This window comes from Sturnus vulgaris, chromosome 17 (genome assembly GCF_052056855.1).
Source record: "Sturnus vulgaris isolate bStuVul1 chromosome 17, bStuVul1.hap1, whole genome shotgun sequence".
In the NCBI taxonomy this organism is placed as follows: domain Eukaryota; kingdom Metazoa; phylum Chordata; class Aves; order Passeriformes; family Sturnidae; genus Sturnus; species Sturnus vulgaris.
In genome coordinates this window covers 5,680,321-5,906,654 of record NC_142259.1, presented here as the reverse complement: position 1 = coordinate 5,906,654, position 226,334 = coordinate 5,680,321, and the positions used below count along the sequence as shown (strand labels likewise).

At 45.2% G+C, this 226,334-nt stretch overlaps 1 protein-coding gene and 1 long non-coding RNA gene across 5 annotated transcripts; one reads left to right on the top strand and one right to left on the bottom strand.

Moving 5' to 3' along the window:
• Window positions 1–6,910: 6,910 nt before the first annotated feature.
• Window positions 6,911–194,661, top strand: LOC148221798 (uncharacterized). Of its 4 annotated transcripts, none has more exons than XR_015807310.1 (6): window positions 6,911–7,065; window positions 56,140–56,203; window positions 129,778–129,846; window positions 170,107–170,260; window positions 173,309–184,487; window positions 193,252–194,661. XR_015807310.1 is itself a non-coding variant. In XM_088174813.1 (5 exons), exons 1-5 carry the CDS (start codon window positions 7,182–7,184, stop codon window positions 174,855–174,857), a joined length of 327 nt encoding a protein of 108 aa, XP_088030939.1. In that variant the 5' UTR covers window positions 7,148–7,181; the 3' UTR covers window positions 174,858–186,661. The 4 variants fall into 4 exon arrangements, 1 of the variants encoding a protein (XP_088030939.1); XR_015807308.1 differs by lacking the exons at window positions 6,911–7,065; window positions 193,252–194,661 and adding exons at window positions 7,148–7,234; window positions 130,693–130,816 and having other exon boundaries at window positions 173,309–186,661; XR_015807309.1 differs by lacking the exon at window positions 193,252–194,661 and having other exon boundaries at window positions 173,309–186,661.
• Window positions 193,166–204,007, bottom strand: LOC148221797 (uncharacterized). Its single transcript, XR_015807311.1, has 2 exons — window positions 203,658–204,007; window positions 193,166–196,945 (listed from the first exon to the last, which is right to left on the bottom strand). It is a non-coding gene; the product is annotated as an uncharacterized LOC148221797 (long non-coding RNA).
• Window positions 204,008–226,334: the final 22,327 nt, after the last annotated feature.

Here is a 226,334-nt window from a genome sequence, read left to right as displayed (position 1 = left end):
TTATATTTTGGGGTGTAATGCTAGATTTTTCTTAACGCTGCACGAGCTCATATTCACAGGAGCGAGGACCTGGAAGGAAATGGGTTTCACTTCCAAGTGACAAATGGAGAGAGTATATTTTTTTTTTCTTTAAGCTAAAACTTCCACCCAGGAAAACGCCGACAGCACGTATAGATTTGCTGCCCTCAACCTGCTCTAACCTATGCCGTGACATCCAGGCGTCTCTCCCGTCCCTCTCAGGCATCCTGCACTTGCAGTTTAGCTGGTGCCTCACTATATCCTTCCACCACATCCATTTTGCGAGCTGGGAAGCAGAGATGGGTTTGCTGCAGCTCTAGTTGGTTAAACTTACAGACCTCAGCACAGGGCGGCTGCTACAATGGAAATAGGCTCTGAGATTTATTTATTTATCTCAGGTCACCAAATTTAATCTCTGGGAAAATAAACCGTGTTTAATAAACAAGCAGTCTATGTCCAGTTAGTAGAGGTCTTGCTTAGAAGCCTTGCATGTGTTTAATTTTTTTGGTAAGCACCTGCTTCTTCAGTGCTAATTATCCATCCCTCCCGCTCCAAACACACACATCCCCAAAAAACCTGTATGCAGGCACACTCACACTCATTTTTGTGACAGGATGTGCAGCTCTGTGGATTTCTACACGCCCTTATTCCCTGGCTAGAGTAACTTTTATGGCCAGCAGTGCTGTGCGTGTTCGCTGGCAGAGCTTTCAGGCGAGGATTTATTTGCCTGGGTGTATTTCCATGCACTGTGGTATTTTCCTTCATGGTAGGAAGGGTGTAAGGTGGGGGAAGGCAGGATACAATTATTTTGATGGAAGGTGTCTTGCTCCAGTGCAGGAAGTCTCTCCCTGCCTCAGCACTATGAGCATTTCCAGGACAGCTGGGCAACAACCGCTGGAAGAGGGATCTATTCCCTTCCCCGCTGGAGCTAAACAATTGTTTGGAGGCCGTGTCTCCCTCGCTGATGGCCGTGCCATGCCAGGCCAGGCTCCGAAAGGGAAACAGCCTCCAAATAGCAGCTCGTAAAAAATTGGTGGGCCCCGTTGCTTACTGAAATACTCGGCAGGGAGGTGAAATTTCACCTCCCAAACTCAAGAGCCATATTTACAAGGCAGCCACAGCACTGGGAGCCCCTGCCCCTGTTTGTGTGCCTTTTCCTCTTCTTCTTTTATAATGCTGCGGTTCATGACAAGCACAAACCAGGGACAATCAGCGTTTGACATTACACAGCAAAGGGAATTTTCCCTTCGCTTTTCATCTTCTGAAACTTTAAAAAAAAAAAAAAAAAAAAAAAAAAAAAAAAAATCTGCTTATTTAGAGCCTGTTCCATATTGACCTATTTACTCCGCCAGACCGAGGCTCTCAATCTTTTATCGATTTAAAAGAAAACAACCTAAACAAATTAACACGGAGGAAAAACGCTCAGGTTTACCGTTTGCACGGGGCCTGTCCCCGGGGGAGGCTCGGACACGGCATCCGCACCCAGCCCCGAGGATGCTGCTCCGAGCCGGGGCCGGGGGATGCGGAGGGGCTCTAGGGATGCCCGGGATGCGGGGGCGGCTGGGCAGCCTCCCCCGTGCCCATCCCCGGCCCCTGGCCTCCCACCCGGCCTGGTCCCGGCCTCCCCGAGCCGGTGTCACCGGTGCCCTGCTCTCTGTCCCGGTCCCGGCTCTCCGGTCCCCGTCCTGCCCCCGGCCCGGCCCGGCCCGGCCCCGCTTCGCTGTCCATGGTGTTGAAGGCGCGGAGCCTCAGCAGCGGCGCGGGGGCTCCCGGCTCGGCGCTGGGGGGGACACACGGGACACCCCCGGCTTGTTCCTCCCCTAAAATGCGGCGGCGTTCCGCTCCGTGCCCTTCCCGGCAGGTCCGCACCCGGCCCGAGCGGAGCTGGCTCTGTCGGTCTGTCTGTCCCCGAGCGCTCGCTCCTCCACCTGCCCCTGTCCCCCCGAGAGCCCTCCCCGAAAACCCGAGGGGTTGATTTTGCTCTCCCCTCCCCCGGCGGAGCGGGGTTGGGGTATTTCGAGCCTCCTGTCAATGCGAAGCCCCGTGGTAGTGACTGAGCGGTGTCATATGGTGGTGGGGGGGGAGCGCTGCTGCTCGGCGGGCTGGCAGCAGGGTTTATTTCTCCTTTAAAACAAACCCACCACCGGCTCAGCCCCTCTAAAGTTTGCCATTAAATACCCTCGCCACCTCATCCCCTGCTTGTGCGGCCCTGCAGCCTTTTCCTGATCCCAGGCTTTAAAGGCAGGCTGGGTTATGCTGCTGTTTTACCAACACTTCCAGTGAGACATTTTGTCTTAATCACAGCCCTTCCTTAATCTCTAATGCAGCATTTCTCCATCCCAGAAGAAAATAGTCAGATGATTCGTAAAGGGCCATTTTTTTTCCCCTTTTTCGTTTCTTTCTTCTCCTCCTCTGTCGCTCTCTGCCTTTTTAAACCTACCACCTACTGTTCCCTGAACAAAGAAATCCCAGAGACAAGCAACATGCCTCCACTTTCCTTCCATTTCCAAGCCCCTGCTCCACCATGCATAGATGACCACATTAGAAAAATATACAAGATTGAACCCCAAATCAACTGCGGCACAACAAACCGTGGAAAACGTGCGCTCAGCCCCGTCCTGGACAACGTGACACGCACACACACACACACAGACACCACACACGTGCTCTCTCACACACACACACACACTGCAGAGCGCTAAAAAACACCCCAAAATCTCATCCCCCTGCTCATTTCTGCTGAATAAGTCAATATTAACCAGCCTTTGTCTGGCTGTTGCCACCGGGACGCGGCCCAGGCACGGGAGCAGCGCCGAGCGGCCGCTGCCCCGCCGCCAGCCCGAGCATCACCTCGGAGCTGACCCACAGCCTGCAGGAGAGAAAGCAAAATCTCTTTAAAATGAAGCCCAGATCTCTTTCAAGACTCAGACAAAGGTTTCGCGGGTTCTAGGCCTCTGGTTCCTGCCCCAGAAATCTCTCTGTGTAGGAAAGGCAACAGCAGAGTTTGGTCCCTGATATAATTTCAGACATTCTTCTACAATCTTTTATCTTTCTTAGAAAGCAATTCATTTTCTTAGAAAGTAATTACACTTACAAGAGGTTTGGGAATCAGATTTTTCTATCAAGTCTCCTCTCCCTCTTTTCTCTCTCTGTGTCCTTTTGGTCTTCTTAGCTGCTGCAGGGCTTTTAATTTTTTTTTTCCAGATCTGTAATAAAAAAAAAATAAATAACCCCCCTCCCTCCCCTCTTCCCCTAGAAATATACAATTTGCTGATTTGCAAAGCCTCTTCCTATGTGGAGGAAAGCTGCCTGCTCTCCCCACGACTCGCTTTCCTGGCCTCCCAGCTCCTTGAGAAAGGAGGAGGGCCTTGTGCATTACAATTCCATTCAATCTCATTCATTCTTGCCTCTTTCTAACGGTCTTTGGACAGCAAATCCACACCAACGGGGGGTCCGAGCCCCCTCCCCAGGCCCCCCCAGCCTTAAACACACACAATAGCCGTCAGCTAACAGCACAGCAGCAACTTTGAAACATTCAAGCTTCTGAAGTGAAGAATGCCCGCAGCTCCCCAACCCCCACCCCCGCCACTTCTTCCTGGGCTTGACATTTAAAAAACATATAGTGATCTTAATTTTAAAAAGGGGAAGGGGGGAAAAAAATCCTCACTTGGGTCACACTTGGTTTCTCAGGACAGAATTCTGGTGTCAAGAATTTCCTCGGCAGGAGAGGATTGCTCCATCACATAGCTAATTACCTGCTTCCCCTCTTGGGCTCCACGCTGCAGAAAGGCTTTTTTCCTCCTTCCCCCCTTTCCCTAGAGATGTTGATTTGGTCGGATCAATCACCAGGACAGCTTCCAGCCCAATTTTTCCTGGTCACCCCGAGAAGGCACAGCCGAGGGCAGGGAGGTGCTGGGGGTTGTGGTTATTTGTGTCTGATGCTGTGCTTGTGCGGGGTTGGGAGTGGGGTCTGACATTCCCGGGTGTGGGGGAGCAGGGGCTGCCCCGGGGGGCTCCCCCATGCCGGGGGTCACCCCCGTGCTGCTGTCAGGGGGTGCACAGCTCCTTTCCTGCTGAGGTGGCACAGCTGGGGTGTGGGGTTCGTGCTGGTGGGGATGGGGGACCCTCTCCTGCCCCACCATGGGGGAGGTGTGTCCTGCCTCTCAGATGGGATGTGACCAATGAGCCACCAACCCATGTGGCCCCTGCCTTGCTCCTGCCAGCCTGGGCTGGGGAGCTCAGGCCTGAACATTTTATCCCCATCCCCAGCCTCTGCTGGCTGCTGCACAGAGCCAGGACCAGCCTTGAACACAGTTTCCCCACACCAACATCACCAGGGTTTGAAGCCTGTGTATTTCTCCTCTTTGTATTTTCTAAGAGTGTTATTTCTATCATCTCAACGTGCTGATCTCCCCCTTCTTCCCCAAGGAGCACCCCTGCTTCCAGCAATGCTCCCCCAAGCTCCAGGACATTGTCCCAGGGTGTATCTTTCCCTGGAATGGGGAGGAGAGAGGTCCCTGCATGAGATGCCACTGGGGTTCTCACTGAAATCCTGGTGGTTTTGGTTCAGGGCTTCAGTGGTGGTGGCAGGAGATCACTGTGCTCAGCTGTGGCTCCACTGGGTTTCCAGGCACTGCTGACTCTCCCGGCCAAGGCTGCTGCCACTGTCCCCTCCCTGGTGGAGGGGACAGGCCAAGTGGTGCTCCTGTCCCTCAGGGCTCAGCCTGGCTCTGCTGGCACCCCCTGACCGTGGAGTTTCCTCAGAAAGGGGAACAGGGCAGCCGAGAGACCTCCTGGTTTGGTTTGGCTTCAGAAGGGGAAGGAGAAAGGGATGAGGGGAGGAAAAGGGATGAGGGAAGGGGAAGGGGAAGGGGAAGGGGAAGGGGAAGGGGAAGGGGAAGGGGAAGGGGAAGGGGAAGGGGAAGGGGAAGGGGAAGGGGAAGGGGAAGGGATGTGCAGTGGGGCAGGGCTCTGCTGTCCCTGCTCACTCTCGCAGCAGGATTTTGCAGTAGTACAAGCATCAGCAGGAGGAGGGAAGCCACAGTTTCACTGCACATATTCAAGGGAAAAGTCCAGTCCTAGAGGCAGCCTGTGGCTACTGCAATTCTTTTAATACAATTAAAAATCAATGACACTCTGTGCACGCACACAAATAAACATCACCTCTCTGCATCCCTGCTTCCCTGCCCACCCCCTCTTGGAGCCAGTGGGGAAGGCATCTTCTCCAGAGCCTGTTCATTACTGCTCTACTTAGGTGGGGAATTGCTTAACTGGTCTTTCTCCAGTAAATCATATTAACTCCAAGCACAGCTATTTATAAAATGTTCCACAGCCCAAGAGTACAGCATCCAGATCACTCGAAGAAAATTAGGCGATTAGGCGTGCATAATCCAAGCCCAGTGCGTCTATGTACAAAGCCTCGCCAGCCGGGCTGCCTTCAGCTATTCACTGACATTAAAGAAATCACCGGGTTTATTGGAAGCCCAGCCCGGGCCTGAGTCCCAGCCAGGGACAGGGAAATAACCTTTTGCAGGGCAGAGCATTCCCGGGTGGCTTCTGATGGCTGGGAAATGAAGCCCAACCTGAAAACATCTTGCCTCCCCAGCCCTGCTCCTTCCCTTCCTGCAGAAGGGCCCCTCCAGACATATAAAATGCAGCACTCCAGGCTGAGTTTCTCCCCCCTCCTCCTTTTGCGACCCATTAAACGTCTTCTATACATTTCCTCTTCATCTTGTCAAGGCCAGTTGCTCTATGACTGCTGGTTTCCCAGGCAAATCACACCAATTTCTGAGTTGATGTTGAAGGTCCACATTGGCTCAGCAGGGGTCCCAGCGAAGCACTCATCCATGGAGCCGGAGGTCAGGCTCTGCCCTGCTTCGCCAGCTGAATTATTATGATTTTTTTTTTTTTTTTTTTTAAGTCGTGTTGTTCTTTGAACATTTACAGATCTGTTGGCGACGGGGATAACAACAATAACCAAAGGAAGGGCGTCCTCACTGCAGACGTGCTTCTGAGCCTTTCTGAGAGCGAGGATGCTGAGCGGGATGCAGCTCCTCCAGCTTCCTTTCAGCCTAAACTCATCAAGAGGGAGGTTTTCAGGAGGAGGCTGATGGGGTGCAGCGTGCAACCCCCCACAGCCACCCCAGGCCAGGGCTTTGCCCCGAGCACCGGCAGCTGCAGGCTCTCGCTGCACAGCCGTGCCCCTCGGGCTCTGTCCACGCATGTCCGAGCTTGCATTCACATTTTAAAAACATCGTTTGCTTAAGGGTGTCTGGCTGCCTCATCTGTGCCTGGCCCGGGAGCGTGGCACACAGACAGCCCTGGGCAGCCCTGTCCCTGTGCAGGCTGTGACACTCTGGGTGTGCACGGCCAGCAGTGTGAGCACTGCTCCAGCCCTGCCTGTGCAGGGACTGCAGAGCTCAAAAAGAAAATAAACCTGGTTCCTGCTTTTGCACCCTTATGCTCCTTTTCCCTCTCTCCTTTCCCCTTTGCCAGCTTTAACATTTTTAATTAAATTACAAGCCTCAATAATGTTTTCCTAACTACAGTTCCCCGCTTCCTTGTGGAGTAGTGTGTGGAAAGGTATAATTTTGCAAACAGTTTCTTTAAGAGCTGGGCCTGAAGTACCATCAGCGATGTGTGTGAATAGAAAAAGAAACACCTCCACAAAAGAAGGGATTGTTAATGGAGGACAATCCAAAGGGGGCCCACTAAGGCCTGTCCTTTACAATAAGGATGGAGGGCGATGATTTGAATGCAGGGGGCCCTACTTGCAAATCTGGACAAAAACAAAATGGTAATAAGGGTTGAATCCCTCACTGGTCAAAGCAGTGGGCAGCAACTGGTCTCTTTAACTCCCCCCACCCCCTCCTTCTCCCAAATCAGACCCCAAACAAGAGGAACTCTCCTCCTCTTTAACTTTATTTCCTTGATTAGCTCTAAAAAAACAATCACCCGGGTGGACTTGGGGGAAATTTTTGAGGGCTGTTTGAAAGGAGAGGGCTCCTGTTCTGCAGGTGCTGAGGGGACGCGCCTCGCTGCGGGCAGGTAAGCACCGAGGGGCTTCTGTTCGTTCGCACGGGCTTGCCGAGGCAGGAGCCGGGCTGCAGCTCCGCAGGGCCCTTCCCATCGGCGCAGGCTGCACGTACGGATGCTCCGCAGAGATGCTCCTGCCTCCCCGCCTGCCCTGCCTCCAGATGTTGCATCATTTCGCGGGGTCAGTTCGTTTTATAACACTGCTTGTGGCTTCCTCGTCTTGGAGCCAATTAAACCCTCACATTTGAGGGGGGGGCGATGTGGGGGGGATTGATAATTACAGTGCTGTGTTTAAATACTGCTCGCCACATGTTTAACGGGGTTTCTGCGAAATGTTGGGAAAACGGGGTGTAGGCTCTGCCTGCACTGAGGGCTGTGGGAGGGGGGTCTGGCTCTGAATGAACGGGCTCTGAATGCTGGGAAAGGGGGTGTGAGGGCTGGAGACATCCCTGGCTGATGCTGCCCCCCCCCAAGCAAGGACCCTCACAATTCCCTGCCCTGCATCCCCATCCCTCTGACTTTTGCTTTTCCATGCACCCCCCTAAACTGAGGTCAGCTGTGGATGTTCATTCAGGGTGAGGAGGTGCAGGAGCGGGGCGGTCAGAGCTCCCCCCATCCCCTGGCACAACCTTTGGCCCCCCAGGCCTGGTGTCCCTGCCCTGCTCCCCACCATCAGGTGCTCAGGGCACCCCACAAACCAAGTACGGATCTGCCTCGGGGTGGGGAAAACGGGATAATTCCTCCATGGCTCTGGTGGGCACAGCCACAGCCTCTCTCCTACACATGTGACACTGCCCATGTGTTGGGGCAGCTTTACAGCTCCTTCCTCATGGATGTGCTGAGCGAGCTGGAGTTTATCTGTAGATTTATATAATATATACATAGTGGGGCAGCACATCTCCCTGCATGGCCAGGCTGTGAGTTCCTGCTGTAACCCCCTGCGTGCTCCACATCCCCCCAGCTGTGTTTGTGCAGCCTGCACGGCTCACTCAGAGCCTGTAGGACACATCCACTTCACAGAGATATTTTGCAGAATGTATCTGTAAAATCCCTATAGCTCCCGTGGGCTCTGCGCCGGGCAGGCTGTGCTACTGTCCATCTGTCCAGACACAAGGACACGTCTTGCCCTCAGAGGTGTCATTTCCCCATTTCATGTGTGAATTCTGGTGTTGTTCCCTCGGCTTCCCCTGCAGAAGTTGAGCAGCGCTTTCAGCTCGGTCATTCCTCCACTCAGGAGCCGTGACTGAGCCAGGGCTGAGCTGGGGGACCCCACTCAGTGGGGCTGGAGCACCCCTGTGCCCTCTCCCTCTAACCCCACACCCCTTCCCACAGGTACCTTCAATTCTCAGTGTTTGGGAGAGCAGCCTGACATTAGGGAGTGCCCTCAGGTAGGCTATGGGAAGAGCTTTTTCCTAGGAAAAAAAAAAGGAAAAAAAAAAGAAAAAGCACCACATTTCTGATTGTTTTTTTGCTCTTAGGAAATGTGTTTGTGCTGAGCCATCCCTAGAAATGTAGTCCTGGCCATGAGGGCTTTGGAGAGGTTGTTTTATCCTAAGGAATGGGGGTAAAATAGGGTTGGCATTGTGGGTTTCCCCCCTTGATTACTGAATCAGCCCATCTCTAGCAAAGGGCCCTATAAAGGGGATAGGCACCTTCCTGTGCCTGATGCCACTCTCCAAGCAACTGCTGAGGTGACAAATACCCATTAGTGCTTTACTGAGCATCCCTGTTTTCCCTTTCCCCCCTTCCTTTACTTACCAAAAGCGCTTAGAGAGGGAAAAAAAATCTCCCGCCCACATCAAGTTTCACCTCTCCTTATATATTTGCCCTAAAAATACGAGCCCTTAATGGCGGCAGGAGCCTGTTTGACCCGAGAGAGCTTCCCAAGCACGTTCATGTCGTGTGAGCAGCCCGGCAGCGGCTCCCGGCACTGCTCCGAGCCGCTGCAGCAGCGCCTGAGCCGCAGCATCCTGAGTTGGGGCCGCGCTGGGGAAAAGCCAGCGCAGGTACCTGCGGGTACCACCCGGCACACATCTCCGCCTTGCATTGCTCTGTGACAGCAGTGACAGTCGCTGAGTGAAAGGAAGGCACCCCGGAGTTGATTACGACAGAGTAAAACTCCTTCATCTGCAGCGTCACCTCTGTATTTTCTCCAGCGGAGTTTTGGCGGGGGAAAACATACATTTTGTGTGCATTGAACTGCTGCTTTGGTGCTGTCTCAAACCATCAGCCCTGTGTAACTGGAATTGTGGGTAGAGGGCTTCATCTCGGGGTTTGGTTGTGCTGAGTTGGGTGCTGTAGTTTCCAGAGGGAAAAGTGTGCACGTAAACACCAGCCCTGGTGCTGCAGGAGGGGCGCTGGGACGCCGGGGGATACTCGGGTTTGGGGGTTTGCCGGTCCTGTTCCCCCCGTGAAATGCGCTGATAATCTCACATTAATGCCGAGATCTAAGGCAGAGAAATAATGCAAAATAATTTTTTGCACGGGGAGAATTCGTATAATGGGAAATGCAAACTCCAGTGTTCCTCCTTCAGACAAAACAAGACCATATTTAACAATGCCTTGTTAAAAATAAAGAGGAAATCTATTAATGTAATAACGAAATTGCTATTATAGGCATCAAAGCACCCTGATGCTTTGAGGTAACTTTATTTCCATCAGTCTTTTTAAACAGCACAACATTAAAAAAAAAATAAAATCCCCCACCATCCCGCCTCACCCAAAGGCTGCCATTTTACTCATTAATTTTGTAATTAATCAGTTAAGAAGTTCTGACTTATTGGATTAAAGGGACGGGGAAATGCAATTCCGCCCAGCCTCATTTTAATAGGCGATTGTGAAATTGCTCTTTTGAGTCTCTGCCTCAGCTCCGCGCCGGGGTGAGGGGGCGGCGGCCGCGGGAGCCCCGGGGCCGGGGGGACCCTGGGGGGACCCTGGGGGGGACCGACGGCCTCGGCCCTCGCTCCCGGCTCTGGGGAGCGGCTTTCTTCCCTTGGCAGCTGGGGAACAGCGTCGCTGGGTGGGCACAGGGTGTTCTCCTGTCCCCGCGGTGCCCGGGGGCTGCGGGCATCCCTCCCTGCGGGCTCACGGGGGTCTCTGCTGCTCCGCTCCCGGTCCTTGGCCCAAAATGCAGGGACAGAGGCACAATTTCCACCCTCAGTCTCCCCCGCTCTGTCTCTACTCTCCCTGCCCCGTCCTTGCTCTGCTGTCCCTGTCCTGCCTGTTTGTGTCCTTGTCCCGCCTGTTCCTGCCTTGTTGATGCTGCCCTGGCTGTCCCAACCTTCACCTGCCCTGCCTGTCCCTGTCCCCTCCCTGAGCCTCGGAGTCCCCTCCAGCCAGTGGCTCTGTCCTGGTTCCCGAGGGATGGGGACAGCAGCGGGTGGCTCTGGGAGGAGATCGGCTGCGGTTTGGGATGGACATCGAGCCATCGAGCACTTGGCTTTCGAGGAGACCCGGCCTCTCCCCATCACCCATCAAAGGGCGCTTGGTTTTTTCCCTAAACCGAGCCCTGAGTGGGTCTGGCTGGTGCGTCCCCAGAGTGGCAGCCCGGGTGTCACAGGCAGTGGCCCGGTGACCCGCTCCGGGCTCTCTGGGGCTTGTCCTTCCCGCGGACCCCGCGCTGTCACAGCGGGCAGGGCGGTGCAGGCAGCGCTGCAGCCTCGGCTGCCGCTGAGCTCCGGCCCAGCCGTGCGGACCGAGCCCCGGGCACAGGCAGGAGCCAAAGGAAACAGACAGGAATTGTTAAAATTTTTTTCTTAATTTTTTTTTTTTTTTTACACTATACCCTTTGCAATTAGACATGTCCAATGGATTATTTCTCTACCTCTGCCTTTGATCTTTTCAAAACTAGACAGCTTTATAAATATCATCCCTCTGTTTTCAGCCATTTTGCAGTTCTTGTACAATTAATGCACCGCAGCAATCCACTTCTTTTCTTCTTCTTCCAATTCTTTCCAGAGCAAACAGGCACTCCTGTCCACACTGTCCCAGTGGAATTTATTTCTCCTCTCTCCTTGTGTCATCACCAACACCACAGAATAAAAAAGTCCATATTTTGCTGGACAATTTTGATGAAATCAGGGATGAGGCGTACACCCAATGCTCCCACCCTACCACACAAATGTTGGGGCAAAAGTCTGTTACTATTATTAATCTGTAAACACCACAAAACTCACATACATAAATGCATGATTGAGCTAATTATTTACTAAAGATTTTTTTTAGCAGTGGAGCAAATCTCTGGAGTTTCTGCATTTGCTTTGCACTTAAAAGAAGTTGGTGCAAATGAAATCAGCACATTAAAGTGCATCTTTCATTAGAAGACGGAGCAGGGAGAAAATCTGTCCCACCTGTCTCCATGCCATTTACCAGGTGACCTTGGAGCAGTTCATTCTTGTGGAGTTCTGTGCTTGGGTATTCTTATTTCTCTTATTATTATCTCCTCTTCTTTACCACCTCATTGCCAAAATTCCCAGCTTCTCCCAAGGTACTCATGGAAAATCCTCAGGGTTAAAGCACTTTCCTTGGCTTTGCTGCTAGAGATGTGGGCCGGTGCCTCCAGAGCTGGAAAGGGCAGGGTGAGGGGGCAGAAGAATGGGAATCCACACCAGGCTCTCCAGCACTGAGGGAAATTCTGCTTCTCGTTTGATGGGAGAGAGAGGAAGTAAAAAGTAAAAAAGAAAATGTTTTTTCTAGAAGAAGTGATGGGATGGGAGGTTAAGAGATATTGAGTAGTTTCTATCCAAGTCACTGTTTTTTACATTAAAAAAGCGCAGTAAGTGCTGTCCCTTCTCTTGCTCTGCACAGACCTGAGAGGAAGGGAGAGCTGGGGAGGTGGCTGTGGCAGGGAGCCCATGCAGGACCTGCCTGTGGAGATGTCAGGTCCAGGCTCAGCTCACTGCCAGCAGGGAAAGATTAGTTGAATGTCACCCTCTCTGGCAGTGAAATCTTTCTTTATCACTTCCAGCCCTGCCTCTTACTCTGCTTGGCTTCTCCTGCCCTGTCCCCCTAAAGCATTTCCATTGTCCCTCGAAAAAAGATGAGCAAACACCTCGTCCTGCCTCTTTCTTTTCTTGCTCTCTTTTCCTTACATTGGTCTCTGCTCCTGCACTTCTCTCTGGCAGTCTCTGCCCTCTGCAAACCTTTTCTGTGAGCCAGCTGCTCTCAGTGGGCATGGAAGTAAAAATCCAGCTGGAGATGATAAAATCCACTGGTTTGGCTCTTTCTGCCCCTGAAGGTCTTTCCTCAGTGAGACACGAGAGAGAGAGAGCATAAAGGCATTTTCTCACTCAGCCTAAGCTATGAATTTTGAGTCCTCAGGACAGAGACTATTTCATATCGTTTGTGTTTGTGCAGATTCAGCACAAGGCAGGGACCACACTGTTATTTTCCCAGTATTTCCACTTCCCTGACTCCTACAGTGCCACTGTTTCATCTTTACTGGAGAGATGTATTTTTTCACATTGCTGGTTTTTTCCCCCACGCATTTGTCTGACTTGCTCTTTGGCGTTTATAGTTGAAGACATATTGTTTATTATTTATAATATTAATAACAGGTATCATCCTGCTATAGCAATTAAATAATTACAGAACCCATTCTGGTTCGGTCAGCCAGAATGCCCCATATGGCAGGAATATACCCCAGAATGCACAGAGCTAAATATGAACAGAGCCGGGTACTAAATGTTAGGTTTAGCTTCCCATAAACTTAAATATGTGCATTTCTTACCCAGTAGGATCCTCCACAGACCCATAAAGCAAGTGACAGAGTGATCTCCTCTTAAGATGCTTTAAGAGCTTGGAGAAATTTGTTAAGAGTGCTACTTCTGTAGGCACTTGTTACCATGAATCTGTGATGAGATTCATTGTTTGCCTTTCCATCCACTTCTCTGGGCTTTCCCAAGCCCGCTGCAGCCTCTCCTTGGAATCAGGGCATCCATTTGTGACACTGGGTTTTGCGAGGCAGTGCCTAAAAGGATCAGGACCTTCACTCCCCAGCAGCTGATCCATTGCAAAGAGGTCCCTGTGCCACCCTGCCCCTCACCTGCCCGAGAGTCGCTGTAACTGGGGCAGATGCCTGGGCCAACGCACACCCCAGATGGTGCAGCACATGGATGTTAAACTCGGGAAGTAGTAGAGCCCAGCCTGCCTGAGAAAGCATCTCCCCACTCATCCATCCTTCACTGACTCCCCACTCGGCAGCAGATGTGATTTCATTATGGCACAAGGAGTTCCCAAGGCTCAGCGAGGCTGGCGGCGGCAGAGACCCTTCGCTGCATTGAATCACAGCCATTTGCAAATGCCAAGTGGATTTTTCTCCCTCTCAAATCAAGGAGAGAGGCTGAAGATAGTGAGAAGAAAGCCGAAGATGTGGAAGGTCTGAAGGGTGTTTTCCATGCCTGAAGGTCTGTGTTAGGTTTAGCTGGGATAGCCAGAGCTCCCCGTCCCTGCATCCCCACTGCCCTGCTGATGAAGGGAGAGGAGTCAAATTTTCAGCCTCTTCAGTTTGCTCCTTTCCCATGACATGACAGTTCTATTCCAGCAGAAAATTCATTATTTTATGGCCTGATTTAATTCCTGGACTGTTCCTTCCCCTCAGACTCTGTTGTTCTCTTGCATGTGTGATAATTCAGGCTGATTGTGTACTAGCAGAGCCGAATCCTGCACGGTGCAGGGTTGACCATGGCCATCGCTCACAGACCCTCCGAGTGAGAGGCTCGATGCAGTCACCACTGAAAACAATATTAATCACTTCCTTTCACCTTGCTGCCACTTAGCTCAGATCATAGTTAGAGCCAACCCAAGGACAAGATTAAAAACCTCACATCAGTGAACGCAGATACCAATGAAATGTGCAGAGCTTAACCAGCTCCTGCGAGCTGAGGACGGAAGGTGACACCTGGGCCACACCGATATCTCTGGGGTGTTTGATCCAAAGATCGGAAGCTTCCAGACAGGCCACAAATGGAAAAGTGATGGTTATCCATGCTTTAAATATCTTCTTCTGTCTTGGTGATAGAAACCTTTGAAAGGTTAAAAAGTAAGTAAGTGATTCACTGGAGTTGGAGTAAATTATAACAGCGAAAAGGTGCTCACTCACAAAAATGTGAATATTTTCTCCCTTTTACTTTCTTTTTCCCCTCTGTGTCTGAAGAACAAAGTTTATCCAGACCCCAAAGTTTAAACTGGACATAGCCCTATAGAAGTGGATTGTGAAATTCTAAAATTTCTTTTAAGAAGGGAAAATATTATTTTTTGGTGCATGATTTCAACAAATCTAATTTCTACAACTGAATATGCGCCCCAAATTTCAATGAGATATCTGTGCCCAGAAAAGATCAAGCTTTGAATATTTTTCAGGAATTTTCATGACCTTTTAAATGCCAATGTTGGGAAAATGAAACAAACTGTTGATGACCTAGAATGTGTATATGGAGAGAATCGCATGATATAGCTACAAGGTCATAAATACTGTGAATATTAAAATTAATAGCAGAGCTCTTGAGTTAATGAAAAGCCAGTTAGGGCAATAAACATCTAAAAGAACAGATATGAACAAACATCCATCTTAGTTCATAGAAGAAGGGCTGTTTACAGCTCTCCCAGATTTTAGGGCCAATTCCTGTTGGAGTGGGCAGTAAAGGCTTGTGCTACTGGAATTTCTCAATGATGTACAACTGAGTCCAACAATGGGGATCCCTGGCTGGCTGCTGAGTACCCATGAAAACCAGAGATGCTGCACTCTCCTGATCCAACACGTGTGTGGCTCTGTTCCTACCCCTGACAGCCTGGGCACAGCCTCAGCTAATGGGTTATACACAAGGGAGATATGAATATATGACAAAAGAGAGTCCAGCTCCCACCCTGAAGGCAGAGCCTGAAATCTCCTCTGTGCTAATATCCAGCCCTGGCCTGTCTGCACAGCTGAGTCTGTGTATTCAAATAACAGCAGGTCAGTCCAGAATATCTCTCATCCCTGCTTTTATTCCTCTCCAGCCTCTCTCTGCACATGTTTTTTATACAGAGAGATCATGCCCAAATTCAGCATTCATCTCTGTGAGGTGATTTCCACCTTGGCCACTTTGTGCTGCATCCAGGGGACAATCTGTGAGTCCCCAGAGCACTGAATGTCACCCCAGGTACAAGTGGGGAAGGGAAGAAGGCTGCAGTTTGCATTTTAAATCCTGAAAACATATTTTAAGGGCTCTGCTTCTGTCTGTTCTCTAGTTTCTGAGAAAAACTCAGCTAAGGGAAGATTTTGGTAGAAACCCAAAACTGACATTCGCCTGCCTTTTCCAGGTAATGCATATGCATACATGCAAAACTCAGGCATTGGTTGTTTCTGCCTCAGGATTAAAAGCTATGGCATGCACAGAAATAGAAGCCCATCTTTACAAAATTGCTTTCGAAAATTCCATATGCCAGTTGCATACCCTGCAAAGATGTAGAGCTTGAGTAGTGGTACAGGGATGGGGCTGCCAGCCAGGAGCATGAGCAGTGAGCTCAGCTTCCCTGCAGGTCTGTTCTTTGTCTTTGGGTCATTTTTCCTTCTCCAGCCTTTTTCCTTCCATCTCTGAAAGGGAGCAGGTTAATGCTAACTATTTATTTGTGTCTCAGAATAGTCCTCAACGGCAATACTTTGTTTGTGACCAGGAGATTGACCTCATGTTTACCAAAATAACCTGAATTCCTATGAAGGGACTTTTATGTTTAGCATGTACAAGAAATACAGGGAGGACTCTGAAAGCTTATTTAAAACCCAGGTGGGCTTCAAAGGGGTAAATGACACATCAGATCACCAGGAGTTATGTCAGAAGATGATGCGTAGAAAATACTGGGAAAATGGGAAAGTGTTTTGGAAGAGAAATAAAAGTACCCCAAATAAAACCCCTCTGCAATTCAGCCCAGAGGCAGCCCTGACTTCAGCAAAACCCAAGTCCTGCTTGTTCTCCACCCCACTCTGAATTGACTTCTGGGTAGAATAAATCTTTCCTGCTTTTAAAATAAATGAGAGAGCTTCACAATGCCAAGGCCATTTAAATTTACAGTGAAATAACGCCAGGAAACGATCCGGACTCCAATTTGTATTCCCAGTGTTTTCCCCCAGCTGAGGAACACACAGTTACACTTTGGCTGGTGGCTTGGGGTGAGCACTCATCCCCTGCTCCGGGAGGATGATTTGAATACAAAATCGAGCCCGTCCGGGGCAGGGAATGGCATTTTCCTTTGCCGGGAAGATGCAAAGGGAATGTCCTGAGCAAGGTCCCTGCAAGGGGCTTGTGCCTTCCCCTGGCTGCGGGATGGGGCAGCAGGGCTGGGCTGCTGCTCCCGTCTGCCTCCCCCAACTCTTTGTTTCTTTCCCACAAAAGATGAACCTTCCCGGGAATGCTGCGAGCGGTGCGGGAAGGATGCAGCAGCTGAAAGGTTCGTGATTTTTTGTCAAACGCAATTGAAACAAAAAAACAACCCAAAGCCAAACCCACCCCCCCTCACCTGAACGAAACAAACCAGAGGAACATCGCAGATAAAACCTGAAATTATTTAGGGTTTGTGTTTTCAGTCAGGAGACGGGAAATAGTGGAAGGGTTTTCTCTTGCCCTCCCCTGAGTGGTGTTGCAGTATTTCGGGACATGCATTTTTCCTCTTTCCAAACTTCTACCACAGAAAGGATTTCTTTGGGTTGTTTTGGAAGGCTTGGATATTGCCATTTTCTTTCCCTTCAAAGCTCCTATTGGAAATGTTAAGACCCTTCCTGTCGATTTTCCTGGCCATTCATTAATCCATTTAATTTAGTTTTGTTTGAAGGAATAGCGGTGTTTCCTTCTTATTTCTAGCAAAATTTTCCAGTCTGCTTTTGTAGCTGCTACAACTTTATTTTTGAAAACTCGGCTTTTAATCTGAGAAAGCATTTTGAAGTGGCAAGTTTTTAGTGTGGGAATTTGAATTTGCTATAAATTAGCTTTAAATAGGTTTGTGTGAGTCTTATTACAGAAGTTTTTTATTTCCCAGAACTTTCCTGATGTTTCTAGTCAATCAAAGGAGATAATCCTGGGGAGGGGTGATGGAAAATACCCTCTGTAGAAATAATTTGAAATAGGTTTAGTCTTTTTTGAAAGAGTTCAGCTTTTTGGGATTTGGGTTGTAGCTTCCTTCTCCTGTGATTAACTGGGGCATCCCTGTTGTCTCGATGGAAGTACAAACCAGTGCCTTGCTGCTAAAAGCTTTTAAAGTCAGTTTGCAGGTTGAATGCCCAGACACAAATTGCTAATGTGAAGCTGCAGAATCCTGGGAAAAAAAAGTTAAAATTATGTTATCAGGCAACTAAAAGAGTGACTGCCTGCTCAGAATGGTCTTGGAACAGAGAAAGGTGACCAGAATGAGAATGTGACCATCCATAAATTGAGTGTGAGGCTACGATATTTTTTGCAATATTTGTGTTTTCAGATCAGGAGCACAAAAACATGGTTTGAAGTTTTTGTGTCCGTTGTGAGCAGACTTAGAGAATCTCCAGGTTCCAGCAGGATATGGTCTCATCGTTTGGGTAGATAAAGTGGCAACAGAAGAATGGCAAAGGAAGTGAAAGGCATGAAAGGAAGATGCAGATTAAACAGGTTTTTCGCTTTCTTCCCTTTCTCTTTCCTTGCATTGGGATGATTTCTATTTTATTTATGAATGTCAAAGAAAATAGCTCCCTTTTTTCCCTCAAACAAAAAATCCCCCAAAACCCCACCCCCAACCCCCCCCCCAAAACCAAATGGAGAGCTGTTTTGAGCTGAGAAATCAACATTTGAAAACTCAGCTGAACTTACCCATTCCCCTTCCTGTCATTATTCTGCATAAGCTGGATCCATTTTTTCCCCACTGCAATCAGCTGTGAAGGAGAACTTCTATCGATTTCAGTAGGAACAAGCTAGAACATGTTAGATTTAAATATTTGAATCCTCAGCTGTGCTACCCAGGCATGTCAATCTGTCTTAATACTTTATTTCAGGTTATTATATCAACAAAATTCAGTGATATGCTACAACAAAATTACATTACATGCTCTCTCTGTGTTTTGAGCTATCATACTCCATACACACTGGCATCCCTCCTCTGAGCGTGTGATTGTATGTGAGCCCTGTCTCTAAATACATTTCAAATATGTTACATTTTTAATTCTTCAAGAAAAAAAAAAAAAAAACACACCAAAAAAACCCTGGAACAACAACCAACCAAACACACGCATTTCTTAGATTGTGAAAACAGAATCTCTCGAATTTGTATCTCAAACGACACAGAGAGAAAGAGCAAAAGCTCTGGGGTTGGGTATGAGCTGCCAGACATCACAGCGAGCAGCACTACGGGATCCTCCAGCCAAGAGAGAATCCAAATTAGTGACCTATATTGGGGATGAACTGGTCATGCACCACAAACATGATTCTGTAATTAAAACCTTCCTTGCTACAGACACAATTGATGCCCAGCGTGTGCGTCGAGGCATACGAAGCAAAACAACTGCACTGGGAGAGTTAACTTTTTAAATCTAGTTCTGATGAAATGTGGGAAATAGGAGCTGGGATGTGCAGGGCAGCCCTGGGATGCAGGGCTCGGACACACACACGGCTGCGGGGACGGGGAAGCAAGGCAAGGAACAAATACAAACCAGATCCCAAGGTGGAGCTTAATCTCTCCATTATTTAGAGACAGAGAGTCCGTCGCTGTGCACCAGCCTCCCCCGGTGTCAGACGTGCACCCCAGCTCAGAAATCTTCTTTTCTCAAGCGGGGCTAATTCTGCAGAGCGTGTGTTTGGCTTTGGGAGCAGCCCCGGGCTCCGCTCGCCTCTGCTGGGGTGAATTCCAGCACGATGGGGCTGCGCTGACACCAGCAGCCTTTGCTGACTCAGGTTGTGCTGCCGCCCCACCTCGCAGCTCTGCATCTGCTGGGAGAGGGGGAAAAAAGTGCATTTGTGACTGTTTAATGCGTGAGGCCAGGCTGCGGCAGCGCTGGAGCCAGCGCCGTGTGCCGGGGACGGTCACTCGGGAGCGGGCTCTGGAGAGGCTTTCTGCTCCAACACGCCATTTAACCCTTTCAGCCTTCTGACAGTTGAATAAATAGGCAAATGAAGCAGGGCTTAATCTAGTGTCCACCCCCTTCCAAAGGCCCCGCACTAAAGAACTTAAGGAACTAATTGCCTCTGTACTGCTATTGCTGCCCGGCCGCTGCTGAAAGCCTCCTGGAGGTTTGCCTTCGGTCTGTGCTCTGCGTGCCAGCCTGATTTTGTTAGAATTTACTATATTTCCATATTAAAACAGCCAGGCCGGAGGGGGGGAGAAAAAAAAATGGAAGAAGAAAAGGGAAAGAAAAAGAGAGACTCATTAAAACTGCATCATGTCACCCGGCTGAACTTCCCATCCCTCCACTTCCCCCCTCAATCAGCAGCAAGGATAACAATTAGATGTGATAGCTATTCCTAATAGGCAGCAGTTAGCCCTGGCTGCTCCAGCTCTGGCTAAAGCAGGAGAGCCCTGGATCATCCCCTGCGAGGTCACAAATGATGAGGCTCCAAATAAACCTCTCCCAGGCGGGGCAGGACCCGCAGGGCTCTCCCCGCTCCATCTCTCCGGCTCGGGATCCTTTCCCCGCTCGGCACAGCAGCATCACCGGCACAGCCGGTCCCCAAAACCCGGCCCTGCAGCCCAGGCACCCCCGGCACCCCCGGCCAGGGCAGCAGCAGCGCTCAGCCAGAAAATTTGGTATTAGGAGTGGGAGAAAAGGTCACCTTGGAGGATCAGAGATAGAGAGTTAAAAGAAAGGGGCTGGGAGTGGGAGAGAGGGAGGGGGTAGAGGGGGAGGCTGAGGAAGGAAGGGGATGTAGGATTTCTAAGGAGGCCTGACCCGGGAGGATAAAATATCCTGTTTTCATTGGTTCAAATGAACCATTAGAGAGAGAGTAATTTGTTGACCTTTTTGCTGCCTTATCATGAGATGAACAGCCTTAACATGGGCTTCACGTTTGCCTTAACCCCACCGTAAATCATAGAAGAATCGATTTTTTCTTTTTCCTTTGGTTTTTTTCCCCCTCCCAAAAAATATATAAAGAACAACAACCAAGAAACCAGCCTATATTTTGAGATGATTTAGCAGAGCAAGGCCAGGTAGATCCATGCATTGGTCAGACTCTGTGGATGTTGTCCCCTGCCTTCCTTTTTTGTTTTTGTTCTCTTTTGGATGAGCTAGTGGGAACCAGGGCTGTGCAAAGGCTCTGCTTCCTCTGGGAATTCAGGCTGGAGGACAGTGATTTTCCTCTTATTTCCATCAGCCTGGCTTGGCAGTAGTTCCAATGAAGTCAGTTTGCACTCTCCTAAAGCCAGTCTCTTTCCCCAGCCCCTGCAGATAGTCTGGCATGATTTTGGCCTAAGAAAGGCAGGGCCAACATGAGGGTTTGGTTGAAATGACAGTTTTAGAGTTCGCTGTGGACCTTCCATGCAAGGTTGCCATCTGTGCAAGGAAATGGAGCTCGCAGAGTTTGGAATATGTCAGCTTGCTGGGGGTGTACCCAGAGGCTGCTCATTGCTGAGCCCAGACCACACTCAGATCTTGTGAGGGACTGGCTTTTCTTGGGTTTCACTCTAAACCTTGATTTGCAAACTTTGGAGGGCTCAGAAGAGTCTGAGCACTGAATACCATCAGCAGACACACTCAATATGTTGCAGCAGAACCAAACATTTTTTTAAAAAGCATTGGAAGTTGCCTGCTTTGATGTGGGAAGAAACCACCAAAAAGCTTTTTCTGTGTCCAGGTTGGTATTGGATTATCAGTCCTAGGGTGCCTTGTGTTTGCTGTGAAGCAGCTGTCAGGGATGAGATGGGATCCTGCCAGACAATTCCTGCCCTTTGAGGGAATTCAGCCTCAGCTGTAGCTCCCACCCAGCAGAGCCAGTCCAACAGCTCCAATCTGTCCACAGCATTTTGTACAACTTCACTCTCAATATTTTGTTGTCTCTCCTTGGCACAGCAGGGAAAACGTTCCACTCTCACACTGGAAAACATTGGCCAATTCTAAACAGAAAATTACTTGAAATTGCAGGTTAGCCAGGATTTTTTACTTTGAGACATTTGTGTTTCCATTGAGTCTCTTATTATAGGAAATTTAGATATGGAGCAGAAGCATCTGGCCTTCAAAGGACCCTGAAATTGCCATGGGATGTTATGATAATGCTGCTTTTATGTGACTGATCTTTTCCATTTGTCCTTTGCTCTCTAGGTAACAGCTTGGAAAATGTCACCTTTTGGTAGGTAAAGAGAATGCTGCTCTGTGTAGGGTTTGTGATACCAACTTTTATTATAATCATTCTACATGAGATGCAGATCTTCCAGCAGCCAGCAAATTCTTGTCAAATGAACCCAAATCAGGAAGGTCAAATGTTCTCATGGAGAATGCAAGATAAGGATGACTTCTGTGCCTGCTCTTGAATATAGCATCTTCTTTGATCAGAAAGATATTTAAAATTACTTCTAGCAGCAGGCTGGGTAACAATATACCCGTGTGTGCCAGGCTAAAAATAGCCCTTGGAACTGCATTTGTACTGTGAAGTGTGTGATTGCTGGGAGAGATTTCAGAACTTTCTTTTTTGCTTTCTGTCTTACATTAATTACAGTTTCTAAACATGTCTTTAACATATTGGATGTCAGGATTTCTTCCTCAATTGTGTGATCACCTTGGGTTTTGGAAAATGTTGTTGGATTTTTAGTGGTAGTGTAGCTATTATGAGGGTGGATTTTATTACATTAAGAGTTTAAAGAAGTTATTCTTAAAATAAATTATAACCTGAATAACAAACACATAACAATAGGGTTTTATAAAACCCTATAACAATTAAATTGGTCCTGTAGTTTAACCAAAAATCAATGAAAAATCAATTATAGAGCTTTATTTTAAAGCTTTTCCTATGCACTTCTTGCAGGGTAAACTTTACAACATGCTGTTACAAGAGAGGAAAAAAATGTATTAATAAATTCAGCTTCTAAACGAAAGAGTAAAGTGAATAAAACTTGTTCAAAGTGAAAAACAGAAGAAATTGCAGAGAAAAAAATCTCTTCTAACAAGCTTTCTTTTCTGTTTTTATTTCTTTATCTATTTATTTATTTAATGCTAATAGCTCCCTTGCATTAAGCTTTGAAGCACGAGAGTGTTTGTGTGTGTGGTGGGGAAGGAGCAGGGGCTGGAGGGTTCCCTGATGCCTTTGACACCTTTATGATGATGTTTGATCTTCATCCCCATTCACCCCCAGCTCCAAGCTCAGCTCACACCTTCACTCTTTGGAATGGTGCAGAGAACTCTCAGGGATAGAAATCTGGGCTTTCCAGGGAAATTCGAGGAAATTCATCCATCCTCAGGCAGTCCCAGTAGACCAGGACTCCTGCTAAGGACACCAAGATGCTGCCATGTTAAAGCCACCAATGGTTCCAAGGGAGTGCAGGTTGTAGGATCAAGGCTCTGGCCATTTCTCCAGGTGGTGCAGATGAAGCTGGAGGGACTCTGGAGCTGTGCAAATATGGCAGGATGGGGATAAGGATCTGTATCTCCTAAGTCCCAGGGTATTTTGTACCCCCTCCCATTTGGTTGCTCTCCATGGAGCACAGCCATCCCAAAAGAAAGCAGGCTGGGAGGTTTTGGGAGATGCAACTTGAACTCTGGGGCAGTTGGTGCCTTTGGAATTTCTCCATCCAACATCTCCCCACCCCATTTGTGTCTGTGTGCCTGCTGTCTGCTCTCACCCTGTGTGGGTGCACAATTTATTTACTGCTGTGGAGACAGGTTTTTGGTTTTGTTTCCTCCATACTTCTCAAAATGAAATCTCAGTAATGTGCCCATATAGAGAGGATTGTCTTTCCAGAAGACTGTGAAATACTGTTGAGATTTTTTATTAAGCACCTTGACATGTGTGCAGTAAATACAGCCTGTAACAGCAGAAAGAGCACAAGGGATGGTGCTTGTAGGGTCAGGAAGGAATCTCCCCAAGGGAGGGGAAGAGGCCTTGGGGTCCCCACTTGATCCTGAGGAAACTGAGGTACAAACTGTGATGGCACAGGGAAAAATCCTAAATCAGGATGAAGGTGAGACTGGGACCTGGTGGAGGAACCTGAGGACATGCAGGTGAGGAACTGCAGGTTCTGCCACAGCCCCAGCACGGCAGATGATCCAAAGCAGCACCCACATCCACATCCACAATCCTCCCTGACAGGACTGCCTGGATCACAGGATCACCTTCCTTTCTGGGCATTAACAAATACCTGAAGCACAGCAGGTGCCTGCTCACACCTTTCTTTTTAAAATGTAGCTAGAAATGAATTCCAGACCTCATAAAACCCAAAGGGAACAGGGAAGAGGCTGGATCCACCTACCCCCTTCCCATTCCCAGTATTTATCTGCCTGTGGAAAATGCTGGGGGTGGCTGGCAGAAGCTATATTTCGATAACAAGAATGGAAGGAACATGTGTACACAGTTGTTTTCCCGGACTGGGGTCTGTGTAGTTCCTCTGGAAGGTTAATAAATGGTATGCAAATCCTCTTAAATGGCCATGTTTACACCACAGCTTAGTGGCTCCAGCCATGTCCTCTACTTTCAACTCCCGAAGTTGGAGTGCAAAAAGAATTTGCTTCCCCACGCTCTTTAGGGCTCTCCCGGGTTTTGTCCATGCTTTTGCTCAGCTATCAGCTCTTGGGATCAGAAAGGGCATCACCAGAGGAAAGAAAAGAAAAAAAAAAAGTTAAATTTGCCTTAGTGAAAAAAAAAAAAAAAAAAATGTTTTGCTTAAAGACAGGAGGCTACTGTAGTGCAAAATGAATGATTAATAAGGATAAGAAAAACCTAGTTCAACAGGGCAAATGCTCAATAACAGCTCATTTAATCATTGGCAGATTAGCTGCAAATGCAAAGTGCCTGTGCAGCATTGTGTTAACTCATGCTGGAAAGTGTTGGCTACTCCTTTAATGACAGCATAACCTTTCATTGTGCATTTATTTGAAAGTCCGCTCTCTAAATGGTGAAGTGTTTGAATTTTTAATTTTTTTTTTTTAAGTTTACTTTTTTTCTGTCTTCTTTTGCCCTCAATGAATTTTACAACATGGGAATATGCTGCGAGTTGTGTCACCTCTGCAAATATTGCCGGGCTGGAGTTGTGTCTTTGGGAGAGAATCGGATTTCGCAAAGTACAGGCTCAGCTTTGGCAACCACTGCCTCCTCCCTTGATTTCATTTTCTGGCAGCACTGATGCTGTCCTTGTGTGATTGTCCTTAAGAGAACCAAGTACACCATAACAAGAGCATTTATTTGTTACCATGAGGAGAGAGGTTTAGCTTGGAGAAATACAGCGATCTAAGACCTCCTCTTGAGCAATACAATCATTGCAAACAGAGGATCTGATTCGTGGGTGGTTTTTAGAAATATAATTATTGCTCTTGCTGATTGTCCAAAGAACTGTTTGCTGTATACAAATTGCATTTATTATTTGCATTCATGATGAACACAGGAGGTTCTTCCTAATGGGCACTGAGTGCTCTGAGGGAAGGTCTAAGCAGCTTTCCAAGGTGTGTGTTTTTTTCCAAACCAGAGGAGAGAGTCAGGGGCATCACCCATAGCCTCAGTTTTTTGAGGCCAAACAAACCAAGGCTTGTTTTCCCACTCTCTTTTATCAAAGGAAGGGCTTTTCCCACACATAATCTTCTTCAGCCTCAGTTTACCCATCTTAAGCCTGGACTCCCATGTCTGCTAGTGGGGGACATGAACAAAGTCATTGGTGTACATAAAGAAGGTTTGGGCCAAATAAAAGGGAAGAATTGGTGGCTGAATTAGTACTAAAATAGATATAGAGAGTTGTGCCGGGCTGGGCTCCACCATAATTCACATTTGCCTCCATCAGCAAGTCGTGGTGCACAGAAACCCCAAGGATGCTCTTTGTCAATTATTTTGTGGGACTGGCTGCTTCAGCCTCCCAGCATCACTCCTCACGTGCTGTGATAACAGGATAAGCAAGAGGCAATTTTCCTGATAACGCATAAATGTTTGGTTTCTGCTCAAATTCATAGTGTAAAGAAAAACACTGTTTGAGGAAGGCTGTGTGAGCAGCAGAGCAAATGTTGTAAATACCAGTTCATAGCCATGTTAGTAATGAATCTATTCTGCATTAGTATTTTTTTTTATCATCATCCAGAGCTTTCAAACAGCAGGGATTGCTTAGCAATAAAATGCACTTCTTAACGAAATTCCCCATTCTTTCCCCCCCCAAATGTGTCTGACCAGCTCTCTGGGCACTTTCCATCAAATTGTAATTCTGCAGGTCGCCTGTCATGTTGCTGAAGAGATAGAAACAAAGTCATGTGTGTAGGAATTTGATCATTTGAGCTGGTTTTAAGCTCATTTCAATTAACTTGGTACACGGCTGGAGATAAGCTGCCCCTGCCTGGAGTCACCTTTACTGATAATCAGGAAAGGATGTGAGATATACGAAGTTCACCATGGATTCATATTTATCACCAATAACTATACAGTGATGAGAGGCTGGTAATGCACACTCTGTCATTATCTTTAGCACTTTATATATATATATTTGGCTCCTGTGGCAGAAGCGTTCTCATGGCTGTTGTAAGTGAAGCATCACCTGTGTAACAGATTTTCTGACGCTTCCAGTTTTCTTCTCAAATTCAGAGGAAGAGGTGTGAGTGTGATGGGCTCTGAAGGTGGTGGGAAGGCTGAGGAAGGCACAGGAGAATTGCAGCAGCTCTCAGAAGGTCTTGTGCAGACTGGAAGCTTTTGCATTCCCTGTTGTAGGTGGGCCTGTAGGTACATGATAGCACTATTACCCAGCAGGACAGGGCTTTCCAAAGCCTTAAGCATGGTTTGTGACCTCTGGTACCTGCAGGAAGCTTTTCCTGGCAGCCACCTGGGGCTGAAGAGACATCAGCACACCTCCATGAAACTGAATCCCACTGTGGACAAGGGTGTCAGGAGCTTCAGGGAAATGCTGTTCTCTGAAGTCCCAAATAAGAGGCTGAACCAGCTCACAGCCCAGCACAGCCAAATTCCTGCTGTTCTGAACCATTCTGTGAGGGAGCTCTGCTGCAGCACGTGTCAGCAAGGCAGAGGCCCCCGAGCACTGGCAATTTTAGAGATGATCTCTATTTTAGAGATCAAAGCTCATGACAGGATGCAATTATGTTTAGCAGAGACAGGTGATCAGGGACTAATACTTTGCATAGGAAAGACGGGCTTGGCATAGGAAATTTGGAACAATGATGAGATTTCTTCCTTGGCTGTTGGTCACAAGTGGAGGAATAACATCATTAAGATATTAACTGAGTACCCAGAGTGGGAATGTTCCTGTAGGTTGTTCAGCTGTACTGTGCACACTGAGCTCTCGTTAAAATTCCCATCTCATTCAGGACTTTTTAAAAAACAATTTAACCAAAATGCCAGAATTTGGTTAATAAGAACTTTTTTTTTTTTTTGGCGGCACAACCTTTTTTTTTTTTTTCTTTTCATTTGAAATAGGGTATAATAAATTAGGTGCATATTGTTTGTAGCCCTTGGTCTGGTGTTTGTTTCAGTAGAAGGTGGCTCAGACATTTGGAATTGCTGGCTGTCAGAGAAGCAGTGATACCAGGGCTGTTTGGAGCAAGGAGTGCTGCTGTGGAACACAGCCCAGCTGTACAGAAACCATGGAAAAAAAGCCTGTGGATGATGCCACTGAATTTGGACGTGTATATTCTGATCCCTCCCACAAAGCACTAAGGCTGTGTCCTCTTCTGTGTGCTTTCTGTGTTTCTCTGACACCAGACCAATGCCATTAACTGTGGGTTCTCTCTGCTGAGGGATGGGGACAGCAGTCAATAACCAATATGTATTTCATAAACCCTCAGCCAAGGTCACTAAAACAAACACAGAACAGATCCACAGTACCCTCCTGCTCAGTCCATGTGCCTCTAGGGAATATTCATTGCTGTTGGGGTGCAGGTGTTATTTCTGCTTCTTTGTTTTAATTCAGTTGGTCCCTGAAGGATCTGATGGGCTTTGGAGACCTTCTGGCTGCACCTTTTATCAGCTGACACTATCCATCTGTGGCACAGTGCTGGCCTTTCCTGTGACCTATCTGCTGTGTGACCTTGGTTTTGCCCCACCACTAATCTGTAGAGCCAGTTCTGGCCCCTCAACTATTTAACCCTTCAGCATTGTAGACCTGATTGCTCTTGTACCACAGTGGAAGAGGAAAACCAGCTGTACAAACAGCTCCTGCTGCTGCAGACATGTCCATAACCAAGGGAGGCAGGTGGCAACATTAAATTAACGAGTTTTTTGGGCCAGTCACTACACAGAGTCACTGGATGCCATTGGAAAGACTTGGTGGGCTACTGGGTGCCTTACATAGGTGAGGCTACTCCAGTTCAGTGGCCCAGCCAAGTTTATAAAGTCAGTAAGAAGAGCTGTTACTTCTCTCTGATCCTTGAACCAGCAGGTCTGAGTGCATAAGAAGCCAGAAGGCAACAGCTCTATCCTTAATTCTTTTTATCTTAAACATTTCTTTAGAGAAATTTTTTTGTGGGATGAGTTCTCCAAGGATTGGAATTGCCAAAATATGGATTGAATATTGGATTAGTTGGGATATTTGAAAAACTGCCATCCTAAATAAGAGAGAGTGCATCTGCATGTTGGTGATTAGGCCCTGGTGCTGCTCTGCTCAGATTAAAAGCCCCTTTTCTCTCCCTGTCAAACACTGTAAGGAAGGAACTTCATCTTGGTAAACCATCCAGTTTAAGTATTTGAACACTAAGTGGAAGTTTCTGGTGATCAAAGTAATTTCCTTGAATAATGTATTCATACATAAACCTGAAAGAAATGTCATAATTGCAATAAGGTGTCTCTGGGGAGTTTGGTTATCATGATATAATCACATCCCTGGAGAGTGAGAGGCACGAGGCATAGCCTTGTGCTTAATAACACCCCAAGGGTGTGATTATCTCATAGCAATCGCACCCTCATTGTGCCATGTGGCCTCAAGAGCTGCAATGGGGAGAGAAAGCCACAAAATTTAAGTGGAGGCAACAAAAACATGGAGACCTTGGGTATTTGGACACCAATTTCTGCATTTTTTTAGGTGGAAAGAAAAAAAAGCTAGGAGCAGCATGATAAATAGCAGAGAGTGAAGCTGTTTCCTTGCAGAGCAAGAAAGAATGGGATGCAGTATCTGTCCTCAGCCATCTGCTGTGCCTCGTCCTGCCTTCCTTGTATTTTTTTTCTTTCTTTTTTTTTTTTTTTTTTTTTTTTAATTCCACCAAGTTGAATTAATGTGGAGGGGCTCGTTGTGACGCAGCACAGACCTGACAGTGCCTTGGCAAAGTGTCACAGTGCCTGTGGGACCTGGGCACGGCAGGCATGGAAAACAGGGAAGGACACGGTGTGGAGGATGGGGAGAGGAGTGGCTCTGCACAATCCCCCCCTGCATCCTCCTGCCTGCTCCCACACTGCAGGGCACTGGAGAAGGGAGGCTGGAAGGCAGGTGGGATGCTGCTTGGGATGGTGGCTGTGCTGTTTGTGTGGCAGTCTCAGAGACCTGGGGATTTTGCTCCTCAGAGCAGGTGTGGCAGCTGGATTTGGAGGAGAGGTTTCCTTGCAATGGCTGATGTGGTTTAAAGTTGCATTCTCCTCTGCTGGTTTCCATGGGGGGTGATGTGAGGGAAGGGGGTTCACTCAGAGGCACAGCAGGTTCCAAGAGCTCCAGCTGCTGCTGCCCAGCCTGCTCTGAGCTGTCTGGGCAGCACAGTGTGGATGGGACAGCTGGGTGCAATATCCAAAGAAAATCACAGAGGTTTGGTTGTGTATAACCATAAAGGCAAGAGGAAAGAGGAATGAATTCCCAGCCCAGCTGTATTGCTTTGGAGGGAGTTTATGAAGGTGATTTCTGAGATCCACTCCCACATCCTTTCCTGAAATGGAGCCCTGAAGGTGTGCTATGCTTACCAGGAAAAGGGACAGTTGGAAATGCAAAACGCCTGAGTTTTGTGGTAGATATTTCCCCTAATTCTCTGGCCCAGCTGGTTTAAAATCCAACCATGTGGGCCCAGAGCTGTAGAATTTGATTGGGGACGTACACTTTTCACCAGGGAGAGTCAACATCTTGCTTCTTTGCATTTTCTTTTTGTACCTGTGATTGCAAGGAGCCACAGTTTGACTCTTTTTTTGATCATGTAGGAATAAAGTTGTTGCCAGAAAGTAGGAGGTTTATAGCTTTCCTCTTGCTCTCTCTGCCCCAGCTCAACGTGCACAACCTTTGTGTGCAAAAAAAGAGGCCCCTCCACTATTCACAGGATGCTGCAGGGAATATATCACGTTTATAGCTGTTGGGGAAAAAAAAAAAGCTGTTGTTTAAATCTATTGTGTGCTCTCTAAGGTTTGCAAAACCAGAGTTGTTTGGGAGATAAACATTTTTTTTTTTTAAACACGGGAAGATGGATGGTTGTTATGTAGGTATGGGGGGAAAGGAGATATTTTATTGCGTTTTTTTCCAATGGCTTGTAGATGTGAGTAGAAAGGAAGAGAAGGGTCAAAATTCCAGCAGTGCCACAGTGCAGCATTTCTGGGCCATTTCTGATCGTGGCTCCAAGGGTTTTGTGGAAAATCATTGTTGTTCTTTGTAGTATAGTCCCTCCCTGATAGTGTGTCCTGCCATTGCTTTACTCTGGTTTTGAAAGCTGCAGAAAATGAGGGAGGATTTTTGGCAGCTGGTGAAGTGCACCCTGAATCATCTGGGGTGGCAGGTTTGTGTTTTGGAAGCCCCAGTGAGAACTGTGCTGGTGCCTGGGGATCAGTCACTGCTTGCTTTGGGCACTCCAGTCACAAAGGGAAGGGCTGCCTGATTCCCTGAGCAGGGTAGCTGTGCTCTACTCCACATCCTGAATTTCCACTTCACTGTCCTTCCCCATAAATATCAGCTTGGGGGATTTATCAGACATCTTTTCTCAGTTTGTATAACTTTTCACAGGGTTGACAAAAGGTTGGCAGCAGACTTGGTGGGACCTTACTGTGCCAGACCTCTTGTGATGGGCAGAGAAAATGTTTATCCTTTGAATAGCTACTTTTGCATTTTGGGTACTAGGGAACATTTTTTAGAGACTCTCTGTTAATCTGGTTTTGGGAAAAACACTGTATGAACAAACCTAGTGAAAAATCCTGGCGAGAGAGGAGAATTGACTAAAACAAATTAGAGAGGTTGGGTGCTTATTGCCTAGTCAGCTTATTAGATTTCTTCTACAATGTTTTTTTAAAATCTGAAAGCCCCAAGGTGTAACTAGCATGCTTTATGTTTTTATAGAGTCTAGGCAATTTCTACAAATTGAAAAATCATTTTAAGCTTTCAGAACATGTCAGGATGATGAAATGAGTAAATTCTGTCTATTTTTTGATGACATTTCCTCATCCTTGCACATGGTAGGCTTGTTTTTGTTTACTATTAGGCAATGTCAATAAGTTCTGAGGTGGTTTTTCATTGTTAAAATAACAACATGGATATTTGAGGGAAAAGCACGTGTGGATGTGGATCCAGCACACACAGGGGAAAGAGGGAATGGCTGGTCAGGCTGACCACTCTTGACAATGTCTCTTTAAGAAAGCTCTGTACTCTCTTGCAATGTTAAAGTTGCTAAGGTAACTGTGCATTTTTTTAGAGCACAGCAATGTAAATAGGTACATGACCTGTATAAATTCTCAGTGCATAAATTACTACAGCCCTCAAGCTGGAGTAACTTATACACTTCCCTATTTCTAAATGACTTTTTGGCTTCTCTGCTTGTCTAATGCACAAGGGTTTGACGTGCCCAGTTCACGCTGCAGGATGTCCACCAGCAGAGTCAGGGCACAGATTTCCCCTGTGGTTTTGGTGCAAAGAGGAGCCAGGATTGCTTAAGGGGCTGCAATGGGCCCTCAGGGAGAGGGAGAGGGGCTCAGTGGTCTTTGCCTCTCCAGCCTTGCACCCTAGCAAGTCTTCCCAGCTCATTTCTGTGCTGGGGGATGCAACCCCTTGTGTTGGCATCAGCTTTGTGTTGGGCAGGCAAGGAGGCTTGGGGGTCTCACTGGAAACCTGCATCCCTGCCTGTGGCTGTGCCTGATCCCCTGCCTGAGTGCAATTCCAGGAGCTGTTTGAAATAGGGTGGCTGGGTCCAGAAATGTAGGTCCAAGATACCCCAGTGAGTCCCACAGCCTGTGCATGGGTCTAATCTGCATCTCCCACAGCAGTTTTGTTCACTGCCAGCTCAGCACGGTACCTGTTGTGTTCTCCTTGGGATGCAAGAGGCCAGATTGTCTTAGGAAAACTGAAGCTGAACAGCTCCTGCTTTGATGCCAAATTCTACAACCCACATCCTTGTCCTTTGTCCTCTTTTGCTATTGTGTTTTTGCAGCATCCCTGAATGCAGAGTTGCTGGAGGGGATAATGCAGCTCAGTTAATTTTATGCCTGTGCACACTGTTGCTGTGTCTGCACTCAAATTGTGTGCGTGGCTTCAGAGCAGGGCTGGATGTTTGGGTCCTGCTGCCTTATGATAAAAGGTGTCATGCTCCTGATGGAGGCTTCTGGTGCAGAAATATGTGCACATACACCGGGTAACACATGTCCAGTGATTCTTCAAGCTGTGTTCGGCCTGCTGCACATATGCTGCAAAAATAGCTTGACCACTTGCAGCAAACCCAAATGCACTGAGATGATCTCTGTGTTCAGGGGCCACTTCTCTGGGATTTCTGGGTGTCCATGTGGCCAAAACCTTCATACTACATCCAGATAAAATGCTCTGGGAGACAGGAAGGATGGGGGCGTCCAGGGGGAAGCCAGCCCTGGCTTGGTGGTGCATACTGCTGCTATCAGTTAGGAAGGGATATAATCTCATTTCTGGAAATATCTGCTGGTGAACATCAGACTGCCCACATGTGCCTTAGCAACATCCCGAGCAGCTCTGCGGTGAGGTCATGGACCACCGCGGGGAAGGCAGCGCTGCCAGTGCCAGTTTCACAGGCTCCTTGTCAACAATACCATCTGCTGGATGGATCACTGCTTGGAAAGGGATGGCAGGACGTGCCATCTGACCATGGCGTGCAAGGCTTATTTCCATGCTTACCTGTGGGTACAAAAGGGTCTCTGTATAAAGAAATGCTCTGGCGAGGTGGCAGCGTACCCCTGTCCCACTCTGTTCCAGTGGTTAGGGGCCTGGCTGAGGCTCCTTGGATCTCCAAAGCTGGATCAGCTTCTGCTGAAACAATCCGAGGGAATTTCAGGCTGGAGAAGTATTTTGAAGTATTTTGACTTGCTCTCTTCCTTTGGTTTCTGAGCTCTTTCTTCTTTCTCAGCCAGGGAAACATCTCTGGAGACTTCTCATATGGTGCAGGAGGATGTGAGCAGCCCAGTGCTGGCAGACCCAAATGGTATCAGAAGGCAGGGGAGCTACTTGGAGGCCAGTTTGGAGGGCTGCCCCTCCCTGAACACCAAGCTCAATGTATGGGCAGGTTCGCTCTTGCTGCTGACACACAAAATCCCAGATCAGGTCTGTCATCCTCAGACTGCTGGGTTTTTCTTATATGTTTGTTGTTTTACAGTAATAGAGGTTGCTGGGGAGAAATGACCTGAGCACATCCCAGCAGAGAAACTGAGAGCAGAATTTTGGCTGGACATTGAAGTAAAAGCCATTTCATGAACAGGAGGGTGAAGGAAATGCTGTGGGGAGAAATATGATATCACAGCTGGGCTGATTTAGTGTTTGCTTATGTTGTACATTGTCTTATTTTTAAGACAGAAACAAGTTGATCTGAAAAAAGTCCCATCTGCTGTAGCAGGGATGGAGCTGGTGAGCTTTGGTACCATTATACTGAGACTCAGTGGAAAATATTGGAGAAGTTCTGCAGAGGCTTTATTTTCAAGCAAACCAACAGGAGGTGGGAGCACTCCTTCCCTTGGCTTGCAAGGAGAGTTGCTGTCTTATGACTCCTTGTTTCAATGAGAAGTTATTTCCTTTCTTCAGGGCAGGAGCTCTGCAATCAGAACCCTCCAAGTCAGGCAGGAAAATTCAGCAGTGGATGCATTGCTTTCTCCCCAAACCCTCTGCACTGCTGCTCCAGTGGCACACCCGTGGGTCACCCATCCTTGGCGGGTGACAAAGCAGTGCCTGGCTCAGTGCGCGCAGCGGGGCGTGCGGATTTCTGGTGGGTTTTTTTGAACGATGCACTATTTTCAGGAGGAGATGGACTGCGCTGGCACGGGGCCAGAGGCAGCCCTCTCCTTGCCAGGAAGCCAGATGCATGGTCACATTGCCTGGCTCTCCCTGGCAAGGCTGGGAAAGCTTCAGCAGGTGTGATCAAACAGCATGCGGGAGCCGCAGGTCCAGAGCCGCCTGCCTCCGAGGTACCACGGCACTTTGTCACCGAGCCCTGCGCGACCAAACCCCTCAGCCAAACCACAGCCCCCGGGGCTGGGTGCTGCTCCTCCCTGGAGCATCCTCCACCCGGCTGGCTTTATGGATGGCTTTGGAGCAAGGAGCAGCAGCAGGATGGAAAGGCTCTTTCCCCTGCCCTCCTCCCCCGCCGGAGCCTTCCACCTCCTCAGCAATGTTGTGGCGAGAGCAGAGCCTCACAGTCAGCAGACTGCAGTGACAGATGGCAGGTCATAAGCCCTCTCGCTAATCTAACACTGGAAAAGAAAATAGGGCTGGGGGTGATTCAGCTGCTAGGCCTCAAAGCGAGGGGCTGACGGGATAGCACGCTCCTCTGACATGTCCTTGAAGGATGCTGCATCCCAGAGGACTGCGGGAACAAAAGTAAAGTGACGATCAAGCAAAAATCTGTTTGCAGAATAAGGCAAATTCTGCTAAAAATGGATAATGTGCTCAGAGTCATTCTGAGTAATTGGATTTCTATTAGCAAGATGCAAATATTACTAATAGAATTCTCTTGCAGGAATAATTTGTGCTCTGGATCTGAAGCTACCCGGGCACCGTTGTCTTTCCATCCTTAATTGTCCACTGACCAGAGCTGTCTGCACCCTAAATGTATTTATCTATCAAGCTGTCTCTTTGTATGTGTGGATCTGAAAGCAAGCTGAATCCACTTAATTCAGCACGGCATTCTGGAAACGTTCATGTGGCAAGAGGAATTTCTTGGCATTTGTAATCTGCGACTTGCATTTAAAACTAATATATTTTATTTTCAAGGAAGGAATGCAGGCTGCACCCTGAGCCGCCTGCTCCTGCTGGCTAACACCCATCCTGCTGAAGTGGCACAGCTTGTGACACCGTGGTGGAGGCCAGTGTCAGAGGCTGTTGGTTGCCTCCATCCTACCATGAAATCAGTTTAAGGTCAAGAGTAAGCACCACTGATTCACAGGGAAAACCTCACAGGGGGCACAGGGAGCTCCAGTGCCACTGGGCTGGATGGTCCCAGTGAAACCAGTGGAGCTCTTTGCTGTGGGAGGCCACAAATCAGAGCTTTACGTTCCAGGAGTAGGGACCACGGGTCAGGTTTGCAGCTATAAAGCACCATAGCTCTGCTCAAATGGAGAATTATGGATAATTGTGGTCCTGCCTGCTGGATCTGCAGTGGAGAACATTCCCTGCTCTGTGTGCAGCTGGTAGAATGGGAGGGCAGGTACTGCTACCCCTGCTCAGTCACTGCTGATGTCACTCTGAAACAAAACAAAACCAAAAAATCAGTGTATTTAAAAAACTGATTCCTGAAGGGAGTATATTTTAGGATTTTTTTACATGAAAATGTCTTTTCAGTGGAACAAGTACCTGTACACGATGTTCTCCATATTTTCTGAGGAGGAAAACCTCCCACTTTTGAAAACAGCTTTTGCAAAAAGTGTTAAGGGGTTTTTCAAGCTAGAGTTCAAGGTTTTTTTAGCTCAGATGTTCCACTTGTTGCCCCAAAATATTTTATAAAAAGTTTTCAGGCATGGAAACATTTTAAAGAGATAGGAAATCATGGTGTTCTAAAAAACCATTTTGGTGGAGGAGAAACACTTGTGGGCTGTTACCATCAGTGTTGACATCAATTCTGATTTTTAACTTAGGAACAAGCTTGAACTGGCAGACTGCACAGCAATTTCTTCTGGTCCTTCCTGGACCCTGTTGGCTTTCTTCTTGGAGGAGGGAGGAAAAAAAGGACTGTAGACAGAAGATACTTCCTTTTTGAACAATTCTGTATCCTGGTATTGTTATAATGAGGCAAAAGGGATATGGAAAAGGAAATTTTCCCTGTCATGGTGTAGAGATAGAAAATACATGGACACAAAACTGCAAAACAGAACATGATATTGAAATTCTATTGGCTCTTTATACTTTTAGAAATAAAGGCTGAATATTGGCTGAAGTGACTTAAGTTTATGCCAGTTTGAAGGTCTGTCCTGAAGTCTGGTTTCATGCAAAGATAAAATGAATTAGGAAAAATAAGTGTTATTTTAAGAACTACCAGGAGACTGGATGCTTCTACTTTGCTGATGTTGAAACAAATATGAATATCGACATGAAGGTTTGGGGTGAAGCCAAAGCCATGTGGTGTGTAAAGGAGAATCTATCAGGAAGTCTAAAGAGGTTTGTTTTGGTCTGGAAGTTAAACAGTTTGGCAATTTCATTTATCCAAAACTGGAGCAAGGAGGTTTGTGCCGAAGAGCAGCTTCTCTGTCATTTGGGTGCAAACAAGTGATGTGGCTGTGCTGGCAAACAACTGTGCAGGTGAGTGAAGGGGAAGGGCTGAGAGGCCACACTGTCTTCTCCAAGCTCCCAGCAAGCTTGCAAGTGAAATAGTCACGCAAGTCCAGAATTAGGGTTGGAAATTTCAGTGATCAATCCCTGGCAAGGATCCCACACTATACTGTCAATGACCTGCCCATGGATCTGATGGGAAAGGTCCATTTAAAAGTACAGAACCCCAATGATTCTCATAACTGCTTCTCAGACAAGATTTATCCTTTCTGAAATCCAATATAGATCAACCTTTGCTCGTGGGAGCTACAGAACACAACCTTCTACTAAATGCTCTGGCCTTTGCATCGTAGTTTGATCCTGGGAGGAGATAACCTTGCAAAAGGGGTTTTGTTACCTATTTTTTGTCTTGGCAAATGGCAGCAAAGATGGTTGAGATGGTAATGTTGAGATACTCAATAAAGACATGTTTTGTAAGAAGATATTGTTTTTATGAAAAAATACCATAAAGTAATGGGCTATTATCAGTGATATGGGGCAGAGTCTCCCTGTGACCTGTTGTGCTGTTTGAGCATCATAGGGGAGTGAGCCCAAACTCTGCCCATCTACTCAAAAGTCCAGAGGATTTGTTTCAGTTATGGCTCAGCTCATTCTTAGAAAATCAGAGGCTTCCCACCCATTATCACCACTGAAAATCTGACCTGGCAGAGTAAGTGCAAATGCAGCCAATGAATGTGTGCTTAGACACGCCCACTCTGCTGTTGGAATACCGAAATAAATAGGATAATACATATAATTTTACTGGAAAATAAGGCAAATATAGAAGGGAGACGAACAAAAAGAAGGTGTTAAATGCCGTGTCCTGTTTTCAGCGTCCTTCTCGTGTAAGTGCAGCCGAGGCACTGGAGGTGAAAGAGCTGCTGGTTCCAGTGATGTGACAATAATAATAAGTAGTAGAAGTAGTGGCAAAGCTGAAGGCAGGAGCTGGGGTGGGGGAACTCTGGCTGTGTAAGTCAGCTTGTGCAATTCCCAGAGCTCTCCTTATCTCCCTGTGCCTTTGGTTGGCATATCAGCCAGACAAAGAGCTTAACGCAACTTGGCAGAGCGGCTGGGGAAATTGTTTAAAATTTCCAGCAACTGGAACAATTAAGTAAGCCTTGGAATGAGGGAGAATAGTTGTCCCCTTAGGATTCCTATCGCTGAAGGATAACATTTCCAGGCTTTGTCCAGCAAGAGATGTCACTTCATTTACAGAGATCCTCACAATGTTGAGGTATATTGGATATTGGTTATTATATGCAGAAGACTATCAGGACTCATCTCAGCTGGGCTAATTGTTCCCGGGTTCAGGACTGATGGTATTTTAATTTAAGTGCTTGTGAAGTTTCTCAGAATTATAAAAGATGATGGAAAAGCTGTGGTTTTCAGAAGTATATTATTAATATCCTGGACTCAGGGAATTTAAGGTTTCAGCCAAATGCATCCCTGAGAAAGAGATTCCTCAGCTGGGGCTTACTGCCCTTGGCTGCCTGTTTTGGGATGGAGACAGGATGGAGAAGCAGCATTTTCTACGAGAACTGACTGTGGAAAGGACTCGATTCCCTGACAGTCGTGTTGACGTCACATTCTTCAATGTTTGTTTTTATAGCTTGCAAAAAAAAAGGGAAGTGTTGCCCTATTTTGTTTCACTGCTTTTTCCAGAGTGCTTCTCTTCCCTTCCACCTCTTTCCTTTACTGAACCTGTGCTGATGATGTGTCATTTCTTCACAGCCTGCTCCCTTTGGATGGGGGAGGAAAAAGGGAAAGGGGTGGGGAGCAACGACTCCGTGGTACTGTATAAATAGTTGCTTTATTATCATAAAAAAATTGCACTCTAAAGATTTTTAGGATCAAAACATACCAAAGAAAATGTAAAACAAAATTAAAATGAAGTCGGTATTCACATTGTCAGCAGTTATTTTGTCACTGCAAAGCATCTCCTCAAAGGAATATTGTGCAGCACAGCAGCAGCCGAATGAAGCAAGCGGCTCCGGCGTTTACTTAAAAGGGAAGTGCAGGGACATCTTCAAACTGCAGTAATGGATCCCTGGGGTTTCTCTAAAGTCTGATAGTGGCACTGACATTTCCTGTGAAGTTGGAGGCTGGCAGGTTGTTAAAACTTCCCCTTTTTTTTTTTTTTTAACTGCATCAAGTGTTGCTGTAGTTTGTTGAACGTATAAAATCACTTCTCCACCTCCTCTTTTTTTTTAAAAAAATCCAGATATCAATAAAGAACTTGAGAGAGGAAAACACTATAATTATAGCCAAAAAGCTGGCACAATGCCTGCTGTATAAACCCGTTATTTTGGTAGCATAGAATTCGGTATTGGAATAATTCTCTGGGTGGAAACTTGGCAAACATGATCTCAGCCTGTGAGCTAATCTTTTCTTTTTCCTCCTGTAATAACATTTTTTTCTACGTTACAGATTTAGCCATTTTAAAATTGTGCATCCTATTACTGAGATTGTGTATGCACAAATGACCTATGTTATGGGTCTCTGGGGTGACGTGAATGTAGACAAGAGATCTGCATGTTAGATTAAAACCCCTTCGCTGGAAAATTGGTGCCCTGTAGATTCAAATATAATTAGCCTTGATCTGAACTGCTGCCACGAGGGGAGCTGGCTATTGCTGAGGGTGCCATGGGAGGACTGGGGCCCAGGACAAGGTTTGGGATGAGGATTTTGGGTAGCTGTGTGATGGGGAGAGTTTCTGGTTCTGCTCCTCGCCGTTTCAGTCTGAGTCTCGCAGCAATTCCTGTCCTAGAGCTCGCTGGTCTTGAGGAGTAGAAGTCTAAACATTCATACAGATTTGAGGATTCAAGCCCATTGTGAAATGGAGCTGGTTTATCTCCATAACATTGCAAGAGGTGTCACCAGTCATGCACAGAGACCGGGTTCTATGGTTAATCCTTCTTTTTAAGAGAGCTGAGACACCGGGACACCTTTGGTAGAACTGTGAAAGAGCTCAGATAACACAGGACTCACATAACTTTTTTTTTCCACTTTGACCTACATCTTCAGTTTTTTAAGAACAGTGTGTTTGCCTACACTTGCAGGTTCTGGGAGCTGCAGATGCTATGGAAAGAGAGTGAGGTTTGAATTGAAATTCATGCCAGCCTGCCATAAACATGTTTCTAAATTAATATAATAAGATCAAATCTCTCACTGCTGCTGTCACTCCGTCCAGGGTGCCTTGATGCTCTCGTAGCAGAGACTGTCCTGTGTGTTGGGACTGCCTGGGTGGGAATCCAGGGGCAAAACTGGTGCTTCAGAACTGTGGGATAATTAGTTCCACTTCCCTGCAGCAGAAGGGAGGACTGCAGCCACCTTTGAAATCTTCTTACCAGAAAGTGGGATGTGCAGTTTGCTCATGTGCTAGTTTCCAAAGAAATCAGTCTCTTAAAGAGGGATTTTTTCGGGAGTCTTGGGGCAAAATAAAAAAGCACTTTTAGAATTGAAGCAGGCTGAGACCAGAGGGGCTCTGTGGATGCTGATGCTTGCTTTGGGTGGGCAGCAAACCTGCTTATAGCTTTTGCCATTTTTCATCTGTAGGCACAAATTATTTTCCTCCAGCCTAAGCATGGGATCAGCTTTGGGTTTTTTGCTCCCAAGGCAGTGCAGAGTGCAATTTGCAGCAGCCTGCAGGAAACAAGACCCCTTAATGGGGAGGTGTGAGCAGCATTGGTGCTGCAATTCAAGCCCTGTATATCACCCGGTTCTGTATTAAAGCTGACTGTGGTTCAGGCTGAAAAAGATGAATATTGAAGGCACCTATCTGTTCATGGGACGTGCTTAAAAATTAGGGTGATTTTTTTTAGGTTGTATTCATTACTATGGCACGTCTTGATTAAATGATCCTTTGGCTCTTTGCATCAACCAGAGTTTGTCACTCTTGAATCTTTGCTGACTTGCTAAAGGCAATGCTCCATGTGCTTGGGCTGAAGCTGGAGCATAATCCACAGCAGAGTTTGAGGCAGGATCATCACTTTAAATAATTTACCTGTCTGAGTTGTTCTGGGACATTCTGGCTGACAAGGGAGAAAAGACTTTGCAAACAAAGGGGCACCACGGAAGATCCTGGTGACACAGGAGTTACAAACCAGATCCAGAACACCACTGGGACCACAGAAAAGCTGCTGGTCCTTTGGTGGGGGCCTTTGGGTCAGGCTGGCTCCTGTCTCCAAGATGTGAGCATTACCTGAGTCCTGAGCTCTGCTTGGCCCTAAGGGAGCAGCCAGTGAGGGGCATTTAAAAACATGAAGTAAAATCATCTTCCATGGTCATAACTGGATGGAGTGGCCTCTGCAAGTATTCACAAATCATATTAATCATAAAGTGTGTCACAAAGAGATCCCATTGAAAAAAAAAAAAATCATGAGGGCCCAAGGGGAAGGGAATCCAGTGTGCTGCTTTATTTTGCCTTTTTCAGTTTGGTTTTAGCCTTTGGAGAATTCCTGTTCACCTTGCAAAATTTCTTAGGAAAACAGAAAAGTGCATCATGAAAACAAAACTAGATTAGCTTCCCTTTGCAAGCTCAAGTCTGACTTCCTCAGGAAAGGAAGGTGTTCTGGTGGAGTCTTGGTCTCTGGGAAATGGGTTTACATCTTTCATCTCTGCTATCTCCAAAGAGAAGGGAAAAAAAGCCCAAACCCTCAAGTATTTTATCTTGTTCTGCAGGACCCAAGCAGATCTCTCCCCAGGGACCATAAATTCTTTCCTGACTGTCACCACTGCTCATGGACTCTGGTGCAGCACATTGGGAGAGTGAGCTTTGTTCCTCCAGAGCACAGAGGACATGCCACAAATAATTTAAGGGACCATTTTTCTTGTTATATGACGTTAAATATTCTTTACTTAAAAAAAAAAAAATCCACACCACTTGGCATAAAGTAATATATCCAGTAGAAAGGCAGATGCTGTTTAATAAAAGACACAGCACTTCCCTCTGCTCTGCATCCAACTGAATCACTTCCAGCCAGCTCACATCTCCACTGCAAGGTGAGGAGATGGGACAAGAACAAGCTCTGTGCTGGGCTAAAACTCTTTAAGGATGATGTTTCTACCTCCAATTCAACTGCAGGAAAAAGGAAATTGTGATTTCAGTGCAGCTGATTAGAATGATGGTTTTTTTAAACCCAGTTTATTTGGGTATCTTGTCCATCTTCAGTATAAATTGTGTGTTCAGATCCTGGTGGTGTTGGTGCTGTGGGAGGCTGAGCTGCAGCCCTTCATGGAAGAATAGAATAGAATAGAATAGAATAGAATAGAATAGAATAGAATAGAATAGAATAGAATAGAATAGAATTCCATAGAATCATGGAATCATTAAGGTTGAAAAAGATCTTGAAGATCACCAAATCCTACAATCAAAGGGTCAAAGGATGTGTCCTCTGGGCTTGCTCTGGTTCCTATTTGGAGGGTCTGATTAAATCAGAAGAGAGGCTCTTAATAGTAGTGGAGATCTGATGACTGATGGGGAAAGTTCTCTTGCTCTTAGAGAAAAGAGATTGGAGCAATAAAGCAGCAAAAGAGCAAACTTCAAACTCCTCATATATTTATTGGGTGTCTTTGCAATGGAGAAACAGACAATAAGCTGTCCACAAACAGTGATTACAGAAGAGAAAAGTAGAAGGTGTAGAGGGAAAAATCTGATTTCTGAGTCACTTTCTCAATTCAGCTTGGGGGAAATGGTGGGACTTTGTTCCCCTGCTCTATTGCTTCCCTGAAACAGAAACAGAATTGGAAAAAAAAAATACATAAGTAAATGGCAACCCCAAATCAAACATCTTGAAAAGCTGGTCCTCTAAGCTTTCAGTTTCTTTAGTGGGCTTAAAGTTTGCCACCTCAAAGTTTGCCACCTTAAGTTTGCTTATCTCATTCCTCCTTTGAGCCTATGAAAGGTACTTTCATGTATTTCTAAAACTTTGCTTGGGAGCTAAGGTAAATATGAATTTTACTCTGTGAGAAGGGATATTTGGAAACAAGACCGAATGAACAAATCTTGTGATTTCAAGGTAAAACAGGAGATATTCTCTTATAAATTTAACTACTGTATTGACACTCTTGATGTTAGGGCCCTTATAATGTATTCTGATTTCCTTGATATTTTCCTTGGTTTTCTGCCTAACTCCTATTTTTAATGATTTCCAAGTAATTCAATTCTGCCATCTGACCTGTGTATTTGTGGGGAAAGATTGGACAATGACTTTCAGATTCCAAGTTTTGTTTGACAGCTTCTTATTCCTTGTAACAATTTCATTTCTAACAGCCAGGAAGCCAATTTTAGAGCAGCACAGAAAGAATTTCATAGGTAGCGTGAACGCAGTCAATGCAAAACCACCTCTGCCCCTGCAATGTAAACACTGAAGCATGTCCATAAATTTAACTGTGACTGTTCCAAAGACGTGCTGGTGCTGTTGGCAGGGCTGGGGCCTCAGCATTTTCAAACTGCTGCTTTTTTACCTTATTTTTCCTCAGTTTCACATGAATTTTTATGAATGACATAGGATGTGTTTGTGTGTTTTTATGCTTGTGTCCTAGTGGGTTTGATCTGGGTGTATCAGGCATCAGCCTTGCACAGTTCCTGTCTATACCATGTTAATTATATTGCTCTGCTCTGACATAATAAACACTGAGTGAGTTGTGAATAGATTATTTACGATGCCACCTGAACTCTGAGTAATTATAGCTGTGTAATTTAGCTTCTCCCTATTTCATTTTATATATAATGCAATATTTCAAAATATTCCAGTGCACATCTATCTTTAGCTCTGTGTTTGAATGAATAAATTGTGATTCTTTTTCAAAGGTAATATATCAGCAATGCCCTTAAGGGAGGGCGCTGTAGCTCTGTCAGGAGTGATCCATAAACTAATTCCCACATAAACATAGACAATGGATACAGAGAATGAACACACACCTTCATTCACAGAAAATAATACCGTACTTACCTGTCTGGGTCTGTGTAAGTCTAATGTTCTACTGTCAAAGCACCAAAGGAAGGTATGCAATACATCCCAGCCTAATGGGTTTTAATACAGGACTTCTCCTGCAATTCAAAGTGTTGGGACAAAATTAGTATTGGGCAACAAATATCCCACAGTAAATGGAATTAAAGTATTCATGTTTTCACATTCATTAATTTCACAGCTGAAGATGTGAAATTGCTTCTGTGGGGGTGTTGTTTGAGGCTGATTGTTGGTATTTGTTTATGGGCTGCAAGGATCCCACTCCAGTACCTGCTGCTGCAGCCTGGTCCTGGGGAACCCAGACCTGTGCTTTACTGAAGAGCTCTCCAAGGAGGCACAACGAGTGCTGGGGTGTGTGGCAGCCCCAGCTGGCAGACCTGGCTGAGCAGGGATGCTGAGGCACTCTGGGCACTTGCTGAGGGATTAGCAGTGCCTGCACATGCCAGCAGCATGTGAGAGTGCTGCCCTTCCACCTGGCTCTCATCAGTCAGCACAGGCACGTGTGCAGTGTCTCACCTCTGTTCCTTGCTCTGGCACTCAACAGCCATTGACTTTTGAATCCATGGCCCCAACCTTCCTTTGCCTCAGTTTCTTCAGCTGTAAATCCTGCAAAATCCTGTAAAATGCCACTTGCTTCTTAAGCAAGTGAGGCTACATTTTTCAGTATTTGAACTAGAGTTGCATGCCTCTCTAAAATGTGCTGAACACGAAGTTATAGACTTAAATGATCTTTCATACTGAATTAGGAGCCAGGAAATTATAGAATCACAGAATGGAAGGGACCATCTTGTTCCAACCCCCTGCCATGGGCAGGGACACCTTCCACTCTCCCAGGCCTTGGACACTTCCAGGGATCCAGGGTCAGCCACAGCTTCTCTGTGACAGGGGTCCCCACCCTCACAGGGAAGAATTTCTTCTCATTATCCAATCTAAACCTACCCTCTTTCAGTTTAAAGCCACTCCCCCTTGTTCTGTCACTACAGGCCCTTGTTCAATCGACCTCAAATGTTTGCATTTTTGTTTTGCAAAGTGCTTTGAGATCCTCCTACTGCAAGTAGTGTAAATGCAATGTATATCCTCTTATATCCTTGAAAACCCATCCAGTATGATTTTGCCTTCTTTTTTTATTTCCACAGAGCCTTCCGGGCTCATTCTTGTAGTTCCTCCACACAAAGCCCTGGTTGGTGACAGTGGCTGTGAACAGGGGAGCAATCCCAGCCAGGGCTCCTGGAGTACCAAAGATGTGCACACATATACGTCAATTAAAAGACACTTAAGAGAGTCAGAATCTTTTTTTTTTCTCTCTTTTTTTTCCCCCTTTTTTTTCCTTTTTTTAATTAAAAATGTCAGGATTCAAACTTTACATGGGATTTGTGATGTCTCCAATTCCCGGTTGGCATGTGTGAGGCAGCACCCAGGAGATTCGAGGTTTCCATGACATCATACGGTAACTGTGAGCCTAACAGTTAATTAAATACTATATCCATGTATTCTAGTTAATTGATGCTTCCTTTACATGGTTTATTGTGCTGCAAACTGGTATTGCTTCTGTCTCAGTGAGCAAACACAGAGAGGGAGCGGGAGAAGGAGACGGTGGGATGCTCCCGCTGGCGGCTGGGGACAGGGAGCTGCTGGCACAGGGCTCCGTGCCCAGGGGCATCCTCGAGGAGAGCCCAGCGTCACCTGCACACCAGGGGCTGGAGGTGGCTCTGCGGGTCAGATGGAGATCTTTTATGAATGAGCTGAGCCGAGCCTTGGGAATGAAGTGCAGGCACAAGCAAGCTGTGCCTTTTTTTTTTTTTTTTTTTTCCCAGTCCAGCTTTGTCTGGGGTTTCTGTTTATGCAGCAGAGGACACGCAGAGGAGTGCGAGGAGAGAGGAGAGGCGGGTGCTCTCTTGTATTTATATGTGCACAAATGTGGCATCACCTCTGTGACAGCTGTCCTGCAGGAATGTGACTCTGCCCAGACCAGAATCTGCGATAAAGCTGGAATTCTCCTGCATGCTGGCCTTAAGGGAGGGAAAAGCATATTATCTTTATTTTTCAGCAAATAAAAGTATTTCAAGTCAGGCAATGCAGCTTTGTTGGGAGCTGGTGACATAACAGGATCTGGCAGCAGGGTCTGAGCACTGACCTGCAGCTGCACACCTCAGTCTCCAGCGGCTTCCCTAAAGGGTGTTGAATCCCTCAAGAAAGAGCAAGCCCAGGTGGGCTGCTGTGGTCAGGCCACCTGCAGAAAAGGGCAGGGCACATCACCAGGCCTGCCTGCAGAGGTGAGCACAGTGTTAAATGATGTGCCCACAGTGAGTTTGACCTTGTCCACTGACAACACAGCTGTGTCAGTGTGGAGAGATGATAAAAATTCATAGTGCCCACAAAAATTCTGTCTGATATCTGCCCCTTTCCTGCCAGCTCCTGCTGGCAAAAGTCCAGCTCTGCTTTATCCTGCTTGTGTGCCTTAGGGTATACTCACCTGTTCTTAAGCTTGAGGCTCAAATGCTGCTGCAAGGAGGAAAGAAAATATTTTTGTTTCAGAGATTTCAATCCAGAATGTAATTTCAGCAGCTTTTTACCAGGAGTACATTTGGCTCATAGTCTCAGACTGTGACAGATTTTCTAGTCTCCTGATCTGACCTTCCACAGCACTGGGGTGATTTGTGGGCTGTGTGTGGGAAGGAGAAGGGGATTTGTTCAATGCTGAAACAGGACTGAGAGCATTTAATTCATAGACATTGAAAAAACCCTGGTTTTAGCTCAGACTCCAGATGTGAAGCTCTAAGACATCTGTAGGCTGCTGTGCATTGCTGATTCTGGAGATCCTAAAGCATTGAGACACTGTCACGTTGGCATCAGGAGCATTTCTTCATTTAAACTCCCAAGAAAAAGCTATTCTGGATGTTTCAAATGAGAATGTTTGAAGAAAAGTGTCACACCCTGTATGAAAACCAAACACTGATTGCCTTTTCTCTCTTCCTCTTTGTCCTCTTCTCACTTTTTCTTTCTCACCAAATGTTTAATTTATCTTCTAAAAGAAGGTGGGATACCACAAGTGTGATAACAAACATTTCTAAGGATGACTTTGCAAGGTTTCCACGTTTGCTCTCTCGTGGCAGCTTCCAGGGTGTGTTTTTTCCAGCTCACAGCTCTTGTCCACTTGCAGCTCCATACTTATGGTGAGGTGAAGAAACACTCTGAGAACCATCACTCCCAAAATGTTTGCTTGCTGCTGCTGGCCTGGCCTTCTTCCAAAAGGCAAAGTGGCCCCAGCCCTGTGAACAGGCACTGTAGATGAGTTCAGATTGAGGGAGAAATGAAAGACATTTACATCCCATTTCAGTAATACCCCTCCAAATTATCACCTCTCTGATCCTACCACCATGCCAAGTGCTGCAATGGTGGTGCACTTTGGAAAATAGTTCTGTCTTCTATTAAAGGTAGGTATTTTTTTCTGTAATTCTCTTTAGTGTTGCCTTTAGAGGCCCCTCTATGTGGCTCCTTTCACTTCTAATTACTGCACTAGGAGATTACAGAGTGGTGCTGGCGACAGAGAGAGAGGAAGGGGGAGGAATGGGATGGTGGAGAGGGAAAGATTTCTGTGGTAATTTGCATTTAAAGCTGGCACTCAGCATTATATCTCCCTGTTCACCCATTGTCTATAAACATTTTAGCTCTTCCTTCTGCCTCATCAGAATGAATTAAGCATTTTCATTGCACCACCAGCCTAATTAGAGTCATTTACTATGTTGACACAAAGGGTTTTTTTATGAGCATCTCAGCTTTAATACACTACAGCAACATTGGAAACCTCCGATCAAAAGGTAAATGTTTGGGGGTCAGAGATATTTTTCAACATTCTCCCAAGAATACAAACAACTTCCTGGGGAGGTGACGTGTGCGTGCAGCTCTGCAGGAGCTGGCACCAGGGCCCTCGTGTGCTGCTCCTGCCTCCCCCTTGCACTTGTTGGAAGGGCTGGGCTCAGACAGAGGTGGCTTCGAGTTCTGCAGGTGCTGAGCAGCACAAAGGTGCTGGGGGGTGAAGCCAAAAGGCAGATCCTTGGCATGGACGGAAGGGGCACAGAGATGGGCTTCTCTGAGCCTGGAAAGCCTCTGCACGTTGAGTATGTTTGACTTGTGATGGATCTTGGGGTTTCCTTGGAGCTGGGATCTCCACCACGGAGATCCCATGCACTGAGGCTTTGAGATTTTGGAGAAGTTTTCATGTCTTGTAGGCACAATATCAAGTGAGCACAACCTTTGACATCCTTCATGAGGACAAGATAGCAGGGTGTGAATTCTTCTGGAGTTTTGGTATCCACATGCACACTAAAGAGATGAATGTGGCCTTACTTAAAGCCTGGAGGTTTTGACTCTCTCCAGCCTGATTTTTAAACTTGTTTGTATTGGCCTAGGAAAGTTACATCACTCACAACGAAACCCCAGGGAGTAGGAAATGGTTTCATCTTGGTTTCAGAGTTCAGAGATGCAAGTGCTCTGTCACAACATTGTCACCTTTGTGCTGAGTGAATTAGTCACACCTCAGAAATCTGCCACAGATCTCAGGAATCTATGTATATTTACAGGATTGAAAATATTTTCTGCTAGTTATGCGAGTCATATTTACCAGTTTAGAGTCCTTGGGTTCAGCTTTTCCAAATTGCTGTGACATTTCATATCTTTATCGTGTCTGATCTCTTCTTGGATTGTTTCTATAAAGATGCACTTGCTCAAGGCAGTGAGCCCACGTTGTTGGTAAAGAAGATTGGATGTTCTGAGCCTTCTCTTCACCAGGCTGAACTGTCCTGGCTTTCTCAGCCTTTCCTTGTAGGAGACAAAACCTGGGCCATTCACCATCATTGTGGTCCTTCACTGAACTTCCTGTGTATCCACATCTCTCCTGTCCTGGAGAGCCTGGTGGTGCTGGAGAAGTTCCATGCAGAAGAATAGCTTGAATAGCTGAAGCTCCTCCAGTAATGATCATGATTCCAACCATGGTCCATCCAGGAGACCTTTGGATCTCCCAGGGCAGCTCTGTGGTGCTCCAGTCTGTTGCTCTCTAATACAGGAATTACTTTGCAACAGTCCATAAGATCAGCTGCCCTTACTTTGTCTAAAAATAATGTGTAGTAGATGTGAGTTGAGAGAATGAGAACCTAACTCAGCTTTCTGGACCTTTAAGGAGCTTTGGATTCCTTTTGTGCTTAAATGCAGCCTTTGCTTGGCTTCAATTTCTAAGGGGTTTAACACTTTCTCCAGGGGGACAGCTTTTATCTTTAGGAAGGGAAGCTGAATGTCCACATCTTTTAGAATCTTTATGTCACCAGATCCTAGAGCAGCCCTTGCTCTGCTTTCCCTCTCCAGTGTTGCTGCTCACTGCTCCATGGGATCAGAGCTGTCCCCATCCCACAGGCTGTGCAGCATGGCTCCCATCAAGGGGCACCTACAAGCTTTAAGTTAAGAGTGTGAATGTAAATCTTTCCTCGTGGTAGGAGCTGTGATCACCTCTCACACTCTGTGTCCCACCCTTTCCTCCCCTCCTCGCGTGGTGCCGGAGCTCTCCCATGTTCCCGTGTGCCCGTGGTTGTGCCCATGTGTAGGCACTCATAAGCTCTTCTGGGAAATTAAATACTTATTTCCATAATCCTGTCAGGCCTAGATAAAGCCTGATGCTTACCCTGAACTCCTTAAACCAGTTGCTCTGCTTAGCCCTGTGCTGCCCTGTTGGGGCCAAATTTCAGCCAGAGTGAGCAGTTCCTACCGCACCTTAGAGCAGCTGGATGGTCTGGAGAAAAAGTCTGATCTGATCCATGGAAATGTATCCCTGGGATCACCAAAGCCTCAGGCATCTCTAGCTACATCTGCATCTTGTAATTATTCTGCAGACTACAAGGAAAAGCGAAGTGTTGCTTTAATTTACACATTTTCTGGCCTCTGCATTTGTTTCTTAGTCAGAGACTAATGGTTAGACCACTGGACTGGAACCCAGGAGACCTCATTTATTTCAGGCTACACTACCAGCCTGCTGGGGAGCTCTAGCTGAGCCTTCCCCTTCCCTCTGCTGCTGCTTCCCCTCCACAAAGAGGAGGTAGCAATGGTGAACTTGTTTGTAAAGTTTCTGATAAAAAAGCACCAAGTGAGGTAAAACATTAATAACATAGTCCAGCCAATTAAAGAAAAAAATATTTTGGGCACCAAATTATGAGAGGGGTTAGTTAGTTACCATGTTATTTACATGCTAGTAGTAGGGGAGAAATTGCTTTTTGCTTTTTTGCCTCTTTTTAATCACTCTGCTAAAGGCTTTGGATGTCCAGAGACCCAAAACTCAGCACCAGGGCTAAGGTGGCCGATAGCAGAGCCTGGAGGAGGGGGAGAAGGAGCAAAGGGGGGGGCTGAAGAGGAGGGGAAGGTGTTAGAGGGGGAATATTGGATGGGAAAATAGAGCAGAGTGGGCAGATTGGAGAGCGACAGATTGTGAAAGCGGGGGAGAGAGAGAGAGAGAGAGAGAGGGAGAGAGAGAGAGAGAGGGGAGAAGAGATCCTATTAGAAATACCATGTGTGTGCCTGCATCGAGGGCTGTGCACGCAGGGAGGAAGGGACGCGGCGTCTCCTGGAATATTATTCAAGCAATCACATGAATCCTGCATTAGATAACTCCTCTGGTTGGTTAGCACTGCGAGGGCTGTAAACGTGTTCTGCTTTAATCCCAGACACAGCACGTTCTTAATCTCAAACTCATCAGGCTTTTCCTGGAGGGTTCTGGGGGGGCTTTTTTTTTTTTTTTTTTTTTTTTTTTTTTTTTTTTTTTTGGCAGGAGCAGGGAGATGCAGGAGTTCAGGGTCTCTGCAGCCTCGGGGTGCTCCTGCTCTTGGGGTTCCTTCAGCATCAGCTCTCCAGGATGGAGGAATTTGTTCTGCCTGGGAAAATGGCTACTGCCCTGGCACAACGTTTTGGGGGCGAGTTCGCTGGGGAATAGCCTCCTGGAAAAGATGACATTTTGAAAGAGGATTAGAAAACACCCAAGCCTCCCTCCGAAATTGTTGAAAAGCCAAACTTAAAGCGTCTGAGTTAAACAGGAGAAACATGAGAAATGTTGAAATCAGACTCAAAACCCCGTATTGACACCATCAGCCTTAATTTACCCCAGAGTACAGAAATAAAAATTCATAGAGACGTGATGAAAGGCTGAGAGTATCAGACAGGAATCCAGAGACTTAACCCTGAATTTACTGCTCCCGCAATGGGTTTGCGCTCAGAATATTTTCCATTGTGCAGATGTAGATTCCTGGTTTGTATTTTTGTGGTGAGGGTTTTTTTTTTTATATAGTTTACTGAATTTGCAGTGTATCTTAGAACCAGAATAGATGTAGTTTACTGTCATTTCTCTGTATGTGTGTGTGGATGTTCACATACATGTCTTTGAGCGTTTTTACATCGGTATCATTCACAATATAAGCACAATATTTATGTTGCTCTTGCTCCTGTGTAGATTTCAAGTTAAAATTCTTTTCACAGCTTGAGGATGTACATTTTACCCACTATAACATTATTTTTTAAAAAATCATCCTTTAAGTAGAAAAGGAGAATTTGATTCACATGGAAGGGGGACAAAGTGAATTGGCAAATTGTGGGCAGGTGCTGGGCCAGCTTCCTCCACATGAATTTGTTAATGCGTCTTAATCCTGACCTGCAACACCCTGCCTGGCTAATGCTGTGGCCTCTCATGACCAGGAATTGCAGACTGCTGGGCTGTGTGGCACTGGGCTGGGATTTTGTCTTTTTCTTTCATTTTTTTCCCTGTGTTGTAGGTTGCTGACTACATTTCATTTGTGACCTACAAAGGATTTGAATCCAATTCTTTAAATTTTTTGTGAGAATGGAATGACTCCACTTCTCTTTGTGTGCATGTACAACTATGCTTGCACATTGCCCCCTGTGAAGAAATTTCCACTGCACAGACATGAAAAAAATGTTATTTTGAAACAGAGCCCCCGGTCTATATTTCTTTAAATTGAACGTGGCAGCTCTACACGCTCCTCTTCCTTTCCTTTTGCTGCTCTCTTAATTTGTAAATGGGTAATTATTTGTTGGGGGTTTTTCTTTAGATTTGGGTGGATGCAACGTGGAGCCGAGTGTTGCTATGCAGATTCCTGATTTTGATGGCAGGAACATAAAGCTCTGCAAAGAAGGGCGTCATCTCGTGCCTGTGATTTCATCCTTGCAGCAGCGCTCCCCACCCGGGTGACTCCCTGAGCCCAAACAGGGGCTCAGTCTTGGGCTGCAGATGAGAAGATTTAAAGTTGGGATCATGGTGTTAATGGGGGATGGTGGACACGGGGCGGGTTTGCAGTGTCGCGCTCCCAAAATACGATTTGTGTAGGGAAGCATTGTCGTTCCTGGTTTTCTGTGTTTTGGTGGAGAAGCAACTGTCTGTTTTTATAACTGTGTGTCTAAAAATCCATGTAAATGTATGCATCATCCTGCAAAATAATAGAGAAACCAGTACATCCATGGAGTTCATATAATAGAAACTGAGCATTTTTTCATTTGCACTTACAAAAAATGCAAACTTCCCCCACACAGTTATCCTCTCATTTCATTCCTCTTTTGCTATTTTTTCTCTGTTTTTTTGCTCACATGTAGCAGAATTGAACACACAATATTGAAGCCAGTGCTGTCCCTACCCCGCTGTACACTCTGCCTTTTGCTGTGTGTTTTTCCCTTCAGTTGCTGACAAAGGCAAGAGCCCAAATGCTGGGTGATTGTGGTCAGGTTTTCCAATCTTTCCATCAGATCTATTACTTCAAACTATTAATAACTCCATTGCAAGAGAGTCATAACTATCATGTAAATGCATCTTTCCCTGTATACATAATACAGGAACCTGAGAGAGTTTTCAGAACAAGCCAAAGAACATGGTGAAAATTTATGTATTTTCCCAGGTTAGGTTGTAAGGGCTGAATTCACAAATGTGGACTACTTTTTTTTTTTTTGACCAACAATTCTTCATTTATTTTTAATTTAATCACATGTTTTAGTTTTCAGGCACATTCTGAAAAATGATCTTTATAAAATATGCAGTCCTCTTCACAGTCTTATTACATCACTACTGCACTGGGAGAGACATCTCTCTAAATTGAAAACCATCTTTAATGAATTGTTGTTTTATTTTAGGATCCCTTTAGGTTTCCTAGAACATTCAGTCTGAGTTGTCTGTCTGAAGGAATTCTGACCTAACAAATCAAAATAAAAAAAAAATTCTGCAGCCCTTGACCTGGCTCACAGCAACCCCCTGTGTTATAAAACAAAGGGCTGTGGTGATGGGGGAAATCCCACTGTGAAGTAGAAAATCAGCATTATTGCTTAGCTGTGGATTTGGAATCAAATAGCATGTAAGATTTTAAAATTTGATGGAAAACTGTGACCTTCTACCTTGTCTGCAACTCTAGTGGAAGACAGTGACCCTAGAAGAACATGATTTATAGGTGAGATAAAGTGAGGCGTAAAATATGAGAAGGATGGGTTATTGTCAGTAAAAAGCATAAAGACAAAGGGAAAAAAAAAATCTAAACCTTAATTGCCAGTGAAGGAAATATAGAGGAGGAAAGAGAGAGATGAAGGGGAGAACGAGAGCATCCCCAGTGGCAAAATGGTTAAAAGAGACGACTAAAATCCAGCAAAAAATCAAGCAGTCAAGTAGTTAATTGACTTTGCTTTAATCAGCCCAATGAATATTCATTAGTGTGCTGGTCCTAATCATGGGGGCCATGTTGTCCGCATTTAGCAAGCGCACGCTCAGCATCATGCATGCCTCAACAGCTTCCCTTCCTCTCCGCACTGACATTAAATTTAGAGGCTTTGCGCCTTCCCAGCTCGAAGGGAGCGGGATTGGCCCAGCTGCTCGCTCCGAGATGCCATAGCAACCCCTGGCTCGTTGCCTTGGAAACATTTTTTTTTTTAAATTTTTTTTTTTTTTTTTTTTTTTTTTTTTTTTTTTTTTTTTTTTTTTTTTGTGAGGGCCTGAGCCAGTAATCCATAGGCTTAACGTAGAAAATATGTCTTTGTGGGGCATGTGTGTATAGATATAGAGATGTAAGGCAGAGATTGAATGGGAGGAAGGCGAGCGCGTCTTCCATTGTGCGGCTTTCACGACAGGAACGGGGTGAGGGATCTCCACAGCCCAAGCTCTGCTTTGGGTTATGAGCTTTACATTTTTTATTTTATTTAAATTAAAAATGCATCAGCGCTCTCGGTTCATTTCCAGACCCGTTCAAAGGGAGGAGGAATATTTCTCCCTGCCGTAACCCTCCCCTCCCCACCCCAGGAAGAAGCAGCGAGTGCTTTAAGGGCTGTAGGACCCTATTATCCACATCGAGTTGAAGTTCCTCCTCCTGAAGGAGGTGGGTCTGGGAAGGAGCTGCCCCATAAATCAATGGAGAAGTGCAGGCATGGAGCTGGAGTCCCTGAGTGTGGCTGCTGCTCCTCACGTTCCGGCTGCTTCTCCCTTCGCACGAGCAGGGGGAGGCTCCTGCTGGAGATTGGTTCAGCCAACACCAACTCCAATCCCACTCCAGGCTCTTAATATTCCAGATGTTGCTGGGGAAAAAATTATGATGTCCTGATCCTGGTGTTTTAGGAGTAGTTTGTGTTTCTGCCTCCCTGAAAGAAAAGAAATGAGAATAAGCAGCAAAGTCCCCAGCTGTGTCAGACCCAGCATTCTGGGCTTTAAAAATAGAATTTAAAAGCAAGGGAAAAAAAAAAAATCAACAACCCAAAAAAAAAACCACCCTAATATATTCAGAATGCCTGCAAGGAATTTTGGAGCTGGGAAATCCAAATGGTTAATGTTGTCTGGTAAATAAAGCTCATCCCTTAAAGCAAATTTAAAAAAAAAAAAAAAAAAAAAAATGTCCTGACCCAGTGAGGCATCATCTCCAGTGGAACAAAACAGCTGCAGGGAAAATGCGCAAAAACAACCCATCCTCTTTGGACCCGGGCTGTGCGCGTGCGAGGTGCCTTGTAAAACACTCAGGGTAAAGATGAAAGCTGCAAAGGAATCCAGAAATAGTCCTGCAGAAGATTAAGCAATAGGTGCTTTCAAAAAAGCATTAGTAATTTCCTAATATCTATCGTGCCTTTTTTTTTTTTTTTTTTTTTTAATAGCTCTTAAGATAGAGCAGAAATGGCTACAAGTGAAAAACTAATTCAGAAGCTGCGAGAGGAATCGGGTTTGGTCTCAACGAGAGGGTTTTTTTTAATGTTTCTATTATCGTTATCTTAAATTATTCAAAAGTGTCATTTTGAGCTCACAGCGCAGGCACATGGTTTAATGAAAGCAGATGAAGAAGGATCCTCCTTATCAAAAAAAAAAAAAAAAAAAAAAAGGAGGGGAGCATTGTCCCATCTCCTGCCACCTGTGATGAGAAAGGTCCTGCTAGTTCAGCATCATGTCCTGGGGGAAACATAATTGGAATAAGGGGCTCATTTTTTTGGCCCATCAGGAAAATGTTCTGTAATGATGTTAAAAATGTGGGGACATTCAGGGCTGGTTCCCAAGGCAGCACAGAAAGGGGAAAACTTTATTTACCCCTGATTCCCATGTCCTGAATGGCATCAAAACCTCATTAGAGATCTCTAGAGGGTGTAGGGCTCAGGATGGCAGATTGTGGGTTGGCCAATGGTCCAGGCACCAGTTCTGGCCAGTGTGGGTGGGAAATTGTTTCTCAACATCTGTATCTGCAAAGAAGATAAGGTTAATCAGCCTCCAGTTCCCCATCAAAGAGAACTACTGTGGTTTGCAACATTTTTGAGTGTGAAAGGAAAAAAAATCTGCCACCCACGACCAAATGTCAAGATTGAAGGCTGGTGGCTTGATCTCCAAGGTCTTCAGCAGCTTCCATCTGGCTTGGGCAGCCCTGCTGCCATCCTGAGCACAGCTCAGTGGGGGTCATTTCCGGCAGGAAAAGATGGATATTTCGAGAAGGAGAGGGGTTTAGGATGCCTTTTGGTTGGTTTTTCATTTTTTTTCTTTGTGGCTTGGTTTTTGTTGTTTTGTATTTGGTTTGGTTTGTTTGCTTTTTTAAAAATAAAATTTAAATTCACAAGTAATTATAGCTGCAAGAATGGAGATGAGAGAGAATTGTGAAATGCATGAATCAAGAAAGAGCTGGTTTAAAGCAGCCTATCAGAGCTCCTGGGAAAGATCATTTTATCCCAAGAAGCATCGAGGCAGAAGGACTCATAGGATCCAAGAGTGGCAGAGCACTGATGTGAGACAAAGAACTCCTGGGGAGGGAGTGAGGAAGAAAAGTAGGTTAAAAAAATATTGACAGTGAATATCCAGGGGAAATTTTTAATCTTGATAGATCCATTTCTCTACAAAAATTGTTTTGGCAAATTTCTCAAATGTGTTTAAGAAGTCCAGACCAAAGTACACTAGAGAAAATCCTTCATGTAGCCCTACTGAGGAGCATCTATTAAAAGAATATCATAATGGGAATGATTTTATTTTTGTGTTCATATTTTGTTGATTCAAATCTCTGAATGGAGTCTGCTTCCTCGTGGTTAAATTTGAGAGCTGTTTGTGGTCTGTTGGAAAGACAGGATCAATTCATTTTGTATGGGGGATGTACAATCAAACACTGAGCATGGTGACACTGTCCCTTAGGCCACTAGTGCCCTGGGCTTGGCATCTCCTCTTGGGGCTTTCCTGTGGTTTGAATCTGGTTTGTGCTGGGACAAAGGACTATGGATGTGAAGGACAGGCCTGTTCCTCTTGGAAATCTTGAAAAATGGAGGTGAAAAGAAAAGGGAACGAGTCCCTGCTTGCAAGGACGAGGCAGCACGTGTCGCTCAGAGAACCCATCTCTGCATTCAGAAATGTTGAGTAGTTTGCCATGGTGCTGGTGGAAATGCATGAAATTGCCCAGGTTTGTATGAGGGATCATCCTGCAGCTTGTGCTGATGGTACCTGGAAATTCATCCTTTGTTAACCTGGTGCTGTTTCAATTGTTCTGTTGGGGACTGGAAAAATATACTGAGTTTGGTGATAAATTACCCTGGTGAAAATGATGAGATGTCTTGGAGCAGCTTTGGGCCAGCCTCAGTTTCAAACGTGGCAAAAGGCAAGGAAGCAAAGAGCTGGAAGGAAAAGAACAGTTCTCCAAGTGGATAAAGATCAAAGAACTGATGTTGTCCAACAAAAATGAGGATACACCTATGGAGAATATTTTTTTCCAAAGTTTAATCTCAACAGCTTTAATACTATGCAAAGATAAAAATAAAGCCTATAGAGCTTTTTAAAAATGATATACTGATATAATTTTTTTCTTTTGATTTATTCTTACAGTATTTTTCTTTTCTTCCTTAGCTACAAAAAGTCCAATGCCCGTGAGGAACAGGAAACCCCCAAGCTTAACCCACCAAAAAGCAAAGTAAGTATCAATTATTTTTTCTTTTTCTTTCATTCTTAAGTTATCAGTAACTCAGGTTTTTGAAATGGAAACTGATCTTGGAGTACAACAGCATTGTACCTGCTGAGCCAGTGTGTGCACAGAAAAGTGCTTTTTGTGTAAGTGCTGCAAACCCAGAGCACTGTTCCTGCCCAGGTGTGCCCGAGGAAGGTGTGCATGCCACGGAGGGAGCACATGTGAGACGGCTGCTCCCTCCTCCCAGAGGCTGCTCAGAAATCACCAGGCAGCACTGCTGGTGCCATTTCACGCCTGGTGCCTTCACTAAAGCTGGAGGCAGAGCAGGCAGGGAGCTGGAGGTCAAGGGCCAGCTCAGCTCGATGCATCACACAGCCTCCCTTCAAATCTTACCTGCCCAACCTGCAAAGCTTTTGCAGCGAGGCAGAGCACAAACCAATCCCCCTCTGCGATTCGCGATGGAAAAAGCCCTTCTTTTATGCAATTGTGTCTCTTCTCATCTCTATTTTTGTCATTGGCTGACAGGGTGGGAAGAGAGAAGGAAAGGATGGGTAGGGAGGCACCAGAGAGAGGAAAATTACCACCAGATCAGGCAATCGAAGTGAAAAGGGAGAGAGAAGGAAAAAACAGAGGCTAATTCCTGAAGCTGCCCCCTGCAAAGGGAGTTCAGGCTACTTTACATGTGCTTGAGCCAGGACCATAAAGCCCTAAATAGGTTTCTCTTCCAAGGAGGATTCATCCCCTTCTTCAAATCAACAACATCAAGCAATGTGCTTCTGAAAATACAGCCCCAGTGGTGGTGGGTGTGAGGCTGCTGCTCTGCTCTGGGTTTTATCCTAAACTCCTGGGGTATCAGGCAATCAGTTGCTCCTAATCCTCTCAAGAAATTCAGATACCAACTGCAAACAGAATTCAGGGAGTAAGGGATGGGTAACTCTGCCCAACAGCCTTCCCTCAGCCATGGCATGCTCCAAGCAGAGGGGCAAACCCAAGGGTGCTGCAGAGATTTGTGTGGGGTCATTTCCTGCTGAAAAAGGAGGAGGCCAAGTGCTTATCTCAGGTTTGTCGATTTAAGAAATTGTCTAAATGTTGAGATTTCAGAGAAATTTGAGGTTTGGCTTGGAAGGACTGGCTTTTTCACTGACAACCTAACTACTGTTCAGCTAACTGCAAAGTCTCGAATCGGGAAGAATGCATTGTGTTAAATTGTTCTACAGAACAATGATTTTTGGAAAACAAAACAGTAACCAAAAAGAAAACCCCAACAAACAAAATAATATTTATTTCTGCCATGGCAGCTCTGTGAACTGAAAATGGGATGTTTTGTTTTGCTGGGCTTGTGTGCAGAAAGTGATTGTATCCAGTTGCAGACAAAAATTACATCTGGGCCTTGGAAGGGGGAAAAAGAGGGTGGGAAGATCTATGTCTGCAGAATCACTGATGCAGGAAGATGCAAGTGCTGTGTTGTGTCTAGTTGCATCATGTGTGAATCCATCAGCGACTTAAAGAAACAGTAAACTCAGTGCAACCTCTTTCTGTGGTTTTTCCATCTGCTCCCTGATCTGCTGGTGATGAATGTTCAGCTTTGCCATCTCCTACCCTCGAGATGTCCTCTGTGGGAGCTCTGGGTGATTTTTCTTAGCTGAAAAAGTACTCAGGAATATCTGCAAACTTTTATGAAAAAACCTTTGTCAAATCGTTACTGCTGTTGTATCAATGTAATGTTTGTTGAGGACTTCATGGGTACAATGTCTGTTAAAATGTTGCTGTCTTCTGTCTCAAAACACCAGTGAGATGGTCATTATGAGTGGAAAAAAGGCTACTTCAGCTTCTTGTTTTGGGTGCAAGTGTGAGAATTGAGTCCATAATGTGCTGATTGTGAGGTCAAAGGTGTTCTGTGAAACTGATGATTTGATCTTGGGAATAATTCTCTTCCCAAACCCTTGTGCACAACTTAGCGTTTTACTCTAAACCAAATCCTTCTCTTATATTGTTCATTGAATCTCAGGAGAGCTGCCTGCCTCTACAAGGAATCCATCACCCACTACCAACAAGCTCATATCCATGTCTTGACCTGCTCATGCACTGACCAGTTTCATTTTTAGCCCAGTTTTTTTTTTTGGGAAAACAAGTTCTGTGCCATACCAAGCAGTGTGTAGGTGTCTCTGTCTATCAGCTTCCATAATATTTTTTTAAGCCTGTCAGCTAATCTCTCCCAGTTTTGACAGAGGTAGAAGTCTCAATGATATTTCATTCCTAGTAGTTTTCCAGCATGGACAGTGGAGGAGAGGGCAAACCCCATTGCTGCTCCCCTTGAAGGAAGGAGAGCTGCACAGTTCATACCTCTATTAGACAGAAGAGACTCCACCTCAGCAGAAGGTATTCTGAAAAATCAGGCAGAAGTATCTCTGTTCATTTATTTGCCATTTGCTCATTCACCCATTGTGCTTTTTCAAGTGGGCAATGATCATGACAGAATGGTCCTGGGGAGCTCAGTCTCTGCTGTGCTGGGCTGGGGTTGGCAAGAAGGTGGCAGGAGTTGGGTCAGACATGGATGCTTCTCTTCCTGCCTGTCCCAGGATCTCCTGTCCTGGTACATCCCCATTTGTAATGATTACAAAAGGCTTGTAATTGACATCTGAAATACAGCCTTAATTACTGTGGGTGGTTTCAGTATTACTGGGGTTGGTACCACACACATTTTGGACATTCTGTAGAAACACCCATGATTTCACTTACCCATAATGACAGCAAGGATAGTGCTAGACACAGCAGAACCCCCAAAATGTTTTGCAGTGACAACTGGGGCTGTGCTGCCTTTTGCTCTGCATCAATTGCAGGAATTGTACATTAATGTGAGACAATGACACTGCCCTGATGTTGGCTAAGCTTTGTGCTGCTGAACTTTACACCAACGCCTGCGTGGAGAATGACTTGGGTCAGACAAGAAAAAAGCTGAAAAGCTGTTGGCTGCTACCCCAGAGATCCTCTAGCAGTTCCACATCCCCTCATTGTGCCGTCATTTGTGCACACGAGTTTATTACCAGAGAAGGGCTGTTGTGTTAGCAAAGACTGTCCTCAATGGTGGCAATTTGGTTTTGTCATGGTAATACAGCGCCGATGCACTGCAGACACAAAAGTGAGTTCTGCATGGCTTGGCAAAGAGATTTTCACATAGCTGCTGGGTGAGTCCATTGGTTTCTCAGTGCTCCTGAACAGGAGTGGGTCAATGGCAATTTTTAGGAAGGCAGATGCCCCTTGCTGAGCTTGTCTGACTATAAAGTGCTACACAAGACGTGCGACGTACACAGCATCCTCAGCCCTCTGTGTAACTCACAGACTGTTAAAAGTGCACAGCAGGAATGAGAACTCTTTTAATCCACTGAATTTGCTGTTTAGCATGACCTGAATAATCCAGTGGGGCTAACGTGATCTTCAGCACTAGCACTCAACTGCCTGTTATCCCCTTTGAAGCTGCAGGATATCAAAAATATCTGACTGGTTTGGACTTGGATAGAGCCTGTGTGTAATTTGTTTTTCAGTGATATTGTTCCAGGCTCTGCTGTTCTCAATGCCAGTGAGGCTGTTCCTGTGTGAACTTTTTAGATAGGATCTCTCTCGATCATGCTACTTCTTCTGTTGACCACAGCTGCCTGTTCATCATCACTTCCTTTATGTTTTCTCTTTGGTGGGAAATGAAAAGCAGAGGAGGGCAGAGCCAGCGTAGGGAAGCTAAAAATGTGTCAGTAACTGCCTAGCAGGAGGCAGACTCTTTCCTCCAGATTGCCGGATACATGAAGGTACAGCCTTGATTGGTGCAAATTGCCATAGATGAGAAACTATTCGTATTCATTCAAATTTATAGCAGCTCTGTGGATGTTTAAATTCCTCCCCCTGTTTAGCAGTGCCCTGATGAGCCACAGCACAGAACTGGTGGGATGATGGAGACGAAGAATTCAACCAAAACCTGGCTGGTGATCTCAGTGGTCAGTGTGTGGTTACACCTTTCCACAGAATGTGCGTTCTTTCCCAAAGAAATAATCATGTAGGAAATGGAGATGTATTTTTGGGAAGGGTTTCCTGTTACCCAGAGCTCTCTGGTTCTGTCTGACTTGTAATCTGACAGCCCTTTCTGTCACTGATGTTAAGAGCTTCTCTGGGGTTATGAGAAAAGACAAACTTTCAAACCCAGCATCCTTAAGAGGGCATCCAAATGCTACACTGTACAAAGGGATTGAAATTAGCTCTAAATGCAGTTGGCTTTACCTGCTTTATGAAAAAGAGAAATATATTTTAAAAGGATATGTTTCATGTAATCATGCTGGGTTTATCAAGTGCAGAAAGATGTCTCCTAACAATACCCAGGAAGATTACAATTGTCAATCAGAGCAGAGGTCCTGTTCCTGCCTCTTTGCCTCTCTCCCCTGCTGCTCTGATTTTTTTGGGCATAGCAGCACTGAACAAGGTGAAGAGTGTAAAGAAAGCTATTTAACCATCAAAAGACAGTGCCAGCCAAGCACAGAGCTGAATTTTGGCTCCTCAGTGCCAATAATGAAGTTTTCAAAGGGCAAGAGTGGAAGCCATCCTGTGTGGTCCCATAAATGGTACACTCTCTCCTTCTGGGGCTCCACAATAGCACAAGGGCTGCTGCAAAGTGGCCAAAGCCCTTCTTGAAGGGCTCGTGGAGCTTTTCAGCTCATTGCAGGATCCTCAGAAACCCTCAGCATCCTCCTCCTCTTGGCACGGCAGGGTCGATAAAATCAGATCAAGGCTTAGTATTTCTAAACAAAAGGGAGTGGTTAAATGGGCTTTTAAACACTGGAACCTGTCCAGCTTGTTGGGAGGCAGAGCCCGGAGAGGCGGGGTGAGGAGAAAGCTCAAGGTGCCAAACTCGGGGTAGAGTGGCACTTGTGAGCAAAGTTGTTGGAAAGTCATTTTGTTGCCTGTGTTGTGCAATGTGTGTGTGTGTGTGTGTGTGTGTGCAGAACAGATTGGCAGACGCCTGTGCCCATGAAGGCGGGCTGGGGGCCGGGGGGAGGCTGCTTTGGAAAGGTGCCAGTTGTTCCATGGGCTTTCTGCCATCAGGAATTTTTTTTCCCCCCTTCCCTTCCTCCCCATCCCAGCCCCCAAGCGCACACGAACAGGCTGGCAGGAAGAGCATGCTGAAAAGGATCTGACAGTTTGAACAACACTCGATGACTTAGTTTGTTTTCCCTGACTTTGCGCCAGCAAGCAGGTCTCTGGATGAAAGACTTTATTAGGCTTTTAGAGCCACTGTGACATAGGTCTTTCTTTGACCTGAGGTACTTGAGAAGAAATGAAAACAACGTGTAACTTTCATGGAGTTGAAAGACTGCCCAAATGGAAGAATACGGTTTACAAGGGATCCAAAGTATCACAAAACATTTCCCAGGGTGAAGCGCGGCAGAGCAGAGCGGGGGGAGAGCCCATCCTGGGAAGAGGGAGAAGGCGTTCAGTGGCTGCTCCTGATGAGCAGGAAAGCTGATCTGGCTCATTAGGAGATGATGAGGTGATCACATCCAGCAGAAGGTGCCATAACCAATCATCAGCTTTCGAGGTGTCCAGTGGAGGGAAGGGATGGAAATGAACACTTTTTGTCAGGAGCTTGTCACCATGTGGCATCCCAGCTCTGCCTGGAGCACTGCAGCTCCTGCTCAGACATGGCAGAGCCATGGAAGGAAAGCCATGGAAATAAAAACCATGGAAGAAAAGCCATGCTCTGTTAGCATCCACAAGTAAAATGTAGGACAGTTGGATCCTCCTCCTCCCACAGCGGTGCTGGATAGTCTTAAAAGGGTCGGAGCTGGTTCCAAACACTACCTAAATTATCCCCTCTTCAATCCTCAGGGATAGAGGGAGAATTTCTCATTAACTTTCTGTATGCCTACTTTACTCCTCAAGGAGCTTGGTTGTGGAGTTTGAACAAGAAAATCAAGAATTAGGCTTTGCTTACAAAAAAAAAAAAATAAAAATAAACAAGCCCCTCAGTGAGGAAAGAGGAAGCATCAAAGAAATGGGAGGTACCACAGAAGGAACTGTGCAATGGATGCTAGGAGTAAGTAACTTTTTGAAGGAGACCCTCCACTTGGAAAAGTAATTTTAAAAAGGGTGATTCATCCTTTTTCTAAAGTCTCATAGAAGGGAAAAGATGGCAGGCCAGTTTGTAGAACTGAAATAGGTTCTGAAAACTGAAGAGCAGATGACTGGGAAACAAGAAATACTGTTGCTGGCTTATCAGTCTTGGAAGAGAATCACAGAAACTGAAACTGCATCTTTTTAAGCCTCAGTAGGCTGGGAAAGGAGTTTTCATGGTTACAAGCCATGACTGAGAAGTTTTTCTGGAGCTCACTACAGGCCTGATCCTTCCTCATACTGAAAATAAAATGCTACAGTCAGCGAAGACTGTGATTCCAGCAGCTCTGAGAATGGCCAGATTTGCCACACAAGGACATCATCTAGGAAGAATCTGGGCAACAGCCAAGTTTTTCTAGCACGACTAATCACAGCTTCTGCTCTCTTAAAACCTCACTCTGTTGATAGTGCAAAGGGACGAGGACTTTGAGGCCCCATTCAGCTGTCATGGAATCACGGAATCACAGAGAGCTTTGGATGGGAATGGATCTTAAAACTCATCCTGTTCCACCCCCCTGCCATGGGCAGGGACACCTTCCACTATCCCAGGCTGCTCCAAGCCCTGTCCAGCCTGGCCTTGGACACTTCCAGGGCTGGGACATCCACTCCTTCTATGTGACTAAGATGTGACATGTTTGCACGGAGCCACCACCACCCAGAGTCACTTTAGTAACCTTTGCTCTTAAGCCGAATTGCTCCCCGGTTTGCTCACAGGCAGGATTTTTGTCAGGCTGTCATGGGGCTGTGGCTCTGGAAGTGCTTGGTGATGCCCCCTGGTCTGCAGTGGAGGCCTGCAGGATGCCACCAGGGAATTTGGGTTTGAATCAGGTCTCCATTGAGCCCAAAATGTGTCACCTGAGTAGATGGCCCTGGTGGCTCTGTGGGATCTGTGCCCCATGTGGGAGCAACACATGAACCCTCTCTTGAAAGGTTTGATATTCACAATGAACTTGTGACCAGGAGACCTGGAGGAAGCTGACTCCAACACAGAATTTGCTCCTGTCCCTTTTGTTCCTGGCCCTGCTGTCCCCTCTGTGTGTGTGCAGGAGCACAGGGACGTGTCTGTATTTCTTGTTTCCTTTCTATAGGACTGAATGTTCTGAGCACTCATGTTATTGTATGTGTCTGATGAGCCATATGGAAGCTGTGAGGCTTCAGGAGTGTTTTGGGAATATAATGCCAGGAACTGATAATCTCAGCAGCTCTTCCTTCATATTATCACATTGCTTTTGCTGCCATACCCACTTAGAGCTATTTACGCCCCTTCCCCGAGAAACTGGTATTTCCCTGCCACATTTTTTGCTCTTCATGGGATAGAGGGGCTTTGGGAAGTGCCATTCGAGGCTCATTGCTACTCAGAAATACTTTATAGAGCCTGTTCCGTTGTCAGGCTGCCTGCAAAGAGTTTACAGCATGAAATAGTTCAGTCTCTCTGCTCGGAGGGATTCTGGTTTTGCAGTACTATTAGGCAGACAAAAGGTGAATTAGCCCCACTCTGTGAAACAGCCCTGACACGGGGAGGTGCTGCTCTGTCACCACCATTATTTCACAAACTGGTTTTCTACGGTCTTTGATTCCAACAAGGCAACGTGCAGAACACACAAAGGATCAGATTGTATCTCCTAGCGCTGGCCGCCGTTTCCTTCCTGTGGGACATCGGCGGCTGCTGCTTTCTCTATTTCCACACCTTTGCATCTCCCAGCCTCCCTCCAGAAAACCCACTGACAGTTGTTTAACAGTTTCAGTAGAGAGTCAGGCAGTGGGCATTTTTCCATACTGTGTGTTTTTCTTCTCCTGTGTTCGAAGAGCCTGTTCTTCCCCTGCACCTGTGGAGCTTGTTAATCTCTGCAGAAGATTCAGTTCCTTGACTGCAATCCAAGCCTGCACCATCTGAGGCAAACTGCATCCTTCTGCCCTTTGAATGATCCTGATTTTTCTTTGGTCTGGCTCAGCTCTGCAGAGGAAAGGACAGCTGACAAAACTGGGGAGGTATCCTCTGAAAGGGGTGGACAATTTGAAAAATTATAATACTCCTTGCTGTGTATCCAGTGCCCAAGACACGATGCTTGACCCTGGGGTGAAGCTGGGGCTCCATGGGTCTCCTCTCCATGCACATGAGATGTTGACAAGGCTGCATTGGACAGCCTCAAAGAACAAGGAATTATGACCCCTCCGTGTGACAGATAAAGGTACCACAGGGACAATAATGTTGTCTCCTCCAAAGGTCCTTATCAACATGGGGACTTCCAGCCCCACCGTGTGACCAGGACATCTCAGTGACTCAGCTCTTTCCAAGGAATGGGTTGTTCAGTGTCTGCTGCAGCCTCAGTTCAGTGTGGAGCAGTTCAGGATCATTTTCACATTGACTTGTTTTTCATGAAAAGGCAGGGAGTGTGAGACCCCTGCTAAAAGTTTGTCTCTCCTTGAATGAGTGAATGCAACTTAACTAACTGGAAAGGCTTTAATTATCATCCAGTTCTTGCAGGAGTGTCTAACCTGGCTTAAGAGCTTTTTGAATCCTTTTAGCCCCTTGAGTTTTGTTAACCCCTGTGTTATGTTTTGTGATCCCTGCAGCCTCTGTGTGCTGCACTGGGGATAAATGCCAGGCAGTTTTAGCATTATGCGTGTTACGAACCCAGCTCATCCCTCTATGGGCTGTTCATTTCCATATGAAACATTTCTTTAAATAGCAACACTCTCAGGGGCTGATTTTATTATCCTTGCTGTGGCTCAGATCACTCATAGTGCCCTTTTGAACATCCTGACTTATTGTTTATTTCTGCTGATTTTTGTGGCCCTGTAATTACTTCTTGCCCATCCATTTTTCATACAAGGAGTCTTACCCTCCAGTATGGCCCCATTCCTGCCAGTTACATGAGTCTCTGAGCAAGGATCTTACTCTGGCAAGAAAATCTTTGTCTTTATGATCTGTCTCAGTTTCTCCAAAGGAATAAAGGGACACCTGCTCCACTTTGCCCCAGAGAGAAAGAGGAGGAAAACTCCATCCCAGTGCAGGAGATGGTGGGACCCCCATGGGAACACCTTGGCAGAGGTGCCTGAGTGCCCCTGGGGCAGCCTTGGAGTACTGGAAACCAAAGAGGAGGACCAAGTGCATCAGTGGGGGGAATGAAAATAATTTGAACAGCAACACATAGCATTTCCAGAGGAAGAAAGACAAGTCAGGGATGTGGGTATTTTATTTGAGTGCTTCTTGGTGTTTCTAAGAGGATTGGTTTAAGGAGAAAGGTTGGTAAACAAACAACTTTGCTTTGTCAGTTAGTTCCTTTGAATGTACATCTTTTTTGATAATGAAACCTCTGTGCATGTCCCTCTGTTTCAATTTCCCTTCAAATTTGAATTTTCTTTATAGGAGATAAATGTGCCTGATTATTTCTTAATGGCTTTTCTCTTAGTCCTGGCAAAGTTGTCCATATACATACATACATATTTTTTCTAGGTAGTTCTTCCTTTCCCTAAATACATGTGCTGATCTTCTCTGTTCTTTTAAAGTCTTCCAGGAGATTTCCATTCCCCACATCAAGTCTTCCTAAATTGTCTCTTTAATCCCCAGGTTTTTAGTGCTTGGCAATGCTACTTGTTCTGAAGTGCCGTGATGGGAAGGTGGAGGGTTTTTTTCCCCCTCATTAGCTGCTTTTAACATTCACCTCCTTTGTTTGTGTATCTTCTTTAGATTCCCTTCCCTTTGTGGGCAGGGCTTTGCTCTTCTGAGGTGTTAATAAGCCTCTGGCAGAGACGACATCTGTGGCAGAGGACATTAAGTTCTGAAAAACATACTTCTTGTGTTATGAGGCCCGTTACCTCATCTGAGCAGCAACTACAGCTTTTAAAGAGCAAGGACAAAGGAAACATTGGCTTAGGGCTGCTTCATGGTTGGGTGTTTTTTCATATATCAAAACTTGAGCTCAAAGTGTTTATATGGGAGAGGGGGGAAGAGACTGCCGAGAGGAGAACATTAGAGAAAAACTTGTGAAGGGGAAAGGAAAAAGAGAAGAGGCTATTTAAAAATACTGTGCATGGCTTAAACCAACACCTAGCGAAGGATAAAGGCTCTGCAGTGTGTATACGTGATCCATCCATCTGTTCATCCCTTTTATCCAATCCTATAGTCATGGGTATCATAAGAAGGAATAAGAGCAGTTAAAGCTTCCCCATCATAGGCATGTCAGATGTTCCACACTGAACAAGATCAAACCAGGGATTTGCAGCCTGTGGGATGCAAAAAGATGTCGTGGAGGGATAAGTGCTCTTCCCTTCCTGTATTGACAAATGGGAGGGGTTCGTTTTGAGCAGGATGGAGAGCAGGGCACTGGCATCACCCTCACAAAGGGGTGTTAACATCTGGGTTACCACCTCCTTACTACCAGGTGTAACTCTAAAAAAATTGCAATCTGAGTGCATCAAGATTGATGCTTCTGCCTCCTCCTTAACCTTATATCCTGATATGACTTATCAGCTAAATGTTTTGAGGCAAAAAGAGGGATGTGCTGGTTCAGGTCTTTGCACTCTAAAACAATTTTTAATTAGAATCAAAGAAAAAACTGTTTTATCTCCTCCTTGCATTCTACCCTCCCTTAAATTTCCTGTGATTTACCTGGGAATATTATTTTTGCAATGTTTTCCTTAACTTCCCATTGTTCCCCAGGATGTTGCAGTGCAGACACCTCAGTGTGCTTTCTGGTCTGTGAAAGTCATTCTGACACGACATTCTGGCTGACACGTTCCAGTCTGTTTTTCAATGAAGGTATCAATTACTTAGTGCTAGCTGAGCACCCTGTTGGCTATCAGGTGTTTTTGCTGTAGCATTTTCATAGTTGTTGGTATCTTGAAAGCTGAATAAAGCAAAAAGGTTCATTGCACAAGGTGCAGCTCTTAATCTTTCCGTCTCTGGTTGTCAGTGCGTGGAAGAGGAGTCCTTGCCACAAACTGGGGGGCTGAATGACAGTGGTTTTGTCATTGTACCTGAACCATTTAATGCCTGTGCTTTTACAGAGCTCTCAGCAGCAGTGGGGGGGTTGGATGGTGCTGCTCATCAAACCCCCTCCGTGCCCTGACCCACAGCGTGGGACCCACCTGGCAGCCCCCCACCCGTGTCCTTAGAAGCAAATCCCTTTGCCTGGGGCCTGCTGCTGTCTCCCCAAGGACACCTTTCCTGAAGTATCTGTTCTCCACTCCTGAAAGGCATCCAAACCCCTGTGTGAAAGCTGAAATGAAAAACTGGCTGGCACATGTTTCCACGGTGGAAGGAGGTGACTCCTGTGCCTGCAGATTGACGGTATCGCTGCTGCTGGCATGACAAGTCTCTGCGTGCTGTAACCCTGGCACCAATCAGTGCCACGGATGTGAGCTAGCCTCCTCTTCCATTACTCTCACTAGCTCCTTCCCTTCCCTGCTTAGGAAAAAGAGCTATTTATGGACCTGGACAAGGTGACCTCCATATGGCAGATTCTGCCACTCACCGTGGGGACTCGAGCTAGGCACATGCTCCTTGGGCAAGGCAGAGAGACTCTCAAGCAGTGGGCACACACAAATCTGTGCTGCTTTCAAGGCAGCAGAAAATTTGCTGTTTTCTTTTCTTGTTTTCTTTGTTTGTTTTTTGTTTTTTTTTTCAATAAAGGGTAAAAAAAATTAAAAATAAAGACTCATAAAGGAAGGACTTCTGTTTTCCTCTGAGCATTTAAGAAAAGCAATGCATTTCTGCAGATTACATGTTTGGAATATTCTGAACTTTGTCTGGAATACTCTGGAAAGAAATAATATAAATGCTTATCTATATATTCCCCTCAGACTGAGAGAACTGAATTCCTGTGCACAGAGAGCTGTCTCTCTCTCCCTGTAGCATCAATCCCCACTTTATTCCTACCCTGGGGGACTGCACAAAAGCAGTTTTCATTGGGCAAATCTGTGCCAGTGTAAGCAAGGTGACCCAAATTTTTAAAGAAAAGGAGAGGCTGAGGGGAAGGGTGAAGGAGGAAGCTGAGTAGGAGGGAGGATGCAGAATCCCGTGGATGCAGAGAGGGGCTGATCCGGGCTCTCACAGGTCACATCAGGATGCGCCTCTGCCTTCGATCTGTTTAATTTGATCAGGCGTCAGAGGTGTTACACAGTGACCAAAGTCAGAGGAGAGGAGCTCTGTTCCCTGCAGCCCCAGACAAGCACAAGTGCAGATTACCACTGTGTCCTAGAAAAGGCAGGCGAGCCCAAGTGCCACCGTCCCCGTGCCAAATCTGCTGTTTGACCTGCGTGCTGCAGCCCTGCTGGTACAAACAGATTTACACAGGTTTAGTTAGCTACCAGCCAGTATTTTTTTTCTATTTCCATGTGCATCTAAATAACTGTCAGTACTGCAGTAACAAAACTGCCATTTTAGTGAAGAATCACTCTTAATTATACTGGAGCCTGGATTTTCTTGCAGCTCCACAGCCCTAATTTCCAGCTGAGGGACCCAGGCTTCCCCTCAGCTGCAGTATTTTCTGTGAAACCCTCTGGGTGTAGTAGTGGGATTTCAACAAGGGCATAATGTGCTGAAAGCTCCTAGTTGCACAAAATGGCTTTAAAACATATATATATGGAAGCTGTAAGGCGAGGAAGAGCATAATCTGTCCTGTGTACCGTTGCCTCCCATTGGATTTCCTCGAGGCGATGCAATTCTCCGTATGCAGCTTCCAAAGTGGAATGTGCTGTTTGGGTTTTTGCAGGACATGTGCAACACACAGAAAGGCAAAAAAATCTTGTCTCGCTATTTGTGGCAATTTATATTTGGAGCTGCTTGAATAATTCATGGCAGATCTTAACCATTTCTTTTTATGTGATGCTTATTCAAAGGTAATTTTTCTCATTATCTGACTATTTTTGCTTATACATGTTTGATACACGGTAATAGAGATAAACCAGCCAGAATCGCCTCCTTTTTTATGCTGAACAAGGAACTTTATTGCAATGAGCAAAACAGCTCCTGGTCTATTTGGTATCTGAAGAGATGTGCTGTAGCATCATCCCTCTCCCTTTCTGCTCAGCTCCTCACTGGAATGCTCGTCAAAAGCAGGTATCCTGCTCATAAATCCCTTCTCCAGGCAGTGAGGGGAGCAAACACAATGGATGTGTGCTTGCAGCCAGCAGCAGTCCATGGGTATGGACGTGCAGAGTTCTGTGAGAGGCACTCATTAAAAGTATTTCGGTTTGTTTGCAAGGATGTGTTAAAATCCATCTTTCTGTTGATGCATAAGTTAATATTCTAAGGGTGTTTACAAGTCTGAGTGCTTGATTTAAAATGTGAGGGGGTATCTTAGGTTGGTATTTCAGCTCTCTTTGTGCAGGTGCATGTAAAAATCCACATTTCACTAACCACAACCATCACTCTGCTCTCTTCCTGGTTATGTTCCTGCTGGTCAGGTCTCATTTCCAGGAATACCCACCCTGTGCTCGGTTCAGTCAAACAGCAAATGAGGCAGAGTCCCTACCTGGGGGGCTGCAATCACTGTGAATTTTCAGCCTCCAAATGCAGATTCTCAATGCTTCATTAGAGCAGCCACATTTGGAAACTGTCCTCCAGGGAGGGACATGGTCTGATGTCTATTGAAAGGAGGAAAACAGAACCCTCCCTTTGACATCAGTCTTTGCAGGCTTTGGAGCAGACCTTAAATGTTTTTTTCTCTTCAGCACGTTTTTCTGTTCTTCTTCGGAATTACTTTTTCCTCATCCCTCCCCTTTCAAAATCCCTGTTGTCAGCTGGGAACGTGATTCTGCTTTACAGACTGGGCAGATTCAATCCATAATGGGGATTTCTCATGGAGTACAAATATATCTGGGGGATGTTAACTGTCCTGCATGACCTGCTGGCTGTCACTTGATTACATAATTTATTTTAGGGTGGTTTGGCTGGGTTTTTTTCATCAGGATTTGTATCTAAAAGCACCTCTCTTAAGCTCTAGATGCTTCCTAACCCTACCCGGCAGTCTGCCAGTTCCAACCAGCCAAAAATATATCACCTTCCTTGGCTTGTGGCATTTTTGTATCTTTAAAAGTTAATCCAGCTCTAAGCTGGATTAATAATGGAACATCCCTTTAACCAAGGGCAGGTAAGGTCAAGGCAGAGCTATGTGGGTATTCCAGGCTGGTAACCACAGAAGTAATTTTTTTTTTTGCCCTATATAGGACCCAAAATGATTTATTTCAGCAGTATTTTAGCTGCTGGACGGGAGGAGGAGCAGAAGAGTGGAAACAGGGTGAGACTGAGGGAAGAACAGGCAATCTGAGAGGTCAGTGATGGTGTGGAGTGTTGGACGAGCAGGCACCTAAAGGAAAGAAGACAGCCCAGAAAAACATCAGCGTTCAGTGAGGTTGGGGTTTCACTTAGGGTTATGAAGGGTTCAGGAAACCAGAAAGCCCAGAGATCCAATGACTTTGCAGCAAAAAATGGAATACCAAGGGGAGCACATGAGGGCAACAACATGACTTCCTAAACAACATTTTGCTTGGAACCACTGCTACCCCCATTAAACTTTTAACACTCTGTCTAGGTTTAGAGTAACACCTAAGGTGAGGGTTACACCTAGGGTTAGGTAGGGGTCAGAAAACCACAAAGCACAGAGCTCCAAAGTATCTGCAGCAAAAAAAGGAATACCAATGGAAGCACAGGAGTGCAACATCATGTCTCCCTCCAGAACATTTTACTTGGCACCACCGCTTCCTTAAGCAACTTTTAATACTCTGCCTAGGTTTAGGGCTATGCCTATGGCTGGGGTTAGGCCTAGGTAATGTAGGGCTCAGAAAACCAAAAAGCCCAGAGATCTGATGACTGCAGCAAAAAAATGAATGTCAAGGGGAGCACAGCAGTGTGACAACATGACTCCCTCTACTACATTTTACCCTGCACCACAGCTACCCCCATGAGACTTTTAATGCTCTAACTAGGGTTAGGGTCACACCTATGGCTAGGGTTCAGAAAACCACAAAGCCCAAAGAGCCAATGACTCTGCAGCTATAAAAGGCATGCCAAGGGAAACAGGGCTGACACAACACAGTTCCCCCCACACCTTTCTTTTTGGTATCTGCTTCAACCCCACACAGCCTTAACTGCTCTGCCTAGGGTTAGGGCTATGCCAAGGGTCGGATGTGATGTTAAAGCAGCCAAAAATGTGATGGTAATTTGGGCTGATTTTGTGTTGGAGCAGTGTCCTGGTGAAGCACACGCTGGGGTTCATATCCAGCAGCACGAACATTAAACCCCAATGAACCTGGGATGCTCCTCCTGAAGGCAGCAGGAAATTTAGGCAGCTAGAAGCCTGTGTTTTGAGGGCTCCTATTTTTTCCCTTGAATTATTTTTCTCTTCCTTTTCCTCTGAAGCCCAGAAATCAATGCTTTTCAAAGATCCCTTTTGGATAGGTTTCTGAAGTGTTCTCTTTATTGTCTATTTTAGTGCTTTTTCTCCCTGTTTCTCCTGCTCTCTGACAAGGGTTGCTGGGGTGACTGGAGCAGGGAGGACATGCTGCATCTCATCAGTGAGGGACATGGGGTAAACCATGACAGCTCCTGTCCCTGTGTGCTCATTGGGTGGGCTGGGTGCACCTGCTGGAGTTTTGGGATGTATCTAACCCTGAGACTGTGAGTGCTTTAGGGATCTGGATGCAGGGAGGGCTTCAACTCTGCTGGCCTTAGTCTTTGCAGTAAAAGACTGATTTGGTCCTGCTTGCTCCACCCTAAAGCATTTCACTCATTCTCTCTGAGTCTTCCTGGCAGAGCTCTTGGGTGCTTTAACAAGGCTGTAAAGAGCAAATAATGTAACAGAAAGAGCTTGAAAACTTCTTACATTGAGGGGCTTGACCTTTTCTTCTCAATACTTCTAGGAGCTTGGACAGTATCAGCTGTCTGAGAGGTTCTGCTGGGCACCCCAGTTCCATCAACCCTCAGGCCCTGCACTTTCATGGATCTCATGGTTTAAACTGTCAGGGTGCAAAGCTTGGATTTGAGCATAAAGTACCTTACAACTTGGACTGCTCTGAGGGAATCGTGCTTGAAACACAAGTAGGAGACATATTCATCTATCTATATGTACATATACAAAGATACTGCTGCTGAAGCGGGTTTATTGAAGATCCCGTCGTGTTTATCAATGATGGATGAATCATTGATATTTTTAATACCAATTCCCCAAAATACTAAACCCAGCGTGTCAGGCAGCGAAATCACGAGCAGAGCCACGCAGAGATCTCCTAACCAGGACAAACGTTTCCCCCTTACCTATAAAAACCCACGGTGTAGGATACATTAGCTGTGAATTCCTAACAGATGGGGCTGTAACAAGCTGTTACAGAGCATCTCCCGTGCGGTGGGGTTGTGCTGCTGAAATGATGCCACGGGGCTGTCGGAGCCCGCAGCGACTGAGACGAGCTGGAGGAGGAGGAGGCTGTCATCTGTCTAGGTGTTGATGTCCTGCTCGTCACCCGGAGATCCAGCCAAGCAGGTGACCCCCTGCTCAACTCACTCGGCTCCTCTGCATATTTAAGAGCACCACGACGAGAGTTCCCTCTTGTTAAACATGTGCCTTTGCTGTCCCGAACGTTTCACAGGTGATGTGGAGATGGTTTAGAGAGCAGGGGAGGTTTTGGGGCAGGCCACGTGCATCTCTGGCACATTAAAGAGTCGATTCTGTGCAGGGCTTTTTCCTGTCTCACCTTTTCAGGGTGGGAGTGAATGAGACTTTATCTGGGCAGTGACTGAGTTGGGTTTGGCACAGAGACCTGTTGTGTGTGCACAGTTATGTGTGTATATATATATATATATATATATATATACATATGCATCAAACTGTGCACATTGCTGTATTATAGGTGCATTTGTATATTTGAATCATGAGCAACCCTATTTAAGTATAAGAAAGGAACTGTCCAGAAAAAGAAGTCGATCTGCAGGTTTTCAACGTGACAAAATAATTAAAATAGCAAACATTAGAACTGGTTTTATACAGAGGTGACATATTTCATTAATCCTGCATTACACCTTGACACAATTCCCCTACTCTCTATGACCTAGGGATGCACTCCCAGCCACGGTGTGTTTGAGAAGACAATACATGTTTTTTCCTGTTTTATTACTACGTTTGCCTTAAGCTTGGGTCATTCCTCCTGCACCAAACAAACTAGAGCTCTTCTGAAGCCTTGAAAACCATTGCTCCATAATCCCATTATGAAAAGCAGGATTACTCACAGTGCAGGACTCATCTTTGCATGGTGGTGGTGTTGGGCTGGTTACCTGGGTAGAGGTTTCAGCTGCCCTGAACAAGAGGGGCACAGAGGCTTTCCCAGCTCTCTGCAGCACCTTCACCTCCCGTGAGCTCCCCTGTCCTGAAGCATTTCAGTTTATCATTTCACCAGGCTGTTTGCCCTCAGACTGGAGAAGTACCAGGAGAAAATAAAAATACTGTTTAAAATCAGTTAATAAAAAAAAATTATTTTCAAAAACTCCATCTGTAAGTCATCTGGGCATTATTCTTTAAAGGTGAGGATTTAATATTTAAAACTCAGCCCCAACTGTTGGGCTTGGGCTCTGTTGTAAGAGTGGATTGAACTCGCTCTTTGCTGCATTCAGCTGGTGCAGAAGCATCAGACCCAGGAAATAAATGGGCCCCCTGTGCAACTTGTGAATAATTCAGGTGCCTCAAAATCACACAAGGGAATTTTTTTTTTTTTTTTTTTTAAATAACGCCTAATCAGCCCTTGGCACACAATGCCACGAGAGTTTAATGAGATTCCAAAAAGAGCCATCTCCAAACAGCTGCAGATTGAGCTCGTGTGTGTAAAATACATAATTTTGTGCCTGGGTGTGTTTATGTGTATATGCAAACACAAGAATGCAATAAAATAGTTGGGAAAAGTATTTTTATGAATGCTGTAAGAAAAAGGAGATTCAAACAAATTTGGTACGACCCAGCTGATATGCTTTTTTTAAAGTGATCTTCTGAATCTTCAGTATGTCCTTGTTTATTTTCTTTGATTGTGCTTTGATTTAAAATTCTAGGCTTATTAAATGCCATAAAAAGAAACATTTACATAATTTACAAGCTCTTTATATGAACATTTTAATAAAAGAACACACCTTTAAATCAAATCACAAAGGCATATGACATCTTTGAAGGAGAAACTTATATTCCCAAACACAATAAACATTCTTCTATTACTATGTTAATTTGGAAAACAGGTCATGGGAAATTAAATTGCTTAAAATAGGTCACCAATTATAACTCTGCATTCTATTAAAGCAAATGCATCTCTGAAATCTTTATTAGTTTATTTTAATTAAAGGCAGAAAAATATTCAGTGTTAAGTTATTGCCATTTGTATGTTTTACATTGATACGGACACACATTTATTATGCAGTGTAAAATGCTGCACATCTTTTTCATTATGATGCTTGTATTGTTCTTAGTTACTCTACCCATAAAGTAAGTCTATAATAATGTTGTGTTTTAAACATAAAAGGAGGGGAGACCAAATGAAGTAACAGTGCAAATTTAATTTGATCATTTATAAAAGGAAATGCAAAAGCAAATGCTGTCTCTATATGAAAATAGTCATTGATATCCTCAAAATTGTTACATTGTTAGAAAGGCCTGAATTCCATTAGTGTTTGTAGCAGCATTGCTGTTCGTGTTGTGTTTGTAAATTAAGTACTTTGGGGTGTGTTCCCCATTGATGCTCTCTCATAAATTCATAAATACCAGTGGTAATTACTGCACAAGTCCATGGTGAGAGCTGGAATCCACTGTGCATGCCCATGTTTGCAAACACCATTCCCAAACCACGGTGCAGCCTTCAACAGAGATGGAACTGACTCTGAACTGTGTGCCTGGATCTCCTGGGCCATGCTGAGAGCCCAGGGTTGGTGTGGTGCACACACACACTTGTCCCTGCACAGCTCTGGTTAAGGCAGGCTGAGATAAAATCTGTTCCTTTAGAGCCTTTTAGGATCACTAAAACCTGCAAAGGAGAAGCTCACCAGCAGTGAGTGAAGTGTGAACGGGCACAGCCATGATGGGATGTTGCCCCTGCACTGGACAGGCTCTGTTCCACATCAAAAATAGGGGATGTTCACTTTTTATGCACCTAAGAAATGAAAATGCTTAATGTGAACAGACTGATAGGATGGCAGAAGTGGTTTTATGGAACACCACAATCACTGGAGTTTTTAGGATTGTACTCAGGAGCCATTCCTGAGCATACCTCAGCATTGCTTGGATTCACCTCATGTCCTCCTGCTGAACCTGATTGCCCAGCCCAGCTGGACAAGGTCACCATGGCTTCACAGAGCTGTGTAGAAATGGTTTGCCCAGGTGCCACAGAGGAATTTCATGTTGTAACCTCTCCAAATCACAATGGTGATTTGATGGTCTTGAATGCTCCTAATAATTGAGAAAAAAATAGAAATGCCCTTCTACCTGTAAGCTGTTGGTTGAAATACACCCTCCTCTCATGCTGGTCTCTGAGTTCTCTCCTTGTTTGTGGGGATGTTTGTGAGCCCTTCTGCAAACTCCAGCCAGCTCATGCGAGGGCAGCAGCAGGACAAGGTCCTCTTTGAGGTTCAGTCAAACCTGCACCTTCATCCTTCACTCAAATCCTTATTTCTGCAAGAGGTTTTGTTGTTCAGTCTGTCTTGCAGGCAGTTTTGTTGTTCAATCTTCTATGGAGACCTGCCAGAGCAAAGCAGAACAGAAGAATAGCTTTGGCTCCTTGCCAATGGACTCACCTATAGATTTCCTGCACAGAATTCTTTTTTTTCCCTTCCCTTAGCTGCTCAAAGCACGTCCTTAAAAGAGGCTCAAGAGATCTTTAAGTCTAAACAATAAAAGACCTATTACTTACCTCAGAGACCAACAACAGCTCTCAAGGGTAAACCCGCATTAATTATGTATTTGAGCATTTGTATGTTATGCATTTAGACAGAATACGTGTTATTTACTGAAGAGCTGGTAATGGCTGTGAAGGGTTGTGATGATCCAGGGTAAATAGGAATGTCTGAGGATTTCAGGACACAGAAAATGGGGATGGAGCACCCGGCACCTCACTTTGCTTGCCCGGCTGACTTGTGGCCACTGCTGCTCTTTGTCAGCCTTAGGATGATGTAAACATGAATGGTGGTAATGGAAAACCACAGACTATTGCTGTTTAAGTCCTCAGATTGTTTTGTAGCCAGAATCTTCCCTTTCAAACATGATCATCTATATTTAGTTGGATGGTTGCAAAAGAAAGGAATGCTTGTTTACGTGCAAGTCTCTGGAAGATGGGAGCTCTTGGAAATTCAGTTTTCTTACCCTTTAACCATGAATGCAAACTGCCTTCTTAATGGCAAAATCCACCCAAAACTTACATCGTGCTCCTGTCTGAATGCAGTGCTTCCCCTCTGCAAGAAGATCAGGATTTCACAGAGGAATATTATCAAATATTGCTGTCTTCTTCGAGAGAGGAAGGAAAAGCAACCAGTGTTGAAAGCACCAGAAACTGAACCTAAACACCAGTCTGGTGCCACCAGCTGTGTTGCTGCTGTCACAAATCTGGATTCAGAGAGACTTGCAGAGAAACCACCCCTCTGCAAGTCCAGGGGATCAGCTGCTGGGAATCATAGGGTTGGGTTGGAAGGGACCTGGAAGAAAGGTGTCTTTTGGTCAGAATTTTCTCCCTTTGTTTTGCACTAAATGTCATTTCTAGAACAACTTCTTTCTTCCTGAATGACTGATTTTCATTTTTCTAATATTTATTCAAATGTGATGTTGTAGATGAGGACCAGATGGTTTTATGAGGATAACTTTCACTAATGACTATGTAGCTAAGCCACATAACACATTATCCCTTCTCTGAAATAGTGTATATGTATTTCTTTTCACCTTTCTTACAGTTGGAAGTAGTTCCTTGTTTTCAACAGAGATAAAACTTAATTTACAGTCATTATTGATCACATTTATCAAAACTCTTTTTCTCTGTGGACCTCATGCTCTTCCTATTGGAGCTAGTGAGCATTTATAGTTTTCTTTGAAGTTTTGACTTTGATATCTGAAGAATTTGCCCAGAAATAAGGGGTCTCTTATCACAGCAGTTGCTTCTATGAGTTAAGGTTGCATGATTGGGTCCAGAGCTGGGATGTGTTCTTTCAAGTCCTGAATCAACAAAATATTTCCTTCAGGGATGCACTGAAACATATATCAGAACATCTCTGCAATTAGTGGGATTTAAATCTGCCTAAAATTAAGAACCATCTCACTACGGATGGATTTCAGCCTGTTCTTCAATGCTTTCTTGATCTGTGGTTTGGATCCGCTAAGTTTTATGATGAACTTATAAAACTTAGTTTTGAGCTATTCAATACAAATTACAGTCAAGTATATTCACCAAGTCTGCAGCTTCAATTTTAAATTTCTGCAGGAGTTCTATTTGGATTTCTGATTGCTTTAACTTGCAGGGTACGGAGTTTGGGTTTGTTTTTAAATCTTAGTCTAGGTGCTTCCAAATGAAAAAGTTGAAATGCTACAACTGTGCAAACAGCATTACTCTAATCTGCATAAAGATGGGTGCGGAAGAGCTGGGTATTAGCAATTCATTAATATGCAGTGAAAAGCTTATTTGCACATTGTCTAAAAGTAACAGTAACTTCAGATTTTCTCTCATTTGCATAAGTGATACAGCACAAGACTAAACCACTCCAATAATAGTCCTTAATAGGATAATCATGTGCAGACTTTATGTATAGGCTCCTGAACTGTCCATTTAGGCACATTTAAGTTAACACACAATGCACAACGAGGAGGATCATGTTAAGGAATGTGCTAATTTGCTGAATCCAGTTTCCCAGGCAGCATTTACAGGGGTCATTTTTCATGAACTCCTCTAGCCACTTAAATCATAATACTTCATAATAAACATCAAAGCCTACTGTACAGTGGGGATCATAAAAAGGCAACACAACTGCCCTGTGCTCGTATTCACCTTCAGCTTGGACCAGTGCCTGGCTGGGGGAGCCTTGTCCCTGGTTTTCAATCATGAGAATTTTAAATATATTTACAGCTTCTTACCAGCAAAGCTCAATATATAATGGTGCCTACTAAACCTGCATTAATGACCAAAATAGTCTTCCCTAGAGTAGCACCTGCCCTCTAGAAAATAAATCCTCACCTCCAGTAGATAAACAGCTCCATCTTTGCTCACAACAGTCCTGCTGCTGAGAGTTCTGGTGTGGTTCTGGGAAAAGCAGCCTCCAAAAGCTGCTCCCTTGTGCTTCTCCAAAGAGATTTCTGTGGGTTTTTAACTCGTGCTCATAATGCTTCTGTGTGTTTTGGGATTGAACCCTCTGGGCCGCCAGAACTGATCCCCTTCGCCAAAACATTCAAACATTAAGCATTTAAGCAAAACATGTTTAATTTTAATTTTAAACCTGTCCTTACTGAAGGCAGCTGGCTTCGCTTGGGGCTGCTCATTTGGTGAAAATGGAGCTCACCACAGTGCTGGGTGGGCAGAAAATTATCAGGGTTGGAGATCCCTTTTTACTTCCTCTTTTAGCACAAATAACATCATTTTCCAGGTGAACCACCAATCTCTCCCTAGTGAAGTTAGGCAGCTTAACTTGTGGTTTGCCTGCTGGAAAGATCCTTGCCTCTTGCTCTGGTCCTGCTCCCTGCTGTGGGATCACAGCCCTTCTGCACTTGCTCTGGCAGTGTGAAAACAAAGATCTTTTTAAATGAGACTGGAAAGAAATAGAATCACAGAGATCTTTCCCAGTACCATTTCCCATGTGTATTTAAATGGTGACACTCGAAGGGGCCAGCAGGAAGGTGCTGCTTGTTGCAGATGCAAAGACACCTGTGAAAGCCCTGATCCAAAAATGTGAGAGTTCCATTGTCCCTTCTTCCCTTCCCTTCCCTTCCCTTCCCTTCCCTTCCCTTCCCTTCCCTTCCCTTCCCTTCCCTTCCCTTCCCTTGCTCAGCTTCAGAGCTTGACCCTGAGCAGTGCTGGGCACCCAGTAATGTCAGAGGCTTTGGGGCTGCTGATGGGCAGAGTTACAACCTTCTGCCTCATGTTTTTCTGTCACAGAGCATTTTTACAGATACAAATCCATTGATTTCTGTGTTTGGCTGCTGAGTTTCATGTGAGAACCTAATCAAGCCTGAATGTCTCTAACTTTTCTAATGCAGGCAACCTCTCCACAGATGAACTCTGCTCTGAAATATTCATTTTGGTGGCACGTCTTAATTGCATTGCAATTATTTCTGAAGTTACTCTGAGTGCTTTGCCTTTGCTGCCTCTACATTTTCCATAGGCTCTTAGAACATTCTTTAAATCAAATGGTGCTCAGATACCATGGTGATGGTTGACATTATTATGGGTGACCTCTTTCTTTTGGCCTCGGACAGCAATGGCTGGCAACAGAGAAGAGCATTGGCTGTTTCTGTGTCAGGGTATGTGGGTGTTTTAAAGTCCTGGTGTGAGATGGTGGGTACAGATTAAACTGTGCAGTTTAAATCATAAGGCAGGAAGAATTAAAAAATTCATCTGTGAAAATGCCATCAAGAGAGGCTCAGCTGATTTCATGACACTGCCATCAGCATCCCTGATAATCGTGAATTCCAGCTACACAGAAAATAGATTATACTATTTTTGCAGGGGTGGAATATGGATCTGCTGAGAAAGCAATGTCATTTTCTGCTTGGCTTTGTGTACGTACAAGCATGCATGGGTGGGGATGGGTTAGATATTCAAATCTTTTGCCTCTGTAGCATAAATGTCTTGATTTAGCCTTGTAGGAAAAAAATAGGGTCAGAAATTCAGCCTGAAAACGTGATCTCATAGAGGTGTCTGTCAATTCAGTTTTCAAAATAATATGTGTATGTGTGCACACACCCATGCAAACGCAGAGAGGTGTTTCCCTTTGGACCCAAAAATTGTCATTACAACAGCCTTGGCCAAGCTCAGGAGAAAAAGATTGTAAAATGCTGCAGTGTGGATGGACCTAAAAACCAAAAACCCTTTATTGAAAACAAAGAAGAATAAAATCTGAGTCAAATTTTTGATGATTTTGTTTGACCTCAGATCAGAGCTGGAATTTTCAGGCCGAACCTCAGAGACTCCGAGCTGCGGAGCCACTGCTAAGCTGGCTGCCCAGCAGCCAGTGACACTCCTGCACTGAATGTTTAAACACCCTCAAAAACAGAATGAATTTTTCATCTATCACTTCGGCAAACAATCTGGCTGCTGTGTGCTGAGGGGATGAATAGCCCTGCGTGTGGGATCTTAATGGGAAAAGACAAGGGAGCATGAAGCGCTGCTTTCCAGAGCGCGTGCGAGCAGCCCACCTCGCTCGCCTTTCAGGAGCTACATGTCAAGAACTGTGTTTTGCAACAGCATGACTTAATAAATTTTCCCTTTGCTGCCTCCTCTGATGATGTCTCCCGAGCCAGCAAAGGGTGTTTTCTCAGTGTGGTTTCAGGCTGTGGGATTTTGTGGGGGTTCAGAGAGGCTGTGACGGTGCCTGCGGAGCTCCTGCTCCCCTGGCTCCCCTTTCCCAGAGTGCTGGAGGCTCTGATAGAGCCCATCATCACACACCTTGCTGTCTGCAAGGTGATGAAGGTGTCCAAAACATGGCCCATCTCCAAGCTCCCTTCTGTTGCAGAAACACAGGCAAGAGAGAATATTTATAGACAGGGAAGCAGCTCTTTACAGTCCCCACCCCATTTCTCGCTTCCTTCTAATCTTTATTCTCCATATTGGTGACTAAGTATCAGCTTGACTTGCTATTTGTAGCACTCCAATTGCTTGTAAAAATAGCAGATTTCTTATTTATTATTTTATTTTTTTCCATTTCCTGTTTTATTTTTATGCTGTCATGGTTTTTAAATTTGTTTCCTCTTCCTAGCACACCAAGTATTTAAAGAAAAACTGCTAGACCAGTGTGACTCTTCCAATGTGATCTGCTTGCTGCCCTGATTCAAAAATCCTACAACCACACAGTGGTTCATATTGCAGGAGAATTCTTATGAGATGAGTTATAGGAACTAAAATGAAATAAAGGTTCTGATTGCTGATACCACATTAAGAGGTAGGATAAATGTATGATAATGATGATAATAATACTAAAAAGAAGAAGAAGAAGAGACAGCTATTCAAGGAAAAAGGGTGGACTAGGATCAACAGAAAATGAGTTATTTGTGCGTGAAATTTTAGTGGAAAGAAACTTCGAAAATTTATGCAAAAATATTTCAGCTTTGCTTCCCCCCACTTTTGCTCCTCAGGGGTTCGGAAAAAAAATGAGACTTTGGCATGAAAAATTTAGAAACTGATGTATTGTGAACATTTCTCATTCAAAATTGACTTTTGGAAAGGACTGTTTCCTTTAGAAAAGACCATAAAGGAGAGGTTTTAACCCCTTTAATTACATGCTGTCTTCTACAGAGGCTGATGTGGGGCTGATCCAGCCCTGGGCAGCAGTGCCAGAGGTGGCAGTGCTGAAGTGCTGATTCTTCCACTGATGGGGTCGACTTTTCAGGGGTTTATTCTGTAAAAAAATTCAAATACATGACTTTTTAATATTTTTCACTGAGTACAAGGGTGAAGAAGCAGAGACACACCTGTGAGTGAAGATGCAACCCATGCCCTTCTCCAGAAAATATCTGATGACTCCAACCTGAAAAATTCCAGATGTTTTGAGTTTCTTTCATTTGCTTTCAGCCAGTTTGCTTTGGGGCAGTTTTTGGAATAGTTTTTAAGGTCTAGGGAGCAACTTACCCTTTTTTTTAATAAAGCTGGAAAGCTGAGAGCCTCCCCCAGAACCTTTCCAGGAGCTGAAGTCTGAAGAGTTTTGTGAGGTGACATTCTGCAAGGAACATCTTGATCATCTTCAGAATGCTTTGGCCTTAACTGTACTTTTAGTCACACATACACAGGTGCAGGAGGTTATATTACAGCTGATTGAAAAACTGACCATGGAGGAGGCAAATAAAAGTGTTTTCAGGTGGAATGGACACTGGCTCTGTCCCTCTCCCCCTAGGAAGTGTAGGTCCACTCAGAGGAGATGCCTTGTGCTAGAGACTCCTCCATGGATGAAATTGTGTTGGGACAGGTTTTCCCCACTGGCAAGGCTGGACTTTCTAGCAGACAAAGGGCGACAGGAAATAGCCCAAGCATTTAACAATATCTCAATTACTGGGATAACCTTACACAACGGTGAAGCTTCCAGAGGTAACAGGACAAGGACATCATGTAAAAAACTTCTGCGTTTGCTGCCAATTCCCTGAGAGTTGTGCTTCCACAGGGACACCACAACAACTCCTGTAGCTGAGGGTGATGGAGATGTAGTCTCTGGAGAAGAGCTTGGAAGCAGGGCATAGGGTTCAACCCCATTTGAGGTAGGCAAGAGCTTGGTGCAGTGAGGTCTGACAAAACCCCATGAAGAATTTGTCCATCACAGAAATACTGGAGGACTGGGGTTTCACGCCAATCTCCAGGGTAAAATCAAGTGAGAGAGGTGCAGCTGGATGAAATAAGTTGGTAAAGAGGGGAGGTGAGCCCCAGAGAATGTTGGGCTGGAGCATTGCTGGACACCAGAGCAGTGGCAGTGTTTCATTTCATCACCAGCAGCTTCTCTGGCTGCTCTGGCTTATGCCAGTGGCTACAAGGAGCTCCTTGGGGCAGTAAAAGTGCAATGGTACATTAACCATGCAGGATGGTGCTGCTGAAGCAGCTCTTCTTGGGAAAGCTCACTTTGATGCATATGTTTCTGCCCTCACCATTTTAGTCTCAATTCTTAGGAAACTATTAGTGTATTAAAAGCACATGCTGTAAAAATACACCAAAAAAAAACCCCAAGCGTGAGGCATCAGTATCCCCCTTGTAATTTCATTTTTATGGTTTCACAAATATAGGCTGTGAGTCTTTAATTGCAGACAAGGCACTGCAAAGCAAGGAGGGATATCCTTGGAATGTAATAGCTGGCCAGAATTAGGCAACAGCTCTGCCCCACCCGCAGCACCCTCGGTGATTTCCTACAGTACTCAGTACAGTCGTTGGTATGTGTGGTGCATTAGTTAAGTTAATTACAACAGCACAGAGATTCATTGCAAATTGTTCCTAGTTAAAACTGAAAATTCACTGGAACAAGGAGTGCTAATTATATTCCACTTGTTACTGCTGTGTCTAGTTAATATTCCAACAGCTGCTTTGGCAAGATAATGATGGCTCCAGCAGAAATTACTGAACAAATAGATTTTTAAATCAGTAACAACATATTTACCAGCGGGTTTTTTTCCCTCTTCATACACAAAGTTAAGCCCTGCCAGAGTTGGGCATTCATATTCACTGAAAAGTAGAGATAAAAAAAAATCAACATTGCCATTATTGTGTTAATTTGGCACAACTAAAAAAAAAAAATAGAAAGCTAAGCAAGAGAATATTATTGATAAATAAATGTTTCTATCTTCTTAGAGGGATTTAGTGCTGTTTTCAGGGTCACAAACCCCAGTGTAGCTTTCTGGTGGACCATACTCAGTTAATTGTCCAGCATTGCAAAGGACAGGATTGGGAATGGACCTTGCTCTTCCTCACAGCCTGAGTAATGAAGTTAAATAATTGTGAGATCTCGTGAGGCAGAGAATCCCTTCTCCCTTCCATTAAAGCTGCAGATCCTGGCTGTGCTGAAGGCGGGGGCAGCCCAGGTTCCTTGGGCTTGGCTTTGTGGGCAAACCTGTAATCCCACATCCCACACAGCACTGGGAGACTCTCGAAGGCAAAAGTCCCATCTTTCATGCAGCACAGCAGCACCTGTGACCTGACACAAACCATTTCCCTGGCTGACACAGCAGAAGTTGGATGTTGCCTACACAGGAGCTGTGAGCCTGTCCCTGTGCTGCAGGACTGGCACTGCACCCACACAGTGATGCACAGCTGCCTTCAGCAGGACACGAGCACACCACCAGCCAGTTTCTGTGCCTGCTTGCCCCCAGCCCAGCTCCTCTCTAAACTTTTTAGAGGATTTATCAGCTAGAAAACATCTGCCATGTAAGGCATCACCGCCTCCACCCTGTCCCTGAGCCCCAGCAAGGTGGAGAGAGCCATCTAACCTCACTCTGAGGTGTCCCCTCACCAGGAGAGGGCTCGGGTTTTGTCCCTCCTCCCGCCCTGAGCACTCATCTCTTGCAGACCCGGTAGCCTGTGTGTATGAAAAGATGCAGGACATTTTTAATGAGTCGTGAACAAGAAGTTCAGCTGGTGCTGAATGTTTAAAATCAGAGGCAAAACAAACATGCTCGAGTGTCTGGGGTTCTTTTTAATAGATAGCACAGCTTCTGGTTTATTATTACTGCTATTATAGTTTGCAGCTGCAAAATGATCTGAAATTTCAATAGCAGCATGCTCTTCATGCTGCTACAAGAATGTATATGCTCTGTTGTATAAATCGACATGCACCTCTCATCCAACCAGGCTGGAGCTCTGGATCACACCATTTTATCATTCATCTCCCAAAAAGGGGATTTAACACCTCAGCTGACAGGGGGGAATGTGTAGCAGTGCTACCACTGGGAGAGCCTCTCCTTTTTGAGGGAGAACGTGCAGCAGGGCTGTCTTTCTGGAATTACTTCCATTTTCAATTAGTTTTCTTCGGAGAGAGGATTTTCTTCCCACTTAGTCATAACACCAGGATGTGTTAAATAAATTCACTCCGGGTTGTTCCTTGTCTGGCAATATAATTTGTGAATCGAGGTGGGGGGAGAGAAATCTAGTTAGCAGCAATTGAACATACAAAGTGGGGTGACCAGTAACTCTCTGCTGCTGAGCCAACATTGATATATGTCCTATGGTGTCTTAGGGGAGGTTTCTAATTGCAATATGAGTTTTGCATGGTAACCTATGGGGAGAAGGGGAGACACAATTGCTTATCAGTTTATCATTACAACCTTTTATTAAGGTTGTTTTTAATTAAAATGGAGCAACAAATGTACACTCTTATCCCTATAAGCAATCTTATCTAGTGTGACTGCTGCTATATTAGTGAACTAAATCCTCTTGATTACATTGGATGTGATCTTATGAAGTATGACAGCTTTACATATTAATAATAGGAACTGTCTGAATAGGCTGTCGCATGACCCTCTTCTCTGTGGCTCTCCACCAGCACAGTTTTAATCTATTTATCTCAGTCCTTTTCCAAGATAAGCTGTCATACTCTCATGAAAGTGCAGTTGTCCCTATGTCACTGATGTGGAATGGAAGCACAGAGTCCCAGGACCAAATCCCCAACTCCAGCACTTTGCCCCTTGGTCCCAGGAGCTCCAGCTCAATCCCTCCTTTCTTTAGAGGTGGGGAGCAGAAGGGATTTTTTTTTTTATTTTCCTCTATTTTATTCTAGTCTATTTTATTCCCCTTATCTCCTGGCGTTCCTGCCATCAAACTTCTACTTGCATGAAATGAGCAACTGTTTTGTTTAGTCCCTTCTGCAGCACCAGGAGGGAGGGAGCTGCTCTTCTGGGTGATTTAACTGTGCAAAGGGGCAGCTAAAATGGGGTGTAGGTGGCTTTGTGTGCCCGGCATGCACACAGCTGGGAGGACAAAATGGGAAGGGGCCCTAAAAGAATAGGACTGAAGGGGTATAGTACATATTCAAATTTGCAAATGCAAATTCAAATACTAACATGGGGTTTGTTGTACAGAGCTATAGTTCTTTACTGAACTTTAACACTATAGATAATGATAGGACAAGGGGGAATGATTTTAAATTTAAAAAAATGGGATTTAGATTAGAAGTTAAGAACAAATTCTTCCCTGTGAGTGTAGTGAGTTACTGGCACATGTAGCCCAGGGAAGTTGTGGATGCTCCTGGAAGTGTCCAAGGCCAGGTGAGAGCAACCCAGTCTAGTGGAAGGTGACCTTGCCTATAGCAAGGAGTTGGAACAAAATGATCTTTAACGTCCCTTCCCAACCAAACCATTCTGTGATTCTATGAACTATTTCTGACTGGCACTGCTCTCACTGAGAAGAACATGAAGCTCTGTAGCATGATGAGACTGATGAAAGATGGAAAGGGCTTTGTTTGCTACCTCATTTGCTTGCCTGCTTTCCCTCACTCTGAACGAGGATCCCCTTCAGGCCAAGGGACACCAGAGGTGCTCTGCAGCTGTAAATCCGTGCAGCTCCACGGAGGTGTGCAGCTGTAAGAGCCGTGTGCTTCCACCTCAGCTTTACAGCAAAAAAAACCCACATACCATCCTACTGCTTCCAGCCAGTGGCCCAAATTCTGCTCCCTGCAGCACCAGTGCAGCCTCCTGGAACTGGTGGAGTGGTTCCAGGCTGGGAACCTGCCCCTGGATGGGGATGGGGATGGGGATGGGGATGGAGCTCCTGCAGGGCCGGCTCTGCCGCTCGCGGGAAGCTCCTCACATCTGCGCCTTTTATGACGAGCCAGCAGAATCCCTCCAGAGCCGCTGGGTTCTTATGGCAGGCAGGAAAATCAAAGCACTCTCAGTGGGTTAAAATTTAGAAAATCTGGAGGTACAAATGAATGAAAAGGAGGCGTGGGATGTGTGATGCAGTCTTTGCTGTTGTAGTGCTGTCAAGTCCCGAGTGCAGCTGGAAGTGATCTCTGGAATCCTGGAGGCCAGCACCAAGCCAAAGAGAGCCCAAAGAGGGCTCTTACAGCTCCTGTGGCTGCGTCTAAATTGGAGCCTCAATGCCTCTTCCCACTCACAACTCCTCATTATTATATTGTATTGCAGTGTTGTTCCACTCACGCTCTACTCTGTTTGATAGAAAGTTTTGGGGGAGGCTGTGCTTTTTCAGCCCTTGCAGGTAGTGGTATCTTGCTTTATAATGTCCGTTCATGTCTCTTCATTCCTTTTCAGAAGGACAGTTCCTTACTATTTCTACTTTAATTCCATTTTGTTATTTCAAACTTGACCTTCTTAACAGGAGTGACCTGCCTTAATGATATTTCATTAGCTACAAGCAACTAAGATAAATAGTCTGATTTCTTTAGAAATTCCCTGGCCATTGCAATGGTACTTCACACGTATTTATATGGCTTTTATGATTCCTTTCAAATGGGCTAGTTCAGGGGACCTGTGGAGCACCTGGAGGATCAGCACTGGTCTTTGTAGGATAAAATAGCTGAGCAGTGAGGTTTCCTTTCCGTGTAAGGCAAAAAGATGCTTGAGAAAATGTGCCAGACAGCCCAGAGAAAATAAATCCATTCCCCAGGGAAGCTGGAAACATTAATGCCCAGTGGCTTGTCCAGGGCTTGATGGAGGGATTCAGATGGTGCAGCTTGGACACAGTATTTGTAACCTGCTCACACCAGTGATGCATCTTAAAAGTTTCTGAACACTGGGATACCTGGGAAGTGTAGCTGCTTAGCTAGTGATCAATATATGCTTTTAGAAGGAATCCAGTTGAGGAAAATGGGTGTTAAATGAGTCTAACTATAAATCTTCTGTACTCTGACTCCAAAATATACCTCTACCTATGCTGAAAAGCATCAAAATACGAAGGTCATTATAAATAAGCAAGCTCAAGTAAATGTTTTTAATACTTAGCTCAAGCTGATTCAAAACTGAGGCTGTCTCCTTCCATGACACCTCCTGTGCTTTAACAAACAACCACCAGACAATTAATCTAAAATGGCCTCAGATGCCCCAGCCAAGCCGCTGATGTGAGTAATGGTTATGGCCCCACATAATACACAAGGATCATAAACAGTTAATCTTCACCAAAAGGGAGAGTGAAATATTGTTTGATATCATTTTTAATAAAGAGAATAAATTAGGCTTTAAATATCATAACGCATCTTTAAACGCTGGTTACAGCTCCTGCACGCAGGGTGAATTAGCAACTGAATGAGCGTGTCAGGGGTTATCTGCTGAATTATTACCTCCCAGTCCACTTTGCATTATACTGGCCCTTGTGTCCATGGGAGCTGGCAAGCTGGCCACCTGCTTATGATGGCTGTCCAGATAACCAGCTTTGTCTGAGAAATTAAAATGGTGGCTTTAATCTTGTGGTTAATTCCTAATTCCACCAGTAACGTCGGTCACGTGAGGGAGGAGCGCATTGTTCTCCTCTGTCCACGTATTGATATTTTAGGGTTTGATGATGCCCTGTGTCTCCCTGAGATGGCAAATTTAACTCTTCAGGTCTGGCCTGCAAAGGTTTATTATCCACCAGAAATCCAGTGTTGGGAAACAAAAAAAGGAAGGGGTTAAAATGGAATTCAGTGCACACGTCCCTTCCCTCTGGCTGTGCATCAGATTGAATTCTAAGAAAGATTGATGGTGGGCTTTAAAATTAATTGCAAGTACAATTGTTATTATTAATACACATGAATATAGATCTAATAAAGCTATGCAAGTCTTAGGAATAACCATGCTAAGAGAGGTAAATCAGATGTAAATGACTAGTTTGATGCTATTTATCCAGTAATGCCCACCTTTGTTACAATGCTGCCTTCAGGAGCAAGAAATAATCATTAGAGCCATTGATGCAATGAGGCTGATTTTGTTGGGGTTTTGGGCAATCTGTGAGAAACAACTCCTGGTGTACCCCACAGCAGCAGTGATGCTGTCCCTCCCTGCCCAAGGCTGTGATTTGTGTACTCTGGTCTACCCTAGTCCTTTAGCACCTTCACAGAGCCACTGAGCAAGCTGGCAGCACTGCTGGAGCCTTGCAGTGCCTCAGTTCCCCTCTTTCCACATCACAGAGTATTCCATGGTCCCACCTTGAAGATCAGAAGCCCATGAGCCACATGCTAATTAATGTACAACTCACACTCATTTGAAAACTAACGACATATTTCCCCCTTTTTTCCCAAGCAGAGGGACAAACTCTGCTTGCAGCCAGGCTGGTGCACATCCAGAACATCCCTGTGGAAGCCACTGGTAGCCCTGATCCATTTGATTCACAGATTCATTGCTGTGGCCATGCAGAGCCCTGGGGTGGCTGTGCTGGAGCTGTCCCCAAACTCGGGAGCATTCCCAATGTGCCCAAGCAGCCTCGTGGCTGGAGCATCCACAGTGGGAGCAAACACATCCAGGCTGCTGCTGCTGCACATCCCCACCCTGTGCTGCTCCAACACAGGACAGGGATCCCCACACAGAGCCCCTGACTTTCTCCAAACTCAGCATCCTCCCTTCCTCATCCTCAGGAAAAAGCCCCTGAGTGAGGGGTGACTCCACCACCTTCCCAGTGGTATTGGTACTGAAGGAAAATCAGTTCCTGTGATTGTGGTTCCTGCTGTTCACACACCTTTATAATTATACAACCTAAAGCATATTTCCAGAAATATACACATTTCTCTTTCGAAAAGAATCCCACATTTTGGTCTTCATGGTAAAAAAAGAGGCAGAACTTGAGAAGATCCAGAAAAAAATAGAACCAGAACAGTTTTCTTTGTCAAGAATTATTTGATCTTTTTATTTTTGAGGGGGAGGGAGGAAATCCTAAACTTTGCATTTCAATGGATTTTTTTATTATTATAAATCCATCTGTGCTCACACACACACACACACACAGAAAGTCTTTTCTGTGCTGTACAAGGCACAATTTAAGGCATCTTTCAGAAATAAATGGCAGAACAAATGTTATTGTTATTCCCAATATACAGATGTTTATTCTTATCTTTCCCCCCCCCCCTTCCTTTCTTTATTTTTATTACTGTCTTCTTGGTGACATCATAAGTAGGACTTGTCTCTTTATCGTCTTGCAAAGACTTTTGTTTTCTGGGACAGGAGCCTATTATGTCGTCACACGCTGGAACAGTAATAATCTCCCCCCTCGCTTGGAAGTCTTCATAGAAGACAATGAAAGAAACCATATTGTTTTCTGCTGGCACCAAATAAAGGAAGCAAGGGAATCTGAAGGGGGAAAAATTACCCGAGAGAGGCAGTCACTCTGGCATTTTGCTTTCTAAATTAATGTTTGGGGTAAAGAGAGAGAGGCTTTCCACACTTAATAGACAAGGAAGGACATGTTAATTGCTAGGTCAGACACCAGGCTGAGTGGCACGTCAGGTGAGAGGGCCTGATCCTGGAGGGAGCCGGGCACGTTTGGCAGTGATCTCTCTCCCTTCCCCTGCAGTTCTGCTGCTGTGGTTTGCCTTCAGCACCAGGGGAGTTTGTGCTGCCCCAGCTCTCCAGGAGCTGTTCCAGTGCTGCCCTGACCTCTTCAGCTGTGCTGCACCCCCTTGCAGCTGGAGGAGTGTGGCTTTCACACACAGGGAGGTTCCTCCTGTTGCTCTGCGAGTCCTTCCCTGAAGCAGGAGAGCTGGCACAGCCTTGCCCTTCGCTTTTCCCTCAGCAACCAGGGCAGCATCTGAAATACTCAAGGGTTTGCCTGTACCTTTCTCAGGGTGACAGACACACCTTTGACCAGAATTTAACTTTATTCTTACTACAGGACCTGAGCACTCTCTCCAGGCTCTGGGATGTCTCCTCTGGCTTTCCCTGAGGGAATAAGGGAGGGTTCCAACCCCCAGGATAGGAACATGCCCTGGAAGATGTGCCAGCTCCAAAGGGCAATGTCCACTTAGGGGTCATCACCCTACAGGGGAAGTGCATGTGTAGTTATGATGATGAGTATCTGAGCCATCTCCTAGCTTCTCCACCTTCTCCTTTCTCCCTCTGATCAGACAGAGATGGTTTCTTGACAAAAGAGGGTGATACAGCAGAAGGAGAGTGTTTTGAATAGGCAGGATTTTTTCTTCCTGTAGGCAAAAAGAACTACTGAAACAAAAGCTTTTTTTTTTTTTCTTCTCTTCATCTATATATTGGGAGACAAGCAGCTAATCCCCTTACTTACTGTAACACTGTGCAGCAAAGAAGGCAATATAATAATATCATGAGGGAATTCAGTGTTCTTCACACCCTGCCTGCCTCTCTGGGAGTTGCTGTGTCTAATGTGTTATCCCTTTTTATCTCTTATTTTCAGACATATTGAAGTGCTTGAAAGGAAAGATAATGTATACAAAATAAATGTACATTAAACTAATACAATGGCACTAGAGTGAGCCTTGTATCCCATTTATTAAATGAAAGCCAGAGGAAGAAAATTGCATGTATGGGGCCAAAGTTTCTAGGATAGGCTTTGCTCCAGCTGGAGAGACCTTGTTGTGAGTAGGGCACCAGCTGGGAAGGAGAGAGATCTGTTCTGTTTCTGTTCCTGCCATCGACCTGCTCTGTGACCTTACCTCTCTTCTTTGTTTTCTCTCAACAGCTAAAAATATCAGCTCACCTAAAAAGCAGCTTTTGCTTCTTGTTCTTTTAGAGCATGGCTGAGCTATTTGCTCTCAAAACTCTCAAGTTCCAGACTTCCCTGAACAATAATGAAATTTCCTGGCCTCATCAGGTCTTGGGCTTTGGCATGGGGCAAATTGACAGTGCTTGTCATCTCCTCAATCACAGACAGCAAGCGTTGGAAAACAGCAGCCCAGTGGTGCCAGCCCCTCACTGGCAGTTCTGGTTCAAAAAGGAAACCTGTCCATGGCCCACAACCCCCAAAGCATTATTTATTTTACTTTTAAATCTAAGGAATCACTCATATCTATAGATTGAGCTGAAAATATCCTTCTAGGCAGCCCCATCAGCACAGAAATGAATCCTTTTAAGAATAATGATCCCAGAGGAAATATTAAGGTGCTGTGTGAAGTGATGTAGCACTCGGTCCATGAGCAGAGAAAAGTTTTCCATGGGGGTGAATATTTTCCAGTGAGTTTGCTGTATCTATTCCTGTGTCAAATGTGGTTTTCATTAATAGCTTTTAGAGAAAGCAAAGTCTTCCACCTTGGGAAGGTAATCTCTTCTGAATTGGCCTTGGCTCTGTTTCCATCTGATAGCAGATGGAAACCTCAGGACTCAGAGCATGTTGTGTGGTTTGGAGAGAGTCACAGTGCACATTTCTGGCTGGGAGAAGATGGCCACAGATGCTTATCCAGAGGCAAAGCTACATGGAATGAGGTCTCTCTCTTTATTCACAAATTGCATTCCTCCTCTCTCCCCCCTCCTCCCAAACAAGTGACATTTTTCATCCCCTTTGTGCCTCCAGCCTGAATTCTGAACACCTTTCTGAAGGAGTTGGCTTCTACTTGCAGCACTGGGCAGCTTTATTCCTTTTGTGGAGTTTCAGTTTGGTTCCTACCCCAGTGCTCAGAAATTCTGCTTCTCCTGGCAGTGATATGGCAAAGGCACTATTCCTTCAAATGCAGAAAAGGCAGGAATCTTTGTGACATTTCAGTAAAGCCCTCCCTGAGAAGAGATGCCAGAGCAAGACTGTCCTGTTCTGCAACGTCAGAAACTGAAAAGTTATCAAAGAACTGGAAAATCTCACACAGGGAGAAAAAGGCAATCTGGGATCAGATAATCTGGTCACAAAGTCCAGACATACAAAAGCATGGATGGATTTAGTGATCTGTGAGTGGTGTGCTCACCAGGCAGCTCCAGAAAGGTACAGGTCACAGGCTTGTCCCTTTAGCAGGGATGGCCTCATTGCCCACACATCACAATGAGTGACAGCAGAAGCGACCTGAATCACTCTAAAAACCAGCCCTTTATAGTTGGTGGCAAAGTACAAAATTCATTCACTGACTTCTGGACATGTTTTATCAAAAAAGAAGTCGACATCCTCTGTTTAACATGTCATTAACTCTCTGCAATATCCATACAGGTTTTCAGTTTCAATCTGTTTTCTAGGTCAGACTTGCAGCAAAGTCCAGCTTCAGAGCATTCACATAATAATCTGACTTTTTCAGAGGAGTTCCTGGCATCTAACACAGTCCTAGTGAAGTGCCCACTGTGTATCCAGCACCCAGCCTGCTGCGTGCTGCTGGAAAGTTGGATCTGCTGATACATCACATTTATTTGAACACCTGGTGGTCTATGACTCCAAATTTTTATAAAGACTCTCTGGCATTCCATCAGTATCCTCATCTGTTTTGTCTTTCCTGTTTACTAACCAGGTATCTTTGCCTCCATCCTCTTTCCATCTGTAAAACCTTCTCCTCAGAGAGCAGTTCGTACAGACAAGAAGGTCCTGGGTGAAAACACTCTGAACTGATATGTGTTGGCCAGACAGAAAGCTAAAAGGCATTTTAGATTGAGGATAGATAGGAGGTGATCTACTGGGCCCTTTGCAGAAAATGTTGTATTTAGCCTGACTGAGGTTTGAGATATATTTGTCTTTTTTGAAGTGGTTCAGTCGCTCATTTCTGTCAACTACCAACTGTGTCCTTAATTCCACTGAATTAGAAAAGATGTTGCTAAGATCAGCTTTTGGTCTGTATCATTAAAGCATTTTTAAAAGCAATTAAATTGCATACTATTGTGCAAAAAGGTGCAGAGCAGAAATCACCCTGTAGTGTTGTCGTGGAAGAATGAATAATGAGCACAGTTTCCTTTGCTCTGCCTCTTTAAAGTACTGCTGACTTTTGAAAGGGTGGGTTTTGGGCTGGAAAAAAAAAAAAAAAAAGATGTTGTGAAGGTCTCAGTGCTGGCAGTGGCATTAGCATCTTGTTAAATTGCCAATAACATTCCAGCCAGGCTTTTCTTTTGATTTGTTTCTGGTCATCAGAGACCTGAGTGTGAGGTGCAAGGTTTAGGAGCTGCCTGTTAGGTGGTGGAGGTGTGGGACATGTGGGTCACTGTACCTACAAATCCCATCCCAGGGAGATGCCACCTCACTCCCCTGCAGCAGACACTGCCCATGCCACACTGAGGTCACCAGAAAGTTGACATGAGAGTAAGATCAGAATCACTGCTTTGCAGATCTTGTGCCTCTTTTCTCCTCAGATACAGAATTTGTTATTTAGATTTCGCTCATATGAGCAAACTACGCATTAAAATATTGATGAAGATAAATTAAATCATAGATCAGGGAGGCCACAATCTCCCAACCTCATTTAAAACTCACTGCCTTGACTTCTCCAGTTTTACCTTAGAAACCAAAACTCACTTCTCTTGCAAGCTCCATATTCCATCCTCACGTTCAGATGAGCGGCTAAGCCCAGATCTGAGCTCAAATAAATAATCTCTGTTCTTGTAGTTTTGATCCAGTGGAGACTGTGACATTTAACTTTTCCTTATGGTAACTAAGGAGACTCCCACAAGCTGATGTCCTACCAACTGCCTTTTGTGCCTGCGCAGCGACAGCCTTGGCTCCGGGATAAGAACATTCCACCCTCGTCTCCAACTTCAGAGCCAGCTTGGGTGCCTTTCAGGGCAATGCGTGGTTTCCAGATGCGTCTGTTCTAATCTGAACACTGAGTAGGGACTGACATTTGGTTTTAAATTGGGTGTTTGTGGAAAGGAAGAGCACAAAAATCACTGCCCGGATGTAGCTCTGGAGCAGAGTTGCAACCTTCTCGTGTCTCAGCTCGATCTGCCTGGAAACAGAGGTGTTTTTCTTCAGGAAGCCAATTTGTGGATAAATCATGCTCTGGGATCAGGACATAACCCTTGGCTACTGTTTGAGACATTTATCCTCTCCCAGATCAAGTGATGCTCCTTGAAGACATTGACTTTCCCCAGCTGTCTATTAGCAGCGCCGCGGGCTGGAGCGATGGGACGTGCGCTCCCTAATCCACTGCAGGCAGAATCAGCCAGGTCAGCTTCCACAGCCAGGGACTGCAGGGAGGAGATGGATGAGCACAAGGAACTGATTAGGGAGTGCTCACACACTCCTGGCTGCTGGCAGGAAGGGAGGAAAGGCTGGAGGCTGGGAAAGCCTTCCATCAGTTTTGCAGTGTGCAGAGAAATATCTTTTCTTAACCTGCACTCTCAGCTACTTTGGAAATCTTCCTCGAGGACAAGGCAGAGCCTGGTGCTAACCATGGTCCTGGCAGTAGCCAAAGAATGGGGCAAATGGGGCTTTCCCCATGGGAAAATTCCTGGCAGCAAGAGCTTCTCCAAATCATTTTACCTTCTCTCTCTTTTGGCTTTGTTCTTGAAATTCGAGATGATATCTCAAGGATGGTCTCTAAAATGGGCATGAGGATGAATTCTTTCATACAGGAATCATGGAAAAAACTCTCAGGAGGATGATATCAGGGTTTAAAGTAGGGTTAATGACAGGTATTCTGCTGTGGGTGGTGGAAGCCAAGAAAAGCTATTCACGGGAGAGCAAGAATATGTAAAATATCTAATTATTGGTGAAAGATCAAAGGAAAACAAAAAAAGCTTAAAAAGCAAAATCTGTGTCTGGAAATGATATATGGACCTGTGGATGAAGGCTGGCCTCTGGATGTAAACATGCAGAGATCTGATGGGGATCATCAAAACCTGGGGAGAGATTTCAAAAAAGATGGAGGAAAGCACTGCCTGTTAATTGTGGAGATTTATGGATCTGTTATCAATCACATAACAGATTGACCTCATGAACCACCTTCCTCTCTCCCCAGCACCTCCTTTGCCCTTCCCCTGGATGTCCTTTCATTATTAAAAACTCATGTGTCTCTCTTCAGTTTCATACCTGGGAACACAGTGACAATCAGTGCCATCAGTCTTTGGAGCACTGGAGATGTTGGCTGCAGGACTGAACAGAGTTTCAGAATTCAGAGTTTCTGAATGACCAGAGTCTGTCCTTTGTCCAGGTCCCAGCCATCCTTGCAATCCAGACACACACCTTGAGCAGCTCTGCCCTGGATTTCCTTGGGCTCCTGCTTAGTTCCTGGCCCTCAGGAAGATAAAAAATCCCAGGCTGAAATACCTCCCAGTGTAGGAGAGGAGGATTTTGTGGGGCTGTGGAGGGAAACCAGCCCAGGAGCTGTTATCCCCTACCCACCTCTCCATTTGAGGGTGCCTTTCCCAAATGTCAGGGTGGTTGACAGTCCTGAAGAATAAGGGGCAGAGGAGGTGTTTCCTGTCAGAAAAAAAAGAGAACAGAAAATACGAGAATGAGTTCATGGTGGCAAGGAGTAGGAGGAAGGTGGGAATAAGGAGGTGCCAAGGATCTCCCAGAGACACAGGGGAGTACAGCAGAAAACTCTCCTCCAGCTGCTTCCCTTCAGGCAGGTAAAATATGGGGAATCTCCTATTACAACACATGGTTTTGAATTGCTTCTTGAGTAAATTGTGGTTTTCCATCCCCATTACTCTACTGGTAGCTATCACTCATAACACAAATATACAAAATAAATTAATTAAAAAAAAACACAACCAAACCTTGTAATGATTTTTCCCTGCTTAAGTTTTCAATTACATCAGCTATCTCATACTCATTAGAAAGACATGAGCCCATATTCATTAAATGCAAAACTAACTTTCCAACAGCAAAAAGGCTTGGGTGAAGAGGGTAATGATTTAATTTTCTTCATTTCAGAGAATTACATCTCTTATCCTGGGGCAATACGTCTGTAAATGCAGACTAAGTGCTGTTTCAGACTCAGTTTAAATTCCTAATTTGGTGGAGCTACTTGGTAAGAAAACCTGAGGAAGGTCCAGGCACCCATTTTGTCTTTTACATTCTACCAAGGCAGTCTAAATGTTAAAATTTTGGAGGATTCCAGAAAATATTCTCAAAAGCAACTGTCTTCAGAAGTGTGTTTGTCTACATTCTTCTACATTTATCCCTACAAATAGTAACCTGTGCTTATAGAATCACTTCTCTGCCTGAAAATTCATACAGATGTCTACTGCAGTGCACAAAACTTGTGGCATGTAGCTGCTGTTAGAGACGTTCAAGAACTTTCAAAAATCCCCATATGTGCATTTGCATCCTCAGGTTCCCAGATATTTTTTAAATTGCAGTAAATGTCTATTTTTGAGTATGTAGAAGTTGTTAGTCCCTGTCTGTTGGATAGAAAAGGGCTTTAATTCAGCTGCAAGTAAAACTTCTAAAATTGCAATAAGGATTTCTTGAATTTGCTTGAACTTGCCTAAGTATATCAGGTATTAAATTCTTTTGGATTTTTTTTAGTGTAAATTGCATCTAGATTCGTGACACTTAAAAAAACTCCCATGTTGGATGCAAAAGTGACAGTGACTTTCAGATACGTATTTACCTTTATAGAAAAACAGTAATTTAAACCAAGACACCATTAGCTGTGTACTTGGTGTTTTGTCCAGTATTTGTGTGCAAATGTGTGCTGCTTCTTCTTTACATGTCACTGTGAACAATCTCAGCTGGAACAAACAGGGGGTTTCTGTTCCAGAGCAGTTGCAGTGGCTGTAGTGAAAGTGCTCAGCCAGTGCACCAAGGAGAAATGTCCAAAAAATCTCCTCATTTTGCCTTTGACAAATCTTGCCCCAATTCTTGAGAATTAATCTCTCTCTACTGGATATCAGAAAAGCCAAGCCTGTTAGACCTGACTTGGGAAATGACTTTAAAAAACAAACAAAAAAAATTCCCAGAAATATACATCTCTAATACCTCAAATGTTTTAGAAAACTAATTTGTTGTTTGATTAAAGAAAAAAAGTTAATTGGTATCAAATTCATTTCGTTGTGTACATCACTTTTTATCATTGTGGATATTCAAAGAACAATAAAATACTTCTGGGCCCATTGCCCTCACCTGCTCAGCTCATGCATTATAGTCACATAGGAGGACTGAACAACTGCATTCCTAGAAAATATGTTTTTATCAGTAACCACTGATAAAAGGGATACAGGAAACATAAAGTGTGGGCCATGCCCCAGACTCACAGAATTTATGACCTACACAAAATCTGTGCCTCTCCTGTGTCTAGTCATGAGTTATTTTTGGTGTTTATTCATTAAATATCTTTAGAGGAGGTGTCTTTGATAAGTCGAGACCAGAGGAGACAGATTTGTTGTTTAATGGATAATTCTGTTTTCTAGCACCACTTACACCCATCCCCATCTTTGGCACATTGTGTAGAAACTGTGGTGAAAATGTTCCCAGTTTATAAAAGGCTCTGAGCCAGTCCTGGACAAACCTGTGTGCCTTGGCTCAGCTCTGTGCACTCCCTCATGATCCTCCTGATCTAAACTCTTCCCCCTTTGTGTGTCCTCAGAGTTAAAACTGTGCCTTTTCTATTTGCCTATTGCTTACTATAGGCAGTCAAGTTACTGGGAAAACCCAGAATTTCCAAAACTCTCGACAGTTTTAGACATATTTTCATTTATTTCTTCAAATAGGTACAGGACTTCTAAGAGATAAATCACAAAGTTTGCTGATTTTTATGGACTGAATCAAATCATGAGTCAAAATGAAAAGTTTTAATGGAAATGTCACAATTGTGTCAGGGAGAAAAATGTGGCAAATACCAAAAAATCCACATTGAAAAGCCACTTGTGTTCAAACAAAAAATCTTCCCTTAGAAAAGCTCCTCAGATCAGGTTCTTCCCACCTGGCTTTCCCTTGCAGCTCTCCAATTTTTTTCCACTCCCTGTCCAAACTAATGAAACAGCTGCATTTTTATCAACTGCTCTTTCCACCCCAGAGACAAACGTGTTTCACTGGAGAGAGAAGCAATTTTTATGTACAGTGCCACAGACAAAGCCCTGCTGTAGCATCTGATGGGGGGGCACCACTGAAATGTGATCTCAGGACAGCAGCTCAGGCTGCATTTTAACATCTCTATATTGCAGCAACATTCCAAACAATATCCAAGTGCAGATATTACTTTCAAGCTAAGTTTTTTTTCCTCTCTCAAAGTTTTCTGCTCTGTTTAATAAAGGAGCAGCCTTGGGTTTCTCACGTCCCTTTTGCTGGTGGTGGCAGAGCCAGCGAGGGAGCAAAATGTTCTGAGCAGCAGCTCAAAGGAGAGGTGAGTTTTCTTCTAAAATCTGGGTCCGTGTTAATGCATAAAGATCAGCTCCAGTTCCAAAATAGCTGCACAGGGCTTTGTGAAAGCTGGCAAGCACTGGCTGTGAAGTCAGCGCCCAGCATGGACTGAGCCAGGGAGGGGCACGAGGAGCATTTGTTCATTTGGCCTTTTTCTTATTTAGCCATAAAGATAAAATACCCTCATTCCACTCTAAGCTTATCACAGGGCAAACCAAGCTGGGGAGCCACAGTAAGATTTGCTTCACTTTGATGAAACCTTGGCAAATAAGAGAATTAAAATCCTGTCCACATCCCAAGTGTGTGTCCCAGCTTCCATCCTTTAGTGCCATTAAACCTGCAACTCATGGGTTAAACCAGGCAGGTTCTGTGCAGAGATGACCTCTTCAAAGCAGACCAGGACAAATCTTCTCCTCTTCAAGGAGCAACACTTCATATGATTTCCTAAATGAATATATTGAGGCTGTGTTCAAATTTAGAGGTGAAATTTTGACTTTTAGCGAAGTGTCCAGGTTGGATTCTCTGGAGGGAGTCAGAGATTTGCTCAGTGGAGGATGTTGTCATTTGGAGAGATTAGGGTGAAGGATTTCCTGAAGGGCAGAAAAATATCTCAGAGCTCACCTCCCTGCTCTGCCACAGCCTCCCCAGTGGCCTCAGCTTCCCTGTGGAGCTCCAGATCACAGCTCTCCCTCGGTGTGCTGGAAAACACCATCCTGAAAGGCTTTGCTAGAGGAACCACATGTGAATTTTTAGGCCATCTGCTTCTCACAACAAAATTAAAATAGTGAGGGTAGCAGACCGAAGTCCACCTAAAATTCTGCCAAAGAGCCACCTCCAGAATGCTGGGAGTTTGGGGAAGTGGGTTTTGTGGAAATTGTGTAAGGAGTGAATCATGCCCGTCCTCCCCAGGAGAAGACCCCAGTGTGGGTCTGGATGACAGCAGCAGTCACAGCCTCACCCCCTGCCCCCAGCCCATGGTGACAGACATGGGGCCAGACACAGAACAGCTCTGTGCTCTCTGTTCTAATCAGGACAACCACCACTTTCCCTTCCCAAACACAAACTGGTTTTCCCAGACTGGTTTGCAAACCTCTCCCTTTCACTCCCACAGCCTTGCATGACTCTGAGCATGAAAACTTCACAGCTCCCCCAAACATTTCCTGATTTCTGCAGGAAAGGACACAGGCATTTCAGGATGGGAGAGATGGAGGGAGGCACAATTCAAACATAATTTCCAGCCTCTTGCAGGCAATATCCCATGACTTCCAGTTCACAGCAGTCTTGACACAACCTTGGAGGAGAATCAAGTGAGAAACCCCAAGGGAGCCCATGGGCACTGGGGAGATGGGAGGGTGGAGAGGAGGATGGTGGATGCAGCCTCCCAGCTCCATGTTCTGCTTCTCCCAGCTGGAGCTGTTCATCCTGGGTTTGGGAAATGAAATGGTGCTTGGAAGGCAGGGAAGCAGCAGTTGTAATTTCTTTAGAAGTTGTTTCCTGTGATTCAGGGTGGTTGGTTGTCATTTATTGTAGCCTGAAGTATGAAGTGAATTTTGGCACACAGGCCTGTGACTAGAGGACGGGATATTTCTCCTTGTTAGAAACCAATCCTTCTGTCTGCAGTAGCAGCTTTTTCTCTGTGTTGTAAATCTCAGTGGAAGCAGCGCAAGTTGGGAAAGAGCAGCAGCAAGTCCATTCTGTGCTCCATTTTTGGAATTAAGCTCATATTTCAATTGTGCTTATTTTGGATTATTACTGTTCAATAGAGCAGGGGAGAGGCAGGATTTGCAGGGAAATCCTGCAGGACCAGCTTCCAAATGACCACCAAAGTCTGAACTGTGCCAGTTAATTCCAGGTAGCTTCCCCTCCTTCCCCAGGATGACTCATGAGCTAACTTCTAAATAGCAGCTGAGATATTTAATAATATAAATTATGAGTCCTGGATTTTGCAACTGACAGCAAACAGGAAAGCTGCCATCTGACTCTGGAAACCCAAAGGGTATCCCCAGATGTCAGCTGGACCCTGCAGAGCTGCATTTGCCAGCAGCCGCAGGGTATCCCAAATTAATGCTGTGACACAAACACAGGAGCTATGTGAACATGTTGCATTGTCACATTGGGCTAGTTTTGCAGAAACATCTTTCTTTCAGACTCACCCAAAGTCTCAGCACTCTACGTGATTTTAAGTACAATGATTTTTTTTCTGTCAAAAATAAACTTTGCTCTCGAAATAATTAGCACATCATCCGTTGGAAGTAAGCCTCGTCTGGAGTGAAAGAATGGAGTTATGTGGGTTATTTTTAAATAGCACAACAATATATGCTAGAGGAAAAAAATTGCTTAAATTATTTACATTATTTACACTATTCTTCTGAACAGTATCTTCAAAAACATGTTCTGAAAAAATGACATTATTAATTGAGGGGGTTTTTTTTGAAGAGGATTTTTGAAGGTTTTGGAAGGATGGTTAAATACTGAAAATGACCTCAAAACAGATCACTGAATTATCTGTCGTTTGACTGGGTTTCAGATCCTGTGCAGAGTTTGGCCCACTGCAGGTGCCTTCCTGGGGTGGTGAGCTTCTCCTCACCAGAGCATATCCAGGGCAGTCAGACTTCAATAATGTGGGGACTCAACCATCTGTCTCCAAACAAATCGACTTACAGCCTGATCCCCAGCCCTCCCTGGGAGTCACTTACTCCTGTGAGCAGCCCAAACCCCTCTCCCCATGCACCTAGGGCATGGAAGGGGGTGACAGGGACAGACCCATGGAAGCTGGGTGAGGGACAGTGCTGAACCTGCCCGGGCTTCACCCCATGGCTGACCCCCACCAGCAGGGTCTGAAGGCTTCAGCACGAGGTTTTCTGGTGGAAACGATAATTTCAAAGCTCAAACCTCATCCCCTTGGTTTATAAACCCCCAATCCCCTCGGTGTGCCCTGGATGAAGGTTGGCTTTGGGGGGCACCTCCACCTGTGCCCCTTCTCTGCGGAGGGAAGGACGAGCAATGCGGGCACAGATCAGGCCCGAGCTCCGTGCCTGACCCTTTGTTTCGGCAGTGTCTCTGTTGGTGACAGATGGTGATGCTGTCCTGGTGAATTTGTTACCTTCTCGATGACATGCAATATGTCTGCATCCTGACAGTGAGAGGAGAGACTCCAGCTGTCCCTCCAGTAATTGACAGCAAGGAGCTGTTTTCACTTTTGACAGAGCTAAGAAGCATTAGCATCATATTGGCTACTAGGAGGGGTTTTATTATTATGTTTATCATCTGAGAGAAGTCATTGTGATGTGGGACTGGGTGGGTTGTTTTTTTTTTTTTTTTTTCACTTCTTTGCTCCTGCAGCCGCCCGCTCCTCACATTGCAAACTGTCGCATGCTCCAGCGGAAAAGAAAGGGCAGGAAATCTGGGCCCTGGGCACCTCGTCCCCAAACGAGCCCCACTTCTCTCAGGCTGATGGAAAGGACAAAATCCCACCTTCTTTCTTCTGAGGCAGTGGGGGAGGAAGGATTGTTTTAGGGTAATGAAGGTGCAGAAAATGAAGCAAGAGGTCCCGTCTTGCTTCTCGCACACCTGGTGCCTGCTGAAGTCGCTGCTCACTGAGAGAGTTTGGGTCACATCCTCTGCTCTTCGGAAAAGAGAAATAATCTTGTTTTTCCGGGGATTTCAGGCTCTGCTGGCTGGCATTCTGGATGATTTATGTCCAGTTTGCACTCCTAGCTCGCACACTTACCCCTCACTAGCAGTAAAGGGCACCTCTCCCATCCCCTCATGGACTCTGCTGCAGTCTTCACTCTATAATCAGTCCTTAATAAGATTGGCCCAGTAAAATCAACTCCGAGCACATAAGTCACACAGACATCCATACAACAAAGATTCTTCCCTAAATTAGATTCGAGCTGACCTAAAACAAAGGTTGGGTCTCACTGCAGATCCAGCAACAGCAAAGCTACTGAGACAAGCAGTTGCTTCAGAAAGAGCTGGGTATTTCCCTTTGGTCCTAACAGTTGTAGTTCCCTGGCTGAAAACCACACATTGTCACACTCCTGAAATTATATCAGAGCAAATGAGGATTTAATTCAGAGTATTCACACAATCCTACCTGTTGTCCCCTTGTTTTCTCCCAGACACAGATGAGAGTCACTGATTTTGGGCCACTCTTATGTCTCGTGCTACACTCTCATGTCTCATGTAGCACATATATGCAGGGGAGACTGATCCTGTACCAGAGGGTGTTGATATCAAGCATGGGGGTTTCATGCTGAATTTATGAAAATCTAAGCATGAGAAAGCAAATAAAGCCCAGCAAATCTCAAAAGGAAGGTTCCACCAGGCAGGACGACCAGCCCTGCACTGCTTCTGTATTTTCTGGCCCGTGGAGTGGGGTGTAAGCAAAGATAGTGCAACACACACAGGCTCCTGGGACAGGGGAGGGAGATCACAGATGCAAGAAGAACCCAAACTTCAGCTATTTATGACCACAGATCATTTGTTCAGTTCTCCTCCCAAACTATTTCAAGAATGGGCATGATATATAAATATTACAGTTCAATAAATATAAATATTTCAGTTACAATTTTCACCATATATGTGAATTTGGAAGTCCTCAAGGAATTTTTAAAATCTCAAAAATTACTCCTGTTGATTTCTGAAGAAAAGATAGTATAAAAAAAAAAAAAAACAGCAAAAATCCCACAGGTTCTGCCAGGTTTGTAAAAAGTCCTTCAAAGTTTATGAAGATACAGTTCTGAATATTTCTATGAAGAAAGATCATATCCACAACCAGGTCCTATGTGAAAATAAAAAAAAAAAGCCAGAAATATTTGTCAGCTCTGATTTATTATCAATCCAGGCATTTTAACAATGGCTACTACAATATTTTGCCAGTTTCTCCAAATGAGGATTGATTTTTAAGTCTCATTGAATACCTTTGTTGAAAGGTCCTTTCCCCAGACTTCTTTAAATATGCAAGCATAGCACTCTGCTGCGAGCCTGTTTGTGCTGACTAAATTCGGAACTTATCGATCTCCAGGCATGGCACTGACCTCAGAAATTAGCTGGCTCTGGAGCAGCATCAAACTCCTAAACTCGGATCAGTGCTGACACGAGTGCGTGACAAAACCCAAGCCAAGTCAGAGCTGAGCAAAAAGCCCAATTGCTGGTCCTGGTCTGGGGCCAAAATCTTGCCTCATGCCTTGGACCAGCGTTTGGAGGAGGGTGAGTTTTTCTGCCCCGCCTTTTCATTCAGTAATTCCTGAGATCCAGTAAAAGAAATGCACATACCCCTGTCTGTGCATGGAGAGGGGAGTGAGTGCTGCTGTGTGTTTGGGTTGAGGGTTGGAACCAGCATCTGCCCAGGAAAACCCACTGCATTTAAGAGAGCAGTAGATGCTTTAGGAGTGAAGTAGATGTGTGTCATGGGAGGCCCATGCTGTCTGTTAATGATGGTATTAAATTATTCCTCTTTTCTTCAATGCTTTGCTATGCTCTGCACCATCCAGATTCCAGTCGAGAAAGAGAGTGAGGGAGAGGATATGGGACTGAGAGCAAAGGGGGGAATCCACAGCATAAACCAGTATTTGTCAGAAATGAGAGTAATTGCCGCTCTTTGGTGTGATTTATTGAGGTAACAAAGGTTAATAACAATGCCACTCAGTCAGTTTATTCTACTCATTTTCATGTCATTACAACGTATCAGGCACGGCGCACGTTGCAGCTGGGGCAAGGACTGAGTCTCTCCCAGAGATGCTCCCATCTTCCTCCTGACCACCCAAGCCCCCCTGCAGGGTGGGCTGGGGGCTTGGAGCCAGGCTGGGGTGTGTCCATGCAGGATGGGCATCACAGGCAGCAAAGGACTCCTTATTCTGCATCCCTAAGGCCTGAAATTTCAGACGAATTAGAGAGGGAGTTAGCACGAGGAGAATTAACACAGGGCCAAGTTATCAGAGCAGTGCTTTGCTGGAAGGATGCAGGAGTGAGGGCAGGGGTGGGCAGTGAGGGGTGGGAAGCAGCCTGCAGCAGCAGATATCCCCACGGGATGCCTGAGGGATGGACCAGGATTCTCGGGGAAGAGTGGGTAAAGCAAAGGAGCTGTCTGTCATGCAAATGGAGAGACAAGAGGAGTGTTCTGAGTGAGATCTGGGTGGCTCTGGGGGAGTGGGGAAGGATTTAGAGAGGGATAGGAACCTGCAAGGGCAGCAGCAGGAGGGGCAGGAAGGGGAACAGAGAAGGTTGGGATGACTTTTTTGTTCTGTTCAGGATTTGGCAAAAAACAGAAATGACAACTGAGAATTCTGAAAGTGAAGGAGGCTGGCATTTCAAATTAAAGAGGTTCATTGTGTGTTGATGAGGCTGCTGCAAACCCAAACCCTCACCTGGTTGCCCCTACTCACATGGATTTGTATTTATGGTGTAGGGATCTAAAACATGCTGAGCCCCCATTTATCAGTAGTTTTCACTGAAAACTTCTGATTCCCATGATCTTTTACTGCAAAGAACTATTTTTGCTGATCTCAGTATCTTCCTTGGGCTTATAGAAGTCATCAATGCTTGGAAATTTAATGGCAGTGGGATTCCCTGCTCCTCAGGAGTCGGAATTGCTGCTGAGTTTTGTGCAAAGTACTGCAGTAGCTGCAGAGGCCCAGAGTTTCCAGAGTGGCTCAACAACCACAGCTCCCTGCAAGCTGAAGCTTTTCCACAAATCCATCAGTGCTGCAAGAAACCCATCAGCTCTTTTTCCCCAGCCCTGAGTATCAGTGTCCTCATGTGGTTCATCTGCAAACAGATCTCCTCTGGTGGGCTTAGCCCAGATCCATCCTTCACTTAACCTGCACCCAAACACCTCCAACCTTTAAACCCCCAAACCCCTCACACAGAGGCTGTTCCTGGTGTGAGAGAGGGTTAAAGAAAACCCAACATCTTGCTGCAGATCATTCCTCCCTTCCACCCACTTGGGTGCTGGCAATCTCACTCTGTTCTTTCATCCAAGTGGGCATCAGCACCAGCCCCATATTCAGAAGTGTCAAGAGGTGTTGATGCATACGGCAGTCGGCTGCTTTTGCCCACCCCGGAGACTCAAATGCCTCGCACCTCCACTCGGCTGCTGGGACTTGGCTGGCTTTCAGATTTTAATTTTTAGAAGGACTTTGAAATTTTTCCAGCTCTCTCTCTCTCTCTCTCTCTCTCTCTCTGCTGTTTTTCACTGCTCGCTCAGGGAGGTACCTGGGCTGCTTTGTTCTCAGAAATGCATTGGTGAATTAGCAGTCTTGAGCTGTGGCAAATGCTGCTTTTTTACATTCTGACCAATCTCAGCTCCTGTTCTAAGGTTTGAGATGGGCAGCAAAGGACGACAATGCCTCAAAGTGCTACTAAATTGTCCATCTAAATGCTCCTGCTACAGTTTAGGGAAAGGATGTGGATGGTGTTAAATGGAACATAGCAGAGAGAAACCTTCACTCACCCTGCTCGAAGTCCTAATGCTGATGATGGAGCAGACAGCTCACATGTCAGCCTAGACCCCAGCTGCTCAAAAGAGGTGTTTTCATTCAGAAACCTGCCTGCTGCAAGATTCCAGAAGGGTCCTATGGCAGCTTTTGGTGTTGAAAGAATTTTTGGTGTGAGTGAAAATTTCTTCAGAAATTTTTTTATTACTTTCTAAGTCTTTGAGTATTTTGAGTATTTCTTGTCTTCTTACCCTTTGGGGACAGGCCATCAGGGTGCATGTTTGGTGATATCTCACTCCTGTCAGGAACCCATGGAGGCATAAATACTGGATCTAGGTAGTACTGCCTGGCTTGGGACTGAGGGCAGAGGTGAGAGCTGTATGGAGACCCAGAACTCAGCCAGGAGGAGTTTGCATATAACCCAGCAAAGAGATCTGTGCTTTTACAGGTATCTCAGCTAGAGCATTTAAATCTTGATCTGTAGGATTTTGCTTCTTTGAGGTACTAGCATCATTTTGTGACCAGATCCAAAGTTGTCTGGACAATCAAGATTTTAGCTCTTCTAATTGAAAAAGAAATCTCTCAGTAGTTTTCAAATACATGGGGTTGTGAGAGGCAGGGGCACAGTCCAGGCTTTGCAGCATTAATCCATGTGGTGCTAGCACCCGAGATCTCTAGAAAGGATGGCAAACATCAGCTCACTAACATCTCACTTGCCAGCAGCCCAAGGCAGAACCACGAATCTGTGCTGCTGCAGGGTCCCAACCTGCACTGATGCCCTCAGGCTTACACAGAGCCACTAACCTGGGACACACTGGGTGGCATTCACTTGCCTGAACATCATTGCCTCCAAATTCAGGACTCAGGAGTGGACTCAGGGCTCCTGTGCCACACTTGCCAGTCCCTCAAGGATGACTTGGTTACACTACAGAGCCCAGAATAGCCCTAAACGTTCATGTTTGGAAAGCTGAATGCAGGTGAAGGAGCATGGAGACTCATGGGGCAGCAGGGACAGGGGTTGAGAAGAAGTCTCTTGGGGCTGGAGCATGCTGGTAATTTTGCTTTGGTGTGGTATTTTCTTTGGTTTTGGTCTTTTCCAACACTACATTTGGCTCTTTGTGTGTCTATTTCCTTTCTGCACTGCTGTGATACATTTTCCTTCAGATATCTTCAATTTCTCCAGAGAAAGGAGAAATTCTTTAACCTCATGGCAGCTCTCAGCCTCTAAAACACATCTGCAGACATATGATTGCCTTTCCTTTAGTAGGGAAAGACAAAATTTCGCTGTCCCCCTCCAGATCCTGCACCCTTGTATTTGAAGAAGACCTTGGGCTGGAGCAGGATGAGTCCTGCTGACCCAAGCTCAGCTCAGGAATCACTGAGTTCCCCCTGGCCCTCCCCCATCTTGTAACATCAAGGTCTTTCTTCTTTGTAGCAAGGTTAGGCTCTATATGTCTTAACCATATGCCCCAAGTGGGGAATTCATTAGCATTCATTATGCATTCACAAGAAACAAACGGGCAGAGAGGAGTGGGAGGTATTGCAATTCCTCTCAGCTGCTCCTTCACACCCGGCGTGGAGGGAGGGGCACGGGGCCCTGCCAGCCTGCTCCTGCCAGAGCCACTGACCACCTGGGACCACTGACCACCTGGGACCACTGACCACCCTGGGACCACTGACCACCCTGCCATCACTGACCACCCTGGGACCACTGACCACCCTGCCATCACTGACCACCCAACCATCACTGACCACCCTGGGACCACTGACCACCCTGGGACCACTGACCACCCTGCCATCACTGACCACCCTGGGACCACTGACCACCTGGGACCACTGACCACCCTGCCATCACTGACCACCTGGGAACACTGACCACCTGGGACCACTGACCACCCTGGGACCACTGACCAACCTGGAACCAGTGACCACCCTGGGACCACTGACCACCCGGGACCACTGACCACCCTGGGACCACTGACCAACGTGTCATCACTGACCACCCTGGGACCACTGACCACCCTGGTACCACTGACCAACCTGGGACCACTGACCAACGTGTCATCACTGACCACCTGGGACCACTGACCACCTGGGACAACTGACCACCCTGCCATCACTGACCACCTGGGACCACTGACCAATCTGTCACCACTGACCACCTGGGACTGCTGACCACCCTGCCATCACTGACCACCTTTGTACCACTGACCACCCTTGCACACTCATCCTTGCCCCACTTACCAGTCTTGCACTGCTGACCACCCTTGCACACCCCCTCTCACACCACTGACCACCCTTGCACACCCACCTTTGCCCACACTTCTCACACCAGCAGCTGATTTCCAGTTTCCCAGCTGACAAGCCCCATCCGCCTGCATGAGTTCCCTGTCGGTTCATTTAACTCTACAACATAAGCTGATTATGGAGGGGAATGGCTGCAGCATAAATCTGGCTTCCTTTTTTTTTTTCCTCTCTCTTTTTTATCCCCCTTGGTGGTATCACCCTGTTCCCCTCCCTTGCTTCACTTCCATTTGTTCCCCATGCAGGGAAGCCAAGGCAGACGGATTCAGGGCCCACCATCCCCCACATTCCAAGGCATCCCTGCATGGGGGAAAGGAAAGGAAATCTTGATGGTTTTAAACAGTAGCAAACATTTTTCACTGTTTCAGAGATACAGAGAGAGATTCAGCTCAACCCTTAACTGTAATTGATATCTGGGTGGGAGTTTTGGTCAAACTAAAGCCAAGCACACACATTGTCACAGGGTGGTGTCCCAGGACACGGTGACACAGAGACTGTCACCCAGCTCTTGGTTCTCAGTGCAAAGATACCCTTGCCTCAAAGTCACCAGTGCTATAGCAATAGCAGTTGTGGGTTATTTTTTATTTTTTCCCTTTTCTTCACTTACAAATAACCAGAAGATTTCTGACTGCTTGTGAGAGCGTGTCTTGAAGACACATGTAATAGGTAGGAGAGTGGTGAAATGGGCTCTGCCTCATGTCTAAAGAGCTTGAGGACTAGATCCAGCATTTCTCTGGCAAGTCTCCCTTAAGTGTAGTGAAAAACATCCTCCCAAAACAGGAGAAACTGCCCAAAGGGAGAGGTGGCTTCCAAAAAGCTCCCAAAGAGGAGCACAGAGCGCTCTGTCTCTGTCCATGGGCTCCCAGCTTGCTTGGGAGGAGGATTTTGAACTCGCCTGGGTTTTGACTTGTCCTTTCAGAGTGATCTGGACCTATTTCAGTCTCCTCTGTCAAAGCCCAGCCCCTGGAGCAGGCAAACATTGCTAACGCTGCCACCTGCTACCCTGACAGTTCTTTTCAGTAAATCTACCGAGCAAATCTAGAAATCCAGCGAGGGGGAAAATATATAAATCTCATCTGACGTGTTCAGAAATAAATTCCTGGTGACTTTGGTACCTGAGCACGACGTGGGACCCCTCCCAGGTGGCAAAGGCATCTCCTGCTGCAGCATCTCCCGTGCTGTGCGCTGGGAGCCCGACTTGCCTCCTGGTGGAAGGTCTCATTACAGCAGCGAGACTTCCCAGCTCCAGGAGCTCTGCAAAAAGCAGGACACGAGCTGCAAACACCTCCAGAGAGCCTGTCAGCCTGGCATGATGCTACCTCAGAGGCAAGCAGTCACTGCAGGAGCAGCATCTTGGATTATGTGGGAATGGGATGTGCATGTCACATCTCCCAGCCCAGCAAAGCCCAAAGCAAACCAAATTAAAGACACCATGGCCCTGGGCAGCAGTGAATATCTGCTGCATTAGTGATGCTGCAGCTCTCCCCACAGATCTCCTTTGGACAATGGAATGTTATAGACTATCTCTTACAGGGAAAAAAAAAAAAAGCTTATGTGCTTTTATCCTGCTCAGCGAGGGCAGCACCAAGCTCACAGGTTCTGAGGAAGGCTGTGTTTGGACTTCAGTGCCCAGCTGAACTTGCAGATTACTCATAGGAAAGTTCACATGATGTTCCAGCTGGAAGACTTCAAAATCTACTTTTTAAAGTGATGAGAGCAGAGGTTTTCCCTCCTGCATCACAGTGACACAGGCAGAGCTGTGCACCCATCCTCCTGTCCTTGCTTCTTGGTGATTCCCCTCCTTTGCTGTTAGGTCTTCCCTTCTCTTTGCTTTTTCTTCTGTTTGAGTTTTTTAGAATGAAACAAACTAAATCTCTGTCCTGGGGGGAACTTTAAATGTTTGGTAACAGCTGTTATCCATAAAGCTTTACCCAGTCCACAACTGCTGCTGTCTACTTGCCTCTCCATCCCTGGGAGCAGGGATCTGCCTTGCACAGAGCCACCCTCCAAACAAACACCAAATCAGAGCAGTGTGGCCCCTCATTAGCAGTCGAACATCAAGGACCTTCATGCAGCAAAATTAACTATTTTTTGTAGGATGTTTAACAAAAGAAGAGATACTAATGAGGTTAGTTAAAGGGTGGCCCTCTTTCATTAGCTCTGCTGGGCTAAGTCTGCCAGTGAGGAACTATCAAGAAGATTGCTTTTTTTAATTACTCTGTTAATTGATATAAAACAAAAAGGACGCAGATTAGTTGCATGCAATTAGCAAATTAATTCTTGGCAATTACAGACTTAATAATGGAGTACTTTTGTTGCTGTGTGTTGGATTCTGTGGCCTATATTCATTGCCTGTATGAGCTGGATAGTTTTTTTAAAAAAAGAACAAGTTAAATATAGACATGTACACATTTCCTCGGAATTCTCTCAATAAAATGATGAGGAAGATAAAGTGCATTTTTCATTTTTTGACACAGCAGTGCCTCATAGCATGTGTACTGTTGACACTGAAGCCTAAGGTGAAATGTAAGACAGCTCTGCCTTCTTGCCTGCTTCTGACTCCTGTGCTTGTGAGCACAGAGAGACAAGTTAGGCACAAGTTTCAGTCCTTTCTGAATGGGGCCAATGGGCAGGAATATTGGAAATCAGGTCCTTAGGGTCTAACCTCAATCTAGGACTCTTCCCAGGCTGCAGTGCTCTGGCAGATCAACTAGGCTGAAAAATACCCCAATTCTCCTTGAAAAGTCACAGGTTGGGGGTGGCTGCTGTTGACTGATTGCAGCAGAATAATGGTGGTGGCAAATTCCCTTTGTGATTACAGGGCTGTCTCCTGGCAGTGGGATGCTCTTCCCTGTCCTGGACACTGGAGGACGAGTTTGAGGGCTGATGGACAGTGAGGCCTCTGGTTGCTGCTGTCTGTTGACCTTGTGTGTGCAGGACATTGGGATGGAGAGACAATGGCATAACCCTGTCCAAGGGAATCAGCACAGACACTGAGATAACTCACTCTGCTGGAGCCCAGACTGGGGGAATTTGATATTATTTAGCATTCAGACTCAGTGACCCCTCTGCAAAACCACCTGGCAGGTCACAGTGCTTTGGAAGAGGAGGAGAAAGCAAAGCAGGTGAGAATAATTTCTCTGGAATCTGCCCCAGTGTAGAGGAGCTGGGCATTTCCACCATCCACAATGGCAGCAAACGACTTATCCATGCCCAGGAAACCTCTCCTCTCCTCTCCTCTCCTCTCCTCTCCTCTCCTCTCCTCTCCTCTCCTCTCCTCTCCTCTCCTCTCCTCTCCTCTCCTCTCCTCTCCTCTCCTCTCCTCTCCTCTCCTCTCCTCTCCTCTCCTCTCCTCTCCTCTCCTCTCCTCTCCTCTCCTCTCCTCTCCTCTCCTCTCCTCTCCTCTCCTCTCCTCTCCTCTCCTCTCCTCTCCTCTCCTCTCCTCTCCTCTCCTCTCCTCTCCTCTCCTCTCCTCTCCTCTCCTCTATTTTTTCCACCTGTGCATTTTCTTTCCAAGTGAACTTGCAGAGAAGACAATGCTCACCTCCATTGCTTTGCTTGTATTTCTTTCCAATATTTCTATTTTACTCCAGACTGAGTCCATGTGTTTTTGCAGACTGGTAGCAGGCAAGCAGGGACTGGGGGCAGGAAGGGTCTTGGCAATAGGACACCCACACCCACATAAGGGGAAGCACATGGAAATGTTAAATTCAGAGAAGTTTGGAGGGGAAAAAGGATTTTCTCACTGACTTCAGTCTTCTGGGGATCCTCATTCTGGTCTATATTTGGAGAGAACCTATGCTATGGCAAAGGTGCCTGACAGACCTCCTGCTCCTATTTTTTCAGTTAAATCAGGATTAGCATTAGGGATTTTTTTATTTGGATTGGGAAATGTCAGTGAGGCTGTCTGGCAGCACAGGTTACAGAGAGGCAGTGAACAAAGTTTACATCCAGTGAGATTAATTTACACCCTGCAATAGTGGCTGTATGTTCCATGTTCCCCACTGACTCCAGCCTTTCCTGGGTGTATCAGTTCCTCTGCTCACTGCCAAGGACCCAAAAATGTTGAGAGACCTCATTCTGCTGCGTAATTGCTTTGATTCCATAGATTAAATTAGTGCAAATAGACACTGAAGACTTTATTAGTGTGTCTATTTCTTCCTGTACAAATCCTCCTCTTGTAAAAGCAGGGAGTGAGGCCCTTTGCAGGGAAAGGCCATGCAGGGATGTGTGCAATGGGAAGGCACAGGGAATCTCTCATGGGAGCAAACAGCATTGCAGGCTTTCACTGCAGGAGCACGAGGCTTCCTGCAGCCATGCATCTCCCTTCAGCTATTTCAGAGCTGCCCAGGCTGAAATCTGCCTTTAAATCCCTATTTGCAGAATACCTGTTTAATTTCATCGTTTTCAGCTCATACTAACAATGTTGTTTTTTCCCTTTAGCCCATCCCTTTTGCTGTTAGCTGCTATCAGGAGCTTTTTAACAGGAATATAAATTTTTCATGCATACAAACCAGCCTGTTTCCATCTCACTTCTTCTAAAACCTTTTGACTGCTTTTTAAACCTGAAAATATTGGACCCACCCAAAGTAACTCTCAGGCAAGCAAGAAGATCATTTGATGCATCCAGTGTTTTGCTTCACATGAGTTCTCAGTATTGACAGGGAGGAAAAAACTGCGAAGGGAATAGATCAGACTTGCTCTTAAAGATCTCTTAAAGAAGAAAATAAGCAGCAGCCAATAATTAGGTTGTTTTCTTCCAGCACCCAAGCCCAGAGTTTATTTGCGAAGCAGTTTCTCAAAGTGGTTTAGCAATGAATTGCTGATTAGTTTGGGCATAAGGAACGGGCTGAGGCACCTGCAGAGATGCAGCGGTTGGGAAGTGTCAGCACAAGGATGTGGATGTAGCCTGAGGATCAGATCCTGCCCCATTCCCCACTCCAGCCAGTCTCTCCAACCTGGAGCAGGTTGTGACCCTCAGCATTTTGTTTCCCTACTGATGCAGAACCCCAGATCAGAGGCTTTTAAAGCCATAAAAACCCTCCACTGAAAATTCAGCCATGACTGAGGCGCAGGGAGAGCACAGGTCTGAGCTGGGACCTGGCCCTGAGTGTTCCTGGAGAAATTGCCTCAGGCAGAGCCACCAGTGCCACCCAGCACGTCTGCCCTCCCCCCAGTCTAATGTCTTTTCCACTTCAGGTGGAATTCCATACTTTGGAGGTGCTGTGTCAGGGATTTTGGGAATTCAGCCACACAGGAAGCTCCTGCTTTAATTTGGGAGCATTTTGTCTTCCCTCTTCTCACTTGTCTTTAGTGCCCAGCAAAGCCCAGCTTTTGCTTGGGATGTATTCCTTCCAATTTATCCAAGGTTCCAAGGGAAGTTATTCCATGTAAATGTCCTCTTTTCACCACTATTCCTTGCTTTAATTTCACTATGCCTTGCTTTAATTTTTTTCTTTCCTTACATGAGATATCTTGTTTATTTTTCCCCCCTGTTTTTGCTCCCCCCTTGCTGCGGCTGCTTCTCCTGCTGGTGCTGCATTGCTGGTTGCCAGAGAAATGTTTTTCTTTCACTTTTATTGTAATTTATTGATCCCCCCCCCCCCACCCTTTATGGGCCCAGAACCTTTTGCTTCTACCAAACGAGGCACCAGGCATTAACAACACACTGCATGCACCTTGAAGAGTTAAAATGAGGAAGGCATGCCCATGTCACACACAGTCAGTGAGAACATGAGAGGGCCTGAGCCACAAAACAGAAGCCAGCAGCATTATCTGTCTGACTTCTTCCTCTCCTCCCACACACTGGGGATATTTTTTCTCACACTTCTGAGGGTTTTCTGCCTCCCTTGCTACCTGTCTCCATAGCCAGCAGTCCTGCCTGTTCCTCTCTCCATGTGTAAATGGGTTGTGATTTGTTGGATTCAATCACTGCTCCCTCTCCAGAGGCTCTGGCAAGGAAAGCCATGAGCATTAACTTCAAGGAGTTTGCACCATCTTGTCTGCTCCTGATGTAACTCCCTCCTGGCCAATGCTCATAGTCCTTAGGGAGAACTTTAATTGCTATTTTCAGGGAATCTCTATGGAACTGGAGGGATTTCTTTCCCCTCCAGCTCTTTCTCAGTGTACCATGGAGCTGTATCCCCCTTTCCCTGACCTATTTGATTTTCACTCCCCATTGTGAAGGGCAATCCCCACACATGCCAAGATCTCCATGCAATGATGCAGGAGGGCACAATCTTCTCCATTACCATTATTTGTGCTCCTGGTTATCTGAGATTATGTTTTCTCTAACAAATCCCATTGACTTCAGAATTGCAAGGGTAGAGATCTTATAAAACATAGATTTTGGGGGACTAATGTGTGCTAAATCTGTCCCCAATTTCTTCTGAGCTGATCCTATGTTTTCAGAGACCTCCATTTGTAGAAAACAAGGCACGTGGACTGGACAGTACCTTGCTACAGTGAAAAATATGTTTGGCATTAATTTAAATGAGAAACACAAAATTTATTCAAATATTTCAGTGGATGGTGTCACCTTTGTATCCAGCTGCCAACCCACAGGTCCCTCCTGCCACTCTCCCCTCCCACCTCCAGTGCCTTGACACAACATCACCTGTGTGTGCAGCAAGAAAGGAATTGCATCTGTTAGTGCCCAATAATGTTTAGGACAAAAGTCTTTCAGAAGGAGTTTTTTGGGTTTTAAGCTGAGAAAAACCCTTGTGGAGCAGAGTGGTGCTCTGGGGCTGAGTCTCCTCAAGACTGTCATAGTAACAATTATTTATATGTTGTTTTTTCCATTTTTTTTCCCCTGACTGCAGGACGAAAAAATAAAAACAAAACCACAAGCCAACATTTAAAGCATCAGCATCTTTTTTTGCAGATTTATTTTTTCACAAACACAAACCTTCGGAGACAGAAAGATGCTCATAAAGATATATACATTAGCCTTTATCAGTATAGGTTCAAGAAGTTGTGTTGGATCCTCCAAGTTTTTCTTACACCTACGACCATATTTCATCAATAAATTTGCTATCTAGACAGTACACAAAACTAAAATTGGACCAGCAGCTGACAGCCTGGGGACTGAGCTAGGGACTGTCAGAGCTGGCAGTGTTTGCTAATTGAGTTAAAAGAAAAGATATCCTTTTTCTTAACTGGGAGAGTCTGACACATTTTCTGGGGTTATGGAAAAAGGGACACACACACACATTTGCCAAAGGATCTCTCTGTAAGCAGCAAGACCAGCTCACATTCAGGTACCCGAAAGCTTGCCTGGTTCAGAGTGTGTTATTTGCTTTTTCACAGTCAATAGGCAATCGTAGATGACAACAAAATATTGGATCTTGCCTGCAGCGCTGTGGAGCCTTTTTCTTTAATGTGCCAGCACTGAGAAAGAAACTTCCACAAGTTGTGCAAATCACTGCTGGTCAAAAGAAAACTTCGCTGTTGCATGAAATGCGAAGTGGCACCTCAGATACAACTAATGGAGCTATCATGGGCCTAAAAGTAACTCTCAGGGCACCTCAAAGGGATTTGTCTCTTCCCTTTCAGCCTCCCTGTCTTGCAGGGACATTTTTCATTGCCTGTCTCTGAGTCTCCACTTGGGCTCGTTGTTAATCATCAGGCGCTGGGACTCGCAGGCATGTGGGAGCGTGCTTGGGGAGGGAGCTGGGACAATGCATCATCTCAGGTGGGGATAATCCTGAGCTCGTTATGACCTTGGGTTTGCTGCAGAGAAAAATACTGTGCAGGAGGGTTCGGGGATCTGCTTTTGGCAGGAGAGTTCAGCTCAGGCAAGGGATGGGGAGCGCTGAAGCAGGCTGTGCCTCTGAACCCAGGGCAAAGGATGGAGTCCAGCCTCACTCCCACATCCAGGTGCAAACTGCTCCAAAAACGGGGGATGTGGCATGACAAGCTCACAGCCCATCTTTAATATGCCAGAAGCCCCTTCATAAGGAGAGGAACCTGATTGTGGAAATGGAAGCGGAAACATCATTACGTTTTCAGAGTAATGAGCTTGGCCCCCACCCTGTAGCTAATTAAAACTGTGGAAGTCTTATTTCATCTGTAATCAACCTAAATCTTAGCTACGAGCACAGCAAATATTTTTTTTAGTGTATGTGACTTTGCTTTTATTTGGTAAGTGAGCAGGAGAGGAGGCAGTGTCTTTTTCTCCATGGCAGGAGCTGTTTTGAGTTTATTCCTTGACCATGCAGGGGATGTGGTTCCTGCAGGGACAAACACAGCCCTTCTGTGTTTATTTAGAGGCAGTTACCAAACACAGAGATATTTCAGTGCTCGGGGCTTTCAGCCTCATCTAGGGTGAGCAGATATCTTAAACATAATAATCAAAAAGATGGAAAAACAGGTAACTTGTCTCTCTTGAGCTTCAAATATGAATTGGTTCAAATTTTAGGTGCGTTGTTTCTTACTTCATCTGTGTTGCCTGTTCTCCCCAGCTGAGCCACATTAATGCAGAGATTGAGATCCCCTTCCCAGCATCTCTAAATGGATGGAGGAATCCTCCTGAGGCAAACGTGAGGTGAAGATGTGTAAGAAAAACCTCAATTTAGTATTCTAATAAGAATTAGGCATCCAGATTTCTTTAACAGCTTTGCAATATCAGACGTGAAGCACAAAGGGATCCTCTCCCTAGCTCAGGGGCATGACACACTCTGTGGACCCTACACAGAACTGCTCTGGCCTTCCCCACTCTCAGCAAATTATGGTTTCCTACTTCAAAAGCTCTGAATTTTATTTATATCACAAAATACGGAGTTGTGGGAAAAAAGCCTGATCCTTCAGAAAGCTGCAGTCCTGGCAGGCGGGCAGATGCTGCGTGTGCTAATAGTGAAAATACACAGAGACATTTTCCTGCTTGGTTTTCTTTTTGGTGGGGGAAAAAAGGGCACGTTCAAAGCACTGAGCACACAAATGTGTGCACACACAAACCCTCCAGCCTCTGCACATGTATTCACCAGGGGTTCAAATTAAACTCCAAATCGTGCAAGCGTGATCTGTATAGATTAGAAGTGGGCTTAGATTGCAATTAAGTCAAGGGAAGTCAAGAGCTTAGATAACGATTATCATTTTTTCCTATTTGGAAGAACCAATTGAAAAAAAAAAAATAAATAAAAAGAAGATTAAAATACAGTATATCTGTGCACATGCACTAATAAATTGTCATTAAACAGTTCCTTCCTTATTGTCTAAATGGAGATACTATGAAATATTTGTAATTAGCAACACAATTTATTAAAGCTGCCCTATCTTGGCTTGGTGCTGTTTCACAATCAAATGCAGTTTGGGATTTTGCAGCCAACCATTTTTTAATCACTGGAGCACTTCATTTTTAGTAAATCCAACCCTAATTTTTGTTATCCCCTGCTGGGCTTTACTTGAAAAAAAAAAAAGTTTAATTTGGTTGAGATCCCCTCAAAATCATCTCTGCTTAATGCCTCCCAGCCTTCTGCAGTCTGCCTGCCCGTTTTGTACAAAACACACGCAAGCAGTAATCAGCAACTATACCCCAGCCTTGCATTAAATGTCAGGTTTGAGCTTTGAGATTTTTCATGTGCTTTTGAAAAGCAGGGTGTAGCAGGATGCAGCCCACATAGGGAAAAAAAAAAAAAAAAAAAGAGAGAGAGAGAGATACATCAGAAAAATAGTGTTCATTATCGGGGAGAAGTAACTAAATGATAAGAGATGATTTAGAGATCCGGAATGTAAAATGCATGATGCAAACGTTCAGAAATGGACTGCTCCTACACTATTAGGAGTTGAAGGTCATGCCACATGTCATTGGAAAGGTAATTTTCTCTAGATTTTGAAATAGGATCTCAGATTTGACCTATGCCCTCCGTGTCCAGAACATCTGGGCATCCTTAATACATCCATTTCTTTTCCTTTTTTCCTTTTTCCTTTGTTCCCACAGCAGGAGGACAGTCCCTAGTTTGGAAGAAAGAGAAAAAGAATGGCCAGATTTCAGTTTTAGTCTTGCTGTGGACTTGTAGGTGGACAAGTCATTCCATGCCTTTCAGTTCCCCCTTGTCAGTAAGATGGATTTGGTATAGAAATGCCTGGATAGCTCATGCTTAGGTCTCAGTATTTGATTAATTAATGTTCATGAGTTATTTTGTGATGCTCACATGAAATAAGTTATTCACAGCACATTCAGATGTACTTCCATTGCTTTAACAGCTTTGAGAATGAGATTTTTTTCCCCATAAATAAGATACCTTTATCCATACCAATAGGTATCTAAGTGTGATTCCATGGGATGCAAAATTATATGAATGACTTGAAATACTTTTATCAGATATTTTTCATTACCCTTTGAAACAGATTTAAAATGTCCTTCTCTTAAATCTTCTTCTCATGCTGGGCTCAGCTAGAAATACAAATGTTTACTGCATCCCAAAGGCAAAGCATCCAAAATTATAGTTCTCTTAGGGAAATATAGGTGCCTGTGTGCTTCAGTTTCCCTTATCTTTAACCTGGGAAAAGTGAGGTTTATCAATAGAGACTAAAGGAGGAAGAGAAGCAGAAAAGCTTCCAGACAATTCCTGCAGACAGCTTTCCTCAATATTTTGAGACAACCTCTCCATGCAAGACGCAATTTTTATTCTGTGCAGAAATCTAACTCTTCAGCCTACTTGGCTTCCTGATTTCCAGGGAAATCTTCAAACACCAGAGGCCAAAATTGCTCCAAGGCTTAAATTAAAATCCTTTGCCTCCAAAAAAAAAAAAAAAAAAAAAAAGCTCAGTTCACACTTTGTAATGCTGCAGTGTATGGAGGGTGAACATCCCTAAAATAAATGTTTTCCAAGGGTAACAGCAGTGTTTGAGAGGAGGGTGCTCACTCTGCTGGTGTTGGACATTTGCACTGTGACTGGTGAATGAAGTCAGAGAATAAAATCAGACTTAAAATCATTGGTGCTTTAAATCTGCTTCAGCATCAGCCCTGCCAGGGTGCTGTCTGCAGCAGCACAGGCCTGGAGAGTGCTGAGCAGAGCCTCTGCTCCTCTGGGATGCTCTTCCCAACAGCCCCATGGCAGCCTGGGCTCTCTGCTCAGCTGCTGCCCCTCCAATTCTCCTCTCTGTTTATCTTCTCCTTATGAATGGAGCCCAGCTAATCAGCCTGATGGCCAGGATGCCTGTCAGAAAACATCTAAAAGGATTTAAATCCCTTTCCCTCCTTCAGGAAAGCTTTTCCCTGCATTGGGAAGAGGGTTCATGATTCTGGAAGAGTGCAGGGGGATCTGTACTCGGGGGCAGAGCTGCTCTCTGCAGACATGGACCTGGGGTTCACATCAAATTCCCATCTAAACATCCTGTCTAAGGTGAACTTAAAAACAAAGTCATCCTGCAAATGGTTCCCCCAGCAGGTTGAGACATGCTGTTGAGGATAATGTGAACTCCCTGCAGTCTCAGAGAGACAGGGGGAAAGCAGCTTATTTCCATATCTTAATTAAAATTTCCATTAATCCCATCTGAGGCCTCATAACTTCAAAAACTTGGACAAAAAACCCCAACACTTATTTCTGATAAATATTTTAGACTAATTGTTCGGAGGTAGCAGACATCTCTGGCTGGTGAATATCAACGAGCCGTGGGTGCTGCCGGCTGTTTAAAGGGAACCACGAGGGTTTTGTTTGTTTGTCCTCTCAAAATTACTGAACATCTCAAATGCCAGAGATAGGAGACACAGGAAACAAATGTGCTGGGCTGAGCAGGGCAGCTGCAGCTCCTGTTTGGAGGCTGCTTTTGTGCCTTGCAGGCTCCTACCTGAAGGCTCAGAGCCCAGGTGCTTCCAGAACAACGGGAGCTGCTGGGCAAAGGAGCTGCTGGCTCAGGGCAGCACCTCTTAATGATGCTCTGTCTTTATCCTCCAAATCAGCACGGTGTTTCTACAAAAAAGTATGAGAATCAGGGGCTTAAAAGCAAAACAAAGTTTCCCCAACCAAACTCTGAGCCTCCAGGAACTGCTTTTTGAAGGGAGATGTGGATCTGTGGTGTAGAGGTGCTGATGTCAATGGAGAAGATGAACATTCACAATGTCATCTGGCATTGCTTTCCTCTTCTGCCCATCCCAGAGTCACGGGCTGCTGGTTTTCCTTACATGCAAAACCTCTGTGTGGGATGGAAAAGTCACCACTCCACGGGACAGCCATCAGGAACCCAGAGAAGTTCACAATTTTTCCCTCTGTGGAGGGACACAGGGTTTCCCTTCCTTTAAACCAAGATCACAAGCAATATTTATTCACACTCTGCCTCACTTCTACCAGTTTTTCCATCTGTCCATAGCTCCTGCAGCTTTTGTGGCAGTGACCAAAAAGACATTCCTAAGGAACCAGAGAAAAGAGCACATTTAATGGAAGTTTCAGCCACCTGCCTGGCCACGGGAGATGGCTGAGAAATAGCAAGATTTAGAATGGCAAGAAGAAAAAAACACAAGTTTTTCCTTTGCCTTTTAAAATCATACTTCTGCCCCATTGCTGGGGGATGATCACCAGAGTCTTTTTGTCCCTTTTGCACAATGCTGAGATCACCAGAGTCCAAAGCCCATCTCTTACACTTCCCACTTCCCCTTCTGCCCCCTTTCTTTGCTTCCCTAATTTGACATTGGTTTGGGATAAGAAAATATTAATTTAGGTTTTGTTGAGTGGAGGCAGGTTTGGGGACAGCACAAAGGTATTGGGTTTTGCTCTTTCTCCCATACCATTCAGTTTTGTAGACAGTTTAACAAGTGAATTTAATGATCTTTCACTTAATTTGAAATGCTATTAATTTAATCCATGGAAAGAAGCATTTTTTACTCTTTGAATGCATGTAGGAGCAAGCAAAATGCTTTCATGTTTCTGTTGAGCACCAGGGTGTATTTGGGCATGCAGAGAGAGGACTCTCCATCCCTTTTAATGGCTTTTCAGGCACATAGGTGAGAAATGAACCAGGTAATAAAGCTGAAGGGGGGGTGGAAAAGAGAGCAGACCTTCAGCTGGGGCAAGGCTGGGAATTTGTGTGAATGCTCCTGTAGGGCACAGCTGTCAGGGTGTGGAGCTGTGAAAGGACAGAACTCCTCTCTGGCTTCCCATTCCTCGTGTCAGGGGCAGCCACAGAGAGCAGCAGCCACAATTAAACCCCAGAGCTGAGCCCAGGGTCCCCGAGGTAACATCCTCAGGATGAACCAAGCATCGAGAATTGCAAACTGCAAGGGAGCCTCTGACGGGTTCTGCCTGGTCATGGATCACCTCTGAGTGACAGAAAATTGGACACACATCACAAGGAAGGCAGGAGAGAGCTCTGGGGAGGGGGGAGGAAGGGGAGAAAGCAACCATTCCTAAAACGAGCCTAAAATCTGCCTGGTTGCTAGGGAAGTGGGACTCCTGGTAAGTCATTTCAATTTGTACCTATATTTATAACAGTATGAAGATACGTTTTATAATCTGTGTAATAAAGAACCTCATCAGCAACTTCTCAAAGAAACTTGTTATTACAGAGAATGACACTCTAATTGCCTCCAGACATTTAGCTTGTCTAGTGAGTGAAGTAACCTGATAAGCTATTGAGCTATTAAGTGATGTAGAATCAATTAATGTAGTTAGATAAGAAAGTAATACCCTACCTAGGTTAACTAAGTAGTATGTGTCAAACGAGTCACTATTAATTCAGGTCCAGAACAGCATAGTAGACCCGTATAATTCTCAGTAACCTTCATGAAATTGCGGGGATTGCATTTTGACCAAGGAAAATTTGTTTTTCAAAGATTTTTTTGTGGGGAAAAAAGAAACAGAATTCATTACCAGGCTCATTTTTTTTCCCCAGTAATATTCCATATATATTTAAAGCATAAATGAGTGAATAGCAGTGTTGCAGAGATGATTAAAGTGTAGGGACTGATTCTTTCGAGTTTTGGGAAGAGAGGGAGACATAGGGGGAACACACCTTGAATTTCCACGCCAGCATGGGAACACGAACAGGAGCTGCATAAATGGGATTGGGGTTGCTGGTGTCACCTGGTGCAGGTGCAGGCTCACACACACAGCCCTGGAGAAGAGCACAGAACCATTAGTGCCTCAATATCCTCCCAGCCTGCAGCAGCCCGGGCTGGTGGAGCTGGGCTGTCAGCGAGTGGGGCTGACACAGGGACAAGGTGACAGATGGGGAAGGGTCGCAGTGCCTTGTGTAGATACAAGCAAGAAACGTGTGAGGCCCCAGTTCCAGTCCCAGTTAATTTTGTCCCTGTCTGATCTAGCTCCGGGTGTGATTATCTGGAGTGTGTTAGAGCAGAGGAGAGGAGAATGGGTGAGAAATTATCATCCTGTCTGTCTCACCACTGCTGCAGGTTTCCTCTCCTGATATATTGTCTCTGTAGCTGGGGAGTGCAGAGGGAGGTTAATGAATCTTAAAACATTTGTAAGTGGCACAGTGTAGCTCCAAGCAAGCCGGGGTACTGGGGAAAGTCTGCATTGCTGTGCTAATGTGCTGCTCAACAAGAGCTAATTAGCCCTACCTGGGAGCACAGAGCACCGGGGGACACGGTGGCACTGCCAGCTCGGGGGATGGCTGTGCTGCCTCCAGCCCTGCTGGCTCCACGTCTCTGCTTTGGGCCCTTCCTTCCATCTCCTCAAGTGTTTGGAAAGAGATGTTTTCAGCTGTGAAATTGCAGTCACCCAGGTCTCCTGCTGCTGGGGTTGTTCTCGTCCATGTTTCCAGCTGTGTGGTTATGTCCAGTATTTTATATAGAGATATAAATATAAAATCACAGAATATCCTGAGGTGGAAGGGACCCGCAGGGATTCATGCCCTCCTGCAGTATTTGGAGACCCCTGTAATGTGTGAGCCAGAGTTTAAGACTGAGTCCAGGAATATTTTGAGACTTTCTTCCAAGATTAGGTCTCTCATGGAAAGAAGGTTGTTGAAGGGCTCAGAGCAATGTGTCAGAGGTGGGGCAGCACCTTCAGGTACTCATGGGTCAGTTGGCATTCTTATGACCTGTTGTGATTAGATAACAAACTTGCCTAAAGCTCTTCCTAAATCCTTGGAATGGGTGTTTGCAACTTTGGAAATTTGCAGTGCTTTGGAGATCCGGGCTCCTAGGGGAAATGGCAAACTCTTGCTGGAAGGTTTATTGCATATTGCTTTGTGGATGATCTAAGAAAGAAGAATATTTGGGAAAATATTACCATTAGCACCCCTAAAATGTCCCACATTGGTGGTGTAACAGCATGAGAACTTTGTATTTCTTCTGTGAAGGACCACAGCATTCCCTATGGACCACAGGACAGCAGTAAAAGACCAAGCAGCTGAGGGAAATGCAGAAAAATAAATATATCAATAGTGAAGGTTGTAGTGCTTCCTCTCGAGCATTTAGATGTGGTACAGGATTGGAAATTTTGTTTCTGATCTTCTTTAAACACGAACAACCCAGAGCCATCTGAACTGATTTGCTTAATGTGCTGTTCAGCATTCACAGCATAAATTGAATTGTTAGCCTCTCTGTCTGTGCATTTGAATGTTTTGATTCTAATATTACCAGCAGAGCAACCTTCCCTAACTGGATTGTTCTCACAAGTAATGTTGATGCTTTGCACTCCCACTCAATTGATGTCATTGGGGCTACTGACAAGAAGGTGCCTGTTAGAGAGAACAGGCTGAGATCAGATAAGAGCAGAGGCTGACAAATCAGAAATATCTCATTTTTCATCAATGTCCTTTATTTTAATTTTTTCTTCTACCAGTTTCTAGTTATTCGCTTCTGGCAGGGATAGGCTTGCAGATGCTTTATCCCACAGCTAAAGCTGCTGAGGACCTAACTGGGATGTGTCTACACCTTCCCCCAGTGCAGAAATGCCCATCAGGAAGGGTTTGCAGCTGAGCATCTGCCCCTTGACACTCGCGTGTGTGCACAAGGTTTGTGTGCAATACTGGGAGAGAACCCAGCTCTCCCCGTGCCAGTGGGTGCAGATTGTCCACAGTGCTGGAAAATTGCATTATCTGGGCTGGCTGAGCTTCTCCCAAGTCATCTCCAGGCTCATATGGAGCCACTGTAGCTCTGAGATATTTGGAAATTTAGGTATCAGTACCATTTACTTGAAATTCCAGAGCAACAGGCATCATCTTGACACCTGTGAAATTCTGGAGAGGAGTTAAAGGCAGGAGTTGTTTGGGAAGACTGAGTCTGCAAGACCTTGTGGGGCTGGTGTTTTAGTGCTGCTGTGGGGGGACACAGCCCCAAGGGTGTGCCTGGTGCAGACATCAGCACAAAGCTGGGTCTCTGTGAGCTGGATCTCAGTAGCAAACCCACGAGGTTGCAGCAGACACCATCAGGGAGCAGAGCCCTGGGGAGGAGAAGTGACAGCACCACCATGTCCATCAAAAGAACAGGATATGCAAAAGGTATAGAAAACATCATGGAAGACTAAGCATGGGATTTGGGATATAGCAGAAGTGAATTTGTCACTCCTAGATCTCAGCAAAGTCTCTTAGCAGAGAAAGGGAGAGGCAAGACTCTTCTCTGGGATCCTTCTATGGTGTGACCTGTGGTTTTTAGTCCTTTCCAGAGTTTGATGTTTCATACGTAGACAGTTGCCAGGGGAAATTTTGCTTACACTGTAATTTTCCATTTGCTGCTAGACTTCAGACAGATGAGTGCAAACTGTTCTCTCTGCAACTCAGGAGATAATTTTGCAGTCAATGTGAGCACTGTGAACCTTCTAATTTATTTTTTTTTTCTCTAATAACAGTTTGGCAAATCAAAGTGTCTGTTCATTTAGGCAGGAAAAACACCTGGGAGCCATGCAAAAAAAATACACAGGCATAGAGCTGGACTTTGAGCTGGCTGTCTCAGATTAGATATTCTCAGTGATTAGGGGTATTGAACATTTTCCATTTTATCTTGTCTGTATTGAAGGAGAAGCATCGAGGGTGACTTTGGAGGGAAGGAATTAACACACACACAGTTTCTAAGTACTTTTATTTACACAAATTCCTTTGCCTTCTTTTCCACATCGTAAGACATTGGTCATCAAGGTAATTCAGAAATCTGGTCACTATGAGAGGTCAAATGAGGTAAAATGAGAAAATGAATATTTGTGCTTTGCATGGTAGAAGTTGGGGAGATGTGATCGCATTTCTTGCCCTTCAAATAAGTTTCATTTTAAGCCAAGAAATCTAATGGTGGGACGCCAAGTAAGAGAGGAGGATTTTCCCAAAGAATAATTTTTAATTAGTTCAAAAAACTGGTAATTTTTTTTCGGGCAGTCACCCAGATTGCTTTATCCACAGTAAATAATAGAAATAAACTCTCCCCTCTCCTCCTGCCGTCACATATCCAGGCACATGCAAGCCCAGGTTAGCAAAACCACACTTCCTTTTGTTCTCTTTGTTCCCTTTGTTCACTATGCAGTAATGAAAAATGACAGCCATATTTATTGTAACATTCCTCCAGGAATGCAGAGATAATTACCTGCCCTTAGCATGGGAGAGGAGAACGAGCATGAGCTCTGTCTCCTTCCAGCTCCCAGGAATCCAACTGCAGTCTTGGCGTGGAAAATCTTGGGAGCAGAGATCTACTGCCTTGGTTTTAGGGTTCATTTTTTTTGTTTCTTGCAAAACAACAGCTGAGAAGAGCTCAAACACCCCTGTGAAAAGGGGGACTGCTTTGAATTCCACCTCTTTCCTCGCCCAGTTTTAAAGGAAAGGCCTCTGTGTGTTCATTTGAAGTAGACTTGACTTTATTGCTCAAACTGGCGTTTTCTCCTGCACAGTCTGCCCAGACAGATCTGCCTTCAGCCCTGGCTACTTTAGGGGTAATTCTGCTTTTCATTAAAGAAACCTCAAACTTCTTTTAAGAGGGTATGTGTTATTTCTGAGAAGTACTGGATTTGTTGGCATTGGAAATGAAAGCCTCTAGTCTAACAAAATAAAACAATCATTTGGTCCATGTAAGTGTGAGCTGGATCCTGTTCACCCTCCTGGTGTGGGTGGTGGTAATGATCCACAGCCTGACCACAGGAATCACAGAATCCCAGAATGGTTTGGGCTGGAAAAGACCTTAAAACTCATCTCATTCCAAGCCCCCTGCCATGGGCAGGGACACCTTCCACTAGAGCAGGCTGCTCCAAGCAACGTGACCTGGAGCACTTCCAGGGGTGGGAAATGGGCAATGATTCCCTTCCCAATGCATGGGTGGATGAGCTCTCCCTGTGGTGGGAGCCCTGAGATCAAGAGAGCTCCCTTTACCTTCCTGCCTCTGCTTGTTTGAGAAAACACCCCAGAGGAGCATGTTCCCAAGATCCAGTGCAGGAAAATGTGGAAATTCTCACTTTAACTCTTCTGTTCAGCAAGAACAACCCATCCCAAAGAGGTCTGTTCAGGTAACCAGGTGCCTCACTGCAGCTTTTTGTGATTATTTTCTCCTATTTGTTTCCATTTTATGGAAATTTGGAAGTAAGATCTATTTAGCCTTCTTAAGAAAAATCTATTCATATCTTAATATTTTTGTTCTCTACCTTTATTTTCTCACTAGCTGGGATTTTTCAGGCTGATTATTTTTTAAGGTATTGAAAATATAATCCGTATTATATATTAAAATATAATTAAAAGTGTTATCATATTTGCAGCAGTGTGCTATGCCTAGGGAAGTTTTTCAAGAGCAAATGCATTTTTTCATTCCCTGCACAAGTGAGGGAAACTGACTATTGGTGACTTTTTTTACTGATGGGAAAGTGGAAACAAAACGAGAGGGGATGGACTGTTGATGCTTCCAGGTGTTTTACCTTCACACCACATTCTGAGTGTTCCAGAACATCTTCCAGTGGTACAGAACAAAAGGAGCTAAAAATTAAGTTCACAGCCCGGGTTGCTCTGTTTCTCAGGCTGTGATAAGGAAGCTCTGGCATGGCAGCAGGATGGGGATGGGGATGGCCAAGAGCTGCTGAGCTGTAGCTGATTCCCATGCCCTAATCCCCTGCCTGTGGAGAGCAGCAAAGCTGCTCCATGGCACAGCAGCTGCTCTTGGTGGGAGCTCATGGAGCTGGGAAAGGCAGCCCTGCAAGTGGGAATGTTTGGATTAGTGGGGCTGTGCATCCGGGGGAGTCCTTCTGGAGACTTTTCTGGGCTCAAAAGAACCTCTCCACCTTTGCTGTGCAATGCAGGATTCACCTTCCTGCCCTGGGGTGGGCAGGAGCTGGGTGTGGGCTGTGACTGTGCCCTCATGGACCCCTTTCAGCTGGAGCTCTTTGCTGGGCATGAGACTTGTAGGAGACACAGCCTGAACCAGGAAAAATGGGAAGGAATTCTGGGATTTGCAGCTGAGCTCCCCAAATCTCGGTCTCTTACCTTCTCTAGCCCATACCCAGAAGGGGTTACACTGGGAGTGCTGCAAACACATTTATTCCTCAGTGGCCTATGGAGAGATGTGGGGTTCAGAAATGGGGGATTTTGAGGATGAAGGATTAACTGGACAGTGCCATCATGGTGGGAAACTAATTGAAAAATAATAAAAAATATTCTATCATGTTACATTATGTTGTATTAATCAAAGTGCCCGAGTGGTTAAGGAACTTGGTTCTCTTTATCCTTCTTCTCTTTTTCTCTCTACCCCCAGGAATACTTCTGTTCCTACAGCTCATATTTTCAACTGTCTTTAAATAAGTGTTTAATGGGATTTATAAAAACACCTGAGCAGGTTAGATAGGTTATAGTTCCCACTGATTTCACTGACCTCTCTGTAGATGGGATACAGGCTCCCATATCACACAGGCTTATTTGAAAATATTATTTCAAGGATGCTGGAAAACATTAGTCCTATTAGTTTTGTGGCTTAAATTCTGGGAGGTGCCATCAGAATGAGGCTGGTGCATAGAAATATAAATAAAAACTAAAAATCATATGTATGTGTTGGTACCTGCCTCTGTGTGTGTGCGTATGTGTAGCCTTTATTGGTGGCTGAAAACCTGGTGCCTGCTCTTTGGTTTTCCATTTTAGCTGGCCTATTATCAGAGATTTCTGGAGTGTGAGTTTCATAAGTAGAGGTTATCATACATTGCAGGCCATCTCTCCTGCTGGGGAGCAAAATGAAGGTTTGATAATGAGATCGCCCAAAGGCAGATAAGAGCTCCAGCTTGCTGAACAGTCCCTCAAGGTTTCCTGTGATGGCAAAAAGGAGGGAATGCAATTTATTATCCTTCTCTCCTTGTACCTTCCCATTGTCTGAGAAGTCAAAGCAACAAACCACATGGGTTAAAAATAAATAAATTAAAAACCAGAACAGGAGACCCTGTGTGTTGTTATTTTTCTCTGAGGAAGGAGGTCTATGATTTGCTTTAACACCATGAAGAAAGTCTCTGAACTCCAAATCCTGAAATTCTGTTTAACAGACTCTCCCCTCTCTCCTCCTTCCTTCTTCCTGCTAGGATGGATATTCTAAAATGAGTCAAGTGCTTTATCTTGGTAGAGGGTGGAGGATGGCTCTGTAACTGCTGCTGATAACCTCCCCATTTCCAATTCTGTTTGCTCTTCTTTCATGCTAAATGCTACAAAGTGCATTACAGGAAAGGGAAAGGTCAGATTTAAGCCGTAAAACGTGGAAGATTCCGAGCTGAAGTTGCCACATCATTAAGTCACAGCATCTTCATGCTTATGTTTTCTAGCACATATGGTATATAAAATCACCTAGTGTTTCACAACCCTCTTAAATAATTAGGCACAACAGGGTTTGGTGGGTGACCACCTGGATAAAGTCAAAACAGTGGCATCTGCATCAACCAGATGGGAGTCTGCTCTTCGCTGCCATCAGGAAATGGACAGCCAACTTCCACTCCAGTGAACCAAAAGCTGCCTTCTCCCAGACAAGAAAGGGAAAGGGCAGAGTTGGAGAGAGCAATAAATGTGTCTTCCTCCAAATTTCAGGTTATTGAGTCTCTACTGAAGCCTCAAGGAGGAGATCCTGTCCCCAGCTGGAGAAACAGCAGGAAGGAGGTGAGTTGGATTTCTACATCATCAGCAAACCACACACCTGGCAAAATAAGTGGCAAGTTGAACAAAGGTTTATATTTTTATTTGGTTTTCTCATTTAAAAAAAAAATACAGTGGGAGAGGGAGAATATTAGCAATTTACTGTGAGGCTCCATTAGATCAAATCAGTGCCAATGATAGTCACTTATTTCCTCCATTTCGTAATGATTTACTCTATAAATTAATGTCTGCCTATTTAAATGCCCTCAGTGATTCAGTGCTGGGTGCCATGGCAATAAGTGACAGGGACTGGGGCTGAACCCACCAGTCATGTGGCTCTCAGTGCTGTCATTATGTGCACTGGTAATGGGGGGCTACGTGGGAACGCAGACAGATATTATGCAAACATATACTGACTTAAGTATCAATCTGTCACTGGTGTAACTCATGGTAATGGCCCCACCAAAGTCATTACACAGGAATATGCATTACAGCATGTTAAACATCTATCATGGGTGCAGCTTCAGAAAAGCCATGGGGAAGATGCAAGGAGGTGCCAACATCCAGATCTGGAGGATGCTCAGATGTAAGGGGTTTAATTCAGCAAAGCCCTAAAGGAACATTCCTTTTTCTCCCCTTTTGCACTGCAAAAAAAAATGGATCTGAAAAAACATGTCTCACAGCTTTAAGAAGAGAGAGAAAAAAAAAATCCTCTTGAGCGTGTATGTGTGAAGCACAAACAAGTTCACTGCAGCAGTTCAATTCCAATCTCTGCTTCACAGGCACAAACAGGGGTTTGGTGGGACAGCCTGAGCCTGGCTGAACTACACAGCAGTTTTAGGATGTGATCTCTCCTCTTGTTACCCTTAGAAGTCACTCAGCCTGATTTTGTGGTACAGAAGTGGAAGGAGGAGGTAACTGCTGTGTCCCTCTTCAGCTGACCCCTGTCCTCTCCCTGACACACTGATGGTGTATTGGCCCATCCATGGCCCAGGTCAGTCCTGTTTCCATTATAAATCAGGATGCCTCACTGGTAGGAGCATTCATTCCCCAGTTTTGCACAGGATCTTTCCTCTTTCTGGTGAGGAAGATCCTGCTCAGGTCCAGGGTAAAGTACCTTTGGACAACACCAGTGACTTAGGATAATCTCCTTTTTCCCTCTCCCAACCAAAGCAATTTTGGTTGCTTTTCAAAGAGCAGTGCTGCAGCACTGGCTCAGTGAGGGAAGGCAGACAGAGTGTCTGGCATGGGCAGTGGGATATTTCACTGCTCAGTGCAGACTTGGCTATTTTGTTAGCATAATATACGTCCTTCAGCCAATCCAATGGATTAGAAAAGCACTCTACTTAAAGGTTAAATAGTGGATATTGCATCAACATGTATGGGAGGTGACACACAAATCCAAAGTGATCTGCAGAGCTTGGCTCAGTCTCCAGCCAGCTCGGCGGTGCAGCCAAGGGTAAATGCAAGAGCACAGATTTCTAAAGGGAGTTTACCCACCGCTTACTGCTCAGCCTGTGCACTCAGCGGTGCATTTACTCACTTTTTTTGTGTGCTAAAGCAGTACTGATACAGCTCACAGCATCCTCCAGCAGTTGTATAGAGGGTCAGGAAAGAGGCTTAATAGACTGAAGGTGCCTGAATGCAGTGTTAGAGTAAGTAACCAGCCCTCTTAAAAAAAGAGACTGGTAAAAGAAAAAGCCCAGGGAACAAACACTGGATCTGTTGTGCTGTTACCATTTAACCTGCATTCACTGCCAATTGAAATGCACTTTACATTACTTCAGTCAGATACTTCAAAGGAAATCCTGGAGATGGGAGCACTTAAGCAAGAGCACTTCTGGTGGTAATGTGTGTATTTGAAAGCCTGGCAATTGGGAAGGTTGTGAATGCCTCAGCGTATCCAAATATAGCTGTAGCTTGTTATATGTAAACGGCAAGACTCATTCTGATATTCCTGCTCCTATCCTGCCCTTCCTTCCCTCAAAACAGTGTGATTCCTCCATCTGTCAGCATCTCCAGTATTTGTGTTTTCATGTAACAATGTTCGCCTGGGCACATTATTCCACACAGCAGCTCGGTGAGAAGAGCTGGTACAATACCAAGTTATGAAAAACCCAAAGGAGACATTTTGGAATGGCTCTTTTAGGGAAATATTGCTGCTTCTGTGGTACTGCCTGAGCCTTACAGAGCCTAAGGGAAGGCCATGAAAATTAGCAGGAAAAGGTGTAAAACTAAAGCAGGTGAAAGCCTTGGATGGAGGCTCCTTATCTCACTGAATTAAATCCCTTGAATGAGATCACCTACACGGAGAGCTATTGTGTTTTAATTTGTGTGGGCTGGGGTTGAGTCCATGTAGCTCCACTGTGTCCTGAAAGGTGAGGTGAGGGGTGTCCCACCTCAGCCCCTCATGCCCTGACACCTGCACCAGGATAGGAGAGCAGGCAGAACCTGCACCTGCAACAAACAGACTTTTGTGAAGTTTTCTGGGACATGGTCCCAGTTCCCATCACACACGGGTACCTGCTGGGACTGGAGAGAACATTAGGGGTGCACAGAAAGGTGTCAGATGACAGCAGTGAGTCTCAAAGCACTCTCTGATAATTGAACATTATCAAAAGGCAGATCTGCAGCAGCTCACTCTGAAATATTAAAGATACAGGACTAAATGTATGTGGTATGTATGTACCAAATACATCACATGGCCAGGGATGCCTGTGACATGTTGGACAGCATTTGGATAAATCCCCAATGACCCAAAGAAAAATATAGCAGCCAAACTTTTCTGGTTAGCTTCCTGGAGAAAATCTGTTCCTTCACGGCCCTTCTGCACCTGGGTGCAATCCAGTCTCTGTTGTCATGGTGGATGAGAATTCTAAGATATGTTTCTTTTGTTTTCTTGGCAAGAAACCTCGTTTTACGGAGTGGGTTCATAAAAAGTAACTATGAATACCTGGCTGTAAAATAAGGGAGTTTGAAATCCTGGAGATGGGGAGAAGAGCCACAGCTGCTCTCTTTCCCTCAACACAAATAGCAAGGCTGTGAGAACACACTGACCTTTTTCAACACTATTAAATGCCATGCAAATAAATAGCTAATTCTATTTAACAGAATTGCTGCATTTATCTCGCTGTGGCCATAGTCAGGTAAAATTCCCCTTTGCTGGCCTGACCATGTGTTGACACATCAAGGGCTGTGACATGCAAAGGAAAGGTCCCGTTTGCTCCATCCCTGAGCAAGAATGGCTTCTCTGTCCCTCAGCAAGGATGTTTGCTTCTTGCTCCAAACTAATACATCTGTTTTGGACAGACAGCTGACAGGCTGGTGCTGCTGCCTTCCCAAAAATCAAGGAGTGGGGAAGGTGGGAGGAAAGGTTCTGTGCCACCACTGTGTCTGGGATGGTTCCTTCTTTGCAGCAGGAAAATCAGAGCAGTGCCTGTCCAGACAATGCACACAGCAAACCTCATCCAAATCAGGGAAGTGTTCAGAGAGCAGCATCACTCAGAATTTATTGCAAACAGTCTGACAGCTCCACCTCCTCTGAATTTTGCTTGACTTGCAAAGGCAGTTGCAAAGACTCTGGTTCAGTCTCTGCTGATACTATCTGTGGATTCTGAGAGTATAATGACATCTATTTTGTGCCATTCACATGTTCATCCATAGGGCTGAAATCTTCTTCTTCTGGGAAAAGCCCTCCCCATCCCACATTTCATGCTGACGTCCTGGGCTGGAGTCTGATCAGCCTATGGGTATGGCACAGCTCCAAGCTGCTCAGGTGGTTCTCTGGAGATTTTAGCTGCTAAATATAAAATTAAAAAAGACTCTTCTGAGCATGTGCAAATAGTAATTTCACAAATGCATTTAGCATGGCCAAATTTGAACAGATTTTTATGGGAACTTCAAAAGGCATATTCCCAGCATAAAATCCTTCCACATCTCCCTGTAATAGTCAAAAATTGAACAGAGCAGATTGCTGTTCATTCTTTCTTTTTTTTTTTCCCTCAGAAACCTCTAATCGCTATGACATAAATTTTTTTTTTCAAAATTTTCTGTCAGAAAATTTCACTCCAAACCACAAAATCTCAATAAAAACTAGAAAGGTCATCCTGGTTTTAAGACAGCTGTCTCCAAAGACCTGGATAATGTATTACCCCCTCTCTACCTCCCTCACAGAGCTCCTACACGAGGTTCTAACATTTTTGGAGTCATTAACAGATGCAAGCTGCCCATTTTGGGGTGATAACCTGGAATTTGACATTAGAGGGGTGCTGAGCTCCCCCAGCTGCACACAAGCAATGCAAACACGCCATGGCATGAGATTCCCAGCCCTGCATCATCACAATTTGGGTTCTGCAATTACTGCACTTTGGAGAACTCTTGTTTGTGACTCAGTGCTTCCCTCTGTAAAGTGCAAGAATACCACTCTCCTCCTAAATTAATTCCAAACTTATGAATTCCATAGACAAGCCAGAGAGGAAGTTAGTCATTGCCTTCAGAGCAGTGTTTGAGCAGTTTTCTGGAATTAAAATATCAAACAGTTGCTCTTTAAAGGAGCTCTGTGCAGGTGCACTTTGTGCACGTGGACACTTAGGGTAAAAAAGGCATGTGAATATTTAGCCTAAAGATCATAAACCCATGTATATCCCCAAAGGAATCAAATTGAAATTGTTCAGGTAAATTTAATTTGACATTTCCAGGCTATGTATTACCCAAACCTTGCATGTTTAACATCTTCATGCTCCACAATCTCCCTGAATCCCACATTTCAGTGTCTTAGCTTCATTAAGGACAGTCTCCTGGTGGTATTCTGTTGCTCCAGGACTATCTACCCATCTTCATGGTCCTCCCTCCTCCTCCTCCTCCTCCAGCTGGAACATGCTCTTGGGAGAGCTTCCTATTAAAACTCCCCAGAGGGACACCCTTGACTCTGGCCATTTCTGATGCTATGAGCAGCACTAAGCTCTCTCACCAGTTTTATATTTTCCCCTCCTTTCCCTATCACAGCTTCAAAGAACCATTTCATCCTTATCTCAAACCAAAGGGCTGCATTAAAGCAGGCTTGCTCGCTGTGCCCAGGGCCAGCACAGCCACCAGTCTTTCTTTCCAGCTGGTCCCCAAGGCTGTGGTTTGAGCGTGGCCAATGTAGGGAGCATCCCACAATTAGTCTGGTTTCCTCCTGCTCCCACATGCTCATTGAGCATTGCCTGTCCTGAATCCACTCTACTGATCCAGCACAGCCAGCTGGATCCTGACCTGGAGCCCTACACCTGGCTCAAAGGGGAAAACAATCCTGCAAAACCTCTTTAGCATGATCAGAACCATGATCCATGCTTCCATTTGAACTTAGGGAATAAAAATACTGGCCATCATCAAAAGAGGTCAGTAAACTAGATATTTTTGGAAATGATAGTATACTGGAAAAAAGCAAGTTCCCTTATAGAGATTTGTTCCTACTGCACAAGCAAAGCAGCTTTGTTGCCATTTTATGTATCATTTCAACAGATAAACCTATGAATAATTTATAGCATGTTCAAGAGTAAACACAGACTCCAGGGAGAAAGCCAAGGCTTTTTAAAGTTCAGCTGGTACCCAAAAGTCTTGGGAACACCACAGGAAGGGCCACAGTGCAGACAGGAATTTCTGTTTATTTGAGTTTTTATCACCAGTTTATGTGTGAAGGCACTTTTTGAGTCCATAGACTGATAACCCATGCTCAAAGCAAGAAAAGCAGCAACATTTTTCTCTCTTTGCAGCATTGTCTCTTCCTGGGTCTCTTGATTTCTCTGGCAATCAGCAGGGGCAAGTGACTAGGCAGAATCCCTCCTTATTCTCATCTCCAAACCCACAAAACTCTTGAACTGATTTTATTTTTAATTCAATAAAATAAAATTAATGCTTCAAATAAGAAACATTTGAGGACAAGTCTCGGTTCTGGCTACTTTATTATGGCTGAGTTTTAATCCTTGGTGCATAAGAAGGATTATGCTGAGAATACTGACATCACCTTAAATATAGCAGCATGAATATGCTACTGTAATAAATCTTTTCAGCTTTTAATTTCAATTCAGGAAAGATGTTGGTTGAGAATATCTTCTTTCCCTGTAACCTTTCCCTGTCTCAGGCATGCCCACACTCCCAGGCACCATCTGACACAGCCTCGCCAGTCAGGAAGGTGAAGAGGTGCCACCTCCACCCCACACCACAAGGCTCTAAAAAGTCTTTTACAGTCCCAGAAAGAGCAGTGAAATGCTGGTATTACCTGTTACAATTGTCATTTGGAGAGAGGGATGATAAATCTCGTTAAGCTGTAATAAAAAAACAGGTTGACCAGTAAAACCTGAGTTCACACTGGGAAAATTTCTCCCTTAAAACTTTTTTTTGGGACACAGTGTGAAGGTGGAGGTGGGCTCAGTTCCTCACAGGATTTTGTTCCCACAGCTCAGGAAGAGGATGGAGCATGGCAAAGTATCCAGGAAAGAGAGATTTGATTTATAAGTGAAGCATCAGCAAATGTCTTAAATGGTCTCCTGAGAGTTTGTAATACTCTGGAAGAGCTGAGAGTAATAAAATGGAATAAAATCGATGGCAGAGCCAAGTTTCTATCCTGTCCAACACCAGCACAGTCAGTGCTGCTTGCTGTGGGCAGAGGGGACCCTGCAGTGGGGTCTGAATGCTTTGTCCACTCAAAGGTGAGGAGCTGGGAATGGTCCAGCTCATGCTGAGCTCTGATGACCTTCATCAAGAGAGCAGGAGCTTCACCAGGTATCAGAAACATCCTCCTGACACTTCTGGTATCACTTGGCACTCATGTGATTAGCCAAGGACTTTAATTGTCTCTTTGTCTTTTAGATTATCATAGAACAGTAGATTTATTCAGAGGTTTGGATAGTGCTTAGAGTGAAGATAGTATCTAGATTTCTTGCAGAAATATCAGATGCTGGGAAATGGGTCTATAAATAACACAAATTTCGTGCTCAAGGAATATTTTCTGGTTGTATTTTATGAATTGGAATTATGGTTATCATCAAAGTGCTGAAGAGCCAGTTACTACAGCACATAAAGATCACCAGCTTGGGCCTGCAAGTGATGTGCTGGTAGTGTCCTCTCTGGCAGGAGATGTGAAATGTTACAGCTCTCATTTTGCTGGGGGAAAAAAAAATATCCCAGCTAGGATATCATCCATCTTTTCCTGCATTTGGAGCATCACCACCAAGTGTCAGTGGCAGCACCTGATAACACACCTCCCATCCTGGACCCATACCAGACAAACATGTGGAGCAGCTCCAAAGCCATGGCAGCTTTCATGGTACAGATTTGTGGAAAAGAGCAGTCCATGGCTTTGGTGGGTGAACATATGCAAGGCAGCACAGAAATCAGGCTGCTGGAGCTGCAGCAGGCACCACAAACCAAAAATAAATGTCTCTGTAGCCTTTAGGCCAAGACTAGCACTAGCTGGACTAGTTAGTCAGAAGACCTTTAGAGTCTTTCTGGTTTCAAGCAGAGTGGAGTGAATGCAAAAACCTCTGTACAAATTTGTGGTCCTGCTAATTTTTTGGGGGTTGGTTCAATCAGCATTTTGCTGTTGCATATGTTTTCCCAAAAGGGCCTGCCCAGGGCTGTTACCTACACATTGAGGGAAAAATTACTTTTTGCATTATAATTCCTAGTTTGAAATGAACACTGCAGTCATTTTAAACAGGCTTAGCTTAGACTTGGTGAAATCTTTGGTTCAGCCTGATCTGTCTGCTTTAAGGCTGTCAAACTGAAAGGAATTAAAGTGCAGAGAAAGTGAATTAGAGAAGAAAATGCAACCTGGCAATTTAACTTTGCTACAGGGATAAAGTTTTAAGAAATTATTTGCAGTTTGGGTGTCTTTCGCCTTGGGAGCCTGAGGTTGGACTCATTAAAGAAAAACAATTTTCAGAAAATATTGAACACCCACCTTTGGAAAAGCCATTCTCAGCAGGTAGGTAAAGATGATCTGTTTGAAAAGCTCAGCTCAGCCTTCAATTAAAAAATAATACAAATTAAGCCAGGTACAATAGAGTAACTGTGATACTCCATGGGCTACAAGGCCAAAAGCAGATCCGAGAAAAGGAAACACTGGTGAAAAGGCAGCAGTGATGCTCATTTTAGAAGGAGGTGGAAATAAACAGAATTTTAAATTATTCTAAAGTAGTAGTCCCAGAACAGTGGCAGAACAAGAGGTGGTCATTATTGTTCAGTTGTGAGGACAGAGACCACGAGGTCTCCAGGATTTTGGGACTTGTTGCTGCTAGCTGTGAAATAATGCAAACTGGAGGAATTCTACAGGGATCTGGATGGGTGACCTCCTGTCAAAATGACCATTTTGGTAATGTTGAGACTCTTCTGCTTTAAGAAAAATGAATTAGGGAATTTAAATTCCTAAATGTGCATCTCATATTTTAATTTAAATGTCAATAAATAAATAATTGGAAATAAAAGCAGAGGGATATGATGCAATTGCCAGCACTAAATAAAATGCTGAACCTAACTAAAACCCAGTGATGGTGAAAAAGGAGCTAGGAGTTCAAAATTAATCCCATTATTGTGCTTTAAAACATCATTAATAGGTAGAGAGGTTTTGGCAAATCCTGTTATTTTAACACTATCCTTCCTCCTAAATATTTCGTAGCTGGTTTTTATTTCTTTTATTAAACAGTCACTTTAGAAAGAAGATAAATTCCCTCTTAGTGACGTTCAGGAGCACACAACCTACAGGCTCTGGCGAGGGAGGATTTTCTGAAGGATGCACAGGAATGAGCAGGCTCAGGGAAGGGGTGAGGAGGAATCCCTGTGTGTGAGTGGCCCTGCAGGCTGGGTCAGGCCGTGGCTGTGTGTGCAGCAGTGCTGCAGCAGGCTGCTGCTGCATTTGCAGGGTGATAATCTCATGCTGATCCATTCAGAGCCCGGGCAGAGCACACAGAATAATAACGGCGCTTCCCGAGGAGCCCCATTCATCCCACTGGGACTCTCTTGTAATCAATATATTTGTTCCCAAATTATAGTGCTATTGGTCCAACTTGATCTTTATTCCCGTGAACCAATTGTGTGTGCAGAAGGCCTGGAAACGATGCCACAGCCAGGGCTGCTCTCTTCCCACTCCCATTGTTCCAGGACTCCCGTCCTCGGAGTTATTGTTCAAGCTGCCAGTTATCTCTGAGTGCTCCCAGCAGATGTTGGGGGGAGGGGGCAATTTATTTATTTCTTTTTATGAAGTTTGCCTCTTTATGGGCCAGCCCCGACAAGACATTAATGCTCTTTGCTCTCCCCTACGCTGTGTTTTGTCTCTTCAAGTTGGAAAATATTTAGAGAGGAAAAAATGTGTTCTCTTGCTGTTCAAAATAATAATACTTTGCCTGTGGAAACGTCTTACTGACTTGAAAAGGAGCCCTAAATTTGCTGATAGTAAATAAAGGACAATCCTGTTTTCATTACAGTCAGTGTAGCTGTTCTTGAGGAGTTTGATTTTGATGCAGACCTGCCCACAGTGAGGTGTTTCTGGTTTGTGAACTTCCACCAAAGTCCAGCATTAATTTTTGTCTGTGGTAGAACTAAAACCAAGAATCTGGGGCTGGTTTTTGAAGACATAGGACTGTATCAACATATTAGTTTTCAAATCAAAACCTAGTTATTGTAAGAAATTTTCTTAGATTTGGGAATGTTGGATAAGCTTAGAAGAGACTTCTGAGCCATAGTCTTGTCTCTGGGGTGGTTTTCCTGGTCATAAGAGATTGGAGGTTAAAGCTCCTTCTGAAGAAGAGCTTTTCACTCTACATCTTCTTGAAGATCCACTCAACCCCAAATCAAGTGATGGGGTATGACAGCTCTCTGTTTTCTGCTCTCTCATGTGCACACGAGAAATGAGCAGGGAAGCCCAGAAGAAAGCTTGTTCATGTGGATTTGTCCCTATAGAGCATTTTACCCTTGATCGTAGAATCACAGAACCACAAAATAGTTTGGGTTAAAAGGGATGTTAAAACTCATCTCATTCCAACCCCCTGCCATGGGCAGGGGCACCTGCCTCTAGACCAGGTTGCTTCAAGCCTCATCTAACCTGGCTTTGGACACTTCCAGGGATGGGGCATCCAATGATTCATCCTGTTTTGGTGGCATCTCATGAAGCAGACAATGTCCCAGCCAGTTCTGCTCTAGAGCAGGTGAAAATGCAGAGCACCTCAATCAACGAAGCCCATGGCATCCACACAGAGAGCTCACACCTTTGGAAGCTCACACCCCATCCAAACTTGGCTTAGTTCCCTGCCTAGCCCTAACATTATTTCTGAATACTTAACCAGCAACAAAACAAAACGAAAAATAATCCACACCATGCCTTGATTAGGGATTAGAAATGTTAACTGGCCAGTGCCTTTTCCTGCAGGGGCACACTGCCCCTACACCTTTAATTAGGGTAGCCCGTGGTCCTTGCCATAAAGCTGATAAGTAATAAATAGCTGCCTTTGTCACATGCAAGTTCAGCATTGTGAAACGGCACACGGACGGCTTTAAAAAGCCTTTGATTAAACCCAGCACTACAGTAAATCTACAAACACAGAGGAAAGAAAAGAAGCTATTTAGTCTGTGCCAGTTCCCGGCATTAAGTATGCAAATTTCTCGGTGTCTTCAGCTCCCAAGAACAGCAGGCGCTGAATGCAGCAGCAGCAGCAAGCGGCACGACATCATTCATTTCAATCATTAAAACAAAAGCGGGATAAATCGCTACCTAATTTGTAAAATATGCTTATCATATAGGCTCTTTGGTCTTTAAGAAAAGCACCAGCTGAATGAGAATCACTGAATTATTTTGGAAAAAAAAATCATAGAATCAATTCTGGTTTTCCCCTTTCTCTCAATGATTGTTCTTTTATTTCTTTTTCCCTTCCCTTTCACTTTCCCTTTCTCGTTCCCTTTCACTTTCCCTTTTTCTTTCTCTTTCCCTTTTCCTTTCCTCTTCTCCTTCCCCTTCCCTTCTCTCTTTCTTTCTGTTTCCCTTCCCAGTTTCAAGTAAAACCTATCTCCAGCTTTCCCTTAAGATCCCACACCAAACCTAGAGAAAATCAGTCTTTTTACCTGAACATGCAAAACTCAACACCCCTATCTGCGTCTTCTAGCTCCCTTTTTCAAAACAAACAAACAAACAAACAAACAAAAAATAATTTAAAAAAGGCAGGTAGCACTGACCAAAGCCCAGCCTGGAGCTCTGTGTGGGCTTCACCCATCACTATCCCACCCAGCCCCTGCTGCCATCCTTGTGCAGTCACTCAGCAATCTCCATCCCCCCTGCATGGGAAAATGTGTATCCAAGCATCCTGCATCCTGCAGGCTGACTGCCCTGGGTGTTTCATCAGCCCTGCACACGGGGACACGCTGTCTCTGGCCTCTGTCCCTGATCCCAGGTGCTCAGCTCAGACCCCAGCACTCCTTACAAACAGCAGCAGAGAGGATTATTGGTGCCCAGGGAGCAGCACCACTGCATCCATAAAGAGGCTAAATTCTCCCCCATCTGAATGTGTGTGCTGGCCTGCAGGTAAGCTCTTTTCCCAATCAGATTGTTCCTTTGGCATGAACTCCACTCTCTCCGTGGCTGTGTGGGGTGCAGGGGACACAAATGTTCTCAGAGGCTGCCCCTGTAACCTGGCACTGCCTCTGCGCCTCCTCTGCCTGTGCTCCACGACGTGTGTGTGATGAGAAACGGGGCCAACAACCCTGCTCTTGTATGAAAAGTGTCCTTTGATGCTCCCCCAGCTGTTCAGCCATTCAGCTGTTCCAGGATAGTGCCTCTGGCAGTACAGCTCCCCGCTGTGGCTATGCTGGGGCGTCAGCAGATGGAGCATATCGTGGTTATTGAAGCTGGATACAGTGGCTGTCAGCAGCCTCGCATTGCCTGGCATATGCAGAGAGAACGCAGGCATCTGGTTGTGTCTTGGGCTGGCCACGTGCAAAAATGTGGAAAGGAACCTCCCAGTTTGGGAGCCCCATGGCCCCGGCAAGGATGGCACCCTGCAGTGGCCACCATGTGATCCATGAGCAGCTGGATAGAAAGACAAGGGAGGGGGAATTTTCAAAAGTAGGAGAAGCACAAATGGTCATGCAAAATGCACACCTGAGAGGTGACCTGGGTGCTGCTGGGGCTGGGGGGTGTGACAGCACAGCCACAGATGGAGCAGCACCTGCAGCCCCAGCATCAAGGGCTGCTACCAGAACAGGGACTCTAATCAAATAAAGACAAGGCAACAGGGAGAAACTGAGGCACAGGAAGCTCCACCTAAATATCAGGAAGAACTTGTCTCTGTGCAGGAACCAAGCACTGAACAGATTGCCTGGAGAGGGTGTGGAGCTCCCTCACTGGAGATAAATCCCAGAACCATCTGGATGTGCTCTGAGGTGGCCCTGCTTAAGCAGGGAGGTTGGACCAGGTCACCCATTGGGATCCCTTCCAACCTGACCCACTCTGTGATTCTGTGGAATGCTTGATGCACTTCAGAACCTCCTGACACCTTTTACTTCACTCCAGTATCAGCAAATCATAGAATATCCCTGGGAGACCCAAGAATCATCAAGTTCAGCTCTTGGCCCTGCAAATGACAATCCTAAGAATAACACCATCAGTTTGACTTCTGGTTGGCAGAACAATCAAAAAAGGGAAATTAAATGCTAGTTTATCTCCAGCTTTTTTCAGTGGCCATGTGTCACCCAGTCAGTCAGCAGATGAACAAGCCAAATGCATAAAAAATCCAGCCCAATTTGATGCTGTTTGCACCAGTTATAAACTCTACACCTCTCTACATGGAGCTCACAGTCCTGCCAGTGTCTACAAATTCCATGTGATCTTCTACAGCCAGATCTCATCACTGCCCAGTCGAGTCTGAGAAAGGCTTTGAGCCCCAGTGCTGGTAGGATGGTGACTCTCAGCACGATGTATTGAACAGCACTAAGGTGTTCTTGCATTAAAAAGAGCATCATTTCAAACCACTTAAAAACCCCAGCTTGTTGTCAGAGGCAGATAAGAGGGCACTGAGGTTGGATGCTGTGAGGTGCAGATACTGCAGGTGTCAGTGCCACGCCTTGGCAGCCAAGGATAACCCCACTCTTCTTTTACGGGCAAATAAGAAAATGATGTTACAGAACAACTACCCAGAGGGGTTTCTTTGCTTCTCCTCTGGAGATGGAACATGTTCTCCTCTCCTCCCATCTACTCTGCTTTCTCCTGGCTCTTGGGAGTGAACCAGTGCAGCCAGGGATGCCCCAGGCCCTGGTGTCTCATCAAATCTCCCCTCCTTGGCCCAGCAGTCTCCTGGCACTCTCTGTCATGCCAATACCTTACCCAGCTCCTGCCTGCTCCCGTGCTTCATCCTCCGGTCCTGCAACATCAGAGGAACATAAAAGGAGGGAAGGAAGAGAAATAACGCCCTGAATATTGTACCTTCTAATTAGGCTGGCAGCGATCAAACAGCTTCTCAGGAGCACAGGGTGTAAGGTTTGCTGGCACTGGGTCTTCCAGCCAGAGGAAAAGCAAGTTCCACCCTTGTGGGAGCTCCTGTGGTCACACGGCAGCTTTAACTGATGGAGAAAGACCTGGAGGAAGAAGGTGAAATCCAAATTCCTTCCCCACCTTCGCTAACAGTGTCCTCACTGTAAACTTCGGCGGCACAAGCTGTTCCTGTGATGTTGTTGTATAAATATGTTTTATGTATAAATATGCATTTGAATCCGTGTTTGGACTCAAACCTGTCTGTTCATCCAGCTGTCGAGTAACCTCTGCAAACAGCAGGGTCCTTCGTGACAGATTGAAACCGAGAAAACCGCTGCCTGTTCTGCAAAACATATTTAATTTGTTAAAGAGATGGGAACTTTGTTGAATTAATAAGATGTGCTAGAGAAGGGAGCCACTCTCCAAAGAGCTGAATCCTGGTTACAAGTGCAGTTTGCAGCTTGCTGGTAATCCTGCAATTAAAGCTACAGTACCAGCATATCACAAAAATGGGATTTGCATAATTTGAAATTTGAGGAAAATCTCTAAATACTTTAATTTTGATAGAAACTGTTTCCACTGCTGACATGTGTCTACACCTATAATTTCGGTTGATAAATTGCTGTAATTTCTCCTCCATTTCATGTTCTTTCTAACATTAATTGTCAGTTGTAGAGTAAAACAGTAGAAAGAGAGAGAGAGGGAGAGAATAATGTCATTGTGCTTTTGTGGTGTGAATAGCCTTCCAAGGAATGATTATCTTCCACACAGATGCAAACAAAAAAAAAAAAAGACACAGAGAGAGGCAGAGAGAGAGACCTCTTGGTTTGCACAAAACTACTGCAATGGGCATCAGTGTCTCACTGTGAGGTAGGGAAAGAAGGAGTTAAAACCAGGTAAATGTACCTGGGAGTGGATGTGGCCATTTCCCAGCTGCTGGAAGGAAAGAGGGACATTCCACGGGGCTGTGGAGCTGCAGAGGATGACTGGTGATGCCTGGCTAGAGGCCTGAGCTGCAGGATTCCAGGGACTGAATCCTCAGTGTCAGCCACCTCCTGGCCCAAGCAAGACCCTCTCAGAGCCACCAGCAGTGATGGACTCACCTGGATGGGTTTTCCAGAAGGAAAACTGAGGGGAATAAAGGCAAGCAGTGAGTCCCTGAATGAAGCAGCACAGCATCTCCTCCACCCATGACCTGTTCCCCATCCCACCTCCCCAAAAGCCACTTTTCAAGCTACTTTTAAATAAAATACCCTTTCAAACAGAGGGCTAGTGGTACTAAATTATTCTATTAATTTATTATTCATGATGAAAAATTATTCTAATAAACGGTGAAAAATTATTCTAATAACATTCCATCCTATTAATATTCTGCAGCCAAGCAGTTAAAGTCACTTCCTGTGGCTGCTCCCCTCCTTAACGCTGATCTATTTCTTACAGAGTTTATTGAAATTAAAATCTGCTTCTTTGGAAATGTGCGGCATTTAACAAAACCAGTGGGGGGAGATGAGCTGTGAGCAAGGAGAGGATCAGGCAGTGATTTTTCCCTTCTGCTGACAGAGCAGGGGGATGCCTGGCGGGGTGGGAGCTGGGCAGATCCAAACTGCACAGTCAGGGATGGCCCAGCCTGGGTCACTGGGCTGCTGTCACACTGCAGCTCATTAACTTACAGCACCCAGTATTGCTAATTAGTGCTAATCCAGTGTCTCCCTCCATTTCTCAGTGTAGGGACACAGCTCCTTTTCCATCCCTTTCCCTTGGCTGAAGTCCTGCAAGCTCCAGTGCTGCAGCTCTCTCAGAACCCTGAGGTCGCGTCTCTGCTCACAGCCCTTGTGCAGAAACCCCCCAGGAGCACTGCCAGAGCCTGGGCATCACTTCCATGGGAACAAGTGGCACTTGTAGCCACATTAAGGACAAGGTTGGGGACCCTGCTGTCACCCAGGCCCCAGGGAACAGTCCAGGCAGCATTGTGCCACTCCTCCTCCTGCAGCTCCCTGCGAACTGGCACCACAAGCCTGCCAGGCTCTGTGCCAGGGATATTTTCCTAATGGTTCCTCTGCCTGCTCTGCTCACAGCCCTCCTTGCCTGCCAGCTGGCTGGGGTGGTCCTGGCCCCTCACAGGCAGCTGGGCAGGTTTCATGGGCATGCAGGGCTTGGAGCCTGTGTACAGGTGGCAGAGCATCCCTGGTGCCCAGCACAGGTCACCAGGAGCCCAGTGCTCCCCAGCAGGACCCACGGCATTTTCTGCGTCCCCACTCAGGGCAAAGAGGGATGTGAGAGGCTGGGCTGGGGGAATTCTTGATTCCCAGAGCTTTCAAGTCCACACAGCTGTCAGAACTGTCCTGAGGAAGTTTCCTACAGAGACATGGCACACAGGTGTCTCAGGGTTTCTCTTGCAGCCAGATGCAGCATTTCAGCAATTTTGGAGAACAGAGAGATGAGCAGCTGCCACTGGGCACTTCTGAACCTGCCTGACCTGCCTGACAAGGTGCCTTATCATCTGGCTTTGCTCTTCCAGTCATCCAAACAACTCAGAGGAAAAAAGTGGTCCAACTTTGCAGAGGAGCAGCACACCTGTGTCTGCAGGTCTGTTCCTGTAAGTGTTGCTTTCCCTAAAACTTTACTGGCCAATCTTGGTTTTGTTTGCACATACCTGCTCCATGCCAGGGCCAGATCATCTCCTGACATTCTCTTTTTCCCCACCTTTTTCTGATTGTCTCTACAAACTTAGTAATTCTTTGCATATTTATATCAGCTCCTTCCTGGACCTGCCCCCCTGGCACAGGTAGTTTTGCCACAGCAAATTAGATGCACAAGTCTCTGTTAAATGTTCCAGTGGCTCGAAGTCCTAATGAAAAACTAACCTCCAGGTGACATTATTGCAGCTTTAACAAGTAGTGAAAGGACTTCCTCTCAAAGGACTTTCACTGAAGCCATCTTCTTCTTTGTGTGTTTCTCCCTTGCAGCGTGGGTAATTAAAGGACCAGCCAGAGCTTAGAAGATTCCTCAGCTTTTGCTTTTGAGGATACCTTTCACTCCATTTTTCCCTCTTCTCTGATGCTCTATTAGATTAGCCATTAAGCAACAACCTCTGTTTCTCCTGAGAATAGTCATCAATAATAATGAATAGTACCTGCTCCAGGGCTGCCCCCTCCTTGCCCAGGAATATCTCTGGTACATGATACAACCCTGCTGGAATAACTCTGGCATTTGTTTTTATTTCTGAGATTCATTTAAAGTGTATTTTTTTTTCTCTCTCTCTGGGATTGTGGAGGCCCTGCTTTGTTCTGGGTTTGGAAGCTGACAGTCAGCTGAAGCTGAGAGTTTGTCTGATCCAGTGAGGAGAGGGGTTTACATCAAAGCAATGCACGAGAGGAAACTCCTTAATCCCGACTGACTGCACCCCCGTACAGCCGCCTCACCTTAATCACACACGGACCCGGCTGTATTGAGGCATTTCACTTTTTACCCCAGTACAACATACTTATTTAGCATGAGAGCAGAAACAAAAGCAAAGAAAAATGCTTGATATTGGGATCTCTTTCCTAATGCCAGACAGCAATCACAGAGCCAGGCACTGTAAAGGGGCTTCTCAGAGTGCTTGTCCTGCTCCTGTTAACTGATGATGGATAAAAAATCAAAATAATGATGCAGTGAGTAAAGGATTGGATTTGGGAGATGAGAACAGAATCAGGAATAGAAGCACACATCTAGAACCTCTCAGAGCATCAGAGAAGTTTGTGCTGCTCTGACTCTGCACATCAATCTTCTTTGTTCTGGAAATTTTTTAGATTCAGTCAAAATTTACTGATGTAAATCTTGCATTGCACCTTTCCTGCATCCTTGCTGCAGAAGGGGTTTTTATGGAGGCAAATGCATCAGTTACACAAAGGGAAATTATTGTAGACAGTACCTTAAGCTCCATTTGCCTCATACAGTTTATTTCTTCCTTCTCCAAGGTGTTATTAAAGAGGTTTAATTAACTGGTGTGGGTCAAGTCTTTCAGCCAGTTTGGAGCATGTGCCTGGTGCTGTCCTCCATCACTGGGATGATCCAAGTTGGGCTTGAAGGCATGAGGGGTCCAATCACTGCCTCCAACCCAGTCAAAACCTGTTTGTGCCTTTAAATAATAAACTCTTGTTCCTGATTGCCACCACGCTTATTGCATGAGCTGCTGCCCCCAGCCTCATTCACTAACTGGGATCAGGCACCTTGGGCTTCCTGGAGATTTTTAAGATTTCTGTTTTGGCACGATTTTTCAAATTATTTATTTTTTTTATTTTATTTTTAACAAGCACGATTTTAACTTTTGCAAGGTGAGCACTTGTCCCCAGCACGATTATCACAGCAGTGAAGGGCAGAGCCCTGCTTTGTGCCAGAGACTCCCTGGCTGCTCTCGAGAGCCTCTGCACATCCCTCCTTGCTGGAGCGCTTTCATGGTGCTCTTGATGTGGGGATGTTTATCTTTGCTCAGTTCTTACCCACTGGTGCATCTCACAGCTAAAGTGCTTTTCCTCAGATTGTGAAACCCACTGTAGTCCTGTCTTTGTTAAGAAGATAAGCTACAGCAGGAAAGCAGCAGCAGCGAGAAAAAAATTCCTCTGGTGTGTTATATCTTTTTCTCCCAAGGAATATCACACAACTTGGACAGCTACTGTAATGCTAATAGACAAATCAAAACTCCAAGGAGCGAAATAGAAACATCCAACCATATTAAATAAGGGGGGGTTTGTGTGTGTTTGAAAGCTCACAAAAAAATCTAGATATTAAATTGATGTCCTGGCACTTGTGCAGTGTAATGGGCAGATTCAATTAAAAGAAGAAAATATGTCCAGCCTATAGTGTGGACTAAGCAGCAATAAAAAAGCAAATCAATTTTTCAGGAGTTTCAAAGCCTGGTGCAGATTTCCAGAAGGCAGAAGCCAAAAATATATTTATTAAAAAAGACCCCAGGGGCTCAAAAGTGTCATTTTAACCCAACCACTGCACCTTCAATATGATGAACTGTCACAAAATTTTGAGAAATACTTTGTAAATAATCCATTTATATGTATAGATATAACATGTTCTATATGTATAAATAAATGCATATGCTTCTGCTGCATATATACAATGTCATTGATTATTTGACAGAGGAGCAATGTAAAAAATTCAAAAAAACCCACAAATCAAATTCAGTTATAATCATTTGTGTTCCCAGTGCAAGAGCAGTGTGGGGTTTTCTATGTAGCATAAATTAGGGAAGTGGATATCTTTATATATATGTGTAAGTGTGAGTATATATACATGTGTCTGTAGGAAGACGAATGTGTGTGCACACTTCATTTAGATACATGTATCGATGGTTTGTTTGTAGAATATTCCAGATGTAACTACACCAAAATTCCTGGTTTGGGGTTCTTGGACTGGAGTTTATCCAGTTAACCCAGCACAGAACCAAGAACAGCAGCTCACAATTCCGCACTTCCCTCCAGCCATGCACAGCAACTTTTACAAATCAAAGGATGGGGGATTCCCAACTTCCCTTTTATTTTTTAATCCTACCCAAAGCACAGTTATGATCCCACTGAATCAACTGCAGAACTCCTAGATGAATAGAAGAAAGATTTCCACCAAAAAAATTTTTTTTTTTTTTTGGAGGGATTAATTTGAGCTTACTCTTTGGCTGGATAAAATCTAGAAGTAAAGAATAGCAAATCCCACTGCCAGCCATGGACTCAACCTACTTGGAGGCCAGATTAGATAAGGCTTTAAACCACCTGGTCTAGTGGAAGATTCTCTGCCCATGGTGGGAGGGTTGGAATGAGATGAACTTCAACCATTCCAACTCAAACCATTCTAGGATTCCTTGATTCTCCTTAATCCCTGACAACTTCTGCATGGTCCTCTATCTGTTGGTTCAACAGAGAGCCTCTGACATTTACATGAGGGACTTTTGCTGTCTCATTTCTTCCTCCCTTTGTTTTTTTTTTTTTTGCCACTCTTGCTGATAAAAACAGGTGCTTGTAAAATGTTTCACTGTGCTCAGGCAGCAAACTGAGAAAAAATAATTTTCTCTCGTTACACTGAGCCACAGATTTATTTCCCTGAAGAAACCCAAGTGTGACTGCAAAGGTAAAATACAAATTTAAAAAAATAAAAAAGGAGAGGCGTAAGCAGCATGGTGGGGATGATTAAGGTGCCCTTCCAAGAAATAAATAAAAAAATCCAAGCTCCTGGCACCTGTGGGGTCTGAGCTGCACCCGGTGTCATTTCACAGCTCTCCCTGCAAGCAGGATGGGAAGAGCCCAGCACAGGGAGGAGCTCCCATCTCAAACCCCCAGTGCTACAGACAATATTCACCCAGCTGGCAGGATGCACGTGGGTTTTATTTAAAACACAGATGAACATGCACACAGAGGGAAAGAAACCCTGCAAAGCCAAATTTGCCTCTAAACCTATTTGCATTTGGTGGTACTCGAGATCACCTTGAACCATCTTTGCTATTTCCTATCCCTTTCTGTTTGAAGTTGCAAGTACTACATTAGCCCTTAAAAAAAAAAAAAAAAAAAAAGAGAGAGAGAGAAAGGAAAAGGGAAAAAAAGAAAAGAAGTGTATATGTATAAAGACACCACTTGTGATATGTACTTTTTAATAGTGACATTTTAAAAGGTTGAAATGTTGTGGCGCCTTTTGCAAAGTTATGCCATTTAAACAAGATAACATGGCATTTTAACCACTAAAGACAAGACCCTCTTTTTCACTCCTACCTTTGAACAGTTTATCATTTTGCAATAATATCCTTTAGCTATATAGCTCTCTGTTCTTTTTCAAATGGAGGCCATCTCTTCTAATTGTGCTTTTGATACAAATTAGCATTGGGGTTTTCTTTCTAAGAGCACTGTGCCTACCCTAAATATTTTTTCTCCTATATGGGATTCAGGAAGAAATCATAATTAATTCCTCTTTCAGTGAAAAAGCAAAGCTATTTTTAAATTGCCTGATTGAATTAGCAAAGTGTTAGACAATTAACAGTCTTTCTTTTTTATTTTTATGTTATTTAAAATGCAGATTCAGTTTAATACTGTTTTCCTCTTCATTCTTTTTGTGTGCTCTAATTGTTAACTAAGTAGTGTCAGGACTGCGTGTTATTGGCCAAGGCAGGTGTCAGGTTTAATATTATTAAGGATGCAATTACTCCTTTCACAAGCACAGCTTGTCAGTTTAGCTCATCGATGTATATATCAATACATTTTTAAATGGAAAAAATATCTCTGTTTCCCATCCATCATTATCTCCTTGGTATTTTGCTCCTTATTTTGGAAATGTCTCTCTAACCTCCATGCACAGGAGTCCTGGGAGTGTGATGAGCTGTGACAGTCTGAACGAGCTGCACAATCACATTCCTCAGCTTAGATGCATGGAATCATTTTTGCTGGAAAAGTGAAAAGGGAGAAGACCCTTCAGATGATCCCGAGCACGCAGGCTGTGACACTCCGAGGATGCTCCGTCTCCCGGGGCTGCCGCTTTGAGCACCCGTGAAAGGTTGGGGGGAAAAAGAAAAACAAACTGTAACTGAGGAGCTGAGTGATTTCTTGACATTGGGCCTGCGTCACATAAGGGTTCTGGGGAAGTTGTAAGGAAAAATGTTGGTTTGTGCTGCCAACACCCATAAAGGAGATGAGAATGCAGGGCTGGGAGTTCGTGTGCTGCCAAGCAGAGCTCCAAGTATCTGCTCTGGAAGCATTGCAGGGGAATCCTCCGAGGTACATGGAGCCAAGGGCTGGATTCTTCCTCCTCTGTCCTTGGAAAGCTGCTGGATTCAAACTGCCACTGTCCCCAATTGCAGCTTTTGGATTGGGGTTTTCCTTCGATCACATTCAAGTATTGTCCCAGACAATGTGCTGTATGGATGGTTTAGGCACTAAAAATCGCATTCAACTTTAATCAAAACTGCCCACTCAGTATGGCTTGAATTCATAAATCATTTTAACTAGCAAAGGTGGAAATATTAAAACAGGATTTTTTGTTAGAAATTTCCAAAATTATATACCTGCAAAATTTCACACACATGGTTTCTCTACAGGTCTGGATAAATCCTGTTTTAAGAGTCAGACATTTTGTTTTGGACAGAACATGCTCTGTTTGACCCAAAATGAAGTGCAGATGCACACAGCCCTGCAATTTGGCCACCATTCAAAAAATCCATTATTCTCAAAGCTTACACTGTGCCCCTTGAGGGAAATTGTTCTCTGACCACTCCTGGTGAGATGAACCATGTCCTGAAGGGTATATAAGCCATGAGCAGATAACAGTTTAACAGATCTAGTTATGGTTTATTCACACGTCTTCATCCAGCATCAGCACACCAAAGGTATTTTCACTCTGACACTTTCCTTTCCTATTAATGTACACCCTGCTCTTTTTCAAGTTGAGTGCCCAGAATATCCACAGCCCATATTTATTACTCTCCACACTTGCATCTTGGAGACTGCTCATTTCGTCATGAGGATGGTGCTCATTGCCAGGTCAGCTTCCATTTACTCTGGAAATTTGCAGATATTCTTTGCTGCAGGACCTAATCTGCAGCCAAAGAGCTTCTGAGCAAACCCAGATGAGGGTTTTCCAGTTTAAAAAATATATCAAATGCAGTGACCTATTTCCACAGAATCCCATACTGGTTTGATTTGGAAGGGACCTAAGTCTCATCTCATTCCAACCTCTCTGTCATGGGCAGGGACACCTTTCACTAGACCAGGCTGTTCAAATCCCCATGCAGCACTTCCAGGGATGGGGTATTTATGGGAACTATGTGCTCCTTCACTGTTTTGTCTGAGAATGTCACAATCAAAAGCATTCCCAGCAAAGGGAACTTCGAAAATAATTGGCCGAAAATGTGAAAAAATGGCTAATGTCCCTCTTGTCCCCCAGCTCTTTCTGCTTTCCACTGATAAAATTCCAAGGGCAGCATCCTCTCCCAGCATGCCAGGTCGTCCCCTCCACCCTTGTGCCACGACAGGTGCCACAATTCCAGTGCCACCTCTGGGCATCGTCCCATCCTCGTGTTCCGCACATCGGCCGCTTGTTTGTGCTGGGAGCAGCCCCCAACGGAGGGGCTCAGTTTTGGGGTCACCACTCGCTTGTTCCCAGGCTGCCCTTTTTAATGACAGTGTTTCCCTGCTCTGGAGGGTCACTCCTGTCCCCGTGTGTGCCCTCTGTGCTGCTCCCAGCGTGCTGGCAGCTCCATGGGTGCAGCTCCTCCGGCTGCCGGCTCTGCATGGCTGCAGACTGACAACTAATGGTTAGTTTGCAAATAGCTGCATAAAAGATCACAGGAGAATGTGTGAGTGGTGGGGAAAGGAGGAAGGAAGGAAGGAAGGAAGGGGAATGACTGGTGGTGCTTAAAGAGAATTGATCCCTGTTTGATTTTTATTCAGTTCGATTTTCATTCTCTCTGACAAAGTTCTTAATGCAGAGTTTCGCTCGCCTTTCATGGGGTGTCAGGATCTGGCAGGGTGGCAGAAACTGTGACTGTAATTAAAAGGGTCACACCTTCATCTCAACTTCTCCAAGCTTAGTTTTCTTCTCAACCCAGGACAAATTAGAAACAATTTAAATCTTCTACAGGTGCTATGGCCTGGCCACCTCACAGGGATTCTCCCATGGAAAAGACTGTGAAATGGGGTTTTTGGAGAGCAGGGGTCATTTTGGGAAGACAGGGCAAGAGGAACTGTGTGTATGGGTTGGTAACAGACTCTGTCCAGGCAGGGCAATGGAAAGGTTACAAAAGGGGGGATCTGCTGCCTGGAGGCTCCCTGAGCTTCCTCACTGGAGGCTGAGAACATCACCCCTGTGAGTGCTGAAAGTAGGAACATGGAAGAGGAGGAAAAGGCCCAGAGGCACTGGAAGATTTCCATTCTATGGGAGATACCTGGCTATGCTTTCCTCACCTTTGAAATTTGGAACCTGTGAATTTCAGCTCTGATGTTTGCTGTCAGGAGGCCGTCGTGTTCCTGCTCTGCTATAAGGCCCTCTGCGTTATATTGGCCATAGCATCTGATTGTTGCACTTTGATAGCACTGAATAGGTAATCAGACCACTCTTTATTTTAGCCTGAGGATATGCCTTTGATTTGTAGAGGTTGGCCATTTCTTATCTGAGTTTGAAAATGGGATTATTTAAATGTGTATTGATGTTTTTCATGTGGTCTAACTGTGCAGTTCAACATGGTAATTCAACTCGTAGCTATACCAGATTGTTATCTAATCTGATAAGATATGAACAGCACAAAGCCGAGATGATGAAACAATCGGGATTGTTGACTCACTGGGGTCCTGCTAAATCCAGTCTGCTTTCATACTTAATTATCCTGTCAAGTTCCTCAAATCTTAGCTCCTCCAGCACTGCGACGGAGAACAGTGGTAGTGACACCACTTGGTGAATACATAAGCTGATCGAAATAATTTCAGCAGATACAATGGCTATTTATGCCTCAACTGCGATATGAAAAGCTACTGATTCAAATACCCTAGACTGCAAAGCTGTCCCTCTTAGCATTTCTAGGTTCACTGAAGGCTGTTATTAAAGGCCTCTGGAAGTTAATGTTTTTGTAACATGAGCTGTTGCCTGTCTCATACCAGAGGGGGAAAAGAGCAAGTGAAAATTAAGCCTTCCTAATTTTCTCCCTAACCTGGTATTTACCAGCTCCCTACACAATACAATGTACCTGACCCTGAAAACTTTGCTGGACATCTTCAGCCCATCCCCCCGATGCTGCTTACATCATATTTTATTCCAATTGTGAATACAACTTCTTTTAAAAGATAATTAAGCTGTCTTAATTAGATATAAAAGATAAATTTAAAGGCTCCCCCCACTTGAAAATAGCTCATATTTTCACTCTTTTTCTTGATCAGCTATAGGAGTAATCATGAGAGTAAGAGTTGAGTCACAAGAGGTAATGGCAGAGGTAATGATGTCTATAGCAGATTAAACCAGGTATTTTGGGTATTCAAGAAAAGAAGCATTAAGTTTCAAGCAGAAGCAGTTGAAATATTTTAATGGCCTGAATTGAAATCATACTCCTGTAAGTTTTACAAGAGTCTTGTCTTTGCTGTTAATTTGAGGTCAGCAATTTGCTCTTGGTCAGAATTTAGCTCTAGAGCAATCTGGTTATGAAGGAGACCTGCTGCTGCTGCTGATTTTAGTAGTCAGAGAAGTAAAAAAGGACCCATAAGCACTCACAAAAATCCCAAAGATCAAAATACCACTGTGTCAAGCCTCTTCTGCTGATTAACTCACTGGCAGGTTCACCTATGGATGTATCTGGAGCAATCATTAAGAGCTTTGTCACAATGTAGAGCAGCCAGTCAAGCATCCTTGTATTTAAAATCTACACTAAAAAATATCCAGATATTGAATTTGCTGCTTTATCTACCCAGTGTGTTTTAAAGGGAGAGCCACTGCTTTGGCTAAAAGCACTGTCAGCTGTGAGGCTCAGTGATTCAGCCCAAAGCCATTAATGCCCCCTTTGAGAGGCTGCACCAGGTAAAAATCCTGGCATTTCAGAGCTCTGAGCACCTTGCCATGAAGGGCCACACCTCTGGACTGTGGAAACTTCTGGCCACAAATGGTACAGGAGCCTCAATCCACTGCACTTCCATGTTGGTCCTCTTGAAAATTGTGGCTATTATGTTTAAATTAATTACCCTATTTTCTGTAGAAATTGCAGAGTGCTGTGTGGTAGAGCCTTGCCCAGCCCCAGTGCACATGAGGTGACTGGAGGCCCTGCTCTGAGCTTTTAGAAAGGCTGCAATCAACATGGAAAAGAAAGACCAACTATTGCTTGAAAATGTTATTGCTAAAGGTCTCCTTTATGCTGGTGTCTTTAGGAAAGCCTGTATCTCTTATATAAATCAATGAACAAAAATGCTACTTTTCTGCTTTTATTCCTTCCCTGCTGTGAGGATCTGTGCCTTTTGGAGGCTTTCAGAGGTGGGTTTGAGCCTGCCCTCCTACTCAGTCCCCTTCCCAGCTCCATCTGTACCATTTCTCCAGCTTTCCCATCCCCTGGATGTCACAATCCTTTCCCAGACTCTGCTGCTGACCATCCCTCTCCCACCTCCTCCTCAGCTCCACTTCATCCACGCCCTGAGACACTCCACCAGTGAAAGATGTGGACTAGAGCTGTGCCAGCCTCATGGGGGAAATAAATGGATATTGATCAATAATCTCTGTGTAAAGAATGAGATGATGGGAAGTCTCCCATAACTGAGCACACACGGTGTGGCCACCCCCGTGCTTGGCACTGTCACCACTGGTGTGACCCCAGCTTTATCTGTTCATCCAGCTATAACTGCCCTCAACACCACAGACAGACAGACAGACAGACAGACAGCAGAGCAGACTGATGCTGCAGCTGCACTACAGGGTGTTCTCTCCATGTTGACTCCAGGGATTACAGCCCAAAAACCCCAGTCACATGCACGTTTATGATAGGGTTTGGAGCTGGGTGAGCAAAGGTCTGTGAAGGGTTGGGGTTAGAGTTGTGATTTCCTCTGCTTGTCCTTGTTCCAAAGCCAGGGGTTGGGCAGGACACAGGTCCATAAATGTTTTTCTGATGTAGCAGAATTCTGTAAGCTCATTCCCCTGGAGCATCCATCCCTTTCCCTTTCCAGCATGCTTGTCGAAGCAGAGCATCCCACCTCAGGGTCCACATTAGTGTTTGGGCTGAGCAGACCTCACTCATTTAGCAGAGTGTTGAGTATTTATTTCCTTTTTTGAAAATACAAGCCCTCTCCTCACGGGATTCATCTCTGAGAGCTCCTTTGTGTGGTTGCTGCCTCTCAGAGCTGCTGTCACGTTTTCCCTGTGCATGTGGGCATGGTGGTGACCCCCATTCCCAGCCACACCTGGGCTTGCTGATGAGGTTCAGAATGCCTTAAAATAGGTTAATTTGTAGGAAAGTGACAGAAAAAAATTGCTGGCACTTTTGTGTGCTGATAAGTTTAACCTTTTTTTTCCCCCCCGAGCAGCTAAATTGCCAATCATCTGGAAACACACTGGAGTTCACCCATTACATAAAGGAAGCTGTTAGTCTCATTTAAAACAATATTGACCTTTTTCCTGTCCTTTCCATTTTGACTAAATTACAGGGTACATTTTTTGAAATGTGGCTTTTGTCTGACTTTAACCAGGTGACCCTGATTTTTCCTCCATTTTTTTTTTCTCACTTACAGCTTTCAACCTTTCCTTTCTACTTCTAACACAATTCTTAGTTTAACCACTGAGACTTTTAAATCCAGAGATATTAAAAAACAGAGTTTGCATGATACATATATTTTCCAGTCACAAAAACCTACACCTGGAAACTAAGAAAGCTGAGCTGGCACACCCTTAAATGCCTGGTGTGGGAGTAGCAGGGAGCATTATGAAAATGATTGCAAAGTGTGTCTATTCTTCCAAATTCACATCAGTCAGTGTGTGTGAGCTTTCTGTCTCACTCAAAATTAATTGCAGATGCAACATTACCAGTAGATTGTCCTCTGAGAGCAAAACCATTCCTGCTAGCAATGAATTAGGCTTTTTTTTCCTTGTTTTTCTCTTTAAATCAGGATATGAGCATGTGTGGCTCCTTGTAAAAACCAAGGTAACTTGTTCTGAGAAGGTTTTTTGCCTGCACAGAAACATTTTTTAGTTCATTTAAGGTCTTGGGCTGAGCCTCTCTATGGCAGTTTCTGAGGACATTGGAGTGAATACTAGAATACAAGAGTGGAGCTCAAGTTTGTTTTTCTTGTACCCAATCCCTCTGGTAGCAGTGTGGTCTCACAGATATATTCTATTATGTTTCTTTTGTTATTTCCTGAAGAAATCCAAAGAGACAAAGGCTCCCTGCTCTGACTTCCTTCCCAGTCAGTGCCCACTGGCCACTTGACATCAACAGTATTTCCACAGACTGAGCTGAAGCCTCAGCTGGGGTAAATCCCTGAATCTCCCTTGCAACAGATGATGGAGGCTTACATCCATCAGCTGAGGATCTGAACCATGCTCCTCTACATCCATGAATGTGCTTGTGGCATTTGTTTCTTGTATTCATTTTTCCTACATAAAGCCTAAAAACATTCCCATGTATGTTTTGCTGGCTCCTGGCTCACACAGAAATGTGTCTTGTAATGCCAAACTGAAATTAATAAAGGCATTTTTATAATTCAGATGTATGCCGGTTCTTTATATTATTTTTTCTGAATCACTGAGATGTGAATTTTTCCCCCAGTTGGTCCTATTTTAGTAGTTCCACTATTTTTTTGAGGAATCCTGATATGTAGGAAGCTTTAGGATTCCCTGGCAAGGAAAGCACTTGTGCTTCCATTAAACTCAGAATATACAGGCCTCTTGTGTGGAGCATTTATCCCACAGGTTTGATGCCACAACACTGAGAGGCCAAAGAGAACACATCTTCCAGCTTTAACCCCATCTCTTCAATATTTGATTAATCTGAATCAGTGACATTGAAAATGGCTTGAAATATTTAATCATCTAAGAGACATTCAGAGACTAAAGTGCCTTTGAAATCGCCCTGCCAACAGAGAAAATAATTTCTTCAATTGCTTTCTGGTACAATGTTCAACCCATCTGGGAAAATATTTGGGTTGCATTGCTGGCATTTGATTGACTCTCCTGCCAGCACCAAAATTTTAATGAGCTACAAAAGGACAAAATATTCCAACCATCATCTCTGTGTTTTGTGACGATACTTTGGGAGGAGAGGGAGATGCTTTGCACTCGTTTGCAGGTGTGGTTCTGGCTGTGGTGCCTACGTGGGCCGCAGGCAAACAAGTTCCTGGGGTTAAATAGAGTGTGTTCCTGCAGCCCAAACCCTCCTCCAATGGACAGGAGCACTGCACCTTCCCTTTGGGCTGGCACACCTGTCACCATGCTGCCTTGCCAAAAGTTTGGGGATTTTATGTCATTCTAGTGATGCTGGTAGAGCAATTCCTTATCTTTTGCTTCTCCTTTACAGCACAGGATCCTTTAGAGATCCTTTAAAGATGCCTTTAGAAGCACACGATACACTGATGTGCACACTGGACTTGCAGGAATAAAATCACCCTGCCTGCTGTGCACAGCCTCCAGGCTGGCTTTTCTCTGCATTGGAATCTGCCTCCGTGTAAAATTGCCCCGCACAATTATCCAATCTCATGGCAACTATTCAGTTTGCAAAGCAAAAATAATCATGTGATTACTCTGCAATTAGCTGATAGTTACTAATCAATTACATCTGCAGAGTTTGCCTTCCACCGAGGAGGTGTGTGGTGGTGGTTTATGGGTGAGGCTCCGTGCCTGCCCCGAGCACTTCACACACCTCCAGCCTTAGTTTGCTCCGTGGCTGAGCAGCTGCTGGGGCAGGAGGGAGGAAAGTGGGACTGAACTCTGGGTTTAGTGGCAGGAGTCAGACACCACGGTGTTGGCAGTGTCTAGATAGGGTGGGCACCATGTCATTCACACTGCAAAAATGTGCAGGTTGGCTGGAATAATGTGTTTGAATGAAACCTGAGTAAAGAAAACAAATGCATTCCCAAAACTTTTGGATATTCCTGTTGTCTTCTCCAGGCTTAGCACAGCCAGTGTTACTCCATCACTCTGCAGGAAAAACAAGCACAAAGCAATGTACATCCCACAGGTATTTATTTACATTAATATTCCTGGAGGGATGAGCATTACCAGCTACACATGGACAAAAAGGAAATTTTCATATGTCCACTGGCAGTGCAGGTTTGCTCTTCCAGCTGGAAAGCAAGGGATTGGGATACCTGTCACCTTCCCACCCAGCAACATTGTCCAGGACTGGAATATTTGCAATTGGTGAGAAAAGAGGATTAGCAAATACCTTTGAATGACCACAAAAATCTGGCTGAGTCCTTCATCTCTGGGCATGCACCCACACAAAACTCTCCCAGAACATCCTTGGCTGTAGCTGGAATGTTCATTCAGTGCCTGGGTAAAGGGATGATTTTGTAATATAAGGAACAATGCAGGGAAAACTGAAGGGGGAAGTGAAGATACTGGCAGGTTTGAAGAGCAGTTTGATAAATATTTCTGCTGTGAAAGAGGGAAGTAACACATGACAAGAATAGAGATGTGTCCATGAGTAGTTAGACAGGAATTGAAGGGGAAGGCTGAAAAGCTTGAGCTTGATGCTGCTAGGGAGAAGCTTATTTTTGAGAGAGGAGGGAAAGAGTGAAAATACTGTGAAAGAGAGAGAGGGATAAACCCTGAGGCCATAAATCAGGAAGAGCCATGCTCGAGGGAGCAAGGGGAGGGAGGCTTAAGGCCCTTTGGGCAGGAAGATGTGTAGTCAGGTGCAAAACCTGTCACCTGCCCAGCCAGTCGTGAAGCCTGGCACGACTGCACTGTGGTCCCACTGCCCTGGTCCTGGGTGGCTGCTGCCAGCTCCAAGGGCCGTGGTGCAGCCGGGACAAGCTGGGAAGTGGGGCTGGATGCACACACACCTGCACAGCGCGGGTGGAATCCATCCTCCACCGCTCTCCCTCCCTCTCCATCACCCCAACCTCCTATTAAGAAAGATCCCGACAACACCATTAAAATGTCTTGCGTCGATTGCAGATTCATTGTTCTCTAAAAGCTAATCCAGGCTCGGGTAAACACAATGGCCCCTTTTCCCCCAGCCTGACGTTTCATTTACACAAGAGCTCCAGCCGCCGCACCGGCACAGCCGTCAAGCATTGATTGTGCTATTCAGCAGGATGGCTCAATAATTACAGCCCCGGATCTCCAAACCCCACCAAAGAGCAGGCTTACCACCGCTAGCCTTTGTTGCTAATTGTCCTTCAGGATACTTGAGATGAATTACCGTGGCTTACATTTTCCTGGTTTTCCTTTCCTTTTCTATTGGGTTAATATAAAGAGAAATCTTTCCACTTAGCAGGGCTGGACGGATCAGACAAGTGTAGCATTGACTGTTGACAGCACTTCATAAGAAAACCCTCTGACTGCAAACTGTCTCATTGATATGTTCAACTTGACACACAGGATTGATTTTTGATTGTTTTACAAAGCTTTCCTGCGCATGTTTTCATTATCAAGGCTGGGCAGTTTTCATACCAACACTTGGAAAATCTCAGAGCTGCTAATATAACTTGACATTATCTATACTGCATCTAATTGTAACAAGTAACCCAACAAATTAAGCTTCTTTCACCAAAGCTCTCCAACACAGATGCAGCCCCGGTTACTCTTTTAGTTTGTTTGGGGGTGCATGAAACAGCAGCAACATTATTTCAGTTCAAAGTTTTTAATCCTACTTGTTGTGAAGACAGAATTAGGGCTGGAAGTTTTAAATTCAAGGCAGTGAAGTGCAATCAGCACTGAATCCGTGCTTATTCCCAGCATCTTCACCAGGAGCTGGATCAGTTCCTGTGCAGACTGTGCTGGGCTACAGCTCAGGGGGTGATGGCACACCCAAGGAAAGGACATGGTCAAACATTGCCCACACACATGGATTGGTGCCTGTCCTTCATTTATTAACTCTGGGTCCCTAACCATCCCTTCCCCATGTCTCCAGGCTCTCACCCATCCTTCCCTTCTCTTTCCCATCTTCCTCTGACTCTGCTTCTTCTTCTCAAGACTCCCTAATCCTCCAGAAACCCCAGAAAGGAGCTGGGATGTTTCTTTCTCTTTCCCATAGTCACTGCACCCCTGCTGATGGGAGCCTTTGTACAGCTTGGATCCGATCCCAGCTACTCCTGAAATTTGGGAGGAACTTCCCTCCCTCCTAGAACAGATTGAGGCCATGGGCTATAGTGGAGTTCTGTGATGCTGGGGGAAGCAGGCCCGCATAGGGAATAAACTCCTTCTGCCAGTCCTGCTTAGCACTTACCCTTTGGAAAAAAACCTGCCTGCACTGCCTTTGCCTTTTTTCGAATGCCATATGCAAAAAGGAGGAATGCAACTGTCTAAGCTGAGTTTCAGAAGCAGGAGCCCACAGTCCATATGCAAAAGTGCTGCTGGTTTTTCTCCCGTGTCCGTGTTATCTGTGTGCGCAGCCGGCGGCATCACCCACTCGGGAGCTCAGCAGCACTCGCTGGCCAGGCAGCCTAGATTTCACAAGATTGTCCTTTTTTTTTCTCCAGACACAGGGGAAAAAATCATTTTCCATCACTGCCCCCTCCCCTTCCTTTCCCCAACAAGTGAGCATTTACTATTCCTCGGTGCTACACATCATTTTTCTGAGCCCGCAGTGCGATTACCTCAGTTGGCAGGGGCTGGGAATTTCCACTCCTGAACAAATGCCCATCTTGGTTTTCTTTTTATAAAAAAGCAAGGCCCTAAATACTGTGTAAGCACTTTCCTGTGGCAGTGCACCCTCTTCATAACCCTTCCACTCGAACAAAGTGATTGTCTGAACTGAAATCATTTCACTGAGATGATTAAATTAGTTCCTACATGTTGGAGATGTACAGAGGTCTTGACATTTATATTTGGGTATTAGAGTCTGACATTCAAATGTATTCCTGTTTGAAAACAGTGTAATTTAAAAAGTAGCATAAAATCCATTAATATAATAAGGAGAGATGGCGATGTTTTAATTTGTGTGGGGCTGTGCAAAATGATCATTTCCAGAGGCTGCAGCAAGGGCAGAGCTGTGCTGGCTGGGCTGGGGTAGGCAAGGGGGATGTGCTCCCCCAGGGCCCCCCAGACACACCAAGACCCCAAATATTACACCCATGGAATTCAGGATAAAATCAACCATGAGCTGAGATCTCTTTAACCACGGTGGGGTTGTTTTGACAGGATACAATCCATTATTTCTTCCTACAGCTTGAAGCACACCTGTGGCTGGGATGTCAAACCAACAACGGGTTTTATCTCCAAAAAGGCAAAACAAACAATTAATCCTGCCCTCAGGGATCCCAGCAAGTGGAAAGTGATAACACCTATGCAGGCACTTTGTCCCAAATTCACCCATCACTCCTATAAACAGAAACTGACCTGACATTAAGTTCTGTGTTGTGTGATGGGGATGCTTAGGCTGTGGGTTGCCATTATTTAGGAACCAAAATTAGATGGTTTTTAAGTTTTTTGGCCCAATAGTGCACTTATTTAAGTTTATTAAAGAATCCAAATCCCAGTTGTTACTCTTTTGTGTGGAAAAAGAATTTTTAACACAAGCAGCATTGCCACTTTTCAATGTTATTTAGAATGAGTGAATGCAAATGACATTATTCAATTTGCAGAATCAGTTTCATGAGGTGACATTAACATCTGGTACCTAAAAAAACATTCTTCACCAACTAAAATTAAAAAAAGTCTGATTGATAAACTCCTCAACAGCAAATCCCCCACTATGCCAGCAGCAAAGCAGCCCAGCAGCTTCATTCTTTTTCATCAAAACAGAACTCTGTGTTGGGATAATCGTGTTTTTCCCAGGATATTCCTCAAATGCAGGGGAGGAAACAGAGCACGAGTACAGGAATGAGTGTGGCTGCATTTTTCTGCCGTGTGCCTGCTCATATTTATTATTCTCATCTGCAATATTGATGACCAGGGACTGATCTTGCTGCACATGCGTCTTCCTGCCCTTCCCCTGACTTGCGCAGCAGAAAAACGCTGGGATTTTTTTTTATTGCTGTTTTCTCTTTCAGTAATGAGCAAAATGCCCCTTGTTAATGCCAGTTTATTTTCCCAAGTGAAAAAGAAAAAGAACAAAAATAATAAAAACAGCATAGGAATCAGGGCAGGCCACTGCCTTCAACAGCGACCAGGGCTGAGGGACATTGTTCTGGCTGTTGGGAGCAAGTCAGAAGAAGGGGAATAAATCCTAATTTCAGGATTTTCTTATGCAGAAAGCAACAGGATAAAACAGTGTTCAGGATAAAAATCAGGCTTCAAAACAGTGAAAATTTTTCACACAGCTCATATGGCAGGTATCTCTATTTTGGAAAAGCAACTCATCAATGGGTAAAAATGAGCACAATTAGTGTGAATATACATTTGTATACATGGTGCATGTACATACACATAATCCACCCTTATTTATTATGCACACACTGGGGTGTGTGTGTGAGCGTGTGGATGTATGATAAGAATAATGAGATATAACAAAAATGAGGGCACAATTATTCTGATCTTGTGTAACCCAACTCAGCCGGGTAAATTATCATTTTGAGCAGTCTGAGAAGAGAAAACTAAGCATAGTAGATGATAGGGAGGCATATTTTGAAAAAAGGAATTAAGGAATAAAATGCACAGAGACAGAATGCCATGTTTTGTTATGTCATTCCCTGCCTGCCTTTCTTCATGAGAGAGACTTCAAATTAAATTCAAAGACTCTACTTTTAAATAAACTATGAAAATTGAAAACAAGCTTCCTTGTTAAAATATATATCTGTATTTCCATTTCCTCTTTTTTTTAAAGTAACACAGTACTGTGAAACGATACCAAAAAAAAAGAAAATAAATAAATAAAAGGAGGGCATTAGGTAATAGGGTTCCAAACGGGATAGTACATCTTTAATGATACATATGATAATTAAAGAATACAATAAACACAATTAGCATATGTTTTAAACAGTTTATTAGTGAAGCTTACCATAAAATCAGAATATATAGAGCTCCAGGGTTTGTTGGGATAACAGCTTCTAATCCTTAGAGTCATAAAATCCCTGGCTTGGAAGAAATGGGCATCTTTAAAATGATTGAATCAGCAGGCCTCGAGTGAAAACACACAAATTAGCAAACTCCAGCAGTCGGGCACCGCGCGGGGCTGCGACGCGCCGAGGTGAAGTCACCGCTGCCGCTGCCCCGGCTGCTCTGATGGAGCGCAGCGGGGATGCGGGGATGCGGTGGACATCGAGGAGATAATGACTTTAACTCCTTCCACACCAGGGACACCCAAAAAACAGAAAACAACAGGAATGATGATGGTGATGATGATGATTATAATAATAATAATTAATTGTAATAAATAATCTAGAAATTCGCCTTTATTTTTCAAGTAGTGATCGGGGGAGGAAGGGAGAATGAGTGAGTGATGGGTAGAAAGGAGATCACGGGTTCACAAGGCGCAGGGGGGTGCTGGCTTTGGGCTGCCCTCCCTCCTTTTCTCCCTCCTTTTCTCCCTCATTTTCTCCTGCCTCCCAGCTCTCAGAGTCCTGCAAGGCAGAGCACAGGGTGACAACGGGGACAGAATGTGGGTGACCCCCACCCAGGGGGTACAAGAGAGCTGGAACCCAGGGGAGTCACTGCAGGAATTGCTGGGAGTGTAAAACCTGAGTAATTCCATTTCCCCCAGTCTGGACAGGGCTCTGGCCACTCTCACACAGCAAACAAACAACACCCCTGGCAGAGGCACTTTGTATCTCCTGCTCTTGCCTTTTTCTTCCCTTCCAATGTCCATATTCTCCCTGTATGTCTTCTTTTCTTTCTTCCTGACTTCAGTTGGGTTGGTTGTTTTTTTCTGCTAATGATTAACATATAAGCTCTTTACCTTCGTCTCCCTACTGTAGAGATAATTTCTTCCCACCTTTGTTATTTGTTTGTTTGTTTGGAGGGGGCGAGGATGAGTTTAATCCTGCAGCTGGGAAATTTCAGGTTTCTTTCGAGCAGCAGGGAAGGCTTTGGATGAGAGTCGGTGTGGGCTGAAAGGAATGAAACTCTGCAGAATTGGTTTTTTGAAGAAAAGGGGTAAATTGTCAACTTTGTAATGACTCCTCATCAGTTGTGATGACTTCCCAGCTCTGCAGCAAAGGAGAATAGCAGTCAAGCAATGTTTGAACACATTCTTATGGGGAAATTGGGGTGTTTGGATCCTGAAATTAGGTCTGAAGGCAGCCAAACATCTCCATTAAAATGTGAGTTTTGCTCAAATTAAGGCATTTCTTGTTTGCTCAGCTCCTGGTCTTACCTGAACTGGCTTTTCCTGCTGCATGGCAGAACTGGTGGGAGCAGTGCTGCTCTGCATCACAGAGCTGCCTGCTAATTTGGGTGGGAATGCTGCAAACCCATGGCATGCATGGGGACAGCACATTGCTTTATGTTTACCCCGTGCTTGGAATTTATGCTGATATTATTTTCCAAAACTTCTGCGTGGACCTCAAGTCCAGGAGGTGGAAGTACTTTGTTGTAGTAATGCCAATGCACCATGTAAGCCACATTTTGCCCCAGATATTTGTCTAATTTTGCCCCATATAAGTCTAAAGACAAAAGGAATAAGCTGGAGGAGAAATGAAGGTCCAAAAAGATGAAGTGACTTTGCCAAGGTCAAACAGCAGGATGGTGGTGAAGGCAGGAATATAAACATGAATTATATTGTCACTCTGCTAGAGAAAAAGGTTGAAATGCAGCTCATTTTTTTGCTGTAGTTTAGACCCAGCTTGACGTATTTGACCTCTATTCAGCTGGCCAAGGTCCAGAGAAACAAATATGAAAAATAGGATTTTCTGTCTACTCTGAGGAAAGACATGAAGGTAAACCAAAGTGTGTCATGGGTTAACTCCACAGCACTGGAGTTTAAGCAAACCAAGGGCTGAGATAGAGTCTGGTTAACTGTTTTTTCTATTGACTTCATTGGTTTTGAGTTACTTTGAAAGGGATAAAGAAATTTGGCCCAGGGACTGGGGAGGAGAGGAGGGAATGCAGCAGCAGCCATTTGTTGCTGTAGTTTCCCCACTGCCATTCCTGCACTGATCCATTGCTGGCAGTGCTTGACAGACACCAGACTCAGAGCAGTGACAGGAATCCAGTCCCAACACCTGAGTTTTAGCTCCATCTCCAGTTTCCAGCAGAGGAATTCAGCATCCCGGGGAGCATGCACAGCAGACTGACGGGGAAGAGCAGAGAAAAAGCTGCTTGGGATTTGGCTCAGCCTTTAAAACCTCACTGGGGCTGCCCTTACCTGGAGGAAGGCTGTGCAGACTCCAGCCCTGCCTCCTGCTCCTTCTGGGGAGGAGTTGATCCCCTGGGAGGTGTGAGGATGTGTGCCACCCTCTGACCAAGGGCTGTAAAACTGCTGGCCCACGAGTGTTGCATGATCTATGTGCCAGACGTGACTGGAGTGGAGCTGGTGGCACTGGAGGCACCTGGCTCTGCTCCCTTGGGCCACTTGGCCACCCACATTCCCTGTGGTGGGCACAGGGGCACCGGGGTAGCGCTGCCACACTCAGCTCCAGAACATCCTCCAGGAACGGGCAGGAAGAATAAATCTGGATCAAAATCAGAAATAGAATTCAGTGTTGGCTGCCACTCTCGGCTCTTGCCATTATAGAGCCATGACATTTTGTAAACCTAGAGAATTTAAGGAAAATATTTTAAATAAGGATGTGTGCACTGCTCTCTTTATCATCCAGGTGTAAGCACTAACCCACTTTACTTTTCATAACCACGTGGCACAAGCATTTTTGCATTTTAAATATAAGGTCAATGTAGCATATGCAGAATATTTTCCTGTTCACTTTCCATTAGCACTTTATATTTATTAGTGAGAAACTCAGAAATAGTGGCTACTGAATTCAGTTAAAAACCAATTCTACACTGAATATTTAACTAAGACATGACTTTAAACTGTGTTAGTTATTTTTATAGGTATTCTAAAAATAATACCATAGAGTTTATTACCTAACCCATATCACACAGAATTTGACATTTGGATGTTGAGGGCTCATATGTATGTTAAAACAGTGAGAAAATATGCACAGAAAAATTTCAAGGCTTCTGTAAAATAAAAATAAACCCCCCAGAAATTTATTATGTGCCCCAACTACTCTGCAAATTGAAAAATTGACAGTGGTGGGCAGCCTGTACACCAACATTTATCAGCTTGGATCCTCTGCACAGGCTCTTAGGATGCTCTATCACAGATTAATGTCTCTCAGCAAAGAACCTTCTATAAAAAAACAAGGCGTGCAGCTGATAAAATTAATGAAACAAATCATTGTTGTAAAGCATTTGGTGAGGTGTGAATTTGAAAACTAGTTTCCTAATATTTGTAAAATAAACAGAAATTAATATCCATTAATAGTATCATAATGATCTTAACTGAGAATGCTGAACTGTTGCCTGTTTTGTTCTTTTCAACTGCAGCATCTTGCTGCAACTGTTTTTGTGGCTGGGGAATAATCTGCTTGTGTATTCTGTAATGACACAAGAAATAAAACGCAATAGGAGGAATAAAATCTGAATTCCCTTCTCAGCAAAGAGTAATTCCACAACCCATATATTTTTGGTAGCTTTCCTATATAAGGTGCAGAGCTTTATTTCCCAGACCCAGTTCCAGTGCCACTTCGAGCTGGGCTCACAGGAGGAAGCAATTCTGCTTCATACAAAAAACTTTACCCCAAATCTTAAAACAGCATTGAGTGATCCCCATGGGACAGTCCCTTCTCGTGGCCTTTCCCACCAAGGATGATGGGTTCCAAATCTTCACATCTCTGTGCAGAGCTAAGCCAGTTAAAATGTGAAAAATGCACCACTTGCCATGAGAAATAGCTTATTTGTAGTTCTGCAGTAGCTTGCTGGTGAAACTAGGCACTGTGTGGACTGAAGTTAAAATACCAATACCTCACAAAGTGAAAGAAAAAAGGGAATTTATTCTCTTAATCAGAAGAGCATTATGGCACAGGTTCACATCCCGACAGGTTTTACATTGTCATTTACCAAAGGCAGCCAACGTGGTGCCAGGTGGTGCCAAGGGGTGAAGGGCCCCAGGAGACAGGACAGTCCCTTTCTCAGTGCCAATATCACAGAGCAGCAGCTTTACCACGAGGAAGCCTCAGCAGTGATGGGAGAGTTTTAGCTTTGGCTCCCATGCTCTCCTCTGCAGTTTGCTCAGTCCCACGTTAGTGTTTGCACGCCTGCCCACACAGGGAGGGAACATATGTTTTGGATGGGATCCTCTCTTTGAAAACGTGTTTTTGAAGCACAAACAAATGTTAAACACTCTCTTAGCAAATACCTCCTTTTAAAAGCCTTCCTCTTCTATCTCATGCAGACATGAGTTAGTGCCTGTCCACCACATCACCATTAATGGTTGTGCAAAGTGTCCAGCAGGTCCCCTCCGGAGGGACAGGAATTTATGGGGATAACTGACTTTTCACCCCATTGGCTCAGCAACCTCATTAATTTGGCCTCAATCAAAATACTTCATCCAACCTGAAAAAAAAAAACCCCAACATGTTTTATCTCAATATTTCTCAACCGCTTCTATTACAGCTACCAAGATTTTAGACGTCGTTTTGAGATAAAAAACCTCTGAAACATTTCATTTTGGAAGTGTGGAAGCGAAACTTTTTTTAGCCCCTCTTCCAGCCTGCCACGTTGCCATATTTACCACGGTGCTAACAGTTGTCAGAGATTATCTGGCTGAGTCACAGCTTTTATGGGCTCCACTCAGGTCCTAGAGATGCGAAGCAGCTCCTGTGCAGCCCAAGGTTTATGTTGGCATAAGCGAGATCAGAATTTGCCCTTCTGTTTACCATTTAGCTGAATCACCCCATCACAGACCAACTGTCATCTGTCACTCCATACTTTTAATGGTACATTGCACTGATGTTGTCTATTTTTTCTCCTTCCCAGCAGCCCTGTCACTCTGCTATGTGCTAATCTCTTCTTCCAGGCTTCTGTTGGATCTCTTAATGACAGTGCCACTGCAATTCAGGGTTGTTTTCATTTTTTTTAAAATAATAATGAAAGAAAAAAACACAGCAAGAGAGACTTTGGGGAGCTGGGGGCAGATTCAGATTTGCCCTGTAACTCAGGCTGCAGACTAAACAGACCTTGGGCTTTTGGAAGTGCCTCCCAGGATGTGTTTTATCCATCCAGTCCCAGGCATGGCATTATCTGGGTACCCCCCCTCCACCACCAGAGCACGGCTGCAGCTCTCTGATGAAGTTCACAGCAGAGAATGAATTAATTTTAAAATGGCAATCTCTTCCTTATGCCAGAGCCTCACTGCAGCTCTGTGTTTCTGCAGCCAATGGACCAGAAATCTTCTCTTTTCCAAGTTCTTGGCTTCCTTGGGGCCTGGGTGGTGACAGAGCCTGGCTGCTGATTAACCTGTTTGGTGACAAGGGACACACGGCCCCAGCGTGGGGAACTGCAACATGGATCATGAATCCTCTCACTGTTGTGGCAAACAAAACAAGGAGAAAAATGCCTTGCAAAAGGCAGTTTGGCTGTGGGAGGAACTGCCCACCCTGGGCAATAAAAAATATTTCAGTGTATTAAGATTATTCCATTTTTCCCAGAGGTGGGTTGAGCGTGGAGTGGATTAAAGCTACAATAATTTTCTGTGAGTTTTCCATTTATATATGGTTAGATTGGTCAGCTAATAATTTTAGCCTGATGTTATTCTTGCAAACAACTAGAAAAAAAAATTCTGAGGTTTTCTCGTGGCCTTTCCAAAATTACCCATATGTATGTGAAACAAGTAGCAAAACCAAGCAGTGAATTTAGTGTGAAGTGGCACCTAAACATTGCAGGCAGTGCTTGTGAATATGAACTCCTTTGGGGGTCCCCCACGTTTTTGCGTGGGCAAAAGTTTTTCTCTCTGCAAAATGCAACTTAACAATTCACCTTTCTGGTGAGTCCAAGTCCAGGGTGCAAATTGTTTCACTGCCTTGATTGCTGAATGTCTGTGACATGGAGTGTGCAGAACTCGTAGAGGTCCATCTGGCAAGAGAAATATTTCTGTGTCATTGCAAAATATGTGTCTGTGTGTGTGTGTATTTCTCTGTGCTCCTTCTTTGTCATGATTCCTGGGTTTAATTTAAATACATGTTTCACTTCTCTCCATATTTCAGGTTTATTGCAGAGTATGAAAATCAGGAAGCTTTTTGTTCACTTCATACATCTCTTCCAACAAAGCCAGACATCCGAAGCCGGCACAGACTCCAGAGTGATTATTGTTACACATGATCTATGGAGCAGATAAATTACAGCTTGATTTTATATAAGGTATATTGAGCCTGCAGGCTTCAGCAGAAACAAAAACAAAACAAAACTCAAAAAACCTTGGTTTAACTAGTAATTTGAGGAAATATGACAAACCTGACATGGAAGTCACAGAGCAAATAAATATGCACATCCATCATTTTGTAAAATAATGCCTTCACTAGAGAGACCTCTGCTTGCTGCAGTCTGCAGTGTAAAATTTCTTCATGGTTTACTGGCCTCAGATCCTGCTACACAGAGAATCAAGTTAGCTATAGTTGAAAGAAACAATTCTGTGCAAGAAAAACAGTGTTGTGCAGTAAAATACTGCACATATCAACCATGTGAGTGAAAACTAAGTTGGTTCTAGGATATATTATCATATTCTTGGAATGTTTAGAGGTATTTTTTCTTCACTTGCTAAAATGATTGGAGACTCTGCTTTTATTGTGAAATAATCTCGTTCCTAGAAATAAAATCACCCAGTTGTTACTGCAGATAGAAAACCCAACTTCATACAAAATACAACAAAAGGCAGTTTGAGAGTCATCTTCTGAGCACAATAGTTTTGCTGGTGCACTGGAAAGGAATAACACACACAAATCTCCCTTCAGGAACTGGCTTTTGGTACCAACTCTTTTTTTGTAGCTTGCCAATAGTTGGAAGGTTTTGTGTGAAACTAAAGAATACCATCAGTGCCCTCTACATGAGATCTGCCCCTCAAACTGTCCCCTCCCTGTAGATTCAGGAACTGCAGTTTTCCCTGAGTTGGAGTTTACAGCAGAATGTACCAGCTCAAAGAGGAGGCTGTCGTTTGGGCACTGACAGGCATGGCACTTTGACACCTGCAGGAGAGTTTTACTCAGAGTTTAGGGGTTAAATCCAACAATTTATGTCAAACTGCTTCTGGATAAACAGAGCCAAAATACTCCACTCCTACAGAAGTGGCTTCGTCAAAGCCACAACCCTTTTAATTCTCTATTCCTGCTCCAGTGTGTCCTTAGGGTTTTCTCCATTCCCAGGGATGCTTCTTGAAGAGGCAGGATGGAGAGGAGTCAGGTCACCAGCACACACAACCATGCACAGCCCTGAGAAGGAGATGCTGCCCCATGCAAAGATGTGGGTCTGTGACCTCCCAGATAGCACAAAACCTGGATCTCCAGGCCCTGTGCTCTGTCTCCACTTTCAGAGGAATTCCAGTGCCTGGAAGAGAGTGGAAGAGCTTTTGTGTGCAAGTTCCCAATGGGTCAGATGTACAAACCACAAACTGAGTGGCTCACCCACACCAGAACTGCTGTAAATCTGAGGATACCCAGAATTAGTGTTGTGAGTATCAGAGAGCTCTAACCCCAAAGCTGAAGTGCCAAAAAGGGAAGATCAGTAGATCCAATAGATCAGGAAGAAGGGCTGAAGCCCCTTTTGAAGGGAGCCTGGCTGGAAGCCTGTAGGAAAGTGTCTAAACTGGACCAGGAATCTTCACCTTCCACCCTTAACCACAAGATTGTCCTACATGCACAGCAAAGACAGTGGTCAGGAAAATAAGCCTAAGCTTGAGCTCTACAGAGCAGCTGTTTTAGTCTGATCTTGTAGGTTTTGGTACCTAGGTGTGGCCCTGTCTTGGTCTGATCCTGCAGTTCCTGGCCAGGCAAACCTTACTTGGACCATAGTTTATGTGAAGGGTCCATCATCTTCTTCACTTGAATTCCAAGCTGCATGTTGCAATTTAAAAGCCAAGTGCACGTTCACTACTCTTAGCATTGCAAAGCCAAAATGACTGGTTTGTGCTTCATCCATAAAATTGCCAGCTAAATATTCAGTTTGGAATCATTACTCCAGGTGTTTGTCAAGGAAGATGTACAAAGCAGCCAGAACATGTTTAGCATTTCATGCACCAGGCTGAGCTGCAGGAGTGACAGGTTGAAAAATCTTGTTTGGACTCATAGACTGAAACCGTTTAATATAGAAGTCACTGGTGGACTATAAATATGGAAAGCCAATGTGCCACATTCTTATAGAATCCCCATTCTGCATGTCTTTTAAACATATTGAAACTTCAGAGAAGCTGTGGAAGTTAAACTCTCCAACTTTTGTTTTGAACATCTGCAGTTCTTCAATGGGGGAACCTTCAGAAGTTCAAATGCCTGCAAAAAATACACTTTATTTGAATGTGCACTTAGATTAACTGATCCCATAAAACCCAGCTCTGTTAATTTAGGCCAGGAATTACCCAATTTGCCCACATAATCTCAGCAATTACATATTCAGCTTTTTTAAAATATCAGACCTATGGTGTGATTTACGTGGTATGTGATGTTTTTACTTAACCTCAAAGATATTAATCTTTATTAAAGGGGATGAGAGGCAAAGAAGGGGAAGTGAAGCTGGTGACAGATACTCTGACAGTGAGAAAAAATAATTTGTAAAGGGAACATCAGTAAACATTAGGAGTGACATATTGATATCAGCAGCCAGGAAACGGCTGGCCAAGCCAGGATAAGGTATTGCGCCTTAAATTGTGGCAACCATATTTTTTTCCCAAGGTTGATCTTTTATATTTTTTAAAGAGAAATTTACTATTATGCCTCCTGCTTCCCCTATGGTAAAATGCCAAGAATTTGACTGAGATTTACTTAAAGTGGCAGCAATGCCCCATTTTGTCCAAGAAAGATGATTACTAAATGTCACATCCATCTACTCTCATGTGGATCACTTCTTTGACATGTTCATGTCTCAGCTTGGTAGCACTTTGCAGCATGTTTCCTGGTGCTCTGAGGCAATCTGAAATCTTTGTGGTGAAAACCTGAGCTGGCCAAAGGCAGTTCATTAAAATAAATAAATAATATGGGTGGGATTTGCTGCTCTCCATTCCAAGGGTGTCAGGCCAGAAAAAGGCATAAAAAGCCCACACAAAACCAGACCAAGAGAGTATGCTTCTGGTCAGACTGCCAGAGGGCCACACTGGTGGGATGCTCTTGCCATCTCAGCTGATGTAGAACCACAGGAAAAAGCAAATATTGGTGTTTAAATACAGATAATAACCTCGCACAATTTAATCTTTTATTTATTTTTTAGGAAATCTGCGAAACAGCACACTGTGAACCAGGGCAGAGTGTGGATTTTCCCACTTTGCTGCAGGACCCCACTTTGCTGAATTCCTGGAGGGAGAGATGCAAAACCCAGGTGGATGTGAGGGAACCATCTGAGGTGGGGAGCACATTTAAATCTCCCTTGCTGAGCCTCAGAAATGACCCAAGCAAAGCAAAATGGAAAGCAAGGCAGAAAAGCTTTTTGCACAAAATGGAACAGCAGTCATGAATAATTAATGGATTTCTACCTTCTTTACCGTTTTAACTTGTCTTTCTTAGACCTTATTGCCTTCCAGTCCAGAAATGTGTCTGTAAATTAATTCATGCATGTTTTGCAGCAGCAAGTCAAGAATTAAGGTGTGTTCTGGAGATGTAACCTCCCACCAGGCCCAGCCTGATTCAGCAGGCTCCCAGCCAGAGCCAGGGAATGCTCTCACACAGATCCAAGCTCTGGGAGCCTCTCAGCAAGGCCAAGAGCTCTTTTTCCCATCCTATTCTAAAAATTTCTACCAGTCCTGTCCAAGTACAGAAGTTAATAATCACAGAAAGGGCTTAAGATCTGAATGCAAGGATATAAATACATGTCATGAGAAGGACACACCTTTGGCTTGTTCCAGCACTAGAGGTGCACAGATTGTCACATATTTATGAATATTGAGGTGCAAATACTACAGTCATGAAATACAGTGAGAATATTTAGTCCTGGCTTATCCTGACTGTCCTGTGCTATCAGTGCAGTCATACTCTCAGCCCAGTGTGTTTCATCAGCCAGTCTAAGGCAGGTTCTGTAAAACCCAAGTTTTTTCTCTCAGACATTCCCTTTGATGCCCAGCTCCCAGCTCCCACGTGGACACTCACCTCAGACACAGTTTAACTCCCAGAAAACCTGCAAGAACAGCAAAACTAGCTCAAAATGCATCCTATGTAATAAGTGGTGTTTTGGGGTTTTTTTAGTGTATGGTGGAAGATTAAAGCCATTCTAAATGAAAGTAGAATGTGTAACTGGGTACAAGATTTCTAAATAGATGGCACATGTCAGCAGGCATTACAAGAGTGTCTTCAGGTGAGCCTTTGATATCAACTCCTGAATAGTTCAGTCAGGGAGATGCGACCAAGAGAGAGTTTCACTGCCTTGATTTGTTTTCCAGCTAAAATAAATCTGAATAGAATAGACTTAAATTACCTGTGATTTTTCTGCCTTTAAAAGGACACATAAAAGCTCATGAGATCACTGTGCTCCCTGGGAAAAAAAAAAAAAAAAGGGAACGGGAAAAAGAAACCAGGAAAACCATGAAAGATTCATTTTAATGGAATCCAGGTTTAGCTGTTTCATATTTAATAATGTTTAATATTTCATTTACTACTGGGGACTCACCTTTTTTCAGAAGAATGTAAGATTCAAGGCACTATTGTGCATTAAGATTTTATGTCTGACTGTAGCAATATTATAAGGGTTGGCATTGGAGCTGCTCAAGCCTTATGCAGAAAGCCTGGAAGCAACAAGGTTTCTTTCTTTTTTCCTACAGCCAAAATAGGAGCTGAAGCCCCAGAAAGTGGTGGGGTAGGGCTGTGAATCCTAGCAACAGGCGGGGAAAGAACTGTATGTTTCTTCACGTCCTCCAAGTGTTGGTGCCTTCTGGTACATCATTGACAGGAAGAGACAGAGACCATGGAAAGGCCCTCCTTGCTGATGCATCAAGAAAGGGCACATTTATTCCAGTGGGATGGGTGAGTTATTGCAGTTTAGGGAGAAAAACAAGCACAGCAACTCCCCACAGTTCATACTGTTGCTGCTGTTGCACTTCCCTTCATCACAAGGCACTGCCTTTTGGTGCAGGGTTGTTTTATTTTCTGTGCTCTTAGTCTTTTTTTAAGCCCTTCTCAGTGATAATTTGGGCTTTTCTTTTTAAGTCAATTATGAAAATTTGCACTCAAAAGTGTGAGCATAGGGTTCTGCCAGAAAAATCCATCATTCTGTGGCCTGCAATGAAATCATGGGTGATAAAAGCTACCACCCATATTCTGCAGAAAAGGAACTGAAACCAGAGCACTTTTCCTGGAAGAGGAGGCTACTGTTAAATATGCAGTAGTCTTGTCTTGCCAATATTAAACTAGCTTTTCTTCCTAGAGACCCTGTCAATACAGTTTGACCTCTCTCTGTGGATATTCTTCAGAACCTGAAGCACTCAGATAATCTGAAACAGTCCCCAGGACCATCCTGGGAAGGTGGGTTTCAGTCAAACAAAAAGTCACAAGCCTGGGACAAAGGGCAAGGTGGGATTCCAGACCCCATCAGAAATGCACCATTTCCCAGCTGATGCCAGTTTGTCTGGGTTTGCCACCAGTTTTGCTCTTGGGAGAAGCTTGCAGACTCGTAGGAGCTTTGCCTGGATGTAAACTGTGGGGAGAGGGGCGTGGAGAAGAGCTGGGGTTGTGTAACATGGCCTGCTGCTTCTGTTCAAAGAATAAATCTGTGGAAAGTAGCGCTAGTGGGCTGTTGCCTTGGACTGGACCAGCTGCTGCAAAGATGAAGCACAGCCCCAGACAGAAGGTTGCAGAAGAGAAAGATTTGGCTCCCAGCTCTCACCAAAGATGAAGAAGGGTCCCACAAGCCCTTCTCCCTTCTGGGACATGTTCAAAATTCACCCCCTTCCTGGAGCATCTGCCTTCAAAATTTTCTAAAAAGATTTCTTGCCAGGAGAGGGGAAGCTTTTTTTTATTATTAGGGGTTTTTTGCTCACAGTTTCAGTCTCAGACCTCATGGAAGGGCTCTGGCATTTGCATAACTTCCCACGGAAACTGAATCAATGTTTGACATCATGGAACAGAATCTCAGGCGAGATTTAGCATTAGTAAGCCACCAGTCATCAGCACACTGTCATTCCCCTATAGCTGACATCTTAATAGAGTCAGCCTCATGCACACACATGTTCACCAGCAGCAAATTCTCCTGCTCTGGCCATGCAGGAGCTTTTCTTTCCACATGGCTTGCACATATGAACATCCAAAAGACACTGGTCCAATATGATCAATTTTCAGGGCTCCAAATGCATTTTCCCTTTAGGTAAGAAGGCAATTTTAAGTCCTCTTAAATAATTGAAGATACTCCTGATACAATCAAAAGTCAAGCTCCCCAAGATGAAAATGTCTGGATGATGAATAAGTTAATGGAACTAAAATCCCAGTCGTGGCTGATTAGGGGACCAGGAGAGTTTATCAGAGATGGGAATGTACAAGTCCAGTCACAGCCTGACCTTGTAACGAATGAGAGCTGAAAAGCAATTAATTGAGAAATTATCAGGGAAAAGAGAAGTTGTATGGTTGGTTAGCTAAAGCAATATGTCAATGGGCCAGGGATTGATTTGCCTGGAATACCTCAAGGTCTCTGTTCTGATGATTCAGGACTTGAAGGAACTGGCCCGAGCCAAGCAATAAAAATAAAACAGGGTCAGGAGAGGGAGTCATCAGTCAGCACTGTGGATCATGTATTATTTAGCTGGTAGTTAAGGGAAATTATCAAACAAGAGCAGACTTCAAACCCAAGTTTTTTTCCCCGTGGGAGGGGAAATGAAGGGAGGGAAAATAAAATGTTCCATTGTCCTCAGCTCAAACACTGAACTTGGGAGCTGGGTCCTGGTGGAGGTGCCAGGGCTGAGTGTTCAGAGAGGGATGGTCAGTCCTGGCAGTGGGCATCATTTATTGCTGAGCTATTTCCTTCTTCCTGCTGCCAACAGCTCCAGCAGACACCAGGACCTGTCCCGGGCCACCAAACTAGCAGTGAACTTCTGCCCACCTGAACCTTTTATCAACTCATCCACACATCAGCTCCCCACATCCTACACATTTGAGAAACTCTTGGTAGGACCACAACCTGTGCATGTCGATCTGAGCTGCAAAACGTGTCTGCAAACACAGTTCTGCTCCTTCACACATGAATATAAAACACCCTGAATGACACTGTAGTAGCCTGTAGCTCAGGACAGCAGCAAAGCAAATGAAAACAGCAAAACCAATGATATATAAAGTCTTCTAGAAAGATCAGTGGGTTGGGTGAGAATAGCTGTGTCTTGTCTTGTGACAATTCACTAAATAACACTAAACTCTGTCTGTCCCTTGTGGAAGAAAGAGGAAAACTCCCAGTACATGTTTCATGGCAGGATCAGGGCCTCAGACAACACAAACTGTTCCTTTTTGGGATCAAGATCCTGAGGTGATGCAGAAAAAATTTTGTTGGAAAACTGCAGCTATCTTTCCCATCAGGACAACATTTCAGGTTCTGATTTTTCATAAAAAGGCTTTCTAAATACTTCAGATTTGATATATTGGGTCTTTTTTGTCATGTCCCCCACTAATCAACATTAGAACAAAGCTATGATTTTAGCTTGTTATATTTCAATATGTCATGAATACAAGAAACTCCAATATTTCACTGCAAATAGCCATTCCTGATGCAAAAATAGGTTTCTGGAAAGAAATTCCAACAGCAACAGTGAGATAAAGGAACAGCCTTTATCCCACTGCCTATGGACATATCTGAACACATTTCTGGGGCTCACAGCATGTCACGCTCCATGTAATGCATTTTCCATTTGTCCTGACCTGAGAGCTTTGCATTCAAGGAGCAGATCCCTCAAGTGAATTCATCAGGAGGAATAATAACCAATGCACGGGCTTGGGCTGCTGGGCCAGCAGATCCATCCTGCAGTTGTCAGTGTGCTGAAATTCAGGATGGCACAAATGCAGCCTCCTTTGATTAAGGACAGCAGTGTTTTCCTTATTTTATTGAAATGAAAGAGAAAGGATTCTTTTGGGGGATTGCATCATTCCTCTCCTCTGAGGCCAAGCTGCTGCACAGTCTCAGTGCAGCATCTGGGAGTTTAGGAGGTTGTGGTGGAGGTGCTGCAATATCCTGGCACTAATCACCTATTATCACCTTAGGATAATTATCAAATCTGATTCCAAATTAATCCTCTTTGGAGCAGGTCCTTGGCTGGCCCTCTGCTCTGCAAAGTGCACGAGGTGCTGCTTGTGCAAACCCCCAGTAAAACCAGTGGAATCCCAAATGTGACCTCAGGCTGCATGAGGCAGTTAGCTGGGTATTATCACTGGGATGGAATAAAGTCATATTGTTCTGCTAGGAATCAGGAGATCTTTTTTTGGAGCATCCTGCTCCACAAAAGGTGTACTGGACTGCACTCTGATCTCACATAGCTGGGGGAAATTCAGAGATTTGGCCTCTTTATTTTCTTCACTGTTTTCAACGGCAGTAAAAGACTTTCAGTACAAAGGCTGTGATGCTTTAAGATTGTCACAAAGTGGAAGGGCAGGAAAATGCTCAGTCTGGAGTGTGACACAGTTTCCATTATAAATTAAATGAAGAAAGCCCAGCAAAGGCATGAAGCAGTTCACACCAGCAGTACTTTTGTGTAGTAGTACTGGTGTGAATTTTTCTGTGCCTGAGCCCACCCAGGAGGGGGAGAGGGTCAGGTACCACTGACCCACACCCAGGACTCTGAAGGAGTGTGATGTGCTCCCAGCTCTCCCAAACATTTCTTACACAGGTTCAGCCAAACCATTCAGCTCCTCTTTTTCCTCCATGTCTTGTTAAATGTGGAATCATCCTATTTTCATTCCTAGCATCTGTCAAGGCCCTGATGGTGGGTGGGATCACAGTCCCAGGCACCCATACTTGCAACAGCAAATTAATTTATGCTTGTGATTCTCTGAGGAGAAGGAAGTAATTCAAGCAGGTAGGCTCTGGGGGTCTAGGCTCTAAAATATTGGGTACTGGCCTCAAAAACAGCTCAGTATGAGAGACAGGCTTAGTTACATCTCTACATGCTGCATTTGGACTGGCTGCTGTTGTTGCAAAGGGTTAACAGACACTGCAAAACATTTCTAGGATGAAGTGCTAAGATTTAGTGTACTGAATTAATTCTTAAATTAGAACAGGGGATTTGCACATGATTTCTAAGGGAAATTATCTTCTGGGTAAAATTAATACAGGAGATGTTTCAACATCTGGAATGGCATTATTATGAGCAATGATTACCCAGACATTGCCAAAAGAAAGAGATCACAGTAAACTCTTTCTTTTCCCAACCAAAGTAAGCTCCTCACCCTGAAGGGAGGAGAATATTTGCAGAGCCTTGGCTTATTTGGAAATGCACAGGAGGATTGTACATGAGAAAAAGGCTGCATGCTTTGCTGATGGATGGTTGGGAAGCAGAACTGCAGGCAGGGAAAGTTCTCTCTGCAGGTGGGCTCCAGGCACTCGGCTGCCTCCCTCGCCTCTGAGCCCCTCATCAAAAAATAGGTGCTTAATGTAGTGCTCCGGCTGTCCAGGTGCTTCATGTTGGGAGGTTAAAGAGGAAACGCTGGCAGATGTGACCTGGAAAACCTCCAAAAGGGAGGGTGGTCCTTCCACTCCTCACCCAGAGACCACAAAACTCATCCCAGTGCCTCATCTTCCTCCACCCTTTAGAGGGATGTTTTTTTCCCTGACGAAATTTTAAATAGGGCAGAGAGCGAAGCCAAAGCAAGACCTGCATCAAAACAATCACACCCCAGGAGGAGCTCATAAATATTTATTTTCCTTCCGTGTATTTCATTTTGTCAGGAAAAGAGGAGGGCGCTTGAGTGGGAAAAGAAGACCAGTGGCACAGTGCTCCTTTCACAGGGAAAAACACCAATGTTTAATTTAAAAGGGCATAAATATAAGAGAAATGCCTCTTTACTCTCGTGTTAGTAGCTGGCTATTAAATTACATCACAAGTGCTACGTGTGGGACCAGGCGAGTGCATGGTTATTTCTGTCTCCTAAACCGGAGTGCAAGTCTCAGCGTAATTACTTTGGATCCAAGTGTAATTACCAACTGATCTGCAGGAACATACACAGCAGTGACACACATTGCAGGCAGCATTCGAGCCTGATGATAGCACAGCATCATTAACACAGCTTAGCACTTCCCTCGGTGGCTGCTGGCCATGGTTTTCCTGGGAAAGGGCCCGGGGTTCTGCACCCGGGACCGCTCAGGAGCCACCGGAGATGCTGCCCCTGCCTGTGCAGGGGCTGGGAGCAAATCAGTGCAGACAACGACAAACATGATACCCTAAGCACGGGAAATTAGGCTGGGACAGAGTTTTTTCCAAGATGGATCCCCTTGTTTTGGTATTTCTGCAACCTGCCCCTGTTTTTTTCCCCCGAAGTCCATGATAAGAAGGAGAGTGCTGAGTCCCCCTGGGGTCATCACCTTTTTGTTTGGCTTTTTCTGTTTTATTCTGCTTTACTGTGACAGCATCATGCTCAGATCTTGGAATATTTTCTCTAGAGTTCACACGTCATCTGTCTCCTTTTGGAAGACAGTGGGTATAGGATTTTGTCTTCTTTATTCTTTATCTTTTTCTTTTTTTTCCCAAGGCTGAAAGCATCACAGTAAACAACCTATTTATTCTGATGGTCCTGGAAGCTTTCTCTACACCTCCAAGAAGGTCAGAGAAATGATTCAGAAAGAGAAAAGGAGAGAAAAAAAAATCCTCCTTTCTTTTCATAATTGCCTGTTTTGTTACCACACCTTCTTCGTGCTATGGTGTTGCAAAGACAATGCAATAGACCAGTGTAGAAATGAAGATGCACTAAAGAAAAATAAAATGGATTTATTTTTTTTCAAGCAGGTGTTTTCAAGTACCCTTAGTTGTGTCCATTGTAGCTCATAAACACAAACAAATGAAAAGATGATAAAGCATAAATTGGCATAATTTCTTGTAAGAAGTACAGAACTTAAGATTATACAAAGAAGCAAGAAAATATCTCCCAGCTCCTGTGGGTGGCAATGTATTTTCTCCCAGCTCAGGGTCAGTGATGGTAAAGTGAGATTGACAGGGCAACTAACCCCTGAAGGAGGTTTTCCATTTTGGTCAGTCCTGCTAAGCCATGCTTGCTGCTTTGAATGAGCTCAGTTGCACAGAGAGATGTTATTTTTTTCCCTGGTTCTGCTTATGTGTTGGTTTTATCTGAGCAGCTCTGCAGATGTCAGTGAGACACATTTTGTTTTGAGTTACATCAGCGTAAATCACAACTGATCCAGTGAACTCAGAGATATCCTCTTTGCAGTGAGAGCTGTGACACGAAGAGTTTGGTGCCACGGTGTTGTGACAGCTTAAAGCCCCTCCACGAGGAAACAAAGTCAGGCTCAGCACTGTCCTGGAACACATTACAAAGCATGTTTGTTATTGCACAGAAGACAGCATTTGCCTTGGCTGTGAACAAGAAACTCAGATCTGTAACAGCTAAGATTTCATCTCTACCATTTATCCAATGAGCTTCCCAATCCTCTTGCACAGATACCCTGCTGCTAACATAGCAGTCAAGATCAGAGCACTTAATCAATCACTCACTGAGGACAAATATGTGGAATCTAAATTAGAACAAACCCAGGCATATTTTATATGACAGCCGTACAGATTTTTAAGAAAAAGCATTGGCAAGAAAATTGCATGAGAACAAAATTGTTTTGTGTTTATGCTTAAAGTGGTAGATTTCCTAAAAGCTTCTGTGGCATTAGGTAGCCTTGAATATACAGGGGCAAAATTCTGCTTTCACTGCTTTGATTTCCATATTTTCATCAATAAACCAGGGATGCATTTGGTCCCTCTGGCTCTGAAGCAGAAATCCTGCTGCAGACCTCAGTATGATGTAGAGTCCTTCTTAAAAACCTTTCATATTTTATGATCACTGTCGATTCTCTTATGATCAGTGTTGGTTCAGGCTTTCATGAATCAAAAATCAGCTCGTGGAACGCATCTTAGAGCAACCTATTTGTCTGCAGGTAGCAAAGGAAAGTGGTACTTTGAAGAATAAACCGCTCTGCCTTCAGAACGAAGCTCAGGCTGCACAGGAGGCTGGAGCAACTTACAGCTTCTATTCAGGCTCCTCTCTGGGCATGCTGGGTGACCTTGTGTTCTCCCATTTTCCTCTGGGGGAGATATTATTTATCCCTGATAATAAAACACAGGATTCTTCAACTGCAACTCACGGTTTAATCTATTGTGTCAACTTACACAAGCTCCCTTGGAAAAAAAGAAAGATCAGAGGCAATACAAGGAGTAAAAAATGAAGCATCTTTAACTGAAGCCATACAACTTTCATCTGAGGTCAGGCCCATGTTGCCCTGACTCTGCAGGGTGGGATCTCCAGAGAGGAGCATCCCAGAGATGGCCTTTGAGAGTGGGTGGCAGCTCTTGCACAGTGCCCATCAGCCTTGGAGACCCCTCAGCTCTGGGTACAAACACAACAAGCAGCAGGAAGGCTGAGCCCAGCCTCTAACAGGGCAGTCAGCACTGCCTCCTGAAAGGAGAAATTCTGAAAAAATGCTGGAAGTACCTGTGCAAACATCCCTTCTCCCTGCACCTCTGCAGATAGGGCTCTGAAGAGTCGCTCTGCTGGAGTTCTGTCTCTGCTTCTCCAGAAGGAACAAACAGTCCCACAAAAGTTCACACATCACCAAACATCCCATGGAGACTGAATTTCAGTTTGTTGCCCTGTCTTGGGACTTTTAAATACCCATTTCAGTTCCTGCATGAAAGCAGGTCTGATCCAGAGTGCAGCAGGACTCATTTGATCTCCTCTGACTTGGTTTTGGAGGGACCTGTGAGATTTTCCAGGTACAACTGTCAAATTCTTCTCCCAGTCAGTTTGCTGAGGTGAGGCATTGCTGTCAGCACTACTGGCATGGGCAGGTTTGATCAAATTTGTTAGGGAGATGCTGGTAAAAGCAATGACCTAATACTGCAGTTAAATGCAATGATGAATACCTATTCCCAGAAAATTCTGGGAAAAGCAATACAGAGGACTTTGGAAAACTTTATCTTTGGCATCCAAGCAGGGATTTGTATTCCTACTTGCTGAATTTTTCACCCAGAAGTCAATTAGAGATTTTACTTGGATCTCTCAGCTTCAAAGACCAGATCTGAATGTGAAGCTTCTTTCTGCTTAAGGACAAGATGGAGGATCTGCAGGTAGCAGCGACCTGGAAGCAGGATTCTCACTTTCCATACAATTTCCAGAAGCAGGATTCTCACTTTCCATACAATTTCCAGAAATCACTTTGCATTACATTTTTAAATTAGATGCTCAGTTAATTCCCCCACAGATCCCTGTTAGAGTGCCTCAGTGCAGAGCCTGGCCTTTTTTTTTTAACCTAACTATTTTTTTTTAATTTCTCACGTTTTGACTCAGTCACTTGTCTGGGAGGCTTCTGTGTGAAGGTGGAGGCCCCCAAACAGGAGCATTTTCCCCTTAACTGTCCCATACCACTGGGAATAATAATTCCTCACAGGGCTATTGCACAGCTTGATTCATTAAGGCTTAAGAAGTGCTTTTAGCTCCAGCACTGAAAGGCTCTGTGCAAGTTATTTTGGACTGCTCAGGTGTTAGGAGGAGAGGCGTTGCAGAAGGAATACAAATAAATCAAGAGAAACTGCCCCTTCCTTCCATGCATCCCCTGCCCCGCACTGCTCTCCATCACTGTTGGTGTCAAACAGTTAATTTACAAGCCCAGCACTTTACAAAGCCCCTGGAGCACCAATTGTCCCTTTCTCATGCAACATCAGCTCCTCAAAACAGCCAGCTGAGTCTCGGGGTCAGCCTGCTCCTGCCCTTCCCAAGGCAACTCCAGCCTCTCTCCGGAACCGCCTGGGTATTTATTTATTTTTGGACGAATCAGACCCAGCACCACCCCCCCTGCAGCAGGATGCACTGGAATAAGCCCGGGGTGCAGGTGGAAATGTGAAATGTGCCATGTGCTTGGCCCAGGAGGGGATATCGGGATGGGGAAGGTGACCCAGATACCCCACCCATCCCACCAGCCATGGGAGCATCCCCAGGCAGCGCAGGGAGCGCTCAGCCCGGCAGGACGAGCCGGGAGAGCGATGGGCAAAGGAGCAGGCTGGTGGCTGGGGAAGGTGAAGGCGGTGGATCTTTCACACGGCTTTTCTTCCCCCTCCCTCCATCCCTCCATCCATCCCTCCCCCGGTCTCCCTCCCCTCCTCCAGTCTGTTGCACGGGAGCTGCCGGCCATGCTGTTCCAGTTCAGGGGCTCCTGCAACAGAAAAGATCAGCTGTTGGAGAACCCATGGAAAGCCCTGGGGGAGAGCCATGGCCGCAAGGTAATCAGCAGGCAAAGTTATTACCATTATGCTGCTAATTAATTCCCAGCTCATTACGTTTCCTGTGGCTAATTTGTACTCGCCGCTGATTTGATTAAACTCATCTCTATGCTAATAAATGTGTTTTCCATTTGTTTTAGCGACTGTAGGAAGAGAGCCCGGTATTTACATATTTTGACGTTTATCAAATAAAACGCGGCGCCTGAATTAATTCTGCTCTGATTTATAAGTGGAGGGGGGAGGAAGGGGAGCGAGGGGATGCTGAGGGTCAGGCGTGCATCGCGTGTGCGTGGCAGAGTGAGCCGGGGGGGCTGTGATGCTCCCCACATTTCATCCTCCCCGGCCCCATCCTGCCCAGGGATGCTCCACCTGCTCAGCCGCTCCCCTGCCATTTATTTCCCCTTCCCAGCTAAGTTTTGGGATGCGGGGCTTTGATTTGTAGGTACACCGCACGGTTCAGCGACACCTCGTCTGGTGGATTTGTCTTTGTCTTTCAGAAATTGCTCTAAATGAGGATTAGGTTTACACTGCGGCGCCTCATTATAAACAGTGACTGTGTTTCCCAGTCCTGTTCGTCAGGACTCGCTACAGTAATATCAGACAGCTTGAATTTCTAATCGGGGGGAGGAACAGACACCTTGCCATGCACACAGATTTATTTTAGGGATGTGTTTTACCCTCTCTACCCCGGTAACATGCAGGGCAGAAAGCTGCCCTCCAGCATCTGCCTTTTAAACCCAAAACTAACTCTTTAAGGGCAGACTTTCAGCAAGTGAAACTCCACTCAAAACACTCCTCCTGTTCCCCGCAGTTAACTGCTGCAGTATCAGTCTCCTCTTCACTTGGGGTAAATCCTAACAGAAAAACGCACTGAGAGTGTAAATCAGTGGGATTTGTGCGTTGACATCACTAAAGGTTTGTGAAATCCAGCCTTTCCTTTTCCCAGGAAAACTGGCAATGCTCACCAAGCACATCCCCTCTCTCTACATGTGTGTTCATACGTGTCATCTCCTGTTGGTGCTCAGACATCTGTGTGACACAGAGCCTTGCAGGGAGCGTGGACTGGGGAGGGCTGAGATGGGAGCAAGGCAGGGAAAGCTTCCTCTTCTGGGGCTGGAAAAGGCACAGTGGCTCAACAGGGATGCCTGGCAATACAGGGAGATCTAGCCCGTCCCAGTCCTGCTCGGTTTTGTCTGGAAAATTGGCTCAAGTCAACAGGGATTTGCTTTCCCTCTGCATGCTCACTTCGGGCTGGATTCTCTGGTTTGTCTCCCGGGTTCTCGCAGGTCGCCCCAGTGCCTCGGGGCAGCCCACAGCTTCCTTTCACACTCCCAGGAAAAGTTTCCCAGTAAACAGGGCCCCACCGACGCCAGTTCTCACTCTGGCAGTGAGACACCTTCCACCGCCGCTGCTTCACCCCAGGCAATCTGAAACAGCTTCATTGCTTAAGTAACAATTAACAGCCCTGTCTTTTGGGAGCGCTTCTGGAGCGCTGCGCGCCCCCTGCTCCGGAGCCTGCGCGCTCCTGCCGTGTAACCAGGACTGTGGGCATCCCCCAGCTCCTGCCACCCCTCATCCTGCTCTGTGCCAGGCTCTGATGGGCTGCACCGTGCTGCCAGCCCACCCCCAGAGCCGTGCTGATGCTTCCTCTCCTCTGGCACTCTCTCCGCACACACTCCTGTGATGATGCTCAGGATGCACGGGATGAAGGTGTCCCACTGGCAGTGCAGCACAGGTCCCTCACAGGGTGATCCAGCTGTGCTGCCAGACGTGGCAGGAGGTCCCTGGGCTGTTTTTAAAGCAGGTGCCCAAAGAGGAGCTGGCAGAGCCCTGCCTGGCTCCCTGCTCATCTCAAGCGATGGGGGCAGCCTGACCTGGAGCCCTACCGTGCACCCAGAGTCCCAGCAGCTCTGCAGCATTTCTCAGCTTCTCTAGAACAACCAGCTAAGCCATGCAGCGGTGGATTGCTGGACGTTTCTCTTCCTACAAAACCTTTTAAGCCTTTGCAAAAGCGGGAAGTGTTACGGACAAAAAACCCGCCTTGTTTCGCGTTAACAGCCTTTGCTTTTCCTGGCGAAGGTGGGACAATAGCCACACGCTGCATGGTATCAGTGTCACAAAGAACAGAACCAAAAGGCTTCAGCTCAGGACAAATAAAAGTAACATTGATTCCTTTTTATTTTTCTTTTCTTTTTTTTTTTTTTCTTTTTTTTTTTTTTCCAGCTGGTATCAATACATTAAACAACCACGCTGGAAAAGTGAAATTGATTCAAGGCCTTCAGTGCTCCCTGCCAAAAAAGCCTCCTGCAAGGATCTATTCTGTATTGAATTACAGTCTGGAAAAGTTCAATAGGTTATTGTACAAACAGAGAGCAAAAGCCCGTCAACAATGGAGCCAAAGTGATTGTGCAGCTCCTTTGTGCTTGCCAGCCCCGCGCCCCTCACGAGCTCGGATGTTAAATCAGTTTAATTAAAATGGTGGGCTTCAAATGCCTCGCATTTTTTTAATGCATGTCCCTGTGTAAAGACATGTAGGCTGAGGTTTAAAGCTGCCTGCCTGCACTGACAGCCCCTCCATCCCTTTCTTGGTCCTAAACTGCAGTGGATTTTTACAGCTGCTGAGCACTTTGGGCAGATGCTGGGGCTGAGTAGGATCATCAGCCCCATCTGGAGCAGCCCTGGGTTTGAGCAGCACCCTCAGCCTCAAGCCCTGGTGTGTTTCCTTTGCAGGCTGGAGCTGTGCTTTGGGGCTCTCTCGTGTACAGGACTCGGCTGTGGGACCCTGCAGCTCCAATGTCCTCCCTGGAGGGACCAGGTGCTCCCCAGAAAGCTGCAGGGTGAGGTCCCTGATGCTGCAGCAGGTTTGTCACAGGGCTCACCACAGGGTCTCCTCCTCCAAGGAGGTGGGAGGCACTCGTGAGCTACATCAGGGTTTCTAAATCCCCCTCTCCATCTCTAATTAAGATTCAAATTGAGTATAGAAATCATGTGTAAGTAAGATGCTAATTATTAAAGTCATTGATCTCCCAGACAATAAAGCAGCCTCGCTTTTCTGGCCCTGCCCATGTTTTGAGGCAGCTCTGAGCCCTCACCATCATAAATACCCAGGATATCTGGAATCCACATTGGAGAAGTGTGAAAATGATTGATTTTGTGGAGAGATGAAGTCTCCATCCTGCTCTGAACAAAATTTCTACTCCAGGCCCAGTCCCAGACAACCCTGGCAGCATGTCTGGCTCTCTTGATAGCTCAGCTCCCTGTAATGATCATCAAACTTTGATCCCCCACCTCACTGGACATCTGCTTATGCCCTTGGCCATCCTGCACCAGTGCATTTATTTTCTCATTGGAGTAAGTGGGATTTACTACTCAGTGTATTTAATGGGATTTACTGCTCAGTGCATTTAATGGCTTCTTGTTCCCAAACTGGACAAATTTCATGGTTGAATATCCTACCTAGGAGTTGCAGGGGTTGGGGGAAAGGTGCTCTTAGTTTGAAAAAATCTATGAAAGAATAGCTGGAAAATTACAGAGAGGGAAAATTCTGTGGAAAGCTGAGCACAATCAGTATGGGGCCAGGCTGGAAAGTGGGGGGCAAAGCCACAGGGCTGGGAGGATGAAGGTGGCCAGTGCTTTAGTGGCCACAGGAAAGACAGATTAACAAAAAAGAAAAGGCTTGGGCTGCAGAAGAGAGGAATGCTAGCCTGGAAACACAGAGTGCAGCACCACACTGCACCAAAACGCTGGAATTAACATCAAAGCAGTCCTGGAGCAAATGAGATTACGGTATGCATGTTAATGAGGCAGCAGCACTAATCAGCCAGGATGCCTCACTGGGAGGGCTGCAGTGCCAACTTGTGATTTTTGTTGTCAGGCTGGACCCAGCTTCCATTTGGAGTGAAGATCTTGTTTGGTCTTAAAAGCATCAGTATTTTTGTGGGGTTTCAGGCAATCTCAGATTTGATTTGATTTCTTCAAGTAGATGTCTGGCCCTTCAGGGTACAGAGAAGAACTTGGAAATGGGATTGAAGTGGTCCCCAGGGCCAAACTGAAAACCACTCCAAAGCCAAGGAGCAGATGAAAGTTGCCCAAAATGCATTTTACTCTATTTTAAAACATCGTTATTTTTAAGCCAATCTCACCAGTTTGCAGGGCTGAGTGCACGGCTTTGCTCACAAAAGGCAGTGTATTTTTGTGCCAAGCTTTCCTGAGGAACATGAAGCCACTCAAGATGTGAGGAGTCCAGTTCTGCTCACATTTGCAGTGGGTTTTTTCCCAGTGCCACAGTGCTGGTTTTACAGTTATACTCCCCCATTAAGCTCCAAAACTGGAGCTTTTTAATGTCAAGAGCCCTCAAAAAAGCAGTTGCTTGGGAGATATGTGGCTTCAGGCAAAAAACTGTAAAAGGGGCAGCCCCTCACAACGGAGGTTTAGCTGGGCTGGGGAAAAGGATTTCAGGAAGGTGAGGGTAAAGAGGAAATCCTGAGGAAGGAAGGAAGGAAAGAAGTGAGATAAGGAAAGGCAGATAAGCTGCTCACAAGCATTAAAAGGGCAGGACCCACAGCAGAGGACAGGCATGAGCTCTTTCTGCTTGAAACCTGGGGCACTCCCAGAGGCCAGAGAACAGATTCATCTTGGTCAGGGAAGCTTTGGAGCAGGGTCAGGAAAAGGGAAGCCCTTCTGGGGATTTTCATCTGTCTCTGTGCCAAAATAACCCCTTGGGAGCCAGAGGAATGTGGAGAAACAGCCACACCAGGGTAAGGGACTGCTGCAGCTTGTGCTGCAAAGGTGCAAACTGCTCTGAGGATCAGCCCCAGACTTCTCAAGGTCCATCTCAAGCCCTTTTTATGGAAAATGCCGTTCTGATAAACTCATTCTTCAAGGAAACCACTCTTGTTTTGATCTGTTTTTCAAACAGCCTTTCTTCTTGATTGGAGAAATTGGCTTAAATGAGTCTCTCTCCCTTTTCCTAAGCAAGGCTGCAATTCACTTCTGCTTCCTTCTCTTTTCACCGATAATCTCATTTGCTGAAATTGTGAATAAAACAGAATTTGAGACATTTGAGTGTTTACAGAGCAGAACAACATGTTTTATGTCTGAGTTTGCCGTGCAAACGTGTCTCTTCTGCAGGTGGCTCTGAGCAAGGCACAAGGGGGGCTGCCAGAAGAGCTGATCCTCAGTTCCCAGCTCTTGGCCAGCTCTGAGAAAACATTTCTTTTTGCTTGCTGGAGAGCAATGATGTGGCTCAGCTCACAAAAGCTTTCCTGCCTCACTGCAGAGGTGCTGAAGGAATGGGGTCCCAGAGCTGCCTCGACCCAGTGCACAGATCTGGGCAGAGCAGGGGAGGAATGGGGGAGCAACCAAACTGGGAAGGTGCAGATGTACTTCCCTTCTGCCACAGATTTCCATGGCTGGGAAAAGAAGCTGTTCAGTAGCACTTTCCATGCCAGGGAGATCATTAGCAAATTAATCATTTACTAATTAAACGGCATGATACCCATGTAAAGGGAGTGTGATTACCCTCTTTTATAAGTCAGGAGACTAAACGGCTTTTCTGATTTTAGATCAAATTTGCCCTTCTGGCAACCCCACAGTTTTGCTCCATGGGCAAGAAGGTTCTTTAGAGCACCCACCTCTGCACCCTGACATGCACCTTGTCAGGATCAGCACAGCCAGGCTCCTGTTGGAAACTGCTGGAGGCTTGGCTGGTTTCATTCCGTGGCCTTTCCCTGCAGAGTGGATGCTGGATGGTCAGAGGACCTGGGCAAGGAAATGGGGCTGCATCCTTGCTGGGCATCCCAAAGGCTTGCTGGGTGCATGCACATCCTTCACTACCCCTCCAGATGAAGATGAAAATCATCCAGAGTCAGGAGAAGTGACAATAATGAGACCCAAAGCCTGATCTGCTTCTTTTCACTCTTCTGATTTTATTTAGATCATAAATGTGAAATTAACCCCTTGTTTTATCCAAAATGAGAGCCCCTGGTAACAGGCTTGATCTACAGCATATGAGTATACATTTATTTAAAAAGTGAGAAGGAGTGAAATTGGGCAGACAGAGCAGTGGCAGTGCTGTTCATGAAGCCCATGGCAGCACCTTTTTCATTGTGCATTGGAAGCAAGTTTGGAATGCAGAAAGAAAATTTATCATTTAAATGCCAAATTATTGCATTGCAGGAATGTTTGTCCTTCCTAAGATCTCTCATGCCATCCCTACCACAATGCCTTCCACTGAAGCACTCACATATAGCAGAAACTCCCCAGAAATAAAGCCAAAATGTTCCTCCTTTCTTCCCAACCTCGAGGGGTCCAGCTCACAGCGCTGACACAGCTCGGCAGCCCAAGCCCTGTGCACCTCCACGGAGCTGTACAGGTATTTACTTTTGCTAAGTGCAGCTCATTATTATTGCCTCCCCTGGAGCTGAAGTGCAATGGAAACTCATTCCCCACGGCCTTGCCCAATAACTTTCAGAACAATATATTTTGCAGTTTTCTTTACTTTGTGTCCAGTTCCCTCCACTCAATCAATTGCGGGTGTCACGCAGTGAAGTGTCCTGCCTGCCACAGAGAGAAAAGCTGGACTTTGCTAGGTGGATGTTTGCTTTGTGTTGTATACACAGAATAAAAATTAATTCAGGAGCAGCTAGGAAAATAAAAAAGCCCACTGAGATTAGGAGCACAGAGATATAATGGTCTGAAAACTAAAGCCTTGCTGACTCCAGGAAAGTAAGCGACATCTAAGGCAGCTCGTTTCCCCATCATAACTCAATACAAATAAAGAGAAGAAGGTGGATGGAAATGGAGTAAATTATTTCACTGCCTAGAGCAACAGATGAGCAAAACCAACTGGGCTGGCTTCTCCAGGCTTTCAACACTTTTACATGCCTTGAAAGACACCATATTCAGCCACCTGCTATTGAACTTCACGGTGGCTGGACATCCAAAGGTTACAGCAGCCAGGCATCTCAGTATGGTTTCCCAGCTCAATTTCCTCAGCAGGATTTTGTAGGGATAAGGTAGCACAGGGATGATGTCCAAGAGTCTCCTCATCCATTCACTGCCCCTGGGAAAATGAGGAAGCTTTATCCTTTGGGCACAGAAGCAAAATGCAGTTTGTGTTGCTCCTTTCAGAGGCTTCTGCCCACTGCCCAGTGCCTGTGCACACCCAGGACAAGCCCCATTTTTCTAAGTCAAAGTATATCTCTAATGCAAACACAAAGTGAAAGGATGCTGGAAAGCCACTGGCCTTTATTGTTTATTAAGTTCCTTATGCAGGCATAATTTCAGACTTTGATTTTTTTTTAGACTAGACCATTTCCACAAAGACACCACTCCTCCTGCTAAGGGATGGGAGAAGCACAGGGAAAATCCCACTTTTGTTACTGAAATATTCTGTGATTCTATTTTTTAAAAAAGAATAACAGTCATATTTCTAAACAGCTCTTTATTAAACCGTCCAAACATATCATCTGCACTGGAGGATGTAAGGGCTGACACCAGACAAAACCATCAGATTGCTCTGAGGAAATGCACTGGCTTGTCTTGACAATTTAGGACTCTGTGGATTACCCTGTTCATATTTGCTGTTGATTTTAAGACTGAAATTTGCAGTATGAAAACAGACATGTCCAAGAAAGCATTGCTCAGCTTAAACTTAAAAGGACAGAGATGCAAGATTACAGCAGAGAGATGCAGCTCCTGGCTCCCAGCCCTTTCTTAGGAACCAGCTTTCACTTTGCCTTGGGCTTTTGGTCTATCAGCATCTAATGAAAGATGACAGTGCAGGCTCCCTTAGGGGCTAACGTGGGCAATTTCAGCTCTGGCATTTTAATTTATCTGTAACCAGCAGTTTTCAAAAGGGTAGAGCTAAAAAAGAACTTGGCTTGGTCACACACACACACAGACCAAAAAAAGGGGGGAGTTGTGACATAAAATGCATGAGGAGGTTTGCTTGGGTTTAACTCTTTGGTCTCCTGCAAGGCAGGAGCTGGAACCCGGAGCCAGGCACTGTCCCTTGGCACTGTGTTTGTTGTTAACTCCATCCACCAGGAAGCTGCTTTTCCTCTAGGTGAAGAGAGCTCCTCCATGGTTTATGGCTGTTAGTTTTAGTGCCGGGCACATCTACTTTATTCCTGACAGTTAAGGTCTCGACTTTCCCCGTTTATTAATCCCCAAAGTTGCATTCAGGCACTGTAATGGCAAAAGGTTAGCTTAGGATCAGTAGCAGCCATAAATCCAGAATTAAAGGCTGTGGGTTGGTTTCCAAGTCACCCCTTGGGTGCTGCTGCAGGGGTCAGAGCCTGCCAGGGCATGAGCACTCACACACAGCCCATGTGTGCAGCAGGGATGAGAGCAGGAGCTCAGCCCCAGCCTGCCCTTCCCATGGCATTTTCCTGCCGTGTTTCCTGAGATCCCAAGTGCTGGCAGTGCAGAGCTGAGGGTTCTCGTGGCAGGCTCGGTGCTGACGCAGCCGGGGCTGCTGAGTGTGCCTGGCACAGGTTCACATCCGACCCTCATCAGGAGCTTTTGACTCCACCATTTATTTGTTCCCTGGCATGTTCCACACGCCCTCCAGGCACCTGGCGAACCTCCGGGCACCCGGTACCATCAGCGAGCTCTTGAAGGATGGATCCAACCCAGCTCCGGCTGCAAAAACACTTCATTCGGGACCAAACGGGTTAAATCTTTTATTTATTTCATTATTTACTTTACTTCTTTCATTTCATTTTGCCTTTTTTTTTCCCTTCCTCCCTGCTGCCTCCAGAGGACCAGGCGATTCCAGGCACAGCTCTAGCAGATGGTTTTGGTGGTGGAAAGCACAAGGGGATCACTCCCAGGAGCTGCTCAGGCAGTTAAGTCAAAAATGAAGTGATGCATGCAGCGTGCCATGGCCTGGGCAGCTCCCAGTGCTCCCCTCTGTACAGGCTGGCCCTGTTTATACAGCCAGCTTTCTCTGTGCATGATCCAAAACCTGCTGGAATTGGGGAGCAGCCCTTTCCTGAGCAAGCCACAGTCAGAGCACACAGTGTGTGAACCCCAGTTCTGCATCCCTTTGTCATCCTGCCCACTGCAGCACCACCCTGATGTCCCAGCACACGCTGGGCAATGCAAACCTGATCATGCCAGAGACCAGGAGATTATTTCTTTTTAATGTTTGCACATTCTAATGTAAAACCTTCACCTTACACCCATGGCAAATATTGCCAAAGTTGTGAAGTCAGGAAAGCAAATCCATATTTTGTCAATATTAGCCTGATAAATAAAATTTGAGAATTAAATGCATTCTGTGCTTAGCAAATGAAAATTAATTTCTGATACGTGAGAATTGGCTTTCTTAACAACATATCCCTTGTTTTAGTGAGATAATCTAGAGCTATATTAGGAATACAAACATTTTTCAGAAGAACTATACATAATTTATAGAGAAGCAGGTCTGAATTAGCTCTCGCATTGCCCTGAGTTTTCCTACAGTCCATAGGTCTGGATCTCAGCTGTGCTCATGGATCTGCTCCCTCTCTCTGATGAAACCCCCTCCCAGAAACAGTTAAACACAAGAAACCAGAAATGATCCATAAATTAGGCTATAGGTTCAAAATCATAAGTTATGGCCTATTGACCTCATACTCTGAGGGGAAATCAGAAGCATTTTTCTAAAGAGCCACCACTGGAGGAAGGGAGGTTTAATATATGGCACAGCAGAGCCCAGCTGCAAATAAATACAGCACTGCATAATTGCAGGGAAAATCAATAAATACCATGGTGGTTAAAATAAAGATATGCATATTGAGGGCCTGGGTTTGTGCGTGTGAATGGTTGTTTCCCCAGAAGCAGAAGATGATTTTTTTCCTGCATTAAAGCCTCTAAAAACAACAAAGGGAACAGCTCCTGTGCTGCCCCTTTTGCAAGGAGCAAGTTTCAGCTATTGTTTCCCTCGGAGCAGCTCTGTGGGGTCGTCATTATTACCATAATTAATAAGTGCAGTTTGCTCATTTGAAAAATTCCAGCAACGTTTGCTGCTCAGGCATCGCGTCAGCTCGAGACACAAAAAATCGCTGTGACAACTGTTCTGCAAGTTCAGGTTTTATTGACGAGCACCACAAAGAGATGAAGCCCAGAGCAAGTCCCTTTTCACTTTAATATTTAAACCTCTTTTAAGAGGACGTCAATATTAACTCCCGTAATTGATGCTGACAGGTGACTGCCTGGCCATAAAAAAGGCAAGCGACAGAATTCAACAAAACCCTAAATAATAACAAGCAGGACTTGCTGGTCAGTGCAGTGAAGGACACTGGGATGAAGGGACAAACTCTCCTGCATCCCTGATGCATCAAAGGGGACCCAGGAATGGATGGGACCCTTTGGGCTCAGCTGATTTTGCTCCCCCAGGTAAATCTCTGCATCTCCTGGATGAGAAACCCATCCTTGCTCAGCCTCCAGACCAGCCAATGCTTTTAATAAATAAATACCAATTGTAGCTAGTTAACCTCAGGATTTTCAGCATTAAAGAGATTTCCCACAGGAGCAGGAGAGCACTAGAGGAATGGATAAATGCAAAGTTCATGGGGAAGAGGACACAGCCCTTTGCAAATCCCTTTGTGAGAGGGAAATACCAGAAAGTGCTATGAGACAGGCTCCAAAAATAGTAATTTACTGGACATAGCTTGCTGATTTTCATTGATCTTATTCTTATTCTTAGAAATGAGTGCATTTTTTTCTATTTTTCTATTTAAAATTTGGGTTAAAAGTAGTTAGAATGTGAAGCCAAGTTTTAATGTAAAGTGCTTGATGACCTGAGTGTTGTTGTTGTCTTTGCTCCATGTACAATCCAACCAGAAGGAATGACACAGTAGATCAATCTCTTCATTTATTTAAATGGAGATATCATTTTGCTGGCTTTGAGTTCTGCTAAAATGCAGATCACAGCATAAGCCCAAAACTAGAGTGATTGTGTTTTTATTAAAGCTGATAAAAGTATTTTGGATTTTGACTTTTTCTTCACTTTTTGAAATTCAAGAGAGGGAAAGCACTAAAATATCTTTTACACATTAAAAAATGTTCACTACAGGGAAAAATATTTCATTAATAGAAAATTGGCATATCTAAAATGAGAGGTTTAATAAAAAATTTACTGGTGACAATATTGGCTGCATAGACAGAAACTTTTCTGAATAAACCCAAGGCACTCCAGTTAAGATGTTTTACTCTCACATTCATCCTTTAGCTAAAACCAGCACAATTCCTTCCCAGCACCCCTCTCCCAGCAAACAGCTCCTGCTCCACAGATATTTAACCAGGAGGTCCCAGCCAGCCCTTTTCTTTATATCCTTCATGTTTTTTCTCCATGCTTTGGGGTTGTCCAGGCAGTTTTTCCTGCTTGCAGAGGAAGATGCACAGCAGAAGATTTGGGATTAAAGAGACAATAAAATGTCCCAACCTCTGTCGTGCAGCAGAGAACAGGGCACAGATTTAGAGTTAACAACAGAAAACAGGAGAGCTCTGTAGCAATTAAAGCTGAGCAAAACCCTCCAAATGCTGGAGAAAATATCGTGGGGGGAAATCAGTGTGGTGTTACAAGCCTAAAAACAAAAATCAATGTTCTTCTTGTTCCCTGCAAGAGTCTCACAAGTAGGGAAGAGCTGTGCCCAAGACTCTGGCTGGCTGCAAAATAAAAGATTAGCAGTTAGATCCTCATAAAAAAATGGGACTGGGAAGCTTTTGTTTAAAAGGCCCACTTGAACCAAAGCTCTCCTGGCTGATTGCTGCTGCTGGGGTTTGAAATCGCTACTATTGTACATATAGTGTTAAAAAGAGAGGTGACCACTAACATGGGGTAGCTGGCAGCAAGTAAGTGTGCTTTAAATAATCATATTCATTTCTACAACAAGTGACACTAAGTTAAAGCTGTATTTGTGTGCAGATATATGTGTGTATGTGTGTGTGTGCACATGTGTGTTAGCACGTTTCATGCCAAGGGGCTGCTGATGAAAATTTGGTGAAAATGCCTCATCTTCCTCCTAGAGTTTGTTTTTTTTTTCCATCCTGGCATCACAAATAAAATTTCCTCTGTACACTGCTGCTCTGTACAGTAATGCCTTTGTTACCACTATGGCTCTTACTTAAGCATCTGACTACAGTAATTGTTTTATACATTAACTATACTCCCTGATGGTTGCCCTATTATCTCTTTTTTTTTTCCTCTAAAATGGTGCTTGCAGATATTAGCAGCTTGATTACTCATTTTATTAACAATTTCAACACTGTGTCAGGCTTGATTTGGGAAGTGGGGTGGTGGTGATGGCAATGGTGGGGTTGAGTTTCTGTGGTGCTTTGGTGCTTCACAGCAGCTCCAAAGGCTCGAGGAGATTCGGATTCAATCCAAGTTGCACGTTCACAATCCATAGGATGGAGACTCCTGGCTGCAGAGAAGCATTTGCATTCAGCTGCCATCCGGGCCAACTCTGGGCAAAAGTGATTTGTGAAAAACAGGGGTGGAAATGATGGATTAGGAAAGGGAGAGGGATGCACCAAATCACGGTGAGGCAGTGCCACAGCTCCTGTAATCACTGTGTGTGTGTTTGTGTGTACATGCAATAATGAGGGAGCTCGGGAAGGCAGCACCAAATCTGAGAAGTCTGTGCACCTTTTAGGCTTGAGCCATTTCCAGTGGGAAGTGGAAGGGATCAGGCCCTGGAGGGGGCAGGCGAGGTTTCTGCAGCACAAAGCGCTCCCCTGCCTTTGCTCATGCGTCACTTCTGTCACCAAAAGGAAAATCAGAGTCTGATGCCAGTTATTAAATATCTTCATTATAAGGGCATTCCTTCCAGCTGACTTTCAATTTTGTTGTATCTAGAGGCCCTGTGTTAATAACTGCGTGCTAAGGACAAGTGTTCTTAAAAAACACTGACTATTGAAATCCTTATAAATAATATGCAGCTTCCTGCTCCTGATTGATAGATATATTGTACAGCAGAGCCACCATAAAGGCAATAAATACATGTACTGTGAAGGGTCATGAGTCTCAAAATTAAATCGAATGCAGAAATTGAGTCTTGACAGAATCTGAAGGGATAATGTCTTAGCTTCTCCAATTACGCAGTTCAACATTTGGATAAATCATATGAAAGTAAGTATTTAGCCCCATTTTTCATAATCACTATTAATGAGAACAAAATGGGAGCTGAGGGCAGAGGGAGAGAGTTCTGACAAGATAAATAGCATATGGGGTGTGTTGTCAGCCATAAAAAAATCAAGACTGTTTAAACCCCCTAAACAGCAGGAAGGAAAAATGCAAGGAAAAAAAAAAAAGTAGAAAGAATAGTGGTCATGTGTTATTATCAGCGACAGTCTCTGTGTCAGGACATTTGAGATCTGCCTTCCCAAACAGCACTTAGGGCACAGAAGTATCACCTAGAGCTCCCCAGGATGGTGTGAATGACTGATATCCAGAGCACACCATTTAAATATTGCCTGTTTGCACTCTGCAAGCAGCACTTAAAAACACCACTAAAAAAAATTACTAGAAAACCCACAGATTTTTCCCCCTGACTTGTCCCTGTGGGTGCAGGACAGGTGGCTGTGTACACCTTCAGTGGCCACCTCTTTGTGTCAGGGCAATAAACCCAGGGGAAATAGCTTTGCTTGCACGAGGTTTTCTCCAGCTTTCATGCCAGGACATGCACAGGATGTGCAGGGCTTAAAGCAAGGAGAGGAAGGTATAAATTCCACAGTCATTTTCTATCATCTTGTCTGTCTTTCCTGCTTTTCAAGTTGAAATCACTTTAAGCATCTGCGGCAAAATTATTCTTAGAGAGTCTCTCATTAAATTAGATGTCTCTGAATTGAATTCATTTCCACTCCATTTTGTCAGCTGCTAACGCAGCGAGAGCCAGATCCTGCTCAAATTGGCTTTGAGGTTTGGTCCCTCTTTTTTTGGTGGGGGGAAGAAGATGGGGTTTCACACTTGTGCTGAGTTTTTCCCCACCCTGAATTCCTGCCCTGCATTTTGAATTCTTAGGGGGCAACCGCTGCTCTTGCTCAGATGCTGCCAGTGGCTGAACCCTGATGTTACAAATCCTAATGACTCACTAGGAACCAAATTATATCCGAATATTCCTACAATACAAAGCACAAGGCCACCTTTTGTCACCGAATTAGAGCTACAATATCCCCAGGAAAGTCCCCAGCAGTCTGTGCTCTGAGCCACACATCCGCATTCTGTGCTGCTCCAAAAATGAGCATTATGCTCTAAACCCCTGCTTTCAGCCATAAATATCCCAGCAATCCAGGGGCAAAGGGACTGTTTCCATATCTCATGCAACGTTACCAGCTCGCAGATTAAGCACGTGGGGCCTGGGGGATTATCTCCTTGAATCAATATAAAGCAGGGAAGCAAACAAACAGCTGGCCGGGTTCCCCAAAATAAAAGCGTTTGATTGTGGCAAGCTTCAAAGCAACTGGTTGACACGAAATAGGTTGGGTGCCCTCCCCTGCTGTGCCCGAGGAGCAGAGGGTAGCAGGGAAATAAATAAACATCTAAAAATTACTGCTTACTCCTCCCCCAGCCGACAAACCACCTCCCAAAGAAAAGCAGGGAAGCAAGGAAAAGCGCCCCAGAACATATGGCAGAATCAAGCACAGGATCCCCGCAGGTTTGGGTTGTACAAGTAAATATTAATCTGGGGGGGATACTGGGGGCTGAGATCAAAAGAGCTGCTCCCGTTTCTATAGGGAAAAGGAGGCTTTGATGTCACAGCGTCTTCCCTGCGCCACCTAATGAACTGAAATTGTGACACAGTGACATCCTGCAAGGTTTGAAAGCACTTAGCACAATGACACGTCTGTGGGGCTTGCTGCTCTCTTTTTCCAGCAGCCTCCTGTGCCAGGGGGAAGGGTTCTGCTGGTGAGGGTGGAATGGAGGCAGAGGGGCTTGGGGGAGTGAGAGATCTGCACACGGGGGGAGCTCAAGGGACTCACTCCGGGCCATGCCTGACCAGGAAAGGATGGGTAGGGATGCAAACACAGGGATGCAAACACAGGGCTGCAGCTCAGCAGGCTGTGCACAAGGCAGAGGATGAGTGAGCCCAAAGCCCCCCACCATCCAAGGCTGGCAGGACCAGAGTCATCCTCACCCCACACTTCGTGCTCTCCACACCCAGCTGGAGTCACAGCATCCTCAGGGGATGATGGGCATGAAAAGAGTTTCAGGAAAATGCAGAGTCAGAGGAAGGATGAGCTCCTGGCCTGGGTGCCACAGAGGCAGAACCTCCTCTTGTTCACTTCAGGCCAAGAAAATACCCAGCAGGTAGAAAAACCAATCCCACACAGGCTTTCAGCCTGGGCTTGGTCAAGCAAAGGCGCTGAATATTTTACCCAGGTTCCCAGAGAAAACCACTAGAAAAAAGCCCTGTTCCCCCATCCCAAGGAGGGCAGGGAAGAGCAGGGAATACCCTGCATGGGATGGGCACAGCTGCCCAAACCCCCATTCTGGATGTCATGCACTTCTAGAGAGGAAACCGGAGAGAATGAAAATAAAATAAATCCTGATAAACTGTGAAGTGAAACTCTCAGGGCAGGCAGAGAGGGAGGAAAGATGTGGAAATGGGAGGAGGAGATGGTTTTGCTAGGCAGGATGACTCTGGGTGATTTTGGGTGGATCTCCTCTATCAGGTGGTGGCGACCCTGCCATTGCTTGTGGGGTGTGGAGTGGTTTATTGGTTTATTCTGCATCTCTTTACCCAACCTGTGGCTCCTGGCAAGGACACAGATCCCAGTAGACCCTGGGCAACACCACCAGTCAGAGCTGCCCAGCCAGCACAGGGTTAAATCCAGTTAATCCCAGGGATTTACTCCAGATTAACCCGGGGGAATTGAGAGCAGCATTTGGCCCTGTGTAAAAGGGTCGGGCCAGGATTTCAAGCGCAGAGGAAACCCAACAGCACCACCCAGTCAGGGAGCCACAGAGCTGGGTAAGAGAGCTGCTGAGGCAAGTTAGGAAATGTAATAGAGCAAGAGAGAGCTGCTGAACCAGGCAGGAAAATGAAACTTTATTTAATCATCTGCTTTACTTAAATCATGGCAAGGAGAGCCATCTATTCCTTGGACTTGTTTGTGCTGTGAAAGCTCTGTGTTGCCACGATGCAAAGAAATGGTTAGAGAGAATCAAAAGGGTGATGCTGAGCTGCAACCTGCCTTAAAATGCTGCACCCACACAGGGAGACTAAAAGAAGGAATTAGGGGAAAGAGCTCCATGGTTTTTCTAAAGGCAAAGTGTGGTGTGCTCACTCTTCACCAAGACACTGGGATTAAGAAGATATTAATGGGAATGACAACTTGATGGGTTTTAGCAAAGCATCATGACTCTGTGACACCACCTTTCCAAAAAATACCATATTTGTGTGTGTGCATATGGAAATCCATGTACAGACACACCCACAGGCACAGCAGGGAAGCCTGTAAGGACTCTGGGTGTCATTGGAGCAGCGTGAGCACTGAGCTGTCCCAGGGAGGGGGACAGAAATGCACCTGCACGATTTCATCACCTCAGAGGGACTCCTCTGAGTTTGCAATAGGGCTCAGGCATCCTGAGCCCCCCCCTGCATCAGGGGAGAAAGGCAGGATGGCTCCCAGCACACATCCACCCCTGTGGGAAATAGATTCTGGAGCAATGGAAATTATCAATCATATGGAGCTTCTTTTATAGGAAAAACTGCACAGAAGACTGGGGCTGGATGCAGCTTCAATATGCTGTGTGTAGAAATATTCAATAATAATTATTATGATAATAATAACAACAACAGTGATTATAGAGAGGAGAAAGACTCATCCTGAGAAAATTATTGCAGCTTTGGTGCAGCCTTGGGGTGGTGACTCCATGCAATGGAGATCATGGTGCTGTGGTAGCCAGAACAGGGTGTCAGCACCCATGGGCAGCCCTAAGTGCCACCCATCACCCTCCTGCACCACCCTGGGGGGAAAGCACCAAGATGGAAAGTGATAAAAACCTGTGTCTCATGGAGGGATGTTTTTGGGTGTGAATTAGAGCCTCACCAGCCTCCAGCAAGATGCCCCCTCCACAGTGTGGAAGCTCCCATCTAGGACAAGTTTCCCCTCAGAAATGCCATTCCCCAAATCCTACTCAGACTCAGCTAAGATGCATTTCATTTTTTATTTTTTTCCCCCTAAATAAGCACTTTGCAGATTCCACCCTCTCCAGGTTAACTCCTGCAGGACCAGCACACACTAAATAACTTTAAGGGCTTCAGGGTTTTTTTGGTTGTGGGAATCCTAAAATTTTGAGACATGACACAGCACCTTAGTGAGACTGTCTGGCAATTTGATTTTAAAAAATGGCACAGAGGTCTGGGTGCCTTATCAGCCATTTTCCTAATCTTTTTGATATCACAAGACTTCTTTGCATTAAAGAAGTGCTGTTTGTAGAGCATTAAGGGTGTTGTACCAGTCTGCATTAAGAATGTAATGTTTACTGCAATTTCCCTTAGCTCATAGCTGCATTTCACCAATAAAGTGTGAGTTAACCAAAATCCAATTTACCCAGGAATATCTTTGAGTAACTCCCAATAATTTTATATTTGATTTGTGCTGACAGCAGATGTGACCATTCCCTTAGCGGGGCAGAGGGACAGAGAAGGGGACACTAATCTTTCTGCAAGCTTCCCATGATGGATATATCTGTGCCTAAATCAAGGCAGTGATGCTTGAACTAAAAGTTCAAATTCAGGATGGAAGAGGAAGTTCAGAAATTATGAGAAGCAAGCTGCATCATCAGATCCTGCCAAGTCAGTGACTCAGGATGGTTTTAGAAATCCTGAACACGATTTAGGCATCCTGCTAGAGATCTGAGTCCTGAATGGGAATCTTGTTCATAACCCTTGTTTTGCTGCATGGATAACGCAGGAAAATGCATGAGCCAACCCCAAATAATGATCCTTCCACTGCAGAGACATGAGGCTGATCCTGACATGGGACAGAGCAACTCGCTGCCCTGGCATGGCATGAGTGGGATGTGGCTGCAAATGGAGCTGGCAGGAGCCAGCAGGGTGATTCCTGTGCGGGGCAGCTGGGACAGGACGCTGGGTGCTGGGAAGGGGCACATCCTTGGCATTGAAACAGGGTGTGCAGCACCCTGCCAGCATCCATGCCACACCCATGCCATGCCATGCCATGCCATGCCATGCCATGCCATGCCATGCCATGCCATGCCATGCCATCCCATCCCCAATCCCCGATCCCGATCCCGATCCCGTTCCCATTCCCATTCCCGTTCTCGTTCCCGTTCCCGTTCCTGTTCCCCAATCCCCGTTCCCGTTCCCCAATCCCCGATCCTGATCCCGTTCCCGATCCCGTTCCTGTTCCCCAATCCCCGTTCCCGATCCCGTTCCCCGATCCCGTTCCCCGATCCCGTTCCCCAATCCCCGATCCCGTTCCCGTTCCCCAATCCCCGATCCCGTTCCCATTCCCGATCCCGTTCCCCAATCCCCGATCCTGATCCGATCCCGTTCCCGTTCCCGATCCCGATCCCCAATCCCCGATCCCGATCCCGATCCCGTTCCCGTTCCCGATCCCGATCCCCAATTCCCGTTCCCGATGCCGTTCCCCAATCCCCGTTCCCGATCCCGTTCCCCCATCCCCGATCCCGTTCCCCAATCCCCGATCCCGTTCCCGTTCCCCAATCCCCGATCCCGATCCCCAATTCCCGTTCCCGATCCCGTTCCCCAATCCCGATCCCCAATTCCCGTTCCCGATCCCGTTCCCCAATCCCTAATCCCGATCCCCAATTCCCGTTCCCGGTCCCCAATTCCCGTTCCCGATCCCGTTCCCGCTGCCGCCGCCCCGGGCAGGCCCGTGCGGGTGCTGCCCCCTGCCGGCGCCGCGCGCCCCTGCAGCCGCCCCGGTTGCCGCGGTAACGGCGCGGGCGGAGCGGCGGCTCGGGGGGACCGGGGGGGACAGGGGGGACAGGGGGATACAGGGGGGACAGAGGGGGACCGGGTGGTCCCACCCCCGTTCCGTGGGGCCTTCTCGCCGCCGGGGCTGGAGCACAGCCGCCGGGGCAGTCCCGAGCGAGCAGCGCCATCCCCGTCCCCGGTCCGGCTCCGCGTTACTCGAGAAGCGGCCGGAGCGCGGAGCAGATTTCCATTCTGTGTTGAGGATTACCTTAACACCGGGCCGGCCCGGGGGCAATGCGGGCAGGCATGGAAAAATATCTCCGCTTCCGAACATCCCTGCTTCCAAATATCCCCACTCCCAACATCACCGCCTCCAAATATCCCTGCTTCCAAATGCCATCACCGCTCCCACGTGCTCTGCTCGCAGCTGCTGCTCCCCCCCTTCCCCCGTGCGGTTTTTCCAAGCCCCCCAAATGACCAGCCTGGGATTCCCCCTCCTGCCGTGTCCTGGCCCCACGGTGGGAGCGCGGTGGGAATTGGCCCGTGGGCTCCGGCGAGTGCTGGCCCGTGGCCTGGTCCAAAGCGGGGTGCCCAGCACCGGCCGCCCCCCTCGCTCTGCCTGACTGGGATTCGGGCCGCAGGCAGCCGGAGGAGGGCTGAGCATCCCGGCGTGCGCCCGCCCCGAGTTGCAGCGCATCTGGATGGGGAACAACGGGCCGGGCGCTGCCAGCATCTCTCCGCCAGCACAGGAGCGGGATGCAGAAATGCCGGGAAGAAGGAGGGAGGTTGGGATGCGCGGGATGGCAGCGCCGGTCCCAGTGAGGCCACAGCCCCTTGCTGCAGCTCCCGATCCCCCAAGAGAATTTTGCTGCCCAGAGAATGTTCCCTGCTCCCATCTCTCACTGCACAGAAGCATTACGGTTTGCGAGGATTTCCCCCCCATAAATTAGTATCTTCCAGCTGTTTCCTTCCACATAAAATCTCTTCTATTTCTTCTCTTATTGCTTTATATAAACAAACATGAGAGCGGCTCGTTCTAAATAAAGTTATTTGTCTAAGTAAATTAATATATCATATTCTCTCCTGAAATATAGAGAGCTATTTGTCTCCAGAGAAATCATGTTGAGTGACATAGTATAACCCTATTCATTTGCATATGCAGATATGTCTAATTATTCAACTTGCAATTAAAGGCTTGTGTGTCAGCAAATGAGACTAATTAGAATCATAGAATCATGGAATCGTTTAGGTTGGAAAAGCCCTCTCAGATCACTGAGTCCAACCATTCCCCCAGCACTGCCAAGCCCACCAATAACCCATGTCCCCAAGTGCCACCTCCACAGGGCTTTTAAACCCCCCAAGGGATGGAGACTCCACCACTGCCCTGGGCAGCCTCTACAACCCTTCAAGTGAAGAAATTTTCCTTCTAAACCTACCCTGGTGCAACTTGAGGCCTTTTCTTCTTGTCCTGTTGCTTCTCCCCTGGGAAGAGAGATCAACCCCCACCTGGCTACCACCTCCTTGCAGGCAGCTGTAGAGAGCAAAAAGGTCTGACATTAACACCAAGAGGATGAGTAGCACGAAAAGAACGATTAAGAGATGCATTGTCCCCAGGATTTTTAGTAGCCCTGCCTCAGTTTCCCAGTTGCCTGAAGGAAAGCAGCGAGGCACCTTCCACACGCATCAGATTCCCTTTGACACTGTGCAGAGGGATTGAATGGTGTGTCACATCTCCACAGTGTGACACAGGGCCACCACATCAGCCCTGCACGACTTGTGCCCCTCCCTCTCTCTCATTCCTGTCACTCATCCTGCTCAAAATCAGGAGGTTTGGATAAATCCTGAAGTGTTTGAATTGGAAACAAAATTATTTGTGTCTGGAAACTGCTGAAACAAGACTTTTGGGCCTTTTCTTCAAAAATTCTGACTAGATTTGTTAGATTATGGTTGTGAAGCAATCCTCAAGTTGTTCATCAGATTGTTATTCACAGAATGATAAGAATAACATTTATCATGGTCACTCAGGGCAACGTTTTCACAGTATGCTCTTTGCAAACCAAAATAAATGCATTTTCAGGTAACAAGTTCATTTCAAAACTCTATTAGTTCTGGTGGAGCCACAGACAATTTTTCATGGGTATAATGCAGAGTTAAATGAAGAAATTATATTTAAGAAAAGTAAAAAGGATCACATTTTGATAATTTTCAAACCAATACTTCAGGTAGACATGTTACTCAGGTTTCACAATACAGGAACACAAATTGCACATCTCTCCTTCTCATTTCTGATGTGAGGAATTATTCTCTGGATGTGCCTTGTTTTAATTTGAAAATAAAATGGGATTTACAATGAAAGAAAGGGAAATGAAAGTATCATCAATGCAAAATGGTGGCTTGCTCTGTTGTTTTTCTTTCAGTGAAAGGAAAAGGAGAAGAAAGAAAACTAATTTCCAGTTAATCCAAATAGCTTGGAAATTGTTATATTTATCTGTTGGGTGGGGAGAAAAAACGATGAAGGGAAAAAAATCTCTGTCCAGAAGCACCTTGCTGAAAACATGTTTTATAATCATCATTGTGCCTTTTCTATCTGTTCTAACATTTCAAAGGTGAAAAAGCCCCAGCACAAAATTGTAGGAGAAGTTGGGCTCTTCAGATTTTCAAGAGCCACCAGATCCCTCTTAGGACCCCAAATAAGAGCAGCATTTTCCCAGAAACTCAAACCCACCTGCTCTTCCCTTGATGCTCATGGCATCTTTCAGAGTCCAGCAGCTCTGGGCATTTGGAGGTTTGGAATTTCCTCTTTGTTCTGTTCCTGTATTACCCAGTTTAATGGGATCTCATCCATCTCTTACTGCTTTTACAGCAATATCTGGCCTTTTCCCTCTTTAGCACATCACCTGCAAGTTGAAATGATCAGGCCACAAGCAGGGCTGTTGGTCCTGGCCTGGCTCCTGTTGCCTCCTGCACCATGAATCTGGATGGATCACAGGGGGCTTAAATCATTTTTAGCATCTAGGGATCACTGACAGGAGTAAATAAGCATTATATAACCTTCCCCAAAAAGCATAACAAAATAATAACGGGGAAATGAGGTTAAGTGAAACCATTTCAATAATGTTATAGCCCTGCTTTCAATCAATGAACGCTGGGAAATTCAATGTCTTCAGAGGCTGTGATTTCATTTGAGCTCCCTCCACTGCTGAACTCCTCTTCACAAAGCAACGAGTTAAAGTCTTAGCAGCAGATTCATAATACATCTAAAATGTACTTTTTGTGTTTAATATTCGCTGGAATGGTTGACTTTGCTGGGTTTGGTTATCGAGAATAATAGTTTTCAGTTTCATTGAAGCATAAGATACAATTCCATTATCTTCTTTTTCTTTTTTCTTTTTTCTTTTTTTTTTCTTTTTTTTTTTTTATAAAATAATCTGGAAGAAGTAGAGCAAAATGGGCGAAGAAATGATCCTACAGACATTATTAATTATGTATCCATCATATAAAATAGCAATAATAGCATAATAATTTTTCATTAAATAGAGCACAGGAATATTTGCAATCTCATACTGTCAAGTAAGAAATGGCTTTAAAAAAAACCCCACTTATTCTATTTCAATAATGCTAACTAATTTTGGAGCAATTAACACTAAATTTAGATGCCTACTAAGTAGGAATTTGACAATTTGATGATTTGTGCTTTGCTCTATACACATTAAGCACAAATTCAGTCCCTTTAACTTCACAGGTTTAAAAGTTAGGCACCTGGACCAGCAATGTAGTTCCGGGACAGGGACCTTGGATTTGGGCTTTGCCACCAACCTGCTCTGCTTTCCAGCCCCCATCTGGCTGCAGAACAATTGCATCACCATATTTTAAATGAATATGATTGAAAGAGGTGCCACCCTATTCTCCCTGCAGGGAGCATCTGTTGAGCATTGATCTTAATTTCAGGTGGTTCAGGGTGGAAATGAACTGACTCCAAGAAATTGCCAGTATTTCATCTGGAATGCAAAGCTCCTGGTGCCTGCAGAAGTGTTCAGAGAGCAAGTTCAGAGAGCAGCATGCTGGAGCATTTCCTTTGGTCTGCTTTTCCTCTTTCTGTGGAATACAACAATTTTTGATGATGCTCTCAGTTCTAAAAACTGGCTGATGAACTGGGTAACTCCAAGCCACCTCAGCTTTTTTCCTGTGTGATTTTTTCCCACGTGTCTGTCAAGGAATGCCATGCTCCATGTAATGGGAAAATCCCTTTTCAGGCACTGAGGGTTTTCTCACTCAAACAAAACCCAGCAGTGTGTTGGGTTTCAGCAAAGCAAACCCATCCTGCAAAGCACAGAGCAAGGTTTGGTCCTTGCAGAGGTCCAGCATTAGAAAGGGAAATGATTGCTGGTGGAAAACACAGACCATTTGATATAAAGAGCATGAGAAGGAAAGAAGCTGCTGCTGCTGCTGCTGCTACTGCTGCAGCTTTAAATTAAAATGCTGCATCAGCCAGTCCCTGAGGACTTGATAGAAATCTAATTAGTCAGACAATCTGGCACCAAATGTCCTAATTTCCCCAATCCATGTGGGATTTGTGTATTCTCTTATTCACTGCAGTTCTAAATTTCAACCTGAGCCTTTCTAACCCCTCTCTTTTTTCAGCACAGACATGGGACTCCAGAGAAGGTGATCCCTATCAAAACCTAATTGTTTTTCATAAACCTTTAATTAATTAGAATCAGGATCATGAAAGACACTTAAAATATTAACAGTTTGTTTAGAGACAAGTGCTGGATGAGGGCTGCTGCAGCCTTGTATTTCGGTGAGAAACCCAAATGTAATTAATGTGGGTGGGCACAGGCTCTGTGTGGGGTCCCAAACTGGGAGTCCTTCCCAAAACAGGGGGAGCAGCGCAGGGAGCGTGGGCTGGGCCATGGCCAGGAGGATGGAGGCAGTGGGGACCCTCTGCAGCCAAGGGTTAAGGGCAGAGCAGCCCTGGAGTGGTGGATTTTGAGAAAAGCTCTGGAAAGGCACCGCAGTCCCCCCAGGGTGGCTGTGGAGGGCACAGTGAGGACAGCAGGCAGGGGAGGCAATTAACCCTGTCCTGGGGCATCACAAACTGCTGGAGCAAGGTGCTGAGTGCCTCTGAATGCCCCTGTCACCCTTGGAGAGTGAGGATCCTGCCTCACACAGGATTAAGCCATTCGGGAGTAACAGATTTGATTTTTTTTTTTTCCCTATTTTATTTTTTTTTCTCCAGAGCGGCTATGACCTGTCATGTCAAAGCTTTTTATTAAAGTCTCTTAATCCCCAGATTATCACCACAATAGTTTCACAGGCCCATTCCAGATAAGGCAGGCCCCATTGTGGAGATGCACATTGGAGGAGTTTTAATCTGCAAATTATTGGCATGCAAGACCATGAGGGGCTGCTTTGCTGTGTTGCCCGTTGCGTCAAGGGGAATTGAATATTTATAAAGACGACTTCAAATGGGCCATGCACTGTATTCCTCCCACATATGTGCAATCCCCATGTGGCAGAGGGGCCCTGCTGAAAGAGAAAAAACCTGCCATGCCACCACGGCACACACGTGGAAGCCGTGCAGGAGAGAGCAGGGCCAGGGGGAAGGGGCTGCTCCCCTCCTCCAGACACCCCATTTCAGCCACAGAGGATGCATGATTTGATTTTTAAGTGAGCAATAATGAAAGTGGAAAGGCAGAGTTGATGATGGAATCTCCATTTCTTTCTAGAGTACCAGGGGAGGACAGCAAACAGATAAAAGTCCCTGACAGGGATCCTTCGCTGACACAAAATATGCCATGTGGAGCGAAGGCTTATGCTGTATACAAAACTAATTAGCAGTTACCTTCTAGATTAAAGAACAACTCAAGCATCTGTTTCCCTGAAGCGTTTTTAAAAACAGACGAGGCCTTCTTTAAAACAGCCTGACAGATTTTAAAATGTCACCTCTTGGGTCTGGGGGCTCCCAGAGGAGGTGCTGGGGAGCCCGGGAGGGACCAACCCCTCTGCGAGGTGTTCCCAGGCTGTCAGGGAGCTGCAGGGCAAAGCAGCAGGTCCCTCTCTTTTCCCTGGAGGTGTTTGTACAAACACCTTGCTGCATCTCACTGCGAGAGGCACCACACAAAACATGAACACGGAAATTCTGAATAAACAGGAACCGATTTGGAGCATGGTGAGCCTGAGTGGGGTGGGCTCAGAAAAAAAGGGGAGCAAAGCCCCTGGCACTGAGCTGAACCTCACCAGCTGCATGAGGGAGGCAGGTTTATAGATACAGACATATCTACATATCTGCATTCTGCAAGATGAGCTCCTCCAGGGCTCCCAGCAAAGCTGCTGCTGCACAAGGCCAGATCCTGGCTACCTCCCATAAAGATCCTTCTCCTGACCCCCAGCTCTGGGTCAGGCTGCAGCACCCATCAGAGCAGCTCAGCCTCAGCCCCCAGCAGCAATCTGAGAGCTGCTCTGTCAGCACATGGGGCTGAGGATAGCCCAGGACAGCTCCTGGCTTTCCATGAGTTATCTCTGATGCTCCCCAGGTGAGGATGTCACTGGTCACAGCCCTGGCTCAGGATCTGCAGGCTTGGGCTCAGCCCTGGCTCTGCCACAGCCTTCCCTGACGACCTTGGACCAGCTGCTGAGGTTTCCTCCATACTTGTTTCCCATCTGTTAGAAAATGACTGGGTATATTAAAGGGTTCCTGGGAAGATAAGTAAACTGTGAGGCCATTATTAGCTATTACACTGATAGGGCCCAAATGTTCCTATTTTCTGTAGCAGCTCAAGAACTTAAGCAGGCACTAAAAGGCTCTGGGAAAATAAAGCTTTGCTTTTCTGGGGTTCTCTTTCAAAGGAGGATGGTGTGTCTCCCTCCAGAGCCAGCTCTCCATGCATTTATGAAATTGCAATGCCCTTATTTTCCCTAACGGCCTTGTTCCAGCCTGTGAAATGGCCTTTGGCTCATGGAAACCTTCCAATGTGCTCAGTGTTACCTGCAATGCCTGTATTAATCATAATGTGCAGGTGCCAGAGCCTCCAAAGGGAAGGAGAAGGGAGAGCCTGGGTAATTGATCAGTACATGGCCCCAGCAGGAGCTGTTGCATTAGTCCAAAAATTACTTTGCTTTCTGGTTCCCAAAGTTCTAGGGAGTATAAAACAGGAGAGAAGGTTGTCTGTGAATCATCTGTCATCTCTTTTGGCTACAACCTTTTCATGGCTGGTGGAAAAAAATATTATAAATAAAGTGTGAGGGTGGGGGAAGTGACTAATTGAGTGCAATAATTAAACGCAGATCCCAAAAAAGCTGAACATGTTTCTTCAGCCATCAGCACCCTGAGAGAGGGGTGGGAATGCCTCCAGGATATGGCAGGACTTGGCTACTGTGGAGCAGCAGTGTAAGGAGCAGCAGCATCTGGCAGGGTGCAACAGAGGGTTTTCATTGATGCAGCCAATGCAAAATGCTGGGGTTGGACATGCTCAGCCTGGGCAGTGGAGCTGATGCTGGGAATTGGCTCCTCTTGTGGCACTGTTTGGAGGAAGCCAAAATAAAGGAGAGTTTAGTGCTGCAAGGAAATGAAAGGTGAGGAGTGACCCCAGCAGGAAAAGTCAGAATATCTTGTGCTCACCTGGGTCACCGAATCTGCAGACAAGGCCACCAGCTTCCCCCAGACATGTGAATGCACTAAATTAAACTGGTACCCAGCTTGGAAAACTTCCACTCCAGCCAATAACACTTGCAGGATGAAATACCAGCGTCAGTATTTCCCATGTGCCAAGCAGAGCCATTTGTCTCCAGTTGTTCCCTCTCTGGTTCCATTAATAAAGGCGGCCGAAGACACACTGAGCACATTCCCTTTCAGAAATCTCCCCAAACTTGGTGACATTTGGAATCACACGAGGCAGCTGCAGTGTGAGATAAAGTTAAATGATGTATTCAGACACGGCTCAGCTCGGAAGGTTGCATCTTTCACGGGAGCCTGGCGCCGAAACCCGTGTTGTGTTCTTTAAATACAGAATTACTTTTCCTCCTGGTTCACACATATTGATGAATACACTGGAGAGATGGCTGGATTTCTGCAGAGCACCACGCTTTCTTTTCCTGACACATGGATCCCCCTGCCAACACCACAGACCTAATTAGTGCTCCCTTATTTCTGTTCACCAGCGAGGAAGCATGTGGCACCTTTCCACAAGCCTAGAAATGCTCTCTCAACACAGACAGGCACCATATTGCAATGGGTGGGCCAGAAACTTGGTGGAACTGGCACTTGCACTGAGGTTTAATGTCATGGCAGCCAAAACAAGAGGGGCCAGCACCCCAAACAGAGCCTGGCACAGCGAGGCAGGGGATGTGGTTCTGAGTTTCCCTCCCTTTACCCACCATGTCCCTGTCCCCTAAAAGCCACACACTCTGCTTCTGGGCCAGTTGTTGAAACTGAATTTGTGTATTGTCCAGAAAAAAAAAATCCAGGATGGAGGCTTGGCCATAAATGCAGATGTGATTTGTGCAGTTTAGTATAACACAGCAAATGCAAGAGCTGGGAGGAAGAAATGACAGGGACAGGATGAACCCTGGAGACACAGCTCTGAGAAAGGAGAATTAGAAAACCCTTTAAATGAAACAGAAAGAGGGCAGGGGCATATCTGCCTTCAGTTCTCCTCCAAACAGAAAAAGGCACATCCCCTCCCAAACCTGGCCAGCCCTGCAGGTCAGAAATATTGTGTGAATATGCACTAGAGGTTATTGTTCTTCCCATGCTGGGGAGAGTTATTTGAAGTCTCCTGCTGGTGTTAAATTAAATTACCCATATAAATAGCACCGGAGGTGATGGACAATAAATCCCACTGCTTTGCAAGCAGGCTGCTGCAATGGGCTGAAAGGCAGAGCTATTGTAACATGCCCTAAAAGGCACCTATTTAAGTTACATCTCATCAGACTTCACCTGGTGTAAGTTACTTTACAGCCCTCCCCCTGCACTGATATCCAGCTCCTGCTGTACAGGAGCCAAGCCTACCAAATGCCTAAGGAGTGAGCAGCAAAGTGCCTTAATTATTCTTACAGTGTTATTTTTAACTGTAAGTAAGTCGTGGAAATTTTGCTAAAAATCTATTTGAGTGTTTCTACACTTAAATTTCTAATTATTATTATTATTTAAAAATAGTGCTTCTTATATATATATAAAAGGCCTGCTCAACAATTTCTTTCTTTTTTTTTCCCCCCTTAAATATCCATCTTACTTTGCAAGGTTACTCCCTACTGCTTCTTTTCAAGATTAAAACAAGAAGTTAAAACAAGTGAGAGAATGAATTTTCCCCAGGGAAGCTAACAAAATTCATATCCCAGCAAGCAGCATCTCAGGGAGCAGTGATGCCAGACACGTACAGGTGATGTAAAATGCTTGACATTAGGAATATATGTAGTGTTCAAAAAACAACAACAACAAAAGGCTTAGCAGTTTTGTGTTTAACAGGGGTATGGGTGTCATTACTAGATTGGTACCCACAAAAAAAATAGCATCAATAGGATGAGAGGAAAATTGGAGGCTTATTTTTTAAAAAAAACCAAAATTTCTCTAAGCCAAATTAACCCCTGAGGTACGCCCAGTAAATCTGATGGTGCTACTGGGCAACCAGGGGCTTTTTTTCTTTGTTTTCCACTTATTTTAGAGGAGACAGCCTATTTTTATGCTGCTGGCCAAGAGAGAGAGTGTGAGGACTGACAGTCAATTCAAGGCTGTAAAGTGCTGCATTGCTGTGAAGTATTTAATTTAGATCCTTTTTGTGTTTCTGGGGATGTTGCCTGAGCTGTCTACAAGAAAAAAGGTGAGGTGCAGCTCAGAAATTGCAGCGATGTAAAAAATTAGGGGGGATAAAAAAGAAAAAAAAGGACAAGAAAATGAAACAACAACAAAAACCTATCACAGAGTGTGAAATTCACCTGGATGCCTCCTAAGGGGTTTGCACATTTGTGTGATTAGAGTCATATTTATAGGAAAATCTTGTCACTTCTCCTCACACTCTGCAGGGCTGTAAAACACATCACTGCTGCTCTCAGGTTTTGGAAGAAGCTGCTGGAAACAGGTGAATCTGTGCACAAGGAGCAAAGCCTGTGCTCCAGGAGGACCCTACCCCCCTAAAGGGTCCTGAATAATGTACAAGAGCAGGATTTCCCCCTGGTAACCTGTCAGAAACACAGGCTGGCATTAAAATTAACAAACAAGCAAAGAAAGGCTCCATTAAAACCTCAAAATCTCCATGAAAGGACCTTGCTCAGTTGTCAACTTAAAAATCTCCATGAGCTCCAAAAGATTTATAAAATATTGTAATTATAATTTCAGCAGCCAGTGACATCCCAAGCACTCTGTGTGCTGCCCATGGAACATGTGGTCACATGAATAAACAGGAGAGTGAGAGGAAGAACCAGAGGGAGGGGAAGAAGCAATAAAGAGGCAAAATGAAAGAGAAGAACCACTCAAGCCTGTGCTGCCAATCTTTCTGCTCATCCAAACTGCTATTTGATTTCTGAGCATATCATAACACAGCACTGATAGATCTATTTCTCTTGCAGGGCTGTCCAGTTTTATACATTTCAAGGTGCCAGTGCTGCACTGTGAAACCTCGCCCAACCCATTTTCCCCAGGAGGAACTCCTCAGGCAGAAATGAGGATATTTCTTTTCCTGGTTGTCACAAGGATGTATTGGGCACCTAATATATACACATTAAAAAAAAAAAAAAAAAAAAGAAAAAGAAAAAGGCATGCAGAAAGCAGCCAGAGCCCTGAACCAAAGATAAAAGCCTAAACAAGTGCACTGAAGTGTGAGGTTAAACGGAGAGGGAAAAGCCGTTAGGGACAGTAAAGCTTTGGAAAAGTGTAGAAGTAATTCTTGAGGAGAGAGGGGTGGTGAAGTATGTCTTAAAGACAGAGGAGTCATAAAAACATGGAGAGCTATTGTTGGAGCTCAAGATGATTCAAGTTACTTTCCCCAGTCAAGACTGACTCTGGCAGAGATCTCTGGTCTGAAGTGGGATGGTGTTTCTGACTGTAAACTCCTTTCAAGGCCTGCCTGCCTCAACACAAACAGAAGCAACGTTGTCACCACAAAAATAATAAAACAGCAATCGTTTTGTTGGCTTGTCACATATTACAGCTAATTATTTAATTACTCCAATTTAAAATTTTACTAGATTTAGCATCAAAGCATAAAAATCTAGTGATTGCAGTGTCAGAAAGGAATAATATAATTAACGTATTTAGTAGTAACATATTAAACTGTTGATTGCACTGCATTAATCAGCAGAGATGATACGATGCATGGGAGCTGTATGGAGCACAGGCCTGTGTGGGACTGGGCTGTCTTCCTCCCCATCCCATCCCCATCCCATCCCCATCCCCATCCCATCCCATCCCATTATCCCATCCCATCCCATCCCATTATCCCATCCCATCCCATCCCATTATCCCATCCCATCCCATCCCATTATCCCATCCCATCCCATCCCATTATCCCATCCCATCCCATCCCATTATCCCATTATCCCATCCCATCCCATTCCATCCATCCCATCCCATTATCCCATCCATCCCATCCATCCCATCCCATCCCATCCCATCCCATCCCATCCCATCCCATCCCATCCCATCCCATCCCATCCCATCCCATTCCATCCATCCCATCCCATTATCCCATCCATCCCATCCCATCCCATCCCATTATCCCATCCCATCCCACCCCATTATCCCATCCCATTATCCCATCCCATCCATGGGGTGGGAAGGAGTGAGGGGCCAGGCTGGCCCGTTCCTGCTGCAGGGCTCTGTGCAGGCAGACTGGACATGAGTGCTGGCATCACCACAGCTGAGCACCCTGCACCATCCCCAGCCAAGGCACAGGGGACAAATCTGGGGACATATCAGACTGGGAAGGCTCTTCTCCCCAAGGATGTGCTGGAGGGACAAAGCTGCTCTGTTTTACCCAGGTCTGAGCCCACAGAGCCCAGGTTCACACTGTTCCTCCCACAGAGACACCACTCAGAATGAAACATTTAAATGAAACAAGGTCTAATTCCCAGGTTATCCACAACACACCAAATTCATAAGCAGCTGGGGAGGTCCTCTTGAGGCAAAAAAATTGTTTTTATAGTCACCTCCAGAGCTGGTCACCCAGCAATCAGAAATACAGAAATTGTTTCTGCCTGACATAACCTAATAACATTTTTTCCCTCCGTGGCTCCAGAGCCAGGCAGCCAACAGAGGGAGCAGGAATTCCTGACAGCACAACGTGCCTGAGCTCTCCATCCCCTCGTGTTTGACTGCTGGCACACGAACCAGGAGGCAGCAAAAGGTGCCAGCCTGGGAGGAATAAGGATCTCCCTTCTCCTGCAGCAGGACATGGAACAGCTCAGCTCCTCAGAGGAGCCTACTCCAAACATGAGCAGCGATCTGAAAATAGAAAAATGAAGCAAGACACCAGTAAAGACAAGGCCAGCCTGGAAGGAAGGATGTGAAACAGCAAGAGAGGATAAGGGTTTACATTTCTGAGTTTAGGTGTCTTCTAGAAAATACTTCCCTGCTCAAAAAAGGGAAAGACAGTAGGTGAAAGAGATATCAGATGAAACAAACAGACAAAACCGGACATACCTGTCTAATAATTACAAATTACACCCATTTATTTTTTCAGATAAATTTCTGTCTGAAAATAAACACTCTGTACTCCCTTTTCTCCCTCAGCAAGCATAGGGGTCTGCTTGCCTTTCTTGTGAGACAAGGCACGTTCTGCAGCATCATAGAAATGCCCACAGCAGAAATCCTTCCTGCACCCATCCAGGTTCCAGACCTCCATCTCTCCATTCACTTTGTCCTCCAGCCACCCTTGGGACAGATAAATAAGTGGTTTTCTGTGGTGGAGTTATTTCTTTATCCCAGCTGAAAATGCCATTATCCTATAGCTTTATCTAAAACCTATAGATTTGTGTTGATATTCACATCACAGCCAGGTTTGAACTTCTCCGTGTGCTGCTTCTTAGGGACAAGGTGTGTTGCTGAACAAAGTTTGCAGGGTTTCACAACAGCAAGTGAAAGGTGCACGTGGGCAGCAGAAGGGCACATCAGGCTGATACAAACTGCTAAATTCCAGACTGCCCCAGCTGCCTCTGACTTCTCATCCACACATAAATGAGGCATTGTTACAAGACGAGCACAAACTGTATTTTTCAAATTAAAAGAAATAATTTACTGAGGGTTTTGGTTTTTTTTTTCCTCCCCAAATAACAGAATTCGAATATATTATTTGAAAAATTACATTTTCTTTTTCCACCTCACTGCGTCCAATGATTGTGGTGTGATTATTAAACACTTCATAAATAATAATGTGACATTTTTAGATTGTGTGTCTGATTAAGCAGCCATTCTTCTCTCCCTGACTGCAGCCCTGGACAGATGAGATTGCTGCAGACGCCACAATCTTTGTGGCTCCATCCCTGGGGATCAGGGATCAGAAGTCACCCCATAACCCAATTAAATCTGAGAGGATATGAGCTGATCACTTCAGGCCAGCTCCAAAACTCACAGCTATCCATGGGGCATCTCGGCACAGTCTTCTCTGGGCAGCAGCTCTGACCCATGGACACAGCTCGATGCATTTTCCAGGGGGATGTTTTACATAGTGAGTCACTTTCTCTGCAGTGGACAATAATTTTACTCAATTAGGGTTTGGTTTTAAGAAGGCTGCTTTAAGAGCAGGCACTTCCAGATGAAGACAGAACTAAATCCAGAGAACTGAAATATAAGAGAAGACAGGTGTTATCTACAAGTGAGTAAGTGAACTTGAGAGATAAATACTCTCTCAATGAGGGATCTAAGTCCTTTGGGGATGAATGCAATGCCTTTTCAAAAAGTGTATTGCCCCTTTTAAACAGTAAAAAAAAAAATATAGTAAAATTATGTATTAAATAAAAAGCCAGAATCCAGTGGCATTTATCCCCTGGTCATTCCAGTGCCTAGGATGCAGCTGTGCCTCTCGGAGCTGCCACACAGAGCAGCACAGATGTCAGTGAGAGGGACCATCTCCTCAGCCACATTCTCCCTTGCCTAGCATGGCATTTGGGTGAGTTAATCCCAGTCAGAAAACCCACATGCTTTCTCTTTTTTCCTGAGCACAATCACCATTTCAGAAAAATGACCAAAGAAAGCGTGCCCTCTCCATAAACCCTCCCAACCATCTGTCTGGATATTACTGACCTTTCATATTGTGCAGGAGAGAGGTGGAAAGGACGGGATAAGGAGTGTGCTGGGGGGAGGGACGTGTGCAAAAATGTCTTGGCTGTAACAATGACTTATTGCATTTGGATAATCTCTCTTCTTGTCCCGCTGCTAACATGGTAATCTCTCTCCACCTCCTGCATGTCAATAATGCAATAACCTGCTCCCTGCCTGCATCAATAACACAACAGCCGCTCTCCGCTTTCAGCGGCTCTGATGAATTCTAGAATTGCAACAGCTCAGATGGTCCATGCGAGCTCATCCCTGCCTCCCACCCTCATTACATTTTAATTTCACTTTAAAGACAGTTGCTATCAGCATTGTTTGGCTACAGCTTCTGTAAAATAAGCTCGGGCTGTGTGTGAACTCGGGAGGCTCCTTGGCTCAGCACAGGTGTCAGGACATTTTCTATCATTGTGGTTTCTTTGTATATTCTCCATTGAAAAATTAAGGCAAGATTTGCCAAACACTTAACTGGCCAACAGCTCGATATATTCTTTGAAGAAGCTGCCCTAAGATCAGCACTTCTGAAAATCTGTTACTTATGCTCAGTGTGGCAGGTCAGATGCTCAGCTCACTGTCCCCATTGCAACCCTCAAATCTGTGCCAGTTATGCTGACACCAGTCCCCCAGTTATTGATTAAGCAGTGTTGGTTTAAAGCATAAACACATGCAAGTGCTCTCCCCAGACATGTTAAGTAAATTATGGTTTAAAAAAATTTGATCTGATAACAACAGCTAAAAAATAGTTAAAGCCAATGTGACAGGATGGAAAAACTATCTGAAAGCATAATCAAGTATGCTTGATATCAGAGAGCATATGGCAAAAAGATCTTGTAAGAGAATCCTTAATACTACAGTGGGCCTCACACATTGATTAATATCATCTCCCCTGTACAGTCTAGCATGGATAGATTCAAGCAGAAGCTGATAATTTTCAGAAATGCTGCTCCTCATAATGATAGAAGATGAGATTTTGTGAGTTATGTTGAGAATTATTGGCAAAGGTTAGGTGATTTCCCACTGGTGCTAGAGGGAAAACATTGCTTGCAAATTACCAGCATTTGTCAGTACTAATATCACATCCCCCAGCCACCTCAACTGTCAACATTAATAGGTGTCTTTACAGCAAAAAGGGGTGACAATAGTCAGGCTTGATCAGACCTTGAAATGAGAAGAGGAGCATGATATGGAGAATAAAGACATGGAAATGTGCTTGCAGTGGCTCCTGCCTTAGCTCCCAACATCCCACCTGTCGCTGTGTGGGTGGCACTGCTCACCACGCTCTGCCAATTATCACATTTGCTTCCCTGCTCGCTCCCTTCCCATCTCTCTCTCATTTGCTGGGGAGATTTCACTGCTCCTCTTCCATCCTCTCTCTTCCCAGTGACTGCTCTGCTTTCACCTAGCTGTCATTAGCCCAATGTTTCTGTTTCCAAGAAGTAAATATAAGATGCTTTTCCAAGAAAAAGAATGCAAGATGCGAGGTTTTCTGAAAGATTTCCTGGTGCCTGGGTAATGGCAGGCTTTGATTATTCTCCTGCCAGTCCCCTGTAGAGCCCTCGGGCACAGAGCACCCTGGGTCCCATGGCAAGGAGCCCACAGCTCCCCAGGAGGGAGGTGAGAGCAGGGGTCCTCACCAGGCTTCTGTTACCCACCCTCCCTCCCACCCGGGCACAGCAGCTGCTCTGTCTATCCCTTGCAGTATCTTACCCTCTATTCAAACCTTGAAAGCTTCCAGGATTCCCAGGATGGCAAGGTTTGGATGACTGGGGAAGAGCCTAACACACAGCTGCATTTACCTGGTCTGTGAGTGCAGAGCTGCTCAGATAAAACCAATACAGGCAGAGGTCTACACTCCTGGCAGGGTACTAATCATCACTGGTGCTCAGCAATTAATTAGTGTTGTGCTGAAGAGTTGCTAAGGTATTTTCCCTCCCTGTTTTCCCTCTATACATGCCATGGGAAAGAACCTGACAGCACTTGGAATTCAGCTCTGGTGACCTGTCTTTGTTTCAAGCAAGCAAAATAAACTGTGGCTTCACTCTATACATCTTCATCTTCCAGGCTGCTCAGCCCATGCAGCTGGGGACAGGGACCAGCTTTGTCCCTAAGTCAAGGCACAGGCTGATGTGCAGTTTGGTGCCCAAACCAAGGACAGCACATAAAATACAGACATCTGCTCTGCTGAGCCTTTCAGCACCAGAGGTAGCATTAATTTAGCTCAGCCACAACCAGAGATAAAAATCATTTCCATTCGACTCCTCCTTCTGTCAAAGTGAATAAAATATAGTTCAGTTCCTCACCTCGCCTGGCCCTGCAGTGATTAGCGTTAGCAAATGCAATCAGCCCACATCACCCCTCTGCATTAATGCAAAACTGGGGGAGGGCCTTGGCCACTATCAGCACAGAAAGAGCCTCACCTTTAATATGGTCATTCCTCACATGGCTGCTGGTGATAAAAGAAGCTGTCAAAACAGACGACAGCCCAGCCCAGGCAGAGATGGGAGAATTCTGGTGGTTTCTCAGGGAAAGAGAAAGGAAAGCATTCCATAAACACTGCATAAATCCTCAGGAGTTACCAGTCATGGAGTAACAAGGTGCTCCTTGTCACACAGAATCAGAGAATTATAGACTGACTGGGCTGAAAGGAATCTTAAAGCCCATCTCATTCCAACCCCTGCCAAGGGCAGAGACACCTTCCCCTGTCCCAGGCTGCTCCATGTCCTGTCCAACCTGGTCTTGAACAATTCCACAACTCCTCTGGACAACCTGTTCCAGCCTCTGCTCAGACAACTCTGAATGCAGGTGCAAATGCTGATTCTTCCAAAACCCCACATCTGAAGGGCCAAACCACCGCCAACAAAACAAAACAGCTTCTGTCTGAGGAAGGTTTGGTTCTTGGATTGTAAAAACCCCAGATGTCATCCCTGAGCAGTGAAAATACAGAAAGTGTCAGGTTTAATGTTAAATATCTTGTTGTAACCTGTGATCCCACAGTTCTGCAGCACACACCACCCACAAGCACATATCCAGACAATCTAAGAATTAATAGTTGAGTCTTTTACAACCTCATTCGCCCTCTGTAAAATGGGTGAGGGGACACAAGGTTGGTTGCCCTTGGGACTGGACTGTCATTGTCTCTATGTCTCTGTGCAGCAGTTTGACGTGAAAAACTGCACACAGAATGTCAACCCACATTTAGAAGACCTTTTTTCCTTAAAAAATACTTTCTATGATCCAAAGACTTGTTGTTTTAAGGCAGTTGAATTCATTATTCTTCTCAGATAACATTAAAAGCCCAAATGCTTTTTTCTTTTCATTTCTTTCCCTCCACCCTCCTCTTTGGCAAAGAGGACTCTCAAGTCCCTTCTGATCACTAATAACATGGGCTTTCATACCCTCCTGGAACAAGTGAAATTTCTTTGACGTCTTAACTTCGCACAAATAGATTTTAATGAGGGAATATCACCTTGCCTTGAGCTAACTCTCTTCCTTTGCTCTTCCAAGGCTTTTGTAGTCATTTCCTCACAACTTGGAGAACATTAAAGTTCAGCACAGTGTTTGAACACTGAGTACCATTTCCCCAGAACTTTGTTTATTCACTTCAGACTGTCACAGGAGGGACACACTTTCAAAGATGTGATGTAAACTGGGCAAAGGAAGAACATTTTCTGCAAGGCTTCATTGTCCTGACATGGTCTCTCGTGTCATCTTGGGGAGTTGCATGCAACTTCCCATTGGGTGACACCCAGGGAGATGCTGATAATGTAAATTAGGCTCTGATGCCATGGTGCTCAAAAGGGCTGAGAAGCCAGACAATTCCCATGCTGTCATTTCCAGAAAGGTTCCCAGCCCAGAGAGACACCAAGGGATGGACTTTTCTCAGAACAATTTGTCCTCTGGGGTGGAGCAAAGTGTCCCTGTGAAATGTGGCACAGCACTGAGATCCTGGGCAGACGTTCCCTGAACCCATGAGTGGGATTCAGCTGTCCCCCTGCAAACTCTTCCCTTTGCTGGTAATTTACTGTAATTAAGCCATATGTAAGACTCTTTCACTCTGTCAGAAGCAGAGACCTTCTGCTGCCCATATGCCAGAAAGATAAATGAAGGGCAAAGCTCCCGTGAAGAAGGCAAACTTTTTGCTTCTCAATTAAAGAACAGTAAAGAACCTTCTATAAATGTGTCTGCTGGTGCCCAGATGTTTTGATAAACAAGCAAGATCCACAGGGAGACACAAGAGGTCCCCAAGAACAGGCAAGAAATAGCTGGTGACCACAGGCTCTGTTTCCAGCTGTTTACAGATGTGGGATTGGGTTTTTACCAGCATCAGGCCCTACCCAGCACAGGTCACTGCTGCTGGTGCTGCCTCTGTGCCCAGATTTACACCTTTGAGTAAGGGCAGAGCAGCTGAGGGAAGCTGGAAACAGCCACCCCCTTCTCAGGAAAATGTCTTTCCATACATTTAAACAGAATTTCTCCCACTGGGAGGACAAAGGGCAGCGGGCACAAATTGAAGTGTAGGAAATTCTGTTGAAATGTATGGAAAGGCATTTTCCTGTGAGGGTGAAGAACAGGAATCAGTTGCTCAGAGGGGCTGCAGAGGTTCAAAATAGGTGTGGACATGGTCCTGAAGTGGCCCAAGGAGGGCTGGACTAGACCATGTCCAGAGGCCTCTGGCACCTCAACCATTCTGTGAGTCTGCTACAGAGCATGGAGGAAGGAGCCTGAATTCTGAGCTCTTCGAGCTGTCAAAACTGAAATTATTCCAATTTCTTAAAATGCCAGAGAAAGGGGAGTTCTCATCTAGTAGACAATTTATTTCTGCAGATTTGCCAGACAGAAGAGATGAGTATCTGCTGTTGTTTATCTCGCTGCACTTCAACAAGTGCAACAACAAAAATCTAAATAAGCTCAAACCTTTCATGGAATCTACGATAAATTGTTAGCCGATGTGGGTTTTTTAAATTGTAAATATATAAATAAGAGAAAGAATCTAGAGTTTAGTGCAATAGAAACAGAAAGCTGATTCAGCAGAACAAGGCGTAGTCATAAAAGATTTATTACGCTTTATCAGCAATATCCACAGTCTTTCTGTGATTAGAGTTGCATTGTGTGTAATTATCTTATAGAAATTCTGCTCTTTGATGTGCTTTATCCACCATGCTGAAATACACTTCAATTCTAGTGGGTTTTCATGGTTGACTGGAATTTACATTAATTCCTTTGGGTCTGCAGGGCCAGCCTGATCTGTCACTAGCAAACCCTTCATAAATATTCATATTTTTATATCTATATGTGTGTGTGTGTATATACACATACATATATACATATTTATTATATGTAATTTTGTAAAGTGACAGCCCTGGAAACTCTGTTCCCAAAAAAAAAAAAATTGGAAAACAAAGAGTCCTGCTTTCCCAGGAGTGATCCTTGATTAGTATTTCATAGTCCAGCCTTCCCTCCCTTTTACCAAGAATTAGAGAGTGATTGAAATGTTTACAGTAATTTGCAAGCAGAGGTTACACTCTGCTTTTAATTTAAAATGTCCAAGTAAATTGAGGAAATAATTTCATCTCAGTTCATTAAGCTTGATTTTTCTCAATCAGAAAAATGTCCTTTTTTTTTATTTTGCTTTTCAAAGTTCACTGATTTCTTCCTTACCCCCTATGCCCATCAATGGCTGCTATCAGCCAGGAAAACTACAGGTGTTTGCAGGCCAACCTGTGTAAGATGCAAATGCTTCCAACTACCTTGGCTATGCACCTGATTGTGCTTTTGTGGAGTTCAGCATGGGGGAAGTAATCACCTTCAATGGGAGCAGAATCAATTTTCTGAATAATCACTTCCTCCTTGGGAAATGCTCAGGACCATGAAGGAAGGGAAAAAGACTGGAAAGCAACGGGTGACAGGGGTTTAAAGAGTTTGAGGGGGAAGGTTTATAAGCAAAATTCATTTTGTTCCCATGTTTGATAACTGAATGGAGGTTACTCTGATTAATTATGTCCAAATAATGCTCAGAATTGTAGATCCATGCCATTTCAAGCAGCAGATACAGTTGAAGTGAATGTAGGAGTTACAATTCTGTCTGTTTTACATGAATCTCACCTCTGTCACCTCTCTCTGGGTGCTGTTCTGTGGATATGATTTGGTTTTCAATTCGGTAGCAGAGGTAGGAAAATGCACAGAACTAATGAGCAGAATCCATGATTACAAACTGAAGGGACAGGCCACCAGTGGGTCTGGTCACCTCCCAGACCCAGAGAAGTCACGAGAGCCCAGGAGCAGGAACCAAACTGTGTCATCAAAGTCATCAAAGCCTCCTGTGTGTGCAGGAGCCTCACTCATTCCCTTCAGCAGGACCAGAGCTGCATCCATCCCCTGAACACTTGGCCAGGCTTCCTGTCCTGCTGTTCATGGGATTCTCCATGTCCAGTGTAATTCCAGCACCTTCCAGGGCTGCAGCTCAGAATATTCCACAGTCAAGCCTCAACAGCAGGAATGTTTCCCCAACACTTTCGTGTCAGCTGCAGGGGGTACTTCATCATCTGCCCATGGATTTCTAAGGTGTATATTGAATAAATTGGATTCCACGTCAGTTCGAGGAAGGAATGACATCCTTCATGACCCACTCAGCCTGATCCTCACCTCTTTCCAGCCTCCTCCTGGGTCATTACATTCTGCTTTCCAGCTCTTCCTATGACTGAATGACACAAAATCATCAACAGCCAGTTCATGAGCTGTTGTTAGCTGTGCTGTTCACCAGATCTTGTCTTGTTTGTGTGGGGTGGAATTATAAATCCCATTCCCTAACCGTGCATCCATGTGGCTTGCCAAGAGATGAAAACCAGGTTCCCCAGTCCTCTTTGCTTTTTCTTTCAATCTGAATGGCAGAGGGTTGGAGCAGGCTGGGCATCACCATGCAGGCAGGTCTGGGGAGAGCAGAGCAGACACCGGCACCAGGAGGAAGAGGAGGAGTGATGAGATCAGTACATCAGAGCAAGAATTGGAACAAGTTAAGAGCTGTATGCCTGTTAGCTCCTCACAGCCACTGAAAGGGAAGAATATCAGAGTGACTGCAAAGGAGCACAGATTGGCTTAATAATATCAGAAACTCTTTAGAAGGCAGCTGTGTAGCTCAGAGCAGGTGGGTGCAGCTCGACAGGGAGAGCTGTCTCTAGGTAGGGACTCTGTTAGAGAGAAGAAAGGGGGGGAGGGAGAGATATAAATTCTGTTGTCAAGTAACATCACGCTTTAATTTCATGCCACATTATGACAATCTGGTCTGTGAGGCACTCCCAGTGTGTGGCTGCAGAGCTGCTGTATTACAGCTGATAGGCCCGGGAGACCTGCAGCCCTCAGCTAATTGTAAACCCGATTAAACAGCAGTGTGAAGAAGTTTGATTAATTCAATCTATCTCCATGCATCAAGGCCAGAACCAGACGTGGCACGAGCCCCAAATCTTTGGAGTATCAAGGTCTTTGTTCTTTATGCTTAAAATAAAATTTTAAAAATAATAATATTTAAAATTAAGCATACGAAAATAATGAAATTATAACATTATGAAATTATGAAACTTAAGTGACAACTCTACCAACTCCTACGAACTCCCAGAAAATCTCCAACCTTTCTGCCTTTAAAAAATAATGCCAAAAAAGCATTTCAATTAGCATCTTTATGTGCTTACCCAGATAAATTACCATACTAATAAACTTCTGATAGACTTTCAGGGGATGCTTAACCAAGGGCTTCTGATCCTGCTGAATTCATGGTCTCTTGGACAGGATGGATTTGGACCTGATTAATTTTAGTTGTTTCAATCGTGGAGAAACCAATGATTGCTCTTTTCTAAGTGCATGTGAGACAGAGAAGGAGGGTGCCAGAGGGGCTGTTCCTGCCATCCCAGCTGGCCTGGCTGGCCTTTGGGACACCACAGCACCCACTGCACTCTGCACAGAGCAATAAATTCAATTCAGTTATCATACACGATTCCTAAATGCTCATGATACTGCTTTCCACCTCCTGAAATTCTGTGAGACTGACAAACAGTACATCCAGCTTCTGAAGTCATCTGTTTGCAGAGCAGTTTTGACCAAGAAAAGTGTGAATATTCCTAGGGAACATTTTGACTTTGCCTGTTTCTATTTGGAGACAACTGCAGCTGCACATGCTGGAAGTGTTTGGGTCTTTTTCCCCACTAGGCAGGGTCTTCACTGGTTTCCAAGGAGCTGAGGGATTTTTCCATGCTCAATTTGCAGAGAAAAGAGATCTCACAAGTCGAGTTGCTCTTAGTGGTCTCTTTTAGTCTCTTACTAAAGAAAGTAATACAGGAAAGGGTTTAGGAGAGATGTGACTCATTTCTGTGTCTCAATAAGGGATCTGCACATGTGTGTGTAACTCTCCCTCCCCTCAGTCACAGCCCACTGCATGTGCACTCACCTGGTACCCCCTGCATCCCATATTAATGGGATGACTTGCAATGGCACCAGGAACAGAGCCACACAAAGAGTAATATTAGATTATTTCTGTTATTCATCAGTATCACGGTTGGACAGAAACCTCTTAAATCTGCCTAAAGTGGCTTCCTATGGATGCTGGTGCTACCACCAAAAAATAATATATTATACATACAGGTACAGCTTCCCTGCTACCCACAGGCTGCTTTTTGTGTGTGATTATAAAATACGTGC

Excerpts from the sequence above, each read along its gene's own strand:
- LOC148221798 (XM_088174813.1), top strand. The coding sequence starts at position 7,182 with ATGCTCCTGCCTCCCCGCCTGCCCTGCCTCCAGATGTTGCATCATTTC. Across the intron at positions 56,204-129,777 it reads TTAACCCACCAAAAAGCAAA|GTTATTGAGTCTCTACTGAA; the intron begins GTAAGTATCAAT and ends TCCAAATTTCAG. Across the intron at positions 129,847-173,308 it reads GGAGAAACAGCAGGAAGGAG|GAAATCTGCGAAACAGCACA; the intron begins GTGAGTTGGATT and ends TTTATTTTTTAG.